The sequence below is a fragment of the Mirounga angustirostris genome, unplaced genomic scaffold (genome assembly GCF_029215605.1).
Source record: "Mirounga angustirostris isolate CCGP_5_RB_7025 unplaced genomic scaffold, mMirAng1.0.hap1 SCAF_9, whole genome shotgun sequence".
Lineage (NCBI taxonomy): Eukaryota > Metazoa > Chordata > Mammalia > Carnivora > Phocidae > Mirounga > Mirounga angustirostris.
The window spans coordinates 25,364,522-25,652,879 of record NW_026991717.1 but is presented as its reverse complement, the minus strand read 5'-3'; the positions used below and the strand labels follow the sequence as shown (position 1 = coordinate 25,652,879).

At 42.5% G+C, this 288,358-nt stretch overlaps 1 protein-coding gene, 1 long non-coding RNA gene and 1 other non-coding gene across 3 annotated transcripts; 1 reads left to right on the top strand and 2 right to left on the bottom strand.

Annotated features, from left to right (window-relative positions):
• Positions 1-12,808: 12,808 nt before the first annotated feature.
• Positions 12,809-40,476, bottom strand: LOC135361539 (uncharacterized). The gene is made up of 2 exons (XR_010404922.1): positions 40,353-40,476; positions 12,809-17,344 (listed from the first exon to the last, which is right to left on the bottom strand). It is a non-coding gene; the product is annotated as an uncharacterized LOC135361539 (long non-coding RNA).
• Positions 40,477-86,592: 46,116 nt separating this feature from the next.
• ATP10A (ATPase phospholipid transporting 10A (putative)) lies at positions 86,593-287,502 on the top strand. The gene is given in 22 exon segments (XM_045899575.3): positions 86,593-87,236; positions 162,145-162,349; positions 227,787-227,872; positions 240,334-240,440; positions 240,840-240,971; positions 242,052-242,182; positions 243,801-244,053; positions 247,160-247,377; positions 249,822-250,016; positions 252,450-253,032; positions 260,280-260,383; positions 260,477-260,603; positions 266,043-266,227; positions 272,977-273,304; positions 275,904-275,980; positions 279,318-279,443; positions 283,161-283,361; positions 285,155-285,235; positions 285,314-285,418; positions 285,895-286,082; positions 286,207-286,721; positions 286,724-287,502. Coding segments are annotated over 22 exon segments (4,500 nt in total). The 5' UTR covers positions 86,593-86,775; the 3' UTR covers positions 286,816-287,502.
• Positions 187,533-187,654, bottom strand: LOC123862757 (small nucleolar RNA SNORA28). Its single transcript, XR_006795427.1, has one exon. It is a non-coding gene; the product is annotated as a small nucleolar RNA SNORA28 (small nucleolar RNA).
• Positions 287,503-288,358: the final 856 nt, after the last annotated feature.

The following is a 288,358-nucleotide window of genomic DNA, read 5'->3' as shown; positions in this document are numbered from 1 at the left end:
GATGTAAGGAAATGGTCCAGTGTCATTCTTCTGCATGTGGTTGTCCAATTTTTCCAACACCATTTGTTGAAGAGACTGTCTTTTTCCATTGGACATTCTTTCCTGCTTTGTCAAAGATTAGTTGACCATAGAGTTGAGGGTCCATTTCTGGGCTCTCTATTCTGTTCCATTGATCTATGTGTCTGTTTTTGTGCCAGTACCATACTGTCTTGATGATGACAGCTTTGGTAATAGAGCTGGAAGTCCAGAATTGTGATGCCGCCAACTTTGCTTTTCTTTCTCAACATTCTTCTGGCTATTCGGGGTCTTTTCTGGTTCCATACAAATTTTAGGATTATTTGTTCTATTTCTTTGAAAAACATGGATGGTATTTTGATGGGGATCGCAATGAATGTGTAGATTGCTCTAGTTAGCATTGACATCTTCACAATATTTGTTCTTCCAATCCATGAGCATGGAACGTTTTTCCATTTCTTTGTGTCTTCCTCAACTTCTTTCATAAGTATTTTATAGTTTTCTGAGTACAGATCCTTTGCCTCTTTGGTTAGATTTATTCCTAGGTATCTTATGGTTTTGGGTGCAATTGTAAATGGGATCGACTCCTTAATTTCTCTTTCTTCTGTCTTGTTGTTGGTGTATAGGAATGCCACTGATTTCTGTGCATTGATTTTATATCCTGCCACTTAACTGAATTCCTGTATGAGTTCTAGCAGTTTTGGGGTGGAGTCTTTGGGGTTTTCCACATAAAGTATCATATCATCTGCAAAGAGTGAGAGTTTGACTTCTTCTTTGCTGATTTGGATGCCTTTTATTTCTTTTTGTTGTCTGATTGCTGTGGCTATGACTTCTAATACGAGGTTGAATAGCAGTGGTGATAGTGGACATCCTGCCTCTTTCCTGACCTTAGGGGGAAAGCTCTCAGTTTTTCCTCATTGAGAATGATATTCGCTGCAGGTTTTTCACAGATGGCTTTTATGATATTGAGGTATGTACGCTCGATCCCTAGACTCTGAAGAGTTTTGATCAAGAAAGGATGCTGTACTTAGTCAAATGCTTTTTCTGCATCTCTTGAGAGGATCATATGACTCTTGTTCTTTCTTTTGTTAATGTATTGTATCATGTTGATTGATTTGCGGATGTTGAACCAACCTTGCAGCCCAGGGATAAATCCCATTTGGTTGTGGAGAATATCCTTTTAATGTACTGCTGGATCCTATTGGCTAGTATTTTGGTGAGAATTTTTAAATCCATGTTTATCAAGGACATTGGTCTGTAATTGTCCTTTATGACGGGGTCTTTGGTTTGGGGATCAAGGTGATGGTGGCCTCATAAAACAAGGTTGGAAATTTTCCTTCCATTTCTATTTTTTGGAACAGTTTCAGAAGAATAGCTATTAATTCTTCTTTAAATATTTGGTAGAATTCCCCTAGGAAGGCATCTTGCCCTGGGCTTTTGTTTGTTGGGAGATTTTGATGACTGCTTCAATTTCCTTAGTGGATTTCGGTCTGTTCAGGTTTTCTATTTCTTCCTGGTTCAGTTTTAGTACTTGATACATCTCTAGGAATGCATCCATTTCTTCCAGGTTATCTAATTTGCGAACATAGAGTTGCTCATAATATGTTAAAATAATTGTTTGTATTTCTTTGGTGTTGGTTGTGATCTCACCTCTTTCATTCATGATTTTGTTGATTTGGGTCATTTCTCTTTTCTTTTTGATAAGTCTGGCCCAGGGTTTATCAATCTTGCTATTTCTTTCAAAGAACCAGCTCCTAGTTTCATTGATCTATTCTACTGTTCTTTTGGTTCTTTTGATTTTTGCTCTGATCTTTATTATTTCTCTTCTCCTGCTGGGTTTAGGCTTTATTTGCTATTTTTTCTCTAGCTCCTTTAGGTGTAGGGTTAGGTTGTGTACTTGAGACCTTTCTTGTTTCTTGAGGAAGGCTTGTATCACTATATACTTTCCTCTTAGGACTGCCTTTGCTGCATCCCAAAGATTTTGAATAGTTGTGTTTTCATTTTCATTGGTTTCCATGTATTTTTTTAATTCTTCTTTAATTTCCTGGTTGACCCATTCATTCTTCAGTAGGATGCTCTTTAGCCTCCATGTATTTGAGTTCTTTCCGACTTTCCTCTTGTGATTGAGTTCTAGTTTCAAAGCATTGTGGTCTGAACATAGGCAGGGAATGATTCCAATCTTTTGGTACCGGTTGAGACCTGATTTATGACCTAGGATGTGATCTATTCTGGAGAATGTTCCATGGGCACTAGAGAAGAATGTGTATTCTGTTGCTTTGGAATGGAATGTTCTGGATATATCTGTGAAGTCCATTTGGTCCAGCGCATCATTTAAAGTCTTTATTTCCTTATTGATCTTTTGCTTAGACGATCTGTCCATTTCAGTGAGGGAGGTGTTAAAGTCCCCACTATTACTGTATTGTTATCGATGTGTTTCTTTGCTTTTGTTATTAATTGCCTCATATAATTGGTCACTCCCATGTTAGGGGCATAGATATTTACAATTGTTAGATCTTTTTGTTGACTAGACACTTTCAGTACGATATAGTGTCCTTCCTCATCTCTTATTACAGTCTTTGGTTTAAAATCTAATTTGTCTGATATAAGGATTGCCACCCCAGCTTTCTTTTGGCATCCATTAGCATGGTAAATGGTTTTCCACCCCCTCACTTTCAGTCAGGGGGTGTCTTTGGGTCTAAAATGAGTCTCTTGCAGACAGCATATCGATGGGTCTTGTTTTTTTACCCAATCTGATAGCCTGTGTCTTTTGATTGGGGCATTTAGCCCATTTACATTCAGGGTAACTCTTGAAAGATAGGAATTTAGTTCCATTGTATTGCCTGTAAGGTGACTGTTACCATATATTGTGTGTGTTCCTTTCTGGTCTATGTTGCTTTTAGGCTCTCTCTTTGCTTAGAGGACCCCTTTCAAGATTTCTTATAGGGCTGGTTTTGTGTTTGCAAATTCCTTTAGTTTTTGTTTGTCCTGGAAGCTTTTTATCTCTCCTTCAATTTTCAAGGACAGCCTAGCTGGATAGAGTATTCTTGGCTGCATATTTTTCTCATGTAGTGCTCTGAATATATCCTGCCAGTCCTTTCTGGCCTGCCAGGTCTCTGTGGATAGGTCTGTTGCCAATCTAATGTTTCTACCATTGTAGGTTACATATCTCTTCTCCCGAGCTGCTTTCAGGATTTTCTCTTTGTCTCTGAGACTCGTAAGTTTTACTATTAGATGTTGGGGTGTTGACCTATTTTTATTGATTTTGAGAGGGGTTCTCTGTGCTTCCTGGATTTTGATGCCTGTTTCCTTCCCCCAATTAGGGAAGTTCTCTGCTATAATTTGCTCCAATATACCTTCTGCCCCTCTCTCTCTTTTTTCTTCTTCTGGGATCCCAATTATTCTAATGTTGCTTCATTTTTTTTTAAGATTTTATTTATTTATTTGACAGAGAGAGACACAGCGAGAGAGGGAATACAAACAGGGGGAATAGGAGAGGGAGAAGCAGGCTTCCCGCGGAGCGGGGAGCCTGATGCGGGGCTCGATCCCAGGACCCTGGGATCATGACCTGAGCCAAAGGCAGACGGTTAATGACTGAGCCACCCAGGCGACCCTAATGTTGTTTCATCTTATGATATCGCTTATCTCTGGAATTCTGCCCTGGTGATCCAGTAGTTGTTTATCTCCCTTTTTCTCAGCTTCATTATTTTCCATAATTTGGTCTTCTATATCACTGATTTTCTCTTCTGCCTCATTTATCCTAGCAGTTGGTGTCCCCATTTTTTATTGCACGTCATTAATAGCCTTTTTTATTTCAACTTGGTTAGATTTTAGTTCTTTTATATCTCCAGAAAGGGTTTCTCTAATAACTTCCATGCTTTTTTCAAGCCCAGCTATTATCTTAAAAGTCATGATTCTGAACTCTAGATCCAACATATTGAGTAGGTCCCTGACAGTCGGTACTACCTCTTGTTCTTCTTGTTGAGGTGGTTTTTTCCGTCTTGTCATTTTCCCAGAGGAGAAGAGGTGAATGAAAGAACAAAACATTAACAGGGTAACAACTTCCCCAGAAAATATACTCTAAATAAATCAAAAAAGACCTGAAGCCAGGGGAAAAGAAAGGGAAAGAAAGAAAAAAGAAAGAAAAAAAAAGAAAGAAAGAGAAAGTTAAAAACAAACAAAAACAGAACAAAACAAAAGAAACAGAATATGATCAGATATGATCAGGCTGGTGCATAGATCAGTATCACACACTAGATTTTGGGTGTATTTTGGTCTGTTAGAAGAAAGTGCCTCCCAAAATTTTAAAGAAAGAAAAACTTATATATGTACAAAAATAAGGGTTGATATGATGAAGGGATGGAATATGACTGTGAAGATGAAAATTATAATAAATTTTATAAAAGGAATTGATAAGGAGTTGTTTGAAAAAAGAAAGGAGAGGATTTAAAAAAAAAAAGGGAGAGAATGTGATCAGGCAGGAGACTAGAACAAAGCCATACACTAGAGATTTAGGGTATATTGTGATCTGTTAGTAGAAACTGTATCTCCAAATTTTAAAGAGAGAACAACTTATATATATATACCAAAAATAAGGGTAACTACTATGAAGGGATAGAATATGACTCTAAAAATGAAAAATGAAAATGTTTTTTTTAAAAAAGGATTGATAAGATGTTGGTTGTAAAAGGGAAAAAGAAAAATTAAAAAAAAAAAGACAGTTAAAAAAATTAACTTTGAAAGACTAAAGAATCATGGTAAAAAAGCCATGAATTCTATGTGCAGTATTCCCCTAGCGCTGGAGTTCTGCCGTTCTCATTAATAGGTAAACTTGGTCTTGGCTCGCTGTTCTTGCTGATCTTCTGGGGAAGGGGCCTGTTGCTGTGGTTCCCAAATGTCTTTGCCAGAGGTGGAATTGCCCCACCCTTGCCGGTCAGGGCTAAGTAATCTGCTCAGGTTTGCTCTCGGTAGCTTTTGTTCCCTGCAAGCTTTCAGTACAGCTTTGGAGGCTGAGAGTGAAAATGGGGGCCTCCCAATCTCCGTCCCGGAGGAGCCGAGAACTCGGGGCCCCACTCCTCAGTGAGCCCCCAGAGAAAGGCAGTCAGTCACTCCCCTCTCCCCGGTCTCCGGCCACATTCCGTGTTCACCCAGCCTGTGACCGAGCATTTCTATCCCTGGTGCACGACCCTGTGTGGAGTCTCCAAACCCAGCAGATCCCTGTGGTGTGATCCTGCACTGCTCCTCCCAGGGGAGGAAGGGGAGTTACCCTGGATCTGCCTCTTTTTGGGTCCCTGCTGAGGAGCAGTGGCCCGACTGCCACAGATCACAGTTTATGGCAACCCTGAGCTGAGAGCCCATGCCTTGGCTCCGTCTCTGCAGCCAGCTTCCCCGCTCCAATACCTGGGAGCTCTGCTGCACTTAGGCAGCCCCGTTCTTTCTGTGACCCCGAGGGTCCTGAGACCACACTGTCCTGGAGAGGGATCCACCCCCCGCTTAGCCACTATATCCACGTCCCTCAGCGGAGCCAACTTCTAAAAGTTCTGATTTTGTGCTCCGTGGCTCTATCACTTGCCAGAAGCGGCTGACGGAGGCCCCTCCCCCGCCGTCTATACTCCCGAATATTGCCTCCGATTCACTTCTCTGCTCGTCCTACCTTCCACAAAGTGGTGGCTTTTCTGTTCAGAGAGTTGTTGCTATTTTCTTCAATCTCCTGTTGAGTTTGTAGGTGTTCAGAATGGTTTGATCCCTATCCAGCTGAATTCCTCAGACCAGAGGAAATCCAGGACTCCTACTCCTCCGCCATCTTGCTCCACCCCCAGGGTTTTCTATTTCTTAAAAAAATAAATCATAATAACTGTTTAAAAAAAAAAAGATGTTATGGATGAAATGCTTCCATTTTCTCAGTTGTGTAAGCATGAATTGTAGTTGAAAAATCACCCTTAATATTTGCACATTGTAATGTGGTCCCCATGCACATGGCTAGTCTGCAGCTTACACTGCAAGCAACTCAGCCCCAACTCCTGAACTGGTCTGTATTTACTCACCAAGACAAACTCCTAATGACACATAGGGTTGTTGGGTGTCAAGGTTCTATACAATTTTCTAAATATATATCCTCCATTTCCACACTTATAACCTTACTTGGAGTAACAAAGAGTTAACAGACTTTGAGTAGAACTTGACAGATGGGGTTTTGAAACTCTGATTTAAATAAACTCCTTTGTAAATAACTTAGTAGGTCCCTTTGTTGCAGGAATTCTCAGTCTTTAACATATTAACAAACATTGGGAATTTGCAAGAGAAAAATAGAGCATGCAGCATCTTTCACATTTCAGCATCTCTTACATTTATTCAACCTCAGAATTTTATTTTTCACTGAACATCTCACACTACTAAGTCTTCTGTGCAACAGACATTGGGAGGTTCAACACAGACATGGAGTCCAGAAGTCCCTGCTCACTGCTGCTCTCTCCAGGCAAGCCAACTTTGTTCCAAAAGGTAGAAACAAGCTACTGCCCCTGAGTTTCTCAAAATTGATTAGAAGTTTGTCTGACTTTCATTTTTGTGTTCAACCCAGCCAGTCATGTATACAGACACTGCTGGTTTCTCCATTTGTGAGTAAGATGGATTTTTTTCTCGTTGCTTGAATTATATATGCCTTCCTTGGTGAACCCAACAAAGTAACACACCTTAATTTTCTCTATGGTATGCCACTTAAACGCACTTAGTTTTGCCTGTGTCACTTGATTAAATTGAACATCCTTGCTGTCTCTCTCTACACAGTATAGCAATGGGAAAACACATGAAAGCCCCTTTCTCAAACAGACTTATGTATAAAAAGCAATGTCCTTAATAAGAACCATTGAATTTAATAAAATAAAAAAGTGAGAGTCCTCAATATTATTGATGAGGGAGCAGAAGCCAAGCTGAGGACAAAGCACAAGCTGGCACCCCCCAACCCCCAACCCCCCCACCTCCATCCCCCCACCTCCCCCCCCATATGTGTGACATTCCTCCAGGAAACTCCCAACTGTCTTAATGTTAATGCCTTGCTAGAGGGAAAAACAACCTTAACTCAACAATGGCAAAGCCTCTGGTATCCTGTGAGTCTTCTTTAACATATGAAAATCCTTTTGAAAACTTCCCTCTTCCTTACATTCCCCCAACTCCCAAGTATATAATCAGCCACCCCCACAACCCCAGTGCAGCAGCTCTTTCTGCCTATGGGTCCTGTCCCCGTGCTTTAATAAAACCACCATTTTGCATCAAAGACAGTCTCAAGAATTCTTTCTTGGCCATCAGCTACAGATCTCACCCCACCAAACCTCACCTATATTCCAAAACTACATCATTATGAAGACCTTACTTTGAAAATGAGACTGAAGAGTAGAAGGATGAAGGGCTTTGTGCAGGACAACCAGCTGGCTGTTGGCAGAACTGAGCCTGAATCCTGGAACTCAAATATCTTGAGGTGTTAGAGTTTTTCCAAGAACTATAATGATTTATAACAATATATAATAATCATTTGACATTTCCAAGTTGGTCACATTTTGTTTTATATGTACTTTCTTCCTTCTGACAGTTTCCAGGTGCTTGGCAATTTAATAAAGTTTGATAATATTTAACAAGATATCCTACAGCTTGATAAGCATCGTACATTTTCATAATAAAGGACTCGTTTCCAATTAAAATTGCTATTGTTTACTTATTTAATATAAGTTGTCCACTTTGGGGGCATCAGTCCCACAAAATATAAAATGTCTTGGACATAAATGCTGCAATATGGGGTTTCATTCACTTCATCTATTCATTCATTTATTCACTCAGGCATCATTGAACTGAAATTAACAAATCTAATTAACATTTTGCATGCCCATTGTATGCCTGGTGTAAGGGACACAACCAGGTTTATAAAAGGCATAATCCCATCACAAAGAATCTCACAGTTTAGTTGGAAGACAGGTATATAAGGGGACAGGGGACCCTGAGCCCAGCATGGGTGTCAGGTGACTAGAGTGCCAGAGAACATTTCATGCAAGAGTATGGCCTGAAGGGGTAGAGCAAGATGGCAGAGGAGTAGGAGAACTGGATTTCCTCTGGTCTCAGGAATTCAGCTGGATAGGGATCAAACCATTCTGAACACCTACAAACTCAACAGGAGATCGAAGAAAAGAATAACAACTCTCTGAACAGAAAAGCAACCACTTTGTGGAAGGTAGGACATGCAGAGAAGTGAATCCGAGGCGATATTCAGGGGGATAAACAGCAAGGGAGGGGGCAGGATGTCCACTATCACCACTGCTGTTCAACATAGTATTAGAAGTCTTAGCCACAGCAATCAGACAACAAAAAGAAATAAAAGGCATCCAAATCAGCAAAGAAGAAGTCAAACTCTCACTCTTTGCAGATGATATGATACTTTATGTGGAAAACCCCAAAGACTCCACCCCAAAACTGCTAGAACTCATACAGGAATTCAGTCAAGTAGCAGGATATATAAAATCAATACACAGAAATCAGTGGCATTCTTATACACCAACAACAAGACAGAAGAAAGAGAAATTAAGGAGTCGATCCCATTTACAATTACACCCAAAACCATAAGATATCTAGGAATAAATCTAACCAAAGAGGCAAAGGATCTGTACTCAGAAAACTATAAAATACTCATGAAAGAAATTGAGGAAGACACAAAGAAATGGAAAAACGTTCCATGCTCATGGATTGGAAGAACAAATATTGTGAAGATGTCAATGCTAACTAGAACAATCTACACGTTCAATGCGATCCCAATCAAAATACCATCCACTTTTTTCAAAGAAATGGAACAAATAATCCTAAAATTTGTATGGAACCAGAAAAGACCCCACATAGCCAGAGGAATGTTGAAAAAGAAAAGCAAAGCTGGCGACATCACAATTCCAGACTTCCAGCTCTATTACAAAGCTGTCATCATCAAGACAGCATGGTACTGGCACAAAAACAGACACATAGATCAATGGAACTGAATAGAGAGCCCAGAAATGGACCCTCAACTCTATGGTCAACTTCGGCAAAGTGGGAAAGAATGTCCAATGGAAAAAAGACAGCCTCTTCAACAAATGGTGTTGGAAAAATTGGACAACCACATGCAGAAGAATGACACTGGACCATTTCCTTACACCACACACAAAAATAGACTCCAAAAGGTTGAAAGACCTCAATGTGAGACAGGAGTCCATCCAAATCCTAAAGGAGAACACAGGCAGCATCCTCTTGGACCTCAGCCGCAGCAACTTCTTCCTAGAAACATTGCCAAAGGCAAGGGAAGCAAGGGCAAAAATGAACTCTTAGGACTTCATCAAGATAAAAAGCTTTTGCACAGCAAAAGAAACAGTCAACAAAACCAAAAGACAACCGACCGAATGGGAGAAGATATTTGCAAATGACATATCAGATAAAGGGCTACTATCCAAAATCTATAAAGAACTTCTTAAACTCAACACCCAAAGAACAAAGAAGCCAATCAAGAAATGGGCAGGAGACATGAACAGACATTTTTCCAAAGAAGACATCCAAATGGCCAACAGACACATGAAAAACTGCTCAGCATTGCTCAGCATCAGGGAAATCCAAATCAAAACCTCAATGAGATATCACCTCACACCAGTCAGAATGGCTAAAATTAACACGTTAGGAAATGACAGATGGTGGCGGGGATGCGGAGAAAGGGGAACTCTCCTACACTGTCGGTGGGAATGCAAACTGGTGCAGCCACTCTGGAAAACAATATGGAGGTTCCTCAAAAAGTTGAAAATTGAGCTACCATATGATCCAGCAATTGCAGTACTGGGTATTTACCCCAAAGATACAAATGTACGGATCCGAAGGGGTACGTGCACCCCAATGTTTATAGCAGCAATGTCCACAATAGCCAAACTGTGGAAAGAGCCAAGATGTCCATCGACAGATGAATGGATAAAGAAGATGTGATATATATATATATAATGGAATATTAGGCAGCCATCGAAAGGAATGGGATCTTGCCATTTTCAATGACGTGGATGGAACTGGAGGGTGTTATGCTAAGCGAAATAAGTCAATCAGAGAAAGACATGTATCATATGACCTCACTGATATGAGGAATTCTTTATCTCAGGAAACAAACTGAGTGTTGCTGGAGTGGAGGGTGGGAGGGATGGAGTGGCTGGGTGATAGACATTGGGGAGGGTATGTGCTATGGTGAGCGCTGTGAATTGTGCAAGACTGTTGAATCACAGACCTGTACCTCTGAAACAAATAATACATTATATGTTAAAAACAAAAAAGAAGGAGGAGAAGAAGAAGAAGAAGATAGCAAGAAGGGAAGAATGAAGGGGGGAAATCGGAGGGGGAGATGAACTATGAGAGATGATGGACTCTGAAAAACAAACTGAGGATTCTAGAGGGGAGGGGGGTAGGAGGATATGTTAGCGTGGTGATGGGTATTAAAAAGGGCACGTTCTGTGTGGAGCACTGGGTGTTATATGCAAACAATGAATCATGGAACACTACGTCTAAAACTAATGATGGATGTATGGTGATTAACATAACATAATAAAAAAAAATAGTATGGCCTGTAATGAGTCTCAAAGGCTGTAGGAATCATTTCATCATGCAAAAGGCAAAGGAAAGGACAGTACAAGCAGAAGAGACTACAGCGCACAGGCATGAGAGATGACCCAGCAGGCACCCACTTGTGGGAACTACAAGAAAATCTATGTTGCTGACATAAAAGGCAAAACCAAGGCAAAGTTGTGAGCCAGCCCACAAAGGGCAAAGGTCTTGGGCACCATGTGGGCTTAATTCTAGGTCAGAGATGCCCATCCTCTTTGCTGGTGCTATTTGGGGCTGGATGATTGTTGTCAAGACCATCTTATGATCATAGGATGTTTTGCAACATCTCTGGGTTCTCCCCACAAGATGCTTATAGCAACCGTCCCCCAAAAAATGTCTCCAGACACTGCTAAGTATCTCCTTGGGGAGAAGTCGGGGGGAAATCATCCCTAGTTAAGGATTACTATTCTAGGCAAAAGAGAGCCATTCCAGTGTTTTCTGTAAGGGGTGACAAGGTCAGGTTTGCCTGAGACTGGGGCAGAGAGCCTTGGCAGGTTCTGTGGCAGCCTTCCTGAGAGCTCTGGGTCAGGTCAGAGCATGGATTAGTAGCAACATCACCCAGAGTAATGTTTGAGGCCAATTGGAAGTGAAAATAGAAGAGAGTCACACCGAGGGAAAGGTGGGTTTAGTTGGCAAAGATAGTAAGTTTCTTTGGGAGCATGTCCCATGTGAAGTGTGAATGTGGTGTTTAACTGACCATGGAAATTTTCAGTATGAACCATGAAGAAAGGGGATAAGCTAAAGGTTTCTATTTGTGCACCACTGACAGGTAGACAGTCTCTGAAACCCTGAAAGTGACTAGAACCTCCTCAGGAAAGGGTTTAGGATAAGCAGCAGGGTAGGGAGACTTTGCATTTAGAGAGAGTAAGAAAGAGCACAGACAGAGATAGAGAGAGAAGGAAGAGCTTGCTGTCTTGGAAGCCACCAGCATAAAGAGTGTCTGGGAAGACCTGGCCAGCAACCCAGGGAGGGCAGTAAGGTATTCAGAAGAGTGAGTGAATTGATTAGAACAGCCAGAGGAGGAACATGATGAGCAGGGCCTTTCTTCCCACCTCTTCCTACCTCAGCAGGACAACCACAGCCAAGACTTTTAACCTCCCAGGATTTCTAGAATCCAAATGCCTAGGTATGTTAACTAGTGTTATCAATACTATTGCTTTTATTTGTCTTATTACCTGGTACCCAAACCTGTTTTTTTTTTTCTATTAACTTGCCTATTCATAGTTTTAAAACTGTTCTTCCACTTTTAAGCACCATGACCCAGCGTCCCTTTCAATCTCTCTCTTCCCATGGGGGAGGGGAGGAGTGAGTTTTCAGTCCAGGAGATAATTTTTGCCCAGTCTCTCAAACTGGCCTCTTCTTTTGCATTGCCCAGGTCGCTGCCCCTAAAAAGTCTACAGATCCCCTGTGGGCATAAAACAAAATCTAACCACCTCATCTTGGCATCCAAGACCCTCATCCATATGACCGTCACCAGTCCTGGTTCCAACTGATTCCTACACCTAGCCTGTGTTCATGGCTCCATGGTCCAGGGAAAGAAACATCCTGAGGATAAGAATGCAGAAGATAGGGTCTGTCAAATGAGAAGTGAGTGAATTTCCTTCTCTCTGTATATGGTCCATGCCTCAAAGAGTCTCGAGTGACTTGGGGAAGTCCCCAGAAGGTAAGTGTGATATTATGATTTATAATAGGCAATATATGTATGGTCTTTGTCCTGTTCCTAGAACAAATCTCCCTTGGAATTTCCAAGGGTTAAGCACCATAAAGGTGTATTTTGTCATGTTAACAAAATGACTTTTGAAAAGCTCCTAGTTTCCCTAAGGATGGGGGCTGTCACCAGAGGAGTCAACCATGTGATTAGGGGGTTAGAACTTTTAGTTCCACCCTTCCAACCTGAGGGTAGGGGAGAGAGATGGAGATCAAATTAATAGGCAATGATCAATAATTTAATCAGTTGTGCACATGTAATAAAAACCCAAAAAGAATGGTGTTAGGGAGCTTCTGGGTTGGTGAACATGTAGAGGTGCTGGGAGAGTGGTGTTCCCAGAGAGGGCATGGAAGGTCTGTGCCCCTTCCCCATACTTTGCCTTAAGCATTTCTTCCATCTGTTTATTCCTGAATTATATCCTTTTATAATAAACAGTAATCTAATAAGGAAAAATGTTTCTCTAAGTTCTGTGAGCCACTCCAGCAAATTAATCAAACCCAAGGAGAGGGTCATGGGAACCTCTGATTTATAGTGGATCAGTCAGAAGCACAGGTGATAATCTGGACCTGCAATTGTCATCTAAGTTAGGAGCAGTGTTATAGAACCGAGCCTTTAACTTGTGAGATCTGATGCTCTCTCCAGGTAGATAATGTCAGAACTGGGTTAAATCATAGGACAGCCAGCTAATGTCAAAGAATTGCTTGATGGTGTAGGGAAAATCCCTGCCCCACATCAGAATTGGTGATCAGAACTGTAGATTCCACCTCAATTTCAGGGACATTCCAAAGTAGACCCTCACAGCAGTCAGGAAAGATGGGTCTCAAAGGACAGTGGAAACCACAGAATCAACCTGGGCACTCTAGATCTCTGATGTAGTTGGTGACAAAGGCCAAAGACAAATGGTGGGTTGGGGGTGTTGTTGGATCACCATATCCCAGAGCAAGATTGATTTACCTGCTACCTCATAGGGTCTGCTTTGGACCTGAGATTGGGCTGCATGCCAAGGTGGGGCAGGAGGTGGCATTCCTCTGGCTTTGCAGGTAAAGAAAGCTCTGTCTTAGGTCTGGCAATTGTCCATGGTCAGTCCCATAATCAGTAAGTCCAGGCATTGGCCCAGTCTTGCCATCTCTTTTCAACAACCTAGCCCAGAGAGAAAGATGCTCAAGCCATAGTTGTGTGATGTGTATCTGTTCTTTTTCCCTTTGCTCAACTTTTCCATCACTTTCTCTGTAAAATATCCCACACATGGCAGAGCGCTTTCCATCAAAGTTCCTTTTTAAGATGCCAGTCACCATGCAAACTTTTAATGATAGAAAGCCATGCACAAGGTGAATTTTTATACCTTTTCATTCAAAGGCAGAGCTATGGGTGAACTCAGTCAGTAAAAGGTTTATGGCAAGAAAAAAAGAATATTGAAAGTCTCAGAAGCTACAAGGCCAGGCCTCCCAGATAACTGAATTGCCTTTGTCAAAAAGCTAAACCCATGACTCCATACAAATATAGAACGGACATGTGTCAGAGCTTTATCTACCCAACAGTGACAGGTCCAGCAGGACAGCAAAACTGGTTCAAAGAGAGTTCATGGAATGAGGTATAGAGCATCACTCAAGAAGGAAGAAGGAAAAGAGCCACTGAAATAAGTTTGCCAAGTTACAGACAAATGGGGCAAAGGAAAAAAAATGCTAAAGGCATATATATGATCTTCTCCCCTGGACACAATGGCATCTCTCCTGACCAAATATAAGTTTGCATCTCTCCTGACCAAATATAAGTTTACTGATAAACTTGCAGGATCTGGGCCTATGCTGGGGATATCTAAAATGGCCCCAGAACTTCTCACTGAAATCCCCAGGACAGTGAACATGATAAAACCAGCACATGGTTTTTACTTCACATGGCAAATGGGAGTGTGCACATGTAATTAAGGTTACTAACTAGTTAACTCTGAGTTCATCAAAAGGGAGACTTCCCAGGTGGGCCTCAACTAATCACATGCTTTTTCAAAAGCAGAGATTTTTCTACAGGTAGTAGCAGAAGGGGAAATCAGAGTGGGGGATTTATGAGAAGAGGTTCTGGTTTGCTGAGATGCAGAGGGCCATGTGGCAAGGACCCAAAAGCAACTTATAGGAGTTAAGAGTGTCCCAGGCTGATGACCAGCAAGGAAAGGGAACCTCAGTCCTACAACCTCTGGGAGCTACCAACAATCTGGATATTACTAAAAACCAAAAGCAAACCGACAATAGTCATCTGAAGGAGTATAAGATGTGCAAGAAGAACCTATCTCATAATCCATTCATGCCCTTCCTCATAGTCTTCCAGATCCTACAGTGGATCTAGAAGATGAATCTGCTCCATCCCAAGAAGGAAGGGTAAGGCAGGGCATCCTACCAACAAATCAGCAAGTCTGTGTTTTTCCAACATGTTTTACCTGACCTATATAATAGGAAATATACTTTAACACTGAAACCCATATAAACACACACACACCCATGGATGTTTAAAGTTTCATGGAAAACCCTGCCAACACCTTGATCCCAGACTTCTAGTCTCCAAAACTATAAGATCATAAATTTCTGTTGTTAAAAAAAAAAAAAAAATTTCTGTTGTTAAGCCACCCACTCATTCTGTGGTACTTTGTTATAGCAACCCTAGCAAATGAATACATGGTGTACTTCTACATTTTCTAGTCTGTGTTCCATTTCTTCCTTTTTAAATGCTGTTTAGGACAAAATTGATTTCACAATGATAAATGAACCACACCCACAGCTTGAAGAACTGAGAAAATTCTACAGTCTTTCCATTTTCTACTCCAGTAATAAGACATGTGTTACCAATAGGTTCAGAAATGAAAGATTCTGTATATATAATACAGGGATTGCCTTGAGTGATAGGATATAAATGTAATGCCTTTAACAGGGGAAATGAACTTCCCTAATCATCCCTGACAGAAACATGTGATACTCCTACTGCTCTTTGAAGAAGGGAGAATATATGAACTTGAGGTTAAGGAGAAGAAATCAATATTTTTAGTTCTTTCTAAAGCTATGGTCCCATTCTCAGAATGGGCCTTGGTTATTTCCATGTAATACTGCAAAGAGGAAAACAAGGAATGGGCCTTTAGTTTTGATGCTATCCATCCTAGAAACTTTGAGAAAGAGTACTACATCTAGAACTTGGAGAAATCATTTCTCTACCAAACAGACAAGAAATAATACCAAACCTAAGTCAGAGCTTGTAGCATTTCTAAGAGTAGGGCAGTACCAAAATCACAGTCTTGCTCTTCAAAGAGCTAGAAAACTAAAAGCTTGGAGTAAATATCATCACCACCATCATCATTGTTATCATCATCATTTTATACTGGCAAGAATTACAATAGTAACAAGTCCATGGATAATAATTTTACAGAATCCTAAACTAAACAGTTCCCATAAATAACATTTCAAGGACTATTAGATCTTTCATGAATCAGGTGTTGGTGCACAAAGGGGCCAGGTCTAGAGTATGGGGTGAAGATCCATGCTCTGGAGGCAGATGGGAGTGGGGCAGGGCCATATGGTATCCCCCATGGGTCCCTGCTTCTCAGGATTTCATTTGTTCCTCATCAGGATGCAGTGAGGAGTAAGCAGGTTGATCCCATAAAGCCCTCAGAATAGTGCCTACTGCACTGTCTCTGCTCCAGGGATGTTGATCCTTATTTGAACACAAAACACCTGGGGATTTTGTGAAAATGCAGATTCTGACTCAGAGCCTGTGTGCAGGGCCTGAGGTTCTACTTTCTTACAAACTCCCAGGTTGTACTGATGATGCTGTCTGCTGGCCCCATTTTGTGTAGCAAGGATCAAAAACATGCAAAGAAATGGCTTATCAGAGATGAGAAGAGGTTTAATACGATTAATCATTTTTAAACAGCTCTGTATGTATGTATAATATATATAACTAATATATAATTATTTTAAAATAATAGCTAATATATAATTAATACATAATTGTTTATAAAAATATATAAATATACATATACAAGTGGGGGGGGGCGGGGGGTGTATAAAACTCATGCTATGTTGCCAGAGTCAGTAACAAGAAGCACAAACCAAGGACCAGGTCACATTCCCTGGCCAGGCAGCTGGAAGAAATGCAATGCAAAGCATCTGGTGTTTAAAGCAACTACTCAACACTGTAATTAAAGGGGAATCACCAAATCTGTAAACACCAGGGCCTGCCAGCCCACACAACGGCCCAATCACAGCTTCTGCCCAGCTGGTGAAGCTCAGAGATCCTTCGGAAGTTAATTAAATGGTTTCTGCTCCTCTGGTGGACCCTGGTGAACCCCGCTTAGGATGTCCCACGGCAACTGCACCTGGACCCTCTGTCCATGTCTTGTCTTTTTTTTTTTTTAAAGATTTTATTTATTTATTTGACAGAGAGAGAGATAGCGAGAGCAGGAACACAAGCAGGGGGAGTGGGAGAGGGAGAAGCAGGCTTCCCGCCGAGCAGGGAGCCCGATGGCCAGGGCTTGATCCCAGGACCTTGGGATCATGACCTGAGCCAAAGGCAGACGCTCAATGACTGAGCCACCCAGGCGCCCCTAATCTTTTTTTTTTTTAAAGATTTTATTTATTTATTTGTCAGAAAGAGAGCACAAGCAGGGGGAGTGGCAGGCAGAGCAGGCAGAGGGAGAAGCAGACTCCCTGCTGAGCAGGGAGCCCAATGCGGGGCTCGATCCCAGGACCCGGGGATCATGACCTGAGCCGAAGGCAGACGCTCAACGACTGAGCCACCCAGGCGCCCCACATGTCTTTTCTAAAAAGCAACAGATTTCAGAAAGCTTCACAACTACTCACCTCTAGTTCTGTCATCCTCACCAAAATGTTTTCCTCCCCAGCTCCTTTCTTGACATTGTTCCACCCCCAGAACTTGGTGAGATATGCTTCAGGGAGTGTAAAACTCTCCAGTGGCACCATTTTTCCACATCACACTGCTGATGCTCTCACTCTGGAAGGCAGATAAGGGATGTCAAAACAAGACCTGGGCTCCTGTCCTCTACCTAACACACGGCATTTGGCTTTAGATGAGTCACTGCTCCTCTGGATTCCTTATCTCCAAGTTGACCAGAGAAACAATTCTTGCTCATCGAACTCACTAATCCAGCCTTCCCATCATGTCACTGGGATCCCATTCCCTGAGCCCCCAGCACCTTGCACACCTGTTCTGCCCTTCAACCCCCCACCCCTCCCCGGCAGCACGGCCCTCAGGAGCCTGTCCCAGGAGACTGCAGTCCAACTGGGCTCCTAGGGAAAATGAAAAAGAGAGAAAGCTGCTGGACCTCATTCGTAAGCTGAGAACTGGTTGTTAAAAGCCCAGCAAGAGAATTCAGAAGTGTTCTAAGCAGAGAAGGATGTGGTCAGAACATTTTCTAAATGGGTGGACCTCTGTTAGATGTAAAATTCTAATGGGGTTTATAACCCTAAAACATGAAATGTTTCAGAGTCAATACTGAAAAGGCAGTTTTGCGCCAACAAGAATAGCAATGCTTCAGTATTTTAAAGTAGCACAGTATATTAGAATACCAGCCTGTCCCCCCCACCCTCCCCAAAAATTGGCACTACAGAAATAACTTGATACCCAAATGAAAATGGACAGAAAGTGGGTCAGGGTGTCTGCAGAAAACTGCTTCTCTGGAGGAAAACTGGAGAGGGCCAGGCAGGAGGTGGAGGAAAGGGCCCCACACTCCCCTAACCCCTCCCACTCAGCTGGGGCACCCAAAGGAAGCCTCTCTACTGACTTGGCTTTCTTTCATTCTTTCTTTAATATATTGATTGCAGCTTGGATTCAAGTTTCTTCAGACACAGACATCCCTGTTCCCAATACCCTCCTGGTGTTTTATGGAGACTTCATCTATATTAGTCAGGGTTTTCTGGAGAAAGAGAGCCAATAGGATTTATATATATACAGAAAAAGATGTAGTATGAGGGATTGCCTCATGTGATTATGGAGGCAAAGAAGTCCCACAGTCTACTGTCAGCAAGCTGGAGGCCCAGGAAAGCTGGTGGTGTGGTTCTAGGCAAGACTGAAAACCAAGAACCAGGAGCACTAATACCTGAGAGCAGAAGACCCGTGTGCCGGCTTAGGCAGGCAGAATACATTCCCCCTTCCTCTGCCTTTTTGTCCTATCCGGGCCCCCAAAGAATTGGATTATACCTACTCTGCATTGGTGAGGGCAATCTCCTTTACTCAGTAAATTCAATGCCAATTCAAATGTTAATCTGTTCAGGAGATACCCTCACAGACACACCCCGAAATGACATTTTGCCAGCTATCTGGATGCACCTTAGCCCAGTCAAGTTGCATAAAATTAACCATTATACCAGCCAAGTCACATCTCAGGGAGAAACTCCCATTCTGAGAAGGTTCTCCTATTAAAACATGTCAGGCCTTCGGGAAAGTAATTTGATGTAAAAGTACCCCAAATTTTAAGTGTGATATAAAAAAAAGAAAAGAAAAAACATGTTAGGCTTGATGCTGTGACCATTGCTGTCACCCAGGGATTGTAAAATTCTAAAACTCCAATAAAACCAAATCGGTGTTTGCCTGGCTCCAAATCTTGTGTCAGGTGAAGACAATACTTCAAACAGGTGCAGACTTGCCCAAGACCCCATGCAAACCGCTAAGAATCCTCTGATAACCCTCCTCAAGGAACTCAGAGACGCCACCTAGGGAAAGCCTCGCATGGCTCATCAATATATGTGAAACAACACAGCTGGATTCTAAAGAGGCTTCAGGATACGGCCTTTGATGTCACCTGGACCTGGGGCCACATTCAGGCCATGCAGTCCTGCCATGAGGCCCACGAAGTTGTAAGTTCTTCTCGATGACCACGAACTGAATTCCATGAGTTATTGTAATTCACTCGTCATAAAAGCACTAGCAAAGGTGGCACATGATCATGACATACAGGAAAAAAAAAACTGTAAAAATTATTTAAGAAGTCATGTTATGGATAGGGTTGGCGTTTAAACTCAGGTGCCAGGACATTTCTAGCTAAATGTTTCAGATATTAGAGCAAGTATCAAGGTTGCGTTTTAGTAGCTTTAATTTGAAAGACTGCACGTTAAAAAAACCGTAATTCAGTGATATTTTTAAATTATTGTATATTTTATTAGTCCTGATTAGATCTGTACATACCTATGAAATAGTACATGTAAATGGAAGACAGATGCTTACTTAGTCTATGAGCACTACTGAGGATACTGGGGAGGCAGCCCTGGGACCTCTGCTCAAGACTGGGAAAGGTGATGCTGGGTGAGGAGCAGCTGCCTGATAGGAGCATCAGGGTGGATCTGTCTGACCTTTCTGGATCCAAGCCACTTCAAACAAATAGGATTTTATTTCCTCAAATAAAAATGAAAGATGAAATACTGAGTCTCCTGAGGGAATTAAAACTCTAAAAGACAAACTCTGGACATTTATATTGTTGAATTGCTAAACTATATTAATCTGCAGGCCAATGAGAAATATTATTCTCAGTTCCTATAAAACTCTGCATTTATCACTAAACGCGTTTCCCAATAAATTCTCTGGACTAAATACATACATCTTGGTACCATGATGCTATAATACATCAAATATAAACAAAACTGGGAAAAATTAGGAGATGCTCTTTTTCTTTTTGCATGAATGATCAAAGCTCAACCTTGTATAGAACTGCATTTCATTTGTAAATGTCCAAATGACAACTCTTCCTTGTCTTCACGACTGCTCTTCATACTGGCACAGAACACTGTGTTGTTTCTATTTGGAGGGCATCAAGTTAAATTAATTTTTATGAAGAGAAATTGTTCATGGGACAGTCACAGCTTTTCAGGGAAATGGTATCACGACGCACACGAGTTGCACATTTAGAATGCCAGTGAACATACTTCAGGATCTTTAACAAATGGTCAAGTCATCAGGATGTCAAACCCTCCAGATGTTTTCCTGGACTCTTACAGAATTCCCAGAGCCAGGGGGGCGGAGCAAGATGGCGGAGGAGTAGGAGACCTGGATTTCGTCTCCTCTCAGGAATTCAGCTGGATAGGGATCAAACCATTCTGAACACCTACAAACTCAACAGGAGATCGAAGAAAAGAAGAGCAGCAACTCTCTCATCAGAAAAGCGACCACTTTCTGGAAGGTAGGACGTGCGGAGAAGGGAATCCAAGGCGATATTCGGGAGGATAGACGGTAGGGGAGGGGCCTCCGTCGGCCACTTCTGGCAAGTGATAGAGCCGCGGAGCACAAAATCGGAACTTTTAAAAGTCTGCTCCGCTGAGGGATGTCACTCTGGTGGCTAAGCGGGGGGTGGAACCCTCCGGGACAGTGTGGTCTCAGGACCCTCGGGGTCACAGAAAGACCGGGGGTGCCTGAGTGTGGCAGAGCTCCCAGGTATCGGAGCAGGGAAGCCGGCTGCAGAGGCGGAGCCCAGGCGCGGGCTTTCAGCTTGGGGTTGCCATAAACCGTGATCCGCGGCACAGTCGGGCCACTGCTCCTCCAGCAGGGACCCAAAAAGCGGCAGATCTGGGGAGACTCACCTTCCTCCCCCGGGAGGAGCCGTGCAGGAGTGCACCGCAGGGATCTGCTGGGTTTGGAGACTCCACCCGGGGTCGGGTGCCAGAGATAGAAACGCACGGTCACAGGCCGGGCGAGCACAGAGTGAGGCCGGAGACCGGGGAGACGGGAGTGACTGACGGCTTTTCTCTGGGGGCTCACTGAGGAGCGGGGCCCTGAGTTCTCGGCTCCTCTGGGGCGGAGATTAGGAGGCCGCCATTTTCACTCTCCGCCTCCAAAGCTGGACGGAAAGCTCGCAGGGAACAAAAGCCCCGGAGAGCAAACCCGAGCAGATTACTTAGCCGGGAGGGGGCAAGGGCGGGGCAATTCCGCCTCCGGCAGAGACATTTGGGAACCACGGGAACAGGCCCCTCCCCAGAAGATCAGCGAGAACAGCCAGCCCAGACCGAGTTAACCGATCAATGAGAACGGCAGAGCTCCAGCGCTAGGGGAATACTGCACATAGAATTCATGGCATTTTTACCATGATTCTTTAGTCTTTTAAAGTTAATTTTTTTAACTGTCTTTTTGTCTTTTTATTTCTTTTTGAATTTTTCTTTTTCCTTTTTCAACCAACATCTTATCAATCCCTTTTTAAAAAAAAAAAAATTTTTATTTTTCATTTTTAGAGTCATATTCTATCCCTTCATAGTAGTTACCCATATTTTTGGCTTATATATATAAGTTGTTCTCTCTTTAAAATTTTGAGATAGTTTCTTCTAACAGATTAAAATATACCCTAAATCTCTAGTATATGGTGTTTTCTATTCCCCTGCCTGACCACATCCTCTCCCTTTTTTTTTTCTTTTTCTTTTTTCTTTTTTAAATCCTCTTCTTTCTTTTTTCAAACAACTTCTTATCAATTCCTTTTATAAAATTTTTTATAATTTACATCTTTACAGTCATATTCCATCCCTTTATCATATCAATCCTTATTTTTGTACATATATAAGTTTTTCTTTCTTTAAAATTTTGGGAGGCACTTTCTTCTAAAAGACCAAAATACACACCAAATCTAGTGTGTGGAACTGATCTATATACCATATAGATCATATTTGATCACATTCTGTTTTTTTTGTTGTTGTTGTTTTGTTTTGTTTGTTTTTGTTTTTATCTTTATCTTTTTCTTTTTTTTCTTTTTCTTTTTTCTCTCTTTCCCTTTCTTATCCCACTGCTTCAGGTCTTTTCTGATTTGTTTAGAGTATATTTTCTGGGGACGTGGTTACTCTGCTAGCATTTTGTTCTCTCATTAATCTATTCTCCTCTGCACAAAATGACAAGACGGAAAAAATCACCTCAACAAAAAGAACAAGAGGTAGTACCGACTGCCAGGGACCTACTCAATACCGACATTAGTACGATGTCAGATCTAGAGTTCAGAATCATCACTTTAAAGATACTAGCTGGGCTTGAAAAAAATATGGAAGTTATTAGAGAAACCCTTTCTGGAGAAGTAAAAGAGCTAAAATCCAACCAAGTAGAAATCAAAAATCCTATTAATGAGATGCAATCAAAAATGGGGGCGCTAAGTGCTGGAATAAATGAGGCAAAAGAGAGAATCAGTAATATAGAAGATGAAATGATGGAAAATCAAGAAGCTGAGAAAAAGAGAGAAAAACAACTACTGGATCACGAGGGCAGAATTCGAGAGATAAGCGATACCATAAGACGAAACATTAGAATAATTGGGATCCCAGAAAAAGAAGAAAGAGAGAGAGGGGCAGAAGGTATAATGGAGCAAATTATAGCAGAGAACTTCCCTAATTAGGGGAAAGAAACAGGCATGAAAATCCAGGAAGCACAGAGAACCCCTCTCAAAATCAATAAAAATAGGTCAATTCCCCGACATCTAATAGTAAAACTTACGAGTCTCATAGACAAAGAGAAAATCCTGAAAGCATCTCGGGAGAAGAGATATGTAACCTACAAGGGTAGAAACATTAGATTGGCAACAGACGTATCCACAGAGACCTGGCAGGCCAGAAAGGACTGGCAGGATATATTCAGAGCACTACGTGAGAAAAATATGCAGCCAAGAATACTCTATCCAGCTAGGCTGTCCTTGAAAATTGAAGGAGAGATAAAAAGCTTCCAGGACAAACTAAAACTAAAGGAATTTGCAAACACAAAACCAGCCCTACAGGAAATCTTGAAAGGGGTCCTCTAAGCAAAGAGAGACCCTAAAAGCAACATAGACCAGAAACGAACACACACAATATACGGTAACAGTCACCTTACAGGCAATACAATGGCACTAAATTCCTATCTTTCAATAGTTACCCTGAATGTAAATGGGCTACATGCCCCAATCAAAAGACACAGGCTAACAGACTGGATTAAAAAACAAGACCCCTTGATATGTTGTCTGCAAGAGACTCATTTTAGACCCAAAGACCTCCAGATTGGAAGTGAGGGGGTGGAAAACCATTTACCATGCTAATGGATGCCAAAAGAGAGCTGGGGTGGCAATCCTTATATCAGACAAATTAGATTTTAAACCAAAGACTGTAATAAGAGATGAGGAAGGACACTATATCCTAGTTAAAGGGTCTATCCAACAAGAAGATCTAACAATTGTAAATATCTATGCCCCTAACATGGTTATATAAGGCAATTAATTACAAAAGCAAAGAAACACATCGACAACAATACAATAATAGTGGGGGACTTTAACAACCCCCTCACTGAAATGGACAGATCGTCTAAGCAAAAGATCAACAAGGAAATAAAGACTTTAAATGACACACTGGACCAAATGGACTTCACAGACCTATTCAGAACATTCCACCCCAAAGCAACGGAATACACATTCTTCTCTAGTCCCCATGGAACATTCTCCAGAATAGATCACATCCTAGGTCATAAATCAAGTCTCAACTGGTACCAAAAGATTGGGATCATTCCCTGCCTATGTTCAGACCACAATGCTTTGAAACTAGAACTCAATCACAAGAGGAAAGTCGGAAAGAACTCAAATACATGGAGGCTAAAGAGAATCCTACTGAAGAATGAATGGGTCAACCAGGAAATTAAAGAAGAATTAAAAAAATACATGGAAACCAATGAAAATGAAAACACAACTGTTCAAAATCTTTGGGATGCAGCAAAGGCAGTCCTAAGAGGAAAGTATATAGCAATACAAGCCTTCCTCAAGAAACAAGAAAGGTCTCAAGTACACAACCTAACCCTACACCTAAAGGAGCTAGAGAAAAAATAGCAAATAAAGCCTAAACCCAGCAGGAGAAGAGAAATAATAAAGATCAGAGCAGAAATCAATGAAATAGAAACCAAAAGAACAGTAGAACAGATCAGCGAAACTAGGAGCTGGTTCTTTGAAAGAATTAATAAGATTGATAAACCACTGGCCAGACTTATCAAAAAGAGAAGAGAAATGACCCAAATCAACAAAATCATGAATGAAAGAGGAGAGATCACAATCAACACCAAAGAAATACAAACAATTATAAGAACATATTATGAGCAACTCTATGCCAGCAAATTAGATAACCTGGAAGAGATGGATGCATTCCTAGAGATGTATCAACTACCAAAACTGAACCAGGATGAAATAGAAAACCTGAACAGACCTATAACCACTAAGGAAATTGAAGCAGTCATCAAAAATCTCTCAAAAAACAAAAGCCCAGGGCCAGGTGGCTTCCCAGGGGAATTCTACCAAACATTTCAAGAAGAATTAATACCTATTCTTCTGAAACTGTTCCAAAAAATAGAAACAGAAGGGAAACTTCCAAACTCATTTTATGAGGCCAGCATTACCTTGATCCCAAAAACAGAAAAAGACCCCATCAAAAAGGAGAATTACAGACCAATATCCCTGATGAACATGGATGCAAAAATTCTCACCAAAATACTCGCCAATAGGATCCAACAGTACATTAAAAGGATCATTCACCATGACCAACTGGGATTTATCCCTGGGCTGCAAGCTTGGTTCAACATCCGCAAATCAATCAATGTGATACAATACATTAACAAAAGAAAGAACAAGAATCATATGATCCTCTCAATAGATGCAGAAAAAGCTTTTGACAAAGTACAGCATCCTTTCTTGATCAAAACTCTTCAGAGTATAGGCATAGAGGGTATATACCTCAATATAAAAGCCATCTATGAAAAACCTACAGCGAATATTATTCTCAATGGGGAAAAACTGAGAGCTTTCCCCCTAAGGTCAGGAACGCGGCAGGGATGTCCACTATCACCACTGCTATTCAATATAGTATTGTAAGTCCTAGCCACAGCAATCAGACAACAAAAAGAAATCAAAGGCATCCAAACTGGCAAAGAAGAAGTCAAACTCTCACTCTTTGCAGATGATATGATACTTTATGTGGAAAACCCCAAAGACTCCACCCCAAAACTGCTAGAACTCATACAGGAATTCAGTCAAGTGGCAGGATATAAAATGAATGCACAGAAGTCAGTGGCATTCCTATACACCAACAGCAAGACAGAAGAAAGAGAAATTAAGGAGTCGATCCCATTTACAATTGCACCCAAAGCCATAAGATACCTAGGAATAAATCTAACCAAAGAGGCAAAGGATCTGTACTCAGAAAACAATAAAATACTCATGAAAGAAATTGAGGAAGACACAAAGAAATGGAAAAACGTTCCATGCTCATGGATCGGAAGAACAAATATTGTGATGATGTCAATGCTACCTAGAGCAATCTACACATTCAATGCAATCCCCATCAAAATACCATCCACTTTTTTCAAAGAAATGGAACAAATAATCCTAAAATTTGTATGGAACCAGAAAAGACCCCACATAGCCAGAGGAATGTTGAAAAAGAAAAGCAAAGCCGACGGCATCACAATTCCGGACTTCAAGCTCTATTACAAAGCTGTCATCATCAAGACAGCATGGTACTGGCAGAAAAACAGATACATAGATCAATGGAACAGAATAGAGATCCCAGAAATGGACCCTCAACTCTATGGTCAACTAATCTTCGACAAAGCAGGAAAGAATGTCCAATGGAACAAAGACAGTCTCTTCAACAAATGGTGTTGGGAAAATTGGATAGCCACATGCAGAAGAATGAAACTGGACCATTTCCTTACACCACACACAAAAATAGACTCCAAGTGGTTGAAAGACCTCAATGTGAGACAGGAGTCCATCAAAATCCTAAAGGAGAACAAGGCAGCAACCTCTTTGACCTCAGCCAAAGCAACTTCTTCCTAGAAACATCTCCAAAGGCAAGGGAAGCAAGGGCAAAAATGAACTATTGGGACTTCATCAAGATAAAAAGCTTTTGCAAAGCAAAGGAAACAGTCAACAAAACCAAAAGACAACCGACAGAATGGGAGAAGATATTTGCAAATGACATATCAGATAAAGGGCTAGTATCCAAAATCTAGAAAGAACTCATCAAACTCAACACCCAAAGAACAAAGAATCCAAACAAGAAATGGGCAGAAGACATGAACAGACATTTTTCCAAAGAAGACATCCAAATGGCCAACAGACACATGAAAAAGTGCTCAATATCGCTCAGCATCAGGGAAATCCAAATCAAAACCTCAATGAGATACCACCTCACACCAGTCAGAATGGCTAAAATTAACAAGTCAGGAAACGACAGATGTTGGCGGTGATGCAGAGAAAGGGGAACCCTCCTACACTGTTGGTGGGAATGCAAGCTGGTGCAGCCACTCTGGAAAACTGTATGGAGGTTCCTCAAAATTTGAAAATAGAGCTACCCTATGATCCAGCAATTGCACTACTGGGTATTTACCCCAAAGATACAAAAGTAGGGATCCGAAGGGGTACGTGCACCCCGATGTTTATAGCAGCAATGTCCACAATAGCCAAACTGTGGAAAGAGCCAAGATGTCCATCGACAGATGAATGGATAAAGAAGAAGTGGTATATATATACAATGGAATATTATGCAGCCATCAAAAGGAATGAGATCTTGCCATTTGCAACGACATGGATGGAACTGGAGGGTATTATGTTGAGTGAAATAAGTCAAAGAGAGAAAGACATGTATCATATGATCTCACTGATATGAGGAATTCTTAATCGCAGGAAACAAACTGAGTGTTGTTGGAGTGGGCCGTGGGGTGGGAGGGATGGGGTGACTGGGTGATAGACACTGGGGAGGGTATGTGCTCTGGTAAGCGCTGTGAATTGTGCAAGACTGTTGAATCTCAGATCTGTACCTCTGAAACAAATAATGCAATATATGTTAAGAAAAAAAAAAGAAGAAGAAGGTAGCAGGAGGGGAAGAATGAAGCGGGGGAAATCAGAGGGGTGGACGAACCATGAGAGACGATGGACTCTGAAAAACAAACTGAGGGTTCTAGAGGGGAGGGAGGTGGGAGGATGGGTTAGCCTGGTGGTGGGTATTGAGGAGGGCACATTCTGCATGGAGCACTGGGTGTTATGCACAAACTTTGAATCATGGAACACTTCATCTAGAACTAATGATGTAATGTATGGGGATTAACATAAGAATAAAAAATAAATAAATATAAAAAAATATGTTACAGGAGAGTAGATGAGCCAAAAGGGAAAGTAAATAAAATTAAAAAAAAAAAAAAAAAGAATTCCCAGAGCCAGAATAGATTTCATCCTCAGTCTATAAATCCTCCCACTGTAAATGCTGGCTTTGGATAAGAATAGTTCTTTGGCTGAGGGTGTAATGTTATTAGAAAGAAATTTAATTAGAACATCTTTGTGTCTAACCTACCAAATACACTGTGTGAAATTTAATTCATTTTCCACATCAATGTTAGAATTCTCTTTACAAATTAAGTGGCTGAAAAATGTAGGGGTAAAGGTGAGCTCACGGTGGGCTGGCTGTACATTTTGCTTCCTAAATAAAATTCAAAGAAGGAGGCCCATGTTTTAAAAGTCTAGGCTTTGTTCTCTGTCCTACTTGCTGCTGGCCCTGTCTTTCCCTCCCTGTGTGTTACCTCGATTTTCAGTGGCATCCTCATCCTCAGGTCTTTCCATGCCCACAGTGCTCCTTCATTTGTGGGGAACCCATTTGCTTCTGTGCCAGCCAATCAGCCTAAACTTCAGCCTCGCTTTTCCTAAATGCCTCAAGTGTTTGATGATTGACTATTAGGTTTGGACACAGGATGCTCACCTTTCTAACAAATACAAATCTGGAAGAATAGATTTTTTATTATGAGATTTTCCAATAAAAACAGGAAAATGGATTTGGTAAAGGCTACCATCCCGGCAGTCAGTGAGTAGAGGGTGATTTTATTTTAGCAACATTAACTGTTTTGGAAAATACCTAAAATAGGGCCAGATACATGATTTTTAAAAAAAACCGCATGTTTATTTGAAGTCCAGGAAAGGAATACAAATGGAAAGCAAAGGAGTGTTTTGGGGTTAAGCCAAATGCTTTTTAATAACCGTTTACCCCAGAAGAGTTCCACGACTAGCTGAAGTCAAAACGTGACTGCAGTCTCTCGGTTCGACGCTGCAGGTAATTTTCGCTGCAGGCTGTGTACGCACCACTAGATGGCACTGTTGTCTATGGCACACTCCCTACCTCTGCATGTTTTGCCTTCCTGGGGGGGGGGGGCGGGCAAAGAAAAACCCTCCTTTACCCACGCACGCTGTCCTGCGCTCAACACTGAAGAGAGCACAATACCTCTTCGCCTTCAAATCATGCCCTACCTCTCAGAGGCTTCAGCAGAGCTCAGTACCCTCTGCAACCATCCCCAGGGCCTGGAAGATGGACGGACAGCAACCAGCTCAGGCCGATTAGCACGATGTGCAAAAGGCATCGAGTGTGCAAGCTGGAGTAACCGGAATATCAAAGAGAGGATCCAGTTCAAAAGAGAAGCATTGAGAGTTGTTCCAGAGAGAAGCAGGGCAGGCGGCAATGCCGAGTTTGTGAGCGGTAGGTGGCTCGTGAGGGAGGCGTTCGGCTGAAGGAGAGACGGTCGAGGGGAGCACAGCCTCAGAGTCTAGGGCCTGAGAGGGGGTGACCAGAGGCGGCAACGTCCACGGATGCCAGGAGGCTGCGTGGGTAGTGAGGGCGTGGAGCAGTTGTGTGACGCTCTCGTGTGGCCACAGGTAAAACACAGTTTATGAAACACAGAGTTGAGGCCAGATTCTCTTCCTAAATATGACCCTGGCTCTGGACGCTGTGCCTCACCCTCTGTGGCATTTGTTCTTTGCAGAGTGGAGAGGAGATGCGAGGTCGACAAGATCATGGGCCCTGAGGAGCTGTCACTGGGGAGTGAGTGAGGGGACAGACACCAAACAGATAAGACGGATGGGCAGGAGGTGCGGTCACCTCAACTGCTTTCGCCAGTGGGTATGTTGCTATGAAATATGAATCGCTTTTCTGGGAATTTTAACATTGGTAGCTTTTAATAGCACCTCAGAAGCTGCTCAAACATGTGAACCGCTGTCCTGGCTCCGAAATCAGGTGGGATTTAGTTATTCCTGAAAGGTGTGCCAAAGGGTGAGAGTTGAAGGGGAAGGTGGGGGTGATGGTACCCTCCGTGAGGGACCTCGCTCTGGGTCAGTTCTGGGATTTGTTAGCCTGCAGCCACGGTCCGCCCAAGGTGCCAGGGAGCCCGCCTGGCACATTGCTGTGTTGCCCACATGGACTTTATAGCTCTGTGCTCTGCTACAGTTTGGGAAGAGGACAGCCAGTACATCACATATGTGACAACCCACCATACACCAGGACAATCCCCCCTTCAGACAGGGAAACAAGAGGGTTCTATGAAGGACTTTCAACACATTCCTCTGGAGTGGAGCGAAGCACGTTTCCGTTTTGGCAGCCTGTCTACCACAAAGCACAACCCTGGCCTTCAGCAGAGTTCAGCACTGACATGGTGACTTTAGGCATTCACTCTCCACCCTTCCAATGTCTACAACATGCAGGTACCCTGAAGGCCAAATGAGCAACTGTAGTATTATTTTAAGACCTAAAATTTCCCAAAGCCCCAAACACTCTGAGAACTTTCAAAGAAAGCTATTTTTGTCCTTTAACGTTTTGGCCAATATTTCACCTTCTCCATGAATCGTCCATTCTTATAGAGGTTAGTACTGCCCAGGTAACCAAGAGAAAGCTACATTCATGGTGCAAAGGACATGGGCTGACTGTGCTGGGGGTGAGTGGAGCCCCTGAGAAACTCTCAGGGATCACATGCTTCCATAGGAGCCCTGAAGAGGTGTAGGTGTGGGATAAGACTTCATTTCATTGTGCTTTTCTCTCTACTCCCACATTCTGAGCTTGTTGAAAACTAAACTTTGCTTCAGAGCCAAACTGTAACTGGAAGACAGAGTTTGGGATAAAGAGGAACAGTAGTTTTATTGCTTTGCAAGCAAAGGAGGCTGCAGCAGGGCTATAGCCCTCGAAAAACTACAGGCCTGCCTGGAGGAAGGGGCTGTGGGGGGTGGGGGTATAGGGAAATACAAGATCTAGCTGGTTTTTACAGGAATCTTGTGCTTGCTGCCAGCCTCCTTTGTCATGTCTTTAGGGTGGTACTGGGTCCCTGAAACAAAAGGCTGAGAAGAGAGGAGGGGAAGTTTGCAGAAGAGAAGGAAAAAGTTATTTTAAAACTGAGCTTGGGGGCGCCTGGGTGGCTCAGTCGTTAAGCGTCTGCCTTCAGCTCAGGTCATGATCCCAGAGTCCTGGGATCGAGCCCTGCATCGGGCTCCCTGCTCAGCGGGAAGCCTGCTTCTCCCTCTCCCACTCCCCCTGCTCCTGTTCCCTCTCTCGCTATGTCTCTCTCTGTCAAATAAATAAATAAAATCTTTAAAAAAAAAATTGAGCGGGGCGCCTGGGTGGCTCAGATGGTTGAGCGTCTGCCTTCGGCTCGGGTCATGATCCCGGGGTCCTGGGATCGAGTCCCACATCGGGCTCCCTGCTAAGCGGGGAGCCTGCTTCTCCCTCTGCCTCTGCCTCTCTCTCTCTCTCTCTGATTCTCATGAATAAATAAATAAAACATTTAAAAAATAAAAATAAAAAAATTTAAAAAATTAAAAAAAATTGAGCTTCACTGAAGCATTCATTAGTGCAGCCATTTTGATTTTTGTTCAACTCGATGCTTTTAAGTAGTTTCAAGCTCACTGAGAAGGTCTGCTATTGGTGTGGAAATGGTATCTTCATACCTCTGTAGATTACAGCCAACTTTATAGATGAAAAAGGCAATGTGGGGCGCCTAGGTGGCTCAGTCAGTTAAACAGCTACCTTGGGCTCAGGTCATGATCCCAGGGCCCTGGGATCGAGCCCCACATCGGGGTCCCTGCTCAGCAGGGGGACTCTGCTTCTCCCTCTCCCTCTGCCCCGCCCCCTTGCTCATGCTCTTTCTCTCTTTCTCTCCCTTTGACAAATAAATAAATAAATAAAATCTTAAAAAAAAAAGAAAAGAAAAAGACAATGTGTGCTTCCTTATAGAATAAGGCAATTGCCTTCTTTTTCTGTTGTCTAATTCAAATTCATATTTGTGGACATTTTAAATTTGTGAAATTAATCATAAATGCTTTCTAACAACCTCTTTTCTTCCTACTAGGTCTTACAATTCAAGAACTGAGGAGTGTTAGTCCCCCAGCAATTGTCCTCACCGTGTTCTTCCCACTGCTCCATCCTCATGTGTGAGTGCTGCCTGGGCACAAGGGCAGACCATGTCCACATGAGGTTTGCATGCTACCCAGTGTGCATTAGATGTGAAACTGAATATCCATAGCAATTTGGAATAATGAGATAAGTGCTCTGAGAAGGACCCCCATTGTTCAGACCATCCCCATAATAGCTAGAAATTATGGAGGACTCACTGATGACTCAGAGATGTCCCGAGCACTTTACATGTATTAATTTTTTACTCCTCATTCCCTTAGGGCAAGATTTCTCAGTTCCAACAGAATCAACACTTTAGGTTGGGTAATCCAGTTTGTTTTTTGTTTGTTTGTTTGTTTGTTTTAGAGGGGGGGTGAAGAGGAGCAGAGGGAGAGGGAGAGAAAGAATCTTAAGCAGGTTTGATCTCACAACCATGAGATCATGACCTGAGCTGAAATCAAGAGTCAGACGCTTAACCAACTGAGCCATCCAGGCACCCCTAGGCTGGATAATTCTTTGTTGTAGGATATTTACCTGCATCCCTGGTCCTACTCACTAGTTGCCAGTAGGGTCTCTTCTCCAAGTCATGACAACTGGGGCTTCCTCCACACATCACCAAATGTCATCTGGGGGTAAAACCACCACCCACCCACCTGCGCTGGGAACTGCTGCCCTATGACTATGCCATGAAGCAAGAAATGGTTGGCAGGAAAGTGAGGCAGGAGGTCCATTGAGGCTAAGCCATGAACTAGGAAGGATGCCCCTAGTGGCAGTCTCCAAAGAACACAACAGTCAAAGCTGGAAGACCCTTGTGGAACACGGGGAAAACTTTGGAGGTATTTAAGAAAGAGAATTCTGATAGCTGTCCCCGGATAGGAAGGAAGGGGAAGACTGGAGATAGAGGGAAAGACTGAGGTGTTTATCCGTCTGCAGATGACTGGCTCAGATCACATCTGTGGGTGAGCACATCCTTCAGCAAACCCACTCCATGGAGCAGTCTGCACAGATACGGTCCCACAACAAAGTCATGGCAGCCATGTCAACTAAAGGGATGAAAGAGAGGCCCCAATCCCTTTGTACTCTGCATGGTAAGGCTACTTCTGTGTTCATTTTGGTCATCACATGTCAAAGGACATCAACAAATCACAACGTAGAGACGAAGGAGTGTCCAAGATCTTGACAGCACCCAGCACTAAATTGTAAGGGGAATGACTGAAAGAATAGTCTGCAGCCTGAGAAAGAAAAAAAATATCATTAAATAATGTGAAAGGGCTCTGGTGTATCAGAGCGGCTGGTGCATTATAAATATCAGTAAATTTTAGGAAAAAATAAAGGTGGGAGGCAGGAGAGCTGCCTCCACACAACTAAAGTTCTCTCAGAGCAACAAATGAGAACTAACGGGAGGTGCAAGTGTGAAAGGAGCTGTCAATCTAAATGATTCTGAGATTCTCTGATCCCATCCAATCTCCCATACCCCCAGGGGATCAATGGCACCAGGAGTTATGTGAGGCTCCAAAGGCCACATTTCAAAAGGAATTTTGACAAGTTGGGACAGTCTCAGAAAAGAGCACCATCTTGTTGTGAGCAGCATTAGTATATTCAGTCATATTTACCAAGTTAATAGGGTGAGTTTTCTTCTTTCCCTCTTAAGAATAACATTTACTGTTTTATTAGATTCTAATCTAATTCATACTCTCCCAAGGACATTTAGAAAATACAGCTGAGAGTAGTCCCACCATCTAGAAATAACGATTTTTAATATTTTAATGCTCTGCCATAGTGCATTCCAAGATTTTTTTTCTATGCATACACATTCCTACTTTCAAACATAATACAAAGAACACTACAAATTCCTAATCAAAAAATTTCATCCAGGCACAATCTTCAAAGTTTATTTTTGGCATTATGAACACCATCATTAATTTTGAATTTTTCCTAATGAATTGAGCATAAACTCTAAGTCAAAGCAGGTGTGATTATGGCTGATGGCTCCTTCAGATTTCCAACTTCATGTTGATTTCATTACGTTTGTGAGAACATCTCTTGCCACAGCTCTTTATTGGTTCCATTTCCCTCTCTATTTTATAAAATAATAAGGACAAAATGTAATAAAATATATTCAAATAATTGCCCAAACATTGCCAGAATTAAATGTTTGATGTGTAAGCAAAGTCCCCATGAGATAGTTCAAAATGCTGGTCTGTTGATATGTAAAGTGCTCTATCATTATGTAGTAAGAGATTGGGGAAAAGTGCAAGTCAAACAAAAAGAAACTCAAGGTCTTGATTCTTCTCTTCATGAAGTGTATGTTGTATGTAAAGTTTTTGATCCAGCTCTTTGCACATAACATATTGTCAGCATTTCTGCCATGTTATTAGAGTTTCTTTCAAAGAGAACCCTCATGCATTGTTGGTGGGAATGTAAATTGGAACAGCCACCATGGAAAACAGTATGGAGGTTCCTCAGAAAATTAAAAACAGAAATACCATGCAATCCAATAATTCCACTACTGGGCATTTACCCAAAGAATACAAAAACACTAATTCAAAAAGATATATACACCCCTATATTTTTTACAGCATTATTTACGACAGTCAAAATATGGACGGAACCTACATGTCCATTGATAGAAGAATGGATAAAGAAGATGTGGTATACACACACATACACATATACACGCAGTGGAATATTATTCAACCATAAAAAAAGAACGTGATCTTACAACAACATGGAGCTATTATGTTAAGTGAAATAAATCAGAGAAAGACAAATACAATATGATTTCACTTATATATGGAATCTAAAAAATTAAACAAATAAACAGAAAACCAGAAACAAACTAATAAATACACAGAACAAACTGGTGGTTGCCGGAAGGGAGGGGCTTGAGGGTATGGGCAGAATAGATAGAGAGGATCAAGAATTTCAAACTTCTAGTTACAAAGTAAATAAGTAACAAGGATATAAAATACAGCATAGAGAGTCAATGATATTGTAATAACTTTGTATGGTGACAGATGGTAACTACACTTATCATGGTGAGCATTGCATAATATATAGAATCGTCAAATCATCATGTTGTACATCTGAAACTAATGTAACATGTCAACTACACTTAAATTTAAAAGAATTTTCTTTAAAAATAGATGGAAAATTGATGCATAGTATCCATCTGGTGAATTTCTTAATAAATTAAAGTATTTCCCTTTAATTAATAGTTATGTATGAGCAATTTTATCATACATAAATAACCCTAAAATTAATATCCTTATAGAGAAAACTTAGATGTGCATATTTTTGTAGGAGAAATGCTTAGAAGTAAAATATGACTTGAAAGCATAAGCATTTGAATAATTCTGGATCCATTTTGCAAAATTGCTCTCCAGAAATACAATCCTTTAATGACATATAGTCACACGAGTGGGATATAAAGCCACTGTTTTATCTTTCCTACAACCTTTGCTAATAATAGCAATTATCTCATTGTTTTCCTTCAATCTTTGACAATAGGCAAAATGCTATTTTTCTCCTTTGCATTTTTATATTTGAGAAGTAGAAATTTCCTCATATTTATTAGGAGATTATATTTCATCTTTTGTGTGTTTTGCTCAATTTCTATTCCATACTACGAATATTCAGTGTTTCCCTTGTTTTTTGTTAGATTTTCTAGAATGAAACTTATCACTCACCCCCACAGCCCCTAAAATTCTCCACCCATTGAGAAATCTGCTCAGCAGCCAGCAAAGGACCTGACTCTTCATGTGACTGAACAAGTAGGTTTAAGGGTGGGTCCCAAGAATTTCAAATGAGGTGATCCTGATATGCAAGGTCTAGGAGGCTGTGGCCACTTGGGTTATAAGCACATGTCTAAACTGCTACAGCTCTTTGCTCTCTCTACTTGGAAGTCTTCAAAGTAATCCTGAGGTAAGCATTGCTTTCCCAGGGAAAACATGGGTATAGAAAGTTGTAAGGTAACAATTCTGTAAGTTCCATAAATTCAATAATTTCTTCCTCAAGTCTCGGTGCCTGAGCCTCTGCAGCTGATTCATATAGGATCTCCTTCTACAATGCCTCCCCCAAATAGCAAAAACAGGGGCTATACCTCACCCATGCACAGTGGTATAAAAGAGTGTAAAAGACTGCCAAACCAAGAGACCCATCTAACTATCATCCTCCAATAGCTGATAAAACACCTTAAGTCTACCTAAGGCTCTGCTTTCCTGCTCTTATGCACAGAGCTGTCACTGGTTACCCTGTCCCTACAAGCTGAGACAGTGGTCTTTGTTGGGAGGTTCTGAATTTAGTATTTCTGTAGTGCAGTAGTGAAAGTGACCTTATATCTTTCAGAGCCCCGTCCCCTACCCCATTATTGTCAAAGGATGCACAGGTCCTGAGCGAGGGTCCTGGGAGAGCAAAGAGAGTGTCAGATTCTAAAAATATCTTTTGTTCTTCCTCCAAGTGCATTAGTAGGGATATCATTAACAAGAAGTGGAAGTCTCTTCAAACAGTAGGAGCAATGCATGTTAATCATGCTGATTTGTTTCCTGTAAATATAATGTTTTTTCGAGACTATCAAATTTTTCAAGCTATGCAAGACAGGCAAATAAATATTTTATGTGTTTTCTTTTAGAGTTGATGTATCTTTCAATAAAGAAATCAAACTTATGTGGTCAAACAAGATCATGAAATATTTATTCCAATCATAATGTCTCACTTGTATGATTAGATAGAATGTTCAGTATGTTCTGCCTTTTATCAACGAAAAAACAAAAATTATATACTATGTGCAAGACCAAGGAGAAGCTTGTCACTTTGTCCAAAAAAATTAATGGATTTATTTTCTGACATTTTAAAAAGTAATCCTTGTTTAATAATTAAAAAAAAAAACTTGTTTAATTTTGATTTAAACCAAACACTGGAGTTCAATGCATGCTTGCCTACATATTTATGGAAGGGATATCACGTTCTCCTATGCTCCTCATCCATATATGTAAGTCTAACTACATATAACGTTTCATTATTACAAATTAAGTGATACTAAACAACATTGTTACCTTCTCTTTATAACCTAATAGAATGGGTAATTGATTAATATTTAATCAGCATTGTTTTAATCTTGACTGCTATTGGTAATCTATCTTTAAAAACAGGTTCCATATTTATTTCTCAATGTTTTTGGTAATATTCCTCAACATTCATTTTTTTTAAAGATTTTATTTTATTTATTTGTCAGAGAGAGAGAGCACAAGCAGGGGGAGCAGAAGGCAGAGGGAGAAGAAGGCTCCTTCCCCGCTGAGCAGGGAGCCCCATATGAGACTTGATCCCAGGACTCTGGGATCATGACCTGAGCCAAAGACAGACGCTTAACTGACTGAGCCACCCAGATGCCCTCAACATGCATGTTAACTCATTTATTTGCATATAAAAACAAATTTTCTAACAAATAGACTATGATGTGATAGGTGGGTTAATGTGGCAGTCATTTTCCATAGTTTGAGTAGTTTACATCTACAGCTTCAAAGTTTTGACAAAAATATATGTAGGGGCACCTGGGTAGCTCAGTTTGTTAAGCGTCTGACTCTTGATTTCAGCTCAGGTCTTGATCTCAGGGTCATGAGTTCAAGCCTTGCATTGGGCTCCATGCTGGGCATGGAGACTACTTTAAAAAAATACATATATATATGTAAGGTATATGATAAAATTGTTTTATCAAAAAATATTGTATTAGCAAAGGTGTTTTGAGATTAATGTTTCAACTTTCCCAACCCTTTATTAGGAGCCCAAAAGTGAAAAAGAGACAAGGTTAGTCCTCATAGAAAATTTCTGCTTCAGTGGAGAAGTCTGCATTTCTAGATTCTAGAGCACATATTTTCAGTGTATCAAATTCTTGCTTTTCTCTGCCATGAGTTATTTTACATCCCAAAGACAACTGATTGCAAGGCAAATCCTTCCTGTCTATAGCACTGTAAACTCCCCCTTCCTGTGGAAATGCAACTTTCTCCTTCAAATGGAAGAGGCCAACCTTTTTGCCTTTGTTTGCACTTTCCTGTCAACATTCCTGATCTATAAAAGTGTCTGTTCTTGTAGTTTCCTTTGAATTAGTTGTAACATCTTACTAGTTTTCTCACTGATAAGGATAAATTTAAAGAATTTAATATATATTCATTTTATAAATGTATGAAAATCATATTTCATCTTTTTTTTTTAATTACCTTTTCACATTGTTAATCCTGATAAGGCCTTTTTTCTTATATATCTCCCAGAAATTGAGAGAGTAAATGACTTGACTGAATTGGTAACAAATCCCATGGCAAATATGTTTCCAATTTTTGCTTTTAACAAAATTGAATCAAGCAGTTAGCAAATAGATCCTTGAAAATAATTTGTAATGATGGATTCCCCTTCTTGGAGACACCTTCCCAGACCATCCTTTTAAAACTAGCAGTGCCCCAACACCCTTTACTCCTTAACTCTGAATTTTTCTCCATAGCATTTATCAACTCCTGACATGAGCTTATTTGTTTTTGTCACACCCACTAAAAAGTAGGTACCAAGAGGCAGAAGCTTTGCCTGTCTCCCTCCCTCCTATATCCCCAGAGACTAGAAAAGGGGCCAACCCATAGAAGGCCCTTGATGAATATTTATTAAATGAAGAATGAAGCGGGGTGCCTGGGTGGCTCAGTCGTTAAGCGTCTGCCTTCGGCTCGGGTCGTGATCCCAGGGTCCTGGGATCGAGTCCCACATCGGGCTCCCTGCTCCGCGGGGAAGCCTGCTTCTCCCCTCCTTCTCCCCCTGCTTGTGTTCCCTCTCTTGCTATGTCTCTCTGTGTCAAATAAATAAATAAAATCTTTAAAAAAATAAAAAATAAAAATAAATGAAGAATGAAGCAAATGAGCCAATATTTACTGAGCACCTGTCATATACTGGTTAACTAGATAAACTGCAACCCTACCCTCAAGAAACTCATATTCTAGTGGGAGGAAAGGGTGAGAAAATGTAACACTGCTTCCGTAGTAAAGGCCATAAAGCAAAAGTACGCAGTGCTGTGCCGAGCCTGCAGCAGGGTGCTATGTGATTTGGAGCATAAAACTCAAGACATCCAAAAAACTGAATATTGTTGCTTTAATAAAAATCAGCCCATATACACCAAGACTTTTCAGTGCTACAGCTATAAAAAGCTAAAATAGGGATAGATTCAATGCTGAACTCTACCACATTCTAGCGCTAAGCAATGTTCATTCGTGGATGCATGGACCAACTGGAAAAGAATCCTCATCCATATATCAAGTTTGACTAGGGATGCATTTCCAATACAATTATCATAATTATTTCATAACAGTTTTAGTGCATTTGTTGTTTTGATCAATTTGCATGCATGTTTTGTGACAGAGAGGTATGATAGAATAATCAATAAAAGACATTTAAGCAAAAAATAAACTATGTTAAATTGTATGTATGGAGAAGTGAAAAAGAAATAAACACAGAAGAAAAGAAAAGTAATGTCCAGTTGTCAGGGGTTTTCTTTATGTATTTTTTTAAAGATTTTATTTATTTATTTGAAAGAGAGCAAGTGAGAGAAAAAGCATGAGTGGGGAATGGGGGAAGAGGGAGAGGGAGAATTAGACTCCCTGCTGAGCAGGGAGCTCAATGCAGGACTCGCTTCCAGGACCCCGGGATCATGACCTGAGCCAAAGGCAGACACTTAACCGACTGAGCCACCCAGGCCCTCCACTCCTGTATTTTTTTAAGCATGATAGTATATTTCATATTACTAGAGGATTTAGATTTCATTATGTACACTTAAAAGAATGACATGCATATATTTAAATGTCAATATTTTCAATATACCAGATTACATCCTTTCCAAATATTTAAACTTAAAATGAAACATGTCAAAAGCCATTTTTACAATGTGTAAAAGGTATGAAGTTTTTCAGGGTACTTTTAGGAATTGTAAGGAAAAGTTTGAAAACCATTCTATAACTACTAATGTTTCATTTTAGTTGAGAGTTTTTTTTTACATACGGAAGTTTAAATTTGCCATACAGTCAAATCCTGTGATTTTCTTCCAGGTGATTACTTTCACTGTCTTGATGCTTAGATACTCCTCCTTTGTTCACTTATATATTCAAGGCTTTTAGTAGCTTCCCACGAGTGGATTTCAGCAGAACACCCTAATGCCTTGGTAATCACTGTTCTAGTAACACTAGCACTGCTTCTTTTTTTTTTTTTTTTTAAGATTTTATTTATTTGAGAGAGAGCAGGAGAAGGGGGGAGAAGGGCAGAGTGAGAAGCAGACTCCCTGCCGAGCAGGGAGTTAGACTCGGGGTCAATCCCAGGACCCTGAGATCATGACCTGAGCCGAAGGCAGACGTTTAACTGACTGAGCCACCCAGGTGCCCCTAGCACTGTGTCTTCATGACCTCGGGGAATACACCCTCCAATCCTGGTCCTCTCCACCAGGGTCTGCAAACCCTCTGACACTCACTCCCTAAAAGAACATGGCATTATCACATACCTCCTTGCATATTTTTAAGTTGACATTTAACATTTTTAATCACACATTGAACTAATTTAAAATATTCTACTTTCAGCATATGGCATTTATTACCATTACAAAAAGTACATACTTCTTAAACATGTCCCATGGAATCTAAACAACCTAAAAATTTGACACCTGCCATCATCCATTTTAAAAATGCAAGAACAAGCCCTTTCTTAAATAAAACAGCTTAATTTTATATTATTCATTTTTCTCCTTCAATCCATATTTTTATTCCCCTTCCTCCACAGGACGGTAAATGATATATTTTTTTATAATTTTAAAATAATTTTTAGGGCACCTGGGTGGCTCAGTCGTCAAGCGTCTGCCTTCGGCTCAGGTCATGATCCCGGGGTCCTGGGAGCGAGCCCCGCATCGGGCTCTTGCTCAGCGGGGAGCGTGCTTCTCCCTCTCCCTCGGCCTGCCACTCCCCCTGCCTGTGCTTCCTCCTTCTCTCTCTAATAAATAAATAAAATCTGCAAAAGGCTTTGTTATGCAACCATTGGTCATTGGCTTTCTCAACACTTTCCCAATAGTATGAACACCCTCTTGTCTGTTGTGCCCAGAGGCCTTTACCCTCCCTGAGCCCATGCTTTGTTGCCCCATCCTTGCCTTAGGAAGGGGGAGGGGTGGCTCCTGAGGGGCCAGAGAGGAGCTGCACCTCCATCAGGGGCTGCACAGGCAGCCAGTTGCAGGAAGCCAAGATCTAGAACACTGTTCCCTCAAAATCGCCTATACCCTTGGAAGTCCATGTCTCGCTGGGATTTGTGGATCCCAGTTTGCTGATGGCTGCACTGCACAAATCTCAGGTGAGGACAGAGTACATTGCCCCCAAACTTTCTTTTTTTGTCATTTCTGCTGAAGACTTATTAGTTATCCATTTACATAGTCAGCAAACTGCTATAGAGGACCCTAGACCACAAAATCAGTCCTTTTGTTGAGGGCCCCTCCTCATGCTGGGCTCTGGGGACACCATGTCCTGGCCACAAAGCTTTGTGGCTGAGTGATGCAGGGCAGGAGAAGGAGAGCTGCGAGAGCAAGGGGGTCTGGGAGGACCAACAAGGGCAAGGGATGAGCTGAAAGCTGCTGGGAGAGAAACAGCCCATGGTCCTTGGAGCCAACATCTCACAGAGCTTCCTTTCCAAACACAGCCCGCAAGCACTGGAAAACCCTGGGAGGCCCAACCTACAGACACATAAATGTCATGGTCTTTGTTCTGTTGCAAATCTGATTCTCTTAACAATTAAAAGCAGGTTATATTAGGGGCTCCTGGGTAGCTCAGTCAGTTAAGCTCTTGATTTCGGCTCAGGTAATGATCTCAGGCTCCACACTCAGTGCGGAGTCCGTTTCTCTCCCTCTCTCTCTCCCTTTCCTTCTGCCCCTACCCCCACTCTCCCACCCTCTCTCTCTCTCAAATAAATGAATAAATCTTAAAAAAAAAAAAACCCAGGTTATATTACAACTAGATTGTGTTTTAGCAAAGCTATATTTAGCACAATGTCTGATTTTAAATACAATGTGCTCTTAGTAGTCATACTTACATTATTGAAAGATGTTTAAAAATTATATATACATGTATGGTATGTATGTATATATCATGTATATGATGTATATATCAAAAACATAATCACCTACCTTTTTCCTTTTTTTACAAAATTTCATTTTTAGGGTGCCTGGCTGACTCAGTTGGTGGAGCATGAGTCTCTTGATCTCAGGGTTGTAAGTTTGAGCCCCACATTGAGTATAGAGATTATTTAAAAATGAAGTCTTTAAAAAAAGTTTAAAGATTTTATTTTTAGCCATCTCTGCACCCAACATGGGGCTCAAACTTACAACCCTGAGATTAAGAGTCTCATGTTCTACCGACTAAGCCAGCCAGGCACTCCTACACCTACCTTTTTCTTAAAAAGAGATGATTTTTAAATGTTTTTGGCCTAGGGCCACCTGGGGAGCTCAGTCAGTTAAGTGTCCAACTCTTGATTTCCGCTCAGGTCATGATCTTGGGTTGTAAGATCCAGCCCCATGTTAGACTCCATGCTGGGCATGGAGCCTGCTTAAGATTCTCTCTTTGCCCCTCCCCACCTCCCGCTCTAAAAAAAAAAAAAAAAGAAAAGAAAACAAACAAACAAACAAAAAAGAAGTGTTTTTGGCCTGAGGATCAGTTGATTTTTCTGCCAGGAACATCTCAATGTCATAATGGAGTGAATGAATGAATAAAATACACTTGGGTAAAATCACTTTGTATCCACACTAGCATGCCAGCCTGTCAGTCCTGGTCCCTGGGGAGAGCTGTGGGTGGGGAGAGTGGGCTGCAGCCCAGAGGATGTGAGGGTGGGGCTGAGCACAGCAGGGCCCAGCAGGAAGGCTTCCCATGGGACAGCACTGCACTGAAGCACAGTCAGTGGGGTGGCATTCTTTGTGGTTATAAGGAAGACAGTCGAGGCCAAGAGCTGGAATGGCTTGAAGAAGGGCTGGATGCCATGCTGACATTAAAAAGCCTGTCTCATCATCATGGTCTCACAAAGCTGTTCCTCAGGACTTGCAATATGATACCCTCACTCCTCAAGGCCGGCATCTTGGGCTCTTTGCCCACAGTGTGGAAGCCCGTGGGGTATGGGGGCGGGCCTGGGCTGTGTACGTGCTCTGGACAAAAGCTGTCTTCTTCACCAAATTCTAGCTAGGTTCATTCCCCTGAGCCCTCTTCTCAACAAGGCCCCCAACCTTGGCCTATAAAAGACCTGAACACACACTAACATAGTTTCTAGCAGCTCAAGGCTGTATCCCTAGATTGATCCTAGCTCCCCCTAAAGGGTCTATGTGAGAAAATTAAGCAAAAGACTTTGCTGTTTGTTACATTCAACATCTAAAGACAAGGCTCTGTCTCCTAGTCTCTGTGAGAAGGTAGGATCCTAACTTTGATAAGTGCTAGATAACAAACCCAGATGGGTTCCATACAGATCAATCCTCCTTCCCACTTCTTGGAATTTTTCACTTCCCTGACTCTACTGAGGCCCTGTTCACCCCCTCCCTACTCCCTCATTCTCCTTTAAAAGGACCAGTTACCTCTGAGCAAATAGAAGTTGAGTTCAAATCACGCTGGACTCTTCCCTGTTGCAGTAGTATATTTGTGATTAAAATCTGTCCTTACACATTAACCTGTGTCAGGCTTTGTTTACCTTTAACACTCTGGATTCAGGTGTGACAGTGTGTTCCCACCATAACCCCACCTGGCAACCCTGGGCCTGCTCCTTTCTACCTCTGAGGTTTTGGAGTAGCAAATTTGTTCTACTTCGTTTGTTTTCATGAGTTTCAGTCCCTCCTAACACACCATAGTCACCGTAGTGAGTGTACGCCAGCAACTGACCCTGTCTTGGAGGTCCACACTGTGGAGCCCCACTTCATGGGTGTACCTGAGTCCCTGGCCCCCCACAAATGGCCAAAGTGTCCTAACCCCTTATCTGGGTCCCACCTTTAACCAACTTAGCTAGCCCTCATCATAAACCCCTGTTATTTGTACTTATTCTCTCCAGACATATAAAAATGTCCTCAAATGGATCTTACATGTCTCTTTACCCTTTCCTTAGCAACTGGGCTTAATGTTAGAATCAAGGGTTATTTTGCTTTCCACAGTGACTGCAGTCCCCATAGACCTCTATATCAACCCCATGCTGGCTCTGGTGTCAGATACACCCAGGTTCATCCCTGTTCAGAACCCAGGTCCCTGTGAGACCAGTGGTGGGCACATTTGGAGACCCCCCCCACCCAGGGTGCTCCAGTGACCCTTTGAGATAGAATAATAATGCACTAGAGTTTACTGAGCCCTTTCTAGGTACCCACTCTGTGACTAGAGCTTTCCAAGAATCATCTCACTCAATCCCCTAACAGTCCCAGGGTGTGGAGCTATGCTTACCCACATTGTACAGATAGTGAAAGAGTCGTATAGAGGTGAAGCTATTTCCTGAAGATTCCAGAACCCAGAATCAAGGCAGGACACTAGCACCTCTCCGGCTCCAGATCCAGGCACCACCTACAGCGCATTCCCAAGGAATTCCTCGCTGAGGGTCTTCCCTCAGAAACCCACCCCTCTGCATATATGGCCACTGTAATAAATCAGGCACAGTGCCCAATTCCTCCCAGCTGAAGGAACCCACTCTTGAACCTAGCTTGACATGCTGGAGTATCTCACCTAGAGTTGCTTTCTATTGTGGTATAACAAACTACAGCCACTTAAAACAGCACCTGTTTATTATCTCATGGTTTTGTTAGGTCAGGATTCTGGACATGAGTTAGCTCGGTTCTCTAATCAGGGTCTAACCGGGCTGAGATGAAGGTGTCAGGGGCTGGGGCTTCTCTTTCAAGCTCACTGGTTCTTGTAGAACTCAGCTACTTGTGGTTGTAAGACAGATCTGCATGTGCTTTCTGCTATCAGCCAGGGGTCACTCTCAGCTACAAGAAGTCACTCTCAGGTCTGGGCCACATGGCCCCTCCAATCAAAACATGGCAGTCTACTTCTTTATGGGGAGCAGGAGGAAGATGTCTACTGGTGCTTCTTGTCTCTTTTATGGACTCCCCTGATTAGGTCATTCTCACATCCAGTGATCTCCCTTTTGATTAATTCAAAGTGAACTGACTTGTGCCAAGTTTGATTCAATATTCCTATTCTGAGACTCCCTGGCCACCACCAGGACAGCATGCAAGTTTAATTCATCATTTCTGTTGGTGGCTGTTAGGGTAAAGAAAAACGTTCCTGTGGTTCAGAAGGGCCCCCAGTGAAAAGTCGAAGTCTTTCTCTTTCTCTCAGGCTACACTCCACCAGGGTAACCTCTGGTCATGGCTTCTGACTTCAGGTCTTCTGAGGGATTTCCCTGTCTTTCTGCTCTAATCCTGGGAGATTTTAGCTTCTAGCTCTGCAACTTGGTATTCAGCCATTCCCAACCGATGATTCTACCTTCCACTTTCACTTAGAGTTCTTTATAATGTTTTAAAACCCCAAGAATGCATTCAAGTTGTCCGAGGTTCCTTTCTCATAGCAGTCCATTGTCATGTTAAAGCTGCATCTTCCTATAGCATGTATGTATGCATTCCACATGTGTGTATATGTAACGTGCATGTAATGTTATGTATGTATATGTAATAATGTGTGCTTTGTGTATTAGTTTTATGTGTTAACATGTGTTACCTATAAATCAATATATAACATTTGTATAATTGTTATATATGCATATTACATATACATAATATGATATGTACACATGATATTTATACAATTACATATACACAATTAATATTTATATCCAATTAAGTATCCTCCTGCTCCCTGGATTCTCTCTCCCCTGACATCAGTTTGTTCATATTGCTCTTCTGCTATTGGAAGTTTTCCTCACATCTCAAGTTTTCCTTTGAAAGGAGGGCTGCTGCAAGGATTAGTACAGGTGGTGGGGAAGAGGGTGGAACTCATGGGCAGTCAGGCCACCCAAAAGTCTTGGGCTGCACAGGCTGTTAGAGCCTTGTTGCTTCAGAGTGAACTCTGCCCTTCCAGAGAGCTCCCACCCCGTCCAATCCAGGCTTCAGCTGAGGGACTTGCATGTTGTTGTTCATGGGCAAAGGGTAGAAAGTAAGGGCCCAATGCAGCCAGAGTCCACGTGCAGGAATTACTGGATCTTGCCACCACTCCTGTCTAGGTACTGACAGATGCAAGCTTGTTTCTCCTGTCTTCCAGGGGAAAACCCCTGCTGACCTTCAGACATCCAGGTTACAATCTACCCAAACAATCAGACCTCACCTGAAGTATATCTCTCATGATTTCCTCAAGATTCATGGCCCATTGATGGCCCCTTTCCTGTGTTCCTGTAGCCATGTATTTTATTGCTTTTCAAAAGTATCTTTTCTGTCATTTCACTGGAACTCCTAGAGGAAACGATAGAGCTGCTTGGTCCATATCCACCATCGCTATCATCATTGTGTCCTGCCTTGGCCAAAATCATCTCCTGCCATCCACCATCATCATGTGCCCACCTTGCCTCCTGACAGCTGGGGTTTAGGGGTTGACTGTGGGATGGACAACTTCTTGCACTCAGTGCACAGGAATGCTATGCTTTCCCCAGAGAAGCAGAACCCAGGCTCCACTTTCAGATATTCTGATCCAGTAGGTTAAGATGGAGCTCAGGACTTTCACAAGGGGACCTGGTAATTCAATCACAAGACTCTGACCACTTTCTTGGAGCAGAGGCATTCTGGAGCCAGGTAACTTAAGCTTGACCCTCCTGCACCATCTATTGGCTGTGTGGCCTTGGGAAATTTAGTTCCACTCTCCCAACTATAACAAGGAGAGTATACTGGTCCCTTCTTCATGGGTTCTGCTGGATGACTGAATGGTAAGATGAAGCAGAGGACAGAGGACAGTGTGTAGGTAGCACTTGAGGTTCCAGTGGGTGTACCTAGCTCCTGCTCTATATATGTGTGGTGGGTTTCAGCTGGTTACCCTGAGTTAGGGCCTCTCAAGCCATGGAGTTCAAACTGTATCATTTATGTGATATCTTCATGAGCCAGTGGCGTGTGGAGGACAGTCAATTTCATCATAAAAGGACTCCAGCTCAATGCTCCTTGAATCTTCCTGAAGGCTTTTTCGGGTTGTTCTGACCCCTTCCTGGACAGCAGTCTTGTGACCGCCAATTCTTTCAGCAGACAGATTATCTGCCTCTAACCCCTTTGGATAATTTGTAATTGCAAATCTACTCTCTGAGGAAAACCAACCAAGCATGTTAGAACTACGCCCAATTTAAAGTAAAGAGTAGAGTGGCTATACAGTCTTTTATCTCATTGGCTCGAGTGGATGCTACATTCAGTGTGCCTCCCCTCTCACTCACATCTGTGTGTTTCTAAATGCCTTAGCAAGATGGTGTGCTCTGGAGGGTGCCTACCTTCTACTCAGCATCACATAATTTTTGTTAAATACCTGTTCTTGGTAATAAGTACCTTCATCTTTAAAGAAAAAATTAAAATCTACAGTTTTCTTAACACTCATCTACAGCTAGAGACATATTATGTATAACATCTTCATCTTGAGGTTGAGTTGGATAATAATTCCAAAGGTTTTGAAGAAATCCCTGAGCTGGATACATATTGAGTCCATATAGAGAACAGAAATCTGAGACCAGAGCTCCAGCTGCTGCCAAAATAAATGATGGGATTTTATTCTACTTTGAAAAGATGAGAAGACATCAACCAGTGATAAATTAAGTGATAAAGATGAAATGGAAAAAAATCTCCCTCTCTGATCTAACACGAATGTCAGCAGATGGAAAAGAAAGCTGATTTGGAATATCAGAGTAGGTGGGTCAGAGTTCATCTTGATAAATTTCAAAGAAAGAAATGACCTTGATTTAAATTGTTGATGCCTAGCTCTTCAAAAGAGAATGGCGGTTGTTTCAAAATACACCCTTTTTTTCTTTGATGTTGCCATGAGCTGAAAGATGAAAACACATCATTACAAAATGGATGTCAATTGAAAGAATATCTACTCTGGAAAACATGATCTTATCAGAGAAAGCAAAGGAGGGAGAGAGGAAGGGAAAAGGAAGCTCATATTAAGGTGATTCTGAAAATCAGAGATTTCTCCTTCTGGCACAAATGCAAAAACATGGGATTAGGGAAAAAAACTAGAGTAGTATGAAACTCTTTGTCTCCAATTTATGTTTCCCTTTAATGCATTTCATACTTCAGTGAAACTTCAGGGAAAATATAGCTTTGCTTTTCTCTTTTTCAAATCCTGTGACCTCCCCCTGCCCCTGCCCTGAGCAAGTCTATACTGTGAATGAAACAATGGTTCTACAAGGAACACAAGGGCACCCTCCTCACACCAAAGAGCCCAGCACAGCTCAGTCCCCTATGCCATACATGGTGGCCACCAAGAGTTGGCTCTAGTTTTGCAGGTCATGAGTTCCCTGCCAGCTTCTTCAACCTCTAAGCACTCCTGGTCCCCATTCTCCTACTTCATGAATCCTACCAAGGATTCATTACCATTTCCTAAACACACCACAAGCCCCTTGCTTTCTGGCCTTTACATACTTTGTTCCCCATCTAGGCGTCTCTCCTCCTACACAGCCATTTACAGCTACTAAATCCAATAATTCTTCAAGGCCAGTCAAAAATGCTACCATATTATAAATGGCTTCCAGTTCCAAATGACTATCTTCTTCTGTTCCCCCCTTAGAACTTGGGATTTTAGCTTAGCCTTTATCACATCCATTCATTCAATTTAATTGAGCACTTCATTAGGCTTTGGCAATTTATCAGGCTCTAGCATATGTGTTTGGCAACTTTCTATTAAGTTAGGGCTTTCCTTGGTATTGTAGTAATTGTGTTTATTCTTCTTCATTAGATTGTAAGCTCACCAAGGACAGAAACTCCTCTACCAGTGCTCCTTAATGCCCATTACCCAGTTACCCAATCCCCCCCACAAGAAAAAATCTTTAAATAGGAGTGGAAAAAAACATAAATGGTCACTGTAACAATATGTAAGTTGTCTTCATAATTCTGAACAATGGGAAAAAATAGAAGAAATACAAATTAAAACTAAACTGGGATACCATTTCTCACCTGACAAATACAAAAGGTTGACAGCAAACTGCTGGAGAGACTATGAGGAAGCAGGCACTCTCAAACACTGGGGGTGCTAATGTAATGGAGGGAAATTTGGCAATATGGAGCGAAACTGCATATGTATTCGCTTTTTGGCCCTACAATCACACTTCTAGGAATCTGGTTCAAAGATACCCTTGCAAAAATGTAAAAAGATGTAAGCCAAAGGGCATTCATTGCAGCAAAAGAACAGAAACTGCCCACATGTCAAAATAGCAGGAAACTGACTGAAAGCACTATGTGTGCCATGAAATGGTAAATATGAAGGAGGATTCTGGGCAGTGGTTATGTTAAAGTTGTTGTGTTATTCCTTTCACTTTTGTATTTGCTTAAACATATTTTTATTGTAAAATGTTAACTACTACTCCTCCCTACCTCCGCCCACAAGATTGGCTCTGGAGGAACGTTGGTAATTTTTTTTTTTTTTTTAATTCACTCCAAGTGTGTCTCATTAAAGCAAAGATCTGAGGGTGGTCTGTGCCTCTTCAGGAGCTTGCGACAGTCTTCTGTTCAGGGAACACTGAGTGTTTCTAAAGCTTGAAAGCCATTGCTGTATCAGACCTATGCCTGGCTCCTTTGCAGAGAAATATGTTGTTGCCTTCACAATTCTTTTCCACTCTTCAGATTTATGAGTCTGGCTGCCCTCCAGGCTTCCATTGGCTGCATTAATTTCAGCTGGTACTGTCCCTGGCTGCTGGTGTGTAACCGCAGTGAAATGTTGTTGCTATAATTTGAAGTATCTCTTGCCTTTTCAGTACTTCACAGCCCCCAAAGTCTCTGTTTCTGGTCCCCAGGCAGCACTGTTCATGGGGTGAGGACATTACAAGTTTCAACAGGATGTTAGATACCTTTTACAGCCAAAACACAACCTCCACCCCACCCCCTTCCTCCTCCCCCCTCCACCTAGAACTAGGAAGCAAACTTGCAAGTAAGTATTAAAATGAAATGAGTGTTGTATTTATCTATTTATCGTCTATATAGTGTCTATTTATTGTGTTGATAAATAGAAAGTGCAAGGGAAATTAAGTGCTAATCAAACAAGAGGTATGTTATATAAAAATGCCAGCCACATAGTTTCACCATCCCAAGGTTTTTAATTCCTATAAAGGCTGGCTTGGCTCACAGCTTGCTCCACCCAACTCGAACTAGTATGTATAAACATTTCCATTCTTACCTAAACATCTTCCGTTTATATTTCCTAATCCTTTTTTTCCCTTCCCCAACTCAAGAGAAATAAATCAAAGTAGCAATTTTAACATCCTATAGGAATTTCCCATCTAACTCATTTTTTTAACATTTTTTTTTATTTTGTTATTTTAATCACCATACATCATTAGTTTTGGATGTAGTGTTCCATGATTCATTGTTTGCATATAACACCCAGTGCTCCATTCAGTATGTGCCCTCTTTAATACCCATCTAACTCATTTTTAAAAAAATATTTCGGCACCTTATGAATCTGCACACACTTCTCTGCACTGAAGATATGAGAAAGATTCTGGAAACATAATAAAATCTGCTTTCTTCTACCCAAGATCAAAGCTCTTCCAATCAGTGTCCAGGACTATGGGGTAAGCAGATAACGTTGGTGGTCACCTGGTCCAACCTCCTGGCTGATCCGAACTTCTTGGAGGTTGGCTGCCTGAGCCTCAGATTTTCTTCTGCATGCTCTCCACTACCACAGCTCTCTCTCAGGACAGAATCTGTCTTCACATATGGAAGGGTCATGATGAGCACGGGCAAAGAGGTAGCTTTGGAATATATGACAAATCCCTTTCTAATCTTTCCTACTGCAAGTTTCTCACACCCGCCCCATTTTTCCAGGCCCATAGCTACCCCCTATATCCTGCCTTCCTTTCCTTTCACCTGGTAATTGTTTTATGTCTTCACCCTCTCTGATGTATATTCTACCCTCAATACCCTCCCTTTAATCTACTTTCCACATTGTCACCAGAAGAGCTCTTTAAAATGAGGCTTCAAAGTGAAAATCCCTCGGCTTTCAAAATTGTTTAGGAACCATGAAATACCAATTTCCCCATCAGCTGAGCAACAGTAGATAGGTGGATAGCATCTCATTTGTTTAGATGTGGTAAAATCAGCTCACTCGCTCCATGCAGTAGTACAGCATTTTGGAAAGACTGTGTCTATCTAAATTCGAATGCACTTTTCCTTTGAAGAATCCAGTTCTAGGAATCCAACCTATATCAGTTCTTTACTCTGTGCATCAAGGTGCATGTGTGATATGTTTATGTTCTCACTGTTTGCAATAGGAAATTGTTAAAGATATCCAAAAGCTTATCAGTATGTAAATGATCAAGCACATTTTGGAAACACTTTGCAGGGTACACAACACACCTACCACAAAATTAAGGTGGATATGTATGTCCTGCAGGGAAAGATATCCCATACCACCCTCCCACTGTCACATGTTAAGCAAAGATACAGGATACATGACCATCACTTCTGTAGGAAAAAACTATATCCTTATGGGGAAGGTCAGAATGTATCAAGTCCTTTCATTGGCACCAAGCACTAAACCATTAAGTTGCCTCCTCCCTTTATGTAATAATGGTTTTTCAAAACTATAAAATAAGTATAAGACCAACAAAGTTCTGATTTTTCTTCTCCACCCCATAAGTCTCATTTTGAGCTGGCGCACTGATCACAACCTTAGCATTTTCATGGTTAACTCACCGTTCAGAGACAGGGTGGCATTTCTGTAGAGAATGGGTAAAGGACTTATAACCATATGTGCCTTCTGTAGTTTAGCTGTATATATTTTTTCCAAGAGTCCTGTGCCAGGTCTTACTTACATCTCAACCCTCCCCTCAACTCCCCACCTTGGTGTCATCACATCAGATTTTTCGCCGGCCTCAGAAACAGTCTTCAGAGTACTGGCTGGGCTCTATCTCACCCAGTCGCTCCCCACCACATCCTCCTTTTCCCTGCAGGCTCCTGCCCTGACTCAAGTGACTCAGGCCTCCTTCCCATTCCAAAAGACCAGGAAGAGTCATGACTCTATCTTAGAAAATAAAAGTTATACATTGAGGCCAAAAAAGGAGAACAGACATATATATATACCTATGCCTATATTTACATCTATCCATACCTGTATCTATATCTATAGAGATAGATAGATTGCCACTGCAATGCTATATGGATATATATAGCTATATAGCCATTATATATTAAAGGTTTTATTTATTTGAGAGAGAGTGCACATACAGAAGTATGAGCTGGGGGAGGAGCAGAGGGAGAGGGACAAGCAGACTCCTCACTGAGCAGGGAGCCCGACATTGGGCTCGATCCCAGGACCCCAAGATCATCAGCTGAGCCGAAGTCATGTGCTTAACCAACTGTGCCACCCAGGAGCCCCCAGATATATATTTTTAAAACAAAAATATTTTAGTGGACTAAGGTTCAAAACGACCAGGCTCTGGAGTTACCAAACAGGCACAATGGTTAGGTGGAAAATCAAAAGATTGAATTCAGGTTTCTAAAACCAGAAATAGTAACCATTAGGAAATGTCAGGTGCAAACTAAGAATTAGGTTATTTAAGAGAATCTGAGTAATATATTTAAAAATGGACAAAAGCCGATTTCAAAGCATCAAAAGAAAGAAGTCCGCCGAGAAATCAATACTGGGTGAAGCATGAGAACAGCCAGTACATTCAAGAACAACATGATTTCACTTACATGTGGAATCTAAAAAACAAAATAAATCAATAAACAAATGGAAATGGGCTCATAAACACAGAGAACAATGGTGGCTGCCAGACAGGAGGAGTGTGGGGAGGCTGGGTGAAATAGGTGAAGGGGATTAAGAGGTACAAACTTCCAGTTATAATATAAGTAAGTCACAGAGATGAAAAGTACAGCATAAGGAATATAGTCAATATTATTGTAATTACATTGCATGGTGACAGATGGTGACTACACTTATGGTGAGCAGTAAATAATGTACAGAACTGTCCAAACAATATGCTATACACCTGAAACTACCATTGTATGTCCACTGTATTTCAATAATAAAAATTTTTTAATAAAAAAAAAAAGAACAACAGCAGCTGGGGGCACCTGGCTGGCTCAGTTGATGGAGGGTGTGACTCTTGATCTCGGGGTTGTGAGTTCGAGCCCCATGTTGTGTGTACAGATTACTTAAAAAAATAAAAATCTTGAAAAAAAAAAAGAGCAATAGTCATTTGAAAAAAATGGCTGCAAGTGGTAAAAATGCATATTAAGGTAACAAAACACAATTTTATAACTAATAAATTAACCAGTATATAATGAAAGTCCTGGGCTGGCAAGCTCTATGTAAGCTGGTGCCCTGGAATATACACGTATAACCTCCATACCCTTTCCCCTACAGCAGAAACACTTCCCCAAGCAAGGCATGAGCTCCAGAGCTGTTGGCATGGGAGAGGGTAATTGGGCAAGACTTTGAGTGGGAAGGAAACAGAGACACGGCCAGGGAGAAGAGGCATGGGTGAATGTGACAGGAAGCTTTAAACTTCCATGTCACTGGCCTTTTTTCTTTGACACCAACCTCATTGCCCCATGTCTCTCTGTTCCACCCCACCATGTTCTCTCCCTTTCCTGTGGGACGAAGAAGAGCAAACATGTGTATCCTAACAAACACCTGCCTGGTGAGATACTATGTTGATATTAACCAAGGTGTCTTTCCCCCGTCCCTCCTCCTATTTCAGCAGCAACCTGGAAATTCTTGTCTTACCGGCTAGCGAATGGCCAGAAGGGCTGCAGAGATCTAGCACTTGGATTCTCAAAACAGACTTTTGAAACTTCGTGGCAGAGAAAAAAACAGCTGAGAGAGACCTGAGGGGAGCTCACAATGAGAGTCATTCCTTTCCCTCACTCCCACCCAACTTGACAGTGATGCTGGAGTCCAGTGTGAGAGGAAGAGGAGAAGGACCCACGGGCACAGGGACAGAGAAAACTTCTTTCTTTCTCTCACTAGCTTCTTCCTACCATGGACTTTTTCTTTTTTATTCAGTCTTGTGTTACATTTGTGTTTGTTCTGCTATTTTCAGTTCTATTTACTATGCCCCAAGATCTTTGTTGCCCTTTTTCTCAAGTTCATGTATTACTACTATTATTTATTTTTTATTTTTTATTTTTTTTATTATGTTTGTTAATCACCATACATTACATCATTAGTTTTTGATGTAGTGTTCCATGATTCATTGTTTGCGTATAACACCTAGTGCTCCAGTCAGTATGTGCCCTCTTTAAAACCCATCACCAGGCTAACCCATCCTCCCACCCCCCTCCCCTCTAGAACCATCAGTTTGTTTCTCAGAGTCCATAGTCTCTCATGGTTCGTCTCCCCCTCCAATTTTCCCTCCTTCATTTTACCCTTCCTGCTATCTTTTTTTTTTTTTTAACATATAATGTATTATTCGTTTCAGAGGTACAGATCTGTGATTCAACAGTCTTGCACAATTCACAGCACTCACCATAGCACATAACCTCCCCAATGTCTATCACCCATCCACCCCATCCCTCCCACCCCACCCCCCACTCCAGCAACCCTCAGTTTGTTTCCTGAGATTAAGAATTCCTCATATCAGTGAGGTCATGTGATACATATCTTTCTCTGATTGACTTATTTCACTCAGCATAATTATTAAGTATTAATATTTTATGTGTGTGTTTGTGTACATATACTTATGTGTGTTTATCAGCTTCTCAGTTTCTTATTCCCCCTTCCCAACTGTCTCACTTATTCTTTCTTCAAATATTTATTGACAACGTACTACGTGCCAGACATTGTTCTGGGTGCTAGAGGTGTAGAAGAAACACAAACATTTCTATCCTCCTGTTTTCATAGACTTTATATCCAAATAGGTGAGGGGCAGCATAGAAAAGGCCTATAATAAACAAAATCAGCATGTAGAGCATAATATCAGGTAGTGATGGGGACTTTGAAGTAAATCAGGGAGAGGGACCAAAGAGGCAAGGAAGATGGGATTTCGCATGTGAACAGGCAGGCAGAGATCTGGGAAGAAGGGACGTCCCGGCCAGGGGACCAGCACACCTGGGAGCTGAGGTGGGAGCAGACTCAGCATGTTCAAGGAGGAGCCAAGAGGTCAGTGTTGTCTGTACAGGTGTGAGCAAGGGAGAGGAACAACATGGGGTCATGGAGACAACTGCAGGCAAGCCTGCTGGGCTTTACTATGGAAGGGACTTTGTAAAGTCAACAGAGGGTTTTGAACAGAGGAGGAACCTCATTTGATATACATATTTAAAAAGATCACCCAGGACGCTACGTAAGAAATACACCAGAGTGATGGAGTCAGAGCCAGAGGCAGGAGTCTATTGTGTACTTTAAGGGAAAGACTGCAGCTTGGACTAGGATGGTAGCACTCAAGATAGCTATAGTGAGGAGAAATGAGTTAAGGTATGCTGTGAGTGTAGAATGTAGGATTTGTTTATATAGTGGATGTGGGGCATAAAAGAAAGTGAATAGTCTCTTCCTGTCTCCGAGCTCTTACTTTTTTTTTTTTTAATGTAGGCTCCACACCCAGTGTGGAGACCAGTGTGGGGCTTGAACTTGTGATCTGAGCTGAGATCAAAGTCCGAAGCTTAACCAACTAAACCATCCAGACACCTCTGAGCCCTTACTTCTGTTTCCCTTTCTCAAAGTTTCTCTTTTCCCCCTCTCTTCTTTTTTTAACTTTTTGTAATTAAAAAAAAAAAAATTTTAAGTAGGCTCCACACCCAACATGGGGCTTGAACTCACCACCCCAAGATGAAGAGTCGCATGCCCCACCAAGTGAGCCAGCCAGGTACCCTTTTCCTTTTTAACTTTTTGATACTAAAGATCTGAACTAAATGTATGTTTATTAGTCGTCTGGAAAAAGCTTCATGTCTTAATTTAAATGTGTCTTTTGAACATTTTATAATTTATTTAAAATAAAAAATAATAGGGACGTCTGGTGGCTCACTTGGTGGAGCATATGACTCTTGATCTCAGGGTTGTGGGTTCAAACCCCACATTGGGTGTAGAGATTACTTAAAAAGAAAATCTTTGGGGTGCCTGGGTGGCTCAGTGAGGTAAGTGCCTGACTCTTGATTTCGCCTCAGGTCATGATCTCAGGGTTGTGAGGTCTAGCCCTGCATCAGTCTGTGCACCAGACATGGAGCCCTCTTAGGATTCTTTTTTTTTTTTTAAAGATTTTATTTATTATTTGAGACAGAGAGAATGAGAGACAGAGAGCATGAGAGGGAGGAGGGTCAGAGGGAGAAGCAGACTCCCTGCCGAGCAGGGAGCCGGATGCGGGACTCGATCCCGGGACTCCAGGACCATGACATGAGCCGAAGGCAGTCGCTTAACCAACTGAGCCACCCAGCGCCCCCTCTTAGGATTCTCTCTCTCTCTTTCCCTCTGCCCTTCCCCCCTGCTCTCACTCTCTCTCAAAAATAAAAAAAATAAAAATAATAATCATATAAAATCCTTAATAAATAAATAATAAAATTAAAATTAAAAAAATAAATTACTGATGTTTGTGATAAGATTGCTTTTTTTAAAAAAGATTTTATTTACTTATTTGACAGAGAGAGACACAGCATGAGAGAGAACATAAGCAGGGGGAGTGGGAGAGGGAGAAGCAGGCCTCCCGCGGAGCAGGGAGCCCAATGCCTGCGGGGCTCGATCCCAGGACCCTGGGATTAAGGCAGACGCTTAATGACTGAGCCACCCAGGCACCCCAGGATTGCTTTTTTATTTCTGTGTGTTGTTCAGTTCCTTTTATCAGAGTGCCAGGAACCATTTTTCTTCATATTTTTCATTCAAAATAAAAATACTTTTTTTTCTACATAAAAATATGAGGTATTTTTGTAGTTGTATATTAATGCAGTGACTATTGCAGTAGCAATGAACGCCCTATCACCCAGATTACAGTTTCTAAATATCATTTCCCACAGAAAGCCATCAGGGCTCTTTGGAGAAATGGTTTATTCCAGAGCTGATGTAAGAAATGTGCAAGATGAGCCTGGAACGTCATGCCGTCCAAGCGATGGGGGAAGCTGTCAAGTACAACTGGAGTTGTATCAAAAAGACCCAGAAACCAACCTGAACAGACCTCACTGACCAATCACAGAACAAGGAGAGTTCCCAAATGCTATCTGCAGTGATTGAAAGACATCAATATGTTAAAATCCACAAGTTCATTTTGATACAAAACAAAACAGCCGAATTGATCACCATTGGAGGATACTAGGAGCCAATTCATTATTCTGCAAACTAGTTAATATGGGGAAATAATACAGCATTTTTTAAAAAGACTGACTGGAATGTCAATGTATTGAGAGATCCTTGGGAAAGTTGATTTAGCCTAGTGCACCGGGGAGAGTGGCAGTTCAACAGAGCTTGCTTGCTAAGAAGACTCACGGGACCCAATGACAATGCTTACAATTCCATAGATTATTATAAGAGAAGAATCCAATGTATCATGTACAGCAACAGTATTAAAGTAAGGACATGCATCCCTGCCAAAGACTGTCTCCCAGGAAGGTATCCAGAGAGGTCAGCAGCCCGCTCCCCTGTGCTCCCTCTGACAGGGCTGTGGCCAGGTGCACATTCTCTCTAATCAGGAACTATGTGGCTGAGAGGCAAGTGCTAAGCAGGCTGATAAAGCAGAACCAAGATGTAAAGCCAAATTGGGAAGGCAAGGTACAAAGATCCCCAGAGACTAAGGCCCGAGAGCCGAGTCTGGATAGCTTTTCACTGTATTAATACATAATGAGGTGGTTTCCAGTTTTTAGCTAATTTGAATTAAGTTGCAATGAACAAACCTTTTTGTGTACATGTATTTTTGTTTCTTTGCAGTACATGCCAAGGACTAAAATTGCTGATCACAGATGTTTAATTAAATACAATAGTTTTTTTTTTATTATGTTATGTTAATCACCATACATTACATCATTAGTTTTTGATGTAGTGTTCCATGATTCACTGTTTGCGTATAACACCCAGGGCTCTACTCAATATGTGCCCTCTTTAATACCCATCACCAGGCTAACCCATCCCCCCTCCCCCTCCCCTCTAAAAAAACAAAAACAAAAACAACTACCAACTATTTTTTCAAAGGAGTTGTACCAGTTTTACACTCCCAGCAGCAATGTGTGAGAGTTCTAGTCACTCCACATCCTTGCTCACACTGCGTGTTGTCATCCCTTTTCATATTAGTCATTCTAGCCTGTGTGTAGTTGTACCACCCTGGTCCTAAAGTTTCCTTTATGGGAAGGATGTGATTATGAACTTAATATCTTACATTGATATATAGCCATTCATATCTCCTATTCATTTTCTCTTAGTTTTGGTAAGACAGGTTTTTCAAGGAAATTGTTTTTTCCACCTCACTTGTTGGCTGTATTGGCATGAAGTTATTTGCAATGTTTCTTCATTGTTCTTTCAATACCCGGAGGTTGTAGTGATAATGTTATTGCATCTCACTTCCACTTTTGGTGCTATTGTTGCCCTATATTTTTTAATTTACTTAAGTTATAAACCTCACAATATATTGGTATATTTGCTTAAACAATCATTTGCCTCTTAAAGGTATTAAGAAATGAAAAATAGTATGGAGTCTTTTATATTTTATGTTTACTATATCCAGTATTATTTATTGCTTTCTGCTGACCTGGATTTCCACTTGGTTTCGTTTCCTTTAAGGCTAAAGAACTCCTTTCAGCTTCTCTTCTAATTCATGTCAGCCAGTGACAAATTTGTTTATCTTAAACTATCTTTATTTCACCTTCATTTTGACAGATCTGTTGGATATAGAATTCTGAATTGACATTTTTTTTCTTTCAGTGCTTTAAAGATATTCTTTTACCTGCTATTCTCCATTGTTTCTGATAGGAAGTAGAGGTCATTCATATCATTTCTTTGTATATATATGTTTTTCTCTGACTGCTTTCAAGATTTTCTCCTTATCTTTTATTTTTAGCAATTTGATGCTTAGTTTTGTTTTTCTTTTATTCATCCTGCCCAGAATTTTCTAAGCTTCTTATAAACTTGTGGAAGCTTATGTTTTTACCAAATTTGAGAATATTTGTCCATTATTTTTCTCAAACAATTTTCCTGCCCTTTCTCATTGCTTACTGAAACTCCAATTATACATGTTAAGCCACTGAATATTGTCCTACAGATCAATGACTATACTCAGTTTTTTTCTTTTTTTTAAGATTTTATTTATTTATTAGAGAGAGTGTACTCAAGAGAGAGAGAAAGTATGAGGGGGAGAGGGTCAGGGAGAGAAACAGACTCCCTGCTGAGCAGGGAGCCTGACATGGGACTTGATTCTGGGATTTGGGGATCATGGCCTGAGCCAAAGGCAGATGCTTAACTGACTGAGCCCCCCAGGTGCCCCTCAATTTTTTCAATAATTTTTTTCTCTTTCTTTTTCAGATTGGTTAATTTATATTAACCTATCTCAGTGTGTACTGAATATACATCTGTTATCTTCAATCTATTATTAAGCCCATCCAGTAAAATTTTCATTTCATATATTGTACTTCTCAGTTTTAGAATTTCCATTTGATTCTTTTAATAGTTTTAATTTTTCTGCTGATATCCCCTATTTTTTAAATTCATCATGACTATATTTTTATTTGCATTTAAACATATGTTCAATAGCTAATTTAATGTCCTTGTCTTCTCATTTAAATCTGGGTCATAAAGGTTTGTTTCTATTTTTTGTTTGGTTGTGATTTTGGTTTTTGCCAGTTATGTATCACATTTTTCTGTTTCATCTCACATTTTGCATGACGTTGTATATGCTGGGTTGCTAAGAGTTGTTTTTGTTTTGTTTTGTTTTTGTCTTCCTTTAGAACTGTGTTTTGGTTTTTTTTTTTTTCTGATAGGCAGTTAATTCATTGGTGTTCAGTTTGATCCACTTGAGACTGTTTCTAGACTTTGATATTATAAATCTAGAGTAGCCCTTACTCTTGGACTGATATAGTCTCTCCTTAAGGCATGGCCTTCCTGAGGCCATTTGAATGAATATTCAGGGTATCAGCATTGTGTCTTTGAAGACAGAAACTTCTGGTGAATGAGAATTCCTATATTCCCCAGCCCCTCCTGCACTGTGCAATCTCTGGAATTTCTGTTTAACTCAACAGCCAGATCTTGCAGAGTATTGACTTATACTTTGATAGCTTAATATTTAACCAGATACTTAAGTGGACACTATGAAAATTTATAAAACTCCTTTATTGCACAGTTCTTTGCTCTTTCAGATACTCTACCCTCCAAATTGGCTGCTTAAACAACTCTGAACTTCAGTCAAGGCCCCTACCACTCAGTAAGGTTATGTGTTCTCTGTGGGCTCTACTTCTGTCCACCTTCAGCAGCAGTTTGGAAAATACCCTCAGGTAGCAATTGAGACAATATTTGGTGTTCATCCCATGTTTTCCCCTTCATTCAGGGGTCACAGTCCAGTATCTGAAAACTACTGCCTTATGTATTTTGTCCATATGTATAGTTGATTATGATGGAAAGTCTACTTTAGTATCAATTATTCCATCATGGTTAGAAGTAGAAGTTGACAAGAGGCTTCTTTTCTTTTTTTTCTTTTGTTAAAGTTTGTACTTCAATAATTCACAAACAACATCACATATAGATTATACTTCACATAATTTTCTACAAACTTTCTACAAATTTTCTACAAAATAAGAAAGAAATATTTAAACAAATGTAAAGTATGAAAGCAAGTTTTGAAATAGCTTAATTTTCAAAAAAAAATTATTTTGAGGAAATCAGAGTAACAGAGCCCTTCTGCTGACTCTGCTTCAAATGCTACCTTCTACCATGTCAGCACATGATTCTTTGGGTACTGGGATTTAAAATACGTTTGCAAAACCAGATAAGAAATAGATGTGTACATGTAGTATAAGAAGAAATATGTTTGGGGCGCCTGGGTGACTCAGTCGGTTAAGCGACTGCCTTCGGCTCAGGTCATGATCCTGGAGTCCTGGGATCGAGTCCCGCGTCGGGCTCCCCGCTCTGCAGGGAGCCTGCTTCTCCCTTTCCCACTCCCCCTGCTTGTGTTGCCTTTCTCACTGTGTCTCTCTGTCAAATAAATAATAAAAAAAATAAAATAAAATCTTAAAAAAAAAAAAAGAAGAAGAAATATGTTTGGTCTTTATATCTGGCTCCTGGCACAGAGTTCCTATAACCCTTGGAATTTCCTATGTATTAGCAATGTCTTTTGTTATTCATAAAGAGCCCCTTTTGAGCCCACCTGAGTTTATGCTAATGAGGTGACATAGGGTCATCAGGATGAGACTGCTCACTAGAAAATCTAAGTGATTGGAAGGTTGGAATTTTCAGCCCCACCAAGAAACCCCTGGGAAGGGGATAGGAAGCATTGCAGATTAAGCCCCATAGAAACTCTAGAATAGGGAAATTCAATAAGTTTTCATATTGGTGAACACATCCACATGTTGGCAGGGTGGTATACTCCAGATCCATGGGAAGAGAAGCTCCTCCACTTGGGACCCAGACCTCAACCTCTGTACCTCTTCTTCTGATTATTCTTCCAGACCTCACCCTTTGTACCTCTTCATCTGATTATTCATGTGCATCCTTTATAATAGCTTTTATAGCACCTGGGTGGCTCAGTAGGTTGAATGCCCAACTCTTGGTTTCGGCTCAGGTCATGATCTCTCAGTCATGGGATCAAGCCCCCCATCAGGCTCTGTGCTCAGTGCAGAGTCTGCTTCAGATTCTTTCTCCCTCTTCCTCATGTGTTCATGTTCTCCCCCATTCATGTGCTCTCTCTCTAAAATGAATAAATAAAATCTCTAAAAATAGCTTTTATAATAAGCAGGTAAACCTAAGTTAATATCTATTAAAGAACAAAAATTCACTTGAACTTTTTTGCCTCAATGGCTCAGTCAGTTAATCATCTGACTCTTGATCTCAGCTCAGGTCTTGATGTCAGGATTGTGAGTTTCAGCCCCACATTGGGCTCCACACTGTGTATGGAGCCTACTTGAAAAAAAAAAAGTCAGCTGAGTAAGTTTGAAGATCTAATTGATTTTATTAACTGATTCTCAAATCAGGCAGCATCCCATCTGGCAAGTAGAGGGGAGCTCAGAGGTATTGTACAAAATGGAAGGTTTTTATAAGAAGGAGGGTGAAGTAAGGAAATTATTAGCAAAATAAAAGAAAAGATTGTTTCAGGCAAAGTCACCCTCCCTCTGGGGGAAGGACAGGGGTTCTTACTAGGTTTGCCTCACCTTCCTTTGAGGAATGGAGAGGGCTCCTGTGACAGATTACCTCAGTGGTGCTGACCAGAAAATTTCTGACCAATCACATTTCAGTGGGAGGTTAAAACTGCAATTAGGTTAGATATTAAGCCCTAGTTTGGTGACTTGGTTTTAGTGGCTCCATTTTGGGCCTGTGATTTTCCTTTTAACATAGCTGAGTTCTGTGAGCCACCCTAGCAAATTAATAGAACCTGAGGAAGGGGTTGTGAGAACCTCCAATTTGTAGCCAGTTGGTCAGAAGCACAGTTGACATTTGGCAATTGGCAACCAGACTTGCAATTGGCTTCTGAAATGGGGGCAGCAAACCAAACTCAAGGGGTTGAGGGCAAAAACAAAGTCCCTAGTTGAATTATATGCATTATTGTTTGTTCAGTCTTAGCACCTGGGCAAATTTAGATTCCTGAGATACCTGAAAAAGGCCTCCTATACATCAATTAAAATAGGCTTAGTGCAAGCTTTTTCTTCAGGTCTGCCTTAACTCTAGTTAAAGCTCCTGGTAGAAACCTCAACCAGTTTTCCTGAGTTTCTTGACAAAGCTTAACTAGGGTGGTCTTTAAAGTTCTGTTACATCTTTCAAACTTTCTGGATGGCTATGTTCTCCAGGCAGCATGTAGCTCCATTTTATCCCCAGAGCATGGGCTACACCCATGGTTATTTTAGAGGCAAATGCTGGTCCAATATCATTTTATGTTGCTTGGAGAAGACCAAACCTAGGAATCACCCCCTTCAGCAAACCCTTGACTACCTCATTTGCTTTTTCAGTTCTACAAGGAAAAGCTTCCAACCAGTGAAAGTATCTATGAAAATGAGGAGGTATTTATATCCTCCAGGGGCAGTCAGCATAACTGTAAAAATCTATCTGCCTGTCTTTCCCATGTAAAGCTCCTCTAGCTTGCATAGCTTTGGTAGAGGTAGAACCAGTGGGTTAATTTGTATATCTTTTTTTTTTTTTAACACAATACATACATTTTTGTGCAGCTCCTTGGGTGTCTCTTGGCATCTTTCTGAGTGACCCACAGGCATGAAGATTGTGTAAGCATGGACTGTTGTGGCAAAATTCTCTGAATTTTACCTTAAGTTACCTAGTTTCAGATTGCAGGGTTTCAGGAAAAAAGGCAGGTCTAGTCCCAAAGAATGGGAGAAAATTGGAAACCTTCATTTGGAGAGTCACAGCTAAATATACAGTGAAACCAGAAGAATTCAGGATCCAGCCCAGTTTTATAGGCAAACAACAAACACTCAGAAAACAATTAATCAGAACTAGAATCTAACACCCACAGAGGTGTGTTACTGAAATGTAATTTTTGTCTCTAAAACCACCCTCATTTCCACCAAAAATAGCCAAATTAAGACTAATCTGTTTGTTAAACAAATACAGTTTTAATGAACTTGGCCTAAATATATACCTAAGTGCAGGAAGACTAATGATTGGCAATATAGGTTCTTTTAAATCTGCTTTGCTGGAACTTCCCATAAAGAATTTCAGATTGAACACTTAACAGCTTCTCAAGGCTAAGAAGCCAAGCCAAATACTTGCCATCAGATTTGCCTGCAATAGTGTAGATTTTGGTTACTTCCTCTCTTCTTGAGCACCGCAAAGTATCTTGATGTTCTTGAGTATGTCAGGAAATTACTTTCTTCCTTACTTGGTAAGGCTCCCAGGAACCTGACAGCAAGGTCCCAGGTCAATTTTTCCAAGGGGGTAATTGGCTCCAAAAAGTCAACTTCAGTTCCTTAAAGCTGTCTGGTCATATCTGAGTCTATGTATGTCTCTCCCAAATATGATATTCCAGTCAAAGCCTTAGTAATATGACCAATGTGTCTAATGATATTCTGTTACAAGGACAACAGATTTGTATTGAACTTATGCAAATAACTATAATTGCCATGAAAGTAAGAATACTCACTGAGTTTCCAAAATATGGAACAATCATAACAAAGATAAAAGTTTTATATTTGTTTAAAAAAGAACATTTTACCACATTTTTGTAAGTCATAGATAGCTTAAGAGAAAAAGTTTCCTTAAATCTGGAAGAGCAGTAACCTACAATGGTAGAAACATTAGATTGGCAAAGGACCCATCCACAGAGACCTGGCAGGCCAGAAAGGACTGGCAGGATATATTCAGAGCACTAAATGAGAAAAATATGCAGCCAAGAATACTATATCCAGCTAGGCTGTCATTGAAAATAGAAGGAGAGATAAAAAGCTTCCAGGACAAACAAAAACTAAAGGAATTTGCAAACACAAAACCAGCCCTACAAGAAATATTGAAAGGGGTCCTCTAAGCAAAGAGAGAGCCTAGAAGCAACATAGCCCAGAAAGGAACACAGACAATATACAGTAACAGTCACCTTACAGGCAATACAATGGCAGTAAATTCCTATCTTTCAATAGTTACCCTGAATGTAAATGGGCTACATGCCCCAATCAAAAGACACAGGCTATCAGACTGGATTAAAAAACAAGACCCATTGATATGCTGTCTGCAAGAGACTCATTTTAGACCCAAAGACACCCCCAGATTGAAAGTGAGGGGGTGGAAAACAATTTACCATGCTAATGGACACCAAAAGAAAGCTGGGGTGGCAATCTTTATATCAGAAAAATTAGATTTTAAACCAAAGACTGTAATAAGAGATGAGGAAGGACACTATATCATACTTAAAGGGCCTATCCAACAAGAAGATCTAACAATTGTAAATATCTATGCCCCTAACATGGGAGCAGCCAATTATATAAGGCAATTAATAGCAAAAGCAAAGAAACACATTGACAACAATACAATAATAGTGGGGGACTTTAACACCTCCTTACTGAAATGGACAAATCCTCTAAGCAAAAGATCAACAAGCAAATAAAGACTTTAAATGACACACTGGACCAAATGGACTTCACTGACATATTCAGAACATTCCATCCCAAAGCAACGGAATACACATTCTTCTCTAGTGCTCATGGAACATTCTCCAGAATCGATCACATCCTAGGTCATAAATCAGGTCTCAACCGGTACCAAAAGATTGGGATCATTCCCTGCCTATTTTTAGACAACAATGCTTTGAAGCTAGAACTCAATCACAAGAGGAAAGTTGGAAAGAACTCAAATGCATAGAGGTTAAAGAGCATCCTACTAAAGAATGAATGGGTCAACCAGGAAATTGAAGAAGAATTTAAAAAATTCATGGAAACCAATGAAAATGAAAACACAACTGTTCAAAATCTTTGGGATGCAGCAAAGGCAGTCCTGAGAAGAAAGTATATAGCAATACAAGCCTTTCTCAAGAAACAAGAAAGGTCTCAAATACACAACCTAACCCTACACCTAAAGGAGCTGGAGAAGGAACAGCAAATAAAGCCTAAACCCAGCAGGAGAAGAGAAATAATAAAGATCAGAGCAGAAATCAATGAAATAGAAACCAAAAGAACAGTAAAACAGATCAACAAAACTAGGAGCTGGTTCTTTGAAAGAATTAACAAGTTTGATAAACCCCTGGCCAGACTTATCAAAAAGGAAAGAGAAATGACCCAAATCAACAAAATCATGAATGAAAGAGGTGAGATCACAACCAACACCAAAGAAATACAAACAATTATAAGAACATATTATGAGCAACTCTATGCCAGCAAATTAGATAACCTGGAAGAAATGGAGGCATTCCTAGAGATGTATCAACTACCAAAACTGAACCAGGAGGAAATAGAAAACCTGAACAAACCTATAACCACTAAGGAAATTGAAGCAGTCATCAAAATCTCCCAACAAACAAAAGCCCAGGGCCAGATGGCTCCCCAGCGGAATTCTACCAAACATTTCAAGAAGAATTAATACTTATTCTTCTGAAACTGTTCCAAAAAATAGAAATGGAAGGAAAACTTCCAAACTCATTTTATGAGGCCACCATTACCTCGATCCCCAAACCAAACAACGACCCCCATCAAAAAGGAGAATTACAGACCAATATCCTTGATGAACATGGATGCAAAAATTCTTACCAAAATACTAGCCAATAAGATCCAACAGTACATTAAAAGGATTATTCACCACGACCAAGTGGGATTTATCCCTGGGCTGCAAGGTTGGTTCAACATCCGCAAATCAATCAACGTGATACAATACATTAACAAAAGAAAGAACAAGAATCATATGATCCTCTCATAGATGCAGAAAAAGCATTTGACAAAGTACAGCATCCTTCCTTGATCAAAACTCTTCAGAGTATAGGGATAGAGGGTACATATCTCAATATCATAAAAACCATCTATGAAAAACCCACAGCGAATATCATTCTCAATGGGGAAAAACTGAGAGCTTTCCGCCTAAGGTCAGGAACGTGGCAGGGATGTCCACTATCACCACTGCTATTCAACATAGTATTAGAAGTCCTAGCCACAGCAATCAGACAACAAAAAGAAATCAAAGGCATCCAAACTGGCAAAGAAGAAGTCAAACTCTCACTCTTTGCAGATGATATGATACTTTACATGAAAACCCAAAAGACTCCACCCCAAAAATGCTAGAACTCATACAGGAATTCAGTCAAGTGGCAGGATATAAAATCAATGCACAGAAGTCAGTGGCATTCCTATACACCAACAACAAGACAGAAGAAAGAGAAATTAAGGAGTCAATCCCATGTACAATTGCACCCAAAACCATAAGATACCTAGGAATAATTCTTTTTTTTTTTTTTTAATTTGAGAGAAAGAGAATGAGAGACAGAGAGCATGAGAGGGAGGAGGGTCAGAGGGAGAAGCAGACTCCCTGCCGAGCAGGGAGCCTGATGCGGGACTCGATCCCGGGACTCCAGGATCATGACCTGAGCCGAAAGCAGTCGCTTAACCAACTGAGCCACCCAGGCGCCCGATACCTAGGAATAATTCTAACCAAAGAGGCAGAGGATCTGTACTCAGAAAACTATAAAACACTCATTAAAAAAATTGAGGAAGGGGCGCCTGGGTGGCTCAGTTGGCTAGGCGACTTCCTTTGGCTCAGGTCATGATCCTGGAGTCCCAGGATCGAGTCCCGCATCGGGCTCCCTGCTCGGCAGGGAGTCTGCTTCTCCCTCTGACCCTCCCCCCATCATGCTCTCTCTCTCTCTCTCATTCTCTCTCTCAAATAAATAAATAAAATCTTTAAAAAAAAATTGAGGAAGATGCAAAGAAATGGAAAAAGGCATTCCATGCTCATGGATTGGAAGAACAAATATTGTGAAGATGTCAATGCTACCTAGAGCAGTCTACATATTCAGTGAAATCCCCATCAAAATACCATCCACGTTTTTCAAACAAATGGAACAAATAATCCTAAATTTTGTATGGAACCAGAAAAGACCCCACATAGCCAGAGGAATGTTGAAAAAGAAAAGCAAAGCTGGCAGCATCACAATTCCGGACTTCCAGCTCTATTACAAAGCTGTCATCATCAAGACAGTATGGTACTGGCACAAAAACAGACACATAGATCAATGGAACAGAATAGAGAGCCCAGAAATGGACCCTCAACTCTATGGTCAACTAATCTTTGACAAAGCAGGAAAGAATGTCCAATGGAAAAAAGACAGTCTCTTCAACAAATGGTGTTGGGAAAATTGGACAGCCACATACAGAAGAATGACACTGGACCATTTCCTTACACCACACACAAAAATAGACTCCAAATGGTTGAAGGACCTCAATGTGAGACAGGAGTCCATCAAAATCCTAAAGGAGAACACAGGCAGCAACCTCTTCAACCTCAGCCTCAGCAACTTCTTCCTAGAAACATCGCCAAAGGCAAGGGAAGCAAGGGCAAAAATGAACTATTGGGACTTCATCAAGATGAAAAACTTTTGCACAGCAAAAGAAACAGTCAACAAAACCAAAAGACAACCGACAGAATGGGAGAAGATATTTGCAAATGACATATCAGATAAAGGGCTAGTATCCAAAATCTAGAAAGAACTTATCAAACTCAACACCCAAAGAACAGAGAATCCAATCAAGAAATGGGCAGAAGACATGTACAGACATTTTTCCAAAGAAGACATCCAAATGGCCACAGACACATGAAAAAGTGCTCAACATCACTCAGCATCAGGGAAATCCAATTCAAAACCTCAATGAGATACCACCTCACACCAGTCAGAATGGCTAAAATTAACAAGTCAGGAAACGACAGATGTTGGCGGGGATGCGGAGAAAGGGGAACCCTCCTACACCGTTGGTGGGAATGCAAGCTGGTGCAGCCACTCTGGAAGACAGTATGAAAGTTCCTCAAAAAGTTGAAAATAGAGCTACCCTATGATCCAGCAATTGCACTACTGGGTATTTACCCCAAAGATACAAAAGTAGGGATCCGAAGGGGTACGTGCACCCCGATGTTTATAGCAGCAATGTCCACAATAGCCAAACTGTGGAAAGAGCCAAGATGTCCATCGACAGATGAATGGGTAAAGAAGAAGTGGTATATATATACAATGGAATATTATGCAGGCATCAAAAGGAATGAGATCTTGCCATTTGCAACGACGTGGATGGAACTGGAGGGTATTATGTTGAGTGAAATAAGTCAAAGAGAGAAAGACATGTATCATATGATCTCACTGATATGAGGAATTCTTAATCGCAGGAATCAAACTGAGGGTTGTTGGAGTGGGGGGTGGGGTGGGAGGGATGGGGTGACTGGGTGATAGACACTGGGGAGGGTATGTGCTCTGGTAAGCGCTGTGAATTGTGCAAGACTGTTGAATCTCAGATCTGTACCTCTGAAACAAATAATGCAATATATGTTAAGAAAAAAAAAAAAGAAGAAGAAGAAGAAGGTAGCGGGAGGGGAAGAATGAAGCGGGGGAAATCGGAGGGGTGGATGAACCATGAGAGACGATGGACTCTGAAAAACAAACAGGGTTCTAGAGGGGAGGGGGGTGGGAGGATGGGTTTAGCCTGGTGGTGGGTATTGAGGAGGGCACATTCTGCATGGAGCACTGGGTGTTGTGCACAAACAATGAATCATGGAACTCTTCATCTAAAACTAATGATGTAATGTATGGGGATTAACATAAGAATAAAAAAAATAAATAAAAATTAAAAAAAAATAGATAAAAGTTCCCAGAGAGGCTGAAAGACTTTGAATTGTCTCTAAGACCTTCCTTCTAGTTTTTGCAATGATTTGTAAGATAAGGACAGTTGCTTTCAATCCCTTAAGGAATTGGGTTGCAATTTAAATGACATCATAAGTTGACCTACAAATCTGATTACATTTTCCTCAATTTGCTTCAACCCCTCTGGGTATATGGTTCTAATTTGGACTTAAGAGAGAAGGCCTTAAAAGAAATTCTTATCAGATTCTGATTATCTGCTTCCAATCAGGCCAACTTTTGACTACAGAGTTATCATTGCCTTAGCATGGTGAGAATGATTTTGATTTTAACACCTGGTTACCCATATCTCATTTCAACGATATGAAGAAGGTAGAGTAGTAAGAAGTACTTCTTCAGGAGTTGATATTTTTGAGCTCAGTTTTGTCATTATTTCAGAAAGTTTCTTATTAGTTTCTTGCATGGATAGTATCTTGTCAATGTTTTTTTTTTTTTTACAGGCTTCCAAATACCAATCAAAATATGTACCCCACTCAAATTGTTTAGTTAGTAGGGGGCTTTCTTGTGTTGGGTGCACAAATACACTTGTATTAAATATAATAATTAGATATTCCAAAGGATCCTCCTTTAGGACATTTAAGTGTTAAAATCATCCTTAGTATAATCCAATTTTGTTTTTTTTAATCCCAGTAACCTGTACCCAGTGTATGCTTCTCGTGACCCAGGATGCTCTTGCTTCTTTCACTCGGGGATTTCTAAACTCCCCTTGAATGAGCATTTAATCCCCCAGAGCATTTACTTAAGGGGGTCTTTAAAAACAAACAATAACTTTCCTTCTGAACTTGAATCTCTCTGTCAAGGATTTCTCCCCAGCTGCCAAGGTCTGTAATAAGGGTTAGTGGGGACACAGATTCCGCTGTTCTTAGCCTACTGAAAATTACCTTCTCTAGAGAGTTGATAAATAAGCTCTTAAAAGCTCTAAAAATGTACACTCAGGTTATTCAGGTCTACCAACCTGGCACCTTTCTTACAGATAATTTTCAGAATATGAGATTTATCTTACCGAGGCCTTCAATGATCAGGCATCTGATCAGCCTCCAGGACTTGCAATCCCTCAAATTCCCTAATAGGACCAGACCAGATAGCTGTGCAGACCCTGAGCCCTCCCCCTCCCACCCATAGGGGCAGAGCCCTAAAGCAGATCTGTACCAATTAATTGCCACTCACTTCTCCAAATGGCTCTCCCATTAAAATGTCCTGAGCAGCCACTGAACCCGTTCAGCAGGTCAAGGTGCATGAACCTGACAAATCAGACACCAAGAAGATTCTCCTATGCCCTTCCCCACAGGTTCCCCAGCAACATAGATGAGATCCCCCCTGTCCCGCAAGTCCCACCCCAAGTGAGCTGCCACAGCTCACTTTGTAGCCAGTTGGGAGCTGGTTAGGCAGGTATTTCCCATCTGGGTCTCCAAAATTTGTAACCAAACTCAAGGGTTTTGCTGCTTGGGTGTATTAAATTGAACACAAGCCAACAAAATGTTGAAAGCAAAAAAATTTGTATTACTTATTACAAGTAAGGAGACAGGGAAATAGCTCTCAAAGCACAGTCCCCCCGTGGGTTCAGTATATTAGGGGGCAGGGGCAGGAACTTGCATATACATTAAGGAACATATGCATATTCTCTTACTTAGGCACTTTGGTTCAATTGTACATGCCTAGCATGTCAACATGCCAGTGCATACATTTTATGTAAAAAAAAAAAAATGGCAGAAAGCCCTGCCCATAGGAGGAGATCTTAGTATTATTATGAGCTAAAAGAAACTTCAGGACAACTCAGGGGGCTTCTGTACAGGTCCTCAGCTCCAAACCAGCTAGAACTGGCTCCAGCAAGGGGCTATCATGTAAAATGCCTAGTTGGGCATCTCCTTGGCAGGAACTGCTGATTCTACAATATAAAACACATTCTCTTCCTGCGTTTGTCACCATCTTCCCCCACCCCCACCACCAGCTCTGCTGATAACTTTCAGCCCTCAGATTTTACTACCTCTCTGTTGCATCCTAGTTAACAGCCATGTGGGACTAAGCCCTTAACCTGTGGGATCTGGTACTATCTCCAGATAGATAATGTCGGGATTGAGTTAATTGCTTGATGGTGCTGGAAAACACACATCAGAGTAGTATTAATGAAATGAGCCACCCAATGTAATGTCAGAAATGGTTTAAAAGCAGTATATGCTTTTCTACATTCTATACATACATTTTTGATTCCTTCAACTTCCTCACCCCATTTCTGTTTCCTTTGAAATTATAAACTATGGCATTTCTCATAGCTGTAATTCTGACACTAATAACACCAGTTAGATCTTCTAGAAATATGACTTGAATTGTATTTCTTTTTCTTTTTTTTTCTTGAGAGAGAGAGAGAGAACATGCACAGCGTGCACAAGCAGGGAGAGAGGCAGAAGGGGAGGGAGTGAGAATCTCCAGCAGCACCCCCCTGAGCCAAGAGCCCAACTTGGGCTGGATCTCACGACCCTGAAATCATGACCCCTGACCCAAAATCAAGAGGCGACGCTAAACCAACTGAGCCACCAGGAGCCCCATCCTGAATTTTATTTCAAAAAAAGTGACATTTCAACCAAGCCAGAAGACAATGATCACAGACAAAAGGAAAAGAAGATGAAATGTTCATTTTTCCAGATACATACCTGAATTATACACATGAGGGTATGTGTGTATTGCTTTTAGTCAAAGTTGCTTCTGTTGTATGGAAACCATTTCCCTTTATTTAACTGTCCTTAAAGAGGCAAGTTTTGTTATATCTGGATTGTCTGCAGCAAGGTGGAGAGAGCGTTTAGGATTCAAATCCAGTCAGAGAGAAAAAGTGTAAATTTATGATTGGTAGCTGAAGTACAGAGGAGGTTGGTGGAATCATGCTGCTGATCAAAATGTACAAGATACAGAACAACCAGTCTGACATAACTTGAAGGACACCCACTTTTACTTGCCCCATCACCTTTGTCCTTCCTCACCTCACACCCTACATCCCACGTGTTAAAGAACAAAAATCCAACTGAGTACATTTGAAAATCTAATTAGCTTTATTAAGTGATTCTTGAATAGAGAAGCATCCAATCTGTCAAGTAGAAGGGAGTTATGAGGAGTTGTACAAAATGGAAGATTTTTATAGGAACGAGGGTGAGTAGAGGAAGTTATTAGCAAAAGAAGGGATTGTCTCAGGCATGGTCACCTTCCCTTAAGGGGAAAAGTAGGGACCTTATCATGCAGATTATCTCATTTTCTTTTGGGGGATGGAGAGGGCCCATGTGACAGATCACCTCATTGGAGCCATCAGGAAATTTCTTGACAGAAAAAAAAAGAAAATTTCCTGCCTGACTGGGTAAGACTACATTTCTGGGGGAGGTTGAAACTACAATTAGGTCAGATATGAAGACCAGGTTTGGTGACTTGGCCTAAGTGATGCCATTTTTGGCCTGTGGTTTTCTTTGTAACACAGACATACTTAAGTTCTTCCAGAAGGCCTCTAAATACTTGGCTATTTTACCGTTTGCTTATAATTCCATGATCTCTGCTGTGTCCCGTTTTCCCTCTTGTTGGTAAACTCCGTCTCCTTTCAAGACCTGGTTCAAGGATGATGTCTGGTTTGAAGCCTTTCTCAACTACCTATGTCCAGATAGCCTTAACTTTTCTCTGATAGAACTCTGCAGAGGTTTCTGTCACAGCAGTGGAATCATGTTGGGGCACTTAGGTGTTTACGAGTGGAAAAAGGTAGGATCTAGAGATGTTGACCTTGGAAACTTGTTTTGCCTGCTCTTCCAAGTTTGGAAATTCCTCTTCATCATTTGGGAGTAGAACGGATATAGGAGACGTTAAATGAGGAAGAGTATATTTTTAGAGATTTGGGGTTTTGTTTTTACGTCCAAAACATGCTTTTGAGAATCAAAAAGGAAGATCTGAGGTGGTATATTATAGCAGATATGGAAACAGTGAAGGAAGAGCAAGACAACTCCATGGCTGGAGGACTGTAGAAGGTTGCTTGGGTAGGGGCCCAAGAGGCAAGATCTGACCTGGTAGGCTATTGTGGAGACACTGGCGCACTGCCTGGCTTCACCCTCCACAGGTCCCCGAAGCTAGTAGAAGCAGAGTTAGTGCATGCAGACAGACGACATTTGTCAGGATCCTCAAACGTTGCCCTGGTGCTTTTCTCCTCACTTTAAGGTATAGGCTGGATATCCATAGTTGCCATCAGGAATTTTCCAGCACAGTTTTCTCCCCCTGTCTTGCTACTATTTTGAACCTGCTCAGAACTGTCCTGGTAGACATCCTTTTCTGTTCAATGGCACAGGACACATCTGTGCTCTTCCAAAACAGAGGTGGGGTCCTTGACACCTAGAGGGACAATGGTGGTGTGGAAGGGAAAACTTCAGCTTTGGCATGTGAATGTAGCTGGACAGAAATATAAACTGTCCTAATACATGTTTGTACCCATTGAACATGGGCTTCTGAGGGCAGAGACCAAGCCCTATTCTAGTGCTGTTCTAGTGATATTCAATTAGCATATCCATCACTGTTGTTCGTCTGTGACAAGATTAAGAACTTGCATCAGAACTAGAGGGGAGGGGGGTGAGGGAATTGGTTAGCCTGGTGATGGGTATTAAAGAGGGCACTTATTGAATGGAGCACTGGGTGTTATACGCAATGAATCATGGAACACTACATCAAAAACTAATGATGTATGGTGATTAACAAAACATAATAAAATAAAATTAAAAAAAAAAAAGAATGTAATGGCAACCTACTGTTTCCTTCACTGAGAATGTTTTCTCTAATAAGCAGTGCACCAACTGTCCACAGGCCACACTTCAGAAACACTAACTACGCATCCTTATAATCTTGGTGGTTATTACAGTATGCAATGCATAGTAGGTGCTTAATCATTATTTATTCACTTTGTGAAATAGTTTTCTGCATGGATTGATTGATCTTTAGATCAATCATAAAAGGACTTAGGCCTTCTTGGAAAAGCAGTACTTTCACCAGATAATCACTTTCCTATCTTAACAATTCCTTCATCAGTAAAGTGGTACATAATATACCTATTATATATTATCAATATACCTTTATCTGTCAGTTGATCAATAATATATATTATTGAGCCAAACATGAATTTGGTTATTCTATAAGATAAAATTGGATATAAGAAGAAGAACCTCCCTTACCTACCCATCTTCCTATAGCTTGGTCATAGCAAGCGTTTACTCAATAAATCATTAATTAATTAATCTCTCATCTTAGGGATTGCTATGGGTTGAATTGTGTTCCCCCAAATCCATACATTGAAGTCCTAACCCCCAGTACCTCAGGATGTGACCTTATTTGGAAATAGAGTTTATTCAGATACAACTCATAAAGGGAAGTTGAGGTCATACTGGAGCAGGGTGGGCCCAATATAACTTGTGTCCTTATAAAAAGGGGAAATTTGGAGACAGACACACACAGGGAGAATGCCCTGTGAACATGAGGGCAGAGATCTACAAGTCAAGGAGTGCCAAACATTACCAGCAAACCACCAGAAGCTAAGGGAGAGGTCAGGAACATATTCTCCCCCAGGGCCCTCAGATGGAACCAACCTCCCTGACATCTTGATTTTGGATTCTAACCTTTGAAATTATGAAAAAATATCTTTCTGTTGTTTTAAGGCACCCAGTTTGTGGTACTTTGTGATGGCAGCCCTAGAAAATCAATACAGGGATATATTGCTATTTACTTTGTTCAGATCCCATAAATGAGATATTACACATATTATTACTACACATAGCATTTTCTGACTTCCTTTTTTCACTCATCGACATATGGATTTCTTTCTGTCCTTCTTCACATTTGATTCTACCTCATTTTTTAAAAATGGATGCATAGTATGCATCGTGTGGACTTACGTTTTCTCTGTTAAAATGTTGTTTACCTTTTACATGTTAATATGTTAGACCTTAATAGCAACGAGGGATTAGATTATATAGTTGATCTTGTCTTTTATAGCTTCTGGTTTTTGTTCTTGTTTAGAAAAATCTTCCCACTCCGACATTATAAAGATAGCATGTATTTCTATAATATTTTCCTTTTTACAAAATTAAATAATTAATCCACCTAGAATTTATTTTATTTTATTTATTTTTTTGACAGAAGAGGAAAAGGCTTTGCTAGTTTTACAAAGACTTGTGAAAGGGGCGCCTGGCTGGCTCAGTAGGTGGAGTGTGTGACTCTTGATCTCCTGGTTTTAAGTGCAAGCCCCCCACTGGATGTAGAGATTACTTTAAAATAATAAAAAATGTCAAGGGCTAGGAGGCTGGAAATCAGGAAAGGCTCCCCTGGTCACCTGGGCGGCTCAGTCGGTTAAGCATCTACCTTTGCCTCAGGTCATGGTCCCGGGGTCCTGGGATCTAGTCCTGTGTCTGGCTCCCTGCTCAGCGGGGAGTCTGCTTCTCCCTGCTGCTCATGCTCTCTCTCTTTCTCTCTCAAATAAATAAATAAATCTAAAAAAAAAGAAAGAAAGAAAGGCTCCCCTGATGAGGCCCCAAATGAGCTGAATCTTGAAAGATGAATCTTGCCAAGGCAGCCGTCAGGGATGCCCATCCACCTAACACAGGTCAATCCACCTAGAATTTATTTTAGTTTATGGTGTGAGATTAGGATTTGATATTTTTCCCTAAATAGTCAATTTTTCCAACAGGCTATATTTAAAAGTTCTTCCTTTCCTCTATTGATTTAAAACTCCACATTTATCGCAGACCAAACTTCCATAAATACAGAAATTAGTTACGTTTGTCCTGGTTATACATTCCTTCATGAAAACCATCAGGAATAATAGCTTTAATTGACATACAGTAGGATATAGCCTTCTTTTTTTTTTTTTTTGAAAGTGGAAAGTATAGTGTTTCTTTTTTTTTGTCCACCTTTTAAGTAAATCATTTGATATTCAAACATTCTACGTTACATATGTTAGTTATAAAGCATAATAATACACTTGAATAATAGTTATCTATTACTAAAAAACAAATTACTCAAACAACAGTCACTTTAAACAACAACAGTTATTTATTATCTCTCAGGTTTCTGTGGTTCAGGAATTCAGGAGCAGCTTAACCGGGGGGTGGGGGGTGGGGGTCTTCACAACCCCAAGATGCATTAAGATGTTGGCCAAGGCTACAAACATCTAAATGCTTGATTAGAGCTGGAGGATCCACTTTCAGCTTGGCTGGCAGTTGGCAGAAGATCTCAGCTCCTTGCCAGATGGATCTCACATAGGGCTGCGTGGGTGCCCTTCACCATGGTAGCTGGCTTTCCCTGGACAAGTGATCCAAGAAGGGAGGCAGAAACTGCAATGTCTTATGATCAAGCCTTGGAGATCACACATTGTCATTTCCTCGGTATCCCATTGTTTATACATATCATCTCTGTTCAGTGTAGGAGGGGACTACACAAGGGTGGTGATACCAGGAGATGGGGATCACTGGGGGCCACAACACAGAACACCCAGGAACTCACCAAGACCAAGAAATTGTACACTACCGATAATTTTCATCTACCCATGTGTCCTTTCCTTACCACAGCCCCCTACCTCCCTTTGGTATGTATCATTCCACCTTGTTTGTGTGTGTGTGTGTTTTTTTTAATGTCTGCATTTTCAAAAAAACTTTATTTTGAAATAATTGTAGATTCATATACAACTGTGAGAAATAACACAGGGAGATTCAGTATACTCTTCACCAAGTTTTCTTCAATGTTAACACCTTACAGAACTATAACACAGTATTACAACCAGAAAATTAACATTAATATGATTTATTGACTTGATTCGAATGTCACCATGCACTCATGTTTTACATGCAGTCATGTGTGTGTATTTGTGTGTGAATTTAGTTCTTTTAAATGTGGGGCTTGAACTCACAGCCCAGAGATCAAGAGTTGCATGCTTCACCAACTGAGCCCGCCAGGAGGCCCACTGTGTATGAATTTAGTTCTATACAATTTTGTTGCATGTGTAGATTTATGTGATCACACTATAGTCAAGACACGGAATGCTTCCACCACAAGGACCCCTAGCAGTACCCATATATCTCCCTCCCAAACCACATTTGTTCTCCATCTCTATTACTTTGTCATCTCAAAACTGGAATGGAATCATACAGTATGTAACCTTTTGGCTTTTTTTCTGAGCATAATTCCCTTGAGATCCATCCAAGCTGTTGTGTGCCTAGGTAGCTCATGTCTTTCATTGATGAATAGTTAATTCGTGATCGGGATGTACCACAATCTGTTTATCCACTTACCTATTCTAGACACTTGATTTCTTCCCAGTTTCTAGCTATTATGAATAACACTGCTGCTATCAACATTTGTGTACAAGTTTTGTGTGAATGTAAGTTTTAATTTACCCAGGATAAACATCTAATAGTGTAATCACTGAATTACAGGGTAAGCACATGTTTAGTTTTGTAAAAAACTGCTTTATCACAGATAAAAGTAGCTGAACTGCTCCATAAAAACAGTATTGTCATGTATGTAGTCTTCTGGGACTTGCTTTTTCACCTAACATTAGGTTTCCAAGATTCCTTCACATTGCTGCATGTAGCTGTAGTTTGTTTTCATGGTCGTACAAATTTTTCATTTTGTGATTTACTATACACAAAGGTGGAGCAAGTTGCTCCCTTTATGAATAAGCACATCATTTACAAAGGAAGTGTTCATGTGCAAGATTTCTTTGGCATATTCTTAGGGATGGGTGCTGAGGTTTAAGGACTTTGTTCAAATTTCAGATGGGATACCTGGTTAACCAAAGCAGCTGCATCCATTCATAGTTCCAGGGGCAATGTTGGAAAGTTCCTTCTAATCCACATCTTCAAAAGCCTTAAGTATCTGACTTCTTAATTTTTGTTGTCAGTGTAGTGGGTTATTAATTTCCTATATCCGAAATGTTTTTTTTAACTTACTTGTCTTCATTTATTCTTCAGTTACTTATATTCAAGCTGTCAAGTTGAAAAAAAAATAATAAATCCCGTTGGAATCAGTTTGGAAAATACATAAAATCCACAGGTTAGTTTAAGAAGCAAGCACACTCAGAGAAATGGCATATTTCCATATTTATTCAGAGATATCTTCCTTTACCACCTTCAGCAAAATCTTAAGTTGTGATCATATATTCCTCATCTGTGATATTGGGATAAAAATTCTCCTACCTCATGGAATGGCCAAGAGGATGAAGATAGTCATTATAAAATGAGCAAGCACATGCCTGGCAGGCATTACATTCTCTACAAAGGTTAAATATTATTTCTTCTATTGTTGGTTTTTATTATGATTATTTGCATACATCTTGTACTGACAATTTTTGCTTTTCTTTAGGTATTTTATATAACTCTAAAAATGAGATCCTTCTGTTGATCCATTACATTTTCTAATTGGTTCTTGCTTATACATGAAAAACTTATGATGTACATTTTTATTTTATAGTTACCTGTATTACTAACCACTTTCCTGGATAAAAGCCATGATGTTGTGGGGTACCTGGGTGGCTCAGTCAGTTAAGTGTTGAACTCTTGGTTTTGGCTCAGGTCATGTCTCAGGGTCATGGAATTGAGCCCAGCGTTGGGCTCTGTGCTCAGCATGGAGTCCGCTTGGGATTCTTTCTCTCTTCCTCTCCCTCCCCCTCTGCCCCCCTTGCCCCCAGCCCCAACCATTTGTGCATGCTCACGCACAATCCTCTCTCTCTCAAATAAATAAATAAAATCTTTTAAAAAAATAATGTTGCAAACAGTGATAAATTGTTCCTTTTTTTCCTGGTATTTATACTTATAAATATTAAAATATGGTAATAAACTATAAATAAACTATATGTGGTTCCTTTGCAATTCCACTTTCCAATTTTTAATAGGAGGTTTTGTTAGCCTTGTGGAATAAATTGAGAAGGTCTCAGTATCTTCCTGTACTATATTATAAATAAAATAAATTAACTGTTTTGAAGTTTCAACAGAATTTACCTGTCAAAGGGTCTCCATTGGGTGCTTTCGAAGCATGGATTTCTGAGGACACTTCAAGACCTCCTGGGGCTTAATATATTAATCTATTCAAAATGCTTTTTTCTTTTTTCTGCGTCACTTATATTAATATGTTAATTTATATTTTGCTAATTGTAGAAAGTATATTATCACGGATAGGAAGGTAATATTTTTTCTTTCAGAAAACAAGCATGCGTGATTGTCTCTCTAGACGCTTGCTTGTCTACAAATGCATTTAAATTGCAAGATAGCTGGATATCAAGTTGACTAATAAAGAAACCTATACTCAGAATATGCTTCCCACAGAATGGTGCTGTCTTTTCATCACATAATGAAAGTAAATATTTATTTGTTGAATACTTGCTAGAGGCAGCCCTGTGTGGCACTGGGGGCATGGGGCCTCGGTAAATGGCTAGACACCAAGCCCTGCGCAGGGGAGCTGAGGCCTCCCAGTGCTGGAGAAGGTGCCCCTCACAAACAAGCACATGGCACATCAGATATGGGAAATCAGACAGAGCTGGTTGGGGACAGGATGGGATGCATGGGGAGAGGGGCCTGGAGAGTCCTGTCCCAAGTGCTGGACTCAGCTCTCTGGTGTCCTCCTCCTCCTGGGTCTTAGCCTCATTACCTTTGCTCTCTGTTAGCTCTCTGATGCTTCCAAATAGATTTTCTGTTAATGTTTTGCCCATCTTTTCTAGATGTCCTCTGAAGCCTTGGTCCAATTTACCTTGTCTACCAGTAGCATGGGCAGACAGGCAGGCCATTACCTGGATCCATCCTCCAGATGGGTAGCCTCTTCTCTATTTTCATTTCTTTATCTTTATGCCCTGTATTCTGAAAGAATTCCTCAATCTGATCATCCAGACCGCTAATTTTGCCCCTTCATTATGTTTTTTAAATTATGATAAAATACACACAATATAAAATTTATCACCTTAATCATTTTTGGGGTGTACAGTTAAGCGATAGCAAGTACATTCACACTGTTGTGGACTGTGTTTTTAAAAAATATGTAATCTGTGCTGTCTTTACTCCCAAGAATTCTTCACTGTTCCTCATTTGCTTCTTTTCCATGGTAATTTTATGAATGGGCTGGTCTTCTAGAACTTTTTAAGGATAATAATAATGGCGTTTAATATTATTTTCTGTGTTCTGTTAGATCTGTATTCTGAGAGGAAAAATCCACCTCTGTGGAGTTTGCTTTTTTTCATGTTAGCAGTTCTTCTCAAATACAGCAATGAGAGCAACTTGTCAAAATAGCCAGCATGGGGTCTGGAGTGGCACACTGATCCTGGATGCAGTGAATTACTGACCCTTTTATCTCCCCAAGTGTCCCACAATGGCTTGTGCTCCCAGGCCTGCCTTACTCACATTTTGGGCTTTCTTAGGAGATCTGTCTGGAGCCTCCCCCCCCCCTTTTTTTTTTTAAAACAGCACTGTCTACTTGATTATATAATGTATTTTCTTACATTTATTAGATTTCCTCACCAATTCACTTTTATCTACTTTTTATCTCTCAGATATCCCTCATTACTATCTTCTGAAGAAACTTCTTTTGTCTTCTGAAGATACTTTCCCCTGTTTCCCAGCACAACTATACATTTCTCCTTTCAAGTATATCATCTGTCTTTTTAATAGGAATTTCATTTGAAGAAAAGGAGATCAATTGTGCTGAGGCAAGTATCCTAAAATAGAACTTTTTATTTAAGTCTCTGGAATTTGGCATTTTTGGGATTTGAAACAGTATCATGGATTCAGCTTGTTGGATCATTATCCAATTAATATAACCTAATTTTCCCAGCTCTATACTTTGATAATTTAATTTAAATGAATGTTAAGGCCTTGTTAATTAATGGGCAATATCTGTGCCTAACTTTACACATTACAAATTTCAGAATCTCTTATGACTTTTTTTCTTAAATTAGGGACACTCACAAGAATAAATATTAAACAAACACTATCAGGTTAAAATGTTGTAGAATGCAATTTTTACTTATTCCATAAGCATTTATTAAGCAAGTGTCACACCACCAAAGTAGTACATGAAAGCTGGAAGCAATCTTCACGACTGTTTCATCTGACTCCTGACATTTTTCAGTGAGAAAGTATCATCCGGTCTCTCCTATTTACATTCTATCTGTAGGTACAATCTTCTCATCACACAGCTCTAAATCACAGGTATCTTCTGACATAGCCCAGATCTGTACCTCTAGTGCTGGCTTTTCCTATCACTGCAAGACTTCACTATCCTGCTGCCTACTTGACATCCATTAGATGTCAAACAGGCACTTCAAGCTTGACATGGCGTATGTTAGCTTTGTATTTTCTTCCCCAAATCTGTTCTTCTTTGTGGGAGTAGGAAAATTTTTCCTTCTTCCATCCTAGGTTCTTGGCTGGTCTAATAATTAAATTCATAGGAGAAAAATAAATTTGTACTTACAAGGGTCCCATAAAAATATGAGACTCAAAAAGTAACCAATGCAGGAAGCTTTTGTACCTTTTAGACAAAAAAATGGTAAGAAATTGGTGAAGTGACAAGGTCTGTTTATATAGCCTTCTTGGTCTTAAATTCCCAATCTCTGGTGATAAGTTTACCTTCTACCCTCCTGGCACAGTGAGGATACCTTTCACATAGGACATTTGTTTCCTGCTTTTGGAGGAACAAAGGAGGGTCAGTGTGTTTCCCTCTTGCACTCACTGGTTCTCAAGTCACTTTATTTTTAAAAGATTTTATTTATTTATTTGACAGAGAGAGAGAGTATGTGAGAGAGCACAAGCAGGGGGAGCGGCAGAAGGAGAGGGAGAAGCAGACTTCCCTGCTGAGCAGGGAGCCTAAAGTGGGGCTTGATCCCAGGACCCTGAGATCATGACCTGAGCCCAAGACAGACACTTAACTGACTGAGTCACCCAGAGCCTCAAGTCACTTTAATTTAAAATAATCAACATGCCAAAGTGGCATATTTGGGAGCTGGAATATTCTACAATCCTTCATCCCCAAGTCATTAACTCTTGAGTTTTATTCTTGATTCACTTCTTTTCCTCATCTAAATATCCAACCTGTTGGCCTATCATGTTGACTCTACCTGGAGTCGTCTCTGTCTATCCACTTCCTAGAGCCTAAGCCACCTCTTCCTTCATTGCCTCGCCTGCTCCCACTTGGCTCCAAATCTATCTTCCACCTTTTAAAAGGGAAAATAAGATCCTCTCACCTCATGCCTCTGCTGAGGGCAGTCCACAGCTTCCTGTTGCACTGGGAGCAAATCCAGAGGCCTATCCCATCCAAAGGCAGGCCTGGCCCTGCACGCTGGCCCCTCTGCCTCCCTCCCACTCCTGGCCACATTCTCCTCCACCCAGACTCATTCTTTGACTCCCAACTGACATCTCTGGCTGGGCCTCCCAGCTGACCTTGGCTGTGTGCACCCCTGCCAGACCACCCCAGGCCTGACCCTCCCATTGTCTTCAGGCCTCAGTAACTCGTTATCCATTGCTTGGGCCCTTCTCAACTTTGTTCCCTCTTTCATACCCCACACCCAGTTCAATGGCATATCATGTCTGCTTTAATAAGGCCACGTCCCACCCTGCACCATGACCACTCCCATAGGAACCACTAATCTTTCTCTCCAGGATTATTAAATGGCCTCTTACTATCTCCTTCTCACTGACCCAGCTCCTCTGCATTCTATTCACACAGCAACTGATTATCGTTGAGAACCTAAGTTCAGTCACTTGACTCCTGTGCTCAAAGCCCTCCAAGGCTTCCCTTCTCATTCAGCTAAAAGCCCAAATCCTTACCGTGATTCTTCAGGCCCTACATGAGCCCACTCTGGGTTACATCTCTGCTTGCCCACTTGGCTCAAGACAGCTGGGCCATCTCCCTAGGCCTGGAACCCCACGTTCTTCTACACTTGCTTGTTCTTCCCCAAGACATCTCTGCAGCTTTTTTCCTTCACCTTTGCTGAGGGTTGCCTCAGGAAGCCCCCTGGGAAAGCCCTAGCTACAGCAGCCCAGACACACCCCTCCCTGCTGGGTTCCCTGTGCCCCTCCATTTCCTATGTCCTTCTTGTTGGAATACCTTCAGAGAACACAGAGAGCAGGGACTTAGAGATGTTCTGGAAGTGTCTTGTTTAGTTGCTGCCAATGTTAAGGGATGCTGATTCCAATGTGTGTCTGTGAGGTTCCCCCCCCCATACTACCAAGCAATTCTTTGACACCAGCTGTGTGTCCTATAATTCAACCCAATTCTGACACTCCCTGGAGACTGTGTCAGATCTCACAGGTTAAGGGCTCAGTCCTGCAAGACTGCCTCCCACATACACACACACTTCAGATGCTAATCACAAGTTCAGGTTATCACCTGTGCTTCTGACCAGCTGGCTATACATCAGATGTTCCCCAACAACCCTCTCCCTGGGTTTAATTAATTTGTTAGAGCAGCTCACAGAACTCAGAGAAACATTATACTTACCAGATTACCAGTTTATTATAAAACGGTATAAGTCAGGAACAGTCAGATGGAAGAGATGCATAGGGCAAATATGGGGGAAGGGCATGGAGGTTCCATACCCCGTCTGGGAGTGCCACTCTCTCTGAATCTCTGTCGTTCACAACCTGGAAACTCTCCAAACGCCATCCTTTTGGGTTTTTATGGAGGCTTCATTACACAGACACATTAAAACATTGGCCATTGGCAATTGATTTGACCTCCAGCTCCTCTCTCCTCCCTGGAGGTCAACGGAGTTGGGCTGAAAATTCCAACTTTCTAATTACATGGTTGGTTCCCCTGGCAACCAGCCCCCATCTAAAGTGCTTTCTAAAAGTCACCTCATAAACTCAGGTGTGGTTAGAAGGGTTTGTTATGAATATCAGGACAACTTTAGCACTCATCACTTAGGATTCCAAGGGTTTAGGAGCTCTATGCCAGAAACGGGGATGGAGACCAAATATGTATTTATTATTATAAATCACAATATCACAGAATTATCTGTTGTCATCAACAATTCTTCCGAGTCAGTCCCCAGCACCTAGAACAGTGCAGGGCACACAGTGGGTAAAGAATAAGTATTTACCGAAGGAGGACAATTAAAGTGACTTGCACAGGGCGTGGTCAGAGCTCAGTGGTCCAGATCACCAACCCAGAGTTCATCCAAGCCTGGCCCTGGCCCAGGCGGTCGGGTCTGAGAGTTTAACTGGCAGAAGACATCCAAGCTCAAAATCCCAGCAGAGCAATCTAAGGGAGGTTTACATACCACTGCATATACATCGGGACAGAAGTAATTTCTTGAGGTTCAGTGGATCACAAGTGTGGAAACTTCCTGGGAGGCCAGGTGAGTGAGGTCTTAGCAACAATATTGAATTTGGATTGGTGAAGAGCAGGTGGGGAAAGAGTCCAGGCTTAAGGAGCAGTGTGACTCATGGAATCTTGGAACCTTAGAGCGGAATGTAGATGGGAATGAACAAGGCCTGTTCTGAGAAGGGTAAGGAGACCTCTTGCCCTGGGGCTGGTCCAGGAGTAGGGAGGGGTGGTGTTAAATCAGTAAGTTGGTGCCAGTACCCCTGAGGGCCTCAAGGGACCTCTGCCTGAGGAGTCAGCATTTGACCCTGTAAGCAACAGAGGACTTGGGTAAGCTCGAGGGTAAAGAAATGAAGTGAAGGGGTCCAATAGTTCAAGGAACCATTTTGGCAACATGTGGTCTGATTGAAGCAAGGAGACTGGGAGGCAGGGAGACCCACCCAGAAGCTCTGGGGCCACACTGGGGATACCTATAGGGATGGAGGCATCTATGGAAATGGAGGGAGCCAGTAGGCCCTGGGGCCTCACTGGGTTAGACGATGGAGGAAAAGGAGGGTCCGTGAGGTTTTAGTCATTGGAAACCAGGGAAGCTGTGGTCCTTCATTTGCTGTTAATACTCAATTTGGGATACCACTGGTTCATCATGAGATCTGATTTCTTTCCCTGAAAATGCAGGTACTTTAACCAAATCTTTCTCTGAGCCAGGCCTCTACACACTAATATTCTGCCCTTAGGAATGGCATGGGGGAGAGGCTTGATATATGGCATACAGTATTTTCTTAGTATCTGTCACTTTACCCTCCTTATGCTGGATTCTGACAAATAATGTGGTCTGTGGCAAGGCTCCCTGTAGAGCTGTGAGACCCTGGCCTGGCTCGATGGGGTGTGAGCCCCAGGGTACAGGAGGTGAGAGAGTGTTGTGGAGGAAGACATAAGTGATTTGAGAAAAGCTAGGGAAGTGACTTCTAGCAGGCACAGAAGGGACAACCCAGCGCCAGCAGAGGCTGCTACGGTGGTCTCTTGGGAGATGATAGAGTATCCCAATGCAAGAGGAGAAAGGAGGGACTGGCCTCCAGGAGGCCAACAGCTCCCAGAATCAAGACAGGCAGTACCCATAAGGGTTCTTCTTGCCCATCCTCAGCCAGAGTCTCCTTGCCAAGAAATCTCTGCTTCTTATCCCTGTACTCCAAAGCAGAAGGCCAAACTGTCACAGCTGTGGTCTATCTGGGGGAGAGTGTTACTGCAGAAATGGGGACTCCTCAATACCTTCTGCCATACCCAGCATATTCTCCCACCCCCATCGTTCATATGCTCCCCTCTCTGATTCCTCACGAATACTGAGGGGAGCCCTTTGCCCAAAAAGACACTTCTGCAATTCTGGTCCTCTCCTCCCCTCCCAACAACCATTTTCAATTTCCTGTCACAACTTCTCCGAGGCCACCTCAGAACTGCAGCACACAGGGATATTTTGGCTCTGAGCGTTTACCAGAGAGGAAAAGAAAAATACCTCAAACCAAAGCCTGCCTTTGCCACTGAAATATTCCTCCTTACAAAAAAAAAAAAAAAAGCCTGTGTAGGGAAGTAAGGAAAAGCAGCGATGATCAGGGAAAGGGAAAAGTCTAGTTACCCAAGAAGTGAATCTGAAAGTAGGTGGAGGTTGAGCAGGCATAGGGAAGGGTGTAGAGGCAACAGAATCCCGACTTCTTGGGCTCTCCCCAAAAGCAGTTATCCTCGGTAAATGAGATTTAAAAATCGTAGCATTGGTATGCCATTGCTCATTTGGATTTTGATTCTAGCTGATTCCAGGAGGCTCCTAACCCGGGTTCCCAGACCGTTTCCCTGTCCAGGGCCTGGGAAGCAGAGCTGGCCCAGGAAGAGCCTGACCAAGCTGCCAGGGGACTGGGTGCCTTTGCTCTCACACTCTACAGCTTCCTCTCTCCTACCGGTGGGAGGGCGCATTTGCACTGTTCTGGGACTAACTGATGCTTCTGGAAACGAAACGAAACTGCTCTAAAGTTTTCAGCTCGGGTCTTTCTGTTTCCCGCTATCCGCGGTATCCCAGCCTGGGCGCGGCGCGGGGCGGCGCCAGGAGCTGCGGCGGCGGAAGCGGCCCGGCAGGCGCGAGTACAAGGGGGTTCTGTGCCGCGCGCGCCGCCCCGCCCCGCCTGCTCCCTGCCCCGACAGCGGACCAGCGGGCGGGGCGGGGCGGGCGCTGACCGCCTTCTCCTCGCGTCCCGCAGGCGGGGAGCCCGCGCCACCGCGCCCGGGCCGCCGGCGATGATCACCTAGGAGGCTGGCGCGGACGGGCGCGAACTGCGGAGGAGCCGGGCGCGGCGACACGCGGCCATGGAGCGGGAGCCGGCGGCGGCCGAGGAGCCCGGGTCCCCGGGTCGGCGGCGGCGGCGGCGGCGGCGCGGGGACGGCAGGACGCGCGTGGTGCGCTCCAACCTGCTGCCGCCCCCGGGCGTCGAGGACCCAGCGGCCGGTGCGGCCAAGGGTGCGCGGCGGCGGCGGCGCGGGGGCGCCCAGCACCTGGCGGACAACCGGCTCAAGACCACCAAGTACACTCTACTGTCCTTCCTGCCCAAGAACCTGTTCGAGCAGTTCCACCGCCTGGCCAACGTGTACTTTGTCTTCATCGCGCTGCTCAACTTCGTGCCGGCGGTGAACGCCTTCCAGCCCGGCCTGGCGCTGGCGCCCGTGCTCTTCATCCTGGCCGTCACGGCCTTCAAGGACCTGTGGGAGGACTACAGCCGCCACCGCTCGGACCACGAGATCAACCACCTGGGCTGCCTCGTCTTCAGCAGGTGAGCCGGGCGCTCCGGGCTGTGGCGCGCAGGGTCAGCTCAGGGCCACGGCGCTCCGGGAACCTGGTGTTGGGCGCGGTGTGAGTGGCACCGGGCGGGGTGACCCAGGAGCGGCTCGACGGGGGGCTAAGGGCCAGGCCTCTTTTGCGCCCGGGGACGCAGAAAGCAGGAAACCTAAATGCTGGGCGCGCGGGGGCTCCCCTGCCCCTGATTGGCGCTCAGACGCCGCGTCCAAACCGGAATGATCCCAGGGCTGGAATCCAGCAGCCGATGGGCGTCCTCATCCTCGTCGCTCCCGCCTTTTAAGTAAAAAGGAGGGAAATCCATGCCCTGCGCTCTGGCTTGAAGTCCTAGCTTCAGTTTTCGGTCAGGCTTTCTAGGACAGGTTGTTTAACACGTTTAACAACCAACACAGGTACGTAAAGCTCAAGCTCAGATAATCTCTCTTCTTGGGACAACAGTGAAACTGCCACCAAGTTTTGGTGTGACCAGCACAGACATATAAAAAAGCAGGGGTAATAATAACAGCGTCCCTCCGTTGATGTGAGCTGTGAGCAGGCCACCCAACTGGGCACTATCCCATAGTTGACTGTTTAATGTTAGTTTTCTAAAAATTAACCCCAGTTTCCAAATGGAAAGTTTGAAGCTTTGAGGGGTTTTTGAGCCCTGCCCATGGTTGGTAAATGTCATTACATTGCGCACACTCTCTCTCCCTGCACCTCCGCAGAGTTTCAGACCCTCAGGCTGGAAGTGACTGCTGTCTCTTCTCCCTTTAGACTCCCCACCCCCAAAAGAGCCACTGGGCTGCAGAGCAATCTTGGAGCTGTGTCTAGTAGCTGAACCCACCTCAAGGTGGAACCCTTCAGGAAGGCAGATGGGCTTGGCTTCCATCCAAAGCTCAGCCCATCTTTCTCTCCTGTTCACCTTGCTTGACTCCTGATGTAAAGGCCTGGTGTGGGCCTCTGAGTTAAGGACATTAGTCTTGTCTGGCTTCCATCACATGGGAGAGGCTTCTAGGAAACCCCTTGTGCTCACAGTGGCAGATTGTTCCCCTAAAAGACGAGGGTCATGGTTATTCCTGCCTCTTAGGATAACATAGATGCAGAGTATTATTTCTGATTCTCCCAGCAATACTGGTTGTGCTTCATACTTATATTACAAATGAGTAAACTGAGGTTCAGAGAGGTTAAGTAACTTGCCCATGGTCACACAGCTGCTATTTAGTGGTATTGGAATTTGACCCAGGTCTTTTCAGTTCCACAGCTTTTCCAACATTCTGGTCCTTGAGCTCCTTAAATTTATATAAAACTCACTTCAGGAGCTTGTTAGAAATAACAACTCTCAGGTTCTGTTGCCATTGTTTCTGACCAAGCTCATCTGGGGTTGGACCTAGGAATCTGAGTATTTAATTAGCACAGAGGTGATGCTTATATAATGGCTCATACTTTGAGTAATGCTGCCCTCTTGCTCTCAAGGGGCGCCCACTGTCCAGTCAGCAAGCATGATGTCGGTGGACAGGGCTGTGGGATTTCCTGGCTCCTGTTTGCAAGAAGCTGGAGGCCAAGAAGGGAGGAGGCACCTATTTCACAAACGTCCTCTGTCCCTAGTGTGAGGACTCTGGGAAGCCGTACCTCTGGCTTCTGTATGACGTAACTCCGGTGGGACTCTGGCAGGTTTAAGTCTTTACACACATACCACTTCCTGTTATTACTGAGCCAGTAGCTCCTGTAGCCTCCTTTTCAGAAATACTTGGGTCTCAGGAAATATAGTGTATTTTCAATGGACAAAGTGTTTTTAGTCCATTAAGTCAATTGACCCTTTAAACAACTACCACCCCCAACATCCAGATGAGAAAATAGAGTGGGACCCAAAAGCAGTTCTCTTCACTCGACCTCAAAAGGGTTCACGGGATTTTGAAACATTCATCTTCCCCTTGGACCACACCTGACCATGTTCTCTTCTATCCTGACCATACTGGGATTCTTAAATAATCAGTAAAACCCTAGGGAGCAGGTCCTCAGGGATAATGGTACTTTCAGGAGAAGTTCCTAAATATCTCCTAGCTCCCAAGATGAATTCCTTGAGTGCTTTCCTGGGGAGAGAAGGGGCCTTCTTAGGAAGGTCCCAGGTGCTTATATGTAGGTGTGAGAGGGGTGGTAGCTGTTTCTGGAGAGGACTGTCTAGTCATCCTTGTTCAGAAGCCAGGTCAAACTCTTTGAGGTCCAGAAAGTCTGAGATTGATGTTTTCAGGATTGAGCTGTGAATGATGTGGATTTCTGAGCCCTCCCCTCTCCTCTGAGAATGGTGAGTGACTTAAGCACCCATTGCATTCCAAGCCTTAAAACTCCTGTCCATTAACTCAAACTAATGCCCTGATTTGCTCCTCACCATGCCAGGCCCTAGCCAGACCCTGGGATAGAAAAGGGAGGAGGCTGGGTCTTATCTGGAGCTTACTGTGGGGACTGATTGTACTGCAGGATGTGTCCATGGGCAGGGGACCTGGGCAGGGCTCCTAGCCTAGGGGTGTAGGATGCAGGTCAGGAGAGGCCTCCCAGAGGAGGGCATGAGTGAGGACCAGGGAGGATGTGGTCAGATAGGGGGTGGATGCTACCCTTGAAGGAACATGGTGGTGGTGATAGGGTACGACAGGGTCACAGGGCAGCCTGAGACCGCAACCAGGCCATAACCTGTTGTGGGGGCAAGGTGTATGCTTGAAGCCCAGGATCTCAGGGGGCTGGCATCAGGACTGGCCAGAGAAACCCAGGAGAGGATTTTTAATTTTATGTCCAGCCAGTTTGTTGAGTGCCTTTGGTTACTACAGACAATGGGAAGCATAGTTGTGAACAGTCGAGGTCTGTTCTGTACTCTAACTGATGTGCAGAGAGGTGTAAAATGTATGTAAATGCAGAGCGAGAGCAAAGTTTAGTTGGGGAAGCCTTATCTGCTGACACTGTCTCTGGATGGTGACTTCTCTTGGACATCTCTGTGTTCTGACTGCAGCTGGAAGTGCATCAATTATTCACACCATTATTTATGTGGTGTTTCGCTCAGTAACATAGTCCTTGGGTCCCTTTATGAGAATCCACATCAGACTTGTTAGAAATGCAGCTTCCCAGCTCCCCCCTCCCCACCCCTGGACTGTTGAGCCTGTGGAGGTGGGAGGGCTGTTATCTACATCATGGCTTTGTTTACACATGGAAGTTTGAGCAGCAGTCCTCTGCTTCCATGTCCTGAGCCCATTGTATCCTCTCATGGATTTCAGACTGTTGGTATTTAGGCAAATCTTCCTGAGCCATGCCCAGTGGATGAGAGAGAGAGGTGGGTGATCCCAGGGAGTCAGGTCCATTCTGTGGCCTCCTAGCTGGAGGGAATGGTCAGTTTGAGCATCCCTCAGCTGTGGACTAGTGGACTGGGGTGGGTGTGGGAAGCCCTTCATGGTCATACAGACCTCCTTGGTGCTGGCAAATTCTGGCCAGAGAAGTCCTCTCCCTTGGTGCCACAGGTGAAAAGAAAGGGGGCTTGCTGAGCAGCCAACTAGGACAAGGCTGGTTGTCACCAGAGATCTGGGCTGAGAGGCGAGCAAATGGTTGGAGGGCGCAAGGCTGGTGGGACTGGAAGAGGACAGTGATGGGAATACAGAGTCAGCCTGGAGAGTGGTGATTCTGGTGGCAGGAAAGCAGAGAATAGTAAGCAGAGGAAGACATTGATGAGGAAGTTGAAGAAGGAACATTCCTAGAAAGGGGTGTTGCCCAGGAGAGGCAAAGGGAAGAAGCAGGGACCATGCATGGAAGAACGTGCTCTCATCCTCCTCTGCAACCGTAAGGGCAGTGGGTAACACTTATTTAAACAAGCAAACCTTACCCCCTGCTCCCAGAGCAGGCCTTAGAAGGGCACAGCTTGGGGTGGGGGTGCTGCACAAGGCCCCTGCCTCTCCTGCACCCTGTTTCCTAACTTGACAAATGGGGTGCTAGCCCCAGGTCCACATACCCCTTCTGGTGCTCTTGTCCTGTGGCCCTCCCTCCCTCTGCCCCATACCCTGCCTGGGTCAATGTGTAATTTTGTTTCCCTTTTACCTCCATTCCCTTTGTAATGACTCAAAGATGGTCATATTGACACCTTCCAATGTCTGTCTCCTGGCTGGTGGAAACAGTAGCATTTCTGCATGAAATAACCTGAGGGGACTTTTCCCCGAATCACTTGGGCTTTGTACTTGGATTTGAGTTCCATCCTCTTTTGGGAAAACAGGTAGTCAGGGGGTGCTATAACGCTTATCTTGGATTTGCTCTAATTTTGTCTGTTCCCTTTCCTTTGATTCTCACCTCATTTCCCCAGCTTACAGGCATTATCTGTCCAACCGGCTTACCCTGGGCTTCATGATTTGTTTTTTCAGAAGAGCCTGAAATGACACCCAGCAAAGTTCTCCTTTTGTTTTCTGTTCATTATCTTGCCTCTCCTCTCCTTCCTTCCCTTTCCTGGGGAGCTACATCTCTTCCTTGTCAGCAGCAGAAACATCTTTTCCCTGGAAGCATAGCAACTTTGTCTTATTTGGAGTAAAAGATTTGCAAAAGCAGAGACACCAGGAGATTTCTCTCGGGTATGCTAGGTAGCGGGACACTTGAGGAATAGTATTTGGAAATTGCCATTCACATGCTTTTTAGAAGTTATTTTTCTTTTGATACCTGTCCTATGTCACATGTGACTGGGCTCATGGTGGTCAAGTTGTAGAAAAAGAACCTTTCTTTTCCTAAAAATTTGGTTGCCCTCAGAAGGTAGGCATGGGGCAGTTCTTTTTTACTTATTGATAGGAGGCAAGTGTTTTATGTGTATAATTCCATCTTAACCTAACAACAGTCATATTTTCACATCCCCATTTTTCACAGATGGGGAAACTGAGGCCATAATTCCATCTTGCCCTTTCAACAATCCCATTACTTTTTACATCCCCATTTCTCAGATGGGGGAAACTGAGGCATCAAGACTTGATAGCTTGCCTAAGGTCTCCCTGTTAGGAGGCAGCAGTACCACGGCTTGAACCCACAGTTCTGCTGTGACTCCACGTTTGTAGTTATTTTTGTACTTGAGACCCCTCCCCCCAGGAGACATAGGCCTCCTTAAAAAAAAAAAAAAAAGTTAAAAATTTTATTCATCTGAGAGTACTTCCTAACTTCCCATATGATTTCTTCTTTGACCCATTAGATACTTAGGAAGGTCTTATTTAATTTCCACATATTTGTGCGTTTTCCAAATTTCTTTCTGTTACAGATTTCTAATTTCATTCTATTCACACATATAGAGAAGTGCACATACAACGTATCAGCCTGCGGTTTCAACCGTTAGCAGCTCATGGCCAGCATTGTTTTATTCTATGCCTTCCCTCTCCCTTTTATTTTGAAGCATACCCCAGATATTTCTTCTTTCATTATTTATCTTTAGAAAAGCAATGATTCCTTTTTTTTTTTTTTAAAGATTTTATTTATTTATTTGACAGAGACAGACACAGTGAGAGAGGGACCACAAGCAGGGGGAGAGGGAGAGGGAGAAGCAGGCTTCCCGCAGAGCAGGGAGCCCGATGCGGGACTCGATCCCAGGACCCAGGGATCATGACCTGAGCCAAAGGCAGACGCCCAACGACTGAGCCACCCAGGTGCCCCAGCAATGATTCCTTTTAAAAGTAAACTGCACATCTGAAATTAATGATATACTATGTGTTTGCTAACTGAACTTAATAAAAAAATAAGTAAAACTAAACTGCAATGTCATATCATACCTAAATTTATACTAATTCCTTGGTATTACTAAGTACCCAATCTATGTTCAGATTTTCACTTGTCATATAAATATCACATATATATATATTTTTCCATCTGTGTGAATCAGATCCAAATAAAGTCTCACTGTGATTGGCTGATAGGTCTTTTAGGTCTCCTTTATCTGTGGCTATCCCCCTCTAAAGCTCCATTTCTCTTTCTCATTTTCTCCTTGCAATTTATTGTGAAGAAACTGAGTTATTTATACTGTAGGGTTTCCCATGGCCTGAATATTGCTGATTACTTTCCTGCGGTATCTTCCTTTCTGTGGTAATTCCTGTTTAGTGGTAGATTGGTCTAGATACTTTATCAGAACTTCCTCAGGTACAGATTTGACTTTCTTTTCTTTTTGTTTTTTTTTGGTCAAAACCGCATTCATAGATGGTGTTCTGTACTTCCATCGAGAGGAACATAGTGTTTCTTTGTCCCTCTTTTCCTGATGGATGTTAGCAGCCATGGGTGATCACTGCCTCCTTCCATTAATTTGTTAGTGGATGCCAAATGTTGATGGTCTAATTCTTTAATTTATTATCGGGAATACTTTTATAAAAAGACCCTTCCCCTCATCTACTACCTACGTTCCCAGTGCTACAACTCATAGGAAAAGAGAGGTAAGTGTTTGATTTGGATCCCTAGCATCTTCTGATGGGAACCAATTGGCTTTCTAAAAATTTTAACCTTTTTATTTTGAAATACTTTGTAGAAAAGTTGCAAAAATTGTGCAGAATTCCTGTATATCCCTCCCCTACAGTATTCTAATTTTAACATTTTACTTAACTGTACTATGGTGGTTAAAACGAAGAAATTAACATTAGCACAAAGCTATTAATTACACTCTTTATTCAGATCTAAACAGTTTTTCCTTTAATGCATTATTGTAGGTAGTTATTTTGCAAATTGATCCTGTATCTTGTTACTTATGTAGGTGTTTAAAATTTTTATGTCTTGCTGATGAATTGATCCTTTTATCATTATAAAATGTTTCTTTGTCTCTACCAGTTCTTGTCTTAAAAATCTATTTTGTCTAAGATTAATATAGCTACATCGGCTCTCTTGGTTACTGTTTCCATGGTTTATCTTTTCTTATCCTTTTACTTTCAACCTATTTTAGTCTTTGAATCTGAAGTGTGTGTCTTATAGATGGCATATGGTTGAATTATGTATTCTGAAAAATTTATTCTGCCAGTTTTTGCCTTTTGATTGTAGTATTTTATTAACATCTAACGTAATTACTGGTAAGGTATGATTTATGTCTGCCAATTTGTTGTGTGTTTTCTGTATGTCTTACATGTTTCTTGCCCATAGACTTCCATTATTGCCACCTTTAAATAAATATTTTTCTAGAGTACCATTTTAATTCCTTGTTTCTTTTACTATACTGATGTTCTTTGTTATTTTTGTAATGGTGCTATAGAAATTACAAATAGTATCTTAATTTAAAATAATGTGATTCGCATTAATACTAACAATTTCCATAGTGCATAGAAAATTTGCTCAGTATAGTTCTATTTTCTCCCCCTCCTTTGTGCTATTACTAGCCTATAAATTTGCATCTTTACACATTATATGTCCATGAACACAGATTTATAATTATTGCTGTATGGAATTGTCTTTTAAATCCACACAGGAGAAGAAACAGTTATGAAAAATATACTTGTCTTTTTTGCCTCAACTGGTATATCACCTTCAGGCAGCTGCAGTGTTAAACAATTGTGTTGATTCTTTTTTTTTTTTTTTAAGATTTATTTATTTTAGAGAGAGAACATGCTCCCCAACACAAGTGGGGGGAGGGACAGAGAGAATCTCAAGCAGACACCCTGCTGAGCACAGAGCTTGAGGCAGGGCTGGATCTTACAACCCTGAGATCATGACCTGAGCCAAAACCAGGAGTTGGACATTTAACTGACTGAGCCACCCATGTGCCCCACTGCTGATTATTTTCAATGCATGCCCTGGGTATAGGGCTTTTCCCACAGAGCGAGATCCAAATCAGCTCCTGTTACAACATTGTTCTGGGGTTGGAACTTTTTGAGGGACTCTGAACTCAGCCTACCCTTTCTGGTGGCATCCAGTCAGCTGATTTTCATAGGTACTGTGGAGCCAGGGAGAGGGGAGTGGGAATAGGTCAAGTTAAAATTCCACAAATCCTACTATTGTTATTGAGGTTCAGCAGTTTTTCTTGAATAAACTCTCCTTAGCTTGTGGCAAGCCTTACTTGTTAACACCCAGGCTTCTGAAAAAGTTGGTTTGGAAATTTTGCCAGTGTTGCTTTTATGGAGAAGCAAATTTATATAGAGGTCCTCATTTCACCATTCTGGCAGTCCCACCTCCTGGTCAGTTACTTGTCAGTTTGGGTTGGTGTGTTGTTTCTCACAATTAGATTGAGACTGGGTTTTTGGCAAGAATACCACCAAAGTGATGTGCTTTGCACACTCTGATATCTGGGTGTGTATGATGCCTATATGTCTTATTATTGATGACTCTAGTTAGGATGATGTCTGCTGGGTTTCTCCATTGTAAATTTATTATTTTCCTGTTGTAAAAAATTAATATCTTGAGACTATAGAGGTATTTTATTTCTCCTCAAACTTTTGCCCTCCAACATTAGCACCCACAGGTGGATCTTGGTGGTATTCTAATGGTGATTATTTTTTTACCCTCATTCCTTCTGTATTTATGGAGTAGAATTCTTGGAGGAGCCATTTTTTTTTCTTTGTCATTGGTAATCTACTCAATCATTTATTCCTTATCAGTAGAGACTAGTGGATATTTATTTTATTCTGCAGGTTGTAATTGAATGCTGGTGTGATTTATCTTGTTGCTCACATTTATCTTGTTGCCCAGCTCTGGTGACTGGGAGCTCTCTCAGTGTAGCCCTGTGTCCCTTTGACATGTACCCAACCTTTCTTGAGCTCTTCCCTACTTTCTGGCTCTAAGATGTTCCAGGCTTATCTTTTATTTTCTTTGCTCCGGTTCTGGAATTAACCACTTTTCCTAAGGGTTATTTAGTTTTTTAAAAATTATTATTATGAATTTCATGGATTTATTTACTATGGAATGCATATATTTAAATACAATCCATTGGTTTTGGGTCTGTTGTGGTTATTGTAGTTGACTCTTGAGTCTTTTCACATAACCTGCAATCATTTTTTGTTTGTTTGTTTTTTGGTCTGTATTCCTAGCTCATCTTAAGTATTTCCTACCACAATTCTGGAACCAGAAGAAGCCTTCTTATTTTTTTTTCCCTTAGTTTTTTATTGAAATATAATTGATATATAGCACTGTGTCAATTTAAGGTATATAGAACAATGACTTGGTTTAAATATATTATGAAATGATTACCACAGTAAGGTTCGTTAATGTCCATCATATCACATAAATACAAAAAAAAAAGTTTTTTTCTTTGTGATGAGAATTCTTAATAACTTTACATATACACCACAGTATTGTTACCTAGGGTCACTGTGTTGTACATTACATCTCTACAACTTGTTTATAACTGGAACTTTGTACCTTTTGACTACCTTCACCTATTTCGCCCATTTCCCCATCCCCTGCCTCTGGCAACTGCCAGTCTGCTCCCTGTATCTGTGATTCAGGGTTTTTTTGTTTTGTTTAGATTCCGCATGTAAGTGAGATCATAGAGTATCTGACTTTCCCTGTCTGACTTATTTCACTTAGCATAATGCCCTCTAGGTTTATTTATGTTGTCACAATGGCAGAATTTCCTTTTTTCTCATGGCTGAATAATATTCCCTTGTATATATACACCACCAGTTTTTTATCTATGTCTTGGCTACTGTAAATAATGCTATAGTGAACATGGAGGCACACATATCTCTCAGACATAGTGTTTTTGTTTCCTTTGGGTATATTCCCCAAAGTGGAATTGCTAGACCATATGGTAATTCGATTTTTTGGAGGAACCTCCATACTGTTTTCCATAGTGGCTGCAGCAGTTTAAAATCCCACCAGTGATATACGAGGGTTCCCTTTTCCCCACATCCTCGCCAACACTTGTTATTTCTTTTTTCTTTTTTTTTTAATTTTCTTTATTCATTTGACAGAGAGAGACACAGCGAGAGAAGAAACACAAGCAGGGTGAGTGGGAGAGGGAGAAGCAGGCTTCCCGCGGAGCAGGGAGCCTGATGCGGGGCTTGATCCCAGGACCCTGGGATCACGACCTGAGCCGAAGGCAGACGCTTAACGACTGAGCCACCCAGGCGCCCCAACACTTGTTATTTCTTGTCTTTTGGTACTAACTGTTCTGACTCGTGTGGGGTGGTGATATCTCATTATGTTTTTTTTTTTAATTGTAGTTTTTGATTTGCATTTCCCTAATTATTCGTGATGTTGAATACCCCCACTTGTAGCTGTTGACCATTTATGTGTCTTTTTTCAAAAATGTGTGTTAAGATCCTTTGTCCAATTTTAACTGGATTAGAAGCCTTGGGTTTGTTTTTTTTTTTAAGATTTATTTATTTATTTTAGAGAGAAGAGAGAGCGCATGTGGGGGGAGGGGCACGATGGGATAGAGGGAGAAGAGGAGGGAGAGAATATCTAGCAGACTCCCTGCTGAGCACGGAGCCTGATGTGGGGCTTGATCTCATGACCCTGAGATCATGACCTGAGCTGAAACCAAGGGGCAGATACTGAACCAGCTGAGCCACCCAGGGGCCCTGGGGCCTTGTTATTTTTAATTCAGTTCTACTGTAGCTTTCAGTGTCCCCTGAAGCCCAGCGTCCTGGTTTGCCTTGCTGTGGTATGGCTAGATCCTCATCTGAGGGTCATTCTTTATGGTGGTCATGAACTCGGCAAGTTCTGTCTTTTCTGGAAGGGGTCAGCCATCTCCTGCCCGGGGACAGTACTGCCTCTCGGTATGCTTGCAAATACTCCGTTACCGTAGTGACCACCAGGAAGACCTGGCACTTGGTGTTCCTGGGCTAGGCTGCTGAGTGCTGTATGATGTACTTGCTTTGCTCTGGACAGTCTCACCCCATAAGGAACTGCCCTGCCATCATCGAAAAGCATTTTTGGAAGACTTTGAAAGTAAACACTTATCTGTGTTTCTGGATGACTTGGCTTGAGAAGATTAAGAAGGGCCTGTGTGACATTAGGGTCCTGCCCTTCACGAAAATGGGGTGGTCCAGCTATTGTTGAATTCCTGAATCAGGGGAGCCCAGTGTACTTATTTGTACAAGTCTTAACCTTACTATATTTAGTACATTGAAAGAACGAACAGGAAAAAATGGAAAGGCTATTTTGCTTTTGCTTTTTTAGAATACTCTTAGCTTGGCTTTCCGTGTTTGCTTGTTTTGCATTTTCCTGGAGTACAGTTTGTATGCATTGCCCTGGATATACACTCTGTGGTTATTTTTCCCCTGGGCATACTGTAGTTTGAAAATACTTTGCCTACCAAACTATTTTCATTAGGTAATAACAATTCTTTTGCCCATTTTAGGCCAATCAGGGACAACTAAAACCCCTTCAATGAGGTTGAACCCTTGCCAACAGTTAGATACTGGGCAGGCTGCATCTCTCTTCAGCCCAGTGCCCTCATCTAAATAGGAAGGAGGATTAAGTGAGATGATGCTCAAAGAGGTTGGAGCAATGCTACGCAGGTAGGTAAGAGTTTGAGGAAGTTATCTGTAGCTCATTATTATGATTATTACTACTACTGTTATTTCTATTATTGTTCAGATCTTTTGGTCAAAATGTTTCTTAACATCGTTAATTACACTGAAGTAGATGTACTTCCAGCCAAAACAAAGAACTTTAAGTGTCATTTAGCATGTGTGGTTTTACCATTGGTAAATGGACAGTTTTTGAAAAGCATTTTGAAATACTGAAATAATGGGAGCGATGGACTCCCATTGCTAACTTCCTGGACCCCTGATAATCCAGGGATACCCTTGGTTGGCTCAAGTATCTTCTTAGAAATGCACTTCACTGGAAAAGCACTGTAGGAAAATAGCAAAATTAAGGCATTATTTGCTTATTGGAGAGCAGTGTGTGATGTATTTTGGTAATTATTTGGTAATAACCTTTTTAAAAAAAATACATCAAATAAGTTTAATTCAGTTGATCCATTTAATGGTATCTTTGAAATTCTCATTTTTGTTTGTCAGCTGTCATAACAATTTAAAAAACCCTAAAGTAAGTCTTTGGTTTTCAAAAGGAAAGCAAACCTAGAGCTGCCAGGACTCTTCTTCCAGAGATGGGCCCTGCAGGACTCCTCAGAAGAGTGCTTCCAAGGCATTAGGATCCGTGATACCTGATCCTAGAACAGTCCAGACATTAGATCTGTGTGGGAATCTGCCTTGGTTCTTCTCCCTGCTCAGGTTTGCCTCTTTTAGGAACCATAGCACTTTCCTAGAAAGGCCCCAGGGTGTGAAACAGACATGGGCGTGGTCTGGGTCTTAAAAAGTTGCCCCTACCAAAGCTTTGGAGCCCCCACTGGGAATCCCACTTCTCCCACCTCTCTTCCTGTGCTTTTCTGAATGGAACCTTCTGTCCCGAAAGGAATCCGGTAACAGAGGGGTTGATGAAATGGAAGGAAATCCAGCTGTCACCAGACAATTGGACTGAGCTCTTTGTTCTCACTTACTACTCTTCCATCCCACCCTTTGTTTTGGGGTACTTCGAATAGCAGTTTTTTAAACAAATCAAGTTCAGGGGGGTCTGTTTTTGGTTCTGATGTCCATACTTTGTAAAAACGTGACCTTGGGACGCTCGGTGGTATGTGTAGCGTGTCAGCTGTGGGCGGGGAGGTGAGCGTGGCCGGTGCTCAGGGGCATCCCATCTGTGCAGCCTCATTTGGGTGGCAGTTCCAGTTCTCTAAAGGGTTGAGTGAGTGGAGGGGGCCCTGGGGCTTACTCTGAGGGTGTGGCCACATCCTTTTCTGTGCTTGGGCAGAGACACAGATGGGGCCTCTCCCCCAGCCCTCTGCCAAGTTGGACATCATTCTTATTTCAGTTACAAAATCCATCCACTCTATCTTGGTCATCTTCAATGCACAGGGATTCAGGAAATCTCTTGACTCCTGAAAACTCAGAACAGTCTGAGGCAAAGAGGCAGGGCAGGAAGTGAGTGTGTTATCGGGAGGGAGGCCGTGGTTCCTCTTGGGATGCTTTCAGCTTTTGTCTCTCTCAGAACAGGCAAGCCATTTTTATTTATTTATTTATTTATTTATTTATTGAAAGATTTTATTTATTTGACAGAGAGAGACATAGCGAGAGAGGGAACACGAGCAGGGGGAGTGGGAGAGGGAAAAGCAGGCTTCCCGCCGAGCAGGGAGCCCAATGCGGGGCTCGATCCCAGGACCCTGGGATCATGACCTGAGCTGAAGGCAGACGCTTAATGACTGAGCCACCCAGGTGCCCCGGGCAAGCCATTTTTAAACATAAATCCAAAAAAAAAAAAAAAGTAAATCCAAATGATATGTTTTGGAATGTCTCCTGGAGATGACAAGTAAGGGCCACAAATGTTCCCCACAAATGTTCAGCGGTCTCAAGATACACATGGCATTTATTTATTGTCTAAAAAAGAGCACTTTTATTAAACTGCATGATATTAGCCATGTCTTGCTCCTCCTGGCTCTTTGGTAGAAGCCTCGGCAGTACCATTCCATATTGTAATTGCTGTCACCCTCATTCTTTTCTTTGTTCATTTTGCCAGGACCGACTTTAGTCAAATCAGACGTGTGCGACTTTTCCTGACACTTAGCTGGCGTTGGGACCTGCATTGTAACATTTTCCATTTACGATTTTTCTTTTTTTGGAAAGAAAATCGTTGCCTTTAAGTGGGATGGAAAGTTTGATTCATTACATTGAAATCTGGTTGCTGCGTCACCTTCTGTAACACCACGGTGAGCGCGCTGTGGCTGGGACGCACGCTTGCAGAGGCCCCCCGCTGCTCTTTCAGACGCAGGTGAGAACCAGAGTTGGGTCTGAGGGCTGTGGCAGCAGCCCCATGGATAGGAACATCTGCGTGGGTTCTGTTTGGACTCACCATTGATCACCATAAACCTCCCTGTTTATGGTCTTTGTTTCTCTTTCCCCTTTTGGTTTCATATCCTGTTAATTCCTCTGTGATGTATGTGGGGGATATAATGGGAATTCCTTCATGGTAAGCTTGTGGGGCTGGGAGAAGGGTGTGTGGATGGGCGGAGGGAGCATCGTGTCTGTCATTCTTGGCACTGTTCCCAACAAGTGCATTCAGTAGCATCTTAAATCCAGTCCCTGTGTTTTCAATCCTGCGTTCACTTTGTCTTTTCATTGTCTATATTTGAAGTTTGGACGTCTGGGCCTTGTTGACCCTGGAGGTTACAGCCCCTCCTGGGACCAGCCAGTTCCTAGAGACAGCAAAGGACTGATCTGTGAGCGCACCTTTCAAATGCAAATCAAACAATCCAGAGCCCCAGTCCAAACACTTCTTTTTCAGGCTGTCACACTCAGGGCCACCATCCCCCTGCCCTAATCAGCCCAGGGCCAGGTGCCAGACAAGGGGCAGCCCCTATGCTCCAGAGCTCACTGAAGTTATTCCTAACCTTGCTTGCCCTACCCTGCCCATTCCTTCCAGTGGAAACCACAATAAAGGGTCTTGCCCACGTTTTCCTCTTGTTCTTTTTTTTTTTTCTTAAGATTTTATTTATTTATTTGACAGAGAGAGAGAGCGGGAGCGCACAAGCAGGGGGAGCAGGAGAGGGAGAAGCATGATCCCGATGTGGGGCTTGATCCCAGGACCCTGGGACCATGACCTGAGCCAAAGGCAGACACCTAAACAACTGAGCCACCCAGCACCCCCCACCTTGTTCCTGATGGACTTTAGTGCTTCCCTGTGTGCCCCCCTTTGGTGTTGTGTGCCGCCTTCTGGGACTATGAATAACAAACTGTATTCTCAGTGGTAGTCATCTTCTGATCTGTTAGCCTTACCTACACCTGAATAATAATAAACCCTTCATTTTAAGACACATCCCAAGGAGCTACTCCCCTCAGGCCCTCTTCACCCTCCTTGTGTGTTTGACTTGACCTGTCTTATCTACTCCTGCCTTTGTTGGTGCCTCACTTCTCTTCCTCCTTCCTCATCATCACCAGAGCTGTATTTTTCAGTTTATACATGGTATGTCTTTTTCTTTGAATCTGGGATCGTACCAGTGAATCTGGAAGTCATCCCTACTATGTGCCGAGCTGCAACCCTGGACCTCCATGCATGTGGTCCTTGGGAACCATGCGCTCAGCTGCTCTGCACACACCTGTAGCTCTTCTAAACCCTGCCACCCTGAGAATACATGAGGATCCCATGTTGCTTCCTGGGATCATGAAGACATGATATGGTGGAAAAGAGGTGTTTATTTTTTTTCAGTTGAAATATTTAATGATAAAACGTTACACATTTCTCTAGCACTATATGCTTTAGGAATTTTTATGACCTTGTATGGTAAAGTTCCCGGCTAGCCCTGCAAGTTACTTGTAAATTCTTTGTTGACCCTCTCAGGAAATGGTGACCCAGAGAGGGGTCTTGGCTCAGAAGGCACAGAGCTGGGGAGTGGACAGTTGGCCTTGGACTCTGGGATCCCAGATGATGTTAACCAAGGTGACTGGCCACCTGCTTGTCATGTGCTGCCCTCTGTGAGCATCCTGGGCCATTTTCTTTTTTTTTTTTTAAGATTTTTTATTTATTTATTTAAGAGAGAGAGAATGAGAGAGAGAGCACATGAGAGGGGGGAGGGTCAGAGGGAGAAGCAGACTCCCTGCCGAGCAGGGAGCCCGATGCGGGACTCGATCCAGGGACTCCAGGATCATGACCTGAACTGAAGGCAGTCGTTTAACCAACTGAGCCACCCAGGCGCCCCCCTGGGCCATTTTCAACTTGGATTTGTGTGTAGATGGGATCCAGCTGTTAAATATTTCAGGCTTTTGAGAAAGTGTCTAAAACCAGATAATTATCCTGATAACATGGCAGAACCCAGAATTTAGCAAGTGTAAATGACAAAGATGCTGCATATATCCTTTTTAGGAAAAATCAAGTGTTTTATAGACATTCTTTTTAGTGTGGCTGGATCATATGAGTAATCTCCAAACTTTTTTGATCTCACACTCCATCAGTAAAAAGTACTTGTGCATGTGTAATTAATGTGTATTTAGTTATGTATAAATCGTAGGCATTCAGTGAATGATTGAATAAGTAAATAAGTTAGAGAAATAACCACTACAAATAAAAGTTGTGATGTTTTTTGCATCCCAGTGATGGCGTATTTTTTGTGTATTGCATCCCTTCAGGGACCGTTGTCCTCGAACATCTTCCAAGTAGCTTTGCGGTTGTGAAATCATCTCAGGCCACCGAAAGAACGTTGCGTGCTTTCAGTTGTGTATCAGTCCAGCTCATTGTCCTGGTTTCCGTTTTATCTGGGGTGACTTACGAAGTTTTATAGAACTGTAGGCACCACTGATGCCCACCCTGTGCACACAGGGACAGGCCTTCCTCGTGTGCGGTGGGTTGGCTCTGGTGGTCAGGGCCTGTGAGGCGCTGCTGGGCATCCACTCTCCTGACCTGCATGGGTCACTGCTCGTACAGCTGGTGAGCCAGCACAGGCTTGTCCCTTCACACAGGGCAGCGAGTGAGAGGACACTGCTGGCCACCTGCCTTTGAGCGTGCTTGTGCATGTGCCTTAAAATTAAAAAAAAAAAACAAAAAACTCTGTCAAATAAATAAATAAAAATCTTTAAAAAAAAAAAAAAAGGGGCGCCTGGGTGGCTCAGTCGTTGAGCGTCTGCCTTCGGCTCAGGTCATGATCCCAGGGTACTGGGATCGAGTCCCGCATCGGGCTCCCTGCTCCGCGGGAAGCCTGCTTCTCCCTCTCCCACTCCCCCTGCTTGTGTTCCTGCTCTCGCTATCTCTCTCTCTGTCAAATAAATAAATAAAAATCTTTTTTAAAAAAATTTGGTAAAATATGCATGACATTTGCCATTTTAACCGCTTTTAAGTGTACAACTCTGTGGCATTAATTACATTCAGTCTGTGCCATTAATTACATTCACTCTGTGGCATTAATTACATTCACTCTGTGGCATTAATTACATTCACATTGCTGTGCATCCAAAACCACCGTCTATCTCTAGAACTTTTTCATCTTCCCAAAGTGAAACTCTGTACCCATTGAACACTAGTTCCCAGCTTCCCTTCCCCAGCCCCTGACAGCCACTCTTCTACTTTCTGTCTCCATGATTTTGACCACTCTGGGTACCTCATATGAGTGGAGTTATTAATGCAGTATTTGTCCTTTTGTGACTGGCTTATACACTTAGCATAATGGCCTCAAGTTTCATCCATGTTGTAGCATGGGTCAGAATGTCCTTCCTTTTTTGGGGATGTGTACATACCCCATTCTGTTTACTCATTTGTGGGGTGATGGATAGTTGGGTTGCTTCCATCTTTTGACGTTGTGAATAATGCTGCTGTGAACATGGGTATGCACATACGTGCTTGAGTATCTTGTGGTTTATCTTGCATGGATTTCATTTGGATTCCTTTTCCAGGGGCTGTATCCAGGAAGGCACAATGAGGGATGGTTATTAGGGCAGGGTGAACTGCGTATGGGGTCATTTTCCTACTGTTAGCTTTTGCGTTGGTCTCATGGACTCTAAGAAGGTTGCTTCAGCCCTTTAACTAGGTGACACTGCCAACGGACAGGCCTCCGGGGGCTCCGGCCAGGGCCAGGTGTGTCACACTAGTCTCCCCCCCTTCCCCACGGACGAGTACACACAGTCAGCTTGGAGGAGTTGCTATCAACAGACGGCGTCAAGTGCTCCTCTGTGGTCTGTTGCCTAGATATTATCCCACTCTTGATCTTTGAGTTTGAGATTCCTTCTGAATCCAGAGGCAGCCCTGCTTGCTGGCTGCATGGGCACTGCTGTGGGCTTGCAGCATAGTGTGGGGAGCAGTGATGGGGGCTGAGGGCACACTGCTGGAGGGGGCCAGGCCTGGTTACTGCAGCTTCATCACCGGGGTGGCCTCTGATGCACGCTTGGAAAATGGGCCATGCTGGCTTGTTGATTTTGAAGCTGTGACTCGGTCTTTGTTGCTGTTCAGTCAACTATTTTACCTCCATCTTCCTTTATGGTTATTCATAGCATGCGTCCTTTGTTCACACTGATCTTTGGCAGTCAGATTGAGAAGTTGTCCGCTAGTGTATCTCACAGCTCAGGAGAACTGCTGGTGGAGGGGTGTGGGAGCCGAGCTTTTACTTGGTGAGTGTGCACCACGGCACACAAAGATGCCACGTTCTCCCTGCGTTTGGGGGATTTCTCCTGGTCAGTTCAACCCATCAATAAGACTCTTGTTCAGGGCTGTTCCCCTTTTGGTTAAATCAGAAGCATGCAGTGATTGATTATGGGAGGAAGGGGAAGGTCAGCCTTATCTAAAATATGTCTGTGAAGCCAGGGAAGAGTTGAGATCATCTCGTGTGTCCTACGGTGATCCCGCCAAGGCTCCCAGCCTTCCTGGCCCTAGCCCCATTCCATGGCTCATTTTACAGGTGGGGCTAATCATGTCCCCAGTGGGCAAGTCTGTGGGTCCACAGTGCTGGCTGTTTTGCAGCTGGGAGCTGAGCCAGGGTGTGTGGGGCAGGGCAGGGGGTCCTGGTGAGGGGGCAGGTGCGGCTGCACCCTGGCAGCTGTTTCTTCCATTTCCCGCATTTCTCACTGTGTGGTCATAAAGCCCCCTCTGAAAGAGGCTGCTTTTAAACTAATGTGTGAGGGCTTGCTCTACCTACATTTTAAAAGCTTTCAGGAACACAGAAGTTGCTTTTAAGGGAAACAGTTTCACCTATTTAGGTCCCTTTTGATTACCTGAGAATTTAGCACATCTCTTTAAATAGAGGGCATCATAAAATGAGTATGTTAGGAACATGGTGATAGGTAGAAAAATCTTAAACTTCATTACCCTAGACAGGATCCTTAGTTTAGGAAAACCTGTAAACATTCCTTTTATTTGTATCATAATTCACCTTGAGGTTGCAATTAGTTAACCCTCCCTTTTATGGAAGGTCCATCAGGCTTAGGGATGGGATGCAGAGAGAAACCCAAGACTTGTTTTCTGAAGGTCATTTCTATGGAATGGCGAATTCTCTCTTTTTTTGAAAATGTTCGAATTGCAATGATATGACACACAACCAATTGGAAATAATAAATGTTATCAAAGTTTATGACAAAGACCTTTTTAATAAGATACATGCTTTGTGGACTTGTTTGTTTCTGACATTTTAGCTCCTTCATATTATTTGGTGTGATTGTAAAGTAAGGTGTTATTGCCACTTGAATTTTCTTGAACAAAAGTTTCTACTGTGGTGGGTTTTGTTACAGTTTTGTCAGAGGATGATACTATCATTATAGACAGATACTCCAAAACTCTACCTTGAGACCCTGGGAAGAGGAATTAGGTGAAAAGGAGCCCTTTCTGACAGTTGCCTGCTGAGTGTTCTTGAATTCAGAGTTTCATACATCAACTGGAAACTGCATGCAGAATAGCTTCTAGAATTAGTGGGATCTTTGGCAGTAGCTGTGGGCATGGTGTGATTTGCCCAGGCAGCTCAAATGTTGGGAGTTTCATATTGGTGGTCATGCATTTATCTTTTATACTGGGAATGAATTCTCTTTGAATATCCTCAAAGGACCTTTTCTGTTCTTGATTCTTGGATGAACTCTGAATACGTGGCAATCAGTGAGGTTACAGCTAAGGGAGGGATGTTGAAAGAAGCTGCTTTCATTCATAGATGTCTGAAAGACCTGATGTGTGTGTGTGTGTGCACGAAAAGCTGTTTTTGCTATAATATAATGTAAGATGCTAATGACAAAGCACTGTACAGAGAGGAGTATCTCTTTTCTGCACCAAATCTGAACATTGAGTTGGGAAAATTTATCAACGTGTCTATATAGAGGCAAAGTTCAATCAGTTTCTTTTTTTTTTTTCAATAAAAAAGATAATTTATTCTGTCATTTAAATCACATCTCTCTCCACTTGCATTGAGTTGGGAAAATTTATCAACGTGTCTATATAGGGGCAAAGTTCAATCAGTTTCTTTTTTTTTCAATAAAAAAGATAATTTATTCTGTCATTTAAATCACATCTCTCTCCACTTGCACTGAAGAGGGAGAATTTCCTTCCATTTCTAGTTTTCTGCTTTGAAATTTAACTTCTGCAGAATTGTGCTCTCTGAAAGTCTCTCTGTACATGCTGTTGTGGGTTTAGGTGGTGCTAAAAGACTTTGGAATGCCATAGCCACATCCCAGACCTATTGCAGTAGGAGTGTGGAGGATGGACATGCTCCCGTATGGTTCATGTCAGCTCTCTGACACCAGGGAGAAGGCACAGGGAGTGACTATATTGGACAGGAATTTGCACAATTTAATTTTGTACGCCCCCTCTAACATTAAATTATGGACACCTCCTACAGCTATTGAGAATACTAGGTTTTGAAATTCTGAATAATGGAGGGAAGTAATCTTAATATTTAATTAAGATTTTTTTTATCGTAGTGTCAGACTTTTACAGTTAAAAGAGACCTTATAACATTAGGGATGATGTTTAATGACTGTGGCCTAAAATACCGTTGACATAGTCATGAATGTAGATTATGTAAATTCCGTTCATCATATTCTGTGAAAATCATGTGACTCTCATAGAAATAGTTCAGAAAATACAAATGAATATAAATTAGTGTTTTAATTCCTAGCAGTTCCTTTAAACACAGTCAGTAGAAAAATGGAAAACAGACTTTGGCTTCCAGAATAGGATGGTGCAGATTCAATTTTCCCAGCCCGTTCACTGTAAATACAATGAAATCCAGGAAATAGTAGGCACAATAACAGGACACTGGTATTTGGAGAAGAAAGCAGACTGGTTAGGTAGCTCAGAACCTGAGGAATGATAACATGGTGAATTCTCCAGATTTCCTTTTTAATTTCCCATATATACCCAGACTAGACATGGAGAGGTCTCTCACCAGAACTGCCAACAACTATGGACAAAAACAAAACAAAGCAAAATAAAAAAATGCTATGGCCAAAGGAGAAGGCCAGCAGAGACTCCGTGAGAGCCTAGGGTCCTGCTCTGCACGCCTGACACCAGCAGGCAATCTGGGCCTCCCCTAGGGCAGCGTCTCAGGGCTCTGTGTCTTCCTGCTCTCCTTCCAGTGGCAAAAAGAGACCTAGACCCAGGGGCTTCTGCCCACCCACCCATACCACAGCAGAAGGCGGCCCAGGGAGGTGCCTTCCATTCCCTTACTAAAAACATTTACAGAAAGACGTACAGTTAACATCATACTTCATAGTTGAAAGTCTGATGATTGCCCCTTAGGAATGAGAACAAGACAAGAATGTCTACTCTCATCACTCCTATGTGATCTAATACTAGAAGTTCTCATCACTCACAAAGATAAGAAGTAAAGTGCATACAGCTTGGACCAAACAAACAAACAAACAAAAAAACAACAAAACAAAAAAACCCAAAACCTCAATTTGCAGATGACATGATTGCCTATGAAGAAAATTCTTAAGGTATCTACCAGAGACACCCAAAAACCTCTTCTAGACCTAATGTATTAGCTCATTAAGATTACAGGATACCTACAGATTCAAGGAAATCCCTATCAGAATTCCAGTGATGTTTTCACACAGCTAGAACAAACAATTTTGAAATTCTTATGGAACCACAAAAGACCCTGGATAGCTAAAGTAATCTTTAGAATAACAAAGCTGGAGACATCACACTTCCTGATTTCAAACTGTACTATAAAGCTATAGTAATCAAAACAATATGGTATTGGCATAAAAACAAACATAGATCAATGGAACAGAATTGAGAGCCCAGAAATAAACCCATGGATATATGGTCAGTTAATTTATGACAAAGGAGAACTCAGAAATAAGTCCACAGAAATATACTCAATTAATTTTTGACAAAGAAGCAAAAGCAAGTCAGTGGAGGAATTATAGCCTTTAATAAATGCTGCAGGAGAAATTGGGAAAAAATAGAAGGAAGGAAGGAAGGAAGATAAACTCATACCTCAAACAAAATTAGAAGGGATCATAGATTTAAATGTAAAACTATAAAACTTTTAAAAGAAAACATAAAAAGAATTTGGGACTTAGGGCTAGGTAAAGAGTTCATAGTCTTCACCCCAAGAACATGATCCATAAAAGGAGAAAAAAAATTGATGAACTGAAACTCATATGCTGTGGGACAAATCTTACTAAGAAGAAGACAGATTACAGACCGGGAGACAATATTTGCAAATTATGTATCCAACAAAGCACGTGTATCCAGAATATATAAAGAACTCTAAAAATCAAACATTAATAACAACAACAACAACAGCAAAATCCAGTTTGGAAATGGACAAGCCCTAAGGAGACATTTCATTGAAGACGTACGGAAGGATTAAGCGCATGAATAGATGTTCAACATCCTTAGATAACAAAAGTGCAAATTAAAACCACAAGATTTCACTGCACATCTACCATAGTGGCAAAAATAAAAACATCAAGTGATAACACTAAAACACTGGAACATCAATACCATGGGATACTATTCAGCAAGAAAAAGGAATGAGCCATTGACACATACTACTTGAATGGGCCTCCAGGAAACTTTGCTGAGTGCAAAAAGCCAATTTCAAAAGGAAACCTATTGCTTGATCCCATTTATGTAACATTTGTGAAATAACATAATTATGGAGATGGGGAACAGATTAGTGGTTGCCAGGGGTTAGGAATAGGGGAGGGTGGGTGAGGCTACAAAGAAGGACTTAAATATGGGGCCTTATATTTGTGGTTATAAAAGGCTTTATGTATGGAAAATTACATAGGCGTACATATGCAAACACACACAAGTGTGCTCAAAGCTGGTGAAATCTGAAGAAGCTCTGTGAATTGTACCAATATCAATTTCCTAGTTTTGATACTGTACTGTGATTATGCAGTATCTTAACATGGGAGACGATGAGTTAAGGGTGAACAGGACTTCCCTGTACATTTCTTTGCAATTTCCTGGGTATCTATGATTATTTCAAAATAAAAAGTGTAAAAATAGTCATTTCATCATTAAGAACTGTAATTATAAAATATGAAAATGAGACACAGAAACTTATCATACCTAGTGCCCAGACAATGGAAATGGGAAACTGCCAGCACGACAGCCTCAGGAGGGAGCCCTGGTCCCTCGGGATGCTCTGCCACTTCAAATAAGAGTAGAAGTGCCTGCTACTTTTTCTAGGGAGAGGTAGCATCAGAGATTTACATTCTTTTCAGGAAAGATGAAGCACTTGGGTAACAACCTCTCTTATAGGTATGGGCATAAGCATGTAAAATTCGTGAATAACTATAATTAAGGGCAAATAGAGGATTCTTACTATTATTTCAGACTTGACTTTAAGGAGACGTGGTTCTCTGGTTATGAGGGATATAAAAAACGCTCAGGAATATTAGCTTATTAAATTAATGCCTGGAAATATCCACCAGTATTTTATTTTAATGTACTTTTATCTTATGGTTATGAGCAATTCAGATAAGTGCAATTGGAATGGACGCACTAAGGCACACACCCTATTATTTATGATCCCATTCTCAATCCTAGGAGTGAGCCCTTTCCTTTTAAATCAGAACTGTAATTGTATGCTCACAGCGAATGTCTTCCAGGAAGAACAGGTACTGAGTGAAAGCACATTGTTACATCATAGTTGATACCTAAGTAAATATGCATTTTTAACACATTTACAAGAAACGGATACTGTAGCAAAATACTACACTGCTGTGGGATGTTCCTAAAATAAACAAGTTTGCAGACAGAGACATTCATGGGGCAGGTGTCTCTACTCATAGAAAGGTGAGGAAGTTCTTAATGGGAAATGCTTCTGAAAACACACTGATTATTAACTGTAAAAAAAGACTCCTTCTAGAACTGAAATAGTATCCTGGAGTAATATCTACTCTCTCCCTGTTTGTTCAGGGGAAATAGGTTTTAAGGAAATGCCTCATGCAATATTATGAAGAACTATAACTCTCAATGAGATGCTTCCTATAAAAAGCAGCAAGGGACTCTGCAGAGTGAATTTAAAGATACAGAAAATCCAAATTTGATCTGCATTTCAGTAGCAACACCCCATTGTTGGATTAACGGTCGATTAGCTACACTGGATCAGAGATTAAAAGGTAACTGAGTATGGGTCCAAGGTCTGAGGCTGCAGTTGGGATGCTATACAATACAGTCTAAGTTGACAGAGGCCCTTTGGGCTTTCCCACTAACAGTGTGGCTGGGAAGGTTTTAGCAAGGGGAGGCTTTGCTGAGAATGTGCACATGTCATCATCACTGGCTGTCCAGCATGTTTCCTCACAGGCTTGTTTGGAAGCACAGTCCCAGTGCCTTCTTTCTGCTCCCTGAGGGAAACTGAGGGTTGTGCAGGAGTTTAGCCTGCTTGGCGTCCCGTGCCTGCGTCTTATGCCTGTGTTCTGCAGGCAAATAATCTGAAATGGGATTAAGAGTGTATTTCAAAGTATTAGTCCTCAGAGGTTCTTAGTGCTGAGTGTTGGTTTCCCATGGAAAAAGTAAAAAGTATCTGTTTCTGTTCTGTCTGAAGCAGGTCAAACAGACCCTACTGAATGTCAGAGAAGCTGTGCTTGGACGGGGTACACACTTCCCGGTAGGGCCTTCCCATATGACCAGCCACTTAGTGCTGGGGGCATCTGGTGTGGAGCTTCACGGAACTGGAACAACTTCTACTAAAGTTATGGCTGGAACCCCCAAGAGCACTGGTTTTCCAAGTGTGGTCCCTGGACCAGCATCATCGCATTACCTGGGAACTTGTTGGAGGTGCACATTCTATCCCCCTGTCCCTGACCAGCTGAATCAGAGAGTCTGGAGTGGGCACCATAATCTGTTTGATGCTGTCACATGCTGGAATTAGAGCATCCTGTCCCTGAGCACTGTTGGCTGTTAGCTCTCTCCCTCCTCTTGTCCTCCGCACCGCCAAGGAGCAGTGCCCCCCAGCCAGGGCCCTTCTTCCAAGAGTGTGGTCACCTAGTTTAGCCATGGTCCATGCCTGCCTTTTAACCAAGTCCTCCTGTGTGTTTCCCCTTCAGTTTGCCAAGTCTGTCGCATGTTCTTGGCCGTTTCCTAGGGGCCCTCCTGCTAACTAGAATCAGGCAGGTGATTTTCACTGAATTTGCCATTTGTGAATGTGCATGTTTTTTGGTTCATTACCCATTAGTGCTTATTTGTGTTAAATAATAGTTCTTAGAGCTTGAAGAGTATTGCAGTTTGTAACTTCTTGCTTTGTTCTTCAAGTCAGTGTCATTGTGTACACATAGAAAGCCCAGTTCCAAATGCTTTGTGGACAAAGGGGAGACATTAGTCTTTGCCTTTCAGGAACTTACAGCCTAGTGAGAGGGACAGACATGCACATCGATGATGTCCCTAGAGGTGTGGTTCTTTGCAAGTGACTTCTGCCTTCACTCTCCTCTGTGAGTCAAGGATGATGATTTGCTATGGGGAGTAGTGCCCATGAGTCAGTACCTGCAACAGTCTTAGGACAGGTCTAGCATGTTGTTAGCATTAATTAAATAGAGGAAAGACTTTCTGGAGAAGGTGGGGCTTATAGGGGGCCTTGGAAATGTCTTAGTGTGTGGATAGGTAATTAAATAAATTAATTAAGGGTGTTTGTACTTGATTGCCTTGCTTCAGCGTTGGCTACGGCAATTTAGCTCACACCATGAGCCTTAAATGCTTCTCACTTTGATGTGGGCACTGCCACCTCTGTGGTCAGTGTTTCCTTTGCCACGCCACACTTATGGGGCAGTCAGTCAGACAACCCTCAGAAAGGCAGTGAGAAAGGGAAGAGAATTAACAAAGAAAAAAGGGTACAGAGAAAGAAATGAAGTGTCTGGGAAAGATGGGGCAGGCAGCGTATAAGGAACTGAAGGGAAGAGAAAGTGGCAATGGATCGGAAAGGAGATGGGATGCTCTTGTGCCCAGAGACCAAGCTCCTGGGTCATCTTCATGCACTAGAGACTGCCCTGACTCCTGGAGCCCAGAATGCAGCTATAGATGCTCTTGAGTGATGTCTGTGTCCCTACACTCCCTGTCACAAGTAGGGGAGGTCACAAGTAGGGAGGGTCACAAGTAGGGGGGTCTCTTCTGAGGGATATTGCCCCTGTTGGGAATCAGGAGAGCCATGGATCATGATTTTTTTTTTTTAATCTTTGACTTCAAAGTGAAGAGAAATGTTTGGTAGTAGTACTCTACTGCCAAACGACTCTTTAAAACATAAAATTGGGTGTTACAGTGAGAAAGCCAGCCTGAAGTGGCCTCTAGCCAACACTCTTTGGTGCTGTGGAGCTGGGTTTCATTGACTTCAGATTCCACAGAGACATCAGTATTCCATTTCAGTGAGGGCTTTTGGGGAGCGTGATTCACATGCATGTATGCTTTTCGCTCTTTTCATTTCTTTTATTTAGAAAAAAAAATTATTTAGGCAGAAGACTATAGCTCTTGCCTGTTTTTGTTTTATTTTCTGCTTTATGTGTAGTATATCAAAATAGAGTGACTGGTGCAAAGGAAATGTGTTTGAAAAAAACCTGGAACCCATTCTAAATAGGACCCATGATCATAAAACAAAAAATGGAATCTCTTCAACAGCAACCGGGGATATAAAGATGCCCATTTGGAATTCCAGTGATGGATCCAGAGTGTCTCCGGTCTTCGTGATGTCTGTGACTTGTGCAACACACTCCATGTAATCGCCCTCCCAGGAAAGAGGCCTTGTGTCAGCACAGAAAATAGTGTTCAGTTCTCCACCATTACCATAGTAGTCTCCTAGGGCTGTTGTTAAAAATCACCACAAACTGGGTGATTTAGGACAAGAGAAATTTATTCTCTCTCAGTTCTGGGAGTTAGACGTCTGAAATCAAGCTGTCAGCAGGGCCATGCTGCCTCTGACAGGTCAAGGGAGGACCCTTCCTTCCCTCTTCCAGCCTCTGGTGGTGGCTAGTAGTCCTTAACGATTCCTTGGCTTGTAAGCTCCAGTTCCTGTCTTCATCACAATGTGGCCATCTTCACTCTATGTTGAGTCTCTTTCTTTGTTTTCTTACAGGGACAGCCAGTCGTTGGGATTAGGGCCCACCCTACTCCAGCATGGCCTCGTTTTAAGTTGACTAATTACATCTGCAAAGACCCTATTTCCAAATAAGATCACGTTGTTTAGTTCTGGGTGGACATGACTTTTGGGGGGACGCTATTCATCATAGTATAATTGCCATAGTCACTAACACTTGTAAGTCTCTGTAGAGAGGTGGTTTTTTTGTTTTTGTTTTTGTTTTTTAAGGATTCCATTTTGGTGGTGAGAAATGAGTTATTATTATGAGCAGAAGGTTGTATGTCTTTTTGGAAATCCATGACAATGTTTGTCTTCTGGATGTCTGGATCAGGCAGTGAGGTAGTACACACAGGAGCCTCTGTAAGTTCGGGGAGAGTGTCCCGGTACCCCATGCCCAGCACAATGCCTTGCATGTCATATGAGCTCAGTTAGAGTTTGTGGATAAATAGAAACTCAGAAAACATGGCACAGTAATCCATATGGTATTTAGAAAGGAATCCTTGAAGGCAGTCTAATTGATTGCCACACATTTCAAGGATATTGCTAGGTCAGCTTTACTTTCACAGCTCTACACACTGTGTATTTTTAAACAACTCCCAAATGTGGTTCCATCCCCTACTAGGAATTGCCCGCCCACAACATTCCCCTGGAAAATGTTATCAAGAAGATTAACTGTGTCCATGAATAAATCTGGCATTTTTTTCTGAGGAAGCATAAACAAGCAGAACCCATTACAGCTAGAGTAATTGCTCAACAACGTGTAATTGCCGCACGGGTACCTTGTATGGGAGGAGTCCACGGAGGCCCCAAGCCATGCATGGCTTTGGAATGAACTCAGCTTCCTTAGGAGGAAGAGGGCGTAGGCAGCAATTCCAGACACCCAGACAAAGTAGAGGGGTGCTGGGTGAGGCCCAGGGTCTAGCCTGTCTGATGAGGGTAGGACGGGGTGTGGTGGGGAAGGTGGGTGGGTGGCCAGAAGTTTTGTTAGTTTTGTTTCCGTTCATTGCAGATTCATCATTCACTCCAATATAATTTTGGCTTTGAATGATGTGGATGGGCAGGCAGCTGAAGGAAAGTCTGGCAGGACCTGAAGCTGTGAAGCCAGAGAAGGATTGATGTCGCCTTCCGAGGGTACTGCTAGCTTGGCTCATTGTTTTTTGGTGCCTTTTGTAAGTCTGAGGAGATGAGTTCCTTAAATTTGAAATACTGATTCCCATAAGCTATCAGATATTGAAGTTCTCATCAGGTGACAAGTTTCCCAAAGCTGATTTTTTTTTTAAGGGTTTAATAGTTAACATGAAAAGAGAGCGTCTTAAAGTGTCATGTCTTCCTGGGACAGCTTGGCTGTGGGAACATGAGTCATAGTCTTAGAGTGCTGGCCTAAAGATCCCAGACACACAGTGAGAGGAGGAGAGGGGTCAGACAGAACAAGCAGTGCTTTAGTAAGGCAGAGGTGTGCTGTCTGGGGACACCTTTTGAGTGAGGTGAAGGTGAGGATATAGGCACAGGGCCAGGAGCTGCCCCGTGCACTTTCTTTCCTGCAGTTAACCCCCTGCTATGCCTATGTGGTGGGGTGACCCTCTTCATGCCTTGTTCTGTTTGTAGATCAGTCTACGGCTCCCACTGGTTTTTCCTGAAGACCTAGCTGTCTCCCCTCTGTTATGACTGATCTTGGTGGCCTCACTGGCCTTTCGGCCTTTACTCTCATGAGCTCCTGCCTTTATCCTTGCCTTAGCACATACTGTGTACCCTCCGCTCAGCTACCACCGTGGTGCCTTAAAATATAAAGCAGATCACACACACCTCTGCTCAGAAGACCCCCTGCCCCACCTGTCCTACCCCAAAGCCCTCCCTCATGTCCTCACCCTCCCACCTTGCACCTGCCTTGCACGACACTGGCCTCCTGGCCGTGCCCTGCCTCAGGGCCTTTCTGGAACCTTCCCCCAGTACTCCCTGGCTCCAGTGTCCCATCCTCAGGAGTCCTTCCCTGATCACCCTGTCTTTGTCCTCATACTGGTCTGGTTATCTTGACAGCACTTACCACCATCTGTCCTTTTACCTGTTTGCCCTTTAGCTGTTTTGCAGTCCTGCCTCCTTATGATGTAAACTCCAGGGGGGGCAATAACATTTCCTGTGTGTCTGCACACCTGGCTCCTAGAGTAGAGTGATGCTTGTCTCCCAAATGATGCTCAAAATATATGTGTATGAGTATGTTTTAAAGATTTATTCATTTATTTTCAGAGAGAGAGAATGTGCATGCGTGTGTGCATGAGCAGGGGGAGGGGCAGAGGGAGAGAACCTTTCAAGCAGACTCTGCCCTGAGTGAGGAGCCCCACGGGGGCTCCATCCCACAATCCATAAGATCACAACCTGAGCAGAAATCAAGAGTCGACACTCAACTGACTGAGCCACCCAGGTGCCCCAGTGTGTATATTTAAAAGAAAATAGAACATCAACACACTCATATTCATTGACTCAGTTATGAAATACTTTGACTAAAATATATATATTTACAGAGCACTCTATGTTAGCACATTTTTAAGATGTAACTGATACTACCTCCTTAGTATAAGTTTTGGTGACATCATTGCAAAGCCTGGTGGTAGTCATTGCTCATTGGGTGCTATCAGAGGTTATCATGGGCATTGTTGATGTCACTACCACACACAAAGATGTGTGAACCAACACCCTTCCCTTACCCCAGACTTGTGTGACCAAGCTTTGCAAAGTTTTTTTATGAAAAAGCATTCTTTTGATCAGCTTGTGCTATTATAAGAAAAAGTGAGAAAGGAAGGAATACAACTGGCTTTCACTTTCCCCTCCTTACCATCTTGATTCTTTTTTTTTTTTTTTTTTTTTTTAAGATTTTATTTATTTGAGAAAGAGGGAGAAAGCATGAGCTGGGGAGTGGGGGAGGGAGAAGCACGCTCCCTGCTGAGCAGGGAGCCTGATGTGGGGCTTGATTCCAGGACCCCAGGATCATGACCTGAGCTGAAGGCAGATGCTTAACTGACTGAGCCACCCAGGCTCCCCTACCATGTTGTAAACGTATTGGAAGTATGATATTTACCACACATCCTTTCTCCCAAACATTTATATTGACTACTTAGCTTGATATAACATAGCTTTACAAATAAAGTTACCAGATATCATCAGCCATAACACCTGTATTTAGTGCACATTCCATTTCTACAAATATAATCTGGGGAAAATAATCTTTAATGCAAAGATTAAAGTGCTGAAAGCCAATTTTTACAATAGCTAAAAAGGAACACAACTTAATGCTGTCAAATTAGCATAATAGTTAGATATTATGGTAAATACATTTGTTGGAATACTGTGTATTTATTAAATTGCATTTTAAAATAGTTTTAATTAAATGGAAATGCTTACATTTGAAAAGAAACATAAAAATTATATTAAATATAGGACATTAAATTTCCCTCTAGGCACTGTTTTAGCTACATCCCATAAATTTTGGTGTGTTGTGTTTTTGTTTGCATTTATCTCAGAGTATTTTCTAATTTCCCTTGTGATTTCCTCTTTGATCCATTGGCTAGTCAAGAGTGTATTGTTTTAAAGTCCACATGTTTATGTATTTTCCAAGTTTGCTTCTGTTACTGAATTCTAAGTTCCATTTCATTGTGGTTGGAGAACACACTTGGTATGATATCAATCCTTTAAACTTATGGAGGCTTGTTTTATGGCCTAGCATATGGTTTGCGCTACAGCATCCCATGTGCATTTGGGACGAATGTTGTATTCTACTGTTGTTGGACAACATGTTCTATAGTTGTCTGATAGATCTCATTCATTTTCGTTGTTCAAGTTTTCTATTTTCTTGTTGTTTTTCTGATAGTTGTATTCATTATCATAAGTGGATTATTGGGAGCCTTCAAAATGTTGAATTGTCTATTTCATCTTTCAGTTCTGTCAATTTTTACTCTATGTGTTTTGTGACTCTTGTTAGGTGTATTTATGTTTATAATTGTATGATTCCCTGATGGATTGTCCCATTTATCATTATAAAACATCCTTTGTTATCTCTCTAGTACCAATTTTTATTTTACTTTATTTTTTTAGATTTTATTATTTATTTGAGAGACACAGAGAGAGAGCACAAGTGGGGTGAAGGGCAGGGGGAGAGGGAGAAGCAGAGTCCCTACTGAGCAGGGAACCCGATGTGGGACTCGATCCCGGGACACTGGGATCATGACCTGAGCTGAAGGCAGACTCAAGCAACTGAGCCACCCAGGTGCCTCCAATTTTTATTTTAAATCTATTTTTTTCTGATATTAGTATAGCCAGTCCAGCTCTCTTTTGGTTACCATTGGCTTATTATATCTTTTTCCATCCTTTTACTTTTCACTTTTTTGTGTTTTTTAATCTAAAATGTGTGTTTTATAGGTAGCATATAGATGGATCATGTTTTTTAATAAGACTATTTTGTTGGGGCGCCTGGGTGGCTCAGTTGGTTAAGCATCTGCCTTTGGCTCAAGTCATGGTCTCAGGGTCCTGGGATCGAGCCCCACATTGGGCTTCTTGCTCAACAGGGAGTCTGCTTCTCCCTCTCCCTCTGTGCACTCTCTCTCTCTCTCAGTAAATAAAATCTTGAAAAGAAAAAAGACTCCATTTTGTCAATCTCTGCCTTTTAGGGAGTTTGATCCATTTACATTTAATGTAGTTACTGAGAAGGCAGGATTTAAGTACATCATTTTGCTATATTTTTTCATAGTGTCTTATGTATTTTTTCCTCTGTCCTCCATCACTGCCTTATTTTTTGTTAAATAGATATTTCCTAGTGTACCATTTTTTATCTCTTTGTCATTTTTTTTACATATTTATTTTTGGAGTTAATATTTTAGTGATTGTCCTGGGTATTAAAATTAACATCCTAATTTATTGCAATCTAGTTTAGATTAATACCACCTTAATTATAGTAGTATAAAAATTTTTCCCTTAATATCTTCATTTTCTCTCCCCTCCATTGTGCTATTATTATGCAGATTACATACTTACGTCTTATATGTCCATCAACATAGATTTGTGTGTTCTTTTTTAAAGATTTTATTTATGAGAGAGAGAGCACAAGGAGAGGGGAGGGTAGAGGGAGGAGCAGGCTCCCCGCTGAACAAGGAGCCCAATGGGGCTTGATCCCAGGACTCTGGGATCATGACCTGAGCAGAAGGCAGATGCTTAACTGACTGAGCCTCCCAGGCACCCCCCATCAACATAGATTTGTAAGTATTACTTTATGCAGGTGTCTTTTAAATCAAGGGGAAAAAGAGAAAATTACATTTATACTGTCTTTTATGTTTACTTAGTAGATATTTTACTGGGACTCTTTATTTCTTCATGTGGATTCAAGTCACTGTCTAGTGTGCTTTTATTTCAACCTGAAGGATACTGTTTAGTAGTTCTTGTAAGGGAAGTCTGCAAATGATAAATTTTCCCAGTTTTTGTTTATTTGTGAATGTGAATTTCTCCTTTGTTTTTGAAGGATAGTTTCTGCTGGATATAGACTTAGTGGATGGCAGCCTTTCTTTCAGCACTTTGAATATCTTATTCAATTCCCTTTATGATTTCTGATGAGAAATCAGCTGTTACTTATTTAAGATAGCACATCTGAGATGAGTTGCTTCTCTCTTGCTGCTTTTAAGATTCTGTTTGTTACTAAAATTGGAGCACTGGGCTTTTGACAATTTGATTATGATATGTGTTAAGTTTAGACCTCTTGAGTTTATCTTACTTGTAGTTCATTGAGTTTCTTATATGTATATTAATATTTTTCACCAAATTTAGGAAGTTTTCAGCCATTATTTATTCAAATGTACTTTCTTCCCTTTTTCTCTCTTTTCCACTGAGACTTCCATTTTGTATGTTTCCATACACTTGGTGTCCTACAGCTTTCTAAGGCTCTGTTGATATTTATTCCTTTTTTTTTTTTTTCTGTTTCTGATACTGAATGATCTCCATTGACCTATTTTCAAGTTTTCTGATACTTCTATGTGCTCAGAAATCTGTTGAGCCCCTCAGTTTTTCATTTCAGGTATAATACTTTTCAATTCCAGAATTTCTACTTGGTTCTTTTTAATCATTTCTATCTCTTTACTGATATTTTTTATTTGGTGAGACTTCGTTCTCATATTTCCTTTTCATTCTTTAGACATGGTTTCCTTGAGTTTGTTGAACATATTTAAAATAGCGGATTTAAGGTCTTTGTCTTGTAAATCCAACATCTGAGCTTCCTTGGTGACAGTTTTGCTTGTGTATGGGCTGTACTTTCTTGTTTCTTTGTATGTCTCATAATTTTTGTTGTTGCTGTTGTTGAAAATGACATTTAAGGAATATAATGTGGACACTCCAGAAATCCAGTTCTCTCTCCTCTCCAGAGTTTGTTGTTGTTGCTCTTTGTTGTTTGCTTAGTGACTTTTCTGAACCACTCTTCTAAAATCTGTTACTTGTTCTGTATGGCCATGGAAGATTACTTGATTACTAACTTAGTGGTCAGATAATGATTGAGCAGTCCCCTAGTCTGTGCTGGTGGGCTCTGTATTCATGTTGTGGCATGTCTTTAACACTCAGCTGGGCAGTTTACCCTATTTTAGCCTTCACTTTCTGCTTGTTCAGAACCTCACAGTCAGAAGCTAAGAGCTTAAGGTGTTCTTAGGTCTCTTCTGAGCATGCGCAGAGCTCTGGGCATGTGTGCATTCCTATGCATGCATGTGGCCTTTTAGATTCCCAGGAATATGTTGGAGTTTTTCAAAGCCATATATGGTCTCATTCCCCAAATTTTCTTTTCTTTTCTTTTCTTTTCTTTTTTTTTTTTAAGCTTTTGGTCATTCTATTGTTTGTCACAACTCTTACTCACCATCTGAGGCAGCCTATACAATTGCCTTCCATTGTTCTTAACAGACACCTCCAGGAAAAAGGCTTTTTACACTGACAGAGCTCCAAAGCAGATCAAATGAAGACAGCTTTGTTAGTGGGATCTTCCAGGGAAAAAACTGCTCAAATGATGATAATTCTGTGAGAATGGGGCTGTGGGGGCACTCCTTTTTTTTGCTACCTCCAGTGGCTGCCAGGCTGTTGGTTTTCCCTGTAGTTACGGCTTCTATGAAGCTAGAGTGAGGAGAATAGGAACTAGTAGGGAAAGTTAAAATGCCAGAAAGCTCACTGCTCTTACTGAGTTTCAGCCTTTTTCTTTAATAAACATTCCCAGATTATTGCTAGCCTTTGATTAGTTTCCAGAGATCTTAAAAAGTTGATTTTGACAATTTTTGCCAGTGTTCTCATTGCTTATCTAGAGGAGAGAATTTTCCTCTAACATGGAGGAGAAAATCAAGCCTTCACTCCACCATTTGCATTGACAACCTAAACATAGGATGTTAAAAATATTTTCTTAAAATTTGTTAAAATGTAAGCATGTTAAAAATATAAGAAAGATTTTTTTCAATTATTAAGTTTAGCAAAATTATCTTTTCTCTCTGAAAGTAGGAAGCGTTAACTATAAATTTCAGGCTCATATGCAAATAAGTTTGCCTTATAGCAAATTATTGGCAACTGGTGAGTGTGAGCAAACTATGATCCCTGCTTTTGTAAATGCAATTCTGTTGTAATACAGCATACTGTTTGTTTACATATTGTCTATGGCTGTTTTGTGCTACAGTGGCAGAGTTGAGTTGATGCAGAAGAGAGCTATGGCCTGGAATGTTTACTCACTCTTAGGCCCCTTACAAAAAAGGTTTGCCAACCTCAGGAATATAGTAAAGTTAAGTAGCTAGATTAAATTAATTTTTTTTCTTTTCTTCTTCTTCTTTTTTTCTTTTGTTATAGTGATGCATTGGGAAAGGTGTTAAAGTTTGCTTATTCCTTTGTGTATTTTCAAAACCCTGTCAAGAATTCATTAGAATGAATTCATTAGAGGGCGCCTGGGTGGCTCAGTTGGTTAAGCGACTGCCTTCGGCTCAGGTCATGATCCTGGAGTCCCGGGATCGAGTCCCGCATCGGGCTCCCTGCTCGGCAGGGAGTCTGCTTCGTCCTCTGATCCTCCCCCCTCTCATGTGCTTGCTCTCTCTCATTCTCTCTCTCACAAATAAATAAATAAAATCTTTAAAAAAAAAAAAAGAATGAATTCATTAGAATATTTTGGTTGTGAGCAATGTTATGCTATGGAAATTTTTTGCTTGCCTTATATAAATTGAAGATTGATGATGTTGAATTAATGCAAGTGATGCTTTTGTGCTCTGAATAAATTGTGTAGTAATTACCTTGGCAAATCTTGTACTTATAAACAATTTGGTCCAGCATTTAAAATACAATATTATGGGGCGCCTGGGTGGCTCAGTTGGTTAAGCGACTGCCTTCGGCTCAGGTCATGATCCTGGAGTCCCGGGATCGAGTCCCGCATCGGGCTCCCTGCTTGGCAGGGAGTCTGCTTCTCCCTCTGACCCTCCTCCCTCTCATGCTCTCTGTCTCTCATTCTCTCTCTCTCAAATAAATAAATAAAAAATCTTAAAAAAATAAAATAAAAAAAAATAAAATACAATATTATGAATTTCTGACTACAAGAAGGAAGTATACCTGTTAAGGGCACTAACCCTACAAAAGGGTATCTGGAGAAAGTCCTCAAGCTTTCAGTGACCAGCTGTTTGAACTTGTGCAGGTAACTTTGCCTTGCTGGCTTCAGTTTTGTCCTCTATTAAATGAGTATAATGCAATTCTTGAAAAATGCTTTGTGAAAATTAGGTTATGTATTTGAAAATATCACATAAACTATAAGAACTAAACAATCATCTATGTCATTATTACTAATATAGATATTAATATATAATAGAGATGCAGAAGAGACTTTTTTTTTTCTTTTGCTAATGCATACCATTGAAGCTAGAATTTTTTTTAAGGCAGTAAGCTCTCCATTAACGTAAGAGCCTATTAGGCCTTTCCAAACTTAAATTACAATTTCTCTTTACCTTTTGAGGTTTCTAAATTTAAAAGTCCACTAAAATATGTAAAAAAAAAAAAAAAAAAAGAGCTTTTTCAGTGGTGCCTGGGTGGCTCAGTTGGTTAAGCATCTGCCTTTGGCTCAGGGCATGATCTCAGGGTCCTGGGATCTAGCCCCACGTGGTGCTCCTTGCTCAGTGGGGAGCCTGCTTGTCCTTCTGCCCCTCCCCTGGCTTGTGCTCTCTCTCTCAAAAATGAGTTTTTTCCTTAACTGGTTAGCTTATGAAAGGTTGCATATTGCAGGGGCATCAGGGGTTCTTTTTTAGATTAAATGGTTCATAACTTAATGAAGGTAGAATTTACAACCTTAGATGGAAATCTAATGTAAGAAAGACATTATGTATATCCAGATTTGTTTTTATTTTAGGTTAGAATTAGCAGTTCAGTTTGGCTTAAATTTTGGTTTACCACAGTTAAACATTTAAACATTTATTCTGCTGTGAATTGGCAATGCACTGCCTTGTGTAAGGTATAAAAGGAGAGAGGAAATTGTTATATGTAAGATAATCTTCCCTACTGACATTATTTTCTAAGATGTAGGTTCTGTGTGTGTGTGAGAGAGTACATAAGTTGGTATGCCTTTAGAGTGAAATGGACCTGAAATTTGGCTCCAGCTCTCTTTAAAGGCTAATTAATTTGAGCATGATACTTAAAGCTCATGTTCTTCTGTGAAATGGGAATATAACCTCCCTTATAGCCTTGTTGTGAGTTATGCAAAGGCACAGGTCCTTGTGACAAGCCTGGTCAGCATAGAAGGAAAAAACATAAGCCAGATAAATAAAATTCACATGCTGTCCCCAAAATCACATAGCCAGGTTAAAATTATAATACTGAAATAAACATAAATTATTATGTACCACTGATTGTATTTTGAGAAGTACTGCATAACAATTTAGCATCATACAATACATATTTGTTAATAACATTTATTATGATTCTAAAATGTATAGGTTAACTATAGATCATTTGGAACATATAGAAAGAAAAAAATAACAATCATGTGTAACCTTTTCTGCCACTCAGAGATATTTTTAACATCCTGGTATATCTACAGTTTTGTATTCCATGTTGGTCTCATCATTATTATGTTTCCTATGTCATGAAATATTCTGAAAATGTATGATTTTTAAGGACTACAAAGTTTCTACTCTAAAGATTGTCACCATTTACTTCATTGTTTGTTCATTTTTGAAGTAGTCGTACATCCTTGTGCACACTTTCTGTTGGTTATTACCTCTGGATATATTGCTCTAGGGCTCCTATGGCTTGTGGACAAAGCCCTTTCTTCTTTTTAATTTTTTAAAGATTTATTTATTAGAGGGAAGGGAGGCAGAGTGAGAGGGAGAAAGAATCTCAAGCAGACTCCCTGCAGACATGGGACTCAATCTCACGACCCTGAGATCATGACCTGAGCCAAAATTAAGAGTCTGACGCTTAACCGCTTAACCGCTTAACCAACTGAGCCACCCCAGCACCCGCAAAGCCCTTTTCAGTATCAGATGCCACGATTGAAATGCTTGCCCACATAGGCCTCCTGCTCAGGCTGCACCAAAAGACAGGCAAAAATGGCATCTTCTTGCTTTTAATTTGTGTCTCTTTGATGGCTTGTAAGATTGCAAATTATTTCCTTAAGGTTACAAGCTATATGTATTTCTTGTTTTTAAATCACCTCTTTCTTTGCTAGTTTAAAAAAAAAAAGTGCTTATTTTTCATTAAATTTATAAGATATATAGATATCCCATTATATAAATTAATTTTTATCTGGTGTATATGTTGCAAATATTTTTCGCACTTAATTATTACGTTCCATTTCTTTTAGGGTGAAATTTTTGACACATAAAGATTGAAAACTTTAATGTAGTCAAACCTATCAATCCTTAGCTTCTGTTATACCTTTTTAACTTAAAAAGTTCTTCCAAACCCTGAAATATGCAAATAGTCACCATATTCATTTCTGTTTTTTAAGATTTTATGTCTTAATTTCTCTCAAAGTTTTACAGTCCCCTGCGTATAATAAATTTTTCCAAGAAGGATGTATTGAATTCTCTCTTCCTCACCAATTTAAAATCCTACTTTTATTGTATTAATTTTTAAAATCTTCTTACTTCAGACCACTGATCTTATCTTTTGTGTTACATTGCACATTTATAAACATTTTAATGTGTCATGGTGAAAAAGCACTCCACTTCAATAGTTTTCTTGGGTATTTTCACCTATTTATCTTTCTATATAAATATTAGAAATATTTTCAAACTACCCTCTCCCTTCCCCCAAAAAAGTCCCTTTGTAGTTTTGGTTGGGATTGCTCTCATATAAGGAGAATCAACATTGATAAGGTGTAGAGTATTTCCATTTAGGGCAGTGGTGGGTGGGTCTTTGTATTAACCAAGCTTCTTTTTAAGTCACTCAGAAAGCAGTGTTGTTTTGTCCATTTGGATTCTGTACATTAATTTTTTTAAAATATTTATTTATTTATTTTAGGGGGGGGAGGGGCAGAGGAGAGAGAGTATTAAGCAGACTCTGTGCTGAACGCAGAGCCTGAGGTGGGGCTCGAGATCACCACCTGAGCCAAAACCAAGAGTCAGACATTTAACCAACTGCTCCACCCAGGCGCCCCTCTGCACATTAATTTATAAATTTATTTCTTTACATATCTAATTTTTGTGCTATTGTGAATGGATTGCCTTCCCTGGACAAGCTTCCTCCCCCAGGTTTTTGAAATAGTGTGTGTCAGTGCATAACTATGTTACTTACAGTTGTATCTGGCTATTTTGTTGAAGTTTTTGATTGTGATCTTGGAAGTTTTATCCTATATATTTATTACCATATTCATTTAATGTCTTTTGTTTAAAAATATTTGCTTAGTATTAATTTGCTGTCTTTAAAAAATATTTTCTCATATATTTGTCCTGTATTTCTCCACATCAAAAAATTCTCATTGGTTTCAGTTTCCCTTAAGTGTTATCTCCCATAAACACCAAATATTTTGAGGTACCTGGCTGGCTCAGTTAGTGGAGCATGTGACTCTTGATCTCGAAGTCATGAGTTTGAACCCCACACTGGGCATGGAGCCCACTTAAAAAAAGTTTTTAAAAAAGGAGTGGGGCACCTGGGTGGCTCAGTCGGTTAAGCGGCTGCATCTTGGTTTTGGCTCAGGGGTCATGATCTCTCTGTCGTGTGATAGAGCCCTGCATCCAGCTCTGCATAGCTCAGAGTCTGCTTCAGATTCTCTCTCCCTCTGCTCCTTCCCCTGTTCTCTCTCTCTTTCTCTCAAATAAATAAAATCTTTAAAAAAAAAGAACAAATATTTTTCTTTTTGTATGTTGTTTGCATAAAAATAAAGTTAAATTGGCAATGTAAAATTATCCCTACAGTTCATTTTAATGGGATTTAAGATCAAATAAATAATGGTATAAATTAATTGTATTTTTCTGTGTGGCTTTTTACATTTGTGACTTTATCTCACAGTTATTTCAAACAAATTGCATGAAAATTCAGTTTACTAGAATATTAAAACTAGTTTCTTGTGAAAAGCAATAATGAGTATCTTTTGTATATTACCAAAAAGAATGCACGTTTACAAGCCACATTTTGCTTTATCATCATCATAGCATTTCATTGCATATAATTCTTCAAATTCTTTAGTACTCTTCATCTTTGAGAGAGCCCCATGTTGTCTTGTTTCCATTTTGGAGATAAGAAATCTGACCCCGAAAAAGGTTAAATAACGTGTACCCAGCTGGATCTGCATCTATTAAGAGTTGAACTGATTGTTGAAAGCTCTCAGAGAGGGTGTGTGCATCCAGAGGACCGGTGTCCTCCTGCCTATAATCTGATTGGACAAGGTTTGGAGAAAAGAGAGTGAGCAGTTTATGTTTATGTACATTTGGGCAGTTGCCCTCACTTGAGGACATTATCTTATCAATCATTCTTAGACTCTTGTAAGATGAAGTATGTTATATGAAATTAAGTTCCCCAAGTGAATAAATAGTATTTTCATTTTAATCATCTTCATACTATCAAAACTGGAAGTTCATCTATTAAACTGATATATTTAGATACAGGTTTTACTTTCCCATGGGATACAGACTGTTAAAAGAAAGTGGAAAAATTACATTGTAAATAATCCATTACATAAACTAGTGAAAGTGTAAAATTTGGGCAGAATTTTTTTTCCTACACATTATCAAATTTAGGATAGGGACCTACCCTTTTGTAGCCCAAAGTATAAGCTACAACAGGAATTCTTACCCATTCTTTCAGCAGGCTTCTCTCTGTAAGCCTCTCGTCTCCCTAATGAGGAAATTAATACTTTAAATATGGAGATCTTGTATCTTTTTAATTTGCAGATAGGTCAGACCTCAGAAATTCATATGTATAAAACAAAAAAAACCCCCACATTTTTTCTTATTTTTTAATTTCTTGCAGTATTATACTGTCTCAAAACTGTAGTGCAATGGCTGAGAGAGAGGGAGAGAGATGTCCAAAACCTTTAGCATGGTTGACTGTTATCTTTTAAAGTGATATTAAAGTCCTGGCCATATTTTGGAAATATTAAACAAATTTATACTCTACAAAAAGTACACAGAATTCTATATTTCATAGATTTTTAATATGACTATCACTTAACAGAAATCTGCATTTTTAACTTATGTAAAACCGATCAAAATTGGTTGGCACAGTCAGAAAGAAAAAACTTTGAGTTCATTTGGTTTTCCATATTTTTATACTTTTGCTTTAAAAGCAAAGCCAGAAAAGCAATGTAAAATTTGTCATTTTATTCATCATAACTTTCATTGTTCTGCAAGTTCTATTTATCAACTTCAAGCAGTTTAATTTCTAAATTCTAAATATTACTGATATTAAAAATAATGTAATGGGAATATCACACTTTTAGGAATAGTTTTAATTTCTTGTAAGTTAATTATTACAGGTATTCTAGATCCCTACCATGGAAATTTCTGGTTAAAAAAGATTTAAGTAATTTTCCTCACTTTTTAAAAACTCTTTCCTAAGACATAATTGTCAGATTAATTCTCAGATTATCAGCCTGGAATTCTAAAGATAAAATTTCCTTACATTTGCAAGAGTTGGAACTAAGATAACAAACCACTTTGAACCATAAAGGTATCACCCTATTAAAGCAAAAATGCATCATTCTAAGCAAGGAAGCTAGTTGCTTGGTTAAGGTTAACATACCCTCTAGAACTGCTAATAACTAAAACCAGTCTTTTGTTTGAACATTTCCAGCACAATCTCATTTTCTTGGGGAAAGTTGCTTTTCACATGTGAAGAAAATACAATCATTTAAGAAAAGTTTAATAAAATGTTTTTGCAGAATTCATTTCTGAGTTTGGTTTTAGCCCATGTAATAAACATTGAGAATTGGAAGAGCCCTAAGGTTCTTTGCCTTCTAAGATTCTGCAATTTGAAGAACATCTGCTGTTAAATAGCAAAAGTGATACATTGAAGTTTTCTACCTTCTTACTGCCTGGCCACTTCTGGCTTTGGAAGTGGGAAGCCGGTGGGAGCTGGGGAGGAAAGCTCTCAGAGAGGGTGTGTGCATCCAGAGGTGCAGGCCAAGTCGAGCAGGCACCCCATGTACATGGTCCTGTATGGCTGTAGAAGCCAGCTCAGCCCCAAGAGATGCCCCTTGTTCCCATGGAGTTGCAGTGTTGGCTGGGTTTCACAATAAGCTAGACACGGAGATTTTTATAAATGTCTTTTTATAAGCCTCTTTTTTTCAACTGAGGGCAGAGGTTATGGTGGACCACTGGTTTGGGATCTCAACACTCCCATGGAACGGACTATCTATCCACTCTCTAGGTACTATTTTAGAAGAGTTCAAAATAGAACCTTGAGACAGAGAGCCACAGTTCCCACTTTATGCAGTGAGAATGCATTTATAAAACATACTTATAAAAAAATCAGAAAACAGGCCCAGAGTGTGTGAGTGGCCAGGCTGTCGCCACAGTGTTTTGGCTCTGTTACCTCCCTGCGCCCCCTCCCTAGAATGCCACACAGATTTCTCCTATTTTGGAATTTGAGGTTACGTTAATCATTTTGAGCACTGATCATTTGAACTGATCAATAATCTCAACTGATTAGATTGATTGAGCAGGCTTCTGTTTTGATTTTCATTTTTGTTTTGATAGAGTATACCAGCATGGGTTTTATGGAATTTAACTTGAGTGCCTAGTAGTTTTGATCTAAGCTTGGTAGAGGATGCAAGGGGTGGAGGGAGTTCAGTTTAATCAAGCTGATTTTAACAACAACAGGAAGTTCAATTGTAATATCTTTTTTCTTGAAAGGACTTTCTAGTCTCTTGAGAGAACCTTTGTCCATACATATTCTTCACAATCCAGATGGATATTTCATGTTTAGAAGGTATACACCATACGCAAAAAGTACACCTTTTATCCATTTTGTCATTTCCTCTACCCCTCTTCTCTCTGTATCTATGAATCAGTTTCTGTTTTCTTTTGTGTTTGTTTTATTTTTTAGATTACACCTGCATTTTCCCATTAATTTTTAAACGTTGGTTCCAGACTCTGACACACTTTAGAATTCAAGACTCTATGGCTGACTCTACCTTTCTCATCTCTCTCTGCTCAAATTTAGAAATGTAAAAGGTTTTTCTCTTTTTATATACAAAATGAGTTCCCAAATCACTGATAGTTCCACGGGAAATCCAAAGTAGCCTCATTTAAATGTAAAAAGGCTCATTCATTTATCTTTAGAAGTTAACTGACTCCCATCTGCCCAGCTTTAGGACTGTGGAAACCTACAGGGATCCCAAGGAAACATGTATTTTCCAGAGCAACTTTAAAGAAACACAAGACAACAAGGCCCCAGTCAGCATGGATAGTGCTGAAGAAAAGGGCAAATGAGGATTTGGACTCCAGACCCAAAGGTGTCATCAGTGACACCAGGCACCATCTCTGTTTCTAGGGCCCCTCGTGGCTTTCTTACTTATGCACGATTTCCATCTGCCGGAAGGGTTTCCGTTTACTTTCCCAGAGTACAGGTCTGCCTGGGATGAATTCTGTTCATTTTTCTGAGTCTGAAAAAGTTTTCGTTTCTCCTTTGTTTTCAAAATTTATTTTCCCTAGGTGTATAGTTACAGATGGACAGTTTTTTCTTTCAGTACTTTAAAGGTGTTGTTCCCCTGTCCTTTTGCTTCATTGTCCTTTTGCTTCATTGTTTCCAATGAAAGGTTTATCGTTCTTTTCTTTGCTTTTGTGGAGCTAATGAATCTTTTCTTGTTTTTGTGGTCTGTCATTGATTTTAAGCAGTTTGAAAAGAAGGAGCCTGGGTGTCATTTTTTTCTCGTTTCTTGTGCTTGGGGTTTATTGAGTGTTTTGAATCTGTGCTGTATAGTTTTCATTAAATTTGGAAATTTTTGGTCATTATTTACAGGTACATTAGATTACTAGAAGTTGTCCCACAGCGTACTGATGCTCTTCTCATTCTAACCACCCATCTTTTTTTTTTTTAGGATTTATTTATTTGGGAGAGAGTGAGCGTACTCATGTGGGGGGAGGGGCAGAGGGAGAGGGAAAGAGAGAAATCTCAAGCAGACTCCCCGCTGAGCACTGAGCTCAATCCCAGGACCTGAGATCATGACCTGAGCCAAAATCAAGAGTCAGAAGCTCAACCAACTGAGCCACCCAGGCGACCCCTAACCCCCCATCCTTTTTTTTTTTTAATCTGTGTTTCATTTTAGATAGTTTCTATTGCTGTGTGTTCAAGTTCCCTAATTTTTTTTTTTTTTCTTTTCTGATGTCTAATCTGCCATTAATCCCATCCAGTGGGTTTTTTATCTCAGACTTTGTAGTTTTCAACTCTGGAAGTTTGATTTGGGTCTTTATATTTTTTAATCTTTTGTGTAGCTTCTTGAACACATGGATTACAGTTATCACAACTATCTTGATGTCTTATTTATTTTATCTGTGTCATTTCTGGATCTGTTTGTACTGATTGGTTTGTATCCTTATTATTGGTTATATTTTCCAGTTTCTTTGCATGCCTGGTAATTTTTTATTAGAGGTTGAGCGTTTTGAATTTAAAGGTGTGGGACATTTTTATGTTCCTATAAATGTTCTTTTTTTAATTGAGGAATAATTTATGTATAATATTGTATTAGTTGCAGGTACACAGCATAGTGAATATGTATACTATGAAATGGTCACCACAATAAGTCTAATTACCATCTACACTATACAAAATTGTTATGTGAATGTAGTCCCTGTGCTATACACTACATCCCGTCTTATTTATTTAACTGGATGATTGTACCTTTAAAACCCTTTTATCCATTTTGTCATTTCCTCTACCCCTCTTCTCTCTGTATCTATGAATCAGTTTCTGTTTTCTTTTGTGTTTGTTTTATTTTTTAGATTACACCTGTAAGTGAAATCTACGGTATTTTTCTTTCTCTGTTTGACTTATTTCACTTAGCATAATGCCCTCTTGGTTCATCCATGTTCTCCCAAATGGCAAGATCTCATTTTTTTATGGCTGAGTAATAGTCCATATATATATATATATATATATATATATATATATATATATATATATATATATATATATATAAAATGGAATAGTATTAGGTGGAAATTCATCTATCAGTGGGCATTTGGGTTGCCTTCACATCTTGGCTATTGTAATTAATGCTGCAGTGACCATAGGGGTGCATATATCTTTTGGAATTGGTGCCTTTGTTTTGTTTTGTTTTTTTAAGATTTATTTATTTATTTTAGAGGAGGGAGGGGCAGAGGGAGAGAATCTCAGGCAGACTCCCCACTGAGCATGGAGCCTGACATGGGGCTCCATCTCACCACCCTGAGATCCTGACCTGAGCCGAAACCAAGAGTCCGACACTTAACCAACTGAGCCACCCAGGTGCCCCAGTGTTTTTGTTTTCTTCACATAAATACCTAGATTATATGGTGGTTCTATATTTAACTTTTTGAAGAACCTCCATACTATTTTCCATAGTGGCTATACCAATTTATATTCTTATCAGCAGTGCGTTCTCTTTTCTCTACATCCTCTCCAACACTTGTTATTTATTGTCTTTTTCATACTGGCCATTCTGACAGGTGTGAGGTGATATTGCATCATGGGTTTTTCTTTTTCTAAGTTTTATTTATTTAAATAATCTCTACACTCAATATGAGGCTCTAAATTCACAACCCCGAGATCAAGAGTCACACAAGACTGAGCCAGTCAGGTGCCCCTCTCATTGTGGTTTTGATTTCTGTTTACCTGATGATTAGTGATGCTGAGCATCTTTTCATGTCTATTGGTGATTTGTATGTCTTCTTTGAAAAAATGTCTTTTCAGATCCTCTGCCCATTTTTAAATCAGGCTCTTTTTTTTTTTTTTTTTTGATACTGAGTTTTATGAGTTCTTTATATATTTTGGATGTTAATTCCTATAAATGTTCTTGAGTTTTGTTCTCAATGTGGTAAAATTACTTAGAAACAATTTAGTCTTGTAGAGCCTTACCTGTATGTAACCTTCGTGGGGCAGGAGCAGAGCAGTCTTCCATCTATGGCTCATTTTCTTTCTACTACTGAGAATAATACCCATCAGATTACTCTGCCTGGTGTCCTTTGAGTTCAGAGATTTTCTACCCTGGCCAGTGACAGCGAGGACTATTCCTGCACCTCAGTGAACTCCAACCATCTTCCCTTTGCTTTTTTTTTTTTCAGGTGGCTCTTTCCTGGCCTTGGATAGTTTCCTCACATGCAGCACTGATCAAGTCTCAGCTGAGAACTCAAGGGGGACCCTCTGCTGCCCTCCATTGTGCTCTCTCAATTTTCCCATCCAGTGGGTTGTTTTTTGTTTTTTTTTTAATCTCAGACTTTGTAGTTTTCAACTCTGGAAGTTTGATTTGGGTCTTTATTTTTTTTAATCTTTTGTGTAGCTTCTTGAACACATGGATTACAGTTATCACAACTGGGCAGCTCTCCCCTATCTGGCACTCTGCCCTGCAAACTGCAGCTTTCTTGGCTTCTCTGGACCCTCAGCTCCATCCCCTCTACTTAGAGAGACCTTGTTCCCTGTCCCATCTGCAGCCCGGCAACTTTCTCCAGACAATATAGTGGGGAAGGTGTGAGGCTCACCTTGTTTATTCCCCTCTCCTTCGGTCCTTGTGGTCCAGTGTTGGAAAACCATTTTTTAAAAATGTATTTTGTTCCAGTTTCTTACTTGTTTCACAGAGGAGGGCAAATCCTGTACCTTTATTCCATCTTGGTCAGAAGTGGGAATTTGCGGTTATTTTTGAAAATGGAATTATAGTTTCTCGAAAAATCTTCTCTAAAAATGCAACTCAGAGATTAATCATGTGTTTTGCTGCCTTTCTATAGTCAAGAGAGAATAATAGTACAAGGTTTCAGAATAGTGTATTCCCCTGTGTTCAAAGAAAAATAAAGACAGCCCAGTACCAAAAAAACAAAAAATAGCTTGTTTTAATTTAAAGTGGAACAAAATGAGTATTTTTTCCCCTACGTTTAAGTCAGGTTGATCGTAGATAAATTAAAGGGCTTTGATATCATCAGCAAAGCATTCTTGCCAGCCCAGGGACAAATGCAAGTGTTCTTGGAAGAGGTTTGTGGATGTGCTTCGGGCGTCCTTGTTGTTTTCCCCCGCTTTGAATGAAAAAAGAAACTTATTTATTTTTGTAGTAATGTTTCCTCAAAGTGATTGTGTAGCAACGGGTAGAACATAACACTCTACATTACAAAGCAGAAACAAATAGAGCTTTGTATTCAGTACAGGGTATGATATCCAAGCTACAAAAGTGTTCTTTTAATATTTCTTTTTTTTTAATTTTTTATTGTTATGTTAATCACCATACATTAAACGCTGTAAGAATCTGAGTGAGGTTCCTGTTTCCTGACTTGTTATTTTTTTTAAAGATTTTATTTATTTATTTGAGACAGAGAGAATGAGAGACAGAGAGCATGAGAGGGAGGAGGGTCAGAGGGAGAAGCAGACCCCCTGCTGAGCAGGGAGCCCGATGCGGGACTCGATCCCGGGACTCCAGGATCATGACCTGAGCCGAAAGCAGTCGCTTAACCAACTGAGCCACCCAGGCGCCCCTGACTTGTTATTTTTTAAGTGTGATTGATACCATGTTCTTCACCAGAGAGTAGTCAGAAACTAAGGAAACTTAAAAAACAACAACAACTAAGGAAAAAAAAGAAGAAGAAGAAGAAGAAGGAGGTAGCAGGAGGGGAAGAATGAAGGGGGGGAAATCAGAGGGGTAGACGGACCATGAGAGACGATGGACTCTGAAAAACAAACTGAGGGTTCTAGAGGGGGAGGGGGGTGGGAGGATGGGTTAGCCTGGTGGTGGGTATTGAGGAGGGCACATTCTGCATGGAGCACTGGGTGTTATGCACAAACAATGAATCATGGAACACTTCATCTAAAACTAATGATGTAATGTATGGGGATTAACATAAGAATAAAAAAAATCAAGAAAAACAAACAAACAAAAAACAACAACAACAACAACAAAAAACACAAAAAGTCCAAAACTAAAGCTCAGTCATTTTGGTTCTAATTCCTAGGCTTCAGTTTCATACAATGTCAAACAGGGACCATAGCTGTAATCTTTGCTAACAATGTTCTTCCACTCTGTCTCCTTATCGTCTTTGGTCAATCTCAGAGGAGCCGTGTGGGGAGAAAGCTGAAATATGTACTGAGTGAGAACCATCCTTGTGCGCAGTTCCTGTGTGACACTGTGCACTGCCAAGGGCTGTGGGTCTCTGCCCGCTGGCAGCTCTAACCACATGCCTCAGTTTCCCCTGTCCTCCAGGACAGGTCTTGTAGAGTGGAGAGCACTGGGGTGCATCCAGGCATGGACAGACACACAGTGGCTGGTGGGGACCAGCTGTGGTCCAGCCATACTGAGGAAGAGCCTGGAACCTGGGCTGGGTCTGAGCTCAGTCTCCGTGCATCAGAGAACCTGTGCACACTGTCTTTGTACTCCTGATGCGTGTGGTGTTTCCGCGCCCCTGAATCTTCTCCTTTCCACGATCTCAAAGGTGCTTTTTCATTACCTTTCTTGTAATTTTTTGGATTGCTTTTCCATTTAGGTGTGGTCTTGCCACACACACTTGAAAAATAGTGGAGATGGCAGTATGCACTGTCTCCATCTGCTTAAAGTGGGGGCAGACCCTCAGGGGTAGTTTCCACATGGGGCTGTTGGAGGGCTTCCAGCATGCCCCACACTTTATTCTCAGTCTTCCCTCCTCATCTCCTGTTGCTTTCTCTTAGTTTCTTCCTCTTCTTTCTTCTCCCAACCCTGCCTTATATCCTAGTGGAATCCATCAGTCTCTTGGTGGCCAAGAACTGGCCAGTCACCAAAATTTGCTTCTGGTCTTCTTCTTCCTCATAATCACTCAACTCCAGTATCTGTGAACAGGCTGCAAGAACCACGGGCTGTGACATCCTGGCAGCTCCCTTCTGGGTACATGCACTGTCCTCTGATGCTGACTTTTTCCCAGTCTCCTGTAACCCACCCACACGGACCTATCTAGGACCCATTTTTGAAGGACCCCATTGCCTGGTAGCTGAAGGGTTTTAATGGCTGTAATTAATCCAATAAAGTAGAATTCCTGCTTAGATGCTTGCAAGGTCATCTGTGACCCTTGCTGGATAACACAATTCCTCCACCTCATTAAAAACACACGATGGTTGTCATATAGCTAGAGGACTTCGGCTGACTCTCAGATCAGGCATCATTACTTTTTCTCTGCATTTGTAAGGTTGTGGTCAAAGGGAGGCCATCATATGTCCTCTACTTAGCTTTTAAATACAATTTATAGTGCTTGGGTCTTTGTAGCACCTCACCTTTTTGGCTTTGAAGGTGATTCACTGACCACCCAGTCATTGCCCACTGGAATCCCAGGAGTGGTATTTTGTGTGGCAGACTTTTATATCAGATCCTGGACAGCTCATGCCCCTAAGTCCTGCTGTTTTCCAATGATGGCAGAAACATGCCTTGTTAATCTTGTACCTGTTGCAGGCAGGTATGAAGTAAAGCCCTGTTGGACACATAATCTGAGTTCAGTTTGGCTATTATTTTCTTTGGCTACCTTTCATGATGTTATTTATTTATTTATTTATTTATTTATTTATTTATTTATTTATTTATTTATTTATTTATTTTCAGTAAGCTCTATGCCCTACGTGGGGCTTGAACTCCTGACCCCCAAGATCAAGAGTTGCAAGTTCTACTGACTGAGTCAGCCAGGCGCCCCTCGTGGTGTATTTTTAACTTTTGCAAAGCAGTCTTTCTGCTCAGAGCCCTGTTGGCATTGCTACATTTTGAATTAAATTAAATTTGATTTAAAAACAATTAAATACATTGATGCGCATTTCCTAAAACACCTTCAGATTTAAAGGAACTATAAAATATGCAGGCAAGAGGATTGGTCTGCCTACGAGTGGCTGTGACTTCTAAGAGATTCATGTGGGTGTGTCAGGCTCTGATCGTCCAGTTGTAACTCACCTGAGTCTTCTGCCATGCTCTTGCTTTCCCGGCAACCCCACTGTTTCTATAACAGCTATCCTATTAGGTGTGACCAAGGACAGCAAAATTAGGGAAACTCAAACTAGGCTCTGGGGCTTTTTGACAGCAGATCTTATCAGAAGGTTTGTGGGAGATGAGGAGCTTGAGAACGGTTTTCCTGCTCTGGCCTCCTCCTTCTTACTCCCCATCACTGCCATGGACCATTGGGAGTTAGCCGTCAGTGATGGGACAGACTGCCAGCAAGCCTTAGTCTTTGGTTCATGACCCTGAGTTTTAAGACTAGGCTCTAAAATACATTCTGTTTTTTCAGAAAAAAATTCTTATAATTAATTTCTTATGTTCAGGTAGTTTATCATCCATATCCTAGATTGACATGATGTACTTAGACTCTTTAGCTTGGTGACTCCAGGACAGGACACTTCCCTGTTGGGGACCAACCCAGATCTAAACTCTCCAGTGGCAGCGCTCTAAAGGTGGAACTGAGAATGAAGGCTGTGGGAGAGAGGGCTAAGTGTCTTTGGTCCCTTTCTTATTCTGTTTCGGAATTTTTAGTAGCAAGTCCCATGCTTAAATCACAATGCACTGCTGGAGACTAGATCACTGTGTTCGTGGAAATGTCTTACTGCCTTCCTAGCATATCCTGGGTGATGGACACGGTTCTCAGGCACACTGTACATCTGTGGCCCTATGACTGACTTGGAAGTCTTCCCAAGAATAAGAGGGAAATGAATACAAATGAAACATGTAAGGCAGGAATTTAATTTTGTGCTACATTGAAGATAGACTTTACAAAAAAAAAAAAAATCTTGTATCAAGTAAATGTGCCCTTTGTTTATTTTAGCTCTAGCAAATTTATGGGGAAGTGGATGGGTTTCTTAAATTAAAGTTTGATGCTCCATTTGATTTTTTTCTTTGTCTTTGATTTTGTAAGAAAATCCATTCTTTAGAGAAAATCAGAGTAAAATGCATGTCCTCCATTACTCTGCAAAGCAGTAATGAATTATCCCTGAAGGTTTGGGGAGTGAATGTCCTTGGTTCATGACTCACCTCTCACCCCCAGCTCATGCCTAGACTCTGTTTGGGAAATATGGGAATTATAGGCCTCCTCCTATATGCTAGGAGGAGCTTTCCCCACCGTGACCTCTTTCAGGGGTTGCACCATCCTACACAGCTAGGCTCTTTCTGGTGGTGGTTCCTCCTCTTCACCTCATAACATCCCATCCCTGGCCACCAGGGGTGCTCTTGCTCAGAATGCAGTTCGTCCCAATGCTCAGAAAACTGCGGGGCCCAGGCCTCAGAGAATACAATAGGGACTCTCTCATTTAGCCATCATGTCTGTTCTCCCCAAAATGGGGCCCCTTTTCTGTTAGGACCTTATTGCCCGCATCTGGCCTCTCCACACATCCCCATCTCATGGCCAGTCAGTGAGCACATCACATTCTACTTTGGTCTTTCCCAAAGTCCAGGAAAGCTTGTTTTAATGTTAGCACTTGTGAATTTCCCCACCTTCTAATCCTAAACCCAAACCCTACCTTATCCAAGAAGCTTCTCTAGGTTTCTCCAAAGAATGGACAATATTTGACATAAAAATAACATAGATCCAGGCTCGTCATCCAGTAGGGGAACAATATTGGCAAAAAAAAACAAAACAAAAAAACACGAGTTGGGAATCAGTAGTTACTTACACAAATGTTTCCCACCTGAGAAACAAGACACAAATGAGAGAATGTTTTAATGAGAATTGTTGAGCAATTGTGTTGAAATAATCCTTTGTTGTTCATTTAACCGTTAACTTATGGCTAGCTACTTAATCCAAAAGCCTGGCAAGACAGTAAGGCCATAGTGAAACCTTGACAAAAAGCAAATACAGTAGGATAACAAACTTGAAAACTAGGAAGGAGCCTTGATATCCAGGGGTGACTCATGGCAATGTTATTTTCAAATTGCAGAATGAAGGGCCTTATTAAAGTAGCACAGCATGGGAACAAAGAGTTAAACCAGGGGGTGTGATCTGTCAGCCTGCTGATATATTTGGCACATTTGAAAAGTAAATATATTCAACTTTAAATGTTATTTGATGATAGCTTATGGCTTTTTTTCTTTCTAGTATGTTCTTCTGTGGTCTTCCTCAAATCGGTCAGATTTGACCTTCACCTCCAGTACAAAGACAGCTACAAAATTCATGAGGAAGTCAGTTCAGAGTCCCAACTGGTACCAATAAATGCATTTTTCTTTTAAAAAACATTTGGTTAATTAGGATTTCATTTAAAACTGTCATCCAACAAAGAATGCTTGACTGTCACAAGAATTGCCAAAGCATTCATTCTTTCCACCAGAGCATCTCTGGGAGGCCTGCTGTGGCTGGGTGTAGGGATGGGTGGCCTGAAGACCAGCTGGGGCCCTGTGCACATGGTGGCAGGGGAGTGGGTGAGAAGGCACATAGTCAGGCTAGGGCATTATTACCTGGCTGCCTGGCCCACCTGCTTGGGGTGCAGGTTCTCCGAAACGGCATGTGGTCACCTCAAGAATTCAGAGGTACTCGGTGGTTGAGAGAAGAAGGCATCGGAACCCATTCTTGAAAAATTTAAAGATTCCACTAAGTGAAGAAGTGAGTGGAGGATGTTTTGCTAGTCTCACACTCACTATAGTCATTCTTTAAAAGTCCTGAGAACTTCTCAACTCGTCCCTTTTGCTCTTTTGTTGCCTACTAAAAAACTACACTCTGAGCTGTGGTGGAGGCCCATCCATTTGACGGAAACATGGGTGTGTTGAGGTGTCAGCTGTGGTCAGAACTGTAATTTAGATGCAGCTGAGAAAAATAGGTGCCTGCCCTTTAGTTATTCCTGGAGAAAGAACGAGTTATGGCTTGGGGAAAGGGAACATTTATGGTAGGGAGGAGGAAAAGAATGTGTTAGGGCAGCTGGTTTGTGTAGTCCATGGAATGAGTGAAAAATCACTTGTTCGATGCATGGCCAAGAGGACATTTAGTCTTCTGTATAGAAATAATCATGTACAGCAGTTTTCATTGCTTGTTCTCAAAGCAGTGAAGGCCACTTGTCATAAGTAAGGTAAACTTCTTGGCAAAATTATTTGAAATAAATAGCAGATGTACCTTCCATCTTTGATTCTAAAATACCTTTTCCTCTGGTCTGTTTAGGAGTTATGGGAATTATAGGTTTTATTTTTTGTCTTTTATTTTTAGTAAAGGTAGAAACTTATTTTCCTGAAGCAAATTATGAAATGTTGGGCAATCCCTAGAGTTAGGTGAGTTTGGGGAAGGGAAATAGCCTAACCTTCATTTTTTACCTATGGATTTAACATTTCCTTGTGTCCTGCCCCTGCAAGAGAAGCATAACCCTTCAGTCTTTGGGCCCAGGAAGGTGCTAGAGAGAAACATGACCCACATTTGTGGTCTATAAGACTGATTTTTATCTGGACCTGGCTTATATGTTAATGCATTATGGTCCTCATCAAAATCTATAAATAGCCATCTCATTACTGTTTCAACTCAGAGAGAGTACAGAAATGCGAAGCGTGCTGCAGTGGGTGGGTGAGTTTTTTGGTAAATGCTACCACTGAAAAATTGATGATGAAAAGGATTTTCTTTTAATAAAGGTGGTGTGTCTTTTCCTGGATCACGACCCTTAGGCACAGTGGAATGAACTTAAAGCCACCTGGGGGGCAGTATAGTTCCAGTCCCTTGTGAGATCCTAGCTCCGAGGCCGGTGTATGGCTGGGCATGAGAGATTGCTTCTGCAGAGTGGGTCTGAGGTACTCAACTAGTCATCCAAAAACAGGCTTGGAAAGTGTCATTGAGTGGGGACCCTGCAGGCTCAGATGGGCCCACGTGTGGATGTTGGGGCTGGCTTCTCTAAGAATATCCCTGTGGACCACCATTGATATCCTGTTCTAGCAACACACCTTATATTTCTTTCTTTCTTTTTTTTTTTTTTTAAGATTTATTTATTTTGGATTGGGGGAGAGACAGAGCAAGTGTGAGATGGGGAGGGGCAGAGGGAGAAGGAGAGAATCTCAAGCAGACTCCCTGCTGAGCCTGTGGCAGATCTCGATCTCACGACCCTGAGATCATGAACCTGAGCTGAAATCAAAAGTTGGATGCTTAACCAGGTGAGCCACCCAGGTGCCCCAGTGTGCCTTATATTTCAAGAGAGTTTTTACTTTTCCTCCATTCTTGCCTCTCTATTTTCCAAACAAAGACCTTCTACCTACCCGGGATGTATTATAATTTAAACAAATCTAAAAAGCCAATACTTAAAATTCCTAACATTTCTGTAATATTTTATACTTTTAGAAGAAATTTCACATTTATTTATTCAACTGTTCAAGAACTATTTATTTGAATATTAAATATTCAACAAATACCTAATGTGTGCTATGAAAATTCTGATTTGATTCTCAAGGACAGTTCTGAGAGGCAGTTTGCTTTACATCATTAGCCATATTTTACAGATAAGATGACTTAATGTTCACGTTCACAGAAGTTGGATGGTGTGTCCAGGCACATTTGCACAGTGGATGGCAAAGATGAACTTGAACACTTGCTGTTTATTTTAGGTTTCATGTTCTTTCTGCTCTATTTTGATGGCTCTCTGTCAATTATCCTTTATGTGTATTTATCTGTGTGTACCTATTGCATGTGCCTGTGTGCACACACACACCCCATACACATAGATATACACACACATACATGCACACACACACACATGTCTTGCGGACTGAGCATTGTGAAGACAGACCAGCAGCATGTAGGTGGTATTAGAGGTACATGCATGCCTGAGTCTGGGAGGAGAGCTGCTACTCCCATTCTATACTCAGAGAAGCCAAGGCCTATGGAGGTTTGGGAACTGCCTGGAGTGCTCAAAACTGAGTGAGCTTCAGTCCCAGGTTTTCTGAATCCACTATTCAGTTCACTTGCTGGCATGTCCACTGTGAGCTGTCTTGCCAGTACAAACAGGATGGCAACCTGCTTTGGAGTTTTAAGAATGTATATTCTTGGGCACCTGGGTGGCTCAGTTGGTTAAGCTACTGCCTTCAGCTCAGGTCATGATCCTGGAGTCCAGGGATCGAGTCCCACATTGGGCTCCCTGCTCAGCAGGGAGTCTGCTTCTCCCTCTGACCCTCCCCGCTCTCATGTGCTCTCTCTCTCTCTCTCATTCTCTCTCTCAAATAAATAAATAAAATCTTAAAAAAAAAAAAAAAAAGAATGTATATCCTTACGGAACAGGTGCTGATGACAAAGACATTTGTGAATGGGGACTGGATTTAACCTGCCTGAGGATAAAGCCAGCTACACTGGGACCAAACCGTGGTTCATATGGACTCACAAAGACAGAGAAATTCAGGCTGCTCATTTTGATTCCAGGAAGAAGCCTTGATAGTGGGCAAATTGTTCTAGAGACATAGTCCTTGTGGCCCAAAAGCAGATGCCCAGATGGAAGAGGACATTGGGAGGCCCACCTTGCTCAGGACCTGGTATGTCCTTAACACCTAGCATGTGCCCTGGAGGACCAACAGACACTGGATAAATGAATGGATGAAAGAAAGGAGCCTAGGTGGTAAAGTGTAATTCACGTGTCAGGGGAGGCAACGTGGTAGACTGGGAGCGAGGGAGAAGCATGGGCCACAGTTTCACTACCTTACTACTTTCTTACTAACGATTTGCTTCCCTTCAGACCCCTGAGATTGCTGTGTCTAGGAGGTCAGATGCAGATGTATTCTCAAGCCTTGGCTTTGTCTTATCAGGAATTACCCCACCTCACAAAGTTCCCTTGGTCATGTGGGCACCAGGTGGAAACTGAGTTCCGGGTGAAATCCCTAAAATGGCATGCCCCACTGAATATTAGCCACACTCTCCTCATATATACAATGCAGCTCTATGCACCAAATTTTGGTTTATGATTTATTTCAGGCAAAATAATGACCTCCCCAAATAGGTCCATCATCTAATCCTCAGAACCTGTGAATATTTTAGGTTACGTGTGGCAAAGTAGAATTTAAGTGGCTAAAATCACATAGCCTTAAAATAAGGAGATTCTTTTGAATTTTCTAGGTGAGCCTAATGTAATCACAGAGGTCCATAAGGTAGAAGAAAGAATGAGAGCGAGAACTAGAAAGATGGCAACTCAGTAGGGAAGACTTGGCCTCCACTCTTGGCTTTGAAGATGGAAGAAGAGTCCATGAGCCAAGGGATGTGGGTGGCCTCTTAGAAACTAGAGGAGACAAGGAAACAGATTCTCCCCTAGAATCTCCAAAAAAGGACACAGCCCTGCTGATACTTTGATTTTAGCTCAGTGAGACCTATATTGAGATTCAGACCTCCAGAACTACAAGATAGTAAATTCGTATGGTTTTAAACTACTGAGTTTGTGGCAATCTGTTACAGCAGCCCTTGGAAACAGGTTCCTGATATTATTGACCTGGCTCCACGGCCTGGTCCACATAGCCCTAGGTTGCAGGGAGAGAGGTTCTCAGGACTGAGAGGATCCGCCTTGACATTCATCAGCATGTTCATGTCAGTTTTCAAAGAGGAAAGCCCAACTCTTTGTTTGTGATGTTAAGACAACACAGTCTGTACTGTGGGGATGGGCATATGCCAATGTTTCCACAGTGCACTTTGCCCAATTTCTGTTCTGTTCTAAGAAGAAAAGCATCCAGACAGAGAGTTCCCAAATAACATCTTGGCCCCAAAGCAACATTTTACTGACTTTGAAACAGGAAAATAATTCAAAAAGAGTCTCTGGTGAACAAAGATGGCTTTCTATGTGGTACTGAACCTAATTAGGCCACATACCCTCATCATGTGGAGTGCTTGTTCCCTGTGGTGACATGAAAATGTAGATGAGATCCTTCCCTTTGGCCTAGGGCATGTGGCTAGCTGCTCACCAGCTTGGATCAGTTATCAGAGTGATGAATCCCTTTCATAGGAGATCTGCCGCTCCAGTGGCTTTTGTGTTCTGGCAGACCCCTTCGGGTGCAGAGGTTGTGCGGGAGGTTCCCCAAGGTGGATGGTGACGCCCTTCCTGCTCCATGGTGGGAAAGGACCGCTGGCCCAGCAAGCCTGAGCTGCAGTGGTGTCAGGGCCAGGGTGCTTTATAGAGCTGGGGTGTGTATTTTTCCTTAAAGCACGCTATTCCATGCCACTTGGATTTTTACCCAAATGAGCAAACGGAGACCCAGACGTTGGCTGCCGGGGACATGAATAAGAATCAGCATTTCAAGGCTGAGTGGTCGCACCTTCCCCCAGAAGCTTGCACCTGAGATGCATTCACAGCAGCCTTGACTGAGTGCAGAAGTGAGCTCAGTGCTGCCTTACCCACATTAACACACCCACTCCCCACCACCCACAATGCTGTCACAGTAATTGTTGTCCTCACTTTACAGATGGGGACGCTGAAGCTCAGAGACATGACTGGCTATGCAGACTGTAAGTGCCAAGTCAGAGGCTTAGCTTGGGGGTCTGATTCTGCCCTGGACTCCTCTTCTCAGCTCACTTGTCTTGTGCTGTGTGTCCAGGTGCTGCTGAGGGGCACCCAGACACCCCTATCCACCATGCCTGGGCTCCTGCCTTGGGAGGCTGGGGAGCTGCTTCTTCAAATCCCAGGGTGTACATGACAGCATGTGGGTGAGCACACGTGGGATGGATACCCTGATACAGCCCCATCTCCCTGGGGACACTGTGCACTGTCATCCAAAGGGTTTTCTTCAACTTAGTTACCTAAAAGGAAACACATTTTCTCTTCACCCAGAGTGACTTGCCAACCCTTGGCCTGCGGCTGAAGCTCTAATCCGGCACAACATAAGGATAGTGTATGTAGTCAGCTAGTTATTCAAATACCAAGAATATATTGAATGCATGGATTTTACCTCTGTGAAAACACAGTCTCTGGTGTTGTTGAAATACCGGTAATAAAACTGAGAAATAAAACAAGGAAATAAGAAATAGATGCTTAACATCACGACTGTGAGTATTGGTGTTTGAAATAAAGGGGATTTAATTAGGACAGGTGGGAAGCCTCAGGGCACGTTCCAGAGTGGGCTGCAGGACAGGCCTTTCCACGCTAAACGAGGCTTAGTTTGCATTATTGGGGACTCCAAGTGGAGTCACTTTATCTGGTTTGTCCACATACTGCTGGCACTGTGTGCATTTCTGAGGAGGGGGAAGGGCATGGCTGGCTAGAGTGGTCGGGCAGCTCCCACAGAATCGGGTTTTTGCTTCCATGATCTGGAGAGAGTTTGGTTTTTTTGTTCAGTGTTTGTGTGTCATCCAGTCCACATAGCAGTAGACCTGGAAGCTGTTTCACCAGATTGGAATCTGGCACTTTGCAGGAAGGAGAAAAGAATCAGAAAGAGCCCGGTTTTTCTCCTGTCGATTTGAATCTTCTTGTTGTTTTGTGCTGCCTTCTGATGTGTCCTTTGTCATTTGCTAGGATGTCCATAGAGAGGCTGTGGTAGGTGATCTTGACCCTTCCTCCACCAGGCACATTCCAAGAGTCATTGTGATTTCACATGTACATTCTGTCATCCATGTGAAGGTAGGGGCTTGGCCCCTTTTTCTGTGACAAATGACCTGCACGACAGTGTTTCCTGGGCCTTCGGGGGTGCCTATTGAAGCTCTCCTGGCAGCAGGGGACAGTGGGCAGTGGTAGCTGGGCGGGCCCCTGTGACTCTCACCCTAGGGCACTGGCCTCAGAGATGGGAGCCACCCTAGCTTCAAATCCAGGCTCTTGAATCACAAAACACAGGCTGTGCTTAGCACCTCAAGAACACTTATTTGCCTCCAAGATACTTTGATTTAGTTGACTGTAGAGTCCAGTTCTCCCAACTAGGACAGGACTGTCATCACCAGAAGAGTATCAGATATGAGAGGTGCTAGGAGGTTATAACAACATGTTAAAGGGATAAGGCAGATGGGAGACATATGAGGTTCTTTCTTGGCCAGTTAACAAAGTCCATATCCCAGATTTGTTGCCTTGACAAACCTTGCAAGGGTTAAGTTTTGAAGAAAGCTAATACTACATTTGTAATAGTCACAGAAGTCTTATATTTAGCTGCGTTGTCAGAAAACTTCCTACTATGGCGAGCATGGTCTCTCTGTGTGACACCGGTTCAGCCTAATTCCATGTACTTCCCTGGAGGATGTGGAACCTTGGCCAAGGGTGAGATCAGGGTGATGCATCTGATCTGTGCTGTGGTCTCTGTCCCCTGCCCCCAGGACAGCAGGCTCTTGTTAAGGTGTCCCTGTCTCAGAGTGGAGCAGACTCAGCCCTGGCCCCAGGGGAGGGGGAAGATCAGCAGCTGTGGGCTGCCCCCTCTGGGGCCATCCCCACTAGAGGGGGCCTGAAAACTTGCCCACCCTTTGGAAGGCATCCCATCTCCATCAGGAGTGAGTCTGTGATTTAAAAGAAAAAAAAAAAAAGTAGCACAAAATAGAGAAGTCAGAGATAGACTTGAATTCAAGGGCGCAGAGTCGCTGGAAGGCATCCAGGGAAGACAGGGATGAGGGAGCAGGGAGCCACCATGTGCTGGCCTCAGGCGCCCCTCCTTGCCCACAGAGTGGGGGAGGGGAAGAGGAGGTAGGAGAAAGTGTGGAGCCTGGGGTCAGAACCTTTTGTCACGCCACTGAGGAGTCCTGTATACAGAGGCTTCTGCTTTCTGAATTCTTGAAAAATAACATTTCCAACTTACTAAAGTTCCCAAAGCTGCTGAAAGAGGGAGAGGCAAGTTCAAATTACTGCTACTCCTATCTTCTGCCCAGGGACATGTTGTCTTGCAGTCCAGTTGGCCCATCCCAGGGGGACACCAGGCAGGTTGCAGGCAGAGAACACCTGTCCAGACCATTCCCAGGATGTCTGCTTGGCCATGGGGTTACCTGTGGATGGATCCATTACAACCCCCTGTGGAAAGATGCCACACTATGAAGGAGGATGACTGCTCTCTGATGATGGCACTGAGTTTGTGCACCAACAGAGGCATCTCTTAGACTCCCTAGCCAGCATCCTGCTGTGGGAGCTTCAGGTGCTGGGCATTGCTCTGTGTGTGTGCATGCTGGGTCATAACAGAACCATGGCAGTGTGGATGAAAGATAGACTGGTGCCGGGACCATATTCATTGGCTCTAAAACAAACTTTTCACAGGTCAGATTTTTCCGTGGATTTCATGACACACTACTCCAGGGTTAAAGAATAAAATGTCTACAGAAATATTTTCAGGCAGTAATTTTAGTGCTAGTACCTATCTCTGGTACACTTCAGGAAAATACATACTACTAATAATAGGAGTGATATGGGTCATAACACATTGCTGAAGCCAAAATCATAAATCTAATTCAGTGGCATTTGGATTCTTAAAGAGAAGTCCAAAAACATTAAAATGAGGTTTTGTTCTTATTCACAAATTCTTTCAATCCCAAATCACTAGGGAGGATTGAGGGAAGTCTATTATTCCTCATCTCAGTAGACTGCAGCAAAGGCCCAAAGTCGTCAATATTCTATGTTTACAATTGGACCAGAGGTAAGAGGTTGGCATAGGCCTTTCCCCGTGAGGGACCTGTGTGACGGTCATCTGCCTCATGGGGCAGTGATTTTGTGCTGATTGGTGGGAACCTCCTGGCTGATTCAGTTCCTCACAGGGGCATGCTTCTTGTCTTTGTATATTTGTGAGTTGACAGAAGGCACTTTGTATGTAACCAGTCGTATCCTGCTCAATTTTCCAGAGAAGAGTAATGTTTTGTTTTGTTTCTTCCTAAATTGAGTTGTCTTTTTTTTTGAGAGAGAGAGAGAGCATGAGTGAGCGTGCTTGTGCGAGCCAGTGGGATGGGTTGGGGTGGGGCATGGAGTGTGGGGGGAGGGGCGGAGGGAGAGAGGGAGAATCCCAGGCAGGCACCATGCCCAGTAGATGCGGGGCTGGATCTCACAACCCTGAGATCATGACCTGAGCCAAAATCAAGAGTCAGATGCCTAACTGACTGAGCCACCCAGGAGCTCCTGTGTTTTTTTTTTTTTTTTTTCTCCTAAATAAAGACTGGCAAAAACATGTACGGTTTAGCAATTCCCATTTCTCAGCATTTTTTCCCCTAATAATCTAAAATTGGAAAGCAATGGTTACATGAGTTTTGGAGTAGGTCTCCTGACTTCTACCTGAGAGCTTTGGGGCACTGACTTAACCCCCTCTGACCCTCAGTATCTTCATACTTAAAATGGGAATGTCACCACCTCAGGGGCACTGCAGAAATGGAATGGAAATAGTGACTCTGCAGTGGCCATCGTGGGGTCTGGCTTGCATGGCACACGGGGGACTGTCAGCATGGCCAGTCTCAGCATGTTTTTACTCAAGGAGGAGAACAAAGAGCTCACCAGTCCTCCTGAATTCCAGCACTGTTGATCGTTGTCAGAAAATTACTGGGTGAAATCAGTTTCCCTGGGTGACTGTTGCCATTATTGCTCTACTAGAGTACATTGAGATTTGGCTCTCAAACTGTGAATCCCAAAGGTGTCTTATGTCACCATACAAACGGCCTCAAAAGAAATTGTGTCACCATAGCATAGTTTGATCTATATTTTAATATTCCTTCTATTCCAGGAGCTACATCTCTGAAAAGAGCAGTGCTTATTTTGGGGTCTTTCACTGACAATGCTTTGTAGTCTGTCATAATTGAAGGACATTTATAATATGTTTTGGAGAAATGTTATTGTACTGATTCTTTTAGAAAGGCTTAATATAGAGAAGAGGTTGCTTGCATGATTCCTAATTTTGCATAGTAGGGAGAAACCCAGAGTGGTGTTGGTCAGGGACTGCTCTGGAGGTAAATGTAGTTCAATAAGCCTCAGGAATTCTGAGTGGTGCAGTAAGAGACAATTTGGGCTCCACTGACACAGTCTGCCATGCCCATTGAGTAAGAAAACTGCTCTGCTTCTCTGGTTTTTAGTCCCCTCAGAATATCAAATGAGAGGGAGGGGTCTTGTCATCAGTGAAGCCTTTTCTCTTTCAAATTCTGATTCAGAGGAAGCAGGGGACTCTGGGGAAATGGTGGCCTGCATACAAACCCTTTCTCCCTCCAACCTCATATGCCTGAGCAGGGTGGCCCCTGGGGCCTAGGTCTCCTTGCATGTAGAGCAGTCTTGGGTCCATCTGGGTCCGTGGGAAGCAAGCACTGGTGCAGCCTCCCCACTATGGACTGCAGGCACAGGGGAACACCATCAGAGAGCCCTGAGGTGGGTCCCACAAAACAGAGCATCTTGGAAAACGCCTGGGCCTGCAGAAGTCTTTTCCCTTCAGTGGGGAAGGTGAGTGTCAGTGCAAGCAAGGGTAACCAGATGCTCTGGTCTCTGGTATCTTTCTTGCTCCTGGGGCTGGAAGAGACTGCCAGGGAGGGCTGGGTGAAGGCTAGTGCTCCCCACTCAGCTGGGGAGCTACTTCACCTTCCAGAGGAGGGCACGTGCCCTCACTTTAGAAAGCGGAGCAGAACCCAGGTGCGCTAACCAAGAATAGTAACCATTCCACCAAAGGGGCCTGGCCGCCAGGGAGAGGAAGATGGTTTGAACAAGAGAAATCCAGTGGGGCAGTGGGAGGGGCCGGGGAGGGGCAAGGAGACTTGTGGCCACACAAAGAAGAACTGCTCACAGTCATTGAAGACATTGAGCACACCCAAGAAGGGAAGTGGGGAAGATCAGCTAGTGAAAACTGGAACAAAAACTGTAAAATGCCTCGGAATAAATTTAAAAAGAAAGGCTCAAACCCCTCCTGAAGAAAAGTGTGGTACCTTTCTAAAGGATGTCAGCAAGCACTAGGCGATGAAAGCTTCCCGTGGCCCTGGGTGGGAGATTGAGTGCTGTCATAATCCCAGTTTCTCCCAAGGAGAGTATGCCTGTGTGTGGTGTGTGGTGCGATTCTGCCTAGAAGGTTCTCTTGGAATTGAATCAAATGGCCTTAAAAGTATATAATGCTCCAGGATAGCCAAGACATGTTTTAAGAGATGAAGGAAGGACTTTGTTCCAGGTAGTGGAACTAGGGCTGCAGCATAAGGTGTCCATGACTCACAGGTGCCCTGCTGAGTAAGGGCAGGAACCCATCCAGCAGTCACGCCACGTGCTGGGCCGGCTGCCCTGGGGCTTCTTTCCCCCAGAGGGGGGCACCCAGTGCTGGAGCTGATCTGATACACTGTGCAGTCAAACCAGTAATACCACAGTGTGGACATGAAAAATGACAAGCTGATTGCTTGAACATCGTAGATAAACCTCCAATAAATGATATTGTATGTGAGAATTTTAGGGTAGGTATTTCAGTTCTTTGGGAAAAGGTTTATTTAATAAATAGTGTTTATACAATTGGCTATGTGGAGGAAAAAGCATTGGACCCTTTGGTTGTGCCTTATATAAAAATGAGTATCAGTTGGTTTGAACATTTAAATATGAAGAGAACTCTGTACTCTTCCCCTCCCCCCCAGAAAAATAAGGAGGCTACATGTACAGTCCAGGGGCACAGGAGACTTCCTTAGCCAGGCCTAGAAGGGTCAGGCATATTTAACTAAATAAAAATCTTAACTGTTATATGACAAAATATACCACAAATAAACATTATAAAACCGTAATTCTTTAGAGGAAAAATATTTTCAAGGCTGAAGAAAGGAGATTAATATTTTTAATATGAAAGTTCTCACAAATGAAGTTGTCAAGAAGGAAGCAAAAAATACAATGGGAGAAAATGAGGGGGAACATAAGCCTTAATTCCCAGAAGAACAAGTCAGTTGGCCTGCGAGTAAGGGAGATGCAGATATAAAGGTAAAGTGTCCTGTCCTGCCTATCAAACTGGCAGGGAGGTTTTGAAGAGAGAAAGAAACAGCTATTGCTTGCAGAAATAAGGGGGCTGGTACTCTTAGATACCAGTGGAGAAATGTGAATTATTGCAGCCTTTTAGGAAAAATTACTAAAAAACACTGGACCTCTCCCAGCTTTAGGGCATTGCCTGCAAAAATGTGTATCATATTACTTCTGCCCATTTTGTGAGAATATCATACCAACAAGTGAATTAATGTAGAAGAAATTACCTTGACAACTCAAAGTGTCCCCAAAGTGTTTATTACATGACAAATCTGATCCCCTGGTCTTGATGGTCTGTGGAGCTGTTTTGAGAATGTCCCATAAAATTCAGAAAAAACTGCAGTAGAAATGATTTGTCAAAAAAAAAAAAAAAAGTTTTATGTTGAAACTCACCAGGGGGTTTCTGAGTGATCTTGTTTTAAGGTATCATTTTGCTGTCACAAGCTGGTACATTTCCTGGGAAAAATTGTTTCTTCTGGATAGGCAGTGTTGCATTGTAGCAAATAATTGTGTGGTCCCAGCATAGCACAGTGTAGGCTGAGAAACTGCATCTATCTCATCTTCGTTCTGAAGAAGCCTGAGGTCCTTGTTATATGAGTTCTGCCGGGACAGCCTTCAGCACTTCCTGACTTTATCTCAGAGGGGTCAATATTTTTCTTCATCTTGGCTCATTTGAGCAGTCTCCTCCATGCATACATGTGCCTCTACACATATGTGGAGCATTTCTTACTATACATGTAGCTTTTAGGAGACATCTGGAATAACAAGTATTTCAGAAAATACATTTCATGCATTTGGGTTAAACTACCGTACTTTTGGTAATTTTGCTATCACAAGATTCACTGCAGAAAAATCACTCCGAAGTATCTTCTCTCACTGCCTCTGACTTTTAGTATTAAATTCAGAAGCCATTAGCATGTCTCACCAGAGGAGCAGATGTTTCAATTTAGGGTAGAAAGAAGACACGTTCTGGATGTTGCGCAACATATTTGGGTCAAGTTCCTGCGGCAGATTTTGCCATTTCTGATTTAGTGCTGAGTTCTCACATATATGATTTTTAAAATATGTTGGTCCTGTAAATGTTTACTTAATAATCCATTTTCCAGAATGTTTGTCCCAGGTGCTTTGAAGCAGTGCTTCTCAACCTGGGATGATTTTGTCCCCCAGGAGGCGTTTGGCAACGTCTGGAGCCATTTTTGTCTGTTACAGCTTGTGGGGAGGGATGCACTGCTGGCATTTCTTGGGTGGAGGCCAGGGATGCTGCAAAGCAAGATGGCCAGCCCTCTGTGATAAAGCATCATCTGGCCCAAATACCATTTGTGCTGAGGTTGAGAACCACTGCCTGAAAGCCGCTGTCTCTCATTCTGGGCTGTCTACTTCTGCCTGTTGTGTAATGAGGGTTTATTAAATTTGGGATAATTTTAGAGTCTCAGTGGATCTTTTTAGAGTGCTGTGAGAATTTTCCTTTTCTCTGTCTCTCTGTCTGTGCTCTGCACACACGCCTTCATTTGTTCACAATATGAAAAATAAATTCCATGAAGGATTTTCTTATCCCCAAGGCATCAGGCCTTGGCACTGATGATTATTCCACGAGGTTCTTGGACCACTTGCCATGAACCTCCCATTTAGGGCTTGTCTCACTGCATCCTGGTTTCTCCTTCATTCTGTTTGCTTAAAATGTGTTGTGCAGCTCTCCCTTTCCTGGGCCCCAGGAGTTCTAAAGAAGCCTGCCCAGGCTGGGGAGGCCTCAGCCTAGTTGGTTGGCATGTTAGGTTCGTTCCGTGGTCTTCCCTTTTTCTTAAAAACGTGTTCTGTTTTTAAGATACTTTACCTTTGAACCTAGCTCAACCTTGAACTTTTCGAGAGGAGAAGACGATGCATTCACCTCTCTTGTCTGTAAGACACAAAGCATCCAGAAATTTCTACCAATTCTGTTTTTGTTGGTTTAGTAAATGAAACACAACTTTAGTTGCAACATGCCTGTCTCCTCCATGGGATGTTTTATCAACAGGAAATGTGACAAGCTGACAGGCCAGAATCAATTTGATGTTTGGAAAAGAACTTTCTTTTTACAGGGATTAATTGCTCTGTGCCAATGAAATAGTATAGAATGGTGCTCAGCATGTAATCTTATTTTCAATATGACTCTACTCATCTGGGTGCTCTATTTCACTTAACTGCTATGAATAATTACACCCTCTTTCTAAGTTAAGAAAACAAAATAACAGCTCTCGCTTTAAGTCCAAACCACAAATTAAATGTAAGTATAACTTGTTCATTTGTAGTATTTCTGATTTTATTAGTCAAAATGAAACACTTGCTTCAAAAATAATAGTGGGGAAAAATCATGCACAAAAAAGAAAATGGAAAGTGATGTCAAAATAGAGACTGCGGCCATGCTCAATTGGGAGTTCCTTGGGGACAGTCTGATGTCCACCTGGAGAGCGGGAAGCCTGTGGGACCAGAATGAAGGCTGCTGGGGGTTAGGTATGAACAGTTTCTGTGGGAAGACAGACCCACATTTATAGACCAGGCACTTGAGGTGCTGAAGTTCAGGCTCCTGAGCCCTAAGCCCTCTCCTTCCCTTGCTCCTCTTAATAGAAGGTGAGTCATTAACTTGGCAAGAAAGTGCCTGTGCTGGGGCTTCAACCCTCAGTGGGAGCACTGGCCAGATGTGAGGCATCATCAGTCATTATTGATGATTCCAGAGCCAGCTGCGTAGAATTGTTTGTAAATATTCTCTGGGGGAGGCATTTTTCAAGAAAGGGTGGGGCAGCTTTGCACAGAAGTGACCTGTAAGATGCCCGTGGTAGGGGAGCTGCTATATTTGAACATGAGCAGTTTGGTCCATAGCCTTGTCTCCCACAGTGCCACGTGTGCCCGACCCAAGCTGGGAACACTTGTCGAAGCTGCCAGGTCATTCCGAAGCCATGAGAAAAAGCCATTCTCCAGCCTCAGTGAAAACCCACCAACTGCCCTTCAGTCCCAGAGTGGGGCTCCCCAGAGTCAGAGGCCTAAGGTGGGTGGTGTCCTTCAGGTTGCCCAAGCTCAGAGGCTCTTGGCCACAGGTGGTCTCAGTTAGGGATGAGCTCATTTCTCAATCTGCCAAGGCCCATTTAGGGCACACTTCCCAGTTTGTAGCAGAGACCACATTTTGGTGACTTCTAACCTTGGACGTGGCTGCTCTGGTCGTTTGCAAATAGGCAGGAGTTTAGGCAAATGGACTGAGATTTGTTATTCTGTGTCTGTGTCAAACACTGCATAGGTCTGCAACTGTCTGCCTTTCCACCCTTATTCAGGCATAGCAATATTTTATTTTCAGACCACATCGGTCTCTGGGCTGCATAATTTAAAAGGAAAAAATACAGAGTTTTTGGTTTGGAATTTTGCAAAGTTGTCACCAGACAACTCCTTTAGGAGTTTTAGTTGTTCCTCCTTTAAGCCACCAGATCAGATGTGCTTTCAAAACCAGATGGCTGGAAGGCTTCATGGTTCCTGGAGTCAGACAGATTTGGTTCTTAGTGTGTCTTCCTGGCTTGTGACTTTGGGCAGGTCATTCCACCTCTATTTCTATGTCTGTAAATGGGAATATAATGTTAGGATTGTGTGAAGACTCACTGAGATAAAGGATATAAAATGCTCTGCACATTGCCTAGTTCATAATGAGTGGTGTGGAGGGAAGCTGTGTTTATTGTTCTTTTGTTGTTATTATTAAGATAATGATGTCTCAATACTGACAGAGTTTGGTGTCTAGACCTCCAGCTGGTGTTGGCTGAAAGACTTGAAATGTGCTTCAGTGGTGAACAGGTCTGAAGGGAGACAAAATACCAGGAATGTTTGAAAGGTGACCTTTGATCTTAGTGGGTGCCATTTCAGGTTTGTGCCATAAAAGTTGCCTTTTCAAAAAAATAAATGAAAATATGGCAGTGGAAGGCATGGCACTCTGGACTCCTGCCCAGCTACCCCTGCTGGCTCCCTACCTCATCACTGACCTCCCCTTCATGGTCCCCTAGTCCAATTTTAGCCCTCATCACTGTTTCCTTCTATGAAGATAATAGAAGGTGAAGGGAAAGAAAAGATAATAGAAGGTGATATCTCTGGTAATCTGAGTGATGGCATCCACAGTAGGGGACTCATCACCTCCATGCCATGAGCTCCAAATTCCTATCTTTATTTGCCTTTGTCTTCAAAGCTGTGGGCATCTCCTACAAGCCCAACCCACATACCCCATCAGCACCTTGAAGAGATCACAATTGGACTCTGTTCCTTCCCACAGTGGACCCACTCCTGGGTAAGGTCAGTGGCACCCACATTCCAGCCACTGGGGCTGGAGAATGTGGATACTCACAGGCCCATGTATTTATTTATTTATTTATTTATTTATTTATTTAAATTCAATTAATTAACATACAGTGTATTATTAGTTTCAGAGGTAGAGTTCAGTGATTCATCAGTCTTCTATAATATCCAGTGCTCATCATATCATGTGCCCTCCATAATGCCCATCACCGAGTTATCCCATCCCCTCACCCCCTCCCCTCCAGCAACTCTGTTTCCTATGATTAAGAGTCCCTTATGATTTGTCTCCCTCTTTGATTTTGTCTTGTTTTATTTTTCCTTCCTTCTCCTATGATCTTCTGTTTTGTTTTTTAAATTCCACATATGAGTGAAATCATATGATAATTGTATTTCTCTTACTGATTTACTTTGTGTCTGACTTAGGCTCAGGTCATGATCTCAGGGTCCTGGGATCGAGCCCTGTCTCCAGCCCCAACTCCAACCCCACTGCCAGCCCCATGGCAGGCTCTGCGCTCAGCAAGGTGTCTGCTTGTCCTTCTGCCTATCCCTCCAACTCGTGCTCTCTCTTTCCCTCTCTCAAATAAATAAAATATTTTTAAAAAATTAAAAAAAGAAAAGATTCTTTTCATCCTTTAGGATCTAAATTCAGATGTCCCCTCTTCTAGGAATCAGTCCCCAATTACCTAATCAAAACAAGTGTTCTTCCTTTCAGCATTAAATTGTACTTAAAAATTGTAGTGCTCAAACCTTAAAAAAAATCCCAACCCTGCATCTCTTCTTTCTCTTCCTCTCTTTCTTACTCATCCCCATCCAAGATACTCCTTCGTTGATTGGTCTTATTAGAAGAGACACTTTTAAAGGAGGGGAGAAAGCAAGGGAGGCAAGTGAGATGTGCCTCTGTTACCCTGTGCGCCCCCATTCCAGCACACAAGCAGGGTGTGGGTGTGGTGAATGGTGGGAGGGCAGGAGTGGGGTTCCCATGTGTAGTTGTGAAAATAATTTGCCATTGAATTAAAGCTGACATTTTTACAACATAGGAAAGTATACAATAAAATATGGCCATTGAAAGTTGTTAGATAATGTAAGGGTAAGAAAATTGAATGTGTTTGCATGTTACAGGCATTTTGAACTTTTCATTCATCTCCTCAAATACCAAAAAATAGAAGAGGCAAGCATCTCCAACCGTAAGATGCCCTGGAAGCCGGCAGGGGGCAGCTGCAGGCATGTGGCTTGCCGTGTTTTGGGGCAGCGTGGTCCTGCAAACACCCGCTGCTACTCTTTGTTAATTACAGTGTCACAGTGTCACAGAGCTTGAATGATCATGTAATATTACACTAGAGGAGTAACTTGTGTGTGGAATCAGAAATGAGTTTCCCTCTCTCTGCAGCCCGGGAAGACTCTTAAAAACAGAATGAGTTCCTTCAGGAATTCAGAGACCAGGCTGGAGATCAGGGACAGTGACGATCCAATTATTGTTGTGACCATCCTTGTACGAGGAGTGGCAGTGGGTCACCAGGGATGTTGACTGGTTGTGGCAAATTCGGAATCTGTTGTCACCTTAAAAAAAAAAAAATGCTCCTTTACTGTTAGGGAAAATTATAGCCAATAATCTAAATGCAAATCTACGGGAAAACAGCGCATTAAAGATGAAAGTATGATTCCCTCATTTTCTGCCAATGCCTTTTTTTCTTAACTTTATCTAAGTTTGGTTTTATGAAATAGATCCACCTTCACTACATTGGAGAGATTTACAAATACATTGTTGAAAACCCTGAACCATGGCAGAGACACCAAAACACTGGAGGGATCAGGGGTCAGTGAGGCCGCAACGGGTGAAGATTCTGATGCCTTTCAAAAAATAAAACATTAGCAAGACATTTCAGAGCAGTATATCTTGAACCCTGTATTCATGAAGAAGAGCTACGTGAAAGTAACAGTGATCTCCAGGGAAAACATGCTTTCAACTACTTAAAAGTAATTCCTGTAAATTCTGTAAGTCCGCTATCTCCTCTTAGGGACTTGTTTACTAAGGAAACTTAAAAACATAACTAGTACAAATAAATAGTTTAACTCAGCCTAAATATTAAATAACCAAAATGATGAATTAAGGGATCTTTAAATTTTATTTACTGCTTGTCTTCAAATAAAATTGGTCACTCATCATCCTCATGTTTCCTTATTCTTTCACCCCTGCATTGTGTTGTTTTGAAAAAAAGGCTCAGATGAGAACTGCAAAGCTCAGCATGACTAATTATAAAATGTTAGTAATAGATTTTCCCAGAAGAGGAAATCTATTAATCTCAGAAGGCTCACATTAGCCTCAGAACAGATTTTCAAAATCATCTATTTAACGTTCTCACTATGTAGCTGAGGAAAGAGCAGGCCCCAAAGTGAGGTGGTTGGTGCAGAAAAAAAAAACAGTGTGAGGGCTTTTTAAGAAAAGACTCATTTTTGCCTATGACTTCATACATGGTTCTTTTAAATATAAATATAAGACATCTTTATCACTCTACCCTCCCCTTTTTTTGCCCACATTTCAAAAGAACCACAGTTTTTTCATTCATGACCTTTGAAATCTTGGTTCAACACTCTGAGGAGTTGAGATCTTTCAGGAATTAGCAGAGATTTGCAACTAATTGGAAGAGCCAGTTGTCATTCCTGTGGAGCAATCAGGCACCACGTTTGTAATTATTTATAACATAACCACTATTTCAAGACTGCACATTTTCAGGGTTTCCCCCCATTTTATTTTATTTTATTTTTAAGATTTTATTTATTTATTTGAGAGAGAGAGAATGAGAGAGAACACATGAGACGGGGGAGGGTCAGAGGGAGAAGCAGACTCCCCGCCGAGCAGGGAGCCAGATGCGGGAGTCGATCCAGGGACTCCAGGATCATGACCTGAGCCGAAGGCAGTCGCTTAACCAACTGAGCCACCCAGGCGCCACCCCCCCATTTTAAAGATTTTATTTATTTATTTTAGAGAGAGAGTACAAGAGAGCAGGGGGAGGGGCAGAAGGAGAGAGAAAAATCTCAAGCAGACTCCCTGCTGAGCACAGAGCCTGATAGTATGGGGCTTAGTATCTCTGAGGACCAAGATTATGACCTGAGCCAAAATCAAGAGTCAGGTGCTCAACCAGCTGAGCCACCCAGGAGCCCCAGGGTTTCCCTTCATTTTAATATGTTATTCATACCCTCTGATGGGCTTCCACTTTGTGGGCGTTTGGATTTTAACCGGTCTTGCTCTACATTCTTTTCTTGTGAGGTAGTTTTTCCTTAAGTATGCAGATTATAAAACTGCCGGTAACTGCCTGTAGAATCTTTAGTTTGTTACACACTGTAGAAGATTGAGCTGCCTGGAATGGTGCATATTAATTTTTTATTGCTCTGCAACAAATCCCTGCAAACTCAGCAACTAAAAACAATGTTGCAACAATATGGATGTACCGAGAGGGTATTATGCTAAGTGAATAAGTCCGAGAAAGACAAATACTGTGTGATCTCACTAAATATGTGGAATCTAAAAAACAAAACAAATGAACAAACAAAACAAAACAGAAACCGATTCATAGTTACAGAGAATCAACTGTTGGTTACCGGAGTGGGGTGGGGTTGGGTGGCAGTGCGAAATCTGTGAAGGAGATTAAGAGGTACAAACTTCCTGTTACAAAACAAATAGGTCACGGGGATGTAATGTATAGCATAGGGAATATAGTCAATAATATTGTAATAACTTTCTATGGTGACAGATGGTAATTACACTTATCATGGGGATCATTTTGTATTGTATAAAGATATTGAATCACCATGATGTACACCTGAAACTAATAGGATTTTGTTTGTCAAAAAAAGAATGCAGATGTATTAACTTAGTTTCTGGGTGTCAGGAGTCCAGGCATGGGTTGGCTGGGTCCTCTGCCTAAGGTCTCACCAGGCTACAGTTGAGGTGTTGGCTGGGGCTGTGGTCTTGTCTGAGGCTTGGGTCCTCTTCCAGGTTCTTTTAGGTTCTTGGTGTAATTCAGCTCCAGGAGTTATGAGACCCCATGCTCTCAGCTCTGGCCGTGTGGCCACTCCCAGCGTTTGACTTCCTGCCTGTGGCCTGAGGCCCAGATTTATGGGACTCCTGTGGCTCTGTCAGGCCCACTCAGATGGTCTCTCTGTTGATTGGCTCATAGTCTACTGCTTGGTCACCCTAGTTATGTCAGCAGGAGTGACTGCCACCACATTCACAGTCCCTACCTCACTCAGGGGGGCTGACGGTGGTGTGTACACCAGGACTGAGCTGGGGATCTTGGGGCCGTCTCAGAATCCTCCTTCCACATGGGGTGGCCGGCACCTGCCCGTAGGAGGAATATTGCGTGGCAAGCTAAATAGTGCTACTTCCTAATTGCTGTGAAGGAATCCAGAGTATTGAGGACGTGGTGACTTCAAACCTTGCCACTGTAAGAAAACACAAGCTGTGTGTCTCAGGAGAGTCCTAGGTTCCTGGAGGAGGCAGGCCTCTGCCTGGTTGGGGTTAGAGTTGGCAGGGAGGCCATGGGGCAGTGTGAAAATCCTGAGATTTTTGCCAAGGAGAAGAGGGTCACACATCCTGCCCACCCTGAACTGTGTCCACACTGGCCCGAGGAAATAGAAGGCAGTTCTGAATTGTTTACCTGTTACTAGGAGGCTAGTGTTACATAGCATTGTGTCAGAGAGATTTATTTCTGTCTTCTCTGCAGTGTTGTCCCGTGCACAGATCTGTGAGGGAGCGTGGGACACATGCCTGTGGGTAAATCGCCTGGCGCAATGCCCTCCACTAATTGCTTCTTCTGCTGCCTCTCTTTCTCTGTCACGGCAGCCTGGGAGCCAGTCCTTCTAGCAGGAGTCATGGGAATTGCGGTTACTAGGTGTTCGTCTGCTCAGGCAGCCATAACAAAGCACTACAGACCAAGTAGCTTAAGCAAGTCGATTGTCTCTCAGTTTTGGAGTCTGGAAGTCCAAGATCAAGGTGTTGGCAGGATTGGTTTCTCTTGAGGCCTTTCTCTTTGGCTTGCAGATGGTCGCCTTCTCTCTGTGACCACACATGGTCTTTCCTCTGTGTGCATACATCCCTGGTGTCTCTTCTTCTTATAAGGACATCAGTCATACTGGATTAGCACCACACCCTGTGACCTCATTTCCAACTTAAGACCCTATGTCCAAATACAGTTGCTGGGAAAAAATAAGTGTTATACCCTCCTCATGAGAAAAAGGGCTACTCATATATAATGTGTGTGTCATATGTAATATATATTATATATACATACATATGTGAATATATAATATAGCATATGTAAAGTATATATGATATATTTAATATATAATATTATATGATAAAAAAAGAGAGAAGTAGGCAGGGACGTTGCAGAGGTTGGTGTAGGGTCCACACTCAGCTCGGGTGCTCCAGCTGGAAATCGTCGATGGGAGTGCAGGGCTTTGGTGGGGAAATCTTTGATCTGTTGAGGTGTCGAAGGGGTTCTATCCTGCTGCTCTTCTTCCACAAATAACTCCCAGGTTTGGGTTTTCAAGGACCCAGCCTGCTGCAGGAATTCCTGTGACCTGCAGGGCCTTTTCACAGAAGCCAGCACTCTTTCAGGCATCCTGGAGCCGCTCTGCTCCTTCTTCCTTTGCTCCCCATGGCTCACGTGGGTCCTCTCACCAGGACTGTCAGCAGAGATCTCCTGACCCAGTGCTTGCAGTCTGCAGGCACACTGGGGGCTACAAGGGGTGCCGTGGGGGAATCTCTTTTGAGGCTCAAGGCCTCCACCAAAGTAAGTTTCTTTTTTAAAAACAGTGCTCTGATGGAATGGGCAAGCTAATGTTTTAAGATTCCAAGGCAGAAGGAAACTGACTTTATGTTCGATGAGTTCTATAAATGGAATGTAGTTAAGATAAACTGAACACAGACAGTTCTGCTCCTCTCCTTGTCATCACCGTCCTGTGCCTGTCCCAGGGAAAGTCTGGGACCACTGGTCTCCTGGCAACTCCCGTCACAACAAAGCCTGTCCACCTCACTCTCAGAGTGCATGCTGCCCTCCTCAGTGACTAAATGGTGACTTAGCTTTTGGAAACTTTCTTCTGGAAGAGGATGGGCTCTTTCGGATTTCTCTGTACTTTCTGTGGGGACTCAGCAACTGGTCATGATAAGGAAGAGAGACGAGGGAGCTAATGCTTGCAATGATCATAAAGTCAAGGTTTGACCTTTAAAAGAAAATGGGAACATTTTTAAATGTTGTTTCATCTATCACACATCAAGGCTATCTGTCCACAGGGAAGAGGTCAGACTGACATGGAGCCAGCAGGAGGCTCAGGTGATTGAGTGACAATTCTGCACCTTATCTCAGGGCCAGCTGACCTCGAGCTGGAGGCTGATGGGACTCTATCACAGCTGTTGAAGCAGTCTTGAGGAACACCCTGGCCTTGTAGGGAGCATTACGTTGGCCCAGGAAGAATAATTTGCTCACATTGGGGGCTTGATTATACAATCTCCAAGGGTTGCTATCCTGTGGTTTGGTCTTGCCTTGCATTATTTTTGAGTACAGAGCTATACCTAATTTATCTTTGTTGGTCTTATGGTGGCCAAACTGTGCTTTGTACATAATTGGCTTGGTGGATCTTGAATTAGAAGAACAAGAAAACAGAGGCTTAAAATGGAAGGGGATACTTCTCTCTTCCCATCTGGGGCAGCTGATGGCTAGGAGCTTCTGGAAGTTTGCCTTGGGTTTCCTCAAATCCACAGTGTGGAATTAAATAAATGTGTAAAACTCTCAATACTTCTCTCAAAGTTCAGAAGTCCTATAAATGCGACTGACTTGGTCCACCTTGAGATCTGGACCTGATGCCTGAATTCAGATTCTCTGGGAGCTCACGCAAGGAGAGGCACCACTACCTAGTCCCAGAACGTTTTAATCAAATGGAAACCTGTACCCAATAAACAGTTTCTCCCCATTTCCCTTCCTCCTTGTCACTGGCAACCACTAATCTACCTTCTATGTCCATGGATTTGCCTATTCTGAATGTTTCATATAGTGCTCGCTTTGGCAGCACATATACTGAATGTTTCATATAAATGGAGTCATAGTATATGTGGCCTTTATGAATATCCTTTTTAAATACTTTTTATTATGGAAATTTTTAACATACTGGAAAATAGAAATATTTGTTAAATGAGCTGCATGTGCCCATCACACAGATTCAGGTATGATCAACCTCCTGCCAGTCTTGTTAATGGCAGTTTCTTTACCAGGGAGGAGAAGCAGTATGTGAATCGATTCTGGAAAGAAATCCGAGTGGGAGATTTTGTGCGTCTCCGCTGCAATGAGATCATCCCTGCGGACATTCTGCTGCTCTCCTCTAGTGACCCGGATGGACTGTGCCACATCGAGACTGCCAACCTGGATGGAGAGACCAACCTGAAGCGAAGGCAGGTGGTCCGTGGCTTCTCAGAGCTCGTAAGTGACCTGATACTTCCAGGGTATCCTGGGCACCAGTCCATACGGTACCTCCCATGCTGGCCTTCTGAGCATCAGAGCACCTGCACCCCACCCCCTGTGCCCCACCCCCACCCCCACCACATCATCAGGCCAGGCCACTTTTCCTAGTAGATAGGTGTGGAACTGAGGGTCTGAGAGGATCCCTGACCCGCCTGAGCCCATGACCAGCCTATGGCTGTGGGGAACAGGACCCAGTTCTTATAATTCTGATTTCCACTGTACATTTCTGAGTTTCTCAAAACAGTATTTAAAATTACAAAGAACATTTATGACCAGCTGACTCCTGGCTTTTATCCAGTTGTTGTTCTGGTTTGCTAAATGGCAACACAGCAGAAGTAGTGCCCTATTCTGAGAGTGTAGCTCTGGAATATTTTCTCCTCAAGGGTGTTTCTGAGTTTGGCATCAGATCTTCTGTATCTGAATTCTGCTTTAGAGAGCCTCAGCCACAGCTTGAAGATATACAGTTGATGCTGAGTGAGAAGTAGGAAGGGAAATGTGGGGTCTGACTGACGGCACTCACCAACAACAGCCTTGTGGCTGGAAAATTCAAACCCTGTCAGGGGTTTCTAACCTTCTGTTCACTCTTGTCCCTGCAGGTCTGTGTAGAGGATGCAGGGGTCAAACTCCAGGTGAAACGAAAGTAGCATGAGTTGTCAGGGATGAGGAAGTGTCTGGAAGGGAGTTCGGCCAGCCTAAGCCCTATTCTCCTAACACCTGGTCTGTCCCAGGCTGCCTGTCTCAATCATGCTTGGGAGTCTTGCCATCAGCCTATACTGAAGGAGGCTTTAAGAAGTGCCCAAGGAAATGAGCTCCTGCATTTCAGAAAGGATGCCACTGGGGAGTCTCTTTCTCTGTCATGTAAGATGTGTCCAAGGTCATACACTGGGGATTTTCTTCCTCTGTCACTGAGACCTCTCCATGAGCTCCCATAGGAGAACTAGCCCTGGAATCAAGACCAGGCAGGCTTCTTTGGACTGGTTGGCTTGTTTTGTAGCTTATGGATCTCATCATGAGCACTGTCGTATTTTGGGTGGGGTGTTTATTGCACAGGATTTATTTGGGGCTGGCACTCGTGAGTGAACGTGATTCCCCCTTGGTCACTGTGACAGCCAAAGGTGCCTCTACGCACTTTTAGCTAGAATTCCACAAGCTGGGGCTCCCCACTTTGCCGTGGCTGGTGGGGACTTCTGAGCCTGACACTCCTCCAACCTACAGTGCACTTGGATGTCATCACCAGCATCTTCCCCCATTTATTTCCATCACAAGTTCCTCATTCACTCTTTTTAAAAAGTTGAGATGTAATGGACATACAATATTATATTAGTTTTAAGTGTACAACATAAGGATTCAATATTTGTTCATATTGTGAAATGATCACCACAGTAAGTCTAGTTAACATCCATCACCACACATGGCTACAATTTTGTTTTCTTGTGATGAGAACTTTCAAGATTTACTCAGCAACTTTCAAATATACAGGGCAGTATTGTTAACTGTAGTCACTACTCATTTACTTTTTTTTTAAGCCTTCTTTAGTGCCAAGTATTTTTTTTTCTGAGCTGCCTCAAATCTTTCTTGCAATGACACAGAGCTGACATAAATATTCAAAATAGCCATCTTTTAAAATGCGGTGCTGTCATCATCCCAGAGCAGGAGAGCTGGTGGAATTTAGGGGTTTCCGACTTCTGCATTGATTGTGCCCCAGGGTTTGGCAATAAATGGGGGATCACCTTCCACTCCCACCCCCTGGTCCCCTGTTCTCCTAAGGCTGGCCTCACTTCCAGGTTTTCTCCACCAGGTCTGCCCCAGTCTCCTAGACTAGAGCCCAGAATTCCAGGGCACAGTTCAGTGTGTGGACTAAGCCTGAAATCAGTATGGCGGCTGCATGGCCTGCTCAGTTCTTGTCATCTGAGCATGCACGGGGTTATAAGGAGGCAATGGCTGCACAGGCTAGACTTTTACCCTCCTGGAGACTGGTCAGTGTGCATGGAAGATGACTGTACCATGAGTAAATACATAGGAATCTCTAGTGGGTGCAAATTTGAAAACTGGAGAACAGAGTGTACATGTTTGGGGTGGTGGTGTGGGGAAAACCACATAGGTGTATCTCCTTGACCAACCCTCAAGAATAACTTCCACATTTCACATCTTCTAATTTTATTCAGTTGCTGAACCTGGTAATATCTAAAAACCTCCTCCACCTACTTTTTTCCCAAACAACAACTAAACATTTCATAGCTCGGTAGTGCTTTATCTAAGTGAGCTGTTTGTAAGTTGGATGTTTATTCAAGGATGGCTACGGACAGACACATCCTATATCACCCTCCCTCGGGTCCAGTGAATGCCTGAGGAAGTAAATGGAGTTGAGCCATAATTTAGTCAAAATAGCCAAAATTAGCAATCAAAGCAATTCTGATTTAAAATAAAAGTTTCTTTATCGGCACCCAAATTCTTCAGTATGCATGCACATTGTCCCTATTATTGGAATATTTTTTCACTTTTTCTTTTATTTTCCTTTTTCTTTGAATGTTCAAAGATATTTTTCTGGTAGCTGACTTCCCATTCATACATTATCATTCTGAAATGTAAGAACTGCCCCATGGAGAATAAAGACAGGAAGTTTCTGGCATTTAAAAGCCTGACATTTGGAAAACTAATATCGCACACTATGTTAATTATGCTGGAATTAAAGTTAATTAATTAAGATAAAACAAAAACTATTATTTTTTTTAAATTAAAAAAAATTAAAAGCCTGACAATTGGAAAATCAGAGTTCTGACTACAGCATTATAATGCCAAGACCATTTTAGTTCTCAGTATTTAAGTAGGTTTTCGTAGAATGGAGTCAGCTCGTGTATCTCAGACACCTGAAGAACTGGGTCCTGTCAAATACAAAGTGCTATGTTGCCATTTTGATGACTGGTCAGTTGGAAGTAGTGGTCCCTAGGAAAACTTAAATTAGAAGCAGCTTGCAAAACTGAGGTGACGAAATGTGACAGGGACTCTGTGTGTACATCAGGGTCTGGTGAGGAAGCCGAAATTACACAGAATTCAGTCAGGGCAAGTTTGATGGAAAGAATTCCAGTGGGGGACTGTGAAGTGAGAACAAAGACTTGCCAGAACACAGACCTAGCTGATGGAGCAGTCACTTGTCCTGGTACCTAGATAGTGCCCAGGGAAGAGGTCCCCAAGGTTGAGTCTTGTTTTCATGGCTGAGGGCATGATGGTAGAAGAGTTTCTGAGGGGCTAACCTGGCCAGAAGTCAGCCATCCACAGGAAAGTGCTGAGCCAGGGAACTTGGGAGATGCCAGGGGCAGCTGCTGGCCACTGGGCACTAGTTGGGCTCTAGGGATGCCGCCTTCTTCTTGTGGTTCCAGCTGCTGCAGTGGACAAAGACTGAGTGGTGGCTCTTTAGAAGCCAGCCCATAGAGCCCAGATCTGCACATGCAAAGGGACCAGGAGAGGGTGCAGGGAGGAGTAGCCCCCCTTGGGGCCAGGGCCCATACCCTCAGGGTCTCTGGTTACCCTGAGCTGAAAGCAGAAGAAAGCATGTGGCAAATCTAGTCGTGGACATAAACACATTGCAAGCTCCTTGCCTTGGAGACACCTGGAGGGGGGCTGGGAAGTGGAGAACAATCCACACACCCTTCCACCTGAAGGCCAGCCCCTTCTCCTGCAGCATACCTCCAGCGCCCTCTACTGACAAGGCAAAAAAAGTAGCTCCGTTTCCCGAAGTCATTAATGAAGAGCTTGTTTGTTTAGGGAAGGATGCTTGGAAAGGGGGAAGTGGGAGGCACTGAGGCTGTCCAGGTCGAAAGTGGCTGGGTCCCAGGTTTCTCAGTCCGGGGCACGGCTGGGGCGGTCCATGTGGTGCCCATGGCTCAGATGGCTCAGCTGGCACGTGGAAGGCCCTCACCTAGTTCGTAGTGCTCCCCGGCAAGGGAGTGAGCATGCTGACCGTCTTCCTGAAGTCGCATCATGGAGAACGCTAGAGACCACAGTGTGTCACCTACCCCATCTCCTCATCAGGTCCACGCCCTTTTCCTGGGAAGATGGTAATCATACACTGTTCCATAACTCTCAGGGGAATCCGTTTCTCACTGTCTATGAAGATGAATAAGAAGAACCTAGAATACTAAACTACCCAGTGGGGACCACAGAACTGGTTTGGACCATGACTCTGCACATAGACCAGAAAAGTATATGGGACCTTTTTACTTGTATCAAGTGATGACCACTATACTGATCTTCCATCCCTTTGCTTATGGCAGGAGATGGCTTAAATAAGTAACTTAGATTGGTCCTTGAGCAAAAAAAAAAAAAAAAAGAGGGACTTGGTCCATGTGCTGCAGGGTCTAATGGTTTAAGGCAATGGGACCAATACCCAGAGGACTCAGGCTTGTTTACCAGCAGACTCCCAATACAGAAATTGTACAGGATTCATGGACTAGAAGCAGGAAGGCAGCATGCACGGCCCACCCAGACCTTTGAATCTGAGGATAAGGCCCTCAGACACTGGGCAATGACCCCAGGACCTTGAACCCCCTAGCCATCTGGCCTCTGGCAAAGGAAACAGAGATAATGGGACTTCAAAATAAACAGACAGTTTAAAAGTGGGAGCCAAATTGGCATTATCCCAGAAGTAATAGAGAACCCCAGTGTTTCACACAATGCTCTCGGGATAACAACTCAAATTTGTTCAGGCTCCCCTGGTGTCAGACCTCATCATGCTTCTCACATTTGTAGTAGCACAGACATTTTAAAAACAACTTCACATATTTTAGAATATAAATCTTATGAAGTAATGATTATCATACCCTTTTACAAACCAGAAACAGAAAATGCCAAGACAGGAGATTCTCCCAAGGTACCCCCTGCTGTGGCTCCCTGAATCAGGGTAGAGCTGGAGGCAGTCCTGGGTTCTGTCACCTTCTGAGTTGGCATGGATGGGGGGATTCTCCAGCATCCAGTCCTTCCGTTTTGCACTAGGCATCTGCTGTTGCTTCTCTGTCTCTCTCTCTCTCACACGCACACACACACACTCTCATTCTGACCCACAGCCCTGCCCATGAGGCTGCATGCAATTAGCCTCTATACAGGTAGAAGTGTCTAATTCGTCTATAACATTTGCACAGTGATTTCTGCAAACATAGGAGTTCCTTAGGCTGATAATTTTATATAAAAATATTTTTAGAGACTCATTTTTGTGATTTTCATTCTTTCAACAAATATTTATTGAGCACAGACTATGCCTCAAATGCTTCAAATAGATGCTTCTAAGCAATGTATTGATCAAAAGAGGCAAACATCTTTCCTGTCATAATGTTTACGTGATCTTTGTAAACAGTGATATGCACTGAGGAGTAAATGATAAAGCAGAAGCAGGGACGTGAAATGTCAGGTGGGTGTTGGAATTTGGGATGGGAACTGAGCAGGGCAGGCCTCCCTGAAGACAGCAGGAGAGTCCAGACCTGAGATCTTGCTGCTGAACAAGCTATGTTAGTATCAGGAAGGAGCCTTCAGGGACTGACTTCGGTGTTGGTTAATTTACTGAGAAAAAAATGTTCGTCCAGTTTATCTCCTGGGTAGACCTATGGGATTATTTCCCACAACCCTGGCTACACCCACAGGGCCATCTGCTTCAGGCTGTTGGGAGCAGTGATTATGAGGCTTTAAGGAAGAGCTGAAGTCGCAAGCCTGGGGTAGCTAGCTCTTCTCAGGTATGTGTGGGTGTGTGCACGTGGGTGTGCATGTGTGCCTGCTGTGTGCTCCCCCTGAGGAAGAAGGATGACACTAGTATGGAAACTTTCCTAGGCTGGGGAGAGTCTGTGAAGCACTAGTCTAAAAGATGTACCTAATGTCTAGACTTGCACTGATTCTAAGACAGTGATGTGGCTTTACCTCGATTTTGCATATAAAGTTTTACTGAATTCCCAGCAACATTCTTGGGTGCCAGGCACTCTTAGGCAGTGACAAAGCACAGAGTTTCCTTTATAAGGGAGAGTTAAGCCTCCCCTGAACTACTTGGCAGAATTCAAGGAGCTTAGAGAAAATCGCTTTACATTCCATATGTGTAGGAGACAAAATTATTATGTTGTTTGTTGTTTCTACCTACACATGCTCTCAAAATTATCTCTACCACAGGAAGACTAGCGGTGAATAAGGACTGTTTGCAAAATCTTGCACCAAAGCTGTTTTTTCCTTAAGATTTTCAGGTTGTTAGTCTTTAACTAAATTAGCTACATGCTCTGCTATGGAATGAAAGAGGAAACAATCTATCATCTAAGTGGAAAACAAAGACAGCTGTCCGGATGTATTAATTGGAAAGGTCAATATCAAGCCTTTACAAAAAGATTCATGATTTTCTTTTACATATTGAAGTATAGTCACTAAGCTCATAATTCATACTGTGGGACATTTTCATTCCCAAACTTAATAATCAGATACTTTAGTTGAATGATATGAAATATGTAACAGGAAAGATTTTGAGAAAGAAAATTACTTTGAAAAGACAACTGTATTTAGACTAAAATTTTAATTCTAGCAAGTGGATATTCAAAGCAATTTGGTTAGGTAGGTAATATAATTATCTGAGATATACCATGTTTTATAATATCAACTGTGTTTACTTCATGGGAAATATAAATTTATTACATAATAAGATTTTTGTTTGTTTTCTAATCCTCATGACTTTGCCACAGATTCTTTGCCTTGAACCTGTGGTGTAGCAAATCAGTGCGTGTGGAGAATAAAGCACTGTGATCTTAATGAGAACAACTAAATGCCATGAAGTTGATAATACTAGGCTAACCTGACATATTAATCCAAAAAGATCTTACTGTATATGGAAACTTGAACATTCTTTGTGTACATTTAAATTCACGTTTTTGTGTGACTAGAAGTGGTCATTTTTTATTCCAGGAAAAAGACAACCAAAGCCTTAATAGGTTTTGTTCTATTTATGGTGGTATGTGATCTGAAATACTATCTTTCTCTTTGATTATATTTTCACTGTTAAAAAAAAGTAATCAAATTTCAACTTTGCTAAATGTAGTTGAATTGCATTCACAATTGCAAAGAGTTTGGCTTGTGTGTGTGTGTGTATGTGTTTCTGGGCTAGAAATTTCTTTACCAGTGGGAAGAGCTGACAAGGTGAGATCTGTCCAGTTGACACTAAGTTCCTCTTTGTAAGTGGGTATGGATGTGCATGTTTATGTGTGAGAGAGAGAGCATGTGTGTGTGCACGCAGCAAATGTGTCAGTACATGTGTGTGCACACACGCAAGCATGGGAATGGATGAGTGTGTTCGTGTGCACACACTTATGAGTGTGAGTGTGCAAGGCATGTGTACGTGTGTGCAGGTGTGGCTGTGTATGTTCCAAAGAAGAAAGCAAAACGAAATAAAAGGGCTTGACTTATCACCTTCTGTTATCTTTAAGGAGAGGATAAATATTATTTCCTGGGCTAAGACAAGATGTTCAAGAAGCAGATTGATCTGTAAAAGGAACATTCCTGGGGAATCTGGAATTGTCAGTCTGGTTATTGAGCACCTATTGTGAACTGTGTTCATGAGGTGGGGGGTGTCTGGACAGTCCGGTCTTCGGTCAGTGGACTGGGGAACACTTTGCTCCTTGATGGGGTGCCTGTATCTGGTGCCGTATCCCTTCCACTTGTTTTGTGAGCAGAGCCCCCAGTCAGAGGAAAATCCCTGTTTCCACAACATGAAACCAGTCACCACACCCTGATTGCCACAGCATTTGAATTCTTTGAGTTATTCTAATTTTGTTTCTGAATTTGTCAGAGTCTATTTTCCCATTTCACCAAGAATTACTCGGGAAGTTATGTAATGCTTTCAGTTTGCATGTGTTCCTCCAGTGAAAGGCAGTACTTTGGTTCTCATTTGGTATTAGTGCTTCCTAGGATTTCTCCTTTTCATAAGTGAGACACACCATATATGCGTACGTATACACAGAGATATCAGTATACACATTTGTACCCTCATGACGATATTAATATAAATCATGTCTTACAAGAAACCTGTCTTAAGCAAGAACTATACTTCAGAAGACACTATTACCTACTTCTGTGTGGATGAAACAGTATTTCCTAACATCTAAATTGGGTTTCAACTGTAATGAAATAAATTCAGGGCTTTTTCACCATTGCTAATGAATAATCCATGTTGTGAAATGTACCCGATGATGTGACTTAACAGACCCCAGTGAGAATTTTAACCAAGCTGAGATCAGACCTAAAGCAAACCTTTTTAGTTTGTTGGTTTTCACTGAAGTTGTTCTTCAGGAGTATATCTGTCAGAATGCCTTATGCTCACCTCCCATTATAAAAAAGCATGTCATTGCCAGTGACAAAAGTCTTCCCCTCCAGTTCCAGAGAGCAAGCACTTAAGTACATCTGGTGTGGGGTTTTATAAGTTAGAATTGGGCCAAAGCTTAAAATCATTCTTTCTCGTAACACACACACACACACATGCACACACACACACACACGTGCACACACCACTTACCCAAACAAAAATGTCTACATGCGGTTCTTGTGTCTTTGAGAGAAAGGAAAAAAAAACACAGTTCTCACTCACCTGTAGGGGCTCACTTTTCCACACTAGCACCTGCTGTAGTCCAAAAATGAGCCCTTTTGTTTGGTTAGCTAAAAAAGACCAACTTCAAAGCATATGGATTTAGGTTTGTTTTGGATGTGACTTCAAATAGTTGGTTTGCTTATCCGGCCTTTATCAAGTGTTCTGGAGCCTTGACCATCAGGCAGGAAATTTTGTGGAGGACAGACTTGTAAGGTTGACGGCTCCACCTTGGCACAGTAAAGCTGGTGTTGGCCATGGAAATCCGTCTCTGGTATCCTGAGTGTTGGCCTTTCAAAGCTAACAGTGGGCAGAGAAAGGTGGTGCATGTAGGGTTGGGTTCAGTTGCTAAGACTGGACTGTTCATCTCAAGCATTAAAGTCCAAAGGCTTGGATAGTAGCTTGTTCCTGCCCGTTTGGAATGTTCCTGCAAATCATGCACCCTTGGGAGACTGGGGTCTTTCTGACAACCTGCTTGTAAATCTCTTGTTGATAAAAGATCCAGGGGCTGGCACCACCTGGAACCTGGAATTGGTGGGAGCTCTGTGTCAGTGTTAAGAAAGCTTGTAACCCTTGTGGTAAGAATACTGAGACTCTCCAACCTCCCATACCCTGAGTAATGATACCCATTCATACTCATTCAGTGCCCACTGTGTGCCAGGCCCTCTTCTAAGTCTTCATATGACATTGCTTCTTCTAATTTTCTTGATGACTCTGTGAGGGAGAGCTGTTATTTCTGCAAATCAAAATTTTAATAATGCTTGGAATTAACAGTAGCTTTGGATACTCCCAAAACATGGAATTGGGTACTTGTAATGCTGTAACAGCTCCATGGGTAGGTCAGTTTAAAAAGCTACTTTCTAAAGGCAGTGGTTGATCCCCACCGTGTGTTCACTGACCTGCCCACATTGAGGGAATGGGATTACTAAGTTCCTGGTTTACTTAGATCATAGGAGGGATCTGCCTCTCCTCCAGTCAGGACACACAGGCCCATGGTGGTGATGTTGGTGGCACTCACCAGTAAGTTCCCCCTTGCTGTTTTGGTCAAGCCTGGGTATAGCAGTTCCCTGAGACCCCCCACAGCACAGGCCAGGTGCCAGCCACACTGTCCCAGAGTGAGTGCTCAGGGTGATCTCCCTAGCCTCTCCAAGGAATCCTCCTGGGGAATTGGGAAGAAATGCAGGCTATGTCAGGGCTGGAAGGAAGGAAGGGAGGAGGGCCTGGCGTCAGCTTTGGGACGCTCCAGCTCTCAAACCCCACCTCTGAGGCCTCGGGGCCCAGGGCTGCCCGGCGGTTCCTGCTTCTTTCAGTTTTCATCTGCAGGAGACAGTGCCTCAAGGCTTCAAAGGGGTAATTCTGTTTCTGCGCAGATCATGTTTTAAATGTGCATGTATTCATTTGCTAAAGATGCCACAACAAAGTCCCACAGACCGAGTAGCTTAAATAACCAAAATTTCTTGTCTCATAGTTCTGGAGGCTGGACGTCCAAGATCAAGGTGTCCCAGGGCTTGTCTCTTCAGAGGCTTCTCTCTTTGGCTTGTAGATGGCTGTCTTCTCCCCGTGTTCTCACACGGTCTTCCCTCTGTGCCTCTGTCCTCATCTCTCCTTATCAGGACACCAGTGAGATTGGATTAGGACCCACCCTAATGTTTTACCTTGATTACCTCAAGACCCCATCTCTACGTTCTGAGGTGCTGGGAGTTAGCACTCTACCATAGGAATTTGGGGAGAGGACACGACTCACCCCGACAGTGCGGTGTCAGGGGGAAAGCAGTGCCATTTCTGCAGGTACTATTAGCATGCTGATCACCTCAGATCAACCCACTGTTGCATGCCACGTTCCTTCTCTTCCACTGCCAGGAGGAAAATGCTTTCTCTTGATGAACTTATTGCTAGAAACTTGAGCCCTAGTATAGTAGTCCCCCATTATCTATGGGGGATGCATTCCAAGACCCCCAGTAGATGCCTGAAACCACAGATAATACTGAACCCTATGTATACAATGTTTTTTTTCCTATACGTACATACCTGTGATAAAGTTTAATTTACAAATTAGGCACAGTAATAGATTAATAATAACTAATAATAAAATAAAACAATTATAACAATATGCTGTAATAAAAGTTATGTGAATGTGATTTCTTTCTCAAAATATCTTATTGTAGTCACCCTTCTTTTTTTTTTTTTAATTTTATTTATTTATTTGACAGAGAGCGAGAGTAGGAACAATCAGGGCAGTGGGAGAGGGAGAAGTGGGCTTCCCGCCGAGCAGGGAGCCTGATGCGGGGCTCGATCCCAGGACCCCGGGACCATGACCTGAGCCGAAGGCAGATGCTTAATGACTGAGCCACCCAGGCGCCCCGTAGTCATCCTTCTTGTAACGATGTGAGATAAGACAAATGAGATGAAGTGAAGTGAATGAGGCAGGCATTGTGATGTGATGTTACACTGCTGTTGATCTTCCGAGGATCCTTCCAAGGAGGATCATCTGCCTCCGGATGGCAGTTGACTGTGGGTATCTGGAACTGGAAAGAGTTCAGGGGGACTGTGGTACGGTTGCCAAAGGCTGAGGCAGGATGGCTTCCTCTGGCTGGCTGCAACCTGCTGAGAATATATATATATTAGATATTAGATATTAAAAACTCTGTGAATGACAGTGGAACAAAAAGAACAAGAATTTGTACTATTGGGAAGATTTCAAAAATTTGGTTAGAGTTCTTTTAAGTGTGTGTGTGCATGTATGCATGCGTGCGTTAATGCGTGCGTGTGTGTGTGTGCAGGCCACTTAATAGTGCATGCCACGCCAGGACACAAACGCTCCCTCCTGAGTAGTTTGTCTTAGAAATAGTGAGGGGCAGGTGGGCACATCACATCTGCCTCAAATGTATGACTTAGAAAGGTCCCCCCGGCCTCGGGGCCACGTGGAGGACATCTAATCTCCCCTCCACAGGCAAGTTCTGCAGATCTTTGAAAGCTGCCGGGTAGCTCGCCTGTGGCCTCCGCAGCTAACATTTGCCAGTACTCACCACTTAGCATGTTATTAGTATGGTTGATCGAAACCCATGCTGGGAGGTGCACAGGAACCCCTTTGGAGCTTTAGACATGGCTGAGGGCCTGGCCCGCCAATACTCTGGCTCCCTTGGTGTGGGATAGGCAGACACGGGGGTGTTCCAGGCTCCCCACGGCTGCGGACCATTACCCCAAGACAGGTACAGTTGCTTCCCTCATTTACAAATAAGGTGGCTCAGGTCCCAGAGGTTAGGTGTCTTGCCTAAAATCTTGCAGCTACTCAGAGGAGGGGCCACTGCACATATGTGTCCTGGCTGCAGAGCCCATTCTCACAGTGCCCCTCCTCCTGCCCCCTGGCTTGCTTCAGCTCATCGAAGGCAGGCTTCAAGGGTGCTTGCATCTGTCCTTCACTCCCCACCACCAGCAGCCTGACTTGGCTCCTCCTCATACCTTCTCAAGGGCACTGCACGGTGTCCATGCAGTGTTTCTCACGCCGTCAGCCCCCCACTCTCTGCAGCGACTGCCAGTCATCCACATGGATCGCAGTACTCTTCTGGGCACTCTCCGCTCAGAAGCCTGCAGGGGCTGTTGGCATGGTGGTAAAGTTAAGGAGAAACTCCTTAGGCCAGAACAGACAGAAGGTAAGTTGATTACTGTCTAAAAATCTGACTGCAATGGGCTATGTAGCAGAAAGCTTGGTCTAGAGAAACTGCTGACGCCAAGAAACAGGTCAGGGCAAAATGCGTGTGTATGTGTGTGTCTCCATATGTCTCTATAACATATGCATACACACATATGTGGGTGCATATATGCACATAGATACAGTAGATAAACACACATGTGTATGAGTTTCACTTAAGATTTTGTTTGCTAAGAGAGTTCCAGTCATTTGAAGTGTTGACAGAACCCCGACTAGATGATTTCTAGGGTGCATTCTGACTCTGCCTTTCCAGGCTGTGATTTTGGTCCATAGCTTCAGTCCAGGAGGCTTTGCTGAGGCACGACGGGAGCTCTTGCAATTGAGCACAGACACTGAGCTCTGGGGTTCTGCAATGGAAGGACCTGGCTTGGGCCCTGAGGGACCTCTCTCTTTATACCTCCCGACTGGTAAGATGGGGGTGATGGGGGACCCTCCTGAGGCTTGCAGATGCGATGACATGACCCATCTGGGCCCACTGCATGTGCCCGGCTCACACTGCTGTTAGCGGGTTGTAAGGATAGGAAGTAGTTGGCTTTTCAGCAAGGGTACAGCCCTGGGGGCCCTGCAGTTGGCACGGCAGGGCTGCATTTGGGCTTAATTACTGTGACACCACCTTCAGGGATCTGACCAAGATGTGGAGAGACAACTAAGCCCTCCCTGTGTCTTTGCTTTCTGCCCTCCTTGTGTGAGAAGCAGCCAGAGTGGAGGCTGGGAGGCAGTGTTGAGGATGGGGCCTTGTTCTTCAGAGAATGGTTGCATCCAGGTTGTGCAGATTAGAAAATAGGAGGTTCTGAAAGACTCATTCATTGCTCACAGATGTATTAAGCACATGTGTGCCAGGTACTGTAATTAAAACAAAAAATCCCTTCTCTCAAGGAGGCTCTGGCTAAGTAATTTGATCTGTTGAGTGGAGCAGAGCTGGATTCAAACTGAAGGCTGCCTAAAGTAGCAAGGAAGGGATAGACCAAGCCTCCTAGGCTGCCTGTTACTTGCTAAGGGTGGAGGAGGCTATCTGGCCATGTGGCTCCTCAGTGCTTACGGATGCTGCTCGTCCCATTCCCTCCAAGAATTAAAAAACCCATTAATAGTATAGATGAGCAGAACTGGGAGATGCTAAATGCTAAAAAACTAAATGCTGTGCCCTCCAGTTATAGTGAAGAAGAAATAAAGTTGTACATCCTTGGCCTGTGAAGTGATCTGCAACTTCCTGCTTTCTCAGCTTCCCAACCTGCTGTGGTAGCCACCAGCTCTTCTCACCCCTTCTTGCTGGCTCAGAGGAAATCCCCATTTTCTGAGGGTACAAGGCACTGCAAGAGCCTGATGAGAAAGATGCTGGGGTTGGGGGTCTGAGAAGAAGGAGCCTGGGCAAGCTTGGTCCCCCTTGAAGTTGGGGGCTGGTGGCAGACCTGCCTGGAGAGCCGGCTTTGGTCCTGCACTTGCTAGCTTGTGACCTAGAAATCATATGACTTCTCTGGACCTCAGTCTCAACATCTGCAAAATGGGAACAATGCCAGAGGTCCCTCTTTCCTGGCAGGCCCATAGTCAATGGGGGTGGCCATTCTTATCACCAGCTCTTCTCCTGCTCCTGCTGTCCTTGGTGGGCTTCTGGAGGGAGGTGGGGGCAGCCCCTTTGGGCCTAGCAACATGGAGAAGGGTTCACCTCACTGTGCAGAAGAGCCTGATAATGAACACAATAGATCTGTCTCAAGTGGGAGGCCTGCCTTCAGCTCCGTCAGTCCACAGAAATAATGGCGAGGCAGAGAGTTTATAAAGTGGCTAGTCGAGAATTGTCCAGAGTTCTGGGAAGGAGGCGGCGGCATCATTGACCCCTTGCCCAGGGCTGTGGGAGTCCCTGCCCACCTGTGCCCAAGAGCGGGGCGGCTGTAATGCTGCAGTAAGAGCAAGCTTTCCATGGCAGACTGCCAGCCGCTGAGCCATGGCATGCCAGGTCTGTAGCTTTAACCTGAGCCTCCCTGGCAGAAGAACACGGGAACAAGTCCGGCAGAACCAACACTTCGCGGGGCTTCTAACTGACTCAGCTACAGGGGCAGGGGCAGTGCTTCTAAAGGAAAGTTCTGATTTTGAGAGGGAATTCTTTTGTCACATCCTGCAGTTCTTGGCAGGCATTCCACAGAGAAAGGGAGGATATTGGCGTGATGTGCTAGCGGCTGTTAGACAAATCTCCACCGGCAGCCCGGGAGCCTGGCTGCAGTGCTGAGCTCAGCAGACACCGTGCCCCACAGTCCAGTGCCAACTTCATTAGAGGGTCCACGTGGCCACCAGGGCTCAGAGATGCTCCCCCTCAAGCTGGAGGACTGTTGTAAAAGCCAGGCTTACAAAGGGAAAATAATCCAGAAGCAAGCCTTAATTTATGTTCACTGTTTCTCCTGCCTCCTCGTTAAGTGCTCACCAGGCACACTGCAGAATTACCCTCTGCAACCGGCAGGAGCCCTTAGCTCTTGGCACCTTGAATCTGGGGGCAGAGCCTGCACATTTGTAGTATCACAGGTGGAGTGGTCCGTGGTAATAATCCTTGTGTTTCAGGGAGGTAAGTTAAAGGTGGCTGAGATCACCAGGAAGGGAACGTGTTCGGTCCTGGAAACCCATACTGCCTCACGGATCTTTAATGAACTGTTGCACATGATCCCTTGTGTTCCTAGGTCCTTGCTCCAGAGGTGGGTCGGTATGCAGCAGCATTGCCCTCACCTGGGGCTGGTGAGAGACGCAGAGGTCCCAGGTGCCACCCAGACCCACAGAGACAGGATCTGCAGTTTTTACAAGATCCCTGGGGGATTCATATTTGAGTCCCTTCAAGTTTGAGAAGCCATGCAGTGCAGGATTTACACCTGGATGTAAATACTTATTTTTCCGTAATTATTTCCTGTGTTTTCTAGACATGAATGGGATAATAATCAATCTTTATGTTCTTCTTGCCCTCTTGACAGAAGCTGATATTTCCGTAATTCCCTAATTAAGACACTTCTTTTTTTTTAAAGTCACAAACATCCATTACCTACAAAAGATGCATTTTTGAAAACCTCTGGATAAAATAAAATCGAGTGATATTCTTTCATAGATGAAATTTCAGGGATGCTTTATTTGCATTCCCGGTAGATTGATCCATGTGGGAGGAGCCTGTGTTGGCTGGCTCAGATCTGTGTAGTAGTTAATTACGAACAGTGCTTGTGCTTCCTGGGGTGAATCCTTTTACAGCTGGTGCCGTGTCCCAGACTTCATTGAACTGGCAGCCTCTGTTCCCAACAGCTTTTCTTAATGAGAATCACTGTCAGCTGGCCTCCTGATGCAGCCCCTCTGCAGCCCCTGCCAGGAGATGCTGTTCCACATCTGCACCGTTCTGCTTCATACTGTTAGCTTGTCTTTCATAGTCTGCACCCACCCTGCCTCTATGAAATCCTTTCAGTCCACACCTCCCAGAGTGGACACGCTTTTAGGAGACAGTCTGCACCCTCCCTGTCTCTGTGAAATCCTTTCAGTCCACACCTCCCAGAGTGGACACGCTTTTAGGAGACAGTCTGCACCCTCCCTGTCTCTGTGAAATCCTTTCAGTCCACACCTCCCAGAGTGGACACACTTTTAGGAGACACTAGCATTTTGGAATATCATCCACAGCATGCCCTGGACCTCCTCTGCTTGATATCCTGGGTTTCTGTCCAGGTGTGAACTTGGGCAACCTGGGGATTTCCTCTGTTTCTGGCCTGTTTTCAGGTAACTGCCTGTTTTTTAAAATTCCAAATACCACATCCTGTCCTCCAAGGCCTCCAGAAATCTTGTAACACAAGATTAAAATATGTAACAAATATTCTTTGTTTTTGAAGTTTAGAGGTGAGGGGGGTGGGGGAATGGGTTATCCTGGTGATGGGTATTAAAGAGGGCACGTATTGAATGGAGCACTGGGTGTTATAGGCAAACAATGAATCATGGAACACTCATCAAAAACTAATGATGTAATGTATGGTGATTAACATAATAAAATAAAAAAAATAATTTGATAAAGTTATACTTAAAAAAAATAAAGTTTAAAAGGTAAGGGTAAGCTGTAGGTACACAGTACACCCATTGACTGACATGAGCGTGTGTGTGTGTGTAGATAGGTACATAGAGGTACATGTGCAGTTTCCCATGGGAGGTGTCTGCCCCAAGAGCCATGATTTTTACCACGTAGGTCAGCTGAAACTCAGGAGGCAGTCTTTGGCAGAAATCACCAAGGGTGGGACCATTTACAGAAACAGAGGTTCTTCCAGTCTCTTCCTGTTTCATACCAACTGATCTTAGGGCCTTGAGACTACTTTGGGAAGAGGCCTTACTTAGGTCTCTTGGAGTATTCAGAAAGGGTAATAGACTCTAAAAGGTTGTTGGATATTATATTAGAGTTCTCCAGAAAAATAGAACCAATAGGAGAGATAGGTAGATCTCTCTGTATCTATCTCTCTGTGTCAGTATCTGTATGCCAATAGCTATAATAAATCTATCTGTAGATGTCCATATCTAGAGAGATGTAGACATACAGATATCTATATATATGGAGATCTGTATGTCTAGAGAAACTTGTTATAGAAATTGGCTCATGGGATTATGGAAGGTGAGAAGTCTCACGATCTGCCATCTGCAAGCTGGAGACCAGCAAAGCTGGCGGTGTAATTCAGTCTCAGACTAAAAGCCTGAAAACCAAAGGAGCCAATGATGTAAATCTCAGTCTGAGGGCAGAAGATGAGATATGATATCCCAGCTCAGTCAGTGAGGCAGGAAAAAAGAGCAAATTTCTCCTTCCTCCATCTGTTCTATTCAGGTCCCCAGTGGATTGGGTGATGCTCTCCCATGTCCAGGAGGACCATGTACTTTGCTGAGTCCATGGACTCAAATGCTAATCTCCCAGGAAACACCCTCACACTCACACACACACACACACACACACAAATGACAGAATGACAGAAACAGTGTTTAATCTGGGCACTGCTTCTTGGCCAGTCAAGGTGACACATAAAATTAACCATCACATATGTTTACTTGGTATCTTGTGGGGTTTTCCTTGGAGAGAATATGAAAAGTAAAAAGTAGGGGAGGCAGTTCTGGAACTTTGGCTTAGGCGCTGACCATCGTTTGAGCATGGACCGTTCCGCTTCTGGCCCTGACTGATTGCTTCAGAGGGATAATGCGAGCCTGGGGACTTCTGAAGGAGCAGAAGGGGAATGGAATGGAGTTGTGGTGAACAGTTTCAGGCTGGGCAGAGAGATGGGAGACCAGCCGTGATGTGGCCGTGGGACCTTGACCATGTCACTCCTCTCACAGCCCAGGATTGTTCCCTATCTGGAAATGGACATTGTTGGACCTCAAGGTCTCACAGACTCTCCCGTCTCCACTCTGTGACTGCCTTTTATGGAAAGGGGCAAGGACATGGCAGAGGTGTGGGGTAGTGAGATGGCAGTGCTAAACAGCTAAACAGCTAAACACACGTCCAGCCACCTGTGTGCACCACCTGTGTGCGCTGCATGCCAGGCCCCATGTGGCAGCCGGGACGCAGGGATGTGAAATCTGCTTCTCAGATGAGATGCATGGCAAGGAGTGCTGGACTCAGACTTTGAGCTGAGGCCTGCTCTCATCTGCCTTGTTATGCTGCAGAAAAGGTCCAGCTTTATCAAGAATAGAACAGAGGAAGGCAGACTTGGGCAGCGAAGATTTAAATTAAACATGGGGCCAGACTCTCCTGGGAGGACAGAACCACCGCTGCCCCAGCTGCTCCCAGGGGGAAGTGCACCGGAGGCTGGACAGGGAGCAGGGAGGCAGGGCTGTTCGGCCAGGAGAATTGCTGCCTGACCTCATATCATTGGATAGCAAAGGGGATCCTTTTATTTGTTGAGATTTTTAATCCTCAAAAGGATTAGGGATTTGGTCAGGAGAATGAGTATTGCTAGCCAGTTAAGCAGGGGACTTGGAGCATCGTTCTAAGTCACTTTAAGCAACAGGGGCCACTACTTGGCAGTGCAAAGCAAGCAGGTGCTGACATAGCTGTGCTAATGGCAGAAGAACAAGAAAGGCTTGTGTGAGAGCAGCACACACAGCACAGTGGTTCTCCCTGAGCAGGAGCCCCCCTCCTCCATCCCCAAGCTGGACAGTGACCCTGGGGGCACAAAGGATGCCAGGAAGAGGATGGAGGTCTCAAAGGGCATAGACCTCTTGCTTAACTCTGCCTGGAACCAGTTATGTGCCCTCTGGGTTCCAGTTTCTTTATTTGTGCCAAGTATATAAGAAAATACTTCCCTTGTAGTGCTGGTGTAAGGACTGGACACAGATTAAGACATGGCTCCTGGCACATGGCATGCCCTCAGTAAAAGATAGTGCTGTGTTTAGTTGCTAGGTGGGTCTGCAAAGGACCGGGTGTGCTGTGGCTGTTCCCAGGCCTGGGGATCAGAGGGGTTGTGAGTGGCAGCCAAGCAGAGCCTGGGGTGGTCAGAAGGGTTAGACAGGAGGGGCAGGGAGAGCAGACTGAAGCCAGTGATGAGGTGCTCGAAAGGATACTGGAGAGCCAGCTCATAGGAGGAAGTGAGTCCTGGGACCCAGTGACACTGAGTTGCCACAAGCAGAAGCCTGACCATCTGCTGTCACCTGGGATGAGTTGGGCTCACCAGTTGCTACTACTCAAGGGACAAACAAATAAGCAGATGTTAAAATAATGATCTAGAATTAAAAGTATGCTGAGTCCCAGTGGAAATAATTTATTTCAAGAATTCCATGTGCAAGCAATTTAGACTTCTAAAAGTAAAGCCCTTGCTTTGGGCAGGTTACTTCTGCTGGAGGAGGAAGTACGCACAGGTGGAGAAGCAATTCCTTTCTTACAGAAATAAATTTCTCTGCAGGAAGGCGGTCCAAGATAGAGGGGTGGGAAGACCCTGAACACACCCCCTCCCATGACACACAGAACCTATACCTACATATAGATCAATTCCTCCTGAAGATGAACTGAGGGCTGATTGAACAGCTTCTGCACAACAAGGATAGAGAGAACACATAGAGCAGAGCCAGGGACACGGAGACACAGTGATAATAGGACCCCACTCCCAAAGTGCCACCTGCGGTAGGGAAGGATATTACTGAGGGGCCCCATACACAGACTTGGCTGCCCTGAGGCACAGTGAAAAAACAGTGTTTAAGGGCAACTAGAGAGGTGGGTGGGGGATGGGCTAGATGGGGGATGGGTATTAAGGAGAGCACTTGTGATGAGCACTGGGTGTTGTATGTAAGTGATGAATCACTGAATTCTACTCCAGAAACCAATATTGCACTGCATGTTAACTAACTAAAATTTAAATTAAAAAAAATAAAAGGCGGGTGCTTCGTGGCTCAATCGGTTAAGCGTCTACCTTCAGCGCAGGTCATGATCTCAGTGTCCTGGGATCGAGCCCCGTGTGGGCTCCCTGCTCGGTGGGAAGCCTGCTTCTCCCTCTCCCTTTGCCCCTCCCCTGGCTTGTACCCTCTCTCGCTTAAATAAATAAATAAATAAATAAATATTTAAATAAATAAATAAAGGGTAACTAGACTGTCAGTAAAGGAAATCTACTTACTAACCCCAGAGCCTCTGCCAAACGGGCAGGAAACTGCGTGAACTCCTTCTGGGTTGAAGGTGCCAGCGAGAACTAGTTTTTACGTTCACTCCCCATCTTGATAAACCCAATGGACACAGGTTCCAGGGTCTCTAGCCAGCCTGCTAGGGCCACCTCAGCATGCCCAGACCCCTAGGTTATACCAACTCCAGCTGTCTCCTAAGGTGACCCCAGTACTGCACACCGTGGGCATCCCTAGCCTGCACCCACCTCAGCTCCAGCTGTTGGGTCGAGGGGGCCCTGGCAAGTGATGAGCTCAGGGCCCCCCATGGCCTGTGCCCAGCCCAGCCATCCTGCTAAGAGGCAGTCCCAATAGGGTGTGCCCTAGGAACGCCCCTGCCTCCACAGCTGCTCCAGCTCCACCCCACCTGCCAGAACAGCCCAGTGTGGTGAGCTCTAGGACACCCCTGGCTTGTGCCCATGCCAGCCCCCACTGTCTTGCCATGCCGGCTGCTATGTAGCGTGCACTGACACTGCCCCTTGGCCTGCATCTGATCCAGCCATCTCACCGAGGCAAGGCCAGTGTGGCCTGGGACCCTCCTGCCCTGCACTTGCTCCGGCTCCAGCTGGCGTGCCAAAGCTGCCAGACACTCACAGTCTGTACAGCAGCTTTTGGTTACCAGTGTGGGGAGGAGTTGGAAGTGGGTGGAATAGGTAAAGGGGTTTAAGAGGGACAGTTATAAACAGATATGCTATGAGGATGTCATGTACAGCCCTGGAAATACAGTCAATAATATTGTAATAACTTTGGTAACAGACTAGACTTAAAGTGGGGCTCATTTCAGAATGTATAAAAATACCAAATCACTATGGTGTACACCTGAAACTAGTAAGATATTGTTTGTCAATTACACTTCAATAAAAATAAATAAGTGCAGGAGCAGAGATGGTTTTATGCCATCAGCTAAGTGTTAACATTCAGCATATAAAAGAATCATGAGCATAGGGTATTAAAAATAAACATAATTAGGGCGCCTGGGTGGCTCAGTTGGTTAAGCAACTGCCTTCGGCTCAGGTCATGATCCTGGAGTCCCTGGATCGAGTCCCACATCAGGCTCCCTGCTCGGCAGGGAGTCTGCTTCTCCCTCTGACCCTCCCCCCTCTTGTGCTCTCTCTCTTCCATTCTCTCTCTCAAATAGATAAAATCTTTAATAATAATAATAATAATAAATAAACATAATTACAAAAGAGAAATACGTGGGATTTGGGGTGGCTTCACTTAGAACAAGAAAACAAAGTGATGAATTTTTTTATTCTAGGTTAGAGACTCCCATCAATCCAAATGCAAATCAAAGAAAAAGATGGGCTTCCCAGGTCCCAAATTATTGTTGTATCTCACTTAGAGTTCACTGTGCTTCGACAGATGATTATTCTTTCCCTTTCTTGCTTCTTCCCAATATTGACAGTGTTTAAAAACACGAATATCATATTCTAGATCCCACTTTAGTTACTGCACAGCAAACAGAACTTGTATTTTTTTATTTGTGAATTTTAAAGACTTCAATTTTTTTAATCTCATTTTTTACCCAAATTGGAATCTTCATGTTAATAGCTTCTGACGTCTCAGAGCTTAAAAATGGAGCCAGGAATCTAGCACGAATTTTATCAACTGTAAGTCACTCATAGATTATTGCCTCTTTCATTTTCTTTCTAGAGGGACAAAACTAATACTCTGTTTTTAAGTTGTGAAAGAAAACATGACAATTAAAACTTAGTAAACAGAAAGAAAAAAAACAAAAGTCACCAGAAATTCCACCATCCAGCGATCACTGCTCTAAATATTTGGTAGTATCTCCTTCCTGATATTTCTCATGTTCTAATATATACCTACATACATACGTACATAAATGTAATAATTTCTAAATGCTGCCCTTTCTATTTAGGTGTTCTGGCATTACACATGCCATTTAAAATACTGCACCATGTCCTTGGATTTGAAAGAAACATTCATTAGAATTATCAAGAATTAATAGCATTTCCTGTTTTTGCTTTTTGAATAAATCTGGCACCATAACTATTTCTGAGTTTCAGTATTTTATCCTAGATTTATTCGCTTATAGTATTGAACCAAGTATTGTTAATTTTAACCTCCTAAATGTGTCTAAATCTACCCACTCTTCTTCATCTCTGTAGCCAAGGCCTCCACTGGCACCTACCTAGAATGCTCTTGTGTGAATCCCAAAGATTCACTCCTCTTGCACAATGGAGCTCCATGCAGAGCTCTTGGCCTATCTTGGTGCCTTTGTCTTGGTCACTCCATATCAGTGACCTGATGGCTTCACCTGCATGGTCTTCTGTCTGGATCACCTAATCCTAATCAGTTTCTCTTTTAACAGTGATCACTCTTGACCTCATTTCACTTTCAGATGTGTCCCTTCCTTCTATGCTCTTCCTTACTAATCTCATTAAAGGAGATGTTTTACTGGCACCTCAAACACAATCCATGTAAAATCGAACTCAATCTTTCTCCCAAAAAACTTTCATCACAGTTTTCCACATTTCAGTTAATGGCCTTCAGGTTATTCCTGCCAAAAGCCCTGACTCTCTTTCTTCTTTCTATTTCACACATGACTGTAAGCAAATCTTTTTTTCTACCTCCTGGACCAAGCCACCATTGTCTTTTGCTTGGGTTACTGTACTACCCTCCATACTAACTACCCTCCTTGCTTCTACCCTTCCCCCACCTTCCCTTAACCCAACCAGCCTTTGCCCCTTACCTACCCAGTCTCCTCTTCAACCCTCGATGGCTTCCTATCTCACTCAGAGTCAAAATCGATAATGGCTCACCAGCTCTATATGATCTTCCCCTATCATCTCTGACATAATCTCTTATTACTTTCCTCCTTGCTTGCTTCTCACCAGTCCACATTGGCCTTCTTGCTTTTTCCCCAGAAGCCAGCATGGTTCTGCCTCAGAGGTTTTGCACTTGCTAGTTCTATCTGTGATGCTCATTCCCCAGCTCTCTGCATGGCTGACCCCTCACCCCCTTTAGGTCTTTGCTTAAATATTGTCTTCTCCATGATTATTTCTGTGACTTCCTCATGAAAAGCAGACTTTACTTACTCCTTTTCCTTGGCCAGGCTTTGCCTTATTGGTCATTGTCTGCCTTATTTTTTCCCCATAATAATTCTTCTCAAACAACATACCACATATTGTACTTAATTTTTTTATTGTCTGTCTTCTCCCACTCAAATATAAGCTCCATGAGAGCAAGAATTTTTTTTTTTTTTTTTATTCATTAGAGTCAAAGAGAGAGAGAGAGGCAGAGGGAGAAGCAGGCTCCCCGCCTAGCAGGGAGCCCGATGCGGGACTCAATTCCAGGACCCTGGGATCACAACCTGAGCCAAAGGCAGACGCTTAACCATCTGAGCCACCCAGGCGCCCCGAGAGCAAGAATTTTTTATCTTCTCTATGTCTTTGTTCCCAATGCCTAGAATAATGCCTGATAATTAGTAGATGCTGAATAAATATTTGTTGAATGAGAAAGGAAGGAATGAAGGAAGGGGGGAAGGAAGTGGGAAAGTGTCTTTTCCTAAGGTGAAAATAGCCTTGGAGAAGTCAGTTGACAGTGTAGTTCCTAAAGGACAGGCAGTTTATTAAGCAATTGTTTTTAGCTTCTCTGTAAGACCCATTCAAAAAATAAAAAGTTAGGGAAAATTAGTGTGCCACTAGGGAAAAAAAAAACAAAACTTTTGCTAGTTAATTATCAGTTGCAAACTTCATCTGCCCTTTCATTTATAATACTGCTCCACTGAGGTACCATTGACATACAATGAGCTGTGTATATTTAAAGTGGACAGTTTGATGAGTTTTAACATATATATACACTAGGGTAGCTGTTACCACAACCAAGTTAGTTAACATGTCCATCACCCCAAAAAGTTTGTAAAGACTCTCCCCCACCCTTCCCTGAGCCCCTGGGCAACCATTGATCTTTCAGTCACTGTAGATTATTTTGGATTTTCTAGAGATTTATAGTACGTACTTTTTTCATCTGGCCTTTTTCTCTTGGTACAAACACTGAGATTCATCTAAGTTATTGTGTAGTAGTAATTTGTTTCTTTTCGTTGCTAGTAATACTGCTTTATGTAGCTATATCTCAACTGTATTATCTCAGTACATTCACCTATTGATAGGCATTTGGATTGCTTAGTTTTTGGCTGTTACAAATAAAAGTGCTGTGAAAATTCTTATGTAGGTCTTTGTATGGAAATAGACTTTAATTTCTCTTAGATAAATAAAATACCCAGGAGTGGAATAGCTGGATTGTATAGTAGATGAGCTTTCTAAGAACTACCAACTGCTTTCCACCTTGGTGTCATAATTTTGCATTCCCACCAGCATTCCCGCCTCTCCACATCCTCAACAATATTTGGTGTGGTGAGTGGTCAACCAGTATTTTTCTTTTAAGTTGTGGTAAAATATGTTTAACATAAAATTAGCTTTTTTACCATTTTAAATGTATAATTTGACAGCATGAATTTCATTCACACTGTTGACCAATCATTGCCGCTATTGATTTCCAAAACTTCTCATTAACCTAAACAGAACTCTGTAACCATTAAGCTATAACCTCTTATACCCCCAGCCCCTGGCAACCTTTTATCTACTTCCTGTCTCTATGAGTTTGCCTATTCTAGAAATTTCATATAAATGGAATAATTTGACATTTGTCCTTTTGTGTCACTTATTTCACTTACCATTATGTTTCAATTTTCATCCATGTTGTAGCATGTATCAAAACTTTATTACTTTTATGGCCTAATAATATTCCATTGAATGGATATACCATATTTTATCCATTCATCTCTCTTCTCTCCCTCTCTTTTTTTTTTTTTTTAGGCCAAACCAAAAAAAAAAAGTAAAAGCTTAATACTCCAGTTTATATTACACCTCACTGTCTCTCATGAACATTTAAAACCCTTGCCCTCTTTTGCTTTGGAACCTTCCCTCAGAACACCATACACAAACACAATGCTACTTGTAATTCTAAAAGGATTCACAGACGAAACTCATACCCTGTCATTTCCTATGTAAAAAACTTTGGGTAAGGATGGAATGTTCCAGAATAGTAAAGGCATTAACTGTTCAGTAAGATTAAGATGAAGTGGTGATGTCTCAGAAGACCAGGTGGTTAGTAAAGGTTGGCACTCCTGACCTTCTCATCCCCCATGTACCTGAACAAGAACACATCTCAACTGCACTTTAGCCCAAAGCTGGAACACTGTTGAAGTCTATATAACAGTTGGTCTCATGGAGGAGAACACTGGAACAGGTTAGACTTTCTTGCCATAGCAAGCTCAAATTGTGTCAGACAATGGCCATCATCTGCCACAGCATTGCTTGCAATATCCATTCATCTCCTGATGGACACTTGGATTGTTTCCACTTTTGGCTATTTTGAATGATGCTACGGTGCACATTGGTGTACAAGTATCTCTTTGAGCCTCTGTTTTCTGTTCTTTTGGTTTTATACTTAGAGGTGGAATTGCTGGGTCATAAGGTTATTCTGTGTTTATTCCAGGAACCACCAAACTTTTTTCCACAGTGGCTGCACATTTTACATTCCCACCAGCAATGTATGAGTCTTGCAATTTCTCCAGATCCTTGTCAACCTTTGTCATTTTCCTTTTTTTTTTTTTTTTTTTTTAAGGAAAACCATCCTGGTTAGGTGTGAAGTGGTATTTCATGGTGATTTTGGTTTCCATTTTCTTAATGACTAATGATATTAGGAATCTTTTTATATGTTATTGGCCATTTGTATATATTCTTTGGACAGATTCTTTGTTCAAGTTCTTCACTCATTTTTTAAATAGGTGATTGTCTTTTGGTTTTGACTTGAAGAATTCTTTACCTTTATTAGACATATGATTGCAGATACTTTCTTTCATTCCCTCAGTTATCTTTTAACTTGAATCATAATGTCCTTTCATTTGCAAAAATTTTTAATTTTCATGAAGTTAATGTTAACAGTTTTTTCCTTTTGTTGTTTGTGCTTTTGTTATCACATCTAAGAATCCATTGCCTAATCCAAGGTTAGAAAGATTTACCCTCATATTTTCTTTTAAGAATTTTATGGCTGGGGCAGCTGGGTGGCTCAGTTGGTTAAGCGTCTGCCTTCGGCTCAGGTCATGATCCCAGGGTCCTGGGATCGAGCCCCGCATCGGGCACCCTGCTCAGCGAGGAACCTGCTTCTCCCTCTCCTCCCAGCTCATGCTCTCTCTCGCTATCTCTGTCTCTGTCTCTCTCTCAAATAAATAAATAAAAGAATTTTATGGCTGAGTCCTTATATTTAGATCATTCTGAGTTAATTTTTATCCTGGTGTAAGGTAGGTGCCCAACCTTATTCTTTAGCACAGGGATATCCAGTTGTCCCAGCACATCTGTTGAAGAGACTATTTTTTCCCTATTGTGTGGTCTTCAAAAATCCTTTGACTTTATGTGTGAGTTTATTTCTGGGCTTTCTATTCTGTTGGTCTATATCTCCATCTTTATGTGAGTACTACACTGTTTTGATTACTCTAGCTTTGTGGTAAGTTTTGAAATTAGGACATAAAAGAGTCTTCCAACTTCTCTTTCATGAATTTGAGGATTGTCTTCCATTTCTGCAAAAAAAAAGCTGTGGTGATTTTGACAGAGATTGAATTGTAGCTGTAGATCACTTTGGGTGGTTCTGATGTCCTAACAATATTAAGTCTGCCAATTCATGAACAGAGGATGTCTTTTCATTTATTTAGTTAGTTTCTTTCAGCCATATTTTATAGTTTTCAGATACAAGTCTTTCACCTCCTTAGTTAAATTTATTACCAGATATTTTATCTTTCTAGATACTATTGTAAACAGAATAGCTTTATTAATTTCCTTCCAGAATGTTCATTTTTAAGTGATTGAAACAGCTGATTTTTGTGTGTTGATCTTGTACCCTGCAATTTGTTGAATTTATAGGCTATAGTACTTTTCTTCAGGATTCCTTGAGACTTTCTATATACAGGATCATATGAAATGTCAATTTCTTAGTAGATTTAGGGCTGATCAGGTTATCTGTTTTTTCTTCAGTAAGCATTGGTAGTTGTGTCTTTTAAGGAGTTTTTCCTTTTTCATCCAGTTCGTTGAATTTATTGGCAATGTTTGTTAATACTCAGTCCTAATATTGGTAATTAGAGCCTTCTCTCTCTCTCTCTCTCTTTTTCCTTTATCTTTCTGGCTAGAGGTTTATCAGTTTTGTTGATGTTCTCAAAGAGAAATCTTTTGATTTCAATGACTTTCTCTATTATTTTTCTGTTTTCTGTGTCATTGATTTCCAATTTGATCTTCATCACTTTGTTTTGCTCACTTTGAATTTAGTTTACTCTTCTAATTTCTTAAGGTTAAATCTGAGGTCATTGATTTGGGACCGTTCTTCATTTCTAATGCATGAATTTAGTGCTATAAATTTCCCCCTCTGTTCTGCTTTAATGGAATCATATTTGTGTTCTCATTTTTCATTCAGTACAAAACATTTTCTGATTTCCTTTTTGAATTCTTTTTGACCTGTAGGTTATTTAGAAATGTGTTATTTTGTTTCCAAATACTTGGGCATTTTCCAGAGATCTTTGTTATTGATTTCTAACTTAATTCCGTAGTAGTCAGAGAACATACTTTATATGACTTAAACTAGGTTAAATTTATTCATACTTATTTTATTACCTAGAATATGGTCCCTCTTTATGTGCTCTTTTGAGAATAGTGTGAATTTTGCTTTTGTTGGGTTGAATGTTCTATAAATGTCAAGCTGGTCATTCTGGTTGATGGTACTGTTCAAGTCTTCTATGTCCTTGCTAACTTTATGCCTATTTGTTCTATGAATTATTGAAAAGGGCTGTTGAAACCTCTGAGTATAATTGTGGTTTTGTCTATTTCTCTTTGCAGATCTATAAATTTTGCTTCCTTTATTTTGAAGCTTCATTGTTTGGGTCATTTTGACTCTTGTATCACTATGAAATGATCTTCCTCGTCCCTGGCAATATTCTTTGAGCTGAGATTTACTCTGTCTTCTCCAGCTTTCTTTTGAGTAGTTTTAACATACCCACCTTTTATTTTTAACCTGTGTGACTTTGTTTATGAAGTCCATTTTTTATAAGCAACATATAGTTGGGTCTTGCCTTTTTTTAAATCCTTTTTTTATTATCTCTGCCTTTTCATTGGGATGTTTAAAGGTTTTGCATTTAATGTGATTACTGATATGGTTAAGTTTAAGTCTATAATCTTGATAATTGCTTTCTCATCTTCTCTTTTTCTTTTTCTTTTTTTTTTAAAGATTTCACTTATTTATTTGACAGAGAGAGAGATAGCGAGAGCAGGAACACAAGCAGGGGGAGTGGGAAGGGGAGAAGCAGGCTTCCCGCCGAGCAGGGAGCCTGATGTGGGGCTCGATCCCAGGACCCTGGGATCATGACCTGAGCCGAAGGCAGACGCTTAACGACTGAGCCACCCAGGCGCCCTGTTCTCTTTTTCTTTTCTCTTCTTTGTCTAATTAGCTACAACTCCTTGTTTTGCTATTTTTGTAGTTACTTCAGGGTTTATAGGATATATCTTTAGTCTATCCTAAGTGATATTATTCCACTTCACATATAATAAAAGAACTTTGCAGTGGTATACTTCCATTTTTTTTCTGGTAGCCTTGCAGCCTTTGTACTATTTTACATGTGTGTTAAATACCACCACACCTTGTTATTTTTTGTATGTATACATATAGTAAAGAGATTCATATAATAAAAAAATCTTATATGCTCACCCATGTAATTAACATTTTCTGTGCTCCTTATTATTTTGTCTAGCTTTCAAAATGATGCCATTTTCCTTCTGCCCAAAGGACTTTAACATTTCCTGGTAGTGTGGTTCTGTTGGTGATGATTTCTTTTTTCAGCTTTTGTGTATACAAAAACATCTTTATTTTGCTTTTCTTTTTGAAATATATCTATATTGGGTATAGATTCTAGATTGGCAGTATCTTGTCTTTCAGTGCTTTGAAGATGTTGCTCACTTGTCTTTTTGCTTACATTATTTCCAATGAGAAGTCTGCCATCACCCTTATTTTTGTATCTTTGTATATAACACAGCTGCTCTTTTTTTTTAAGATTTATTTATTTATTTTAGAGAGACAGAAAGAAGGGGGAGGGGCAAAGGGAGTGAATCTGAAGCAGACTCCATGCTGAGCACAGAGCCTGATGCAGGGCTCTATCCCAGGACCCCAAGATCATGACCTGAGCTGAAATCAAGAGTCAGAGACTTAACCGACTGAGCCACTCAGGTGCCCCTATAACACAGCTGCTCTTAAGATTTTTTTTTAATTGTTGATTTTGAGCAAATTGATTATGATGTAACATTGTAATTTCCTTGTCATTTTGAGCCTTGGAATTCTTGGATCTGCAGGTTTATGGTTTTCATCAAGTTTGGAAGCTTCTCAGCCATTACTATTAAAGTATTTTCAGCCATTACTATTATTGAGAACTCCAAGTCCTTAAGTATTTAATGTCTCTTGAAGTTGTCCCATAAATCACTGATGTTCTTTTCTTTTTTGATTCTTCATTCTCTTTGTATTTCAGTTTGAATGGTTTCTGTTGCTATCTTTCAAGTTCACTATCTTTTTGGGGTGCCTACATGGTCAGTTAAATGTCCGACTCTTGATTTCAGCTCAAGTCATGATCTCATGGGTTGTGAGATTGAGCCCTTCACTGGCTCCACACTTAGTGGGGAGTCTGTTTGAAGATGCTATACCTCTGCCCCTCCCCCCACTTGTGGGTGTGCATGTGCGCTTTCTCTTCTCCCTCTCTAAAATAAATAAAACTTAAAAAAATTCAAGTTCACTTTCTTTTCCTTTGCAATTTCTAATCTGTTTTATTTTTCATCTCCGACATTGTGGTTTTTATATCTAGAAGTTCAGTTTGGGCCTTTTTTTTTAACTTCCCCATCCCTGCTACTGTTTTGATCATAGGAAATCTAGTTATAATTACTGTTTTAATGTCCTTTCCTGCTAATTCTAACATCTGTGGCTCTTTTGAATCAGTTTCAACTGATTTGTTAATTTTCCTCATGATGGGTCTTATTTTCCTGCCAGATATTTGGATTTTATATTACTGGGTGCTGCCTCTTTTCATGTTTCTATAAATATTCTTAAGCTTGAGCTTCACTTACGTAACTGAAAGTAGTTTGGTTTGTTAGGTGTGATTGAAGCAGTACTCATCTAGAGCTAATTATTCTCTACTCCTGACTCTTCTACCAATGCCCGTGGATATTGACTTTTTCTAGTCTGCCTGCTGGGAACAGGTACTGTTGTGCGTTGTGTGTGAGCCCAGAACACAGCTCCCTCCAGCCCTTAGATTGTTCTTTCCCATCTGCTCTTTCACATGTGTGTGTGTCTGTTTTCTTTGCTGGATACTTGAGGGGGACCGTCCACAGGTTCCCAGGGTTCTCTGTGCACTTCTATCCTCTCTGATACTCTACACTCTAGAAAACTCTAGCTCTTGTTCTTGTACTATAGGACCCAGCTCCTCCATGGAAGAAATCAGCCAGCTGGGTTCCCATGCCCTCTGTCATGATCTGTACAGTCTTTCAAAGCAGTAATCTGGGGTGAATGTAGGGCTCGCGTCCTTTGTTTTCCCTCTCAGGTGTCACTGTCCAAAATGTTCAGTGTCTTGAATGTGTTTGTTGTATATATTTTGTCTGTTTTTTGTTACTAAATCTTTCCCAGTAGCCGTAGTCCTGAACTTTACATTTTAAAATCTCACTCCTTTTTGAGGGTGCTTTTCCCATAAGTATTGTACTTGTTTTTCAATTCACTCGGTGATGCAAACTCAACCTCTTCTCCTGAATGAGGCACTGAGTTCTGCAAGGAGAATGCCCATGACAAGGATGGCCCTGCCTTCACAATATTTAGTCACAGGGGAATGTTAAGACAAGTGCGTGGACTGCTTTCATCTAAGCAGGAGTTAGTAAGACTCTTAGCAGTTTGATGGAAGAGAACGCAGAAGTTAAGGATAGAAGAAAATAATTTCATGTAGAAGCTGACATTTAAGAGTCTTGAAGGATGACTCTTTTGGTTGACTCTATACTTTCATTAATATAGAAAAACTTCCCATTTGAGTAGCACTTTACAATTGGCAGAGTTTCATGCTCACTATTTCTCTTAAGGAGATATATGGACATTGGAACACTTGAAAGAAACTCCCCGGGGGGGGGGGGGAAGATGGCAGAGGAGTAGGGGACCCTATTTTAAGTGGTCCCCGGAATTGAGCTGGATATCTACCAGACCACTCTGAGCACTCACAAAACCAGCCTGAGATGTAAGAAGATCTGGATCTCTACAAACAGAATATCACAGGCGGTTGGTTTTGAGGTACGAAGCAGAGAGCCGTGATTCTGCATGCAGATATCAGAGGATAAACGGCAGCGGGAGGGTGCCTGGCTGTGGTGATCCTACACAGCCGGTGAGTGACAGCCTCGCGCGCTGCGGACGGGGCACAGACTCGCAGACCGGTAGTGTCGGGAGAGAACTTTAGGGCAGCCCCCAGGGTGGAGGACCAGACCGGCGGGGTCACGCGCACGCGAACTGCAGCCCCCACTGACAGAAACCGAGGCAACGGTCACGCACACGCAAACTGCAGTCCCCAAGACAGAACCCCAAGCGGCAGAGTCGCGTGCACGTGAACTGGGAGCAGCTGGCGGTTTTAGAAGCAAAAAGGGCAGAGACATGCCCCGACTTGGAGGCAGGACTGGGAGCACTGCGGAGGGGCGCACAACCCAGGACGCTGCAGTTTATAACAGCACAGACAGAGATGGAGACAGTGTGGCCTGGAGGGCTCACTGAAGAACAGACTAAGGTCTCTCTGCTCTGAGGTAGAGGGTTGGAAAAGGTCTCTTCTGCTCTGATTTGCGGAAGAGATGCGGAAAGCCTCCAGGGAAAGGCGCCAGAGAGCAAAAGCCCCAAAGACTGATTCCCACTGAGTCCATCCCCCGCCACAGGGGCACAGGGCAACTCCGCCCAAACAGGGTTGCCTGAGTAATAGCACAGCAGGCCCCTCCCGCAGAAGACAGGCTGGGAAAACAAGAGGCCAGCAACCCTAAGGTCCCAAGAAAACAGGTGCATCTTGCTTGGGTTCTGGTCAATAATTGGGACTCTATACATTCCCCCAAACACCCATCAACAGAATGACTAGGAGGAGGAGCCCCCAAAACAGAAAAGACTCAGAGCTTATGACTTATGCTGCAGATTTACAAATGGATGCAGACATAACCAAGATGTCAGAGATGGAATTCAGGCTAGCAATTGTGAAGACAGTGGCTAGAATGGAGAAATCCATTAATGGGAACATAGAGTCTCTAAGGGCAGAAATAAAAGAGGAATTGGAAGAACTTAAAAATGCTATCAATGAGATCCAATCCAATCTAGATAATCTAACAGCTAGGGTAACTGAGACAGAAGAGAGAATAAGTGATCTGAAAGACAGTATAATAGATAAAAAGGGAAAAGAGGAGGCCAGGGAAAAACAACTCAGAATCCATGAAAATAGAATCAGAGAAATAAGTGACACCATGAGGCGTTCCAATGTCAGAATAATTGGAATCCCGGAGGGAGTGGAGAGAGAGAGAGGGCTAGAAGATGTATTTGAGCAAATCATACCTGAGAACTTCCCTGATCTGGGGAATGAAACAAACATTCGCATCCTAGAGGCAGAGAGGACCCCTCCCAAGATAAAGGAAAACAGGCCAACACCCTGGCATGTAATAGTAAAACTTGCAAATCTTAGAACCAAGGAAACCATTTTAAGGGCAGTTAGGGGGAAGAGATTTCTTACGTACAGAGGGAGGAACATCAGAATAACGTCAGACCTATCCACAGAGACCTGGCAAGCCAGAAAGGCCCGGCAAAACATATTCAGAGTACTAAATGAGAAGAACATGCAGCCAAGAATACTTTATCCGGCAAGGCTTTCATTTAGGATGGATGGGGAGATGCAGAGCTTCCACGACCGGCAGAAGTTGAAAGAATATGTGACCACTAAGCCGGCCCTGCAAGAAATATTAAGGGGGGTTCTAAAAAGGAGAAAGACCCCAAGAGTGATATACAACAGAAATTTACAGGGACAATCTATAAAAACAACGTCTTCACAGGCAACATGATGACAATTAATTCATATCTTTCAATCATCACTCTCAACGTGAATGGCCTAAATGCTCCCATAAAACAGCACAGGGTTGCAGATTGGATAAAAAGACAGGACCCATCCATGTGCTGTCTACAAGAGACTCATTTTGAACCTAAAGATACATCCAGACTGAAAGTGAAGGGATGGAGATCCATCTTCCATGCCAGCAGACCTCAAAAGAAAGCTGGGGTAGCAATTCGTATATCAGACAAATTAGATTTTAAACTAAAGTCTGTAATAAGAGACACAGAAGGACACTATATCATTCTTAAAGGGTCTATCCAACAAGAAGATCTAACAATTGTAAATATCTATGCCCCCAACATGGGAGCAGCCAACTACATAAGCCAACTGTTAACCAAAATAAAGAGTCATATTGATAACAATATGTTAATTGTAGGAGACCTCAATACTCCACTCTCAGCAATGGACAGATCATCTAAGCAGAAAATCAACAAGGAAACAAGAGCTTTGAATGATACATTGGACCAGATGGACCTCATAGATATTTACAGAACAGTCCACCCTAAAACAACAGAATACTCATTCTTCTCGAGCACACATGGAACTTTCTCCAGAATAGACCATATACTGGGTCACAAATCAGGTCTCAACCGATAGCAAAAGATTGAGATTATTCCCTGCATATTCTCAGACCACAATGCTCTAAAACTGGAACTCAATCACAAGAAAAAATTTGGCAGAAATTCAAATACTTGGAAGCTAAAGACCACTCTGCTCAAGAATGTTTGGGTCAACCAGGAAATCAAAGAAGAACTTAAACAATTCATGGAAATCAATGAGAATGAAAACACATCGGTCCAAAACCTATGGGATACTGCAGAGGTGGTCCTAAGGGGGAAATACATAGCCATCCAAGTCTCACTCAAAAAAACAGAAAAATCCCGAATTCACCAACTAACTCTACACCTTAAAGAACTAGAGAAAAAGCAACAAACGACACCTAAGCCACGCATTAGAAGAGAAGTAATTAAAATTAGAGCAGAAATCAATGAATTAGAAACCAGAAACACAGTAGATCAGATCAACGAAACTAGAAGTTGGTTCTTTGAAAGAATTAATAAGGTTGATAAACCACTGGCCAGACTTATCCAAAAGAAGAGAGAGAGGACCCAAATTAATAAAATTATGAATGAAAGGGGAGAGACTACGACTAACACCAAGGAAATAGAAACAATTATTAGAAATTATTATCAAAAACTATATGCCAATAAACTGAGCAATCTGGATGAAATGGAGGCCTTCCTGGGAACCTATAAGCTGCCAAGACTGAAACAGGAAGAAATTGACAATCTGAATAGGCCAATAACCAGTAACAAGATTGAAGCAGTGATCAAAAACCTCCCCAAAAAACAAAGAGTCCAGGGCCTGATGGATTCCCTGGGGAATTCTACCAAACATTCAAAGAAGAAATAATACCTATTCTACTGAAGCTGTTTCAAAAAATAGAAAGAGAAGGAAAACTTCCAAACTCGTCTATGAGGCCAGCATTACCTTAATCCCCAAACCAGGCAAAGACCCCATCAAAAAGGAGAATTTCAGACCAATATCCCTGATGAATATGGATTCCAAAATCCTCAACGAAATCCTAGCTAATAGGATCCAACAATACATTAAAAGGATCATCCACCACGACCAAGTGGGATTTATCCTCGGGATGCAAGGGTGGTTCAACATTCTCAAATCAATCAATGTGATAGAACACATTAATAAGAGGAGGGAGAAAAACCATATGGTCCTCTCAATTGATGCAGAAAAAACATTTGACAAAATACAACATCCTTTCCTGATTAAAACTCTCCAGAGTATAGGGATAGAGGGAACATTCCTCAAGCTCATAAAATCCATCTATGAAAAACCCACAGCAAATATCATCCTCAATGGGGAAAAGCTGAGAGCCTTTCCCTTAAGATCAGGAACACGTCAAGGGTGCCCACTCTCACCACTGTTGTTCAACATAGTACTAGAAGTCCTAGCAACAGCAATCAGACAACAAAAAGAAATAAAAGGTATTCAAATTGGCAAAGAAGAAGTCAAACTCTCTTTTCGCAGACAACATGATACTTTATGTGGAAAACCCAAAAGACTCCACCTCCAAATTACTAGAACTCATCCAGCAATTCAGTAATGTGGCAGGATACAAAATCAATGCACAGAAATCAGTTGCTTTCTTATACACTAACAACGCAACTGTAGAAAGAGAAATTAGAGAAACGATTCCATTTACAATAGCACCAAAAACCATAAGATACTTTGGAATAAACCTAACCAAAGAGGTAAAGGATCTATACTCTAAGAACTACAAAACACTCATGAAAGAAATTGAAGAAGACACAAAAAGATGGAAAAATATTCCATGCTCATGGATCAGAAGAATAAAGATTGTTAAAATGTCTATGCTACCCAGAGCAATCTATACCTTCAGTGGCATCCCAATCAAAATTCCAATGACATTTTTCAAAGTGCTAGAACAAACAATCCTAAAATTTGTATGGAATCAGAAAAGACCCCGAATCGCCAAGGAGATGTTGAAAAAGAAAAACAAAGCTGGGGTCATCACGTTGCCCGATTTCAAGCTATATTACAAATCAGTGATCACCAAGACAGCATGGTACTGGCACAAAAACAGACATACAGATCAATGGAACAGAATAAAGAATCCAGATATGGACCCTCAACTCTACAGTCAAATAATCTTTGACAAAGCAGGAAAAAACATGCAATGGAAAAAAGACAGTCTCTTCAATAAATGGTGCTGGGGAAATTGGACAGCCACATGCAGAAGAATGAAACTCGACCATTCTCTAACACCACTCACAAAGATAAACTCAAAGTGGATGAAAGACCTCAATGTGAGACAGGAATCCATCCAAATCCTAGAAGAGAACATAGGCAGTAACCTCTTTGACATCGGCCACAGCAACTTCTTTCAAGATACATCTCCAAAAGCTAGTGAAACAAAAGCAAAAATGAACTTTTGGGACTTCATCAAGATAAAAAGCTTCTGCACAGCAAAGGAGACAGTCAACAAAACAAAGAGGCAACCCACAGAATGGGAGAAGATATTTGCAAATGACACTACAGATAAAGGGCTGGTATCCAAGATATATAAAGAACTTCTCAAACTCAACACCCAAAAACAAATAATCAAGTCAAAAAGTGGGCAGAAGAGATGAACAGACACTTCTCTGAAGAAGACATACAAATGGCTAACAGACATATGAAAAAATGTTCATCATCATTAGCCATCAGGGAAATCCAAATCAAAACCACACTGAGATACCACCTTACACTAGTTAGAATGGCCAAAATGGACAGGGAAAGAAACAAGAAATGTTGGAGAGGTTGTGGAGAAATGGGAACCCTCTTACACTGTTGGTGGGAATGCAAGTTGGTACAGCCACTTTGGAAAACAGTATGGAGTTTCCTCAAAAATTTAAAAATAGAGCTACCCTATGACCCAGCAATTGCACTCCTGGGTATTTACCCCAAAGACACAGATGTAGCAAAAAGAAGGGCCATATGCACCCCAATGTTCATAGCAGCAATGTCCGCGATAGCCAAACTGTGGAAAGAGCCGAGATGCCCTTCAACAGATGAATGGATAAAGAAGAGGTGGTCCATATATACAATGGAATATTACTCAACCATCAGAAAAGATGAATACCCAACTTTTACATCCACATGGATGGGACTGGAGGAGATTATGCTAAGTGAAATAAGTCAAGCAGAGAAAGTCAATTATCATATGGTTTCACTTATTTGTGGAACATAAGGAATAACATGGAGGACATTAGGAGAAGGAAGGGAAAAATGGGGGGGGGGTTGGAGGGAGAGATAAAGCATGAGAGACTATGGACCTGAGAAACAAACAGGGTTCTAGAGGGGAGGGGGGTGGGGGTATTGGTTAGCCCGGGATGGGTATTAAGGAGGGCACGAACTGCATGGAGCACTGGGTGTTATACGGAAACAATGGATCGTGGATCACTACATCAAAAACTAATGACGTATTGTATGGTGACTAACATAATATAATAAAATTAAAAGCTACAAAAAAAGAAAGAAACTCCCCTACATAGGATACAGCTTGAGTAAGGATGAAGTATCAAGAAAGCCTTGGATGTGTGCAGAAAAGAGTGAGTTCTCCAGGTGGATTAGCATTCAGATGGAAGATGGCAGCAGGCAAAAATTCTGGAGAAAAGGTCAGTTGGGGACCATTTTGTCAAAGCAATGAACGACAGGTAGAGACATTTATACCCCATTTCTTAGGAAGCAGGAGCCATTGAGAGAAGCATGGGACCAAAATGATCGAAGCCATGTGTTCTGAAATTAACTTAGAAATAGGGTATGACAGGAATGGGGAGTGCAAAGAGAATAAAAGTGAGGAAACAGGAGTCTATTCCAAATGCTATCTCTTCTTCCCTCTTCTTGAGCTTTCTTTTTGAACCCGTCATTCATCTTGTCTTGAAACACACACTGAGAAAAGGAATTGAGTGTAAGCAGTCAGTAGCTCTGAGTGGCAGCCATTACAGTTTCTTCTTTAAAAATTAAAATAAGACAATTGTTGGTCCTGAGGCCATAATTAACATACATGATCACTCTCCTCTGCCAGCTATTTCAGATTCCCTTCACCTCAGCCAGCTGATCTAGGTCTGCTCGGTGGGGTGACCCAGACCTTTGTTCCCAATGAGCTCTTGGTCACTGTGCCTTTGTGGGTGATGGTTGCCACGGTTGCGCATTCATTGTCAGCAGTTATGGAAGCGCAGGGATGGCGTAGCAAATTCTCTAAATTTTAAACATGCTTCTCCCTGTCCCAGTGATGTAGTGGCAGCCCCCTGTACTCCTGAGCTTTAGGAACATTCTTTTCCTGTTGGGTGTTCTTGGCATGAGGAGCCTGTAGCGGGTAGCAGCCAGAGCTTTACCTAACGGAATGGATTCCTGGTGGAAAATTATTTCACTCCTCCTCCGTTTTCCTCCTATAGGAACCAGGACTTCTAGCCCACCATAGCCTAAAGGTGCAGGGACCAGAAACACTAATTCCCCATGATGGTCCCCGGGATCGATAAGGAGAGGGGCCGTTCTGCTTCCACACCTTTTTAATTTCGATAGTGCCAGTCATCCAAAGCGGTTGAACTCAATAGCAGTGTGAGAGTTCACTTCGCACCAGTTCCTCATTAGTACTCGGTACATTTTTTGTTGTTGTCATCTGATGGGTATGTAGAGGTATCTCATTGTGGTTTAATTTGTATTTTTCTATTTACCAAGGTTATTGAACACCTTTTAATTTTTATCACATAGATACTTTTATAACATCCCTATTCAAGTCCTCTAATTTTCCACTAGGTTAGCTGTCTTTTTGTAATTACGTTCTAGGATTTTTTTATATACTCTCTTATCAAAGTCCTGTGCAGATATTTTCTTCCATTCTGCGGCTTGCTTCTAACACCCTTTTTATGGTGTCTTTTGATGAAGGTAAGTTCTTAATATTTCTATAAGACAATTTATTGGTGTTTTTCATTATGACTAATTCCTCTAGAACTCTATTTAATATATTTTCCCTTATTCTGGTATCATGAAGATATTCTATATTTTTTTTTAAGATTTTATTTATTTATTTGAGAGAGAGAGAGATAACAACAGAGAGCATGAGTGGGGAGGAGAGGGAGAAGCAGGAACCCCCCCCCCTCCTGAGCAGGGAGCCATATGTGGGGCTTGATCCCAGTACCCCAGGATCATGACCTGAGCAGGAGGCAGTCACTTAACCAACTGAGCCACCCAGGTGCCCAAGATATTCTCTAATTTTCTAAAAGCTTTGTTTTTTTTACCTTTCACAGTTAGGGTCCCAGTTCACCTAGAATTGATTTTAGGATCAAGTTTCACTTCCTTTTCCCATATGGATGCACAATTATCCCAAAATTATTTAATGAAAAGATATCCTTTTTCCTAGAGTAATGCCACCTTATCATAAATCAGATGACCATATATATTCATGGCTCTGTTTGGAGGACTCCTATTCCATTCTGTTTATTTCTCTAACCTTACACTAGTACTACAGTTTTAACTACTCTGGCTTTCTGATTAAGTCTTAATATATGGTAGGGATCTTCCTCTCAATTTGATCTTCTTTTTAAGAGTATCTGCTATTCATGGTCATTTACCTTTCCATTTTTTTGGACTGAACTTGCTCCCAAATCTAGTTCCCAAAGATGTTGGGATTTTTATTGTGATTACATTGAATATATAGATACGTTTGGAGAGAAAATAGTTGATAGTTATAATTCTGAGTCCTCCAATTCATAAATACATATATATATATCCCCCTTTAATTGTATCTCCTTTAATCTCTCAATAATACTCTGTAATTTCAACAGAAAGAACTTGCACATTCTTGTTAGATTTATTCCTACAAATTGATTTTGTAAGCTTGTTATAATGTGTATATAAATGCAATATGTATGTGCATTTTCAAAGTAGTAAAAGCAATACACACACATATGTATGTATGTATGTATGTTTGCATATGCAATTTATAGAAGTACAGTGGATGATCTTTATTCAGAAATCTAAACCCGCTTATTAATTCTAACAAGTTTTCTGAAGATTATTTTAGATTTTCTACACATATAATCACTTTGTTTGCAAATGATGATGGCATTATTTCTATGTTTTCAATTATTTATACTCTTGGTTCTTCTTCTTTCTCTTTCTTTCCCTCCATTACCCAGTTGGAATGGCAAGGACCTCCAATTCAGTGTTAAACAGAAATGGTGATATGAGATATTTTGTCCCTGATACCAATCTTTTTTTTTTTTTTAGTGGGGAGAGGGGCAGAGGGAGAGAGAGAATCTTAAGCAGGCTACACTCCGAGCATGGAGCCTGAGGTAGGGTTAGATCTCATGACCCTGAGACCATGACCTGAGCTGAAATCAAGTTGAATGCTTAACTTATAACCCACCCAGGTACCCCCCTGATACCAATCTTTTTTTTTTTTTTTGTGGTTACTAAAATTTATTTATTTTATTTTTATTTTATTATGTTATGTTAATCACCATACATTACATCATTAGTTTTAGATGAAGTGTTCCATGATTCATTGTTTATGCATAACACCCAGTGCTCCATGCAGAATGTGCCCTCCTCAGTACCCACCACCAGGCTAACCCATCCTTCCACCCCCCTTCCCTCTAGAACCCTGTTAGTTTTTCAGAGTCCATCGTCTCTCATGGTTCATCTACCCCTCCGATTTCCCCCACTTCATTCTTCCCCTCCCGCTACCTTCTTCTTTTTTTTTTTCTTAACATATATTGCATTATTTGTTTCAGAGGTACAGATCTGAGATTCAACAGTCTTGCACAATTCACAGCGCTTACCAGAGCACATACCCTCCCCAGTGTCTATCACCCAGTCATCCCATCCCTCCCACCCCACGGCCCACTCCAACAACACTCAGTTTGTTTCCTGCGATTAAGAATTCCTCATATCAGTGAGATCATATGATACATGTCTTTCTCTGTTTGACTTATTTCGCTCAACATAATACCCTACAGTTCCATCCACGTCGTTGCAAATGGCAAGATCTCATTCCTTTTGATGGCTGCATAATATTCCATTGTGTATATATACCACTTCTTTATCCATTCATCTGTCGATGGACATCTTGGCTCTTTCCACAGTTTGGCTATTGTGGACATTGCTGCTATAAACATCGGGGTGCATGTACCCCTTCGGATCCCTACTTTTCTATCTTTGGGGTAAATACCCACTAGTGCAATTGCTGGATCATAGGGTAGCTCTATTTTCAACTTTTTGAGGAACCTCCATACAGTTTTCCAGAGTGGCTGCACCAGCTTGCATTCCCACCAACAGTGTAGGAGGGTTCCCCTTTCTCCGCATCCCCGCCAACATCTGTCGTTTCCTGACTTGTTAATTTTAGCCATTCTGACTGGTGTGAGGTGATATCTCATTGAGGTTTTGATTTGGATTTCCCTGATGCTGAGCGATATTGAGCACTTTTTCATGTGTCTGTTGGCCTTTTGGATGTCTTCTTTGGAAAAATGTCTGTTCATGTCTTCTGCCCATTTCTTGATTGGATTCTTTGTTCTTTGCGTGTTGAGTTTGATGAGTTCTTTATAGATTTTGGATACTAGCCCTTTATCTGATATGTCATTTGCAAATATCTTCTCCCATTCTGTCGGTTGTCTTTGGTTTTGTTGACTGTTTCCTTTGCTTTGCAAAAGCTTTTTATCTTGATGAAGTCCCAATAGTTCATTTTTGCCCTTGCTTCCCTTGCCTTTGGCGATGTTTCTAGGAAGAAGTTGCTTTGGCTGAGGTCCAAGAGGTTGCTGCCTGTGTTCTCCTTTAGAATTTTGATGGACTCCTGTCTCACATTGAGGTCTTTCAACCATTTGGAGTCTATTTTTGTGTGTGGTGTAAGGAAATGGTCCAGTTTCATTCTTCTGCATGTGGCTATCCAATTTTCCCAACACCATTTGTTGAAGAGACTGTCTTTGTTCCATTGGACATTCTTTCCTGCTTTGTCAAAGATGAGTTGACCATAGAGTTGAGGGTCCATTTCTGGGCTCTCTATTCTGTTCCATTGATCTATGTGTCTGTTTTTGTGCCAGTACCATGCTGTCTTGATGATGACAGCTTTGTAATAGAGCTGGAATTCCGGAATTGTGATGCCGCCAGCTTTGCTTTTCTTTTTCAACATTCCTCTGGCTATGCGGGGTCTTTTCTGGTTCCATAGAAATTTTAGGATGATTTGTTCCATTTCTTTGAAAAAAGTGGATGGTATTTGATGGGGATTGCATTGAATGTGTAGATTGCTGTAGGTAGCATTGACATCTTCACAATACTTGTTCTTCCAATCCATGAGCATGGAATGTTTTTCCATTTCTTTGTGTCTTCCTCAATTGCTTTCATGAGTATTTTATAGTTTTCTGAGTACAGATCCTTTGTCTCTTTGGTTAGATTTATTCCTAGGTATCTTATGGTTTTGGGTGCAATTGTAAATGGGATCGACTCCTTAATTCCTCTTTCTTCTGTATTGTTGTTGGTGTATAGGAATGCCACTGACTTCTGTGCATTGATTTTATATCCTGCCACTTGACTGAATTCCTGTATGAGTTCTAGCAGTTTTGGGGTGGAGTCTTTTGGGTTTTCCACATAAAGTATCATATCATCTGCAAAGAGTGAGAGTTTGACTTCTTCTTTGCCAGTTTGGATGCCTTTGATTTCTTTTTGTTGTCTGATTGCTGTGGCTAGGACTTCCAATACTATGTTGAATAGCAATGGTGATAGTGAACATCCCTGCCGCGTTCCTGACCTTAGGGGGAAAGCTCTCAGTTTTTCCCCATTGAGAATAATATTCGCTGTAGGTTTTTCATAGATGGCTTTTATGATATTGAGGTATGTACCCTCGATCCCTAGACTCTGAAGAGTTTTGATCAAGAAAGGATGCTGTACTTTGTCAAAAGCTTTTTCTGCATCTATTGAGAGGATCATATGATTCTTGTTCTTTTGTTAATGTATTGTATCACATTGATTGATTTGTGGATGTTGAACCAACCTTGCAGCCCAGGGATAAATCCCACTTGGTCATGGTGGATAATCCTTTTAATGTACTGTTAGATCCTATTGGCTAGTATTTTGGTGAGAATTTTTGCATCCATGTTCATCAGGGATATTGGTCTGTAATTCTCCTTTTTGATGGGGTCTTTGTCTGGTTTTGGGATCAAGGTAATGCTGGCCTCATAAAATGAGTTTGGAAGTTTTCCTTCCGTTTCTATTTTTTGGAACAGTTTCAGAAGAATAGGTATTAATTCTTCTTGAAATGTTTGGTAGAATTCCCCTGGGAAGCCATCTGGCCCTGGGCTTTTGTTTTTTGGGAGATTTTTGATGACTGCTTCAATTTCCTTAGTGGTTATAGGTCTGTTCAGGTTTTCTATTTCATCCTGGTTCAGTTTGGGTAGTTGATACCTCTCTAGGAATGCATCCATCTCTTCCAGGTTATCTAATTTGCTGGCATAGAGTTGCTCAGAATATGTTCTTATAATTGTTTGTATTTCTTTGGTGTTGGTTGTGATCTCTCCTCTTTATTCATGATTTTGTTGATTTGGGTCATTTCTCTTCTCCTTTTGATAAGTCTGGCCAGGGGTTTATCAATCTTGTTAATTCTTTCAAAGAACCAGCTCCTAGTTTCGTTGATCTGTTCTACTGTTCTTTTAGTTTCTATTTCATTGATTTCTGCTCTGATCTTTATTATTTCTCTTCTCCTGCTGGGTTTAGGCTTTATTTGCTCTTCTTTCTCCAGCTCCTTTAGCTGTAGGGTTAGGTTGTGTACTTGAGACCTTTCTTGATTCTTGAGAAAGGCTTGTATTGCTATATACTTTCCTCTTAGGACTGCCTTTGCAGCATCCCAAAGATTTTGAACAGTTGTGTTTTCATTTTCATTGGTTTCCATGTATTTTTTTAATTCTTCTTTAATTTCCTGGTTGACCCATTCATTCTTCAGTAGGATGCTCTTTAGCCTCCATGTGTTTGAGTTCTTTCCAACTTTCCTCTTGTGATTGAGTTCTAGTTTCAAAGCATTGTGGTCTGAAAATAGGCAGGGAATGATCCCAATCTTTTGGTACCGGTTGAGACCTGATTTATGACCTAGGATGTGATCTATTCTGGAGAATGTTCCATGGGCACTAGAGAAGAATGTGTATTCCGTTGCTTTGGGATGGAATGTTCTGAATATGTCTGTGAAGTCCATTTGGCCCAGTGTGTCATTTAAAGTCTTTATTTCCTTGTTGATCTTTTGTTTAGACGATCTGTCCATTTCAGTGAGGGGGATGTTAAAGTCCCCCACTATTATTGTATTGTTGTCAATGTGTTTCTTTGCTTTTGTTATTAATTGCCTTATGTAATTGGCTGCTCCCATGTTAGGGGCATAGATATTTACAACTGTTAGATCTTCTTGTTGGATAGATCCTTTGAGTATGATATGGTGTCCTTCCTCATCTCTTATTACAGTCTTTGGTTTAAAATCTAATTTGTCTGATAGAAGGATTGCCACCCCAGCTTTCTTTTGGTGTCCATTAGCATGGTAAATGGTTTTCCACCCCCTCACTTTCAATCTGGGGGTGTCTTTGGTTCCAAAATGAGTCTCTTGCAGACAGCATATCGATGGGTCTTGTTTTTTAATCCAGTCTGTTAGCCTGTGTCTTTTGATTGGGGCATTTAGCCCATTTACATTCAGGGTAACTATTGAAAGATAGGAATTTAGTGCCATTGTATTGCCTGTAAGGCGACTGTTACCGTATATTGTCTGTGTTCCTTTCTGGTCTATGTTGCTTTTATGGTCTCTCTTTGCTTAGAGCACCCCTTTCAAGATTTCCTGTAGGGCTGGTTTTGTGTTTGCAAATTCCTTTAGTTTTTGTTTGTCCTGGAAGCTTTTGATCTCTCCTTCAATTTTCAATGACAGCCTAGCTGGATAGAGTATTCTTGGCTGCATATTTTTCTCATTTAGTGCTCTGAATATATCCTGCCAGTCCTTTCTGGCCTGCCAGGTCTCTGTGGATAGGTCTGTTGCCAATCTAATGTTTCTACCCTTGAAGGTTATATATCTCTTCTCCCGAGCTGCTTTCAGGATTTTCTCTTTGTCTATGAGACTCGTAATTTTACTATTAGATGTCGGGGAGTTGACCTATTTTTATTGATTTTGAGAGGGGTTCTCTGTGCTTCCTGGATTTTCATGCCTGTTTCTTTCCCCAAATTAGGGAAGTTCTCTGCTATAATTTGCTCCATTATACCTTCTGCCCCTCTCTCTCTTTCTTCTTCTTCTTCTGGGATCCCAATTATTCTAATGTTGTTTCGTCTTATGGTATCGCTTATCTCTCGAATTCTGCCCTCGTGATCCAGTAGTTGTTTATCTCTCTTTTTCTCAGCTTATTTTCCATCATTTCATCTTCTATATTACTGATTCTCTCTTCTGCCTCATTTATTCTAGCACTTCGCACCCCCATTTTTGATTGCACCTCATTAATAGCCTTTTTGATTTCTACTTGGTTGGATTTTAGTTCTTTTACGTCTCCAGAAAAGGTTTCTCTAATAACTTCCATATTTTTTTCAAGCCCAGCTAGTATCTTTAAAGTGATGATTCTGAACTCTAGATCTGACATCGTACTAATGTCCGTATTGAGTAGGTCCCTGGCAGTCGATACTACCTCTTGTTCTTTTTGTTGAGGTGATTTTTTCCGTCTTGTCATTTTGTGCAGAGGAGAATAGATTAATGAGAGAACAAAATGCTAGCAGAGTAACCTCGTCCCCAGAAAATCTACTCTAAAGAAATCAGAAAAGACCTGAAGCAGTGGGATAAGAAAGGGAAAGAGAGAAAAAAGAAAAAGAAAAAAAAGAAAAAGAAAAAGATAAAAATAAAAACGAAAACAAACAAAACAAAACAACAACAACAAAAAAACTAGAATGTGATCAAATATGATCAGGCTGGTATATAGATCAGTGCCACACACTAGATTTGGGGTGTATTTTGGTCTCTTAGAAGAAAGTGCCTCCCAAAATTTTAAAGAAAGAAAAACTTATATATGTACAAAAATAAGGGTTGATATGATGAAGGGATGGAATATGAGTGTAAAAATGGAAATTATAAAAAATTTTATAAAAGGAATGATAAGAAGTTGTTTGAAAAAAGAAAGAAGAGGATTTAAAAAAAGAAAAAAGAAAAAGAAAAAAAAAAAGGGAGAGGATGTGATCAGGCAGGAGAATAGAAAACACCTTATACTAGAGATTTAGGCTATATTTTAGTCTGTTAGAAGAAACTATCTCAAAATTTTAAAGAGAGAACAACTTATATATATAAGCCAAAAATATGGGTAACTACTATGAAGGGATAGAATATGACTCTAAAAATGAAAAATAAAAATTTTTTTTTTTTTTAAATAGGGATTGATAAGATGTTGGTTGAAAAAGGGAAAAAGAAAAATTCAAAAAGAAATAAAAAGACAAAAAGACAGTTAAAAAAAATTAAGTTTAAAAGACTAAAGAATCATGGTAAAAAAAGCCGTGAATTCTATGTGCAGTATTCCCGTAGCGCTGGAGTTCTGCCGTTCTCATTGATCGGTAAACTTGGTCTTGGCTGGCTGTTCTCGCTGATCTTCTGGGGAGGGGCCTGTTGCCGTGGTTTCCAAATGTCTCTGCCAGAGGCGGAATTGCCCAGCCCTTGCCCCCTCCCGGCTAAGTAATCTGCTCGGGTTTGCTCTCCGGGACTTTTGTTCCCTGCGAGCTTTCCGTACAGCTTTGGAGGCGGAGAGTGAAAATGGCGGCCTCCCAATCTCCGCCCCGGAGGAGCCGAGAACTCGGGGCCCCGCTCCTCAGTGAACCCCCTGAGAAAAGCCGTCAGTCACTCCCATCTCCCCGGTCTCCGGCCACACTCTGTGCTCGCCCGGCCTGTGACCGCACGTTTCTATCTCTGGCACCCGACCCCGGGTGGAGTCTCCAAACCCAGCAGATCCCTGCGGTGCACTCCCGTGCGGCTCCTCCTGGGGGAGGAAGGTGAGTCTCTCCAGACCTGCCGCTTGTGGGGTCCCTGCTGGAGGAGCAGGGGCCCGACTGTGCTGCGGATCACGGTTTATGGCAACCCCGAGCTGAGAGCCCACACCTGGGCTCTGCCTCTGCAGCCGGCTTCCCTGCTTCGATACCTGGGAGCTCTGCCACACTCAGGCACCCCCGGTCTTTCTGTGACCCCGGGGGTCCTGAGACCACACTGTCCCGGTTGGTTCCACCCCCCGCTTAGCCACCAGAGTGACGTCCCTCAGCAGAGCAGACTTTTAAAAGCTCCGATTTTGTGCTCCGTGGCTCTATCACTTGCCAGAAGCGGCGGCCGTGGGCCCCTCCCCCGCCGTCTATCCTCCCTAATATCGCCTCGGATTCACTTCTCCACACGTCCTACCTTCCAGATTGTGGTCGCTTTTCTGATGAGAGAGTTGTTGCTCTTCTTTTTTTCAATCTCCTGTTGAGTTTGTAGGTGTTCAGAATGGTTTGATCCCTATCCAGCTGAATTCCTGAGAGGAGACGAAATCCAGGTCTCTTACTCCTCCGCCATCTTGCTCCGCCCTCATCATTAGTTTTTGATGTAGTGTTCCATGATTCATTGTTTGCGTATAACACCCAGTGCTCCATGCAGAACATGCCCTCTTTAATACCCATCACCAGGTTAACCCATTCTCCTACCCCCCTTCCCTCTAGAACCCTCAGTTTGTTTTTCAGAGTCCATAGTCTCTCATGGTTCGTTTCCCCCTCCGATTTTCCCCCCTTCATTCTTCCCCTCCTGCTATCTTCTTTTTCTTTTTTTTTTTTTTTTAACGTATAATGTATTATATGCTTCAGAGGTACAGATCTGTGATTCAACAGCCTTGCACAATTCACAGCGCTCACCATAGCACATACCCTCCCCAATGTCTATCACCCAGCCACCCCATCCCTCCCACCCCCCACTCTAGCAACACTCAGTTTGTTTCCTGAGATTAAGAATTCCTCATATCAGTGAGGTCATATGATACATGTCTTTCTCTGATTGACTTATTTCGCTCAGAATAATACTCCCCAGTTCCAACCACGTTGTTGCAAATGGACCCCCTGATACCAATCTTAAAGGGAAAATTTTGAACATTTTACCATTATATACAGTATTTCATTAGGCCCTAGCTGAGTACATTTTACAGACTAAGGATGATCCCTTTTTTTTTTTCTTTTTTCTTCTCCCCTTGCAAGGAAGCATTATCATGAACAGATGTTGAATTGTATCAAATGGGTTTTCTGCTTCAGTTGAGGTGATTAAATGATTTATTTTTTCCCTTTTGGGCTAATGTGGCTGATTACACTGATTTTTTTAATGCTATTACCAACTTTGAACCAACTCTATCCATTTTCCTAATGTATTATCTTTTAATATATAGTTGGGCTTAGTTTGCTAATGTTTTATTAAGAACATTTTCATAAGATAGGCTTGTAATTTTCTGTTTTCATAATGTATCTTTGGGTTTTGGTATCAAGCTCATATTGGCTTATAAAATAGGTTGGGAAGCATTCTCATAACTAGAAGAGTTTTATGAGTGTTATTTCTTCCTGATATATTTAGTAAAATTCATTGATAAAATCCATCTGAATTTGAAATTTTCTTTGTGGAAAGATTTAAATGATCTTTCAATTTATTTAATATTAAAATACTATAATGTGTCTTTTTCTACAATAAATTGTAGTAATTTCTATTTTTCTAGTAATCTGTCCTTTTCATTTAAATTTTCAAACTTATTGGCATGTAATTATTCATATAATACTTTTAACTTTTTAGAATAGTTAGGATCTTAGTGTTGTCCTCTTTTTTATTCCAGTTACTCATCATTTGTATTCATTTTTTTCAAGCTCTGCCTTTCTAGGGTGGGTTTTTTTTTTGTTGTTGTTTTTTTGCTATTCCTTTAACTTTTTTAGATTTCATTTACTGTTTTCTAATTTTTGAAATGGATGCCTACCTTGTTAAATTTATCTTTAAATATTTTAATATATGAAAATAGGCTCTTAATTTTCCTAAAAGCAAGCAATATCCCACAAATTTTGATACATATTATATTTAATATCATTTTCATAAATATATGTCCCAATTTCTCTTGTCACTTTTTTCTTTGACCATTTAGATTGTATTATATAATTTCAGAGCAAAAGTTTTTTTAAAAAGAATTTTCTTCTTATTTTTAATTTTTGTTTAATTAAATTCTATATTAATTATATTTTTGAAATTTGTTACTTGCTTTATGGCTCAGAATATGATCAGTATTTTTAAATGTCGTGAGTGCCCTTGAAACGACTATGTATCTTATAGTTGTTGAGTGCAATTTTTATATATGTCCATTAGGATAATAATGATGTTCAAATTTTCTGTACCTTCCTGGTTTTCTTGACTATTCGTTCTATCAAATATCGAGAAAGCCATGTTAAAATTCCCTGATTAAGATTGTGGATTTCTTTATGTCTCCTATGTTTCTATTAATTTTTGCAAGCTATAAAGTTATGTTTTTAGAAGTATATAAATTTATAATTATTTTTATTTTCCTTTATTTTTAACTTAAATTTTACTTAGTTAACATACAGTGCAATATTTGTTTCTGGAGTAGAATTCAGTGATTCATCAGTTATGTACAACACCCAGGGTTCATCACAAAAAGTGCCATCCTTAATACCCTTCACTCATCTATCCCATCCCCCCCACCTCACTCCATCAACGCTTAGTTTGTTCTCTATTGTTAAGAGTCTCTTATGGTTTATTTCCCTTGCTCCCTTTCCCCCCCTTCCCATATGTACATCTGTTTTGTTTATTAAATTCCACATATGAGTGAAATTATATGGTATTTGTCTTTCTCTGACTGACTTATTTCACTTAGCATAATACTCTCTAGTCCATCCATGTCATTGCAAATGGCAAGATTTCACTCTTTTTGATGGCTGAGTAATAGTCCATTGTGTGTGTGTGTGTGTGTGTGTGTATTCTTATTCATCCATTCATCAGTTTATGGAAATTTGGACTCTCCATGGTTCGGCTATTGTTGATAATGCTGCTATAAACATAAAGGTGCATGTATCCTTCGAATCTGTATGTTTGTATCTTTTGGGGAGATATCTAGTAGTGCAATTGCTGGGTCCTAGGTTAGTTCTATTTTTAATGTTTTGAGGAACCTCCATACTGTTTTCCAGAGTGGCTGCACCGGTTTGCATCCCCTCAACAGTGTAGGGGAGTTCCTGTTTCTCTGCATCCTCACCAACACTTTTGTTTCTTGTGTTAATTTTAGCTATTCTGACAGGTGTGAGGTGGTATCTCATTGAGGTTTTGATTTGGATTTCCCTGATGCCGAGCAATATTGAGCACTTTTTCATGTGTCTGTTGGCCATTTGGATGTCTTCTTTGGAAAAGTGTCTATTCATGTCTTCTGCCCATTTCTTAACTGGATTATTCATTTTTGGGGTGTTAAGTTTGGTAAGTTCTTTATAGATTTTGGCTACTAACCCTTTATCTGATAAGACCTTTACAAATATCTTCTCCCATTTGGTAGACTGCCTTTTAGTTTTGTTGATTGTTTCCTTTGCTGTGCAGAAGCTTTTTATCTTGATGAAGTCCCAATAGTTCATTTTGCTTTTGTTTTCCTTGACTCTGGCCACGTGTCTAATAAGAAATTGCTATGGCTGAGGTCAAAGTGGTTACTGCCAGTGTTCTCCTTGAGGGTTTTGATGGTTTTCTGTCTCACATTTAGGTCTTTTATCAATTTCTTATCCATTTTGAGTTTATTTTTGTGTATGCTGTAAGACAGTGGTCCAGTTTCATTCTTTTGCATGTGGCAGTCCCGTTTTCCCAACACCATTTGTTGAAGAGACTTTTCTTCCCATGGATATTCTTTCCCGCTTTGTCAAAGATTAGTTGACCATCGAGTTGAGGGTCCATTTCTGGGCTCTCTGTTCTGTTCCATTGATCTATGTGTCTGTTTTTGTGCCAGTACCATACTGTCTTGATGATTACAGCTTTGTAATACAGCTTGAAATCCAGAATTGTGATGCCACCAGCTTTGTTTTTCTTTTTTCAGGATCACTTTGGCTATTCACAGTTTTTTGTGATTCCATACAAATATTAGGATTATTTTTTCCAGCTTTGTGAAACATGCTGGTGGTGTTTTGATAGGGATTGCATTAAATGTGCTTTGGGTAGTATAGACTTTTTAATGATGTTAGTTCTTCCAATCCATGAGCATGGACTGCTTTTCCATTTCTTTGTGTCCGCTTCAATTTCTTTCATGAGTGTTCTATAGTTTTCAGAGTACACATCTTTTACCTCTTTAGTTAGGTTTATTCCTTGGTATCTTATTGTTTTGGTGCAATTGTAAATGGATTGATTCCTTGATTTCTTTTTCTGCTGCTTCATTATTGGTGTATAGAAATGCAACAGATTTCTGTATGTTGATTTTATATCCTGTGACTTTGCTGAATTCATGAAGTAGTTCTGGCAATTTTTTGGTGGAATCTTTCAGGTTTTCTACATAGAGTATCTTGTCGTCTGCAAATAGTGGAAGTTTGACTTCTTCCTTGCCAATTTGGGTGCCTTTTATTTCTTTTTGTTGTCTGATTGCAGGCTGAGACTTCCAGTACTATGTTAAACAACAGTGGTGAGAGTGGACATACTTGTCATGTTCCCGACTGTAGGGGAAAGGCTTTCAGTTTTTCCCCATTGAGGATGATATTAGCTATGGGTCTTTTGTATATGGCCTTTATGATGTTGATTTATTTTCCTAATGAATCAAACTTGTTGTCATTTCATATTGACCCTTTTTATATACAGAAATGCTTTTTGATTTAAAAATACTTTGGCTAATATAGGTATACAGGTATACTAGCTTTCTTTTTGTTAATCTTTATTAGATAAGCCCTTTTTGTCTTTTCACATTGTTCTCTTTATCTGTATGTTTTTAGGTCTATTTCTTATAAACGTCATATTGTTGAGTTTGTTTTTTTAATTCTGACAGTCTTTTTATGTTCACTACATGATTTTGCTTGATTTGCTTTTAATGTTAATATTGGTATATTTGAGTATGAAGCTTTTCTTCTTTCATTTTTGTTTGTTCTGCCTGGTTTGTTTTCCTTTTTCCCTCCACATTTGCTTTCTTTTCTTTTGTATTTTTTGCCTTCTTTTAGATCAAGAGATTTATTAATCTTTCTTCATTTGGTTTGGCAGTTACACACTCCTTTACTCTCATTGTAATTGTTACATTAGAATTTACAACATGCATCTTTGACTTACCAGTATCCAATATGCATTGATTTTCAATTATTTTCCTGGACAATGCAAGGACTTCTTTTTTAAACTTCTTTTTATTCCCTCCTAACCTAATATGTTTTGCAGTCATGTGTTATAATTATAACTGTTTATGAACCCCCTAAGACAGCATCATTATTTAATACAGTTAACACGCATTCATATTTACCCTCATTCTGGCCATTTTTTGTTGCTCTTTATTCTTTTCTGTATCTTACCCTTTCATCAGGGCCATTTTTTCCTTCTCTTTGGAGAAGTCTTTTGTTTTTAGTATTTAGTTCTGTTATGCCAGTATCAAATGCTCAATTTCCTTTTAAGATTTTATTTGGTTTTCAGCATTTTCATGTCATGTGCTTAGGTGTAATTTCCCTCTATTTATCTTATTTCAGCTTTTTGGATCTGTGGGTAGGTGCTTTTCAATCAAATTTACTAAATTCTCAGCTATGACTTCTTCAAATATTACTCTTGCATAATTCTTTCTCTTTTTTATCAGGGGCTCCAGGAACATATATGCTAGCCCTTCCTCTCTGCCTTCTCTGTCTCTTACCCCCTCTGCTGTGTTTCTTGCCTTTTGGTCTCCCTGTGCTTTATTCTAAACAATTTTTCTGACCTTTCTTCCAACTTACTAATTTTTTTCTTCAGGTTACCAAATCTGCTATTAAACCATTCATTGAGCTTTCAGTGTAAATTTTTTCAGGTCTAATTTTTTGTTTTTTTGTTTTGGTTTGTTTTTTGGGTTTTTTTGTTGTTGTTGTTTTTCAAGTGTCTTAGGTTACATTTTAAGGTTTCTAGCTCTTCCAAAATGTCTTTAGCTTCCTGATCATGGCAAGCATGGTAACTTAAAGTCCCTGTGAGCCTATTCCTATTCTTGTTTCTGTTGGTTCTTTTTGGATGATGTCTTATCTCTTTTGTGCCTGCTTATCTTTGAGTATGTGTATGAAATTGTACTTGGAAATTTGTGTTTTTTTAAGATTTATTTATTTGAGAGAGAGAGAGTGTGGGCGAGCACAAGTTGGGGGAGGGGGCAGAGGGAGAGAATAATCTTAAAGCAGATTCCCCACTGAGCATAGAGCTCATGAAGGGCTCGATCTCATGACCCATGAGATCATGACCTGAGCCAAAACCAAGAGTTGGATGCTTAACTGACTGAGCCACCCAGGAGCTCTGGAAATTTGTTTTTTATAAATAATTTGAAACCTAAGATTACTTTTTTTCATTAAGAAAGGACTTTAGTTTGTTTTGTTCAGTATCTGGAGGTTCTAGCAATCTAGAATCACTTTAATCCAATTTTCGGGGTTAAGATAGTCTGGGTTTAAGGTGGGTGGCAGTTTCTTTGTGGTTCAGTTGTTCATGGTCCCCTAAAAACACATAATTGTTTATCAGGCCCTTCTGTTTGTGAGTTCAATGGGAGGCAGAATAATAACCCTTCAAAGATGTCTGTCTTAATTCCTTGAACCTGATAATAGATGATGTTACGTGACAAAGGGAAATATAATTAAGGTGGTTAATTAGCTGTCCTTGAGGTAGATTATTCCTAATTATCCTGAATTATTGAGGCTTTATAAGTGAAAAAGGGAAGGAGGAGAAAGAGCACACAATAATGCAGTATGAGAAAGCCTTGTTTTCCCTGATGCTAACTTTGAAAATGGAAGGAAGCCATGAGGCAGGAATATGGGCAGCCTCTAGAAGCTGGAAAAAGCAAGGCAATGGATTCTCTCCTGGAACCTCCAGGAGGAATTCAGCCCTGCGACTCTTTGTTTTTAGCCCAGTGAGACCTATTTCCAACCTTTGACCTCCAGAACTGTAACATAACACATTTATGTCCTTTTAAGCCACCAAGTTTATGGTAATTTTTTTATGGCAATAGGAAACTAATTTAGGTTCTAAACTCCAACATTGGTTCCTCTAGTTTTGCTCAATTTCTCAGCTACCTCTTTCAGAAACTGTAACTCCTGTGAGGGAAAAGAGGCCCCAAAGACCAGTCTCAGCTCCCTGGACTTTTTGTCTTTACTAGATCTTGGTTTGACTATTCTTTACCTTCTGGTTAAATCTCTGGTACCTTTGTTCAGGTGTTTCTAATATTTCCCCAATGTTTCTTTTTGCCCTCAACCTGATGTTTGGTCCCAGTTGCCTAGTCCTTAATGCTGGACAGTCTTCCTTTTGAATCCAAAGACTGAGCTAGTCTGGTTGTGTGTTAGCATTCACAATCCTGCTGCCATTTTGGTCTCAGAGCCATTCCCTGGGGTAATGCAAGAACTTCTTCACTGACCTCTTCTTTTGTAAGTCCTCCATCCTGATTTTATTCTAACACTAGCAGGATGACTTCTTCCTACGTGGAAACCACTGGGACCTGCCCTCAGAGGTCACTTCATTATAAATGTCTCTAGTTCTTTCTGTGCTGCCTGGTGAGAAGAGAGCACCTTATCTACAGTTAGGATATCTGTCTAGTGATCCCCAAAGCTTGATGGGTCCATACGCACAGCCCTCTTTGCTCACTCCATCATGCCCACCTGTAGTGATGGAAGAGGGACAAAGTGGTTCGTGGCTGTGAGACAGACAGGCTGACTTGTAATGTGGCAGGGCTCCTTAGCTCAGCAGCAGTGCTGTAGACGTGCTTCATACAGTGGCACCTTGTTGGATTAAGTACAGATTCTTTTAAGAGGGCTGTTTTAAAATACAGCTCTCGTTTAGGTTTTGAAGTTGGTTTTCTATAAAACAACTCCTGTTGCTTGCTGTCTGGATGCATAGCCTGTCCTTAGATACTCCTTCTTTGATAAAAGAAAAAGTGGAGCTCTGCTGGCAATCAGAGGCCATGAAGGCAGCATGGAACATTCGTAGCTGCGAGGGAAAGAAAGGCTTTTGATCTTGAGAATTTAGGCTCAAACCCAGCACTCTAGGCCTTTGAATTTTGCCACCATCTAAACTAATGCTTGGAGGCTTTTTGACTATGAAACAGCAAGGAGGCAAGGGAACAAAGGATGAAAAGGCAAGGAAAGGAAGGCAGGGGTTGCTCCTCCATTTTCAAGCCAGAGTCAATGAGGGCAAGGCTGGCTTTCTGCTTTCAAACAAAGAGAGGTCCACCTGATCCTTGTACTTAGGACAGGAAATTTTGCATTAGAAAAAGAAGGCAGCAAATTAGATACCCCTTGATCAGTGTTTCTATGAGCTGTCAAAGGCTTTGAGCTTCCAGAAGCCTCCTGTAAGGCTTGCTGAGGCCGTTATGCCCCTCCCATGGTCCTGGTTAGCTTTGTTTCCCTGGGGATGACAGTGGCATCAGGGAGGAGTGTGGCACTCACAGAAACCGTCATGAGCTGTACTACGTGCCATCCAGTGCTTCCTCATGGACTGCAGCACCAACCTACGTAAGCACTTAGGATACATTGGATAATATAGTCACATCTATGGCAACTATAGAGTAAATAGTTATTTAAATGTGTTTTGTAATCATTTGTATCAGGACATAAACTCCTAGTGTAACACCGCATCTATGAAAGTGATTAGAAAAAAGATTACTTTGATTTAAGGCTCCTTACATGTTTGACTTCTCCTGCTACCAGTACCAGAATGACTACGGTTTCATTAGGTTTTTATTTTTTGATTGATTGAGTACTGACTGTGTGTCAGGGGACATGTTGGTGGACAAGACGGACTATTACTTTCCCATTTCAGGTTAACTATTTGAAAATACTGATTTGGCAATACAATCTTTGCAGTAAATAAGTAGATTTATTCATTTATTTGTTCATTTGCTTGTGTAGTATTGGGCTAGATAGCCCTCCTTTGAATACCCACAGCACTGAAAAGTCATGTGGTAAATATAAATTGGATTAAAAATGCACAACAAAAGGGTTAGAGTAATTATTCCATTAATTTAGGTTAAAATGCTTTGCCTAAGTTAATTCAGATATTGTTCACCCTTTGTTAATAAATAAGCAGCTAGATTAGAGGCTGTGAAAAAAATTATTTTATATTGCTACTAAGTGAAATGCACTTGCAACAAAGAGAGTGGGTTTCTGAAACACAGAGAAGCCCTACCAGCCCCCTTGACAGTCCTATTTGTCTCAGCATCGGGTGAGGGAACACCTGGCAGGCAGAGGTTCTAGACCCCAAGAGCCCAGCATGGAGCTCTAGGTCTATATGGAAGCTTATGTTATATGAGATCCTTGCAAAATAAGCACCCATCACCCTGGGCCATGTGTGCACCAGGCTCTGTGCTGGTCTCGAGGGCATAGAGCTCCTGTTCTCAGGCAACCTGAAGTTGGTGAAACAAGGATGAAGCCAGCAAGCTCGCAGCAGTTGGCACCTACCTGTCCTACCTAGGGCAAGGGGCTGTCACTTCTTGAAATGCAGGAGGCAGTTAGCCAGTGTGGGAGGGCAAAGGAAGCCATGCAGAAAGGTCTGAGCCTGACATTCCAAGTAGCAGGAATAGGAGGTGGGCGGGGGCGGCAGCCAACCTTGGGCAGACCTTGGCTGCTACACTGGGATATGAATTTCATCCTGTATGACAGCAGCTAATGGAGGGTAATCAGCCTTTGTAAAATTTTTTTGTAAAGATTTATTTATTTTATATTTATATAGAGAGAGCTTGAGTACATGCTAGCTGGGGGGGAGGGAGGGGCTGAGGGAGAGGGAAAGAAGCAGACTCCCATTTAGCAGGGAGCCCAACTTGGGGCTCGATCTCACAACCCTGAGATTATGACCTGAGCTGAAATTAAGAGTTGGACGCTCAACCAGCTGAGCCACCCAGGTGCCCGCGGTCATCAGCCTTTGAAGGCTGATGTCGGGTGGTAATGTTGAGGCTTGAAGTAGAGGGGAAGTCCCTTGTGACTAGTTGCATCATGACAAGTGGCACAAAGGACATTTTGAGGACAGGGTCCCAGGTGCAGAGGACAGAAGGAGCATGTGTGTTTTCTTTGTCTTGTCAGTTTGTTGCTGGGCTTCTCTCACCAGGCTTCTCTGGGACCATGTCATCCAGAGACCAGGACAGACAGCCTCACTCTGAAATCTCTACATGTAGAGCTGGTGGGGTCTCTGGAAGCATGTGCTTATCCCATTTTCAAAACAGTGTAAACTGGTTCACTTCACTCTTCTTATGATAAAAAATAATGATTTCTACTTTAATGGACTGAAAATGTCCTTTTAGATATCACGGCTTTTGTTTTAGGTTGGAGGAAGTGCACTTTCACTTTTAAAAAAAATATTATGTTAATCACCATACATTACATCATTAGTTTTTGATGTAGTGTTCCATGATTCATTGTTTGCGTATAACACTCAGTGCTCCATGCAGAACGTGCCCTCTTTAATACCCATCTAACCCACCGCCCCACATCCCTCCCCTCTAAAACCCTCGGTTTGTTTTTCAGAGTCTCTCATGGTTCATCTCCCCCTCCAATTCCCCCCCTTCATTTTTCTCTTCCTGCTATCTTCTTCTCTTTTTTTTTTTTTTAACATATAATGTATTATGTGTTTCAGAGGTACAGGTCTGTGATTCAACAGTCTTGCACAATTCACAGCATTCACCATAGCACATACCCTCCCCAGTATCTATCACCCAGCCCCATCCCTCCCACCCCACCCCCCAACTCCAGCAACCCTCAGTTTGTTTGCTGAGATTAAGAATTCCTCATATCAGTGAGGTCATATGATACATGTATTTCTCTGATTGACATTTCGCTCAGCATAACACCCTCCAGTTGCATCCACGTCGTTGCAAATGGCAAGATCTCATTCCTTTTGATGGCTGCATAATATTCCATTGTGTATATATACCACTTCTTCTTTATCCATTCATCTGTCGATGGACATCTTAGCTCTTTCCACAGTTTGGCTATTGGGGACATTGCTGCTATAAACATCGGGGTGCACGTACCCCTTCAGACCCCTACATTTGTATCTATGGGGTAAATACCCAGTAGTGCAATTGCTGGATCGTATGGCAGCTCTATTTTCAACTTTTTGAGGAACCTCCAAACTGTTTTCCAGAGTGATTGCACCAGCTTGCATTCCCACCAACAGTGTAGGAGGGTTCCCCTTTTTCCGCATCCCCACCAACATCTGTTGTTTCCTGACTTGTTAATTTTAGCCATTCTGACTGGTGTGAGGTGGTATCTCATTGAGGTTTTGATTTGGATTTCCCTGATGCCGAGCAATATTGAGCACTTTTTCATGTGTCTGTTGGCCTTTTGGATGTCTTCTTTGGAAAAATGTCTGTTCATGTCTTCTGCCCATTTCTTGATTGGATTCTTTGTTCTTTGGGTGTTGAGTTTGGTAAGTTCTTTCTAGATTTTGGATAGTAGCCCTTTATCTGATATGTCATCTGCAAATATCTTCTCCCATTCTGTCAGTTGTCTTTTGGTTTTGTTGACTGTTTCTTTTGCTTTGCAAAAGCTTTTTATCTTGATGAAGTCCCAGTAGTTCATTTTTGCTCTTGCTTCTCTTGCCTTTGGCGATGTTTCTAGGAAGAAGTTGCTGCGGCTGAGGTTGAAGAGGTTGCTGCCTGTGTTCTCCTTTAGGATTTTGATGGACTCCTGTCTCACATTGAGGTCGTTCAACCATTTGGAGTCTATTTTTTTGTGTGGTGTAAGGAAATGGTCCAGTTTCATTCTTTTGCATGTGGCTGTCCTTTTTTCCCAACACCATTTATTGAAGAGACTGTCTTTTTTCCATTGGACATTCTTTCCTGCTTTGTCAAAGATGAGTTGACCATAGAGTTGAGGGTCCATTTCTGGGCTCTCTATTCTGTTCGTTGATCTGTGTGTCTGTTTTTGTGCCAGTACCATACTGTCTTGATGATGACAGCTTTGTAATAGAGCTGGAAGTCCAGAATTGTGATGCCGCCAGCTTTGCTTTTCTTTTTCAACATTCCTCTGGCTATGCGGGGTCTTTCTGGTTCCATAGAAATTTTAGGATTATTTGTTCCATTTCTTTAAAAAAGTGGATGGTATTTTGATGGGGATTGCATTGAATGTGTAGATTGCTCTAGGTAGCATTGACATCTTCACAATATTTGTTCTTCCAATCCATGAGCATGGAATGTTTTTCCATTTCTTTGTGTCTTCCTCGATTTCTTTCATGAGTATTTTATAGTTTTCTGAGTACAGATCCTTTGTCTCTTTGGTTAGATTTATTCCTACATATCTTATGGTTTTGGGTGCAATTGTAAATGGGATCGAGTCCTTAATTTCTCTTTCTTCTGTATTGTTGTTTGTGTATAGGAATGCCACTGACTTCTATGCATTGATTTTATATCCTGCCACTTGACTGAATTCCTGTATGAGTTCTAGCGGTTTTGGGGTGGAGTCTTTGGGGTTTTCCACATAAAGTATCATATCATCTGCAAAGAGTGAGAGTTTGACTTCTTCCTTGCTGATTTGGATGCCTTTTATTTCTTTTTGTTGTCTGATTGCTGTGGCTAGGACTTCTAATACTATGTTGAATAGCAGTGGTGATAGTGGACATCCCTGCCACGTTCCTGACCTTAGAGGGAAAGCTCTCAGTTTTTCCCCATTGAGAATGATATTTGCTGTAGGTTTTTCATAGATGGCTTTTATGATATTGAGGTGTGTACCCTCTATCCCTATACTCTGAAGAGTTTTGATCAAGAAAGGATGCTGTACTTTGTCAAATGCTTTTTCTGCATTTATTGAGAGGATCATATGATTCTTGTTCTTTCTTTTGTTAATGTATTATACCATGTTGATTGATTTGCGGATGTTGAACTAACCTTGCAGCCCAGGGATAAATCCCACTTGGTTGTGGTGAGTAATCCTTTTAATGGACTGTTGGAATCCTATTGGCTAGTATTTTGGTGAGAATTTTTGCATCCATGTTCATCAGGGATATTGGTCTGTAATTCTCCTTTTTGAGGGGGCTTTGTCTGGTTTTGGGATCAAGGTAATGCTGGCCTCATAAAACGAGTTTGGAAGTTTTCCTTTCATTTCTATTTCATGGAATAGTTTCAGAAGAATACGTATTTATTCGTCTTTAAATGTTTGGTAGAACTCCCCTGGGAAGCCATCTGGCCCTGGGCTTTTGTTTTTTGGGAGATTTTTGAAGACTGCTTCAATTTCCTTAGTGGTTATAGGTCTGTTCAGGTTTTCTGTTTCTTCCTGGTTCAGGTTTGGTAGTTGATACATCTCTAGGAATGCATCCATTTCTTCCAGGTTATCTAATTTGCTGGCATAGAGTTGTTCATAACATGTTCTTATAATTGTTTGTATTTCTTTGGTGTTGGTTATGATCTCTCCTCTTTCATTCATGATTTTACTTATTTGGGTTATTTCTCTTTTCTTTTTGATAAGTCTGGCCAGGGGTTTATCAATCTTGTTAATTCTTTCAAAGAACCAGCTCCTAGTTTCATTGATCTGTTCTACTGTTCTTTTGGTTTCTATTTCATTGATTTCTTCTCTGATCTTTATTATTTCTCTTCTCCTGCTGGGTTTAGGCTTTATTTGCTGTTCTTTCTCCAGCTCCTTTAGGTGTAGGGTTAGGTTGTGTACTTGAGACCTTTCTTATTTCTTGAGAAAGGCTTGTATTGCTATATACTTTCCTCTTAGGACTGCCTTTGCTGCATCCCAAAGTTTTTGAACAGTTGTGTTTTCATTTTCATTGGTTTCCATGATTTTTTTTTAATTCTTCTTTAATTTCCTGGTTGACCCATTCATTCTTTAGTAGGATGCTCTTTAGCCTCCATGTATTTGAGTTCTTTCTGACTTTCCTCTTGTGATTGAGTTCTAATTTCAAAGCATTGTGGTCTGAATATATGCAGGGAATCATCCCAATCTTTTGGTACCAGTTGAGACCTGATTTATGACCTAGGATGTGATGTATTCTGGAGAATGTTCCATGGGCACTAGAGAAGAATGTGTATTCCGTTGCTTTGTGATGGCATGTTTGGAATATGTCTGTGAAGTCCATTAGGTCCAGTGTGTCATTTAAAGTCTTTATTTCCTTGTTGGTCTTTAGCTTAGATGATCTGTCCATTTCAATGAGGGGGGTGTTAAAGTCCCTCACTATTACTGTATTGTTGTCAATGTATTTCTTTGCCTTTGTTATTAATTGCCTTATATAATTGGCTGCTCCCATGTTAGGGGCTTAGATATTTACAAGTGTTAGATCTTCTTGTTGGATAGACCCTTTAAGTAGGATATAGTGTCCTTCCCCATCTCTTATTACAGTCTTTGGTTTAAAATCTAATGTGTCTGATGTAAGGATTGCCACCCCAGCTTTCTTTTGGTGCCCATTAGCATGGTAAATGGTTTTCCACCCCCTCACTTTCAATCTGGGGGTGTCTTTGGGTCTAAAATGAGTCTCTTGCAGACAGCATATCGATGGGTCTTGTTTTTTTATCCAGTCTGATAGCCTGTGTCTTTTGATTGGGGCATTTAGCCCTGCAGTTTTACTTTTGCTAAATAGTTATTAGCAGTTCATTTAACGCAAATGTGAAATATAAGATTGGTAACAGATTCTTCCCTGTGAATCAAGCCTTCATTCTTGAACAGTCTGGGTACTGCTCAGTTAGACATCATGCCTTCCCCATGTGATTGAACAGGGGTCATGCACCTGCATAGCTACTTGTTTTACCCAGAGGGGGTGCTGAGATTGAGGGGTGATCAGCACTGGGCATCTGAAGGAGGGACCATCTGCTGCAGTGACTTGGCTCATTAGGCTCTTGGCTCCTGCAGTTTCTAACAAAAATGCAAGTTCAGGGGCAGAGCTCTCTCCTGTGTCACTGCCCTGCCTCTTCCTTTTCATGTAATAAGATTGAATCACTTTATCCAGAGAAGCTGGAGAAATATTCGGAGTATAGCAACAGAAAGTATTGCCAGTAGGGTACTTGTTTGAACATGCCTCCTCTGCAGTGAGTGATGTCATCAGCTGCGCTTGGCCCAAGATGCTTGGTGTGCTGTGGCTGTTGCTGCAGAGGGCCGGCAGCTTCAGTTAGAGGGCCTGCATGTGCGAGAGCACTCTCAGAGGTCCCGCTGCTTCTGCAGCAACTCCCAGTCCTGAGGCTATCACAAGCATGGGCGTGAATTAAAACCCCCTCTGCATTCTGTGGATTGATGGATTCATAGGGCTCCAGAGACCTCAGAGATCCAAGTCTAAAAGCTCTCTCTTGACTTGCTGACAGTCTCACATTTATTAAACTTCAAATCCCAAGTCTCCTGACTTGTTTTTACTCCATTTTTGGGTGAACTCTGCTATAACTCCACATCCACAGGCATTGTTGAAGATGGGAAGGGTGTAGGTATCAATAATCAGATGAGGATATATTTAATAGGAAGCATGTTTTTAAAAACACTAAAACTTAAAGACACGTTTAATATCTTTGAAATTTTCTGTAGAATTATACATTTTCTGGCTTATATATGATAACAGTACCATCATCTCCTGTTAAAGTAGGATAATCTTAGTGTCAGTGGCTGAGCTGGATGTCTTAGAGGCCGAGGAACTGCCATCAGTTACTCAAAGGTCTCTTGACCTTGGACATGACCTTAGGCATGGTCCTTAATCACCCTAAATTAAAGGTAGCATGAAAACCACCCTGCCCTGAATGGTGGTGAATAGCACTTAGCACAAGGCCTGGCATTTAGGAAGCTATCAAAAAATTGTAATTGGTGACAGTGAGGCAGGTAATGCAGTAGAGTGGTGCCCCCAGGAATTATTTATGCATGCATGGTGCTTTCTGTATTTGTATTGAAATTCCTGGTTTTCCGGGCTATGTTCTACTTGATGAGTAACTCGTTTCTTCACACTCAGTTCTCAATGTATGTAACTTTCTTTTTGTTGTGGTAAAATATATATAGCACACAATTTACCATTTTAACCATTTTTAAGTGTACAGTTCTGTAACATTAATTTTATTCACATTGTTGTGTAACCATTATTATCATCTACCTCCCTCCAGAATTTTTTTCATCTTCCCCAAGAGGAAGTGCTTTTTTTTTTTTTTTTTTAATGGAGTTAGCAAGCTCAGAATGGAAGGGTGGGTTGGGGTCCTGTAACTCTGTCCATGCTCCAGGAGGCAGGGTTGGCAAAAGTTTGGCTGATGATGGTGATGAGGGCGTGACCTTGAAGCCAATTTAGAATGAAGCAGATGGGTAGGTAGATGAGTGGACGGAAAGATAAATATATTTCTTAAATGGGGTATTATTATATTGTCAGTTTAGTTAGAAACAATCAATGTAAGTAGAATTTTCCCTTCCAAAAAGTGTACTCTGCATATGAAACCTTTTCTAAATGAGAAACTCAAAGATGGTCTCTGCATTAGTTTGCTAGGGCTGCCGTAACAAAATACCACAGTCTAAGTGGCTTAAACAACAGAAATTCACTTTCTCACAGTTCTGGAAGCTGGAAGTCCAGACCAGTGTCTCTACAGGGTTGGTTTCTTCTGAGAAACCCCTCCTTGCCTTGTAGACGGCCATCTCTTCCCTTTTTCCTTTTATGATTGTCCTTTGGTGTGTGTCTATATCCAAATTTCCTCTTATAAGAATACCAGTCAAATTGTATTAGGGCTTACCCTTATGACTTCATTTTAACTTAATTATCTCTTTAAAGGTCCCGTGTGGTCACATTATGAAATTCTGGGGGTTAGGACTTCAACATATGGATTCTGGGGTATGGGGTGGGTGTGGGGGTGGTTACACAATTCAGTTATAACAGTCTCTGAAGATCCCTCTGATTCTAAAAATCCTCAGAATTCTCCCCAATTCCAGATGAAGCTGATGAAACCAGGCAACCTGTGCCCTGGATGTGCACATTCCCCAAGGCACATGGTTATTGATAGAACGGTACGAATGCAGCGCTGGAGTCCAGAGACGGAATGTCCTACCATTTCTGAGCCATTCACATTACATTTTTCTTAGAGAGAAAGAATAACAAACAGAGACAGGGTATTTTAAGTGCACCCTCCTGTCTGCCAAGAATAATCTGGTGTGCTATGGAACTCAGTCCTTTCATGGCTACCCTGGATGCTGCACCTGCAGATGTCTGCCTTGGAAAAGGCAGCCACCTGGCTCCAAGATACTTCACATGGCTTTAAATGAACACAAGGCAGCTTGAAACATGGCCTCACTCTAGAAATAGAGCCAGAGGCCATTTCAGTCCAAGGGGAGAGGGCTGATGGCTAATTAAACTTGAGGAAGAGTCTTTTATTTATTTTTATTTTTTTTAAAGATTTTATTTATTTATTTGACAGAGAGAGACAACACAAGCAGGGGGAGTGGGAGAGGGAGAAGCAGGCTTCCCGCGGAGCAGGGAGCCTGATGTGGGGCTAGATCCCAGGACCCTGGGATCATGACCTGAGCCGAAGGCAGATGCTTAACGACTGAGCCACCCAGGTGCCCCAGGAAGAGCCTTTTAAAATGACATTTTAATTTCAGCTGTTGAATTGAGCTATTATCCAATGAGTTCTCTTTTTATTGTACACGATGCACTGGAAAACAGAACTGACGTTTGAGTAATTACCTTTGTGTCTGTTTCTGTGCTGGAAACTATGTTGCTGTGTTAGAGTCATAATCACCTGGGGTGCTGGTAGCAGTGTTTATGCCTTTGCTATAATTTTTAACCACTTGCACTTTTTGTGTGATGATTTACTTGTGTGAGCAAAGACAGTTCAACTTTTCACCATGTTGTGACACTTGGTAGAGAAAAAAGAATGACAAGCCTGAGCAATGAGAGTTGATTTAAAAAAAAAAAATCCATTAATGATAGTTATTTATACTAAAGGCCTATTCCCTGCATTTCCCTTTCATTTTTCTTCCTCCCCTCTTCCTTTCTTCCCCCTTCCCTCTCTCCACTCCTGATCTGGTCATATGGTTTATGGCAGTGTTACATCATCTCTCAGTGGCAGAATTCTCAGTGAGAGACTTTGTGGTGAGCTGCCATTTTTCATCAAGTAGAATAATAAAGAAATTGTTGGCTTACCCATTGGCTATTTAAATGTATTTCATTAAATATCTGTGCAAAATTTTTAGTGCACATTGAGGAAATGTCATTTTGTTATAAGTTCCTATTTTCCAGATGGAATTTGCTTCTCTAATCTGTTTAGGAAATTGGAAGGTGCTGGTCTGTTTCAAAAAATTCATTCATCCCTTTCAATCATTAGTGGCTTCCTTTGTTGTTATCTCATATTCTCTTATTTTCATTAGAGCTATAATCCTTTCCAGCTCACTTACTCACCGGTACTGTTCTACTAATTGCTATTCATTCTACAATCATCAGTTATCATTCAGTATAAAAATGAGAAAGCATGAGCTAAGTGCTCTGTGAGCATTGGTATTCTGCAGAGGTTTCTGGGCAGACTCCGTCCATGAAATTTCCCTACCCCACGTAGATGTGAGACAGAAGAGCAAGTGCCTTTTAGAATGGAACAGTCAGAGCCCAAATTTCTCTAATGTATGCATGCTCTTGTTTTAGGTGTCCGAATTCAATCCTTTGACGTTCACCAGCGTAATCGAGTGTGAGAAGCCAAACAACGACCTGAGTAGGTTTCGTGGTTGCATGTGAGTATTGTACATATGCTTGAGCTTGCTGTTCTGTCACGCACGGTTCAAAAATACACATTTAATATTTTTTGCCCCATGTGTAGCCTTTTAGGAATGTTGCCCGTATCTGAGCCTTCTTGGTTGCTTATGGGACTGGTTTGTAAGATCCTGTCAGCAGTAGAAACTTGCCCACACTGCCTGTGATGAATAATTACTGCTTTTCCTACCTCTAGCTGGCCTGGCCTGGGTAGAGTGAGGGGAACAAGGGAAGTATTGTTGACTGCACATGGCCCCATTAAATGGAAGCATGGGGGCCACCCAGGGGGAGCCTGGGTGGGAAGCTCATTCATTCATTCACTTAGATATTCAGTCACTGACTATTTGTTGAGCCTCCGCTGCATGATAGGCCCTGTTGAGGGCTCTGAGAGTAATACAGTGAAATGAATAGTAAAAAAAAAAAAAAAAAAAAAAAAAAAAAATTACTGCCTTCATGTTTATTTCATTCTAGTTCGGGGAAAAGAGAGACAATAAACAAACAAAATAAGTACAGTATATAACATGTCAAATAGTTCAGTCCCTTGCTCCAAAAGGGAAAGACAAAAAAGGTGGATAAATGACACAGGATTGGCATGTGTTGTACTTGCTGAAGCTGGGCTGTGGGTAGGTGGGAAATATTTGCTAGTCTCTCTACTTTCATGTTCATTCAGAAATTTCAATAATAATGTGTGTGTGTGTGTGTGTGTGTGTGTCTGTGTAGTCGGTTGGCTTGGGGGAAAAAAAATGGCAGAGGAGAGGGAGTGTCAGCATGGAGTTGCTGAGTTGGCTGCCAGAGCTGTTGGGGGCAACCTCACAGAGAACGAATGAGATGTGTGTGCAAGAATATGGAGGACTTTAGGTTTGGCCTACCCTGACCCACTGCTTGGCCTCTTGGGGCCTTAATCTGCTCTCCCAGGCTTAGCTCTCCTGTGTGGAGAATTTGGGGCCTTCTCTCTGCTGCCTTTCCTGCCTGAGGTGCGAGCTGACTGGTCTAACTGCTTTGTGGTCCAGGCACAGCATGGCCCCACAGACATGTGGGGGTGAGGCAGGGTGCTCTGCTTCTGAAGTGGGTTCCATTTCCAAGGCCTCCCAGTGTACATTTGAATCTTCGGGTTCACTGGCACATCCAGCATTGTTGCGCGTGCCCACGCACAGTAGTAGACTTCTTGTCATACTGCGGGATGATCAATGAATGGAAAGTTTTAATAGTAAACAGTGAAATGTGTGCGCTGCCAAGAGAGGACCCAGTCATGCACCGAAATTGCTGATCCATGCCTGAAGATCAGAACTTGGAAAATGTTAGGTCACCCCTGAAAGGAACCAATTAAAAAGATAAAATTCATTAAGAAAAATGTTAAAATGTAGTATGTAAAATTTAGAGGGAGAATACTCAACTACGGATATGTAACTTGGCTGCTGTGGATTTTGCACCCTCCCATGGCCCCCTGGGCCGTCTTCTATAGGTCTGCTGACCCACTGTCCCCCGGACTTCACACATGGCACCATTCTCAGCACCACTGTGAATCTCCAGGGCCACATCAGCTAAATGGAGCAGATGCTGGGTTTCCAAAGACCCTGAAATAACCACGTTGAAGGGTGGTGAAGGCATCTTCTAGGGAGAATGGTCTATGCACATTCTTGCTCATAGGGTAATTTGGCGGGGCCAACTCTACCAAAGAAAAAGGGTAGACATCCTTCACCAAAGACTGTACTCCTCTCTTACGGTCTGTCTTCTCTTCTGTGGGGGTTCCTCCAAAGCCCCTGAAAGATGCAGGACTCCTGTGCTCTGATGACTATTCTCACACTTTCGTTGCCTGCTCTTGAGTTGGATTAACCCTAAGTCAGCAGTCAGTCCTGCCCTCTAGGAACTACTTTCATCATAGGGATGGATATTAAACAAGTCCAGCTTAGTGCTGAGGCTGGCAAGCTCTGGAGCCCACACTTTCTAGCTAGATAAACTTGGGCAATCTACTTAACTTTATTCATCTGTATAATGGGGAGGATCACGGGACCCCCCTCAAGTCCTTGGGGCAAAGTTTAATCAGTTTAATACCAGAAAGCTTTCAGAAGGGTGCTTTATAAATATTTGCCACTATTATGGTCATTGCTGCTATTGCTAATATTATTACTGTTACAGATAATACCATAGAGCAGGGAGATAAAAGGATCAGGAGAGAGGTATAAGTGAGAACACAAATGTATCCAGGGGAAGAGGTCCAGTTGGAAAGGGAGGGTGATTTGTCTTCAGTGTGTATATTAGGAGAAGCTGTAGAAGGAAGGGAATGGGGTTTTGAGATTTCCTGAATTTGAGGAGCTGGCAAATGCCTCAGGTGGAGTGAATGTGGGCCAGAACTTCAGGGGAATAGGAGCTAAAGATGAAGATTTGAGGACCCTCTGCCTAGAGGTCATGTATGAAGTCAGGGAAGTGGCCTGGGAACATGGGACAGAGGGCTAGGGAAGAAAGGAAAGGAATAAAGACAGAACAACCCCACAGTCAAGAGCAAGCATCCTTGGGTGTGATGGGGTGTGGTTCCATGGGCAATGTACAATGGTGGAGGCAGAACAGGGACATTCAGGAGAAGATCTGCATGCCACACTCCAGGGGCAGCCCAAGGAACGGGAGGGCCACACCATTGGAGTGTAGACCCAGAGGGGCAGAGTCCAGATTGCAGGAGATAGAAGAGGAATTATATTTTCCACTACTCTTTCTAGAAACATGGCTTAAAAAGGAGGAACAGGGCCAGAGATGAAAGCCTCAAAGAAAGGGGAAGGACTTTTATTAGGAAAAGAGAAGATAACAAAAAGCCAGGCTGGCGGAGATCTCCATGTGGGCAATGCTGACTTTCTGGTGTGGGAAGTTGGTGATCAGTGAGGGGTAGCGTCCCCTGGTTCCTTGCTCACCCCCAGCACCTGCACCACCTCCATGCCTAACCCTCAGCTGACTCAGCCCCCCCAGCCACTTCTTTCTTTGGAAGATGGCTGCTTGAGTGGGCGTCATTTTGCCCCTCCAACAAACATTCCTAACATGAGTGACCTCACTGGCCCATCTCCCAAGAAAGAAAGGAAAGAAGGGCCACTCCCTGCTGCATGAATCTTTCCCCACTCTGCTCTCTAGTTTCGCCATGCTTTCTCCTTACTTTCTCCAACAAATTGCCCTGCACTGAGGCTCACCTTTGAGTCTGGTCCCAAATCCTGCTAAGACAGTCTAGGTGCTGCCAGTTCAGGCCAGTGCATACCTAGACTGTTGTTTAACTGTGATTTACCATTTCTACCAAGCCAGGTATTTTGGATTGGCCACTGGAAGGTTGGGGTGCCGATGGGCCTCTCTCCCAGCAGGCCAACTCAGGCAGGGTCTCTGGAGATGGGGCACAGGTGACCGTGTATTAAAGTTTCTCCCTCTGGTGCCTCTGTGGCTCAGCCAGCATGCGCAGCCCTGCCCCCCAGCCAGGCTGAAGTGCTCCAGGAAGAGTGAGAGGAGTGGAGGGCAGGTAACTGGAGTGTCAGGGGAGGGGCCTGTTCCTCCCCTGAGAGAAGGGAGGCTCCAGTTCCCATACTGGTCTTAATGCTCAGGGCTGGGGCTAACTTGGGTGGTAGATCTGCAGTTCAGACCCAGGGAGCAGATCAGCAGCCAGTTCCCTGGTTTGCTGGCTTGCTGGATTTCATTATCTGCTGAGGATGGCCTCCCTTCTTCCTTGACTCAGCTGCTGCCCTGTAGCCTCACTCCAGCCAGGGAGCCCAGGCCAAGCCCAGCCGCCATTTATACCAGCAATACCAGTTTCACTCGTATTTGGACCAGCCAGTCTGAACTCAGAACTTTAGCCATTTGCACTTAAAGAGACCTAAGCTTGGGTTTACTGCAAAAAGACCCAAGTCTGAATTCTAGCTTTGCCCACTCACTGGGCAAATTATTCTGCATTTCTGAATGTGGCTTCCTCCTAATGCTGGAAATAACAGTGGCTGACATCAGAATGGAGGAAAAGAATATGGGTGAAGCGTGAGGTGAATTATTTTTTTTCTTTTTTTTTTAACTGTTTTTATTAGTATACAGGTAAGAAAATACAGAAACTCTAAGATAGGCTTAAAATATTCCAACAAAAAGTAAGATCATGTATTTTGAAATTAAGAAAGAAAGAAATTCACTGTGTGCAAGGCAACAATTCAAATAATCTTTTAACTATCTGTGAAGGAAGCATGAGGTGAATTAGAACATGTCATGCAGGAGAGTGGTGTTAGCCATGGTATGTTATTCCACTGAGATAAATTGTCTTCACTAGGAATATTTTTAGAGATAGGAAGTACATTAGTGATTGCCAGGGTTTGGGAGTGGAAGGGGAATGGGGATGACTGCCAATGGGTATGGGGTTTCTTTTTGGGGTGATATGTTCTAAAATTAGCTGGTAGTGATAGCTGCACAACTCCGTGAATATACAAAACAAAAACAAAAACAAAAACAAAATGCTTAACCATACACTTTAAATGGGTGAATTTTATGGTAAGTGAAATGTATTTCAAGCTGTTAAAATTAAAAAAAAAGTGTTAGGAGCTCATTATTCAAGTGCATCTTAATGCTCACTGTTGTTTACTGCAATCCCACAGTTAAGCACTAATGAAATCCTGTTCTTCACTCCTGCGGGCGCCCTCTCCCTGCCCCAACGCACTGTAGCCCAGAGGGACCGCTGTGAATGGAGACCAGCTCAGTGGCCAAGTGCCCCAGCAGCTCAGGGCACCTTGCTCAGCTGTGCTCAGCCAATGTCATGGCATATGGTGGGTGATCTCTGGAGCCACCAGTCAATCAAACATTTTCATTTGCCTTTAGGAATAAAGCAGAGAGGTTGGTTGGCTTAGTCTGGTGTAAAATTCCCCTTCAAATTGTAAACCCAGGTTCGTTTCTGATCCCAGAGTCTCCCACAGAGTAAGTCCTGAGCTCCCTCCCTGCACGCTGCAGAGCCTTATATGACCACTTACGGCTGGGAACCTGCCATTGCAAACCTGGGCATGCTTGTTGGGGTAGCCTCCCTCCCCGCAGATGACACGATCCATCACCACTCTCACCCTGTAAGAGGTAGCATCAGAACCTGTTGTAGGAGAGCCCTCATGGGCCCTCACCCCTCCGGCCCAGTGTCTGGACAGAGCTATGTGTGGGCTTATGTCCAAGATGTACTCACTGCCAATGACCAGGCATTAAGATGAACTATAACTGTACTAAATGGACTCATTAAAACTGGAAAATACTTATTTTACCTTGACACCTTTAATTGACATATTTACATCTCAAGAAAATCCATCATTGGCACAAAACACACAATTGGGTTATTTCTACACTTACATTAGATAAACAAAAACCTGAGCAACTATTATCTTAAAGAAAATTCTGCCCAGGGTTTGGCCATGGAAGGAATTATCTATTATTTCTTTCTCCCTACCTCTGTGACTCAGAGTTCCCTTCGGCCGCAGATCTGGCACTCAAATTCACATAAGTGAAGTTGAAAGGGTGGTCTTTTTGCTAAGGTCATTTGAAACAGGAGTGGGTAAAGCCACAAGAGTTCATAGCAGCCGAGCTGTCACCACCGTGAGGCCCAGTGGTCCCAGGGCAGGAGTGGCCACCTGGACTCACGTCAAGAGGGTCACCTGGGGAGCCTCCTAGCCCTGGTCTAGGGACATGCCCAACCCAATATTCACTTCTCAAAAGGAGCCAAGGAATGAGCTCCTCATCCTCCCTTGCCTGTGTTCACTCCCCTATCCTTCTGACATAACCATTGGATGGACCCAACCTAAAGCTGAGGGCAAGGCAGCCTCCAGCATTTGCCAGGCTCTGAGGTAGACATCAGCGATGCTGAACAGAATAAGATTTGAGGAGCTCATATTTAGAAGTGGACACAAACGAGGAGGCATCAAAGAATACTGCAGTTTCCTGGCTGCAGGGCCTGGGGAGCTTAACCCAGAGAACCTTCCTGAAGGCTGTAAATGTGAGTCCAGGCTAGCAGGCCATGCTCCTCCAGGCTAACCAGCTGCACAAGTATGAGAGGCAGCATGGGTAGAAGGATGTGCACTGTGAGGTGGCTGGAGCCCAAAGCCTGGATAGGAAGGGCCCACAAAGGTGGGCAGAACTGGCTGGGCCATGTATGTCAAGCATGAAGAAGTAAGGCAAGTAAGGTGCTCACATAGGATGCACCCAGGAGAATGCAACGTTCAGATGCACACACTGAAAGGTTGCTCTGGTGACTGTGTGAGAAATGGATAGGAGGGACCAAGGCTGGTGGCATCCAGGCCAGCAAGGCGTATGTTACAGGCTCTAAGCAAAGAAATCCTGGAAGCTTGAATTAGGGCGGTGATGCACAGACGGAGGGAGAAGAAGGTGGATTCAAGAAACAACCAGTGAGGAGGGTAAAATTAAGGACTGACATTTGAGTGGGTGTAAAAATGAGGGAGGAGGGGTCAAGAAGGGCACCCAAGGATGCTGGTCAGGTGACCAGGGTGAGGGTGGACCACTATCTGGGGTGAAGCAGGGAGGAGGGCCCAGGTGCTGGGGAAGGAAAGAACTGCTGGCTGCCGTCCAAGGTCCCTGAACTTACACCCTACTGCCTGTGGCCCTGGGGGCAACTGGGCAGCAGCAAATACACCTTGCACCTCTGTGTTTGAACTGATGGATTGCTACCCTATTGGTGGGCCCTGTCAGCACCTTCATATGCTCAGAGGAATGAGCCTTGATGCACAAAACTCATTATGAACAGCAAGTGCTGATAGGGAAACATGACATCTCCTGACATCTCCTGAGCAAGAGCAGTCTGCTGAATGCTCGTTAGCCGAACTCTGCCATTTCTCCAGGAGCTTACACGTGGCCTTTCCCAGTGCACAGGACATTCTCACCAAACAGCTCTCTCATCACACTTATACTTTGGAACAGTTTTGATTTAGAAGAGATTGGTTTGATGAGTCAGGAGGCCAGGAGACTTGAACTAGAGGCTTAGATGGATTGTTTAAGGATGTGTCAGTTCGTTCAGGCTCACCATAGACTAGGCAGCTTGGACAACAGAAATTTATTATCTGACATTTCTAGAGGCTGGAAGTCTGAGGTCAAAGTGTCAGCAGGACCGGTTTCTCCTGAGGTCTCTCTCCTTGACGTGTGGATGGTCTTCTCCCTGTGTCTTCACATGGTCTTAACCTATACATTTGTCTATCTCTGTGTCCAAATTTCTCTTTATAAAGACACCAGTCACAGGGTTAGAGCTCATCTGTGTGATCTCATTTTTTAAAAGATTTTATTTATTTATTTGACAGAGAGAGACACAGCAAGAGAGGGAACACAAGCAGAGGGAGTGGGAGAGGGAGAAGCTGACTCCCCACTGAGCAGGGAGCCAGATTCGGGGCTCTATCCCAGGACCCTGGGATCATGACCTGAGCTGAAGGCAGATACTTAACAACTGAGCCACCGAGGTGCCCCTGTATGACCTCATTTTTAAAGACTATGTCCAAACGTGGCCACATTCTGAGGTACTGGGGGTTAGAACTTCAACAAATGAATTTCAAGGCAGAGAGCACACCTCAACCCATAACAGAGAGGTAGGTGTTGAGAACAACTCGATGGGGTGTGTCTTCCTGGAATCAGGCCTCATCCCTGCTTGGCCCTGGGTCTGTGTTGCCTCCAGAGAGTACTTTTCCTCTCAGAAGTCCAAGGCAGGGCTTCAGCTTTTCCCTTGTTCTCCAGTTGTCCTGCTGGAGCTTGGCCTGCCTTGCTCCCACTTCTAACACAGGGCCCATCCACAGGAAAGGCCATTCCTGTCCATGCACTGCCTGTCCTTGTGGCAGCAATCTTCATAGGCCTGTGCAGCTCCTGGGAACCACCTCTGGTCTGGTATGGTCTGATTAGAAAGCACAGTATCACTGAAAAGTGTATGTTATGTTGAAGAAAGCTTAATATAAAATATTTTTCTCATTTCTATTCAGTTCATCTTTTATTCTGAATAAGCATGAGTGGAACTTTGACTCAAACTGTTTGTTTTTTACTATAGTCCCTCAGAAATAGTTTCCATGTGCAGCCAAGAGAACTGTGGCCACAGGCATCCTCTCATTCCAGACATGGGAATGGTGTTTTGTGTGTACCATCTTATGCATGCTGGTGTCTTGATGCATTAGCCAACAATGAGGTTTCCAGTCTTCAATCTTTTTTAAAGAAAAACCTCTGTCCTGGAATTGCCAAAGGGGAGGAGGCATTGACACAGTGTTGTTTGAACACTCTCCTGTGTTCCTTGCATGCCACCAGAAGAATTGGTGCTGTATCAGTTAAATAACAGGCTTGTGGAAAATACATCCCCCTAGCATGGATTCTGGCTTTGTCTTTATGATTTAGCCTCTCTTCTTCACCAGAAAATATATTCATTTCCCTGGTTGTGAAGAACATGGGTTGTGTCTGAGATTGGGTGGTAGTCCTGCCCCTCATGACAGCAACCAGGGCCCAGATGTGGCAGCACGTATTGTTTCCCCAGGAACCTTCTGTGCTTCCTCTGACTTTATATTCCCCAGAACAGTTCTACTGTCCATGTCAGTGACACAGCGTTAGGAGGTGGTGGGAGGGAAAATACCTGCAGGTGTCCTTGGTGAGCTTTAAGAACCACAGAGGAGTCTGAGCTATGTGTGTGGAGGAGGGGTGGGGAGGCTGTCTACTGATGATGTGAGAAGATGGCTTTTCTGAAGTCCGCTTTAGAGGCACTGCCTGGTGTAGCTTAGGCTGGGCCCCTGCTCTAGTTCTAGAAGCCTCCAAGGCCTCCCCTTGTGTGTTTATCAGGCTCCGGGACCAGATCTGTCCCAGTGTGATTCTAGCATAGGGTGACTCTGGTCAGCATGGATGATGATGAGGCCATCTTTAGTGGATCGAGAGGACAAGTTTGAAAACCAGTGCCTTAAACTTGAACTACCCCTCTGACTCAAAACAATGAGGAAATCCAATTAATAAAATGGAATTTACCACATTTCAAATTTAATGTATTAATATTTTTAATAAATTCATGACTTTCTATAAGAAGGATGTAGAAAATATTGCTGAAACTAATACAATTCCCTTTTCTAAACCTGTTGCATTTCTATACACCAATAATGAAGAAGCAGAAATAGAAATTAAGGAATCAGTCCCATTTACAATTGCACCAAAACAGTAAGTTACCTAGGAGTAAATCTAACCAAAAAAGATGAAAGACCTGTACTCTGAAAACTATAAAACACTGATGAAAGAAATTGAAGAGGACACAAAGAAATGGAAAAGCATTCCATGCTCAAGGATTGGAAGAACAAACATTGTTAAGATGTCTCTATTATCCAAAGCAATCTACACATTTATTTTTTTTTAATTTTTTATTTATTTGACAGAGAGAGACACAGCGAGAGAGGGAACACAAGCAGGGGGAGTGGGAGAGGGAGAAGCAGGCTTCCCCACTGAGCAGGGAGCCCAATGCGGGGCTCGATCCCAGGACCCTGGGATCATGACCCGAGCTGAAGGCAGACGCTTAATGACTGAGCCACCCAGGCGCCCCAAAGCAATCTACACATTTAATGCAATCCCTATCAAAATACCAACAGCAGTTTTAACAGAGCTAGAAAAAACAGTCCTAAAATTTATATGGAACACAAAAGACCCCAAATAGCCAAAGAAATCTTGAAAAAGAGGAGCAAAGGTGGAGGCATCACAATTCCAGACTTCAAGTTATATTACAAAGCTGTAGGGGTCAAGATAGTATGGTACTAGCACAAAAACAGATACAGATCAATGGAACAGAATAGAATTGGACCCACAACTCTATGGTCAACCAATCTTTCACAAAGCAGGAAAGAATATCCAAGGGAAAAAACAGTTTTTTTAACAAATTGTGTTAAGAAAACTAGACAACAATATGCAGAAGAATGAAACTGGACCACTTTCTTACACCATACACAAAAATAAATTCAAAATGAATTAAAGACCTAAATGTGAGACAGGAAACCATTAAAATTCTAGAGGAGAGCACAGGCAGTAACCACTTTGGCATCAGCTGTTGCAACTTCTTACTAGATATGTCTTCTAACCAAGGGAAACAAAACCAAAAATGAACTATTGGGATATCATCAAGATAAAATGGTTCTGCACAGCAAAGGAAACAATCAACAAAACTAAAAGGCAGCCTATGGAATGGGAGAAGATATTTGTGAATGACATATCTGATGAAGGGTTAGTATCTAAAATCTAGGAAGATCTTATCAAACCCAACACCCCCAAAACCAATAATCCAATTAAAAATGTCCAGAAGACACGAATAGACATTTTTCCAAAGAATACATGCAGATGGCCAATAGACTCATGAAAAGATGCTCAACATCACTCATCAGGGAAATACAAATCAAAACTACAATGTGATACCACTTCACACCTGTCAGAATGGCTAAAATCAACAACACTAGAAACAACAGGTATTGGGGAAGATGTGGGAAAAGAGGAACCCTCCTACACTGTTGGTGGGAATGCAAACTGGTGTGGCCACTCTGGAAAACAGTATGGAAGTTCCTCGAAAAGTTAAAAATAGAATTACCCTAGGATCCAGCAATTGCACTATTAGGTATTTACTCAAAGAATACAAAAGTACTAATTCAAAGGGATACATGCCCCCAATGTTTATAGTCGCAGTATCTACAATAGCCAAATAATGATCAATCAATTGATGGATCAAGAAGAAATACACACACACACACACACACACAGAGGAATATTACTCAGCCATAAAAAGAATGAAATCTTGCTATTTGCTAATGATGTGGATGGAGCTAGAGTGTATTATGCTAAGCGAAATAAGTCAGTCAGAGAAAGACAAATACCATATGATTTGACTCATGTATGGAATTTAAGAAACAAAACAAATGAGCAGAGGGGAGAAAAAGAGAGAGGGGCAAACCAAGAAATAGACTCTTAACAATAGGAACAGACTGATGGTTAGCAGAGGGGAGGTTGGAGGAGGAATGAGTTAAATTGGTGATGGGGATTAAGGCGTGCACTTGTGATGAGCACAGGGTGTTATACTGTATAGAACAGTGTGTTGTAGTATATTGTAGACTCGAAAGGAATATTACATTGTATGTTAACTAGCTGGAATTTAAATAAAAACAAAGAATAATTTGTGTATTTGTGACAACACAAGGTACTGATGAGAAGCAGTGTTCTCTGTGATGAGCAGGAAGTGGGCACGGGACCACGTAGCAACCTTGCCTCACCAACTTCTCACTCAGTCTCACAGTTCCCAGGTCTGCCCTTTCCAGCTGTGGTCTGTCCCTTGAGGAAAACAAACCTGATGCTGACACCAATTCGTACATGTGGGTTTTTCCTACATATCAAGCAATTTTGTGACACCAGCTGGGTGTCCAATAACTTAACTCAATTCTGACACTCCCTGGAGACTGTGTCAGATCTCACAGGTTAAGGCTCAGTTCCACAAGACTTCCTCACTTCTGATGCCAGCTACAAGTCCATGCTGTCACCTGTTCTTCTGACTAACCTGCTGTGAATCAGAGGTTCCCGTAATCACCTTTTCAGGTTCAATTAATTTGCTAGAGCATCTCACAGAACTCAGGAAACTATTTGTCTACTGTTTACCAGTTTATTATAAAATGATATGATAAAGGATACAGGTGAATAGCCAGATAGAAGAGATGCATGAGCAAGGAATGTGGGAAGGGTTGCAGAGCTTCTGTGCCCTCTCTGAGCATACCACTCTTCCAGCACCTCCATGTGTTCACCAACCCAGAAGTTCTCTGAACCCCTTACTATTGGGATTTTATGGAGGCTTCATCACATAGGCATGATCAGTTATTAACTTAATTTCCAGCCACTCTGCACTCTCTAGAGAATGGAAAGGTGAGGCTGAAAACTCTTAAGTTTCTAGTCATGGCTTGGTCTTTCTGCTGACTAAACTGCATCCAGGAGCCCACCTAGAGTGGCTTCATAAGAACAAAAGATACTCCTGTCACCCAGGAAATTAAAAAGGATGTAGTATCCTATGTCAGGAAAAACTGGGTTCAGAGATGCTCCTAGTGCTCTTATCACTTGGGAAATTACAAGAGTTTGAGGAATTCTATGCTGGGAACTGGGGTCAAAGACTAAGTACTAGAACAAAAGATCCTGCTAGCACCCCTACGTACCGGGGTTTTTAGGAGCCCTGTGTTAGGAACAGGGGGCACAGACATATCTGTCTTACTATTTCACAAAGCCCAGGGACAAAACAAACAAACATCAGGCTGTTGAGAAACCTCTAGAAGCCCACTTACTGGTGAGCATCAGCTCCCTCTCAGCTCTTGCAGAGATCCATGGAGACAAGCCACCCAGTCCTGGAGTCCCCAGCGTCCAGGCCTTCCTTCCCCGAGGCAGTGCTCCTTGAGCTGCAAGGTGCACGTAAGCATCCATGTGATGCCTGCCTCCTATTCCTTGACAGCATACACGACAACGGGAAGAAGGCCGGGCTGTATAAAGAAAACCTGCTGCTGCGAGGATGTACCATCAGAAACACGGAAGCTGTTGTTGGCATCGTCATCTATGCAGGTAGGCATGGCCGTGGCACGCACGGTCCACGACACTGCTGGCTTGCCACCCATGCTGTGTGTCCTTGAACGTTGCTCCTTGCCCTTTTTTTTTCTTTTCTGATTATAAAAGTAGCACAAAGACATTGTAAAAATTTAGAAAACCCAGAAAACAGAAAGAAGCAAAATTTCTAATAGTAGCTCAACCAAAGTGTTCTCTCTTAGCATTTTAGCTTATTTTTTTCCATTGTTCCTCCATGGTGGTTACATATTTGGGATTCATTTCATACCCTGCAGTTTTGAAGGAACTTATCCTGTAAGTATGATTGGATGGCAGCACTGTCCTTCAGTCCATGAGTCAGGGCGCTGTCGCTCTGCTGTTGGGCACCGATTTACTGCATCCCTCACGCTCCCTGTACAGGACATGAAACCAAGGCTCTGCTGAACAACAGCGGGCCCCGTTACAAGCGCAGCCAGCTTGAGAGGCAGATGAACTGCGATGTGCTCTGGTGTGTCCTCCTCCTCGTTTGTATGTCTCTGTTTTCTGCGGTTGGTAAGTCTCCTTCGTGGGTCACGAATAAGAGGGCACTGCCGGACAGCCTCCAGGTGAGCCCAGTGGGCTGCCGACGACTCATTCTGACCCAGCACTCTGAAGTTAAAACACGCATTTGTCATCCACTTAGACTCAAGGGCTGCTTGCATCCACACAGGCCATGTTAGAGATGCCTAGATGAATGTTAATGTTATTTTTCAAATTTGCAACTTCTTGGATGGAAAAATGGTTTAATCCCACTGGTTATAATGATTCCAGTAGAAGAAGTATTAGTAACCTGGTGATAAACTGAGAATAATTTAGCAGGAGAGGCACAAATGCTCCCCATGAGAACTCCATGAGGAAAGGAAAAAAAAAAGCCTTTGGGTCTTAAGAAGGACCTAAGCATTAGCTTGCACATGGGCTGTGGTGCTATCCAGCTTCTGATGGCCTTCAGACCTGGTATGCTGCCTTGGGAGTGCCTTGCAGGGGACTGTGTTTCGCCTCTGGGTAAATGATCTTCACCACATCCCCTGCTCAGCGACCGTCATGAAGCAGATGAGTGTGATGTGGTCTTGGAGTTCAGTGGTGAAAGACATAGGTGTACGGGACACGAAAAGGGCTTGTGTTATCAGGTGTGGGACCCAGCTGATGAAATACTGTGCAATGCCATTGGCTTCTGAGAGTCCATGACATGTGCAGTGTGAATCTGTAGGAAGGGTCAATAATGGGCAATATCCGGGGCCGACTGACAAGACTGGTGTTTTGTGAGGCACACGCTGGGAAACTCTTCTTTGGGGATTTTCCCATCGGTGGCTGCCAGCACATACCCAATTTCTGCCTCATGACCAGCGTGCTTTTCAGTGCCAATAATGGGAAATGCCTGATGTGAGGAGGAATCCAAGAACCAGTGCCTTCCAGCAGTCTGACTGTGGGTGCCAACAGTACCTGCCATGCGCTTTTGCTTTCTTACATGGCAAGGCAGGCCAATGAGACCCAACGTGCCTGTGTCCATAGTCTTACAGTTTTGCTTTACTTTGCACCAGCAGTGTCTTATTTTCCCATTGGGTGAATGATGTTTCTTTTCGAACGTTGCTGTAGGACACGGACTGTGGGTGCAGCGGTATCAAGAGAAGAAGTCGTTATTTGATGTCCCTGAGTCTGATGGCAGTTCTTTATCCCCAGTCACAGCTGCAGTTTACTCGTTTTTGACAATGATAATAGTTCTGCAGGTAACAGTACTAAGTACCATATGATAATTGCTTTACTTTTCTGGTAAGAACTTTAAAGTCATCACACTCTGCTAAGAATGTCCTATAAATTCTGCATCTGGGAGGACCACAGATACACCTGCCTAATGTGCTGCTTCTTACTTTTCCACCTAATTTATCTATAGGGTCTTTTTTGGGTGCTTTTCAAGTTAACATTCTCCTTTGCCGTTCCTAAGATTCTTAGGCCTTACGGGGTTGGTTTTTGGATCATTGTGTTTGTTTTATTTTTCCATTCCATTACTTCTTAAAAAAAAAAAAAAAAAGCCCTAAATTTTATTTTGGGATAATTTTAAGATTTACAGACAAGTTGCAAAAAATAGTACAGAGAGTTCCCATATGTCCTTCACCCAGAGTCCCCTAATGTGACTGTATTATATTACTATGCTACATTGTCGAAACCAAGAAACCAACTTTGGTACTTGGCCATAAATTCTAGATGCCATTTGGATTCTACTAGTCTTTGCACTGATGTGCTTTATCTGTTCCAGGATTCAATTCCGGATATCACAATTGCATTTTGCAGCATTGGTTTTTATTATTTTTATTACTGTTACTGTTAGTATTATTAGTTCACATGCCTCATAAACAATTCCCCATCACTAACTGAGAACCTGTGCCCAAAAGGCTTGTTCAAGAGTAGAGAAGGGTCAGTTGAGTGTCATGTTAGGAAGACAAAGTGCACAGAGGACCTCTGCTTAGCCTTTGCCTACAAGGGGAGCTCTACTGCCTTTATCACATGTGTTTCATACAGCAGGAACTTTCTACATTAGTCTTTTTTGTGAATGCACATTTGGTTCTAGCTCTGTACTAGTAGTAGTTCTATAGTAAGCATGGTACTGTAGTAGGTGTTGCATTAACATTGTGTTACCAGGAGAACCCAGTTAGTCTGTCTGGGTATGATATTCTGAGCCCATGAACATGAGTTCAATACTGTCATTCAAAAAAAAAAAAAATTTAAACATTGACGTCATGAAGATTATTCTTAAATTGTCAAAGTGTAACTGTGAATATTCTTCTCAAAGCCTTCTTCCCTTTGCTCTGTATCATACAAGATCCCAGAAATTGTCCTTCAACACAACCAGCCTCTGGAAAGACTGTCTCTTCCGAACCCCTGTGGGGTTGTGTCCACGGGATGGGCAGCTCTTGTTGCCGGGAGCCCTGGGAGAGCCTGGGGGCCAAGTGCCGCTGTGGTGCGAGGTGACTTTGCTTATGAGGACTCTGACTGTGCCATGTGTTTTTTTCTCTTTCTCTCTCCTCTTTCCTTTCCTAGCTTCTCTCAAGCACAACTTAGTAATACGAAAATGCTTGCTTCTATCCAAGCCATGGTTACCATTCTTCCAGACATGATAGTGGATTTCTGCTCCGCAGTGACACCATAGGCTGTCCTAGTTTAAACTCTTTGCCAATATCCTAATACTTTTCCAATACTGACTCTAAACCAACCTGGTTAAGCTCTTAAAGGTACAGTATAGTCCCTACTTACTTGTGGTTGTAGTCATTTGTCATTTGAGTAGTTTGGACTACTTCTGCAGCTCCCTGGTCCTCATAATTGTTCATGTGTATGCCTTATGTCTTCTAGGTTTTAATCCCAATTTCCTTATACGTTTCCATTGAAATTGTTAAAGTATGCCAAGTGTACTTCATTCATCAGGACGTAGAGTTGTATGACGAAGAAATGGACTCGCAGCTGCAGTGTCGAGCTCTGAACATCACGGAAGACTTAGGGCAGATACAATATATCTTCTCAGATAAAACTGGCACTTTAACTGAAAATAAGATGGTTTTCCGAAGATGCACTGTGTCTGGCATAGAATATTCCCATGACGCCAATGGTGAGTCTGGGGGTGGGGACCCCCAGTCTGGGCTGGACAGAGAGCCTCTGTGTCAAAGCTGCATGCACACATGCCTGGGCACACGTACATGCACACACACGCACACATACAAGCTTCAGGGATTGCTGATTTTTGAGAGAGAATAAAACACAGAAAGGCTGTTAGAGCAACTCAGGAGACTGAAGCGTGGCAGCATTTATAGAAGCAAACATAGAATTCCATGTTGCTGACAGTGCCCTGTTCACTGCAGTATCTCAGTGTGGTGGGCATCTGCTTAAACACTCTTTTTCTACCAGACAAGAGAACCAAGAAGGGCATTCTTGAGGAAGTTACTTCTGAGGCACCCAGTCTCTCTGCTGCACCAAAAAATGAAGAGATGCTTTTATTGTCACCCATCAGCCTCCTTGTTATTAGCTGAAAATTCTCAGAAGGGCATTGGGCAATTCATGCTGTATTCTTTCCCTTAGAAAATGATGTTAGTAGAAGCTGGAAAGAAATATCACTCCCGTTTGAATTTTACAGGTGGTTGCTCCTCCTACCTCTCCTTTCCTTATCCTTTGCCACCTCTGTCCTCCCTGAACCCATACGGGAGCTATCCACTTCATAAGCAGAGGGTATGACTGGAACCATCCACCCATCTGAGCCAGGAGAGGGCACCATGATAAGGTGTGCCAGCTCTGCAACCAGCGCCCCTCTCCTTCCTGTAACAGCATCTGAGAACATGAAAGAAGTCTTGCCACGGGAACAGAAGCAAATAATAGAACAGGAGTCAGTATGTGGGCTTCATTAGGAAGCTGTTCTTTTAGGGGGATATGGCAGGAAAGATCTGGTAGAGGCATGAGATTTTTGCGAGTTTCATGAAACCAAGAATTATGATATCCACGAAGGCCCTTTATGTAAAATTAAAGTAATCATATTAAATAGAAGACATAGGAACTTATCCACTATGTTTATTGCTTTATGTGCCTCCCAAAATAAATGGTCAGTCACTGCCCACCTGTCCCCCTAGCACTCTCCCCTTCCATAACTCCTCAGCCTTGTGCAGAAGAGCTCATTTGCCTGAAAGCAGAGCTTAGCCTAACTGTAAAGGAGCCAGAGACCCAGGTCTGAAGTTGGGTCAGAAGCAGCCTCTAAAAGCTGGACCTGAGACTCCATGCGCGGAATCCCAGCTAAGATTATAGAAAAATGTTGACAGTTGTCAGATGCTTATCATAAAATCAAAGGATTGCATTGCCTCTGGAAGACACAGGAAAGCATTTGTGGTGAAGACCAAAGCAAGCAGGCCTCGCTGCTGCATGTTTGAAAAAAAATGCTGTGATCAGTCATTGACATGCACCTGGGGCCAGGAGCAACGTCAGCTGTTATTACCCATGACCTGACCTCTCAGATCTCATTAGTAAAATGAATTCAGATGACTTTGTGCGATGAACCCAGTTCACATGGAGACTGTGGGTTTGGCCATCTCTGACCTTATGTCCCGGTTACGTTGTGTGCCCCAGATGAGGCATCACCTACCTGCTTCCTGTCTTCCCTCGACACTGAGGGCATCGTTCAGGCCATTGCTGGTCAGAAACTGCTGCATCATTGTAGACCACAGACACATCAGCAGTGGTCTGAGGGATTGCTGCGTTTAGGCTAACATCCAACTACTGCTGCAGGAGGGTGGGACAGGCTGGTGTATCCTTTGAGAGGCTGACCCAAGCTCCTAATGCACAAGCCCAGGAGCTTGACAGCACCATGTCCGGGCTTTGTTCTTCCCTGCCGTTCATTCACCACCAAACTGGGGCTTCCATCAGCCAGGAGTGGGTGGGACGGGCAGAGGAGATTTGCTTCTGGGGTGAGGAACTCCCGGAGTTGGATCCTGGTGTTGGCAGTTACTTGGCCTTGTGACCATGGGTGACTTATCTTTCCTTATCTCTGTTTTTCTCATCCCTAAAGAAAAGTCTTCCTAATGAAAGATGCTCAATATAAGGCCTAGCTCACAGAACAGACCAACGCCACAGGCATGCCCAGATTGGAGGGCCCTTCTAAGCCCCTCAGGCAGGCCACCTTTTGTTAAGATATCTTGTGCTCACGCCCAGTACTGGACCTGCCCTGGAAGTTCTTAATAATTGCTTGTTTTGAATGAGTAATTTTCATGACTAGTCTCCTTGCTCGTCTGTGATGAAACAAGCTTAACTAACTGGGGAAAGCCAGAAAAATGTCTTCAGAGCCATCCATTAGCAAGAAGCAGTGCAAATGTACCTCATAATTCACTGAGTGGCCATGTAGCCACAAGGACTTTGCTGGTCAGTGCCCCCTTGAGGGCTCAAGCATAGCCATGCAGTCAAGGTCGTCTTCAGTGGAACATTGCCTGCTGGGTCTATATCCTGGTGGCATTTGTCCACCCTGTGCAACCCACAAGGACTGTTAGCCTCCCTGTTGGGTAGACCTTCATCCATACAGTGTAAATGCAGACAGTACCCACCACCTACCTGGCCTTGAACAAGGATTCCCCATGGTAAAGCACCATAACACAGCCTGAGAACCATTATTTCTGTGTGATTGCAGGGCAGACGTTCAACATGTGATCTGTCCTGACAGCCCCAGTGAGCCAGGTGGTTCCATGACCCCAGGTTAAAGGGCAAATCCTGAAGCCAGGTTACTCTGTGGGCTAGGCCTTCACTGTCTTCCCTTCCTTTGCCCCTGTGTCTGCTGCCCAAACCCCATTCATCACACCTAGGGTCCACCTGAATAGAGGGGCTGTATGTGAATCTATCTGTCCATTCCTTACTTGTTTGTGGAGTGCGATGGCCACTGTGCCAGAATGCACTGGACCTGAGCTTTGGCATCACCTTGACCTGGATGCCATCTCCACCCTCTTGAGTCCTGATGTACTTAGCAAGCTCCTTACGTTCTCTGTGACTCATCTGTGCTTGGGGTTGAGAATGTCAGCCTCACCAGGTTGACTGTAGGTCCAGATAAAATGAGAGCGGCCTCCATCTCTCAGTGGAAACTCATTAAATGTGGCCTTGCCTTTAAGAAAGCGAGGCTGGCGAGTGCTCTGAATCAGTTTCATTTTCCTAGCCTTCCTGTGACGTGTCACCCCATGTCCCTCTGCCCACAGCCCAGCGTCTGGCCAGGTACCAGGAGGCAGACTCCGAAGAGGAAGAGGCGGTCCCCAGAGGGGGATCATTGCCCCAGCGCGGCAGCATCGGGAGCCACCAGAGCGTTCGCGTCATGCACAGGACCCAGAGCACCAAGTCACACCGGCGCACAGGCAGCCGGGCTGAGGCCAAGCGGGCCAGCATGCTGTCCAAGCACACGGCCTTCAGCAGCCCCATGGTGAGTCCCACTCAGAGGACGGCAGCTGCCCATGCTGGGGCTGTATCACCTTTCCTGGTCCTGATACTTCCCTTCATTCCTCCAGAGTATCTGCATGTAACAATACGAACGAGCTGTTGCTGGGGGTTTAGCTCTGCTCAGTGAACAGAACTTTTGTGGCCAACACCTCTTCAAACCCATGTATCTTTCCTAAAATGCTGACACGGCCCCTTTGCCTTGGCCTCTAAGGATGGGGGATTGCCGGTGAACTACCCAGATGGGCGCTGGAGAGGAAGGCTGTCCTGCCAAATGAAATACATAAAACATCAGAGCAGGATGACAACTGTGAAAAAGCAAAGCCAAGTGGCGGGGGTGGGGGGAGTTTTAATTAGATGAACCCAAATCCAATAAACTTCTTTCTCCCTTGCCTTGACAGCTGCCCAAACATTTATGGACCATTCTGGTCAGGCAGGGAAATTTCCAGGAGTGAGTGAGTGAGGATCTCTAAAAAACCTTTCACTTCTGAAATGTTTTAAGAGCAGAGAGGGAGAATCCATTTTGGTTCCTCTGTGGTGACCTCATTCTCTTCTGTCCTTAGAAACCATACAGAGTCTGCCATTACATGGCGGTCGCTGATTGGTGGGTTTACTCAGGGGTACCTGGGAGGAGGGCCCTCATGCTTGACAGGAGGGGGACTGTGTTGGAGCAAGCTTTCCTGGCATTGATTTAGCAATATGGGTCCAGAGTATTTGAAATATTCAAACTTCCTGACCTAGGAATTTAGGGATTCAGCCAAAGTTTTCTGTGCATAGCAGTTTGTCAGTGAAAAAAAAAAATGTATTCAGTGATAAAAGAATGGCCAAATGAATCATAGTGTGTCTGTTTTGACGTTGTTAAAAGTCTGGAAAAGTTCAGACTGCAGTTGAGCCTGGAACAGCACAGGTCTGAACTGTACAGGACAACTTACATGCAGATTTTTAAAAATAAATACAGTACTGTATTTTCCTTATGACTTTTCATAATATTTTCTTTTTTAAAATTTGTTTAGGGCGCCTGGGTGGCTCAGTTGGTTAAGCGACTGCCTTTGGCTCAGGTCATGATCCTGGAGTCCCTGGATCGAGTCCCACGTCAGGCTCCCTGCTCGGCAGGGAGTCTGCTTCTCTCTCTGACCCTCCCCCCTCTCATGCTCTCTATCTCATTCTCTCTCTCAAATAAATAAATAAAATCTTTAAAAAAAAAATCTGAGTATTTAAAAAATAATAATAAATAAATAAATAAATAAATAAATAAATAAATAAAATTTGTTTAAAGATTTTATTTATTTTGAGAGAGAGGGAGAGAGATCACAAGCAGGAGGGATGGGTAGAGGGAGAAGCAGGCTCCCCGCTGACCAGGGAGCCCGATGCGGGGCTCGATCCCAGGACCCTGGGATCATGACCTGAGCCGAAGGCAGACGCTTAGCCAACCGAGCCACCCAGGCACCCCTTAATAATAATGTTTTATTTTCTCTAGGTTATATAATTGTAAGAATATAGTATATAATACATATAACAAACAAAATATATTATTAGTCAACTGTTTATGTTATCAGTAAGGCTTCCAGTCAGTAGTAGGCTAATTTTAGGAGTGTCAAAAGTTATATAGACTTTTCACCTGCACAGGGATCAGCACCCCAATCCCTGCATTGTTCAAGGATCAGCTGTATATAGTGTTTTGGGGAAAATGGACACTGCCAATTTATGTATAATATTTTTTATTGAGCTATAATTGACATATAACATTGTATAAATTTAAGGTGGGAATGCAAATCAGAAATATAATGAGATACCACTTCACACCTCTTAGAATGGCTATCATCAAAAAGCCAAGAGATAAGAAGTGTTGGCAAGGATGTGGGGAAAAGGGAACCCTTGTGCACTGTTGGTGGGAATGCAAACTGGTACCCAGCCACTGTGGAAAACAGTAAGGAGGTTCCACAAAAACTTAAAAAATGGAATTACTGTATGATCCAGCAACCCCACTTCTGGGCTTATGTCAAAAGGAAGTGTACAAAGTATCTGATGATGTAAAATGTAAATGTACAGAAAAAAGACTGGAAGGAGACAAAGAAGTGGGTGTTTCAAAAAGTGTGTATTACTGTGAGGTGATGCGATACAGATTTGTTAAATTTTCCCTCTTTTTCAAATCTCTCTGAGTCAGATATGTTATAATAACACATATTCTTAGCTGTATGACTTTATAATGAGAACGTGTGTGTTATAAGAACATACGCATTTCATTCCATATGTAAGTCATATATTCTTGTACCAATTATATACATTATTCATCACTATAAAATGGCATATGCATGTGAGTCAGATGAAGGTGTCTTCAGAGCTTATACTGAAATCAGGGTGCCTTAAAGGTCAAGCACTAAGACGCTTTCACTGGGTCATACTCACCCCTCAGTCTCTGTCTTCTTCCAGGAGAAAGACATCACACCCGATCCAAAGCTGTTGGAGAAGGTGAATGAATGTGACAGGTGCCTGGCCACCGCAAGGCCCCAGGAACGCCCACTGGCCCACCTTTCGCCAGAGCTCTCTGACGTGTTCGACTTCTTCATCGCACTCACCATCTGCAACACAGTAGTAGTCACATCCCCGGATCAGCCACGACAAAAGGCAAGCTCTGGGGTATCCCTGTGAAGCTGACGCCTTTGACCTTCAGCATCGTCCCACTGTTGTCAGTCTAACCTTCCCAGCAGGACTGCTCAGCACTACCTCTCAGGTTTAAGGGGATATAGTAGGGGGCTTTGTGGAGGGCAAGCCAGCTCATTGGTTCTGTGGTGCCGTCCCCAGGCTACCATGGACAGGTAGGGGGATTGGGGTCAAAGGGAGAGGAAAAACTTCTGAGCCCATAATGGGTGGGGCATGTAACAGCCTAGACTGGAGTGGGGCTGCCCTGCACAATCTACACAGAGCTTCAGGGTTCCAGATTCTCATGAGAGAGTGGACAGGACAGGCTTGGGGCCCAGACAAATCGCCTGGACTTGAATCTTGACTTTACCAACAGGCTGAGCAGCTTTGGACAAGCCATTCCCCTCCTGTGCCTTACGGATCTTATCTGTGACATGGAGGCAGTGGTGAGGGTTTAGAGGAAGGGCTCAGAGAAGGGCTTGGCACACAATAAATGTATTTGATGTTAAAAGGGCCTTTAACATTGTCTTTAAAAGAGAAGTGGTCAAGAATCAATCCGAGGTTACTTAAGATGGTGGAAACATAGCAATACCCATGTTGGTTTTTGCTTGGGTAATTATAAGGTTCTCTCTGAAGAGAGTAAAGTTTCATGTGCAGACAGGTCCTTTATAACCCCAGTGGTTCTCAGGAAGTCCTCTAGGTAGGCCGGGAGGTGTGTGTGTAGGAAGTACACCTAAGGAGGGATGTGCATAATGCAGCTAAGTAACTTTAAATGGATAAAAACGAAGGTGCTCTAGAGCTAGATGCATGCCATACACCTGCCCCTCAACCCCCCACTCTCCCAGACCTCTTTCCCTCCTCCTGAGCCAATCCTTCTAGCAGGTTCCACTGATGGAGCCATTGGTGTGTGATGTGGGGTAAACCAAGGGTCTCTGCTCTCTTCACAGCAGCATACCTGGCAGTAACGCAGCCCCCCCGCCCCCTTGCTCCTGCTCCTGCCACACTGGCCTGCAGAAGCCCCAGGGGGCCTGACAGGTCCAGAGTGGACAAGGTCCCCACCACCCAGAGACTGCAGGATTGCACCGTCTGCCTTAGGCGAGGGCTGCTTCCTGGTGCAGCTCACCTCTTAGCTGCCTCAGCATCCTTCATCTGGCCTTCAGATTCTTCCACCGTCCTATATCCAGTCCTGCTGGCATGCATCCCTGGAGAAGTGTCTGGTTTCTAGTTAGACCTGTCTGAGACCCAGGCATTGCTGCAACTACTGAATAAGTGAGAGAGACCCCAACATAACTGAGGCATGTGGTGATGGTCACATAGGCAGTGCGTTCCACATAGGGAGCAGATTATTTAATCCCCTGCCCTCAGACTGCAGATGAATAGGTCTCTGGATGCACTCCTCTTTCCACATATTAGTGAGTGCGATATTTCAGGGTATTTGGAGCCAGTAGGGGCTCCAGTGTGGCTGCTTGAATCTCCCCCTTGAATATGTAGCACAGTTAAAGTCATTATAGGAACAAAGAAGCACCTTTATCAAAATTGGTCCCATGTGCCTTGCTCTACCAAATACCTGACTTTTCTGCAGGCTATTATGTAATTTACAACTTTAGTCACATGGGGAAAATTATGAAAATTTAAGGCTAACTATAATTCAATGTTTTGCTTGTTGCAACATCTGCTGTAAATCTATTTTCTAGCAGAAAGTTAAAATAGGCATATTATACTAGCATTAGTGAACACTACTCGTTTAAATAAAGTATTGCAGTTGCTGCATCGTTGAGGTTTTTGGAACTTTAGCAAATGTATATAACTCATTTTGTGGTTTTCACTTCTTGTTAGAAGATATGCGATTTATTGTGACTTTAAAAAAATGTGCTAAATGATTTGAATCCTGAATTTGTCCAAGCGTTTAATTTGTTTAGAAAAGTTTTTGGGTCTGGGAGTGTTATTTAAATTTTATATGGACGTAATTCAAAGGACTGTATAAACTGGTCTTTTGTAAATGCATTTTGTAATGGGGGGGAGGGATTTGTGCCAGGCGGTAGTGACAGGCGTGTTCTTCTGAACCTTTTCTGCAAAGCAGTGAGACATTGCGGTGTGGGGACAGCTAGCAGAGGGGATAGTCTCAGCCTTCAGGTACCACTAGCCACACACTCCCTGAGTCAGGCCAGGGCGTCCGTGTGGCTACCCAGGGGATCACATTCTAAAAGAACGTATACTGCTAATTTTTGCTTAAGTGAAATGGAAGAGGCCAAAGGATGGTCTCAAGGAAGAAATGCTGGCTCTGGTTGTGTACCTCCAAATCTGGGAAACGGGAACTCTGTGCTCTGAGCCCTCAGGGGGAGTGGGGGAGTGCCCTGTGGCCATTTGGGCGAGGCCTTTGCATATACCTCTCATGTCTTCTGACTGCTTGTCTTGCAGGTGAGGGTGAGATTTGAGGTGAAGTCCCCCGTGAAGACCATAGAAGACTTCCTACGGAGGTTCTCACCCAGCCGCCTGACCTCAGGCTGCAGCAGCATCGGGAGCCTGACCGCCAACAAAGCCGCCCACAAGTCAGGGTCCAACTTTCTGTCCACCCTATCCAATGACAGCACGCTGTTCAAGCTGGAGGAGAGGCTAGGCCAGCCAGCCGCGGCCATCGCCAGCAATGGCTATAGCAGTGGGGCTGCCAGCTGGGGCCCAGAGCACACTGCCCAGGAGCAGAAGCTGCAGCGGGAGCAGGAGCGGGAGCTGCGCTATGAGGCAGAGAGCCCTGACGAGGCGGCGCTTGTGTATGCTGCGCGGGCCTACAACTGCGCGCTGGTGGACCGGCTGCACGACCAGGTGTCTGTGGAGCTGCCCCACCTGGGCAGGCTCACCTTCGAACTCCTGCACACGCTGGGCTTCGACTCTATCCGCAAGAGGATGTCAGTGGTGATCCGGCATCCACTCACCGATGAGATCAATGTCTACACCAAAGGAGCCGACTCAGTGGTCATGGACCTCTTGCTGCCTTGCTCCTCAGGTATCCAGCTCCCCTCCACTGGGTGGTACCCCCAGCTCCAGGTGGAAGTCCCAATAAATTAGCCCTTTCCCTCAGTCCCTTCCCACTGGATTTCATTAAGCCTTTTCTAAAGCAATGCCCATCAGAGGTTTGCCTCCCTGGATCACCCGTTCCTCCTTCGAGGGGTTTGGACTAGAATGCACTGGGGACTGGAGGATGGAGGGCTTCAGTGCCTGAACTCCCCTTAGAACAGTGGGGTCGAGGGGCACTTGGGGGGAGGCCCAGCATCATTTTAAATCTGGACAATGAAGGTTAAGATCTTTTAGACTAGAAGTTCCAGAAGGTTGCTTCCTGCTCTGATTGCCTGGACCATGTCTTCTATGGAGGTTCTCACCCAGCTGCCTGACCTCAGGTCACGGTTTGTAGCCCAGTTGTGGAGCTGCCTCAGGCCACAGTGAGAGCTTAGGTATTGGAGGCTGCTGGCCTCTCAACCACCATCTGTCCCACCTTTGGGCAGAGCAGCTCCATCTTAGTCTCTTTCATGTACTAGAGTTCCATATAACTTCTGTGTTTAAAAAAAGGAATTTGAAAACCACTGGTGTTAGTGGAACTTTATCCAGCAGAAGGGCTTGCTTGAACCTCCTTCTAGATACAAAAGCTTCTGCGCTTTGAGAGGGGAATGGCCTAGGTCCCCATTCGTAAATGTGGTCACCCCTCCTCTCTACTTGGAGGATGAAGGCATGCCCGTCTGACGTCCAGGGAGAGAGGTGGGATGAGGGGGAGGATGCTGCTGGCAGACAGAGGGGTACATGCTGTGGCTCTGCTGCCTGGCCTGCACAGTCTTCCTGTCTGTTGAATCCTGGAAACATCTCTAGGTACAACCTGCTGTGAAAGCCTGTCCACTGGGTGCGGCCTTTCCAGAGCTCTGGGATGGAGCTAGAGAATACTTTACTTCCCATAGTCCTTTCGCCACAATCTCAGTGCCTCCGAACAGGACTCCTGGCTCCCAGGTACAGCAGCACTCTGCTGTGGGGAGGTGCACTGGATGATTTCTGCAGAAAAAATCCTTTTCCCATGACAGAACTGTTGTAAACAGGTCTCCAAAAACAGTTTGGGTAGCTTTTCATGGCGAAAACCTACCAGAGGGCAGGATTTGCCTTTCCACCCCAGGAGTTCTGTGCTAGAGTGGACATAGAATCCAATTCATAGGCTGATTTTGCATTCCAAGAATCTTCTTCATTCTCCCATTCCATAGGTTGCCTTTTGGTTTTGTTGCTTGTTTCCTTTGCTGTGCAGAAGCTTTTTATTTTGATGGAGCTTTTTATGCTTATGTTTCCCTTGCCTCAGGAGACCTGTCTAGAAAAGATGTGGCTATGGCCAATGTCAGAGAAATTACTGCCTATGTTATCCTCTAGGATTTTTATGGTTTCGGGTCTCACATTTAAGTCTTTCATCCATTTTGAGTTTATTTATGTATATGGTATAAGATTGTGGTCCAGTTTCATTCTTCTGCATGTGGCTGTCCAATTTTCCCACCATTTATTGGGGAGAAAAAAAGACACTGGAAAAAAACACAAACACATGGAAGCTAAACAACATGACACTAAGCAACCAAAGGGTCAATAAAGCAATCAAAGATGAAATCAGAAAGTACATGGAAACAAATGAAAATGAAAATACAGTGGTCCAAAACCTATGCGGTGCAGCAAAGGTGATCATAAGAGGGGAGTATATAGCGATACACGCCTACCTCAAAAAAACAAGAAGTTCAAATAAACAATCTAACCTTACACCTAAAGGAACTAGTAAAAGAAGAACAAACAAAGACCAAGAGGAGTAGAAGGAAGGAAATAGTAAAGATCACAGCAAAAATAAATGACATAGAGACTAAAAAAACAGTAGAAAAAAATCATTAAAACCATGAGCTGGTTCTTTGAGAAAGATAAACAAAATTGATAAGCCTTAGCCAGGCTCATCAAGAAAAAAAAAAAAGGACCCAAATAAATAAAACCAGAAACAAGAAAGAAGTAACAACTGACACCACAGAATACAAAGGATTATAGAGAATACTACAAAAAAATTATATACCAATGAATTGGACAACCTAGAAGAAATAGATAAATTTCTAGCAACATACAATCTTCTTAAACTGGAGAAGAAATAGAAAGATTTTCTATAGAAAATAGAAAATTTTCTATTTCAAGAGGAAATAGAAAATCTGAACAGACTAATTAATAGTAGCAAAATTGAATTGGTAATCAAAAAACTACCAAAAAATAAAATGCAGGACCAGATGGATTCATAGGTGAATTCTGCCTAACATTTAAAGAAGAGTTAATACCTATGCTCCTCAAACTATTCTAAAAAAGAGAAGAGGAAAGAAAGCTTCCAATACATTTTACAAGCCTTCTTTATTCTGAAATTTGATTTTGCATCCACGCAAAAGAAAAAAAGATACGGCAATTATCTGAGCAGATTTAATTCTATTGTAAAAAAAAAAATCATCATCTTTGTCTTTTCCACAGCCTTTCATTAAAGACAATTTAATGGACCACTGTATTTCAGACATTACCACATACAGCAGGTCATGTATAAGGTAAAAGACCTACAATAGCACTAGCAAACAAGGGTAGGACAGGGTGGTAGGTAGGACCCACCGTACAGAGAGGGCCAGGAACCCTACTGCGCTGTGCAAAACACATAAGAAAAACCAAGAAGGCTGCCATAGTCACCACACTTGTACTCTGCTGCCAGATCACTCTTTTAAATGAGGAAGAATTCTCAAATTTCTAGAGAAAGTACAAACAAACAACTCCTACCACTCATAGTCAACTTCAAGATCAGGATGGGGGGGGCGTTGCAGGGAGACTATGTGCAGGCTGGGGAGCCTCGTAGCCCCCTCCACCTAATCCTGCAGCCCCAGTGTGGCTTTGCTGTTGTGCTCACCTCCTCCATGACTGTAGGTCTCCGGGAGGAAATTACTACCCATATATAGGTAACTACAGATGAGAAGAAGCAAAGCCTTCCATCTGTTCCACCATGAAAGAGACACATAAAAGAACGACATTGCTATCGTTACACATTGCCCAAACCATGACATGGAAAGGGGCAAATTAAAAATAAACAGTTGGTGTCGCTCTCCGCCTTACTCTAGGAATTTCCAGGCAGTGTGCAGGTCAGATAGGTTGATAGGGAAGAGGTACATGTAGGCAAACAGCAACTTAAGATTCAGGAGGTTCCAAGACCCCATTGGATTCTCAAGAGAGGAGCTGTCACCTTGGGGGGTCACCTTGAAGTTATCCACTGGTGACACCCTGGCCTTATGTATAAATCATTCAGCTTTTACTTTGTGGGGCGGATGGGTGTGGAGAGGAACGGACTTGCAGAGCACTTATCTGTGCTGCAGAAGCAGCATTAGAGCTGAGCTGCTGTACCTGTGCTGGTGATAAAGTGAGGTAGGCACACAAGTATTATCCTCTGGATTACTTCAGATCTTTAAGATCTTTCTTCAGAGAGACCTAACACTTTATCAAACAAGGCATGAGGAGGCTACGCTGATGGTGGACGTGACTGTGTTAGAGTGTGTCATATTCTCAGGACACGATCGTGTCTTGGAAGTTGTATGGGATCAGGTATAAAGCAGGGGCTCCACCCCACCCCGGTACCTACAGACCTCTGTTCAAATCCCAGGTCTATGTTTATGAGCTAGAATGACCCTGGATAAGTCACTTACTTTCTTTGCCTCTATTTCCCATCTGCACAGAGGAAATCTGGATGCTGACCTCACAAGAAGCCCTGGTCCAAGCCTCTAGCAGTGTCTGGTCTGATATAAGTATAGAGTCTAAGCTTAGGTCCCTTTCCCTTCTCTCTGGTTCCTTCCCCTTAAGATTCACTGCTTGAGGTTTGGTCCAGTTGCCACTTGGTGTGGTGTTTAAGACACAAACACCCAGACAGCTCCACCCTCCTCCAAGAGTGAGGATGGAGAGTAGCCCACCATCTAGCATGGGCTTCACACTTTGCTGCTCTTCAGTAGATCAGTAAATGCATGCATGAACAAGGAAGAGAATTCACCTTCTTATTTTACCATCTGACTAAGATGAAACTCCTTATAAGAGAAGTAAATTTGACTTAAGTATAGAAGCAATGGAAATATCACTTTGGGCATGTTAAGACCACATGTCAAAATCATGAGTGGGAGTGGATGTTTTCCTGTGAGGTCCTGAGCATTGCCAGCCGTGTCCATCTGCCCTACTCAGCCAGAGCTGGAAGAGGGTTCCTTTCAGTCCTGCTGCATCTTGAGGTCAGTGACATGGGAGTCATCTTTACAGACTGACAGGATCTGTTACTGTCGGACACTGTGTGTGCCCCCAATCCCGGATGTGGCTGCAGAGATCTTCTCTCTGGGCCTCTCAGGCCACCACCACCCGCCAGGAGGCGCTGGGTAGCATTGGTTCCACTTCTGCCGGTGATGTTGCTCATTACCCAAGTAGCTGTGTTGCAGACACAGCATTCTTCCTACTACCATAGATAGGAAAGCTGCACGGGATCTGGGTGGCCTCTAGGATATCAGGAAGAAGAGGCTGATATTGCATGAGTATCACTTAAAATGCAATGTGAATGGTTAGAATGCCTGCAGTTTGAGAAGAGTGCAGGAGAGCCGGGCTGAGCACATAACTCTGGGGGGTCCATGGGTTTGCTTTCTAGGACAGCACCCAATACATTCTTCTTAGGTGCCCCCAGCTCCTCGGTGCTCTTCCACTTTGAGCTTGAGTTCTTTCTACCATCCTGGCCCCTCCGTCAGAATGTGGACATATCCCAGCATTCACAAAGAACCAATCCTACAAACCCTAACATTGGCTCTTCCCAGTGACTGTGCAGTCCTTGGTGCAGTTGAGAATCTACAAGGCAGAGGTCGAGTAAGAATCAGGAGCCAGGTTTTACCTCAAGTGGCAGAGGAGGTGTGTGTCTGCAAGTCTGGAGGAGGGGACGAGGCAAGGCAGTCGCTGCTTCTCTCCCTGAAGGGCTGGGTGGGCTCAGTCCCAGGCTCTGCTGTGGTGGCCCTGTACAGAAACAGCTCCGCATGGCTGCCTGTGGGATCGCACACTCATCCAGGGCACCCAGCATGCCGAGCCACCCAGCCTGCCTCCTCTAGCTCATCAGTTCTGTTTTGACCAAGTGTTCAGTCTCAGCTCCTGTGTGCTGAGAGTGGAGTCTTCAACCTATCTGACCTGCACACTGCCTGGAGTGTGCTTTTGCTTTTGCTGAAGTGCAGTCTTTCCCTCCCCTCTCTGGAGAACCAAAGTACTTTATTATTATTATTCTAATTCCAAAGGCCCTCAGATAGACATGCCTTCGCTCAAATAATAGTCAGCATCTGGAATATTGTTATTATCCCCTTCTGAGAATTGCTATCACAATATCAGGTAGTCAAAATTAAGATGTCGTATTTTGAGTGTCATCTTTTCAGGAAATTTAAATTCTTAAAGCAAAGCAATCTAGGGCAGTGTTTCCAATCTCTCTTTTTTTCATTACTGCTCCCTTAAGGAGCCTTTTTAGACATTTTTTAATTATCTCCCCATGACATTTTAATGCCACAGATATGCTGCATATTTGTTTATGTACTGTATATATATCTGTGCCTTATGCTATGCCTAAGTATGTTTTAAATATATAATTAAAATTTTTTGCCCCGGAACCAATGTTTTAGGCCCTTGGGGTGCTATCTTCTTTATGCAGAACACATGTCTAAGAGGTGAAAGTGTTTCTCCCAGGTCCAGTTTGCCCCGGACCTGACTCAGATAGTAGACAGCCTGTCTCAGACCAGGGGCCTCACCACTGGTAAGTACAGTTGCCAGATTCAGCAAACAAAATATATTGAATGCCCAGTTAAATTTGAATTTCAGATAAAAAACATAATATTTTTAGTGAAAGTATGTCTTATGTGATATTCGCACATCTTATATTCTATCTGGTAATACTACTGGTGTTCTGGGGACAGAAACTGCACTTTGTATTCAAGTACAATTTTTCACAAACTGGAAGAGTATGTACCTTCATTTACATCCACCTCCTGGGCGAAAGGATACCAGATCACTCCTAATAAAGCATTGTTTAGGGGCGCCTGGGTGGCTCAGTCAGTTAAGCGTCTGCCTTCAGCTCAGGTCATGATCCCAGGTCCTGGGATCGAGTCTCACATTGGGCTCCTTGCTCAGCGGGGAGCCTGCTTCTCCCTCTGCCCCTCCCCCTGCTTGTGCTCTCTTTCACTCTCTCTGACAAATAAATAAAATTTCTAATAAAGCTTTTTTTATATGAGCTTCTCATTTCAACAAAGGTCATTAGTAACAGTCAAAAATACGATGTGGCTCTTTTTACAATACAGCTTTTACTTTAAATTTTATGTGAAACGTGTATACTGTTATAAGTGATGAAATAGACCCGGGATGAATCTAGTGGTGCGGAGGCTTCGCACATGTCTCTTATTGGAGGGCGTTGGAGTAAATCACAGGGGAAGGATGCTCTTGTGACAGTCCTGCTTAATGCATTGCAACAAAATGCATTCCAAATGCAGTCAGCTAGAGCACTGACCCTGAAACATGGTCATCATATACTTTCATCATGCACAAACCAAAGTGCATTATGCCTTTCCACTCCTAATTGGCGGCCCACGAAAACGGTAGACTTAGGATAAGTGTGTGTCACCTTGTCATGGATACCACAGTTGGGTGAGGCTCCGAGTCAGCACTTCTGAAGTTTGGTAATAAGCAGTAAGTCTGCTCAGCTGTGTCTACAGGAAACAGAAAAGGGTGGGTGTTTGGAGAACTCTTACTAGTGGACTTAGCTCTTTCTTTTTAACTGTGGTTTAAAAAAAAAAAAAACCCACATGACCTAAAATTTACCATCTTAATAAGTGTACAGTTCAGGAGTGTTAAGTGGATCCACATGGGTGTGCAATAGGTCTCCAGAACTTTATCTTGCAAAACAAAAGTCTTTACCCATTGGACAATTCCTCTTGTCTCCTGGCTGCCCAGCCCTTGGCAACCACTATTCTGCTTTCTGTGTCTGTGAGTGTGACTACATTCAGACCTTAAAAACATGGCTGTTTTCATGGGAAGCTGGCCTGAAAGCTGGGTGAGAAGAGCTTCCGGGCTAGAACCTCTGGGGTGGTGCTGACCTCTCATCTGGGCTACGCTACATATGTAGAGTTGTTTCAACACCATGCAAAGCTACCTCCGTTGTTCTTATCTGTTTCTGCTTCTACTCCAACCTAGATGACGCCAGAGGAAGGCATCAAAAGAAAATCCGAAGCAAGACTCAGAATTACCTCAACCTGTATGCCGTGGAAGGCCTGCGCACCTTGTGCATTGCCAAGAGGGTGAGTGGGTGCCACCTCCACAAGCATGGATACTGACCGCTGCCCCCACAGTACATGGTGCCTATGTGGCACTCACCAGTGTGTCTCACATAGGTTCTGAGTGAAGAAGAGTATGCCTGTTGGTTGCAAAGCCACTTAGAAGCAGAATCTTCCCTGGACAACCGTGAGGAGCTTCTTTTCCAGTCTGCCATTCGCCTGGAAACAAATTTGCATCTGTTGGGTAATTATGCACATGAGCACATGTTGCACTGAGCAGTGTGGAATTTGCAGAGACAGTCCTGGACAGGGTGGTGACATGGCTCTAGTCATTGGCAGCTCTGCACCTGCCGGGCTTGGTTAAGGAGTTGGCTGGCTTGGTGCTAGCATGGCTCCCAGGCCCAGCCATCCTTGACTGAACAGTCACACCATGGCCCGTCTCTGTAGTATTCCACGTGCTGTCCCACCAGGCACCCAGTGACAACACCTGACTTGCCTCCCCCTAAACCCTGCTTTCCTACCAAAAATAGAGATGAGGAACGAGGCTTCTCAACAACTGAAGCTTAAAGGGAGTCCCTCCACCTCCTACCCCTAAAACAAAAAGAAACTGTTGGATTCCAGAAATGGCTGCACTTTACATCTTATGAATGTTTCATAGATTCAGTTTGGATGAAAAGAAAACGAGCTCATTTTTACTAAAATGTGCTCCTATTTTCTACTGTGTTCATATTAGTATTTATAAGAATATTTATTTTAATATTTTAAATATTTAATATTAAGTTTGTATTAAATTAGCTGAGTCTTTGTATCTGTGCTCTCTGACCACACCAGGAACTGAATGTGATCATGCTGGGTACACACACACACCCCATCCCGTGGTGCCAAGAGTCAGATGGTATACCTGGGGCATGGAGAAACGAGTTCATCACTGTCCATTTAATACAGAAAGGCTGTAATTCATTTGGTCTTGTTCCCTGGACAAAGGAGTTGGGCTACCTATATATCTATATATACATATCTATTATAATAATTAATATATTTAATAGCATAACATACACACTTCATACAATATTCTTTTTTGCCTCTGGTGTCTTATAGGAGGGCACGCACTGTTCAAAAAAGCCCCAAGATCCAGATGCCCAGACACATCATGAGCAGTATCCCTGGGGGGTGATTAAATGAAACACTTGGAAGACAGCTGTGCTTTTTCTAACCTTCCAGGTTTTGATTTACTGGGACTGTTCATATCTAGAGCATGCTTCTCCAGAAGGCACTGTTGACCAGACCCGGGGGATAGGTAGGGGTTCCTGCTGGTCCTTCTGGCCCATGGGCAGGTCCATTTCTGTCCCTTCACTGCAGGGCACTCTCCCTGGAGAGCTCTGACTCTTGAATGGAGTAAAATTTGCCTCCCCAGTCCCTTCTTCCAGTGGGTGCTGGTCCCACCCTGTGGAGCAAGGTAGACGGAATCTCTTCCCTTTTCCAGAGGGTGAGACCTTAACTGTTTGAGGACTTGGCTGTGAGTCCCCACACTGTCCACCTATATTTTTAGGCATCCCTACCTTGCCTTCTTTCAGAGTCTAGGAGCCTTAGCTTGGTTATCTATCCAGTCCTGGCTCTGTCACTTACTGGCCATGAGACCCTGGGCAAGTGACTCAGTCTTTTTGGCATCCCAGTCTCTTTGTCTGCTGGGTAACAATCCTGCAGGGATGAACAGAGGGGGTGCCCAGTGGAGCACTGAGTGAGGTCCAGGCACAGGGTCCAATACTCAGCAGCACGTGGTGATGAGTCTTATGTTACTGCTTCTACATCTGTTTACAGCCTGGCTGGCCTCTTCTATACAGACCCCCTCTGGTAGTTGGGCATCCATCACCTCCCTTGGCCCCCATGCTGTATCTCTGTTAACATGTCCTGAATTTTTGACAGCCCTAGAATACCCTAAGTTCATATTGAACTTGAGATCAACTCACCTTCCTAGATCTTTTTCAGGGGATTTGCTTTCTAGCTTGGATTCTGTAATTTTTGTTTGGGCAACTATGTAAGCATCTAAAAGTAAGGTTTTCTACTTATCCTCGTTCCAATTTTTTTTTCTGTTGGGGCCGGGATAGTAGAGTTTTTCAGAATATTGATTCAGCCACATTCTGCTGTCATCCTGAGTGGATGTTTATCTCCAGGGGTCTGTTAAAGGGCTCTGAGATGAATCAGTGAAGGAACTACTGGAGTGCCCACAGTGGGCACCATCAGTGTCCTTGAGTCTGCTCATGCCTGCTGGTGAGAGCCTTTTCATACATTTTCAGAAATTTTACAATCACCATTTGCTGTTTTGCATAAATTTTCAGGAATTTTGCATAGTTTTTTGATGCTGTTGGTAGCTTGACATCAGCCAAGGTGAGTATATTTGCACCACAGAAATGGGAAAATGCAGCAAATCAGCTTCCCTCCTGCTAGCTGGTTGTTAAACACTTAACATCTCCCACAACCTGGGATATTTATGGTTCAGATGATGAGCTGGAGAGTAAAAGAGCCACCACCTTAGTGTTCACCACCGCTTTATGCACAGGCACTGTGTTCCAACTCCTCAGATTCATTTTTAAGAAATGTAAAGTAAGCTGTTTACATTTTTAATAGGCCCAAAGCCAAATACTCCTTCTAAATCTTTTCGTTTAGGTTCTTACGTTAAATAACATCAGGGAACTACAAAGGAAGGGTCACCATTTATACTGTGTTCTTGAAATTTTCTTTTCCATACTGTTCTGGCCAAGAGCCTAAATTCAAAGGACAACATTCTGTTCACTTTCCCCAGCATTCCTTTTTGTTTTTCCAGATGTCATCTGAAACTCCCCTCTCACGAAAAGCCACCTGACCTTTGATCACAGTGAAGCATGGTGGCACTAGCTTGAACCCTACTACCTACCCTGTTGTAACACTCAAAATGCCAGGTTCTCCCAAGGCTCAGGCTGTAGAGAGGTGGCATTTACTCTAAGTTACATAGATTCCATTGCTAATAAGCTACCTTAAAGAGCTGAAGAAAGGCCACTGTGCTTCCAGATAATTTTTAAAGGACTGTTCCCTGAGATTTACTCTTTATCCTTGGCCATATTCCGTGCTGAGATAGACATACTTTACATAATTCTCTTTATGAGTTCAGTAATATTCTATGTTTGGTTCAAAGCTTCACACAGAGGTTAGGATCAGTCCAGCGACCCAGTCGGGGCCCATTACTTAGGCCAGTTAGCTCCTGAAATGAAGATGCTTTATTTTCAAGGTGTTAGGTTTTCCCTGAAGGACTGGAATTTATCTGAGTCCTTCCCTGCTTTCTTTCTTGGAGGACATATATCAAGGAGCTCTGGCTGAGCAGCTAATATACAAAGGTGGGGAGCTGCAAGTCCCTTCTATAGTAAGTTGCCATCTAGTGAAGGGTGGGTAACTGGTTGAATTACACGCAAAGCTCTGTTCCATAGTGGAAGTTCTCCTAGAGCAGCCATATAGGGAGGTTTGGAGCATGAGACATACCGTGCATGGAATGCTATAGCCCTTCCCTTGCTAATCTCCCTCACCTTTGCTTCCCAGATCTATATCGTGGGGATAATTGTAGTACTCACATGTTAGGGATGCTGCAGAAATTTTTGCCTGACAATTAGTAATTCATCAAGGTTAGCCATCATTATGATTATTCCATAACCATTGTTATTATTAAGTATGAACAAGATATTTTTTAAAAAGAGAGCACATGCAGGAGGAGGGGCAGAGGGAGAGAGAAACTCTAACCAGACTCCATGCTGAGCACAGGGCCCCAATGTGGGGCTTGATCTCACGACCCTGAGATCATGACCTGAGCCAAAACCAAGAGCTGGACACTTAACCGACTGTGCCACCTAGATGCCCCTGAACAAGGCGTTTTGAATACATGGAGGCAGACGTGGTCATCCCTCCCTCTTTCCCTGGATATCAGGGAATGTATCACAGCAGAAGTGATACTTAGGATGCCTTTGTAGATGTCAACTCTGTTGGATGATGAAAATAGGGAGCCAGAGACCTAGAGCACGGAATGTCTCCCCATGCTAGATCCAGGGGTCTGGGGGAGGGGAGAAAGGCCAAGACCAGATGGCCTTCCAGTGCCTGGGTTGTCAGGAATATGCTCACAATGAACATGGAACATAACATGGTTTTAGTCCTAAGCATACTTTGAGACCCACACCCCTGCCTGGTCCTTACCTTGCAGACTCCATGATTCAGAGCTGAGGGCAGCTTGGATGCAATATCTCCTCTTCCTTTCTGGGCCCTTCCCAAGTTCCCACTTAGCCTTCTGCACATTCAAATTAAAGGTAGGCCCAGGTCCAACACACTGCACAGGCTGCGTGAGATGGAAGAGAGAAGACTGCCACTTACCCCTGAGGGGGCTTCTGGAGAGCTGGTGATGCTGTTACCTGAGCTCAGGGCTGGTTAAACAGGAGTGTGATTTGTGAAAGTGCATTGTAGGATATATTTAAGAAATGCATGCTTTTTGTACATGTATTATACCTTGACTCCATCCCCCCAGCACCTGCCAACTCATCTGTTCTAGGAGGAGAAAGGGAAGTGGTGTCTGTCTTAGTCATTTCAGGCTGTCATAGCAAAATACCACAGACTGGGCAGCTTAAACAGCAGACATTGATTTCTCACAGTTATGGAGGCTGGAAGTCCCATATCGAAGTGCCGGCCAATTTGGTTCCTTAAAGGGCTCTCTTCCTAGATTGCAGATGGCTGTCTTCCTTCTGTATCCTTGAATGGTGGAGGGAGATCATCTCTCTTGTGTCCCTTATTATAAGGGCCCTAACCTCAGTCATGAGTCTTCCACCTTCCCTCCTAATGCTATCACAGTGAGGGTTAGGGCTTCAACCTATGAATTATGGGGATAAGGGGACGCATTCAGCCCATATCAGCTCTCAGCACAGGGAACAGTGTGACATAAAAGAGAAGGGCAGGGCCAATGAGGTGTCCTCAGTCAATGCTGTATTTCTAGAGGGAAGATAGAGACCATCTCATTAAATTGACAATAGGAAAAAAACTGAGGCTGACCTGGAGAGCACCTTTCTGTACTGGGTGGAAAATTTGTCCCAATGTACAGAAGCCTGCATGCTTATTAATATCCTAATTTATTAATACTGCTAATTTATTAATTATGTTTGTGGGAAAAGTACATTCTGGATAATGTTGCTTTCAAGAAATAATGGGCTTGTGTGGTCTGTTTAGACAGCTGACAGTAAGCATTGCTGAGAGCAAATATTGTGGATGTCGTTCAGAAGCTTTGTAGGGGATGGATAATTTTTAAAACTTTTTCATCCTTCAGAATATGGTCATTCCCACCATCTCCCCACAAGCTTTGTTTCCAAGTTATCTGTTATGTTAAAAATTAGCCGCCTGTTAGAAGGCACTGGAAGTGCTTTGTTTTAAGTACAGAGAATTATGTTCAGTGCCTCACAGTCATTCTGACTCATTCTTGACTGTGTCAATCGAGGGAGCTACTGAAAGTGTTCACCAGGGTCCGGAAATGATGAATCTTCATCCACATGAGACAGGCATCAAGCAGGTCCCAGTCTGTGGGGTCATGCCAGCATCTTTGGTATGTTGGCAATGGCATTCGTGCCCCATCAGGGTCTGAGGGCATGTGCAGAGGGGGCTCACCTACACTTGCACATTTGACCAGGTGCCACTGGGATTGAAGATCGCCTGCAGGATGGAGTCCCAGAAACCATTGCTAAACTGCGTCAAGCAGGCCTGCAGATTTGGGTTCTCACTGGTGACAAACAAGAAACAGCCATTAACATTGCATATGCCTGCAAACTGCTGGACCATGATGAGGAAGTCATCACCCTGAATGCTGAATCCCAGGTATGTAGGTTTCCAGAAGCCATGCTCTGCCTGGGGCAGCTTCATACCCACCTAGGAATGCCTTCCATTTCTTTGCCCTCTACCTCTGTGTTTGCACCTGTGTTGGGTTTCTTACATGTTCTTGTCATTGCCTAGGAAGATGTGGGATTTGATGGGATTTCTTAATTTCTGAGGGATGCATCCCTGGACTTTATTAATGCAAAATTCAACCTGCTTTTTCCTGACCTATTCATGTCAACAATATTGGAAAATTGTTTCATGAGGTCACACAAGTCAGCGAACCAGTCCATTCAGCACTGATATACTCAGGATGGGATGGTTTGTCTGGGGCATGCCCGCTGGGCACTTAGAGTTTTCATCCAGTCACATTTATCTATTTAAATCTTCAAGTATGTAGGGAGTATCTACTTCTCATAAACCTGGCCTGGACTCTGATTCCGTGAGTGAACTCCCATTTGAAACATCTTTTTGAGCTGTGTGATGAGGTCTGATTCATCAACTTTTTCTCTTATGGATTATCATTTAGCTGTTACATTTAAGATGTGCCTAGCCACAAAGATTTCTCCTATATATTGTTCCAAAAGTTTTGTAGTTTATTGTTGCACCTTTAGACACATTCCATTTTGTGTGGAATTTTGTATAAGGTCAAACTTCATTCTTCTGCATGTAGCTGACTAATGCAGCACCATTTGTTGAAAAGTTTTTTTCCACTAAATTGTCTTTACACTTTCATTTAAAATCAGTTGGTCATGATTTTTAGGGTCTATTTCTGGACATTCTGTTCTGTTGCACTGTCCTGTGTGTCTATCCCTTCACCAGTATCATGCTGCCCTATGGGTTTTTTTTTTAGAAGTCTTTATATTGGTATTTTTTTTCCCTGATTATTCTTTCTGTTTTCAGTTCTTCCATTCCCTTTCCCCCTTCCCTTGGTTTACTTAAAGTATCTTTTAGTATTCCATTTTTTTCTCTTTTTTTTTGGCATTTTTTTTTTTTTAAGTTATGTTAATCACCATACATCATTATTTTTGATGTAGTGTTCCATGACTCATTGTTTGTGCATAACACTCAGTGCTCCATGCAGAACATGCCATCTTTAATACCCATCACCAGGCTAACCCATCCTCCTACCCCCCTCGCCTCTAGAACCCTCAGTTTGTTTTTCAGAGTCCATCGTCTCTCATGGTTTGTCTTCACCTCCGATTTCCCCCCTTTCATTCTTCCCCTCCTGCTATCTTCTTTTTTTTTCTTTTCTTAACCTATATTGCATTATTTGTTTCAGAGGTACAGATCTGTGATTCAACAGTCTTGCACAATTCACAGCGCTCACCATAGCAATACCCTCCCCAATGTCTACCACCCAGCCACCTCATCCCTCCCACCCCGCCCCCCACTCCAGCAACCCTCAGTTTGTTTCCTGAGATTAAGAATCTCAGACATCCCTGCCATGTTCCTGACCTTAGGGGGAAAGCTCTCAGTTTTTCCCCATTGAGAATGATAATCGCTGTAGGTTTTTCATCAATGGCTTTTATGATATTGAGGTATGTACCCTCTATGCCTATACTCTGAAGAGTTTTGATCAAGAAAGGATGCTGTACTTTGCCAAATGCTTTTTCTGCATCTATTCAGAGGATCATATGATTCTTGTTCTTTCTTTTGTTAATGTATTGTATCACATTGATTGATTTGCGGATGTTGAACCAACCTTGCAGCCCAGGGATAAATCCCACTTGGTCATGGTGAGTAATCCTTTTAATGTACTGTTGGATCATATTGGCTAGTATTTTGGTGAGAATTTTTGCATCCATGTTCATCCAGGATATTGGTCTGTAATTCTCCTTTTTGAAGGGGTCTTTGTCTGGTTTGGGGTTCAAGGTAATGGTGGCCTCATAAAATGAGTTTGGAAGTTTTCCTTCCATTTCTATTTTTTGGAACAGTTTCAGAAGAATAGGTATTAATTCTTCTTAAATGTTTGGTAGAATTCCCCTGGGAAGCCATCTGGCCCTGGGCTCTTGTTTGTTGGGATATTTTTAATGACTGCTTCAATTTCCTTAGTGGTTATAGGTCTGTTCAGGTTTTCTGTTTCTTCCTGGTTCAGTTTTGGTAGTTGATATATCTCTAGGAATGCCTCCATTTCTTCCAGGTTATCTAATTTGCTGGCATAGAGTTGCTCAGAATATGTTCTTATAATTGTTTGTATTTCTTTGGTGTTGGTTGTGATCTCTCCTCTTTCATTCATGATTTTGTTGATTTGGGTCATTTCTCTTTCCTTTTTGATAAGTCTGGCCAGGGTTTATCAAACTTGTTAATTCTTTCAAAGAACCAGCTCCTAGTTTCGTTGATCTGTTTTACTGTTCTTATGGTTTCTATTTCATTGATTTCTTCTCTGATCTTTATTATTTCTTTTCTCCTGCTGGGTTTAGGCTTTCTTTGCTGTTCTTTCTCCAGCTCCTTTAGGTGTAGGGTTACGTTGTGTATTTGAGACCTTTCTTGTTTCTTGAGAAAGGCTTGTATTGCTATATACTTTCCTCTTAGGATGGCCTTTGCTGCATCCCAAAGATTTTGAATAGTTGTGTTTTCATTTTCATCGGTTTCCATGAATTTTTTTAATTCTTCTTTAATTTCCTGGTTGACCCATTCATTCTGTAGTAGGATGCTCTTTAGCCTCCATGTATTTGAGTTCTTTCCAACTTTCTCTTGTGATTGAGTTCTAGTTTCAAAGCATTGTGGTCTGAAAAAATGCAGGGAATGATCCCAATCTTTTGGTACCGGTTGAGACGTGATTTGTGACCTAGGATGTGATCGATTCTGGAGAATGTTCCATGGGCACTAGAGAAGAATGTGTATTCCGTTGCTTTGGGATGGGATGTTCTGAATATGTCTGTGAAGTCCATTTGGTCCAGTGTGTCATTTAAAGTCTTTATTTCCTTGTTGATCTTTTGCTTAGATGATCTGTCCATTTCAGTGAGGGGGTGTTAAAGTCCCCCACTATTATTGTATTGTTGTCAATGTGTTTCTTTGCTTTTCTTATTAATTGCCTTATATAATTGGCTGCTCCCATGTTAGGGGTATAGATATTTACAAGTGTTAGATCTTCTTGTTGGATGGAACCTTTAAGTAGGATATAGTGTCCTTCCTCATCTCTTATTAGTCTTTGGTTTAAAATCTAATTTGTCTGATATAAGGATTGCCACCCCAGCTTTCTTTTGGTGCCCATTAGCATGGTAAATGGTTTTCTACCCCCTTACTTTCAATCTGGGGGTGTCTTTGGGTCTAAAATGAGTCTCTTGCAGACAGCATATTGATGGGCCTTTTTTTTTTTTTTAAAAGATTTTATTTATTTATTTGAGAGAGAGAGAATGAGAGAGAGCACATGAGAGGGGGGAGGGTCAGAGGGAGAAGCAGACCCCCTGCCTAGCAGGGAGCCCGATGCGGGACTCAATCCAGGGACTCCAGGATCATGACCTGAGCCGAAGGCAGTCGCTTAACCAACTGAGCTACCCAGGCACCCGATGGGTCTTTTTTTTATGCAATCTGATAGCCTGTGTCTTTTGATTGGGGCATTTATCCCATTTACATTCAGGGTAACTATTGAAAGATAGGAATTTAGTGCCATTGTATTGCCTGTAAGGTGACTGTTACTGTATATTGTCTGTGTTCCTTTCTGGTCTATGTTGTTTTCAGGCTCTCTCTTTGCTTAGAAGACCCCTTTCAAGATTTCTTGTAGGGCTGGTTTCGTGTTTGCAAATTCCTTTAGTTTTTGTTTGTCCTGGAAGCTTTTTATCTCTCCTATTTTCAATGACAGCCTAGCTGGATATAGTATTCTTGGCTGCATATTTTTCTCATTTAGCTCTGAATATATCATGCCAGTTCTTTCTGGCCTGCCAGGTCTCTGTGGATAGGTCTGTTGCCAGTCTAATGTTTCTACCATTGTAGGTTACATATCTCTTGTCCCGAGCTGCTTTCAGGATTTTCTGTTTGTCTCTGAGACTCATAAGTTTTACTATTAGATGTAGGGGTGTTGACCTATTTTTATTGATATTTAGGGGGGTTCTCTGTGCCTCCTGGATTTTGATACTTGTTTCCTTCCCCAAATTAGGGAAGTTCTCTACTATAATTTGCTCCAATATACCTTCTGCCCCCCTCTCTCTTTCTTCTTCTTCTGGGATCCCAGTTATTCTAATGTTGTTTTGTCTTATGATATCGCTTATCTCTCAAATTCTGCCCTCGTGATCCAGTAGTTGTTTATCTCTCTTTTTCTCAGCTTCTTTATTTTCCATCATTTGGTCTTCTATATCACTGATTCTCTCTTCTGCCTCATTTATCCTAGCAGTTAGCACCCCCATTTTTGATTGCACCTCATTAATAGCCTTTTTGATTTCAACTTGGTTAGGTTTTAGTTCTTTTATTTCTCCAGATAGGGTTTCTCTAATATCTTCCATGCTTTTTTCAAGCCCAGCTAGTATCTTTAAAATCATTATTCTGAACTCTGGGTCCTACATCATACTAATGTCCATATTGAGTAGGTCCCTGGCAGTCGGTACTACCTCTTGTTCTTTTTGTTGAGGTGATCTTTTCCATCTTGTCCTTCTGTCCAGAGGAGAATAGATGAATGAGAGAACAAAATGCTAACCGGGTAAAACGTCCCCAGAAAATATACTCTAAACAAATCAGAAAAGACCTGAAGCTGGGGGAAAAGAAAGGGAAAGAAAGAAGAAAAAAAAAGAAAATGAAAAAGATAAAAACAAACAAAAACAGAACAAAAATAAAAACAGAATATGATCAAATATGATCAGGCCGGTGCATAGATCAGTGCCACACACTAGATTTTGGGTGTATTTTGGTCTGTTAGAAGAAAGTGCCTCCCAAAATTTTAAAGAAAGAAAAACTTATATATGAATTAATAAACCATGCTGTGGGGTCAGCTGACCAAGCTCTTCCATCTTCACAATTTTTTCCAGTACTTTCTGGTTCTCTGGGACTCCCCTTTCCAGTCCTCTGGCCAGAAAGCTGGGGTTTGAGTTCCCTTGCTCTACTTTGTACTTCTGCACCAACACCTCCATCCAAGCCCAAGTGGTGGTAGGACAGAGAGAAAAAGGCAGAAGTTATCTTGCCACCACAGGACCACAGTCTTCGTCAGCAGATGGTCCTGCTGCCACCAGAGCAGAATTGCCTGGGGCTGGGTTCAAGAGAATAGAGAAAAAGATAAATAAAAATGGGATTTCCTCTATTTTCTCTGAGCATTGGGAGTTCTCTTTTCCACTCCTCCAGCTAGAACAGGAGGGCTTCTCCTGGAACTCTCTCTGTCCCTGCCTTGACACCCACTTCCAGGTTCTGTGATGCTTGGGTACAGAGCAGGCCCTACCAGAGGGAAAATGGAAAACTCACCCACCTGTCCAGTGTACTTAGAATGCTGGTCTTCCTCCCCAGTGCAACAGCTGCTATTTATTTTCAAAGTCCTCAAATAGTTGCCCTATGAATTCTCTTTGGCTGCTATAGCTGCACTCAGTTGGGGAGCCAGGGTGGATGTGCTCACTCCAGTTTACCTTAGCAGTTCTTGGTGCTAGCATGAGGGAACTCATGGTGTTTGTAGAATGAGACCTCACATCCTTTTCCAGCCCTGTCTCAGTTACTGCCACTCCCAACCCCACCCTGGAAGCAAATCTTTCCCTCTTCATATCCTGTAACACTTTTGCACATCCTAGTCTGTGACTTACTGTGATCCTGTGTATGTTCAGCCCCTGCCATTTGTTCAAGGGCCAGTAACTGTGTCTTCTCAGTCTTCCTTTTTCTTGTCTCACTTTCCGACATACAAAAGGTCCTCAATAAGCACTTATGGAACACAACTGGATTTCCAGGGTGCGTTGCAGGAAATTGGTTGCTTACCCAGTGGGTTCACTGTCCACAGAGGGCCAAGAACTACTTGCCTTCCCTGGAGTGTGTTTATTCCTAGAAACAATCATCTCTCTTATGTCCCATGACCCCTTGGCTTCCCCAATAAGTTTTCCTATTCTTTCTGGAATTCAGGTACAGTTTTGGAAGGACATTGCCAATAAAAGCCTCAATAATTATGCTTTTTTTTTTTTTTTAAGATTTTATTTATTTGCGAGAGAGAGAATGAGAGACAGAGAGCATGAGAGGGAGGAGGGTCAGAGGGAGAAGCAGACTCCCTGCTGAGCAGGGAGCCTGATGTGGGACTCGATCCCAGGACTCCAGGATCATGACCTGAGCCGAAGGCAGTCGCTTAACCAACTGAGCCACCCAGGCGCCCAATAATTATGCTTTTTAAAAAAAAATTATTTCCCTGGTCAACTGGAGAGCTTAGGGAAACACTGATAATTGCCCTTCTTTAGAGAATAATCATCATAAAGACTTCTAAAAGGCTTTGTACCTCACAAGCAAGCAAGAATGGCTGAGTAAAGGCCTCAGAGAAGCATGGAGAAGTGCATGTAAGACTCCCTTAACCTAACCTTAAGCCAGCAGTTTAGCCACAGTACAGTCAGGCCTTACAAAGTGAAGATGTGCTCGTCTAATCTCCACACAGTATAATGGGCAATGAAGTGGAGTCTTATCAAAACCCTAGACAAGCTCATCCTCTTCAATGTGGAGAGTTGTCATCCTCAACTAACTTCTCTTCTGGGCAGAGCCTGCAGCCTGGTGCCCTTGAGATTATCAGACTGTCAGTGTCGAGGAAGGTAACCTAATCTGTGGTGCAGCTGAGTGAACTGCGCTTCCTCTCATGTCCGTTTCAGGAGGCCTGTGCGGCCCTGCTAGACCAGTGCCTACACTACGTGCAGTCCAGGAGCCCCCGCAGTGCCCCCGAGAAGACCGCAGGCAACGTGAGCGTGGGGTTCTCCCCTCTCTGCCCGCCCTCTACGTCCACCACCTCTGGCCCCAGCCTGAGCCTCGTGATCGATGGGAGAAGTCTGGCCTACGCCCTTGAGAAAAACCTAGAGGACAAATTTCTCTTTCTCGCTAAGCAGTGCCGGTCAGTCCTTTGCTGTCGCTCGACACCTCTGCAGAAGAGTATGGTGGTGAAACTGGTCAGAAGCAAGCTCAAGGCCATGACCCTGGCCATAGGCAAGTATCCAGGCCAGCCAGGAAGGGCCCTACGTAAATGAGTAGCCCCCATCTTATGCAGCTGCTTCCTCTGGATGCATCCAGGACTTTCCACCCCTTCTATGCTATACTGTAAGATGGGAAAACACTTCCTTGCTCTGTTTTCTATTTATAAAATCACAGCCAGTGCAAGAAAATAAGCAGCTTTTCGAAATACAAAACATGGACTTGAAAACCATAAAATAATGTACAACAGTTCTATCTATCTATCTATCTATCTATCTATCTATCTATCATCTATCTATAGCTGTATATAGTTATACAATGGCGATTTAAGAAGACAGAACTTACATTGTTTCTTGGGAGAGAGGAGACTAGAGATCTGCTGTTCCAGGCAGCCTCTGCCACAGCAGAGCCCGACACGCTAAGCATTATCTCAGAACACATTAAAAAGAAGGCCCTTTGAAGGTGCTTCTGGTCACCATAGCCAACTGGAGTGCAAGACTCCATAATACCTCAAGAACCCAGAGTCTTGATGGTGATCAGAATCCCCATTGCCTCTTAGCCTTTGGACTTTACTGATTGTTCCAAGACAAGCATGTAATTAAATGAATCCATCATAAGCATGTGAGTAGTTGCTAAATCTTACAGCATTTCCTTAAGGACTGTGCATCTAATGGTGGTTTTTCCTTGCAGACTTTTGGCTTGGAGAGCCTTCTAGGGTCCTCTCCAGTGCTACCCAGTCCTCACCTACCTCCTCCCAGGGCATCATCCCCACCCACTCTGGTTGGGGGTCCAATCTCCTGCAAGGTTCAGGGACTCAGCAGCACCATCTGCTGGTGAGGGCTGGGAAAGACTGCAGGTAGCCCAGGGAAAGGGGCGATCCCCTTGACCCCCAGATACCAAAAAGTTTAGTCTCCCCGAATATAGAATCCATACCTAGGTGAGATTTGGTTCTGAAATAAAGGATCCTCACCAATAATAATCACAATATTTTCTGCAAAGGGTCTGAGACAGTCTCATCCTGCTGATGTGGGGATTGCTACCCTCTCACATGGCACACTTCATTAGGACAAAGTTGAGGCTGGTAGAGCCTGGGTCTGAGGTGGGATGGCCTTAGTGCGGTTGTCATGGAGACAGCCCTGTACATCTTGAGGGCTGTGGTAACCACTAAGGGGAGTGAGACGAGCATAGACGTGAACACATGTTTAGTTCTGACTCCCTGGTCCAGGCTATGGGAAAGCCTCAGGGGTGGGCCCCTCCCAGGGGAGGCTGTCTCAGTCCCACCTTTGCCCTCAGGTGTCTGGAGTGTTCTTCAGAGCTCCCTTAGCAAGTGTTGTAGGTCGGTGCTGAGGAGTGTGCTGGCTGGTGCAGGCTCCTCTGAGCTCCTCTCTGTGGTGGCATGAGGATGATGCCCCCGGTAAGGCTGGTGTAACACATGAATGAATAAACCACATTTTCACAGCCTGGTCAGTGCCTGGGTCAGCCATGGAATCACTGGTGTATGGTATTAATTAAAACAACAACACCAAAAAAATGGAGGTAAAGTCTTAGTTGGTTAGAAAGAAAAGAAAAAACAAAATAGAATCTCAAAAGGGAAAGGGAAAGTAATGACCCAGCAGAACTTTAGCTCATTTCTTTGACCATGAGTGAAAGCACTGAACTGATGGCACCTAGTCCCAGGGGTCCAGGAGTTAATAACATAGAGAACACGCCGTATCTCACTTTCATTGGGACATTCTGAGAAAAGCTGCAGAGATTGTTAATGGCTTCACAGAACTTCAATTTCACAAATACTGATCACTCATGTTGGGCCCAATGCAAAAAAAAAGAACAGAAAAATCATAGGACAGAGACATCCTGTAGCCATTTTATGAATCACTCTGACTTGTATATCTGCACTTTTTGCATATTTGAAACTTGGGAGGTACTCTGTGATTTGGGCCCTTCTGATATCCTATTCCTGAGTGACAATGACTTTAAGTCTCTGCTTGCTTTTCCCCGAAGGTGATGAGATCTCTGACCTATGTCTTAGGTTCTTAACCATTTTCTATCAGCAGCTTGACTGAATAAATAGAAGTTTTTCTTTATCACATCTTTAGAGGGCCCAAAGGTAAGCACATAGCTAATAAGCTAGCTGGTAGTGTACAAAAAGAACTCTAGAGTTTGCTGGGCAGAATTTACCATCCTTTGTTCAGTTTAGAAAGCCGCTCATGTGAGCATGAATTAGAATAGCCTTTACTGATATGGTCTACATGTGATAAAGGCTAGAGCTCAGTAAGTAATAACGATGATGATGATAGCATCTTTATTGTGCCAGACACCTGTTAAGGGCTCTCTTTATAGGTATATGAGCCAATAATGTAGAGTGAATACTAAACAAAGTGGTAACCATGCTAGCCGGCTTTCTGAAACATCTCTTGATGTGACTGGCAGTTCCACACCTCACACCATGTTTATTCTGACTGCTTACCTCAATTTTCCCAGGGCAGACTGTACACTGCCTCTTCCTCACTCATCCCCAACACCCTTTCACAAGACTCAGCTCAGTAGGGACCCCATGAAGATCCGTCAAGCCATTTGATTCTGTGCATCTCAACTCAAACGATTATGTTTCTAGGAGATGGAGCCAATGATGTCAGCATGATCCAGGTGGCAGATGTGGGTGTGGGAATCTCAGGCCAGGAGGGCATGCAGGTAAAGACCCATCAGGGCTATCCTATGTGACCAAGTGGCCCACTGTCGTACCTTGCCATAGGCTTTGTCCAACAAAGCTAAAGGGTTGGCCTTCAATGCAGTGTGATGCTCACTTTTTACTAAGCAGTAGTAGAAGATAAGGTAGAGGTGGCTAGTTCTTCATGTTTATGAAGCAGTAAATAGCTTTGCCTAGGTCTATAAGTATATTTTTGTGAAATAAGTGGAACAGAGTGAGGCAAGGTGAGTCATCACCTTCTCTCTGGCTATTTATGGCTCATCCTTGGGAGAAAGCATGTTTTACTGTTCCATTTGAAAAAAATGACTCTGCTGTAGGACTGTTGGAATCTGGTATCACTATAAAAAATGGAATGTAGCCATCTTGACTCACATGAAAATTTATCTCTGCTTTTTTCATTTGTCACTATGTTGGTTCTTAGCATGTGATTCAGATGCTGAACAACTGAGTTAATTAAAACTAACTTTCTTCTGGATATAGTATCACAACAATTTCCAACATTTGATTAACTTTGAATCATGACATTTTTTAACTTGGTGGAGACCTTAGAGAACAACATATCCAGTTTCCTTCTCCTAAAAATCCAGATGTTGGTCACCATTTAGTCATTGGTTGAGTTATTCATTAATGCAATCAGTAATTATTCAGTGAACACTTGTATATGCCAGACACTTGTATGTGTCATTAATTTTCTTACCTGACATTAAAATAAAAGTAAAATGGAAAGTCCCAAGCTAGAAACACAATAGTTCCTCTTGGCCCATCCTCAGCATGTACCTTACTCTCCTCCTGCCCTCAGCTGACCCAAGTCACTGTCTTATCTTACTTCTGTGGTTTTAATTCTTCCATGAAGTGGAAAATACAGCCTGCCTTTTTTTAAAGATTTTATGTATTTATTTGACAGAGAAAGAAGAGAGCACAAGTAGGCAGAGAGGCAGGCAGAGGGCGCTGGCTCCCTGCTGAGCAGAGAGACCGATGCAGGGCTCCATCCCAGGGCCCTGGGATCATGACCCGAGCCGAAGGCAGACGCTTGACCAACTGAGTCACCCAGGTGCCCCTAATCCCTGCCTTTTAATGCCGTGTACATGGGGAGTGAATGGATGAACAAAATTGTTGGTTCATTCTAATGTTTTCATCACCATCTCCACTGTACCTGTTTCCTCTAGTGAAAAGCTGACCAGGGCAGTGCCTGTAAATAGCATATGCAGAGAAATGCACCAAGTAAATACATTTTGTATGAAAGACTCTCAGGTTTGTGGTTGGGGAGGGGACTGAACTACCACTACTGCTCATGTCCTCAAGGCAGGGGCCAGTGCAGATATATACTTCAAGCCAAGCGAGAAATGATGGCAACAGCCAAATGATAGGGCACATACTGAGATGAAGCTTTGAGTGAGCATGACTTCCAGGTGGGATGTAGTTGGATGCTTCTGCATTTATTTAAAGCTACACTTCTAATTGAGGATACATTATGTAAGATGATGGTAAGGCCTGATACCTTTTCTCACTGTTCCAAGTGCTCAGGTTCCCAGGGAATATTTTCCCTGCTTGCATTTTAGTCAGTCCAGTAAGCAAAGGTGAGCCCTTTGGGAGATGGACTTTGTGGGATGCTGTGTTAACATGGATACTAGGGATCTGAGCAGAGCCATCAGGAATGAGTGAGAGTGTTTGGAGCTCCCCAGCTTAGCCAAGGTGTGAAGCTTATCCCACCCAGTTTGGCCAAGGAGATCCTGCATCTCTGAGAATCTTGGTCTTCATGGGGTCATCTGGTCCACTGTTTATTGAGCGCCCGATGGGGCCAAACACTGAGTGGGAACTCAGGGTGTACATGGTGATCACATCTACTATCCTGGCTCTCATGGAATGTCCAGAAAAGTTGGGAAGACAGATACATATTTTAAATGTACACAAATAGTCACAATTGTAATAAATGCTATCAAAGAGAAACACAGGTTTTGGTGTTGAGTATTTCACAGGAAGATCTAACGTAGCTGGGAGCATTTTGGAAGGCCACCTTGACAGAAGGACAAAGAGTGGATTCAGGGCCTAAATTTGGAGGTGGGAAGGAGTGGCAGAAGGCTGGAAAGGAGTACACAAAGTGTCAGTGTTGACAGGAGGAGGTATAGAAACAGTATTTGCTTTGAAATCTTAACTTTTGGTTTAGAAAGCAGACATTTGAAGGCTTCACACTTTTCTGTCATGTATAATGACATTATTCTATTTCACCTAAGGGACCACATCAAGTGCGATCTGACTCAAGGAGTTATTTGACTAGAGGGAGATCAGTTGAGTTTTAAAAACTTACATTTTTGTGTAGAACAATCCTCCAAAAATAAGCAGAAATCTATGTTTCCCTCACATTTTCTTTGATGTGTTTTCCAAATAGAGAAATTCATTATATGGTGGGTTCTAAGTTATTCTGGGTACAAAAGGTGTCATTTTGATGGCATTTGTCTGGCCCACTTAGTTTAATTGTGTAGAGCATGATACTCAGTGAAGTGAGGGGACAATTTGACCCTCTGTCATATTTCCTTTCCATGGAGGAAACCTACTGTCCCCACTCCCTTCTGAGTGGAATGGACACATTGCCTTTTTGCAGCTTTCTGGAATTGGGTTATGCGAAGGCCAGCAGAGCCATGGACTTGGCCTTGCTTATCATCTGTGGCTGCTGAGGAGAAGATCCCAAAACACACCACCCGAGATGGCTAACTTCCTGTCTTTGATTCATACAAAAGGGAAGCTTTGGTTCATCTTTGGGTTGAGATCCCAATATGAATAAAACATCAGAGGGTGGAGAATAGTAGGGAAACTGTACATCTCTGGGTTTGTTTTTGTTTTCTCCTTGTTAAAGAAATAATGGGAAGACAGTGGGGCACCTGGGTGGCTCAGTCAGTTGAGCCTCTGCCTTTACTCAGGTCATGATCCCAGGGTCCTGCTGGAGCCCTGTGTCAGGCTCCCTGCTCAGTGGGGAGCCTGCTTCTCCCTCTTCTCCCCTCTTGCTGTCTCTGTCTCTCTCTCTCAAATAAATAAATAAAATCTTTAAAAAAAAATGGGAAAACAAAAGCTTTTAAAAATCAATTACATATATTCAAAATCTTAAATGAGTTCAATAAAATGATATGCCTGAACTAGAGTGCTTGTTGAGATTGATTGATTTTTTTTTTTTTAATTGAAGGAGATAATAAGGGAAACGGGGATAAAGTAAGCCCTGGCCAGTCACACGCACATTGTGTTTGAAACATGCCTTGTATTTGGGGAGATAAGACAGACCTTAGATGGAGTAAGATGTCACCAATAACAGGAACTTCTTTCCCTTTCAAGGCAGTGATGGCCAGTGACTTTGCAGTGCCAAGATTCCGATACCTTGAGAGACTCTTAATTGTTCACGGACATTGGTGCTATTCCCGACTTGCCAACATGGTGCTGTACTTCTTCTACAAAAATACAGTAGGTATTTGACACTTCTCGTTTCTAGAGTTTTTGAATCAAAAAGCCTGGGCTGAGATTTATCGGACCCCTGACTGTGGCCATCTGGCCATCCCAGGGCTTCCTGTGGGTTCCATCCTCCTTGGCCTTTGTGAACTTACCCCAGGCCTGGCCCCCTATAGACTCAGAAGTCTAGCTCACAGGCACATAAAGGTAACTGCACCTCTAAGGGAGAAAGTTGTAGAAACAGAGCAAATAAGAATGTCCACTTAATGCTTTATAATAAGAAGTGGGGGAATCATGAATCACAGTGGTCTGTACAAGGTCACACAGCTAGTGAGTGAGTAGTCAAGGCTGTGTGTAACCCCAGCTCACCGGACACCCAACCCTTAACCACTCTGTTAATGTGTTTCCTGGGAGCAGACTGCTGAGGTATCCATAGACGGGAATCCTCTAGAGCAGACAGGCAAATCCAGGGATAAGCAGGAGTGTAGTGGTGTGCTGGAATCAGAATGGGAACACTTAGTCATGCTGTGATCCCAATACTGAATGGCCTCTGAGGAAACATACCCACACTGGGCCAGGTGTGTGAGTTCCCCGGTCAGGACGCAGGTGTAGGTCCGAGGAACAGGGCCACCAGCAGGGCCTGGCCACACTTTCTCCCGTGCTGGCAGGGCAGATGTGCCCCATTCTGGCCAGCTTGTTCTATAATTGACCCTCCAGTTAGGTCACGCCCAGGCCTGGCTGGCTGATTACAGTTCTGTCCCTCCAGAGACTCTCATCCAGGGCTTTGCTCCTTTTCATCTTGATCCTAATGTTTAACTCTTAGTTCCTTTATTACTAAGTCCTTGGCAGACAGGTGTCCTTCTCCATAGCCCTCCAGCATGAATGCCATGGCCATTTTAGAACCTGCTCTACTCATAGACATTCTGCTAAGAAGTTGCTGTGTTGCTACTTATTGCTCTTGTCTCTATAAAAGCTTGTGGCTGAATGTACAAACAAGGAGACAAAATAAATAAACTCTTGGGGTAAGTGATCTTTCAGGGTAGTCCCACAAATCTGCCATATTGGATGCCACAATTCCAGTGTCAAGATCATCCTATACTCTTCTAAAAAAGAACAAAATACAATAAATTAAAAGATATATATATTTTTTTTTTCTAATTACATTAAAAAATCTCCATGCTAACTCGAAACTGCCATCAGTGTACTTCTTGTTCATGTTCTTGCTTGTTCTGGAGATTTAGACCTATCTACTTTTTCCAACCCTCTTGCCCCCTTACCTTTACCCATTTTTCAAAATATTTTCTAGTAAATGAATATGGATACTCAGGACCAATCATGGCATGTCCAGTTTGACCAGTTGTGTCCTGGAAATTAATTCTGATTAGGTTGTACCTGGGATTCTGTCCAAGGAAGTCTGTGCCATGCTGCCCTTGGCCTTGGCCAGTTACTCCCTGCTATCTCCCATCCACCTGGCATTGCATCCCCAGAGCCGAGGCCACCATGCATATACTTGCAAATCTAGAGGTTCCCAGTTCCCAAAGGATGGGTGGATGGGTGCTTGAGTACAGATGTGGATGGGTGCTTGAGTACAGATGAGTGGGGCTGGGCAGGTGGAACCCCAACTCTGTTTCTGTCATCAATTTCTGTGCAATCTTGAGCAAGTTATTTGCTTTCTAGGGATTTTGTTTCCTTTATTTGAAAACAAAACATGAGAGTTGAGCTCTGTTCTCCATAATTCCTCATGAAAATTTCTCAGGAGGGAATTCAGCATTTCAGTTGCAAATGAGTGCCAGAGTAGCCACCTGAATGGGCACAGCCTCCTGCCTGTCGTGATGAATCTGTCCTCATGGAGGGGATAGGAAGGAGAAGGGGATATCTGTCTTTACTCCATGTAAGAGGCAGGGCCTCTGTTAACAAACACTTAATCTAGTTGAGAAGTGCAAGGATAATTACCCTGCCTCCCAAACTGAGAAATTCATTAGTTTTAGGAGTAAGTTGGTCTTCCTTTCCAATAAAGAACAGAGGAGAAAAGTTTCCATAGCAACAGTAGTTTGGGAAGAAGGCTTTTTGGTACTACAAGAAAAAAAATGTCAATTATCTAAGTACTTTTCCTCCTCTTTCTCTTGACTCCAGTTGTTCACTGATGACTCATTAGGCTGAGCCTGTGGGGGTGGGTGAAAGAAAGTCAGCCGTGGGAGTGAGAAGGGAAGAAAGTCAATGAAAAACCCAAGTTTGTCAGTTTTCAGTATGGAAGAGAAAAGTTGCTCTAAGTCATAGATTGAAACAAGACTTGGAGGATATGTGTCATTGTTTCCTGATCTTCAGACCAAGCCATTTTCAGGTCCAGAAACCAAAGCTCAGAGAAGGTAAGTCAAGGTCTGAAAGATAGATAGTGGCAGCTCCAGAACCAAAACATAGGCCATTACCTGTGGTCCCCTGCAGAGAATGTTCTTCCACCTGGGGGTCTCTGCCCTCCAGGCCAAGACCCACGAATGGTTTGAACAGATTGGCTTTATTACTCATACAATGACCGTAGTGAAGTCATTTAACATCTTGGACCTGAGTTTCCTTTTCTCTGAATGGAGTAAGCACACTGGCCCTCAGAGAAAATAGCTGTACTGCTAACTGAAACAATAAATCATAAGTACCTATAGTGTACAAGGAGACCTCGTGAGTACTTTAAATGCGTAAGTTCATTAATCCTCACAACAACCCATAGCTAAGTACCGTTGGGTACTAGATACCATTGGGTACCCATAGCTAAGTACCATTTCATAGACAAGGACACTGAGGCAGAAAAGGGTTAAATGATCTATGCCAAATTATACAGCTGATAGGTGTAAATGCTTTGCCATTGCTAAATTGCCATGACCCCATGTAAATGCACTCAAGCCACTGATGTTCAGTGATCAAGTAATAGGGGGAAGAGATCCACCCAACTCCTCCTACTGAACAGGGGCTTGAAGAGGCTGTTCAACCTCCCTGACCCTCACTTCTCTGTTCAGCAAAGCGGAGGTAGTAGCTATAAGAACCAGTGACCATACGTATCCCTCACCTGCCAGCAGAGTGCCCGGTGGATATCTGGGCTTGCTCAAGGCAGCAATGTTGATATCATCATCGACTTTGTTGCTGTGCTTGTTTGTGTCCTCCCTGCCATGGGAGTCAGGAATTGCCCACTGTTCCTCATCAGAAAGAGTACGTGACTAAGGAGAGAGGCAAGATCTGGGATGTAAAACAGGTAGGTTTGGTTTAGGATCACAGAGGACAGCTACTAGGGAAGAAGATGTGTGAGCAACCCTAGACCCTGCTGGACCTTTATGGGGAATTCCTGTACTCAACTGGACCTCATCTCCTCAGCTGGCTGTGGGAACAAGATACAAAGAGTTTGTCCTGGGGAGATAAGGGACTGTCAGGAAGGGCTTAACCAGCACTTTCATAGGTGCTCAATAAATGCTGTTCCACCCAATCTGCCGTTTCTTGCAGGTTAGTACCAGAATCATCTCTCCATGGGCTGGCCTTGGGAATTCTCATCTCCCATTGCCAGTCCTTTATGCTCAAGGAAATGAGGAGGGAAAGAGAGGGCAACAAGATTAGGGCTGTCTTTGAAGGAAATTTCTGCCTGTAAATTCAGTCTTTATAGTCAAATTCTACAAAACCCTTAGATCCCTTGGATGTGAATCTGCAAGGACTGCTAAGAATTGCTTGTCCCCATTCTTCCTTTCTTGATTTCAGATGTTCGTGGGCCTCCTGTTTTGGTTCCAGTTTTACTGTGGCTTCTCTGCATCTGCCATGATTGACCAGTGGTATCTGATCTTCTTTAATCTGCTCTTCTCGTCACTCCCCCAGCTCGTGACTGGGGTGCTGGACAAGGACGTGCCAGCTGACATGCTGTTGACTGAACCACAGCTCTACAAGAGTGGCCAGAACATGGAGGTGAGGTTCCCCTCCTGCCGCACCTCCTATGTCTTTGCCCTCCCACTCTCCACATTCACCTTACAGAAAGTGCAAGTTTCCATGCCTCCCTTTAAATGGACACCCTGGGAGAAATTGTTAAAATTTTGCAAAATGACCCATGGGATGTAAAAAATGTATTCTGTCTCCTTGATTGTATTAAGGTTGTTGGTTGGAGTGATGGTATCCTGGTATGTGCATATGTCCAACCCATCCAGATGTATACATTAGATGTGTGCAGTTTTTGTGTACCAATTTACCTCACTAAAAAAGAGAGGGAGATTAATAGAAAAAGTATAATGGCATGAAAAGTCTGTACACCAACAGTCTCCAGGAGCCCAAGGAAAGTCCACTTGAAATTGAAGTCAGGGTCTTGTGGATTGCTGCCTCCTGAGCAGGGATTTTTCTAAAGCAATCCCCTCAAAATGTGATTTATTTTGAATGGGAATCAACCAGAAGATAAACCCATGGGGAAACCATTGAGAGAATAAGTGAATACAAACAGATATAAATACATGTTTACATCAACACACCACATAGACTGACATGGTAATTACCAGCTATTCCTACCAGCATTTAAAGTTGGCCCTGTAAGTGCTTCTCTTTGCTAGTTGGAATTACAGTATGTGTGCAAAGGGAAAGGAGCTCTCTATCTCTTACAGTAGTCTCGAATTTGTTTACTTTTGAGTTGACTTCCCAGGTCACCTTCATTGACACTGGGTTCCCTCTGAGGTAGGCAGCAGGGGTGGGGCTGTGGGGTGGGAGCAACTGGAGTCAGGCAGATGAGGAGAGCCTCTGCTTGTTACCTGTCACTGGAGGAATGCCTGTACTCAGCTTGGCCTCCTGTCCTTGGCCAGGGGCTGGGGCTGGCCAAGGGAACAAGACACAAGGAGTTTGTCCTGTGGAGCTAGGGGACTGAAAGAGGGACCTAGCCAGCACTTTCTTAAGTGCTCAGTAAATGCTCATCCAATCTACATTTCCTGCAGGCCAGTACCAGCCCCAGCTGCTTAGGAGCTCAGAGTCAAATACAAATTTGGTTACCCAGTAAATGAAGGCTTGATCAATCCATATCAAGGTCATTTTTGCCCTCAGTGTACAGATTTTTTTATTTTAACATTAAACACTTCCATCACCTAATTTTGAAAGACTCACTTTTAAGAAACATTCTAGGGGACCCACCAACAAAGGGCAGCAACACCCTGACAAAGTAGGAGTAGAAGAACTCAGACTGGAGCAGGATGTCCAGAATTTGAGGTGCTATGCCTACTGTAGGAAAATGCTCCCTCAGGGACGCCTGGGTGGCTCAGTCAGTTAAGTGTCCAATTTGTGATTTTGGCTCAGGTCATAATCTCAGGGTGGTGAGATCGAGCCCCATGTTGGGCTCCATCCTCAGCAGGGAGTCTGCTTAAGATTCTCTCCCCCTGCCCCTCCCCCACTCTCTGTCTCTCTCAAATAAATAAATCTTTTTTTAAAAAATGCTCCCTCAAAGGATTTAAGAAGTGGTTTTATGTGTCTGCTGTTAACCTAGAACTAGAGTAGCTGGTCTTGTGAACAGATGCTCTGAATGATTGACTCAGTTGCAGATGGTGCCTCTGCAGACGATCGTGTGGTGTTTGTTCCCCAGCCCTCTGGGACCTCAACTCGCCAAAGTCTTGACTTAGCAAGTTGCCCTGGGGTGCTTATCTTGTACACTGATGGCCCTGTAGCTACTGGAAGACATCGTTTGAAGAGATGCTTACTTCCCTATAATTTCTGTGCTTGTTTCTGTGTCTCAGGAGTATCGGCCACGCACATTCTGGTTAAACATGGCTGATGCTGCCTTCCAGAGCCTGGTTTGCTTTTTCATTCCTTACCTGGTAAGTGGGCACCTGGCACAGTCTTTCTCACTGGCTTCATCCAGCGACCCACAGACACAGGACGCTACTGTCTTTCAGGCCTGCTACGACTCAGACACAGATGTGTTTACCTGGGGAACCCCCATCACCGCCATTGCGCTGTTCACCTTCCTTCTGCACCTGGGTATTGAAACCAAGACCTGGGTAAGAGCTGTGGACATGATCCCAGGGGGCGCTGATGCTGCAGGCCCCGCACTCCCAGGCAGGTTCCGTGACATCTAGAAGATCTCTGGGCAGACAGGTCACTACAAAGCCAGCATCACTGTGGAGAAGGGAAACCAATACGCAGGCCCGCCACATGTATTGGAACCCCTGGTGTGGGAACTGCCGCACCCTGACCGGTGTCTTCACCTGGGCAGCCCTTAGCTCCTTCCTGCCCGCTCTGCTCTCCTCCTCCACCTCACACCCCCCTTTCCCTCTCTCTTTCCTGCCTACACCTGACTTCCATCTCCCTGACTGTGCCCAGGCTGGTCCACAGATGCCGAAGGCTTCATCAAGCCCCCCAGCTGCCCATGCCACAGACCCGGGTTTTCACTAAGCCCTTAGAACAGCTACCCACTGACAGATGACCGGTGCGTTTCTCTTGAAATAAACGCCCCATCTTTCTCTTTCCCCCTTAGACCTGGCTCAACTGGATAGCTTGCGGCTTCAGTATCCTTCTGTTTTTCACTGTGGCTTTGATTTACAATGCTTCTTGTGCGACGTGTTATCCTCCATCCAACCCTTATTGGACTATGCAGACGTTATTGGGTGACCCCGTGTTTTACTTGACTTGTCTCATAGCACCTGTCGCTGCACTGCTTCCCAGGTGGGTATCAGGGACATTGTCCCTCAGGTCCTAAACAAGCTCTGAGAGCATTCTCAAGCCTATGTTTTTCACAGAAGACTCAAAGGCACCACCCGCAGATGACTGTTTTTTATATGCTTTCCAGATTATTTTTCAAAGCCGTGCAGGGGAGTCTTTTTCCCACCCAACTTCAACTGGGGCGCCAGCTGGCCAAGAGGTCCCCCAAGAAACTCATTGCTTCCAAAGAGACCTTTGCTCAGGGACATCTCCCAGGAGAACCCAGAACTGAGTCATCAGAACAGAAGAGCATCAGTACCTCTGGACACCTCTCCCAGGACTGCACCTCACAGGCATCTTGGCACGGACAGCGACCAGCCTGCTCCCCAGAGGCTAGTGGGGAGCCCAGTGTGGTGGACATGAATGTGACTTTAAGGGAAAACATTCTGCTGGAAGGACTGAACAGTCAGGCCCCAGGGTCCTCCATGCCAAGGGGGGCTATCCTAGAAGGGTGTCCTGGGGACTCCAAGATGAAATGCACCAGCACCAGCAGGGCAGCCCCCCTGTCGTCCATTTTCAACCTGCCCAACTTCAGCTCCCTCAACTGGATTTCCTCCCTCTCGCTGGTCAGTGGGCTGGGAAGTGTCTTACAGTTCTCTCGAAGTAGTTTACAGATGGACAAGCAGGACAGCGAGTTCTTGCCCAGTCCGCCCCAGCCAGACCAGGATCTGTGTGGCTTAAGCGGGCAGGGCACTGACTACTTCTAGGAGCATCTTCCAGGGACTGCAGTGGATGGAAGTAGCAGTGAAATCCTTGAAATGGCCTCTTCTTTTTTTAACTTAGATGTTAATATTATTTATGTTTATTATTTGCACAGAAGAGTTCTAGTGAGATGTATTTTATGTTTCCAAGGCTAACACGGGAAATGAAAGGTACCAAAAAAGAAAGTTTATTTTTTAAAAGTTCTAAGTAGAATATATTGAAAAGAAAAATAAGAGCTTTAACGTATATGAAAGTTTAAAAAAGAATAACACTTGAAAAGTGTGTTTAGATTTATTTTTTCATCTCATTTTATAAGAAAATGCAATATGATTGATTTTCTTCAACATGCATGACCTTGGCTTTCCCCACCTGAAAATGTGTGTCTGAGTTCAGTGAATCCCATGTGGGTGTGGACAGCAGTGAGGGGAGATGACAGGGCAAGCATGCAACTTCTCTGTCCTTGGCCCCTGTTCCCCCACCCTGCCTCCACCAACCTGGGAGAGCTTGGCTCTGCTTCACCCAGAAAAGGGAAAGAGAGAATGCATGCATGGAGTTCATCCCAATGTTGAAATCTAGGCAGGCATTCTGTAAAGATCACCTTGTGGGTATTACCGTCCCTATGTAGGGTCTTGCCTGTCAAAATCCTAACAAGCAATAAACAACCTTCACTTTGCAAAGAGAATGTGTCCTGTTGCCACTGTTGTGTGAAGTTATTAATATGTGACCTAACAGCATGTTCTGAGTACCACAGGGCACTCCTCATGGCAAGTCCTTTTAAACATCATGAAGGATACAGCTGGGTACCACACAAGCTGCACACTGTAACGCTATGACACGAGGATACATCACGGCTCCATACACCAGGCTACCAGCCCCACAAGACCCTTCCTGCCAAGAGGCTAGGCTTTTTAAGCGTGTATCTTTAGACATTTGTCTCATGAGTCATTATTTCTGTCCCTCTAAATAGAGGGAAAGGAAGGGAAAAAATTTGAAATATCGAAGGCAATTAATCATATAGCATTTCCTCTGCTGAGACCTTTCTTTGTACTTAAAATTTTTTTTTTTTTTATTTAAACTCAACTTAGTTAACATATAGTGTATTATTAGTTTCAGGGGTAGAATTTAGTGATTCATCAGTTGCATATAACACCCAGTGCTCATTACCCCAAGTGCCTTCCTTAATGCCCATTACCCAACTATCCCATCCCACCACCCACCTCCCCTCCAGAAACCCTCTGTTTCCTGTAGTTAAGAGTCTCTTATGGTTTGCTTCCCTCTGTTTTTATTTTATTTTTCCTTCCCTTCCCCTATGTTCATCTGTTTTGTTTCTTAAATTCCACATATGAGTGAAATCATATGGTATTTGTCTTTCTTTGACTGACTTATTTTGCTTAACATAATACCCTCTAGTTCCATCCACATTGTTGTAAATGGCAAGATTTGTTTTTGATGGCTGAGTAATATTCCATTGTATATATACACATCTTTATCCGTTCATCTGTCAATGGACATCTGGGCTCTTTCCATATTGGATATGG